This window comes from Coregonus lavaretus (assembly GCF_964263955.1).
Source record: "Coregonus lavaretus genome assembly, chromosome: 36".
Classification (NCBI taxonomy): domain Eukaryota; kingdom Metazoa; phylum Chordata; class Actinopteri; order Salmoniformes; family Salmonidae; genus Coregonus; species Coregonus lavaretus.
Window position 1 is genome coordinate 20,623,232 of NC_140023.1, and position 243,793 is coordinate 20,867,024.

The 243,793-nt window shown below is 42.8% G+C and overlaps 5 protein-coding genes and 1 pseudogene across 7 annotated transcripts; 3 read left to right on the forward strand and 3 right to left on the reverse strand.

Annotated features, from left to right (window-relative positions):
* Positions 1-13,740: 13,740 nt before the first annotated feature.
* LOC311110722 (L-threonine ammonia-lyase-like) lies at positions 13,741-26,277 on the reverse strand (the record flags this gene model as incomplete). The annotated part of the gene is made up of 11 exons (XM_084153282.1): positions 13,741-13,839; positions 18,169-18,226; positions 18,794-18,961; positions 19,168-19,293; positions 20,338-20,413; positions 20,556-20,658; positions 20,775-20,940; positions 21,132-21,373; positions 21,722-21,838; positions 22,128-22,488; positions 26,177-26,277. 11 exons carry the CDS (start codon positions 26,275-26,277, stop codon positions 13,741-13,743), a joined length of 1,617 nt encoding a protein of 538 aa, XP_084009408.1.
* Positions 26,278-26,599: 322 nt separating this feature from the next.
* Positions 26,600-45,862, reverse strand: LOC311110550 (serine/threonine-protein kinase DCLK2-like; annotated as a pseudogene). The gene is made up of 3 exons: positions 45,826-45,862; positions 28,710-29,314; positions 26,600-26,608 (listed from the first exon to the last, which is right to left on the reverse strand). The product of its transcript is annotated as a serine/threonine-protein kinase DCLK2-like (transcript).
* On the forward strand, positions 45,663-52,808 carry LOC311110675 (placenta-specific protein 9-like). The gene is made up of 4 exons (XM_084153211.1): positions 45,663-45,733; positions 45,833-45,924; positions 50,210-50,301; positions 51,574-52,808. The coding sequence occupies exons 2-4, from the start codon at positions 45,861-45,863 to the stop codon at positions 51,727-51,729; spliced, it is 312 nt and encodes a 103-aa protein (XP_084009337.1). The 5' UTR covers positions 45,663-45,733; positions 45,833-45,860; the 3' UTR covers positions 51,730-52,808.
* Positions 52,809-58,394: 5,586 nt separating this feature from the next.
* Positions 58,395-224,772, reverse strand: LOC311110597 (serine/threonine-protein kinase 32C-like; the record flags this gene model as incomplete). The annotated part of the gene is made up of 12 exons (XM_084153116.1): positions 58,395-58,590; positions 67,622-67,689; positions 68,650-68,778; positions 70,008-70,133; positions 75,948-76,064; positions 76,340-76,443; positions 76,674-76,763; positions 80,883-80,920; positions 93,755-93,928; positions 112,898-113,049; positions 164,193-164,248; positions 224,691-224,772. The coding sequence occupies 12 exons, from the start codon at positions 224,770-224,772 to the stop codon at positions 58,395-58,397; spliced, it is 1,332 nt and encodes a 443-aa protein (XP_084009242.1).
* Positions 224,773-226,078: 1,306 nt separating this feature from the next.
* On the forward strand, positions 226,079-232,310 carry LOC311110551 (leucine-rich repeat-containing protein 27-like; the record flags this gene model as incomplete). Its single annotated transcript, XM_084153058.1, has 11 exons — positions 226,079-226,285; positions 226,388-226,518; positions 226,613-226,671; positions 226,922-227,074; positions 227,869-228,097; positions 228,544-228,684; positions 229,120-229,225; positions 229,528-229,686; positions 231,133-231,272; positions 231,942-232,068; positions 232,203-232,310. 11 exons carry the CDS (start codon positions 226,079-226,081, stop codon positions 232,308-232,310), a joined length of 1,560 nt encoding a protein of 519 aa, XP_084009184.1.
* A 1,122-nt stretch (positions 232,311-233,432) lies between these two features.
* On the forward strand, positions 233,433-242,898 carry LOC311110961 (PWWP domain-containing protein 2B-like). Of its 2 annotated transcripts, none has more exons than XM_084153612.1 (3): positions 233,433-233,651; positions 235,878-237,609; positions 239,990-242,898. In XM_084153612.1, exons 1-2 carry the CDS (start codon positions 233,512-233,514, stop codon positions 237,607-237,609), a joined length of 1,872 nt encoding a protein of 623 aa, XP_084009738.1. In that variant the 5' UTR covers positions 233,433-233,511; the 3' UTR covers positions 239,990-242,898. The 2 variants fall into 2 exon arrangements, with proteins under 2 accessions (XP_084009738.1, XP_084009737.1); XM_084153611.1 differs by having other exon boundaries at positions 233,434-233,651; positions 235,878-237,605.
* Positions 242,899-243,793: the final 895 nt, after the last annotated feature.

The following is a 243,793-nucleotide window of genomic DNA, read 5'->3' on the forward strand; positions in this document are numbered from 1 at the left end:
GGGCACAGATATTTAGCTAACGTTCAGCTAGCTAGGTACGTTAGCTCATCGTTCGTGTAGTCAGACTTTACCCCAGACCCCACGGGTGGTGACATGCTAGCTAGGGGATATTTAACATTAGCTAGTTAGCGCTAATCGCTAATGTTAGGCACATTCGCTAGCATGTCACCGCCTTTTGGGAAAGTCAGACTACACCACGGTGAGATACTGCGCTAACGTTAGCCAGCTTATGTAGCCAACCTGCCCTGGTGGGTTAACGTTAATAAAGGGAAGTGGTGACATGCTAGCTAACCTGTTATCCTTGCCATGGTGCCGGCCTAATGTTAGCTAGCAAGTCTGTCTACACGAAAGGTGAGTTAACTTTAACTAGCTAACATTAGCTAAATATCCCTTCCCTGGTGGGCCAACACTAGCTAGCATGTCACCACGTGAAAAAGTATGACTCCACAAACCGTGAGCTAACGTTACCAGCTGGCTACCTCACTAAAGACCTGTCAATAAAAAGGTCACAACAGTCATTATGCTAGCCTATGCTGCTTTTCTTTTTACTTGTAAGGAAGGTAACGTGTTGTACACGCAACTACAGTTGGGGTTTATCTAGCAAATGTTCATAAGCACCTAGCTAACCACAAATCTTTGACCTAACAAAAATAGCTTGTTAGCAGCTAGCAAACAGGGTTTATCTTATCACACGGCTCCAGCGACACATCTCGATTACAAAGGTTGGAAAATGATCAAATGCACGTGTGCTTATTGGAGTAGTGGTTACAATCCTGTCACGGTTCAGACAGACGACCAGAGGACCACAATTGCGTCACACCAGAAAGTTTATTAAACTTAAGGGAAAAGGGAAGTAGGGAGTGAATGAAGGCTCCAGGGGTAACAGGGATCCCGTCCAATGTGCTGGGTCTGTGCCCCCCCCAGTGGCAGCGATGCGTCCTATGAAGCCGGTGGTGGGTGGTCCAGAAGTCCTGGGGGGGGGAGACACAGACACAACAGGGCGGAATGAAACAAGGCAGCAGTACAGTTCAAGGGAAATCCAAAATACGTAGTAGCAAGGCAGAAGGCTGGTCAGAGTTACCGGGATTGAAGAGTAGTCAGGAGTCGTAATGGCAGAAGCAGGTCTGGATCTCCTGAGGCAGAAGAGTATCCAAAAAACAGGCAGGTCCGGGGTCACAAAACCAGGGTGAGCCAGAAGCGCGAGCAAACAGGTTCCGGGTGTGAGCTTTGCAGACGATCTGACACCGGAGAGCTGAAAGACAGGGCCTTAAATACTGGGAGAGGTAGTGGGTAATGCAGCGCAGCTGGCAGAGTAATTAGAGCAGAGCAGAGCAGGGACAGGTGGAGCTAGTTAGGCTGAGTAGAGAGAGTGGTGAGCAGAGTGGAAGAAAATTAAGGTGGTAACCCGGTGGAGTGAGAGGCCCATGACACAATCCGGTACATAGCACAGAACCATCCTTGCTTCTGATCGACGGAGAGACCTAATGTTAGCTAGTTCGCTACAAAGGCCAGAGGGTAATTCCAAAAATTATTGTAATAGAATAATGCTAAGGTAGTTAGCTAGGTAATTTGAAAAATGCTAAACATGAATACACACGAGAAATACACAATATAAATTATTTACACGAGAAACTAAAAAGGCTATAATATCTACTTGCTAGGTTACTTGCTACTTGTCGATAAGGGTTTGCATGGAGAAATGTGCCTTGAGGGATGACATCAAAGCTTGCAACGTGTAGTTCTGTATGATAGCCACATTAGTGGCTAATTAGCATTTCATTTTGGGGGGGTAATTACACGCAAATAAATTGATAAAAGTTCCCTTGTCCGAGAGAGATTTGTGCAGTTATCAAAACGTCACGCCAGGGTAAGCCTACACGAAACACAGACCTTATGTGAAGTAGTTCTAAAATCCCTGAAGGAAAAATGAATGGTGAAAAAATTATTGGAACCATTTCTGGGTTTTACCGCCAGGTTTTATGGATATTATGACTCATACTGTGGAACTCAATTGACCAATGCAAGCGCATCCGGCTTTAGTTTCATAAAGTAGATGACTCAACTGTGTCCTATTGTCCTTTAGTAGTAATTTATACACGCATGTGAATCCTTTATCTTATATATTTTTGAAAACCAAGATTACATTTTCTATAGGCTACAGCAATGACACGTTGGAACCGAAACTTTGCATAGACATTTAGCTTACAACACGTTTAAACGTTCGGTCCGGTAGAAGATTCAGTCAGTGCTATTAGTGATGATATGATACAGCTCACTGGCTGGCTCATGTGTGGGTGTCTGTGTGGGTCTGGTAGGAGGGGTGTGTGTATGTGTGCACTGCTATGGGGGGTGATAAGTGCCAGAATTAAGCCTAGGCAACCGTACCACCGTGTAACCTACCATTGAACGTTTAACTAAGATGTTGTCATACCAATCCCTTACTAATATCTGCATGACGCCTGCATTTTAATGAAGTCATAAGGTGCATAGTTTATATTTATATTAATTAAATCTCAACCATAAATGTTTGAAATGTACCGTTTTTCCCATGCAAGCTGACATTCTGATGTAGCCACCTTGAGCTATAGTGTAGCCTACGGCTTGTGTATTTCCTGTTATCGCTTATGGCCTAGAAAATATTATGTCCAATCTACAGTGGGGAAAAAAAGTATTTAGTCAGCCACCAATTGTGCAAGTTCTCCCACTTAAAAAGATGAGAGAGGCCTGTAATTTTCATCATAGGTACACGTCAACTATGACAGACAAATTGAGGAAAAAAAATCAAAAAAATCACATTGTAGGATTTTTTATGAATTTATTTGCAAATTATGGTGGAAAATAAGTATTTGGTCACCTACAAACAAGCAAGATTTCTGCCTCTCACAGACCTGTAACTTCTTCTTTAAGAGGCTCCTCTGTCCTCCACTCGTTACCTGTATTAATGGCACCTGTTTGAACTTGATATCAGTATAAAAGACACCTGTCCACAACCTCAAACAGTCACACTCCAAACTCCACTCTGGCCAAGACCAAAGAGCTGTCAAAGGACACCAGAAACAAAATTGTAGACCTGCACCAGGCTGGGAAGACTGAATCTGCAATAGGTAAGCAACTTGGTTTGAAGAAATCAACTGTGGGAGCAATTATTAGGAAATGGAAGACATACAAGACCACTGATAATCTCCCTCGATCTGGGGCTCCACGTAAGATCTCACCCCGTGGGGTCAAAATGATCACAAGAACGGTGAGCAAAAATCCCAGAACCACACGGGGGGACCTAGTGAATGACCTGCAGAGAGCTGGGACCAAAGTAACAAAGCCTACCATCAGTAACACACTACGCCGCCAGGGACTCAAATCCTGCAGTGCAAGACGTGTCCCCCTGCTTAAGCCAGTACATGTCCAGGCCCGTCTGAAGTTTGCTAGAGTGCATTTGGATGATCCAGAAGAGGATTGGGAGAATGTCATATGGTCAGATGAAACCAAAATATAACTTTTTGGTAAAAACTCAACTCGTCGTGTTTGGAGGACAAAGAATGCTGAGTTGCATCCAAAGAACACCATACCTACTGTGAAGCATGGGGGTGGAAACATCATGCTTTGGGGCTGTTTTTCTGCAAAGGGACCAGGACGACTGATCTGTGTAAAGGAAAGAATGAATGGGGCCATGTATCGTGAGATTTTGAGTGAAAACCTCCTTCCATCAGCAAGGGCATTGAAGATGAAACGTGGCTGGGTCTTTCAGCATGACAATGATCCCAAACACAGCGCTCGGGCAACGAAAGAGTGGCTTCGTAAGAAGCATTTCAAGGTCCTGGAGTGGCCTAGCCAGTCTCCAGATCTCAACCCCATAGAAAATCTTTGGAGGGAGTTGAAAGTCCGTGTTGCCCAGCGACAGCTCCAAAACATCATTGCTCTAGAGGAGATCTGCATGGAGGAATGGGCCAAAATACCAGCAACAGTGTGTGAAAACCTTGTGAAGACTTACAGAAAACGTTTGACCTGTGTCATTGCCAACAAAGGGTATATAACAAAGTATTGAGAAACTTTTGTTATTGACCAAATACTTATTTTCCACCATAATTTGCAAATAAATTCATTAAAAATCCTACAATGTGATTTTCTGGATTTTTTTTTCTCATTTTGTCTGTCATAGTTGACGTGTACCTATGATGAAAATTACAGGCCTCTCTCATCTTTTTAAGTGGGAGAACTTGCACAATTGGTGGCTGACTAAATACTTTTTTCCCCCACTGTATAGGTAATCTGTCTTTCCCTCAACACCTCATGGGATGGTATGTTATCTTATCTCGCTGTATACAGATCTAAATGTTGTTAGCCAATCACAGACTGTGTTGTTACCAGTTCCCAGTAGGCTACATCAGACAACCAATAAGAGTTGTGTCTGTGGCTTTCAGTCGAATAGAGGAGTTCATACAGTGAGGGAAAAAAGTATTTGATCCCCTGCTGATTTTGTACGTTTAACCACTGAGAAAGACATGATCAGTCTATAATTTTAATGGTAGGTATATTTGAACAGTGAGAGACAGAATAACAACAAGAAAATCCAGAAAAACGCATGTAAAAAATGTTATAAATTGATTTGCATTTTAATGAGGGAAATAAGTATTTGACCCCTCTGCAAAACATGACTTAGTACTTGGTGGCAAAACCCTTGTTGGCAATCACAGAGGTCAGACGTTTCTTGTAGTTGGCCACCAGGTTTGCACACATCTCAGGAGGGATTTTGTCCCACTCCTCTTTGCAGATCTTCTCCAAGTCATTAAGGTTTCGAGGCTGATGTTTGACAACTTGAACCTTCAGCTCCCTCCACAGATTTTCTATGGGATTAACGTCTGGAGACTGGCTAGGCCACTCCAGGACCTTAATGTGCTTCTTCATGAGCCACTCCTTTGTTGCCTTGGCCATGTGTTTTGGGTCATTGTCATGCTGGAATATCCATCCACGACCCATTTTAAATGCTGAGGGAAGGAGGTTCTCACCCAAGATTTGATGGTACATGGCCCCGTCCATCGTCCCTTTGATGCGGTGAAGTTGTCCTGTCCCCTTAGCAGAAAAACACCCCCAAAGCATAATGTTTCCACCTCCATGTTTGACGTTGGGGATGGTGTTCTTGGGGTCATAGGCAGCATTCCTCCTCCTCCAAACACGGCGAGTTGAGTTGATGCCAAAGAGCTCGATTTTGGTCTCATCTGACCACAACACTTTCACCCAGTTCTCCTCTGAATCATTCAGATGTTCATTGGCAAACTTCAGACGGGCCTGTATATATGCTTTCTTGAGCAGAGGGACCTTGCGGGCGCTGCAGGATTTCAGTCCTTCACGGCGTAGTGTGTTACCAATTGTTTTCTTGGTGACTATGGTCCCAGCTGCCTTGAGATCATTGACAAGATCCTCCCGTGTAGTTCTGGGCTGATTCCTCACCGTTCTCATGATCATTGCAACTCCACGAGGTGAGATCTTGCATGGAGCCCCAGGCCGAGGGAGATTGACAGTTATTTTGTGTTTCTTCCATTTGCGAATAATCGCACCAACTGTTGTCACCTTCTCACCAAGCTGCTTGGCGATGGTCTTGTAGCCCATTCCAGCCTTGTGTAGGTCTACAATCTTGTCCCTGACATCCTTGGAGAGCTCTTTGGTCTTGGCCATGGTGGAGAGTTTGGAATCTGATTGTTTGATTGCTTCTGTGGACAGGTGTGTTTTATACAGGTAACAAGCTGAGATAAGGAGCACTCCCTTTAAGAGTGTGCTCCTAATCTCAGCTCGTTACCTGTATAAAAGACACCTGGGAGACAGAAATCTTTCTGATTGAGAGGGGGTCAAATACTTATTTCCCTCATTAAAATGCAAATAAATGTATAACATTTTTGACATGCGTTTTTCTGGATTTTGTTGTTGTTATTCTGTCTCTCACTGTTCAAATAAACCTACCATTTAAAATTATAGACTGATCATTTCTTTGTCAGTGGGCAAACGTACAAAATCAGCAGGGGATCAAATACTTTTTTCCCTCACTGTAAGAGAAGGGATTAAGATGGTGTCCGAACTTTCTGTACTTTTTTTCAACAACGTTTTAGATCCTATTTGTTTTATTTTCTATGAACAAAGGCTCAGTTTAGTTCAGGTAATATATGTAAAAATGTGATGTCACGATAAAATGTGTTAGTGTTAATATTTGTACGAAAATAGCGTTTAACAGTTCGCTAGCTTGATGCTAACCAAACATAGCTTGGCTAAGTGCTAGTTAGCTCTAGGCTAGTTGGTTTCAGTCAATGTTAGCATATATGTTACTGGTTAATAATGTAATGGTTGTAACATTATTTCGCATAGGCCTCCAGTAATTTATAGTTTTTCGAAATTGACACTGATAGTACAGTGAGTTATACATAATGTGAATGTGTAGATGTATGGTGACTCCAGGTTAGGATGAACGGACCAACCAGACCCTTAAGACTGCCATGGGCAAGTCCCTTGACGGGTACCTGCAATGGTTGGAGGACAACCTGAAGGTAATTATCTTTGCACACAACAGCAGCGTCCAGGCCTCCAGAGTACTCGCCCTATCGCCTGCTGTACGGACTGGAGCCACAGCTGTTTACTGAGGTAAACAATGTAATTGTATATTCAATTATAGCATATACTGTAGTATAGAAAATGTGTGATTGACTAAGTGTTGTTTTTCTATTGCTATTTTTGTATAATGTACTTTGAGATCACTGAAACTCCACCTGATGTGGTGGAAGTTGTCGAACCAGATCAGAACGCCTTCGAGGACCACCTTCAGGCATGGGCTGAGAGGCTTTTGACCAGGTAAAAATTATTATCCACTGTTAATTTATTTTCTGGCCCTCCCAAGAGATATTTAAGAGATGTATTTGTAATAATATGATATATAATTGCATTTATTTATATTATCAATCAATGTGAGACTGAACATGGACAAGGCGCAGGAGAAACAGAAGGAGAGCAACTGGATGAGAATCAAGGGGACCAAGTGCTACGACATCCGGGCGAATGACTTGGCTTGGAAGAAGGACGAAAGGAAGGCAAGACCTGGGAAACCTTGCTGCTCTTTCGCTCCTAGCTGGGGTCACCACCCGTTAAGGTGAATATAAACATCTCAGATGATAACTATTTGCATTTTCCTCCTCGTGTTGGGCGGCATCGCCATGCTGTCAGCAGTACCAACTCTGGCCCAGGGGTTTCTCCAAATAGTCAATCTCAAGGCTAACCACTGGGTCCCGTTAAGTAACCTCTGCTTCCACGTAGGTACTGTTAAGGTGTATGACTCCAGTGGTCATGACACCACCCTGGAGTTTCTCTCACAACACAATCGAAATGATGTTATAATTTTTTACCCCAATGCATGTTTATTCATAAAATGCAGAAGATGGTAAATAACATTAATCGCAATGGTTAGCCTATGCAAATTAATAGGAAAACATTCAAGCTCATTAATAGGACTACATTTAGGTAACAAATATAACGTGGGGAAAAGTCAAGATCCAAGTCAGGCTATTGTTTGTCAAATCCAGATTAAATATAGGTCTTCATGTGTATCAAATCTGTAGGCGATTGTGGGCAAAATCAATGACAAACAGCTGAAATGTTCAGGCTTTATGATCTGTGATCAAAACAAGCTGGGGTGTTTTTGGTTCTGTTAAGGCTAAGGTATGCGTAAGAACGCAACAGCACTGAAATGAAAAGCCTGATTCAATGCGATTCTCCTGAATAAAACGTTTTTATCTGTTATCTATGGATAGACCCATGCCGATTCTATCTTTTTGGTATTTTGCGGTAGGCATAGGCCTACCACTAGTATTCTAAATTGCGGAGCATTTAATAAAACAACCACATTTTCCTGTGATGTTGAGGCTGAGCAAACCTTCGATAGGCTAGTAGGCTATGCAGATATAATCGTGGAGTTAATCATTGTTATAGCCTAGATCACTTTATATAATCTGGACCGTTGTTTTTTCTAAGGCTAAGCAAACAAGGGGTAGCATATGCTTTTTGCCCGTCTCTATAACAAGGGTTAGGCCTAAATCCTCACATACCCCCTCAATTCAAGCCCTGCTTTTAACCATAAGACATCTCCACAGAAATGTATAGCCTAAGGATTGCATGGTGACAGTGATTGTGTCTGTTAAACCGGTAAACTTGTGGTAAACTGGGAACTCTGGGGAAAAAACGAGGTCGAATCATCACATCAGTGATTTTCAGGTCAGAGAAAGATGCCAGAGTTTCTGAATTGGAATTCCGAGTTGGATGACCGTTCAAAACTATTTTTCCCAGTCTGAGCTCGTTTTTTCCAGAGTTCCCAGTTGTCTTGAACGCAGTGAAGTCGGAAGTCAGAGATTGCCGAGTTCCGAATTGTTTTGAATGTGCCACTAGAGACCTAGGCTACCTCTTATTTCTAAATAGCGCTACCTCTAACAAAGAAGCCCTTGTGTCTGTATTGATTTGAGAAATAGGCAGTCCGCAGTAATGGTGGCTGGCTGCAAATCAACTAGCCTAATAATGTTTGTATTGAGGTGATATACCTATTTTAGCTAAATCGACAAATGAAATTGATTAGATTACTCTGGCAATGAAAAAATATTTTAGACAAAATCATTTACATGTAGACATCGTAGACGTTTGTAAGGCGTTCATGGTGAGATCTTTAATATTAAACTAAACAGACACTTAAACTAACATGTGACGCGTACATGACGTGAAAGCATGATGTACACGTAGATGTCATGTAGATGTTTTTAAGGCTTACATGGTGAGATCTTTTATAATAAACTTACAAGCAAACTGACATGAACGTGACGTGAACGCGTTGGCAGTTTGACGCCTTAGGAAAAAACGTCATGTTAATTCATGGCAGTATTTTAAGGTGCTAGGAAGACGTTAGGTGACTTGGTGAGAGGTGTCAGTAGCTTCATGAGGCTTAATTCTGGCATGAATCACCCCCAATACACTTCCGTTTGGCGGCAAGCACGTTGACAGTGCTTGCTGTGACTTGTAGTGCAGCGCATCACCGGTGTATGAAAGCACAGTGGTGGAAAAAGTACCCAATTGTCATACTTGAGTAAAAGTAAAGATACCTTAATAGAAAATGACTCAAGTGAAAGTCACCCAGTAAAATATGACTTGAGTAAAAGTATTTGATTTCAAATATATTTAAGTATCAAAAGTAAAAGTATACATCTTTTCAAATTCCTTATATTAAGCAAATCAGATGGCACCATTTTCCTGTTTTTAACTTCGTATAGCCAGGGGCTACACTCCAACATCATTTACAAACGAAGGATGTGTGTTTAGTGAGTCCACCAGATCAGAGGCAGTATGGATGACTAGGGATGTTCTCTTAAATAAGTGCGTGAATTTGTCCTGTCCTGCTAAGCATTCAAAATGTAACGAGTACTTTTGGCTGTCAGGGAAAATGTATGGAGTAAAAAGTACATTATTTTCTTTAGGAATGTAGTGAAGTAAAAGTAGTCAAAAATATAAATAGTAAAGTAAAGTACAGACACCCATAAAAACTACTTAAGTAGTACTTTAAAGTATTTTGTACCTAAGTACTTTACACCACTGTGAAAGCTGGCCAAAATTAATTGACAACCGAAATCATTGCGCGGGCCGGATAGAAGTGTGTCAGCGGCTGGATTCGGCCCACTGGCCTTGTGTTTGACATGTGCCCTATAAGCTCGGGCAAATTGAGACACTCTATACAAAGTGAAATACATTTTAGTAGGTCAGCTATACACACAGTTTATTAGGTACACCCATCTAGTACCGGGTCGGACCCCCCTTTGCCTCCAGAACAGCCTGAATTCTTCGGGGCAAGGACACGTTGCTCAATTGATATCAAGTGACCTAACGTGTGCCAGGAAAACATTCCCCACACTATTAGACCACCGCCACCAGCCTGTACTGTTGACACCAGGCAGGATGGGGCCATAGACTCATGCTGTTTACGCCAAATCCTGACTCTGCCATCAGCATGATGCAACAGGAACCGGTATTCGTCGGACCAGGCAATGTTTTTCCACTCCTAAATTGTCCAGTGTTGGTGATCACGTGCCCACTGGAGCTGCTTCTTCTTGTTTTTATCTGATAGGAGTGGAACCCGGTGTGTTCATCTGCTGCAATAGCCCATCTGTGACAAGGACCGACGAGTTGTGCGTTCTGAGATGTTGTTCTGCACACCACTGATGTACTGCCGTTATTTGCAGGCCCGTCTATTAGCTTGCACGATTCTTGCCATTCTCCTTCGACCTCTCATGAACGAGCTGTTTTCACCCACAGGACTGCCAGTGACTAGATGTTTTTTGTTTGTCGCACCATTCTCGGTAAACCCTAGACACTATCGTGCGTGAAAAGCCCAGGAGGTCAGCTGTTTCTGAGATACTGGAACTGGCTCGCCTGGCACCGACGATCATACCCTGCTCAAAGTCGCTTAGGTCACTCGTTTTGCCCATTCTAACATTAATTTGAACAGTAACTGAATGCCCCGATGCCTGTCTGCCTGCTTTATATAGGAAGCCACAGCCATGTGACTCACTGTCTGTAGGAGCGAACCATTTTCGTGAACATACCCAATAAAGTGGCCACTGAATGTATTTCCTTTATAACAGGAGCTCAAAGTGGGGTCCGTGGCCAGATCTAAAACTATATTTTATAAATATATACTGTATATCTTTACACTGTACATTTCATTTTTAAAATTAATATTACTAACAGATTAAATGACTTTTGGCCAAAGGATCCGTGGAATAAGTTAAAAATGTGTAATACACAGTGGTGTAAAGTACTTAAGTAAAAATACTTTAAAGTACTTAAGTAGTTTTTCTTGGGTATCTGTACTTTACTTTACTATTTATATGTTTGACTACTTTTACTTCACTACATTCATTAAGAAAATATTGTACTTTTAACTCCATACATTTTCTTTGACACCCAAAAGTACTCGTTACATTTGGAATGCTTAGCAGGACGGGAAAATAGTCAAATTCACGCACTTATGAACCGAACATCCCTGGTCATCCCTACTGCCTCTGATCTGGCGGACTCACATGCTTCGTTTGTAAATTATGTCTGAGTGTTGGAGTGTGCCCCTGGCTTTCTGTAAATTAAAAATTAAAAAGAAAATGGTGCCATCTGGTTTGCTTAATATAAGGAATTTGAAATGATTTATACTTTTACAAGTAGAATTGTACTGGGTGACTTTTACTTTTACTTGAGTCATTTTCTATTAAGGTATCTTTACTTGTACTCAAGTATGACAGTTGGGTACTTTTTCCACCACTGGTAATACAATACAATGTAATATTATTAATCTACAATGTATATTCTTAACCCTGGGCAACATGGGCCTGGGATATTGATATCCACAGTACTCCACCAATTATAAAGCCTGAAATAAATTTCACACCCATGGACTTCACAGGGGACCCATTGTAGCTCCAGCTAGTAAAGCTATCACTGTCTTAAAGAGCGACTGAATCAAAAGAAAAAAAAATAAGGTCTCTGGTTGAATACGGCCTATGTGGCATCGATATGAGTCGGAAACATTTATTCTAGTGTCAAAATTTAATACAAAGTTTAAATAGGATAATCTTGGTTATAAAGTCAGTCTCGTCCAAAACTGAGATTTGCAAGATAAATAGGGTTAATTAGTATGTTACGGAATGAAGAGTACCGTAACAGTTTTCCTTGGGTTGGGTTTATTTCAATCATGCCCACATGCCCACAGCTGGCAGCACCCTAGTAATCATCCATTCGGAGCACAGCTGCATAAGACAAGATCGAAATGCCCATGGTCAATTTGTTTTGACATTGGATGGTTAGGGACCATCAGTAAATTACACAATGTACATGGGACAATATTTTAAAATGTCAATAGCTCCAAATTTCAATGACTTAAAAACCTCAAACCAACTGATTGTAGAAATCCATATACAAATATTGACAGCATTTAATGAAAAAATGAAAAAGTGTGCAACATAAAAACATTGTTCCATTTACATTGTGTAATTTGACAGTCCCTAACTAGCCCCACAGATAGGCTATCCAAAGTCAATCCAACTTTGCCAAGGTCGCACCCTTACCTGCTGAAGCTAATTGGCGAAAAAAGTTGGCTAGCCTGCTAGCTAGTCTAGGCTACTTCCAGACACACGACCTGGTTAGACTTTTTCAACTTACCTAGAAGGGTGAATGACTAACTGTGTACTGTTTTAGCAGAGTGAAAGTAAAAACGCTTCCCACGTTTGAACTCACACACAAGAGACATCCACATCAAAGCATGCCTCCAAGACCCAAATCTCGTTCTCAGTCACATTTCCTAATGAGGAGAATTGAAACCGAGGCTAAAATCAGTAAGTTCAACCTCCCCCCTTTATTTTTGATACAACTGGTCATCTTTCAGATAAACTGGAGAAGCTTGAAGGGACAGGTCATCTTGAGGAACATTTTGTAATATCTCAGTATCAATATCTCACTCGGTTCAGAGTTGATGATATGTTTCTTAGTCTTAGGCGCAATAGATGGGTGAGGAGGCCAGGACATTGAGAGGTCCAGATTGCTTCAATGATATACAGTGGGAAGTTTCTTAGTACTGACCAACGGGGTCAGAATGTCCTCTGCTAACGAACTTAGGAATTAGCCCATCTTAATCGCCCCGTCTCTCCTCTGGCGCTGTCTCCAATCATTAAATCAACGAGATGTCATCTTCTGAACCATGAGGAAACTTTCATTTCAAGGTCTCTCGCTCTCATCCTCTCTCTCAGCAGGGAGTGGGAGTAAGAGGATCAGGGCTGATTCTATACAAGGAACCTTTGGCCCACTTTCTTTAGTTCCCACGATCTAATTAATTGATGGGTAGATGGTAAGCAGATGCTCTAACACACCTATGAATAACATGCGTTGTGCAGTTTTACATTTAAATTTTTAGTTGATCCTATTGGCTGACCTTACCTGATCTCTTCTGAACTGGATATAAAAATTACGAAGACAAATCGTTGAATACATCATTATCATCATCTTTTATTTCCAGAACATATTAGTTTTGATTGTCACTACCGCTGTTGTTATAAATATAGATATGTACAACAATTCAAAAACAATCTGTATTGAAAATACTGTATACTTAATGTGTTATTTTTTCTCTCAATGCAACAGTAGTGGTTTGTAAGGAGGAACCACATCAAAACGCTAGCTCCTAACTAGGGGCTAACCATGAGTAGACTATGTCGGACAGTAGCTAATGCACTGGCGTGACTCACTGGAATGTTAATGTTAATCATTATCACACTCAACGGGCCTGTTTCCAAGGCACAGATTAAGCCTAGTTCTGGACTAAAAAGTATGCTCAATGGAGAATCTCCATAGAAATAGATTTTTAGTCCAGGACTAGCTGGGCTTAATCTGTGTCCGTGCAACTGGCCCAAAAGTACCCCCTGAGCTCCCTAATAACAGAAGTGTTGGGTGAAAGTATTGTTTTCTCATCAGAGCAGTATATGCAGTAAATGCCATGTATTCCAGTATTTAATTGTATCTCCTCTCTGCAGCAAAGATTTCAATGCATGTATTTTGTGTTAGTTTGCATATATATTCACAATGTTTCTGTTTCATTGTGGGTGTGTATGTGCATGTACGTACATACATGCGTGTACATGCTTTGTCCGTGTGTGTGTGGGTGTTCAGATTGAGAGCCATGACAAGTGTTGATCACCGCTCCAGCCAGCGTAGTGTGGGGTAGCGCTCAGACAGTGTCCTGCGGAGCTGAGTGCTCTGTGTTTTATCCCTGGTCTCCACTACACACTCCACCTGTGGGCACACAACACAGATTTAATCCTAATAATCTCTCGCTGCTAGTGCTACATACACACACTGTCTGTCAACTGTAAATAAACACTGGAGTGTCTAAACTAATTATACATTGACCCACTAACACACGTTTAAAACGTATAATTGCTATGTGGTTATATCATCTGTCCTGCCAACAGCAGATTTACATAAAGTGTAGTCAACTTTGTTCTAAGGGCAGAAATAATCTGATTGGTTTAGGGCAGAACAAATCCGATTGGTTTCTAAAAGGTCAATGGGCAGTGTTTTAACAGTTGCACAATTTATGAAAGCATTGCGGAGGTTTGAACTGAGAATCTTGTAAATAAAACTTTCAGTTAAATGTTGTAACATTTTGAAATCCTTATTGTGTTACAGTAGTCAGACAAATGTGACAATATCTCCAAGATGCAACTGGTCTCCTGAATAGTAAAATGTAGTAAGCTAGCAGCAACATGCTAAGCTAATCAGAGCAAGCTAGCTAGCTAAGCATTTAGCAACTTCTTAGCTACTCATGTTGATTAAAAAGATAGAGCTAGCTAGCTAGCTGTCAAATATACAAGTCAGCTAACATTTGCTTTATTGAATAAGGTATAAAACTTTAAAAAATGGGGATGGACAGTTATGCTGCCCCGGGGGCAGCCAAGTAAAGTTCTAAGCTAAACAGAGCTAGTTGGCTACCAGAAAGCTATCTCTTACTAATGTTGAGTCATAGAATAGAGCTAGCTAGCTAGCTAGGTCTCAAATATACTAGTAAATCAGCTCCCACTTACTTGATCAAAATATTTAATTGAATAAGCCATTTAAACAGAAAAATTGGAATAGACTGTTATGCTTACCTGGGGGCAGAAACGTAAAATACTAAGCTAAGCTAAGTGTAGCTTAGCTGAGCAAAGCGCTATCTCATACTAATGTTGAATTATAAAATAGAAATAGCTACCAAGTTAGGTCTCAAATCTGCCAATAGGTAGATATAAACTCCAAAATTGGAACAGACTGTTTATGCTGCCATTGGGGCAGAAATGTTAGTTTGGGTCAAGATCCCTTGAGGCCATAAGGACAGACTTCAAGCACAAAAAGTCATTTTAAAAAGTCTGATCTGCCCTCGGGGCAGCCATTTGAATGCACTGTTTAAATGCTTACCCAGGGGCAGTAATGTTAGTTTGGGTCAAGATCACTTGGTGCCCCAAGGGCAGACTTGAAGCACTAAAGGTAATAAAAAAAGTATTTACTGCCCTTGTTGAAGCCATTGGAATGCACTGTTTAAATGCTTTCCCAGTGGCAGTAATGTTAGTTTGGGCTAAGATCACTTTAGTGCCCTAAGGGCAGACTTCAAGCGCAAAAAGTAATACAAAAAAAGTATATGACTTATCTAAATTATATCCTATGGTTATCTTCACCCAAATTAATATTACTGCCCCTGGAGCAGCATTTAAACAGTGCATTCCAATTTTTTGTTTATTACGCTTAATCTTACCAATTATTTTTGCTTCATATCATTTTCTCTAGCTTTTATGATTTAACATTTGCTAAGCCCGCTAGTTCAGTTTAGCGTAGCATTTTAAATTTCTTCCCCCAGGGAAGCATAACAGTCCATTCCAATTTTTTTATTTATATAGATAGCTTATTCAACAAAATATTTAAGTGGGAGCTGACTTACTGGTATATTTGAGACCTAGCTAGCTAACTCTATTATATGACTCAATGTTAGTAAGAGATAGCTATCTGCTAGCTAACTAGCTCTGTTTAGCTTAGCATTTTACGTTGCTGCCTCTGGGGCAGCATAACTGTCCATCCACATTTTTGTTCATATAGCTTCTTCAATGTAAAGATGCAGTATGCAGAAATTGCTCCGCCATTTCCTGGTTGCAAAAATTCAATTAGTTCGCCTAATTTTAGTTTATGTAGAGAATCATTGTAAACCGCTGTGAAGTATATTTTCCATTACCAAAAATAGTATTTTCAGCTGTTTGAAGCTGGTGCACAAAACCAAAAGTAAAAGACACAAAAACAAAACTTAAAGAAGCATAGAAATAGTGCACATAGAACAGAGCTACCACTTCTTGGACTTGCTTTCAATGAGAATGACAGATCTCATATTTCTATGTGAATTTGGTCAGATTTCCCAAAAAGTTACATATTGCAGCTTTAACATTTCAATGAAGCAAACGCTAGCTGACTTACTTGTATATTTGACACCTAGCTAGCTCTATTTATTAATTCAACATGAGTAGCTAAGAGATTTCTAAATGTTTAGCTAGCTAGCTTGCTCTGATTAGCTTAGCATGTTGCTGCTAATTTGCTACATTTTTTTGTTTCCTTCAAGTCAGGAGACCAGTTGTATCATCGTAGAGATATTGTCACATTTGACTCCTGTAGCACAATAATGATTTCAAAACGTTACAACTTGTAACTCAGGTTTATTTACAAGTTTCTTAGTTCAAACCTGCGCCATGTTTTCAAAAGTTGTGCGTCTGTTAAACTCCACCCAGAGCCATATATTTAGAGTTAGGCCAACTTTTAGAATTTTGAATATTGTTTTAATTCTAGACATTAGGTTACATGGCATTGTTTAAATATTCCCCATCTAATGTTAATAATAATAATATGCCATTTAGCAGACGCTTTTATCCAAAGCGACTTACAGTCATGCGTGCATACATTTTTGTGTATGGGTGGTCCCGGGGATCGAACCCACTACCTTGGCGTTACAAGCGCCGTGCTCTACCAGTTGAGCTACAGAGGACCACGTTGATAGATAATGTTGATAGAGCTTGCCAGCTTGTAGTCCTAAAAACTGGAAATGAGTTACTTCTGGTTATTTCAGCCATTCCTATGGGGAAAATAAATGGGGAAAGAATAGGGATTTGGGATAAATGCCAAAAATAAGGTCTGAGGTAACAGGCTTAGGAGATCTTATAAGTTCTATGAGATAATATCAGTGAGTTAACATGACCTTTATGAATTATGAAGGTCATGCTTTTTTTGATTACATAAATCAAATCAAATGTTATTTGTCACATGCACCGAATACAACAGGTGTAGACCTTACCGGGAATGCTTACTTACAAGCCCTTAACTAACAATGCAGTTCAAGAAATAGAATTAAGAATATTTACTAAATAAACTAAAGTAAAAAATAAAATAAAAAGTAACACAATAAAATAACAATAACGAGGCTATATACAGGTGGTACCGGTACCGAGTCGATATGCGGGGGCACAGGTTAGTCGAGGTAATTTGTACATGTAGGTAGGGGTAAAGTGACTATACATAGATAATAAACAGCGAGTAGCAGCAGTGTAAAAATGCTTCAAAATTCACAACAAGTGACGTTAGCTGATGAAGATAATCTCATAGAACAAAACGTATAAGATCTCCTAAGCCTGTGTTTGCCACAGACCTCATTTTCAGCGTTTATCCAAAAACCCTCCAAAAATGCCATTAATATCCCCATAGGCTTTGTCCAACGAACCATGGCGGATTTAGTGCCTACAAAAAGACACCATTACTATTTCTCTCTATGGGGAGCTAATATGGCTGCCATAGAATGTTGTAGTGTCATGAAAATGCATCATAATGCTCATTCTAGACATTCAGTTTTATAGTATTTTTTTATATTCCCCATGTAATGGTAATGGGGCGCTAACATGGCTGCCATAGAATGTTGAAGTGTCATCTAAATGCATCATAATGCTGAAACCGCATTGGCCCAACTCTTAATACATGGCTCTTACTCCACCCATTGACCTTTTAGAAACAAATCGTATTTGTTCTGTCCTAAACCAATCAGACTCTTTCTGCCCTTAGAACAAAGTTGACTGGACTTTATGTCAACCTGCGACCCAACATGCTCCCAACACACTCAACACACCTGAAGTCCCAATCGATTCCAGTCTGGCTCAATTCTATGACTATCCTTAATCCGCTACATTGTAGTAACATAATATTCTACCTTTACCTGTACATAACTTATTTTACAGCTATCAACTTTACAGTCAGTTGACATCACACATCTAGAACTTTAAATCATGCTTGACATTAGTAGGCAACGCCTCAATCAGAAATTCTGAGTCATAAACCACTTCCAAATCAATCACATATTGACACATTGTCTAGCAGCACTGGACCCGGAATCCACTACTTATCTCACACCACCCTGCACTGCCAACACATTGGCAACCGAGCCAGGGTTTCCATGGCAATGGCAGTGTGAGAAGCGCTTCATATATACAGTCATTTGAGAAGCAGTTGAGTGGATTTCGGGGGGAAGAGGCGAGGAAGGTGGGAAGAAGGCTAAGGCTGTCGTACCTGGGCCTTGAAGAGATCGCCTCTGTCACTGTATCTCCGGTGGCAAACATCCAACAACCTGAGGGAGAGTGAGAGAGAGTAAGAAAGAAAGGTAGAGGTTGAGAGATGGAGGATGAAAAGAAGCATTAGTGAGAGGTAACAGATGTAAACATACAGAACAAGAGAAAGAAACAGTGGATGAGGAGGAAGAGAGGAGCAGACTAAATTCACACTGTTAGAGGATTTGTATATCCAGACTGATCATCCTGCCAGGTAAAGCCTCCTCCTGTACTGTGGCTTATTCTGATGTGATCGGATGTGGGGGAACAGGGTCACAGGGCCAGATTGGGCACAGTGGCATTACTGTCACAGAGAGAGTTATCTAACTATATGCACCATAATCTAACTATACACACTCATCTCCATCCATATGTAGCACAGGTATCAGGAATTTGTTGATTAATAAGCTCTGGCAGTACTGGGTTATTGTCAGTCTGTATGACCACACACTGATATGTGTGTGGGATGTGTGTGTGTGTGTTTCAGATAAATAGGGAGTAATCAACCTCTTATACACTAGGGTATTCATATTCAGATGTACAGTATAGGTCATAACTATCTGTTCTTCTGTTAGTGTTTAGCTCACTTGATGTCCTCTCTTGCCAGCATGTCCAGTAGCTTGGCCATGTCCCCCGGAAAGTCCCCCAGCTGCACTGTAAACTTGTTGACGCGGTCATCCAGAATCAGGGCGCGGTCAACACACTGTCTGATCAGGTCCAACTCCATGTTAGCACTGCTCACCACCACAGCTACCCTGCAGCGGGCAGACAAGGAGATAGATGCAGACTCAGTTCATCGGAATATCAACAGGTTACATTTTGGACACTATGGTGTGAATCCTAATTTCCACTTAAGTCCAATTTTCATTTAGTCATGCATTTACAGTATGTCAATGGGAGTCTTAGGATTCACTCCTATGTTTTGGTACAGTAAAAACACCCTGACAGTGTGTAAACCCACCTTTTGCCCTTTAGCTCTGGTAGTTGCCCAGCCAAGATGGCCGCTAGTCCCATGGCTCCCTCTGTGTCTACTGTGGAGCGTTCAAACTCCTGGAACCTCAGCATGGCTACCAGAGAGTCCTCCTCTCTGAGGAGAAGAGATAGAGGTCAGAGAGTCTCAGAGAGAGAGAGAACAACAGCAGTGCTAAAGGACTATTATCAAAACACTCTACTGCACTCTGGGCTCTAATTTGCGACCATCTTGCTCCCATATGCTCCTAAATATTTAGCTGTATGAGCTGGAAGTGGGCCTGGAAAAATAGTCACCCAGATAATACATTGAATGGTAAAATTATATTTGTGCCGTTAGGCGCAACAAGCTAAGTTGTTACATTTGTGTTTCTTGCCCGCTGCGCTCCGGCTGTTGTTACATTTGTATCATATTGCAGTGAGCAAAGTCAATGAGCAAAGTCAATAGAATGTATCATTTCACCTCACCTGTGAGAGTGAAGAGGAAATTCAGCTACTCTTAAGCACTTCTTTATTATTAGAAGTTTAACCAACTTCGGCACTTAGATTTTATCTAGGTCTTACAGACACAAATAAAAGAGACTTAGATATATTTGAAAATGGCCGGCTATTGGTTGGATTATTGCAACTAATCACGTTTTGTGTTGTATTCCCATTGTGATTGGTCCCTGAACCCATAAGAGACCATTTAGAAATATACAAAAGCCTCCTTCTTTTCTATCTGTTAAAGGCTAAGGCAGAGACATGTGCTTTTAACACTCTGGTTGCTCCTCAGTTCATGCACCTTGATTGGAGAGCGAGGTAGCGGCAGTGTTCACTTCCCTTTGCACCCCACCTGTGAGAACCATGGTTGCAACTTTGCAATGCATAAAACTGCTAGACTCTAGCCCAAACCAAAATGTATAACTCATATGACCGGAGCTAAAGAAAAATAAAGGGGATCCTGGATAGCTCCTCCAGGATAGGATTCATATAGGCCTAATCTCTTTTCTGGTGCTTCTAACCTTTTAAAGTTGGGAGCATTAGTGCTACCAATTTAGAGTCCTGGAAACACTCAGGCCACTGGTGAACTGAGGGATGTCTATGTCCATATATGTAGGATACTATGACAATGGCAAATGTGTGGTGAGAGATACCCTCCCCTTCCATAGAGATGTAGTACCTGACAGTAATGACTTTGTCCACAAATGTCTTAGCCAGCTGGAAGGTGTGTGTCCCCAGTGAGTGCTCAAATATATCTGGGGATAGAGAGCGGGATATAGGCGTTAGGTTCAGTGAGTAGTGCCATGACAATTGATATCTATTTAAGAAAAAGAAAGACCACATCACAGGGAGCAGGTGTGGGTTCAGAAAGCCTACAGGTGTACAAGGGTACAGTACCTCCATAAAGCTTATTGTTGGGGATGCTGTAACGTTCACTAGTCACTGGGCTGCCTGTTTTGAGGGACTGTAGTAGCAGTGGGAATCCTTCTGGTTCAACTCCCTGTCAAAGAGAACAATGGTATATGAATCCCAATATTATTTTGGAGAGCATGGTTACAACTTACTCACTGTGACAATAGTACACTAAACACATATTGAGAGTGAGGAAACACTTACTATGACAGTGATGCGTGAGTTGAGGTGTTTGATGGCTGCTGCTGTGCTAACCAGTAGACTACACTGCCCACCAGTGGACACAATGACTGCATCTAGTTTGGGCACCTGCTCATAGATCTCCATGCCTACTGTGCCCAGCCCTGCCAAGTACAGAGCACTATCATCCCTGAGAGAGATAGAAAGTGAGAGAGGAAGAGAGAAAATAGAGAGAGAGAAAGAGAGATACAATATAACCATTTATCAGTGTCACATTGTCCCCACTGTACAGTACATGTTTTGAGACAAAGGAGAGCTATGGGCCTGGCGCCCATCTATGTGGGGCAACCACCAAAGCAGTCAATCTCCAGGGTGACTTACTCTTCCAGGCAGAGGTATCCGTTCTCCTTGGCCAGGTGGCGGGCATGGTTCAGGGAGTCCCTGGCGGTACTACCGTAGGAGATGACCATTGCGCCATAGTCTCTGTATATTCTGAGGTGGGGCTGGGCACAGCTGGCTGGCATGATGACAAACACTGGGATCCTCAACTCCACCGCATGGTGGGCCACGGCCATGGAGAAGCTACAGTCTGTAGCCACGATCACTCCCTTCTTCTGCTGCTCCTGTGGAGGGGGATAGGAGTTTGCTAACTGTTAAAGTGATTAGTATTTGTTTAGCTTGTTAGCTTCTTGTTAGCTACTTGTCAGCAGGGTTGCAATATTCCTGGAACCTTCAATAAATTCCCTGGTTTTCCAGAATTCCTGGTTGGAAGATTCCAGATTTCCTGCTTTTTCCCTCCTGATTCCGGGACTCCTCCAACTGGGATTTCGGGAAAAACAGGGAATTTATTGAAACTTCCAGGAATTTTGCAGCCCTACGTGTTAGCTACTTGTTAGCTTGTTGGGTACTTGTTTTAATAAATGAGCTGTTCACCAGCTGGGATGCATTGGGAAATGCATTGGGATTCATACCTGGTTGAGGGAGGTGAGTAGGTACAGAACGCCTCTCTCCTTCACTGAGCCTGTGTAGTGGAGGTGCTCCTTCTTTAGGAAGATCTCCATGCCATACTGTTTGGACAGTCTGGAGTACTGGGAACACAAACAAGCAGAATGTGATTAAGCTTCTGCATGAAGCAAGGGCCATAATTTAAAGTGTTTACTTTTAGAAAATAAACTACTACCTAGAATAAAAAGGTTCTTCAACCGTCCCTCCACAAAATAACCCTTTAAGAACCCTTTGGTGAAAAGGTTTTCCCTGGATACAAAATGGTTCTCCTAGACTCCTACAGGCCAGGGACATCCAAAGAACCCTTCATGGTTCTAGGTAGTAAATTTTTTCCAAGGGTGTACAGAAGGCTCTGAACTGGAGCTGGCATACCGTGCAGGGGGTCTTCTGCATCCCTGACTGGATTTTGATGGCTGCAGCACTGATGTCCTCGAAGCTAAGGTACTCAGGCTTGGGTGGTGCGACTGCTTTGCGCTCGCTGCCTCTCTTCTTGTTAGTCTTGGGTGGGTCCATTAGCTGGATCTCAGGGGCGCCCACCACCTTGGTCTCGAAGGTCTTGACTTCCCCATTGAGGCACTCCTCCTCCTCAATACCAAAGTCCTTCAGGCGCTCCGGGTGGATGAGGGTGGGCCTCCAGCCTTCAACCCCATTACAGACGGGGGCGTCCTTGTTGCAGGTACTCTTGGAGGAGGTGGAGCAGCCCTGTTTAGTTGGCCCAAGACGCTGATCCTCGCTGGCGGAGAGAGGGAGAGAAACAGGGCTTGGAATTGAAGAGTAGTGGTTGGGTTTCTGTAGTGTTGGATACAGCTCTTACCATTATACACATGCATTTCAGGTCAACAGTCTCAGCAATGGGCTACACTCTCTCAGAAAAAAGGGTTCCAAAAGGGTTCTTCGGCTGTCCCCATAGGAGAACCCTTTTTGGTTCCAGGTAGGACCCTTTTTGGTTCCAGGTAGGACCCTTTTTGGTTCCATCGAGAACCCTCTGTGGAAAAGGTTCTACATGGAACCCAAAAGGGTTCCACCTGAAACCAAAAGTGTTCTACCTGGAACCAAAAAGGGTTCTTCAAAGGATTCTCCTATGGGGTCAGCCGAAGAACCCTTTCAGGTTCTAGATAGCACCTTATTTTCTAATAGTGTAGAGTGATGAGAGTGAGCAGGAGGAGAGAATTGCTAAATAACCCTTATCACTTCTGTTTCTGAAATAATTTAATTGGAAATAATATGGTAATCGGTTCACCTTGCCTTCTGATAGACTGGGTGGGAGTTTTTGGGAATAAGGTGTGTATGTGTGTGTGAACACGTGGGAATAAGCCACTGCTTTACATTGTCTGGGAGTGATGGCAGTGACCTTGTTCTCTGTACAATATAAGATAATCCACACATATCTTTCCATGTCCAGGTACACCTGGCTGTCCCTTATGACTACCAGAGTTTTGACCTATTAACCACACACACATTCAAGCACACACGCACGCCCGCTCACAAACACACACACACAAACACATGGCTCTAAGGTTAGGGAATGGTTGGAAGGAATTGATTCACCTTTCTTGTTCTCAAGAGTTTCACTTCTGCTTGATTTATTTAATCTCTGATTAAAGGATGTCTTCACATTATTTATAACTATTAAATTGTCTTTCAACTCAGTCTTAAGTACATGCAATAATTACCCATAGGGTAACACTTTACTTGACACCCAGTCATAATATGTCATTACAGCTGATATAAATTGTCATAACATGGTCATAGCACTGTCATGACCCATATATTTGCACCTGTTGTGACATATATTGTGTTCTTTTATGGCTGGTTATAATTCCTACATAAGAGTGTCAAAACTCACATTTATTCAAATTCGTTTTTTCCCTGCCAATAAGTTTCCTTTCGTTTGAAAGTGTGTTTCTTAAATCCTAGGTTGTTGTAATTAATTCTTTACAGTCATGTTTTTTTTCATCCTATTTTAAATAACTTGTAGAAAATACACTTTATGACACTGTCATGAAGCATTATGACCACCCTAAGTCACTTTACTTGGACTAAGAAAATACACTTTATGACACTGTCAAGAAGCATTATGACCATCATAATCATATAAGCCAGATAGGCCTATCACGTACATAGAGGGTGTCTTGTCCTGCTCCTGAAATCTTATCCTGCATTCATTCCAGTCATCATCAACAGAGCATTAGGGTAGGTGCATGTCTGACATTAACGTGTGCACAATTACAATGTTAATTTAATATGGTCAATAAAAAAAAACGATATATATACTGTACAGTACCAGTCAAAAGTTTGGACACACCTACTCATTCAAGGGTTTTTCTTTATTTTTACTATTTTCTAAACTGTAGAATAATAGTGAAGACATCAAAACTATGAAATAACACATATGGAATCATGTAGTAACCAAAAAAGTGTTAAACAAAATATATTTTAGATTTTAGATTCTTCAAAGTAGCCACCCTTTGCCTTGATGACAACTTTGCACACTCTTGGCATTCTCTCAACCAGCTTCATGAGGTAGTCACCTGGAATGCATTTCAATTAACAGGTGTGCCTTGGTAAGTTAATTTGTGGAATTTCTTTCCTTCTTAATGTTGACATGTAGGCTATGGTGTAATGGAATGTTTTGCCTTGTGTGATAGGTTTTGTTGGTTTTTTAACTCTTATGTAGGTGTCATAACAAGCCATAACATAACGCAATATATGTCACAACAGGTCTAAATATATGTGTCATGACAGTGTTATGACCATATTATAACAGATTATGACAAGTTATGTCAGCTGTTATGACATATTATGGCATGGTTATGACCGTGTCATAACATGTTATAACGCTGGGTGTCATGTAAAGTGTTACCAAATATAGCATGTGATGAGTAATGTAGAATCAGATAGATGCTTATTGTTGATTTAGTTGGATTGTTATTAATACCAATACTTAATATAATAGTAATACAATCATGTACATGTAATTACTTTTTCTTCATGTCAAAACATTGCCGAATCATTCTGATAATAGTTAATGAGATTGATAATATATTTCAATCATCACATTTATTTATGAAGCCCTTTTTACATCAGCAGATGTCACCAAGTGCTTATACAGAAACCCAGCCTAAAACCCCAAAGAGAACCAATCTAACCATGTTTTTGTGGTTATGATACATAGCTACAGGATATTATCCACTATACACAGAGTATACAAAACATCAAGAACACCTGCTCTTTCCATGACAGACTGACTAGGTGAATCCAGGTGAAAGCTATGATGCCTTATTGATGTCACTTGTTAAATCCACTTCAATCAGTGTAGATGAAGGGGAGGAGACAGGTTAAAAAATGATTTTTAAGCCTTGAGACAATTGAGACATGGATTGTGTATGTGTGCCATTCAGAGGGTGAATGGGCAAGACAAAATATTTAAATGCCTTTGAACGGGGTATGGTAGTAGGTGCCAGGCACGCCGGTTTGTGTCAAGAACTGCAATGATGCTGGGTTTTTCACACTCAACATTTTCCTGTGTGTATCAATAATAATAATAATAATAATAATAATATGCCATTTAGCAGACACTTTTATCCAAAGCGACTTACAGTCATGTGTGCATACATTTTTACGTATGGGTGGTCCCGGGGATCGAACCCACTACCCTGGCGTTACAAGCGCCATGCTCTACCAATTGAGCTACAGAGGACCACTCTGACCACCCAAAGGACATCCAGCCAACTTGACACAACTCTGGGAATAACTTTTAACACCTAATGCATGCAGTCATAGAACATTGACACTATGATTTACTTTATAATGTTGAGGAGAGACTCTGACATTAACCATTAAGTAGTAGACTATTTTGTATCCCTCAACAGGCTCCTACATTTTGCTCACAATATTCACTGCTGAAATGGATAGACCGCATGGTATAATTCAAACCAGCTGGTAGAATTGAACTTCACTTTAAGTTTCCATTGTGGTACCAGCTACTGTGGACCTGGGGAGAGAAGGAGCAGGGGAGGCTCGATGGGGTGGAGGGGCTGGTTCAGGTGGAGGAGGATGGGGGTCAGAGACGGCTTTAGAGGCTTTAGATTTGGGGACAGGAGATGCTGGATGATGAGGCAGTGGTTTGCTGATGGCTGTAGAGGACTTGGTAGATTTCTTTGCACGAGGAGAAGGAGGAGGAAGATGGTGGAGGATTAAGGTTGTGACTGGCGGGCTTGGTTGACCTTGGGTAGAGAGAAGAGGAGGTGCAGGGGAAGAATGAAGGGGAACGAGGTGCCATAGGAGGTGCTACAGGAGCCACAGCAGGAATCACTACAGGAGTCACTACATCTGGAGGCTTTGGGGGTTCCTCTGGGTGTTGGGGGGGGGGGGGGGATAGTAGGATACACTGGGTGGGGGATGAATCTGTAGTGTCCCACCTCTGCCAGAAGGGGTCATTCTCACTGTCGTTGAATCCCACTCTGCTGGGAGATCCATCACCGACGTAGTTGGCGTAGATGAACTGGGCGGCAAAGTTCATCCTGGACCACAGAGTTTTCAGCTATAGTCCCAGGATCCACTCTAGATACGTTCTGAAAAGTCCTCTCCCTGCTCCTTCTGTGTGTGTGGCACGTCCAGGAGTGTGTTGGACAGTGCGCCAGCTCAGAGCGCTCCCACGGTGTTAACTGCGCTGCCCTAGATCCCTTCCTGGGGCTATTTAAGGCAGGATTAGCCTGGGGCACATGCCTGGTGGCACTCAGCCCTCAAGTCCAGCCTGCCTCCAGCCCTGGCCCCTCCCTCCCCTTGGCTCTATTCCGGTACCAGACCTGGATTAAACCTCCAGGTCTGTGACGCGTTGCTAATCAGATGCTCTAAGGGGATAGAGTTAGACTTACAGTTTATCTAGGGAACAATGATCTGGGGGCTTGGGCCGTCAGTCGATAAAGACACTAGGAGGATCAGAGAGGAGACTGGCCGGTCAGGCCTGGATAGAGATGGGAAAGAGTGTGTGTCTGTGTTTGAGAGCGAGAGAGCAAGGTAGAAGGTTCCTCCACCTCTGATCTCTGAACTAGGATGAAGACGTCCCCTACAACTTCCCCAACAGTCAATGGAGGATCAACACATCCTTTGACTTACTTCAGATAGTATAGCTGTGAACTGTAAACGCTCACTCATTTGCATCTTTGTGCGCTATTGTCATAAAAAACAGACTACACCACCTGGTGGAGGTTTGGAGCACCAGGTTAACTGTAAAGGTTCGAGTTCTAGTGACCAGTTTGGAACCACAGAAACACAAGGGTTCAAGATTTCAGCAAAAAGGATGATCTTTTTTTTTGTATACATAGGTAGATTGGAAATGTATCAAAAATGATGTAGGCCACCCACTAAATGGGTTAGGGAGGAATCGATTCCACAAAAGGAAAACAAATGTTTCTCCTATTTTAGGGGATGGGGGATCTCCGGCAGCATGCCCGCTCCTCTCAACGCCGCTCCTCGTTTTACTCCGGTTCTGTCCGCTCATCTGAGTGAGTGTGACGAGGTGTGAAAGGAGTCAGGCGCAGGAGGTAAAATACCGAAGTCCAGAGTTTAATCCGTTTGCAGAAATCAAATGCCCCAAGCGTCAAACGAAACTGTACAAGGGAAAACATCCACCTTGGCAAATACACAGTAAAATGTAGCTCAACCAAGCTTCAAGCTCTCACAACAAAACAATCACTCACAAAGACAAGGGGAACAGAGGGAACACTTATACACATACTAATTAGGGGAATGAGCACCAGGTGTGTGTGATTGACAAGACATGACAAGTGGAGTGATGAGAATGGGATCGGCAGTAGCTAGTACTCCGGTAACGATGAACGTCGTGACAGTGAGCCTCTTAACAGTAACAGTCCAGTCTTCAAATCAATAGATACAGTAATATTTAAATCTTCAACTTCAATTGTCAGTACTTTAAAAGCAGTGAGCCATCAATAGCAGGTATGTTAAAATGAGTGAGATTAAAAGCCAGCAATATTGGTCCTTTGACATTCCAGTAAAAGCATTTACATTTACATTTACATTTACGTCATTTAGCAGACGCTCTTATCCAGAGCGACTTACAAATTGGTGCATTCACCTTATAGCCAGTGGGATAACCACTTTACAATATGTTTTTTTCTTATTTTATTTTTTATTTTTTTGGGGGGGGGGGGGGCTAAGGGGGGGGTAGAAGGATTACTTTATCCTATCCCAGGTATTCCTTAAAGAGGTGGGGTTTCAAGTGTCTCCGGAAGGTGGTGAGTGACTCCGCTGTCCTGGCATCGTGAGGGAGCTTGTTCCACCATTGGGGTGCCAGAGCAGCGAACAGTTTTGACTGGGCTGAGCGGGAACTGTGCTTCCGCAGAGGTAGGGGGGCCAGCAGGCCAGAGGTGGATGAGCGCAATGCCCTCGTTTGGGTGTAGGGACTGATCAGAGCCTGAAGGTATGGAGGTGCCATTCCCCTCACAGCTCCGTAGGCAAGCACCATGGTCTTGTAGCAGATGCGAGCTTCAACTGGAAGCCAGTGGAGTGTGCGGAGGAGCGGGGTGACGTGAGAGAACTTGGGAAGGTTGAACACCAAACGGGCTGCGGCATTCTGGATGAGTTGTAGGGGTTTAATGGCACAGGCAGGGAGCCCAGCCAACAGTGATCCAGACGGGAGATGACAAGTGCCTGGATTAGGACCTGTGCCGCTTCCTGTGTAAGGCAGGGTCGTACTCTCCGAATGTTGTAGAGCATGAACCTACAGGATCGGGTCACCGCCTTGATGTTAGCGGAGAACGACAGGGTGTTGTCCAGGGTCACGCCAAGGCTCTTTGCACTCTGGGAGGAGGACACAACGGAGTTGTCAACCGTGATGGCGAGATCATGGAACGGGCAGTCCTTCCCCGGGAGGAAGAGCAGCTCCGTCTTGCCGAGGTTCAGCTTGAGGTGGTGATCTGTCATCCACACTGATATGTCTGCCAGACATGCAGAGATGCGATTCGCCACCTGTTTTCCCTCCAGTGTGTACAGCCGTTTGACTGCCCCGGAGTCCAGCTTGATGGCGTCTGTGATGTCGGTCAGCACCTGTTCGAAGGAGTGGGCCGTCTTCTTATTCAGCAGGATCCTCACTGCCTTCCTGGGCTTGACCCTGCTGCGGATGACTGTGACCAGCTTGGGCTTGATGAAGTCTCTGGTGCCGAGGCTGGCCTCGCTACGCTGCAGCTCGCCCTTTACCAGGGTGCTGAGGGAGGACAGGGAGCGGGACTGGTCTGCCTTGATGCCCACTGACCAGTTGGGGTTAACGTTCTTGGTGTAGTCCTCCCGGCGGTAGGGCTCGTTAGAGGCACACACGTAGCTCTCACCCTCCACTAACTCGTCCAGGCTGCTGATCTTCTTGCTGCCGTCCACGGTGTAGATGCTCCGGACACCTTGTGGCAGGTTGACGTTGTCCGAGAGAGACCGGGTAAGCTCCATAAGCAGGGCGTCTAAGGACCTAAAACGGTCGTTGGACACGGCTTACACCAAACCCTTGAAGTATTTGTCACCATTTCGGTAGAACCGCACTTTTTTGGCTTTTAAACATTTAAAACATTTCACTTCCCTGTTTACTTTGTGACCCAGTCCGGATTTTGCTACTGATTAGTCTGATGCGCCTTCGAAATTCCATAGTTTTTCCAGTTTCAGTGTTTCGCAAGAGGTTCTTCTTCATCTCCATCTCAAACCATTCTGGCACACGTTGCTTCCATGGCTTTTAAATACACACCTCAGTCTGGTCAAGTGCCAATGAGAATGTACATTGAATTATTGATACTTGCATTCTCACAAGGGGTTGAGAATTCCAGGAAGTGGTGTGCTCCCGTATTCCCTCCATAGTAGCACTCCAATGTTGACAGCGTTGCTCCTATGAGTAAACCGTGAAACTCCAAACAAGGGTAAGTGAAATGCTTAAAAATACACAAAAATACACACGTGCAAAAACGGTGTGAGCAAGCCATCTCATGGTGGAATGTACAACAATAAGACCTCGTTATCACCTTGTCGTCGTCATCTCATGACACTATTACACTCAGTGTGATTAAAACAGCAACATACACTATCTAGTAAATACTGTAATATTTTATGTTTACAATATGTGAATCTGGGAATCATTTTAGTCATTTAGCAGACGCTCTTATCCAGAGCGACTTACAGTTAGTGAGTGCATACATTTTCATACTGGCCCCCCGTGGGAATCGAACCCACAACCCTGGCATTGCAATCGCCATGCTCTACCAACTGAGCTACAGGGGACAATCAGTGTGACTGACTTTACTTTGTAAGCAGGAAAGGGGGAGAGACAGTGAGAGAAGAGATAAAACAGAGGCAAAGGTCATCCATTGATTTATGAGCACAGCAGATATCTGTATCTCTCACATGCAGAACACACACTCCCATCTACACAAAGAAACACGCACGTTTGTTTTACTATCCTTGTGGGGACCAAACAATTGATTCCCATTCAAAATCCTATTTTCCTTAACCTAACCTAACCATAAACCATAAACCTAACCTTAACCCCTAATCCTAACCTTAATTGTAAACCTAACTCTTAACCTAACCATAACCATAACTTGAACCCCTAATCTTAATTGTAACCGTAAACATAATCCCTAAGCTTAAAATAGCCTTTTTCCTTGTGGGGACCGGCAAAAATGTCCCCATTTGTCAGACTTTTCCTTGTTTTAATCTCCTTGTGAGGACTTCTGGTCCCCAAAGGATAGAAAACCAAACACACACACACACCAGATTTAACCCCTAATCCCTTTGTTAGTGACAAGGAGGCATGTCTCTGCCAAAGAGTTAACCGGCATCCAGAGCTGGCCTAATCTTTTGGCAAGACAATGGGGTTTTGTAGGGTCTGCAGAGTGCTTTTAACTAGGAGACTGGGCATGAACTAAGAGACTGAGCATGGGCAAGCTGTCCCTCTTCCCCCACTAAATTGTCCTTGATGATGGTCTGTGTACCACTCGGCCAACCTCTACCCTGGAGCTTTGGGGTTTAGATGGCTGGGAGGCTCTGTTCCTTTCAGCACAGCTCCCTGTCTATCTGATGATGGCGTTCTTGGCAGGCCAACCACTGTTGTTCCTGGAAAGGCTATCGGGGAACCTGGTTGTGCTTCCCACACAACTCTCCTTCTTGAGAGAAAGGGAGAGAGACAAAGAGAGAAAGAGAGAGAGATATGATCCCTGCATCCACCCTCCCCGTCTCGTTCTCTCTCTCTGTCGATTTTCCATTAATTTTCCCCCATGTTGGCCAGCCCCCTAGCAATTTGAGTTCAACCAATGAGCTTCAGTCCCTCACCATACGAGTGACAGCTAGCAAGATGCACCCAGAGAGAGAGAGAGAGAAAGAGAGCAATGATGTGGTGCACATATCTGCACGTGACGTAGTACGCAATTGTTGGGGACCCCTTTTCGCTCGTGAAAGCTACTTTCAAAACTACTGGCTAAAAAGTATACAAAAGTACACGAGAATCCCTTTAAGTCTAAAATGAAAAGGTGTTTTATTTTATGTTCAAGAACTTATCTATTCACCCTTTAAATCCTTTACAAATATTGTTTCAAACATTTTCTCAAATGACATTACATGAAGGATTATTTGTCTTACACTGTTCAAATGTATTATGAAATAATTAAAAAAAAAACATTCTGTGGTACTAGTTCCATGAATTTCACTGTAGTGTTTGCCCCCTCTGTCGGACACGGACAAACAGTACACCAAACGACGGCTATTGACCTGCCCGTTCGTTTGGTACTGTACCACTTATCTCTAAACTAGGATGAAGACGTCCCCTACAACTTCCCCCACAGTCAAAGGAGGATCTACACAACCTTTGACCCACTTCAGATAGTATAGCTGTGTAAATGCTCACTCATTAGCATATTTATGTTCTATTACATTTACATTTAGCAGATGCTCTTAGCCAGAGCGATTTACAGTTAGTGAATGCATACATGTTTTTATTTGTATTTTTTTCATACTGGCCCCCCGTGGGAAACAAACCCACATCCCTGCCGGCCAAACCCTCCCCTACCTTGGACGACGCTGGACCAATTGTGCGCCGCCCATGGGTCTCCAGGTCGCGGCCGGCTGCGACAGAGCCTAGACTCGAACCAGGATCTCTAGTGGCACAGCTAGCACTGCGATGCAGTGCCTTAGACCACTGCGCCACTCGGGAGTCCTATTACACTCACTTGACTAATACTGTATTTTCTCATTGTGATTTAGATAGCAACATACACTATCTAGTAAAGAATGTAATATTTTATGTTTACAATATGTGAATTTGAGAATCAGTGGGACTGACTAGACTGTCAGCAGGAAGGGGGAGGAACAGTGAGAGAAGAGATAAAACAGAGGCAAAGGTCACCATTGACTCGTTTATGAGGACAGTAGATTCCCATCTTCTCGGTACGCACTACTACGCATGCACGCACGCGCGCTCGCACATTATAAATACTTTATTTGAATCCACCAATCAAATGTATATTCAAAAGCATCCAAACATTTCAAAGGTGACTGTATGCATGGACACTCAAGGATACTGGTATTTAAGAAGTTTGTTGGCAAAGGCCTGCTCCATGTAGCGATCAAATGAGCAGCCCACATTCAAAATGAGCACCTCCTTCTGGCCTCCCTCCACAACAACAACATCTGGCGTATTTGGCACACAGGAAAACACATCATCATCAACATCAAACCAGCTTCCTCTTACACAATAATGTTTATGGATGCGTACTGTTGGTGAGACTACCTGTCTCACCTCGCTGACTATCAGGTCGACAAGGTGGTCATGTCTGGCAATGTACAAATCCTTGTATGAACAGCAACCATTCACAACATGGGCAACAGACTCCATTACATTTGACTCATGTAGAATACAACATGGGTCATGGTTTGCAAGGTACCAGAGTGCTAGGTTATATTTTGTTGGTAGAACTTGCAGCCTCGCCTTGACAGTAAAGGTTAGAATTTCCTTGCCAATGGCAGCATTCTGGGACATGGAATGGGAGACGGAGAGGTCAGCACAGTCCAGATCAGGGAGTCTCCCCTGCAGCCCCAGGACAGTCCAGTGCTGCAGTAGCTGTATCCGTCTGATACCGAGGAGTGTTGTCCTCGATGTAGGATGAGATGTTCCATCATGAATGACAGAAGCCTCCACAACAACACTGAGGTCTGCTACAACTGGATCAGAGGCAGACACACAAATACACACACACACACACACCCACACAACCCTCTTGTTAGTGACAGGGACGCATGTCTATGCCAAAGAGTTAACCGGTATCCAGAGCTGACCTATTCTTTTGGCAGGACAATGGGGTTTTGTAGGGTCTGCAGAGTGCTTTTAACTAGGAGACTGGGGATTAACTAAGTGACTGCTGGCTCTCTTCCCCCACGAAAGGCCCTTGCTGATGGGCTGTGTACCACTCGGCCACCCACTAGCCTGGAGCATTGGGGCTTAGATGGCGGGAGGCTCTGTTCCTCTCAGTACAGCTCCCTGACTGAAATTATTTTGTTATTTACATATGACTAATTTTTTTTATTTTGGTTGAGACAAGTATGTTAATGTTGTACTTAGTCCCCTTTGACTCCTTTTCAGTTTCAGTCATGATCCAGATAATGGACCAGACAGCCTGAAATCCAGAACTTGTTTTGTGTTATCATTCCACTCCATGTACTCTGTGTCATTACCAAACAATGAAACAACATGTTTGGCATGAAAAGGGGTGGAAACTTAGAACAAACAGACTGGATTTATCCAGGCTAGACCAGACAGTGAGTTCTATCAAATATTTCAGCCTCTGAAATAAATGTTTTAGTTGTAAAGGTACACTGGGTAATAATGAGACACACAGTATTTTACATTGCGGGTCTCTGCAAACTTAACTCTGTGTGCTCAACCCAGCTAGTTTCTGCAAAGGCATTGTTTTTCAAATTCAACTAATTTTTTTCTAATTCAACTCAACAATTTCCCAATTTGAAGTCTAGCCAACTTGGATCTAGCCAACTTGGAAACGGCCTGTGGCATCGGTAGTAGTCATAAACATAAATTCTAGTCCCAAAAATGACTAAAAAGTGTAAGTAGGATAACTTAAAATATAAAGTCAGTATTTTCCAAAACAAGAATGTTTGAGATTTAAGAAATCGATTACATTTCATATTTGAGGGTTGGGTTTTGATTTCAAGTAATGCCCAGTAACACATGGGTGTTTGTTTGTCTCGGAACGCACACCGACCGTGGTAAATTCCGTTTGATGTTTTGATGTTTGATTTCTCTATGGGGCCAACGTCAAACTAACTTTAATGAGAGAACACAAAGATGAGAGAACACCTCAATCAATTTTATAAAGCCCTTTTTACATGAGAGAGAGAGAGAGAGAGAGAGAGAGAGAGAGAGAGAGAGAGAGAGAGAGAGAGAGACTGGATCAGCAGCACAACAGAGGGGACAGTCAGGAGTCATCAGGCCAAGTATTCCTGAGGCATGGTCCTATTTTCAAGTTTTGAATAACAGTTCATTACTCTGAGCTTTATTATCGGTTTACAATGCACATTAGTGATATCTGCGCAGCGGTTAGTTGTTGGCTTTAGTGCCCTACAATCAGTTGGAATAGCAGGTTGGCATCTTACATCATGCTTCCCTTTTTTGTCCTTTAAGTTGACTATTTTTCGGAGAAAGTCAGATGTCGTTGATGACGTGCTTCTGATAAAGTGGTACAGGCATCGGTACACTATTTTGAAGTAAACTGCTTTGCGATTTCGACGCATGCCCCGGAGCTCCGGTATCAAACTACACAATGAGTAACGCTAACTTAGCTATATACACGGGGTACCAGTACCGAGTCCATGTGCAGGTATACGAGGTAATTGAGGTAGATACTGTATGTACATATAACTAGGACTAAAGTGACTAGGCAACAGGATAGATAATAAATGGTAGCAGAACCAACTAGGCTCGTAATCTAACAATTGTATTCATATTTGAATACAAGTTTGTTATTAAGGCACATGAAAGTTCACATGTTCCAGAAGGCATTTCTGCCAAAAAATGCATTTTGATAAAAAAATAAATGTTTACATTCAAATGCCGCTCCTGTGAAGTAGTGACGTGCGACATACACCTAGTTTCCTGAAATGAGTCACATATCAAACATAACACATCATACTAATTGGAGTGTCCCGGATTTACATTTACTATGATACGTCTACCCCAGAGTCCATTTTTATTTTTATTTTTACAGTGCACAGTTGTTCCTGGAAAGGCTATCTGGACCTGGCTGTGCTTCCCACACAACTCTCCTTCCGAGAGTGAGAGAGAGATTGAGAGAGAGAGGATCCCTGCATCCACCCTCTCTTCTCTCTCTCTGTCCCCTTGGTGTCCAGGTGTCCTGTGGCTTGTTAGTGGTATGCGGTAATAACATGTCCTACATACTGTAACTAAGCCATCTCTCTCTCTCTCCCTGCCCTCTCTCTTTTCTCTCCCTCCCTCCCGTCCATCCTCTCTTTCTCTATCTAACCAGTGGACTCTTTAATACATTCTTGCCACTATCAGCTGACATATCAAAGGTCCCTGGTCAACCCCTTTCCTGTCATCTCACTCCCTTCCCCGCTCTCTTTATCTTCTCACTCACTTTTCCTCCACTTCTTTTCCCCTGCTTAGCTCTCTATCTTCAGAGCTGCTTAAGAGGCCAGACGGTCAGCCCCTGATGGAGCCAAAGAAAGTCAAGCTTAATGGAGATAACGAGATTTACTACATAAGAGCCTCGGGGCGGACGGGTTTAGGGTAATTAAATATTGGTTTGAATAAAGAGAAAACAATACCTTTAAAAATCCATAAATGTATCATTATTGTGCAATTTAAATCTATAGGCTACATTAAGGTATTGTCGAAGTTTAATTCAATAAGACCAAAGCTGCGAAAGGAGAGTTGAAAAAGAGAAGGGAAGGCCATAAAAGTAATGTTTGGGAAAGATTTGGTGAAATGGTAAAAGAGGATGATAGCAATGTGATGATTGTGAGGCGCTATACAAATTCCGCAGTCACAAGACCGGACTTCAAATAGGCCTTTGGCATGTCAAGCAAACTGTAGCCTACTGTTTAGATTGGTTAAATGGAAACTGACATCTGGACCCTGACTGTAGGTCTATAACCTCTCACACAGCATTAATATTAACTCCTGCAGAATTAAGAATTTCTTGCAGTGCAATTATACACCAAATGTATGCAACATTTTGGAGTGGAGAAATATGATTGATTTATTTCTGCATTTGTCAGCATCATGAAAACGGATAGTATTTAAACCACATAAAAAATGCATTGAAGCCGAACTGAAATCTTGTCAGAAACATGTTGGGTCGTTTTCACAGCTTTCTATTTCCTTACAACCGGTCAATTGAAAATTTTCCACAGAAAATCGTTGCAATCTTTTTTGCATTATTGCATTTTCTCCCCAGTCCCTAAACATCTTTGCCCCGCGAAAGAAAACGTCTTTGCTCCGCGAAAGAAGATGACAGAGAAAACTTTACCGATGCCAACTAGATTGAAACATTCATTCTATTGATATATTACATTATTTTGTTGAGCAAGGGTTTATTTAGTCTTCTAGGTCAACATACAGTGCATTTGGAAAGTATTCAGACCCCTTCCCTTTTTCCACATTTTGTTACGTTATTCTGAAATTGATTAAATAAATTTTTTCCCTCATCAATCTACACACAATACCCCATAATGACAACGCAAAAACAGGTTATTAGAAATGTTTGCAAATCTATTAAAAACAGAAATACCTTATTTACATACAGTGGGGAAAAAAAGTATTTAGTCAGCCACCAATTGTGCAAGTTCTCCCACTTAAAAAGATGAGAGAGGCCTGTCATTTTTTTTAAAGCAGTGATGTTTTGGGGCTGTCGCTGGGCAACACAGACTTTCAACTCCCTCCAAAGATTTTCTATGGGGTTGAGATCTGGAGACTGGCTAGGCCACTCCAGGACCTTGAAATGCTTCTTACGAAGCCACTCCTTCGTTGCCCGGGCGGTGTGTTTGGGATCATTGTCATGCTGAAAGACCCAGCCACGTTTCATCTTCAATGCCCTTGCTGATGGAAGGAGGTTTTCACTCAAAATCTCACGATACATGGCCCCATTCATTCTTTCCTTTACACAGATCAGTCGTCCTGGTCCCTTTGCAGAAAAACAGCCCCAAAGCATGATGTTTCCACCCCCATGCTTCACAGTAGGTATGGTGTTCTTTGGATGCAACTCAGCATTCTTTGTCCTCCAAACACGACGAGTTGAGTTTTTACCAAAAAGTTCTATTTTGGTTTCATCTGACCATATGACATTCTCCCAATCCTCTTCTGGATCATCCAAATGCACTCTAGCAAACTTCATACGGGCCTGGACATGTACTGGCTTAAGCAGGGGGACACGTCTGGCACTGCAGGATTTGAGTCCCTGGCGGCGTAGTGTGTTACTGATGGTAGGCTTTGTTACTTTGGTCCCAGCTCTCTGCAGGTCATTCACTAGGTCCCCCCGTGTGGTTCTGGGATTTTTGCTCACCGTTCTTGTGATCATTTTGACCCCACAGGGTGAGATCTCGCGTGGAGCCCCAGATCGAGGGAGATTATCAGTGGTCTTGTATGTCTTCCATTTCCTAATAATTGCTCCCACAGTTGATTTCTTCAAACCAAGCTGCTTACCTATTGCAGATTCAGTCTTCCCAGCCTGGTGCAGGTCTACAATTTTGTTTCTGGTGTCCTTTGACAGCTCTTTGGTCTTGGCCATAGTGGAGTTTGGAGTGTGACTGTTTGAGGTTGTGGACAGGTGTCTTTTATACTGATAACAAGTTCAAACAGGTGCCATTAATACAGGTAACGAGTGGAGGACAGAGGAGCCTCTTAAAGAAGAAGTTACAGGTCTGTGAGAGCCAGAAATCTTGCTTGTTTGTAGGTGACCAAATACTTATTTTCCACCATAATTTGCAAATAAATTCATTAAAAATCCTACAATGTGATTTTCTGGATTTCTTTTTCTCAATTTGTCTGTCATAGTTGACGTGTACCTATGATGAAAATTACAGGCCTCTCTCATCTTTTTAAGTGGGAGAACTTGCACAATTGGTGGCTGACTAAATACTTTTTTCCCCACTGTAGGTGCATCCTGTTTCCATTGATCATCCTTGAGATGTTTCTACAACTTGTTTGGAGTCCACCTGTGGTAAATTCAATTGGTTGGACATGATTTGGAAAGGCACACACCTGTCTATATAAGGTCCCACAGTTGACAGTGCATGTCAGAGCAAAAACCAAGACATGAGGTCAAAGGAATTGTCCGCAGAGCTCCAAGACAGGATTGTGTCGAGGCACAGATCTGGGGAAGGGTACCAAAACATTTCTGCAGCATTGAAGGTCCCCAAGAACACAGTGGCCTCCATCATTCTTAAATGGAAGAAGTTTGGAACCACCAAGACTCTTCCTAGAGCTGGTTGCGGGCCAAACTGAGCAATCAGAGGAGATGTGCCTTGGTCAGGGAGGTGACCAAGAGCCCGATGGTCACTCTGACAGAGATCCAGAGTTCCTCTGTGAAGATGGGAGAAACTTCCAGAAGGACAACCATCTCTGCAGCACGCCACCAATCAGGCCTTTATGGTAGAGTGGCCAGAGAGAAGACACTCCTCAGTAAAAGGCACATGAAGGACTCTCAGACCATAAGAAACAAGATTGTCTGGTCTGATGAAACCAAGATTGAACTATTTGGCCTCAATGCCAAGCGTCACCTCTGGAGTAAACCTGGCACCATCCTAAGGTGAAGCATGGTGGTGGCACCATCATGTTGTGGGGATGTTTTCAGCGGTAGGGACTGGGAGACTAGTCAGGATCGAGGGAAAGATCAACGGAACAAAGTACAGAGAGATCCTTGATGAAAACCTGCTCCAGAGCGCTCAGGACCTCAGATTGGGGCGAAGGTTCATCTTCCACCAGAACAATGACCCTAAGCACACAGCCAAGACAATGCAGGAGTTGCTTCGGGACAAGTCTCTGAATGTCCTTGAGTGGCCCAGCCAGAGCCCGGACTTGAACCCGATCGAACATCTCTGGAGAGACCTGAAAATAGCTGTGCAGCAACGCTCCCCATCCAACCTGACAGAGCTTGAGAGGACCTGCAGAGAAGAATGGGAGAAACTCCCCAAATACAGGTGTGCTAAGCTTGTATTGTCATACCCAAGAAGACTCAAGGCTGTAATTGCTGCCAAAGGTGCTTTCGCAAAGTACTGTGTAAAGGGTCTGAATACTTACAGTGCCAGTCAAAAGTTTGGACACACCTACTAATTCAAGTGTTTTTCTTTATTTTTACAATTTTCTACATTGTAGAATAATAGTGAAGACATCAAACCTATGAAATAACACATATGGTATCATGTACAGTGCCTTGCAAAAGTATTCATCCCCCTTGGCGTTTTTCCCATTTTGTTGCATTACAACCTGTAATTTAAATGGATTTTTATTTGGATTTAATGTAATGGACATACACAAAATAGTCCAAATTGGTGAAGTGAAATTAAAAAAATAACTTGTTTCAAAAAATTCTAAAATGATAGATAACGGAAAAGTGGTGCATGCATATGTATTCACCCCCTTTGCTATGAAGCCCCTAAATAACATCTTGTGCAACCAATTACCTTCAGAAGTCACATAATTACTTAAATAAAGTCCACCTGTGTGCAATCTAATGATCTCAGTATATATACACCTGTTCTGAAAGGTCCCAGAGTGCGCAACACCACTAAGCAAGGGGCACCACCAAGCAAGCGGCACCATGAAGACCAAGGAGCTCTCCAAACAGGTCAGGGACAAAGTTGTGGAGAAGTACAGATCAGGGTTGGGTTATAAAAAAACATCAGAAACTTTGAACATCCCACGGAGCAACATTAAATCCATTCTTAAAAAATGGAAAGAATATGGCAACACAACAAACCTGCCAATAGAGAGGGCCGCCCACCAAAACTCACGGACCAGGCAAGGAGAGCATTAATCAGAGAGGCAACAAAGAAACCAAAGATAATCCCGAAGGAGCTGCAAAGCTCCATAGCGGAGATTGGAGTATCTGTCCATAGGACCACTTTAAGCCGTACACTCCACAGAGCTGGGCTTTACTGAAGAGTGGCCAGAAAAAAGCCATTGCTTAAAGAAAATAATAAGCAAACACGTTTGGTGTTCGCCAAAAGGCATGTGGGAGACTCCCCAAACATATGGAAGAATGTACTCTGGTCAGATGAGACTAAAATTGAGCTGGTACCATCCCACAGTGAAAAATGGTGGCTGCAGCATCATGCTGTGGGGATGTCTTTCATCGGCAGGGACTGGGAAACTGGTCAGAATTGAAGGAATGATGGATGGCGCTAAATACAGGGAAATTCTTGAGGGAAACCTGTTTCAGTCTTCCAGAGATTTGAGACTGGGATGGAGGTTCACCTTCCAGCAGAACAATGAATAGTTATGCATGCTCAAGTTTTTTAGTCTTATTTCTTGTTTATTTCACAATAAAAAATATTTTGCATCTTCAAAGTGGTAGGCATGTTGTGTACATCAAATGATACAAATCCCCAAATAATCAATTTTAATTTCAGGTTGTAAGGCAACAAAATAGTAAAAATGCCAAGGGGGGTGAATACTTTCGCAAGCCACTGTAGTAACCAAAAAAGTGTTAAACAAATCAAAATATATTTTATATTTGAGATTCTTCAAAGTAGCCACCCTTTGCCTTGATGACAGCTTTGCACACTCTTGGCATTCTCTCAACCAGCTTCATCAGCAATGCTTTTCCAACAGTCTTGAAGGAGTTCCCACATATGCTTTTCCTTCACTCTGCGGGCCAACCTTTCCCAAACCATCTCAATTGGGTTGAGGTCGGGTGATTGTGGAGGCCAGGTCATCTGATGCAGCACTCCATCACTCTCCTTCTTGGTCAAATAGCCCTTACACAGCCTGGAGGTGTGTTTTGGGTCATTGTCCTGTTGAAAAACAAATGATAGTCCCACTATGCGCAAACCAGATGGGATGGCGTATCGCTGCAGAATGCTGTGGTAGCCATGCTGGTTAAGTGTGCCTTGAATTCTAAATAAATCCCTGACAGTGTCATCAGCAAAGCACCCCCACACCATCACAACTCCTCCTCCATGCTTCACGGTGGGAACCACACATGCAGAGATCATCCGTTCACCTACTCTGCTTCTCACAAAGACACGGCAGTTGGAACCAAACATCTAAAATTTGGACTCATCAGACCAACGGACAGATTTCCGCCCGTCTAATGTCCATTGCTCGTGTTTCTTGGCCCAAGCAAGTCTTCTTCTTATTGGTGTCCTTTAGTAGTGGTTTCTTTGCAAAAATTCGACCATGAAGGCCTGATTCACACAGTCTCCTCTAAACAGTTGATTTTGAGATGTGTCTGTTACTAGAACTATGTGAAGCATTTATTTGGGCTGCAATATGAGGTGCAGTTAACTCTAATGAACTTATCCTCTGCAGCAGAGGTAACGCTGGGTCTTCCTTTATTCTGGCGGTCCTCATGAGAGCCAGTTTCATCATAGCGCTTCATGGTTTTTGCGACTGCGCTTGAAGAAACTTTTAAAGTTCTTGAAATATTCCGGATTGACTGACCTTCATGTCTTAAAGTAATGATGGACTGTCGTTTCTCTTTGCTTATTTGAGCTGTCCTTGCCATAATATGGACTTGGTCTTTTACCAAATAGGGTATACCACCCCTACCTTGTCACAACACAACTGATTGGCTCAAATGCATTAAGAAGGAAAGAAATTCCACAAATTAACTTTTAACAAGGCACACCTGTTAATTGAAATGCATTCCAGGTGACTACCTCATGAAGCTGGTTGAGAGAATGCCAAAAGTGTGCAAAGCTGTCATCAAGGCAAAGGGTGGCTACTTTGAAGAATCTCAAATATAAAACATATTTTGATTTGTTTAACACTTTTTTGGTTACTACATGATTCCATATGTGTTATTTCATAGTTTTGATGTTTTCACTATTATTCTACAATGTAGAAAATTGTAAAAATAAAGACAAACCCTGGAATGAGTAGGTGTTTCCAAACTTTTGACTGTTTCTGTATGTAAATGTCATATTTCAGTTTTTATTTTTTGGGGGGTCATTGTCCATTTGGAAGACCCATTTGCGACCAAGCTTTAACTTCCTGACTGATGTCTTGAGATGTTGCTTCAATATATCCACATAATTTTCCTTCCTCATGATGCCATCTATTTTGTGAAGTGCACCAGTCCCTCCTGCAGTAAAGCACCCCCACAGTATGATGCTGCCACCCCGTGCTTCACGGTTGGGATGCTGTTCTTTGGCTTGCAAGCTCCCCCTTTTTCTTCCAAACATAACGATGGTCATTATGGCCAAACAGTTCTATTTTTGTTTCATCAGACCAGAGGACATTTCTCAAAAAAGTATGATCTTTGTCCCCATGTGCAGTTGCAAACCGTAGTCTGCCTTTTTTATGGCGGTTTTGGAGCAGTGGATTCTTCCGTGCTGAGTGGCCTATCAGGTTATGTCGATATAGGACTCGCTTTACTGTGGATATAGATACTTTTGTACCTGTTTCCTCCAGCATCTTCACAAGGTCCTTTGCTGTTGTTCTGGGATTGATTTGCAGTTTTCGCACCAACGTACGTTAATCTCTAGGAGACAGAACGCGTCTCCTTCCTGAGAGATATGACGGCTGCATGGTCCCATGGTGTTTATACCTGCATACTATTGTTTGTACAGATGAACGTGGTACCTTCAGGCGTTTGGAAATTGCTCCCAAGGATGAACCAGACTTGTGGAGGTCTACAATTCTTTTTCTGAGGTCTTGGCTGATTTATTTTGATTTTCCCATGATGTCAAGCAAAGAGGCACTGATGTTGAAGGTAGGCCTTGAAATACATCCACAGGTACACCTCCAATTGACTCAAATGATGTCAATTAGCCTATCAGAAGCTTCTAAAGCCATGACATAATTTTATGGAATTTTCCAAGCTGTTTAAAGGCACGGTCAACTTAGTGTATGTAAACTTCTGACCCACTGGAATTGTGATACACTGAATTATAAGTGAAATAATCTGTCTGTAAACAATTGTTGGAAGAATTACTTGTGTCATGCACAAAGTAGATGCCCTAACCGACTTGCCAAAACTATAATTTGTTAACAAGACATTTGTGGAGTGATTGAAAAACAAGTTCTAATGACTCCAACCTAAGTGTATGTATACTTCCGACTTCAACTGTACAGCTCTGGAAAAAAGTAAGAGACCACTGCAGAATTATCAGTTTCTCTGGTTTTACTATTTATACAGTGAGGGAAAAAAGTATTTGATCCCCTGCTGATTTTGTACGTTTGCCCACTGACAAAGAAATGATGAGTCTATAATTTTAATGGTAGGTTTATATGAACAGTGAGAGACAGAATAACAACAAAAAAATCCAGAACAACGCATGTCAAAATTGTTATTAATTGATTTGCATTTTAATGAGGGAAATAAGTATTTGACCCCCTCTCAATCAGAAAGATTTCTGGCTCCCAGGTGTCTTTTATACAGGTAACGAGCTGAGATTAGGAGCCCATTCTTAAAGGGATTGCTCCTAATCTCAGTTTGTTACCTGTATAAAAGACACCTGTCCACAGAAGCAATCAATCAATCAGATTCCAAACTCTCCACCATGGCCAAGACCAAAGAGCTCTCCAAGGATGTCAGCGACAAGATTGTAGACCTACACAAGGCTGGAATGGGCTACAAGACCATCGCCAAGCAAATTGGTGAGAAGGTGACAACAGTTGGTGCGATTATTCGCAAATGGAAGAAAAACAAAATAACTGTCAATCTCCCTCGGCCTGGGGCTCCATGCAAGATCTCACCTCGTTGAGTTGCAATGATCATGAGAACGGTGAGGAATCAGCCCAGAACTACACGGGAGGATCTTGTCAATGATCTCAAGGCAGCTGGGACCATAGTCACCAAGAAAACAATTGGTAACACACTACGCCGTGAAGGACTGAAATCCTGCAGCGCCCGCAAGGTCCCCTTGCTCAAGAAAGCACATATACAGGCCCGTTTGATGTTTGCCAATGAACATCTGAACGATTCAGAGGAGAACTGGGTGAAAGTGTTGTGGTCAGATAAGACCAAAATTGAGCTCTTTGGCATCAACTCAACTCGCCGTGTTTGGAGGAGGAGGAATGCTGCCTATGACCCCAAGAACACCATCGCCACCGTCAAACATGGAGGTGGAAACATTATGCTTTGGGGGTGTTTTTCTGCTAAGGGGACAGCACAACTTCACCGCATCAAAGGGACGATGGACGATGGGTGAGAACCTCCTTCCCTCAGCCAGGGCATTGAAAATGGGTCGTGGATGGGTATTCCAGCATGGCAATGACCCAAAAACACACGGCCAAGGCAACAAAGGAATGGCTCAAGAAGTAGCACATTAAGGTCCTGGAGTGGCCTAGCCAGTCTCCAGACCTTAATCCCATAGAAAATCTGTGGAGGGAGCTGAATGTTCGAGTTGCCAAACGTCAGGCTCGAAACCTTAATGACTTGGAGAAGATCTGCAAAGAGGAGTGGGACAAAATCCCTCCTGAGATGTGTGCAAACCTGGTGGCCAACTACAAGAAACATCTGACCTCTGTGATTGCCAACAAGGGTTTTGCCACCAAGTACTAAGTCATGTTTTGCAGAGGGGTCAAATACTTATTTCCCTCATTAAAATGCAAATCAATTTATAAAATTTTTGACATGCGTTTTTCTGGATTTTGTTGTTGTTATTCTGTCTCTCACTGTTCAAATAAACCTACCATTAAAATTATAGACTGATAATTTCTTTGTCAGTGGGCAAACATACAAAATCATCAGGGGATCAAATACTTTTTTCCCTCACTGTAATTCAGTAGAATGAGGTGTGCCTGTGTTGGAATTCAACAGACACTGAAATGGAATGGCTGTCATACATGTAGAAATGCTGATTTAAGAACAATTTGTAGTGGTCTCTTAATTTTTTCCACAGCTGTATAAAAAAGCTCAGGAAATATTTGTTTTTTGGATACATATTTAACCCAATTTTTTGTTGGTGCAAAACTACCTCCATACTTCGATAAAAAGAATTATACCGGTACCGGGTTACCTTCAGATGAGTCCCTTGACACTTGTGGGGTCTAGAACGGAACGGAGAACACCATCGTGAGAGTCTCCCATTTCCACATACTAGTTTGTAACCCAAACGGTTCAGACGCTACAGACAGAAGTTGGCACATCGGCGGTACCGACTTCAGACAAGTCCTGTGGGGCTTGTGGGGGTCCTAGAGCAAATGAGAGTAGAGTCATCTTTCCATAGAATGGTCATATTAGTTAGTAGGCCAAACCCGTTCGATGTTTTCGTGAGAAGACCGATTTTCGGGATGTCTCCTAGTCTGACAAACAGCTCTGTAGCTCTGCCACTTTCCACCGTAGATGTGGAAGGCTGACATAGGTGGATGCGGTGGATTGAGACAATATCTCTAGCTTAAACTGACAGATTTGTATGTTTAAAAAAAAATGTTGATTTGATTGTGCGTCAATAGACTCTTAAGGATTTTAAAGGATATATTTTTCTTCACGTTGAATTCACCCAGTGTGTCATTACACACCATACCGTTCCTCAAGGATTACAACCCCACCTTCATGCCCTTCCTGCTAAATGTTATCCGTGTTGGAGTATGCTTCAGTGCAGGCTCCAGCTTTGCTGAGGAGTCCCACCCTAGAAAACCCCCCTCGCTTCATCGTTCAGCCTCAGCCCCCTCCTCAGATAGAGGGCTTTTGTTCTGCATCTAATGTTTTCATTAGGATACTGGGTGCAGCCGAGGGAGGAGGAGAAAGAGAGAGACGTTCAATACGTTTTTGGGCACTGAATACACTGTGAGTATTTCTTTCTCTCTTTCTTTCTCTTTCTTGCTTACTTCCTCTGTATTTCTCTCATTGCAAGAGACAGTTAAATAGTCCACTCTTACCCTCCAGCTGGACTTCAGGTTTCCTCTCCTCCGCCATGACCCGCCCCTCCACCATCTCACTTGGACTCCTGATCCTCCTCATTGGCTATGCAGCAGCAGGTAAGAGACGTGATTTGGTATCGCTGGGGTTAGAGGTCATAGGGAAAAGGGGAAAGGGGAAAGGGCAGGGGGCACAGCAGATGTGTAAACAAACCATAAATAGATGTGTTGTTTACTCTGTCAGATTCTGTTCTACCTGGAACCAAAATGAGTATGCAGTTTATGTAGTACGCTAGTATGGGTAATCAGAGAGAGAGAGAGAGAGAGAGAGAGAGAGAGAGAGAGAGAGAGAGAGAGAGAGAGAGAGAGAGAGAGAGAGAGAGAGAGAGAGAGAGAGAGAGAGATACACTCATGGGGTTAGAACATCTGTTTCTTATTTTTTACGCAGCATTGACCATTCTCCATGTAGTACTCCATCAGTACAGTTTTTGACTACAAAAAAAATCTTCAATTGTATCCATATGTACAGTGTCTGTCTCCAAACCTATCATTCCAACCTTGTTTACTGCTCAAACTGACTTCCAGAGGAAATCACAAACACTTTGGCCACCCTCCATATCCTACTCTATATAACATCAAGGACTTCTGAGAAACCAGAGATGATTAGGCTTGAGTGTGACTTCATACACAAGGAATGGCTGACTATGGCAACAACACATAGAACCACACATTTCTCACGCTCTCTGTCAACATACTATCGATCCAGGAAATACCCTGGAGATCTGACTAACAACTTGTTAGTCTTTTTTCCATTGGCGGGCCTGTATTAGGCAAGAGCTGGTTTGTGGGACCACTGGTGTTCTAACTGACCTAATGCTCTGGCTCAGGCTGTGTTCTTCATCATTCACTCCGCTGCACGTCTAGCTCTGTCTCCTGTGGCCAGCACAAACGCACATGTGCAAACATGGTCACACACACATGGGAACATGAACAGAGACACGCGGAGACAGGCAAACATGCACGCCATCTTCCGACCCTGTCTCCCATGGCGGAGTGTGTTAGATCAGACTCTTGTGGGCTGCAGTGTTTTACTTTCCTATGGCCTATTTCCCCTGAGTGTGTGGGTCAGTATTTCTCAACCTCCTGGTGCAACTGTGATAGAATACACAAAGGAGTGTGCACTTCATCAGGCATGTCATCATCTGCCTCATCTGCCTTTGTCCAACACACACACGCACGCACACACTCCCCTGACAAGCTTTAGCTGCAGTCTTAGGGCCTTTTGGTTCCCCTACATGTTGATAGCCAAACCAGAGCAGCACAGGCTGTTTTAACAACCAGAGCAGGGAATTCTGGCATTCAACAGCAAACCACTATGGTCAGATTATATACGCTGAATAACTATAGAACTGAGACAGCATCCTGCCTGCATCTGTGTGCCAGTGTGTGTGTTTGTTTGTATCACGTGCTAAACTTCAATTCAAAGACGATGCCCTCCATGCATCTTTCACAGATTGTGATCAATTGACATGTCACACGTCTTCCTTTGGGAAAAAGCCTTGAAGTTTGCCAACTGGCTAATATGCCCAGATGAATTTCACATATTGAAAGTTAAGGGTCCATCTGTAGTACTGACGCAGAGACGTGGTGCGTTTTTCTATTGAGAGAAATCCAAAGAGGAGCTCTAGCTTACATTCATCCTTTGGGTTTCCTTGGCTTTTGTCCTGGGTCCACTTGGCATGCTCTGTGGTGGTGTAATGGAGCTTATAAAATTGTACCGTGGATAGCTCCATAAAAACAGCACAACCGGTAATTCATGGCTGCTGTTCACAGGGCACTGGAAGACAGTCATGACGTTGGAAAAGTAAATGGTCCTTATGTTGTGTTACTTTTATGACAGGCAGGGAACAGACTACTATAAATGTGAGAGAGGCCAAATTCTACTCTCAATAGACTGCTATATACAGTGGGGAAGAAAAGTATTTAGTCAGCCACCAATTGTGCAAGTTCTCCCACTTAAAAAGATGAGAGAGGCCTGTAATTTTCATCATAGGTACACGTCAACTATGACAGACAAATTGAGGAAAAAAAATCCAGAAAATCACATTGTAGGATTTTTAATGAATTTATTTTCAAATTATGGTGGAAAATAAGTATTTGGTCAATAACAAAAGTTTCTCAATACTTTGTTATATACCCTTTGTTGGCAATGACACAGGTCAAACGTTTTCTGTAAGTCTTCACAAGGTTTTCACACACTGTTGCTGGTATTTTGGCCCATTCCTCCATGCAGATCTCCTCTAGAGCAGTGATGTTTTGGGTCTGTCGCTGGGCAACACGGACTTTCAACTCCCTCCAAAGATTTTCTATGGGGTTGAGATCTGGAGACTGGCTAGGCCACTCCAGGACCTTGAAATGCTTCTTACGAAGCCACTCCTTCGTTGCCCGGGCGTTGTGTTTGGGATCATTGTCATGCTGAAAGACCCAGCCACGTTTCATCTTCAATGCTCCCAATCCTCTTCTGGATCATCCAAATGCACTCTAGCAAACTTCAGACGGGCCTGGACATGTACTGGCTTAAGCAGGGGGACACGTCTGGCACTGCAGGATTTGAGTCCCTGGCGGCGTAGTGTGTTACTGATGGTAGGCACCTGATTTCTTCAAACCAAGCTGCTTACCTATTGCAGATTCAGTCTTCCCAGCCTGGTGCAGATCTACAATTTTGTTTCTGGTGTCCTTTGACAGCTCTTTGGTCTTGGCCATAGTGGAGTTTGGAGTGTGACTGTTTGAGGTTGTGGACAGGTGTATTTTATACTGATAACAAGTTCAAACAGGTGCCATTAATACAGGTAACGAGTGGAGGACAGAGGAGCCTCTTAAAGAAGAAGTTACAGGTCTGTGAGAGCCAGAAATCTTGCTTGTTTTGTAGGTGACCAAATACTTACTTTCCACCATAATTTGCAAATAAATTCATTAAAAATCCTACAATGTGATTTTCTGGATTTTTTTTCTCTCAATTTGTCTGTCATAGTTGACGTGTACCTATGATGAAAATTACAGGCCTCTCTCATCTTTTTAAGTGGGAGAACTTGCACAATTGGTGGCTGACTAAATACTTTTTTCCCCCACTGTATGTTGTATGTAACTGTCTTTGTTCTGTGTTTGTAATGCCTTTTAGTGTGCATATAATGCCACAGAAAAACATTTCCTAAGGTCCTAGGACAATATATAGTAAGCAAGACAACATATAATTATTATATTAAATTATTATATTATAAGACATTTCCAGCTTGAAGGATGTTAAAACATTCTGTGATGTCATGGAAACCAGATTCAACAGGAAGTGTGGCTGAAGAAAATAGACAGGGCTCCATGCCATAGATTATACTGTACATGTTCTATGCTCCATGCGTCATTAAGAAGACGCCTGTCTTCACAGACATATGGACCACACATCCTAGCCACATTCATCACTGCCATAGCCACCAGAGACCAGCGCTTCAGCTCACAGAGAAAAATAAGGGCTCTTAAAAAGGGGTAGGTGGTTAATTGGAACCATAAAACCTGGATGGCGAAGGGAAAAAGGTGGTTGAACAATGTATGCAGGTTTCTCCACCACACTCAGCCCATAAAGGTTCAAGGTTGATTCAAACTGAGACCGCCTCACAGTTCACTGCCAGACAAAGGGTTGAGTTGTGTATCAAAGCTAAGCCATAGGTGTAGTCTACTTGGCCTAAGGGTATGCAAGTATGCAATGCTGCACTAACTCTGTCCCATGCTGCACTGACTCTGGATCAGTGGCATCTCCTTTGAATAAACTGGGTCACGTCCTGGTGAAAGTACGGGTGTACTGATCCCAGTTCAGTTTGCTGGAGCGCCATGTCAGCAGAATGGCATGTGGCCAGGGGTTGTGGTGAACTGATTGGCTGGGCTGCAGGCTGCCTGCAGAGCAGAGATGTAGAGGTAAGAGAAAACACGTTGAACGGGCTGTGAACCAGACAGACGGGAGAGGGAGGGAGAACAAGGAGAGGAGACAAGGAAGACTTGTTTTGGTGACCTTTACCGATAAGCAGGATGAAGATTTATAATGGAACAGAACTGAGTTTTTTTCCCATTTCTGCTGAGAAGAACTCAAGCTGTGGATAGAGATAGTAGACAAAAAATACACTGGGTTTTCTCAGGGAGGTTTTGAGAATTCTGCTCTGGTGTGTATTGAAGTCCATAAGTATGTCCTCTAGTCTAGTCTGTATGAAGGATGTACAGTAAGACTAAGCTATTGAAATGATAAAAGAACATGTGTTGGTAAAGTCAGAAATAAAGTTAGAAAACATGTTCTGTTCTTCAAGATAACACATATTTGTCTTGTAATCGAAAATTATGTCTGCTGGCCTATGTTTTCCATCAGGACCCGAGTCTGAGTTCCAACCCAGAGCTGTCCGGTCGAGTGCCTGTCAGGACCACGGTACTCTTCATGACAGACTGGATGTAGTGGAGAAGGTGGAGTAATAATCACAATGCTTTTCACTGTCTTGTTTGGTCACATGTTAAACAAAATATATCTAATAAAGCCTTCATAAACCCTTTATAAGGCGTATGTTGCTGCTTCACAAACCACTCATAACCAAATATCATAATACAAGGTGATATAACAGGTCCTTACATATGGTGCTTAACATTTTTTTTTTTGCATAACCTTTATGGCACTCTTTAGAATGACATAGTAGTATTCTTATAAATGATTTGTGTAGTTGGACTTAAAGGGTTCAATCAGACATTCGATCTTTGAAGGAATTTGGAAGATTTCCCAGTGGTTTGTAACATTAATACTTTGTATCAACTAGTTTTTTGTTTAATGGCGACGGCCAAACTATCTGCACTATTTTCTTTTAAGGATCAGATTTTTTAGCTAAAATGCCCATCCAAATGGCTCAGCAGTGGAATTCACTCAGTTACTAACATTTCTTCCTCTTTGGTTCACGCCACCCAGAGAGTATTGATGTTGAACGAGTATTGAGTGCATCTGAGGAGAACCTATCCCCGCTGGTAGCCTAGCGGTTAGAGAGGTGAGCCAGCAACCGGAGGGTTGGCAGTTTGAATCCCAGTTCTGACAGGAAAATATCTATCAGGAAGTGAGCTGATAATTGGAGGGTTGCAGGTATCAAATCCTAGATGCTGTTGTGCCCTTGAGCAAGGCACTTAACCCCCCACAACAACGGTGGGTATAGGATTGGTGAAAACAATGGTATTAGCTTCAGCTTTCACGTTGATATGCTATATGGAAACTTTGCCATAGTTTACTTACTATCCAATTCTTTAAAGAGATTCTCCGGTACTTTTTAGCCATTAGTTCTGAAAGTAGGCTCAAGACCCAAAAGTGGTCCCCGAAAATTGCTTACTACGTCACATATGTACAGATATGTGCATCACGTCATTGCTCTCTCTATCGCTCCGTGTGCATCTTGCTAGCTGTCACTCTAATTGCTTGGGGGCTGGCCCACGTGGGGGAAAATGGCGGCGCATAGCTTCCAGAAAACAGTTGCTTTTGTACTAGGGATTTCGTGGCTAATTAAATCTGCTCAAAGATTATATATGTATGAACTACACATTGACACATCCAGCCCAAAGCGGGAGGTTTAAAAATGACTTACTAATCGCAAAAGTTCCCAGAGCAAGTCAACACTTAGGTTTAGGTTCTAGGGATAGGGCCTAGGAATCAATGTGAGTTGGGCTGATAGATGACCCTGTCTGTCCCTTATGTGTCCCCTGCAGCATGTAGAGGACACAGTACAAAAGCTGGAGGCTGAGCTGGCCGTGCTGCTGCACACAATAGAGGCCCCTAAGTGGAGCCCCCTGCTGGACACGGCTGGAAAACATGTGGTGGACATCCTGGACGGCCACGGACTGGTGGAGAATGGCGACTCCTGAGAGAGGAAGAGAAGGGAGAAGATCTCTGTTGAGCAGCTACTAATGCTACTTCACTCTGGCCTTAGGAAGTGATGAGGGTGCACCTGGCTAGGGCAAACAATGAAAGACACTTTAATGTACAATCTATGCTGTTTTGCTGAAGTTGTATTTTGTAAGTGGACAACATGGTATAAAACAAGCCCTTTAAAGTGTAAACACAGGCTTAGTATATATTCTGTGGTACAGTTGATAGATCACCACATTAAAGCTTATTTTTCCGCGTAATACACTCCTCTAATCCTCGGACACTCTCATCGTTTCTCCCATCATAGACAAAACCTGAATCCCTACACCCAGGGGTAACTGTGTCCCAGCCTCTCAGGATGTTTACTTCAAAGTTCTAAACCATTGATTGTTTTATCTGGTAATGTATTCTGTTTTGGGTGGGATTTACCCTTTCCTGTCCCATGCCTCTCTTCCGCCCCCTGGTGCCAATCAAGAGCGACAAATGCAGCACCGAGTCATTAGGTAGACCTTGCCCTTTACCACAAATCAAGAATCAGGTTACCCTACCCTCAATCCTAAACTAAACCATTAGGGGGCTGTAAATCATACCTGACCCTGTATCAGTGGTTAGGGACTACTAATAATCTCAATGTGGATGAATGACAAAAACAAATCACTACAGAGACCACTAGACGGAATGTATTTATTTATCAAAGCAGTTAAAGCAACATGTTTCAATACACAGAGCAGTTTGAATAGGTACAGTACAAGGCTTCCACTGAGACCCAGGCTAGTTGCAAGTGTATTTATTTAGTCCCCATAAAAATCTTACAGAACATGTTCAAAATCGGATCACAAAAAGGAGAGTGGTCATAGATCATCAAACCTGTTTTTTGTTCTTAAAAATGTACACTACCTTACTAAATGATTCTACAAAGATCAGACACTAATGCTAGATGTGAGAGCGTTGATACTTATCCAGATATGGTAAAGGTGCTGTGGAAGTTGGTCACTCCCTCTATAACAATGCTGTTTGAAACACCCTGGTAAATATACTTACAACAATGTTACTCAATAAACTAGCATGTAAACACATTGGTAAGAACATATTTTAGATTTTTGCGGGTTAGGCAAGCAACATCCGATCAGGAATGGAGATGAATTTGAGATATCAAGGGAATGACATTAGGCTACAATATTGTTGAAAAAAGCTACCCAGCAGGGTTCTATTAAATTCAATGACTATTAATTACAAATACTAGACATAATTACATGGACATATCTAGCACGGGAGACTGAGCATCCAATCAAGCTTTTTCATCTAATCTTCATTAGAGAGGACAATGTAAAGACATGTTGAAGAGCTGTATATATACTGTATATAATAAACCTGTGGTTTGAATTGAAGAGGGCAGTCCATAAGTGCAGAAGAAGGATATTAAGGATCTAGAAGGAACCTGCATGGAGGAATGGTCTAAAATCCCTCCCAAGGTTCTCGAACTCATAAAACATTTTACAAAATGGCTAAGCGCCGTTATTCGTGAGGTATTGAAAGGTTTTGAAAAAGGGTGTCTATAATTGACCCCTACCTTTGAAAAAAATAATAATATATACCATTTAGCAGATGCTTTTATCCAAATATTAAAGTATTCCTTGTTAAACAAAATCTCTTTCTTTGAGCAATTAGTATAAAATAATATAATTTCCCCAAATTCTTTTGCACACAATATAGGTCAGTATTTGAATTATGAGGTCATTTTTGCTAATCTTTTTCAAGGGTGTGAATCATTTCAGACCCCACTGTATGTATGTGTATATATACAGTGCATTTGGAAAGTATTCAGACCCCTTGACTTTTTCCACATTTTGTTACGTTACAGCCTTATTCTAAAATTGATTAAATTGTTTTTCCCCATCATCAATCTACACACAATACCCCATAATGACAAAGCAAAAACAGGTTTTTAGATTTTTTTGCAAATGTTTAAAAAATAGAATACTGAAATATCACATTTACATAAGTATTCAGACCCTTTACTCAGTACTTTGTTGAAGCACCTTTGGCAGCAATTACAGCCTCGAGTCTTCTTGGATATGACAATACAAGCTTGGCACACCTGTATTTGGGGAGAGTTTCTCCCATTCTTCTCTGCAGATCCTCTCAAGCTCTGTCAGGTTGGATGGGGAGCGTCGCTGCACAGTTATTTTCAGGTCTCTCCAGAGATGTTCGATCGGGTTCAAGTCCGGGCTCTGGCTGGGCCACTCAAGGACATTCAGAGACTTGTCCCAAAGCCACTCCTGCGTTGTCTTGGCTGTGTGCTTAGGGGCGTTGTCCTGTTGGAAGGTGTACCTTCGCCCCTGTCTGAGGTCCTGAGCGCTCTAGAGCAGGTGTTCATCAAGGATCTCTCTGTACTTTGCTCCGTTCATCTTTCCCTCAACCATGACTAGTCTCCCAGTCCCTGCCGCTGAAAAACATCCCCACAGCATGATAGGGATGGTGCCAGGTTTCCTCCAGACGTGAAGCTTGGCATTCAGACCAAAGAGTTCATTCTTGGTTTCATCAGACCAGAGAATCTTGTTTCTCATGGTCAGAGTCCTTTAGGTGCCATTTAGCCAACTCCAAGCGGGCTGTCATGTGCCTTTTACTGAGGAGTGGCTTCTGTATGGCCACTCTACCATAAAGGCCTGATTGGTGGAGTGCTGCAGAGATGGTTGTCCTTCTGGAAGGTTCTCCCATCTCCACAGAGGAACTCTGGAGCTCTGTCAGAGTGACCATCGGGTTCTTGGTCACCTCCCTGACCCAAGGCCCTTCACCCCCGATTGCTGAGTTTGGCCGGGCGGCCTGCCCTAGGAAGTCTTGGTGGTTCCATACATCTTCCATTTAAGAATGATGGAGGCCACTGTGTTCTTGGGGACCTTCAATGCTGCAGAAATGTTTTGGTACCCTTCCCCAGATCTGTGCCTCGACACAATCCTGTCTCGGAGCTCTACGGACAATTCCTTCGACCTCATGGCTTGGTTTTTGCTCTGACATGCACTGTCAACTGTGGGACGTTATATAAACAGGTGTGTGCCTTTCCAAATCATGTCCAATCAATTTAATTTACCACAGGTGGACTCCAATCAAGTTGTAGAAACATCTCAAGGAACCAATGAAAACAGGATGCACCTGAGCTCAATTTCGAGTCTCATAGCAAACGGTCTGAATACTTATGTAAATAATGTATTTCTGTTTTTAATTTTTAATACATTTGCAAACATTTTTTAAAACCTGTTTTCGCTTTGTCATTATGGGGTAATGTGTGTAGATTGATGAGGAAAATGTTTTATTTAATCCATTTTAGAATAAGGCTGTAAAGTAACAAAATATGGAAAAAGGGAAGCGGTCTGAATACTTTCCGAATGCACTGTATGTGTGTATATATATATATATATATATATATATATATATATATATATATATATATATATATATATATGTGTGTGTGTGTGTGTGTGTGTGTGTGTTATTTAACAGCCATTTAAGACTTTTCACATAGATAAGACCATCTAAGGGCATACTTACACACTGCCCCAAACCCTTGGCATAATACCTTTCCATATACATAACAAAGCACATAAAACTCAAACTTACCCACATTGGAGCATAGAAGAGCATAATTACTGACTTATTAAATCATCCATTTAAGGAAGGAAAAGCCTGTGCACTTGAACATATTCTTAAGACAATCTACAGGATGTCAGAAGTTACTGCATATAATCTAAAATATCATGCCATCCATATAACACTGGGAATAAATTATTTGTACAGTTGTAGGAGGTCTTAAATCTTGTTTTTAGCAAACCTAGACATCACATAGACAGGCAATCAGGGCAGGGCTTCACTCATTGGACAAGGCCTCTGTCAATCATCAGAACACAGGCGAAAGTCAAGGTGTGCTACTGCCATAGACTTAGTTAGACAACTCATCTTCGTATCTGTCCCATTTTGCAGCGGTCTAAGGCACTGCATCTCAGTGCTTGAGGCGTCACTACAGACCCCCTGGTTCAATTCCAGGCTGTATCACAACCGGCCGTGATTGGGAGTCCCATAGGGCGGCGCACAATTGGCCCAGCGTCGTCCGGGTTTGGCCGGTGTAGGCCGTCATTGTAAATAAGAATTTGTTCTTAACTGACTTGCCTAGTTAAATAAAGGTAAAAAATGAGAGCATGGGCAGCGCCATTGAAGTGGTCAAATTTCTTCTTATTTTGTGTTTGGAAAATGCATACAGCTTATATTGGTGATTTACCACCACCTGCAGTGCAGGAGTCCTGAACCAAATCTTGTGTGTCATTTATTTATTGTGGCCACTAATGGCAGTGATCCAGCTTAAAGCCATTTACAAACCAGGTAACCAAATTTGAAGAAGCAAACGCTCTGATTATTAGCTGAATGCTCCCAACCCATAGGAATCCCCGCCCACTTGACTACTTTAAAATTGTGGAAGCCCTCAATGGCAATGTCCATGCAAAAACAGATTATTTCCAAGTAGAGATCTCTATCCATCTCTATGGCTGAAGCTTGCACGTGCACATACTGTAAGCCACGCAAACCCTAGCGTTTGGGACTCCTACAAAATCAGATTCAAACCTTGAATAGAGGTACATGCAGGGTTCGAGACGCTATCGGTGTAGTTAATGCGCTTATTTTGATAGGAAATCTGTGCATTTTTCCACCTCACCTCTTTTTAAGAGGCATCTTCATTTTTTTTCATATAATTAAAGACTATTTTATTTCTCCCAAAAAACATTCCTTTATCTATAATCACAATAAATGGTTGTATACAAATGATAGTATTTTCACTTCCAGAAGGAACAGTGGTTCTATGCACAACAGAGAGGAAACATACATTCGCACACTCAAAGTTCCTTAGAAATGGCAATGCAAATGGTAGAAAAGCTTTGGCATATCTGCCTACAAGTTGTGCCTGCACACTTGGAAATAAGATCAGTACAACAGTGTATGAAGGTTTGGCTTCATACAACTCTTAATTTAGTAACATGTATGTTAGTTTAGTAAGCAGTCCCACATAAAACTGTGGAGAGTTAGGCTAGTCTATTTACACGTGTTACTTTGTTAGGCCTTAGGGTTTTAAGGTGGACTATGCTACATGTTCCCAGATGTCCATGCTGAGAGTAAATGGCACCACCTTAAATATACCACTGTCTCTACTAGGTGACTGTTTCAACTAAACAACTTAAAATACTGCCCAATGATAATTTTCTATATGTAGTGATCGAGACAATCATATTTGAGAGACAATTGTCAAATTCCACTAGGTAATAGTTATTGTTGTCTATTAAGGGATAATGTTCAACCACAAGATTGTTTTGTAGCTATTCAAAAGAAGTTAATCATTTCTGATCCATAGAAATAGAATGACTAGAAAGGGGGAAGCCCCTCAGACCACGACAATTTGACTGCACCCTCATGGGTACATTCAATATAATTATATTTCTATGGTCTGATCCCCTGTTAGTGACAATGTTTATGTTGAACAGATAAGCACTAAAGCAGTACGAGCATGTAGCCCACAATGGAACAGTGTGAGAAGAACAGCATCTTGGCAACAGTCACAGAGATCGATGGTGAGGGAAACCTTCACTTACACCACAGTTGTACTTAGGGCCTTTGAAAATCTAACACTGTAGGGGAAAAGGATTTGGTGGAGGAGCGTAATCCCTGTAGGAATATCAAACTGGCATGCTGATGCATAATGTAGATATAATTACGTGTGATGAATGGCTATTGATTAACAATCAACACCATTTAAAGTGGTTTTACAGTATTGGATTGAACTAGTGGTTTATTTACACTTGCAAAACCTCCTTATCCTTAATGGCCCATACAGTATTATATGCTTATAAGGCTCACTCTCTGCAACTTGAAACAGCATTAACATCTTAAAGTCTCTATCCACTGCAATACCTTAGAAATAGAATCCCATAGAACATAGTAATATAATAGCAATTATATTTCTATGTGCACTACACTGTATATTGGCATTGTGATACTTTAACAATTATATATTATAATTGAAATGAAAGGCATTTGGGGGAAGGTAACCCAACAACAGTAATATTGTAGTTCCGAATAGGGTGCACAGAGTATGAGAGGGATTGCATGAGCTACACAGGCAAAGAAAGCTAAGAGTGCCTAACTCTATTTGAATAATTTAGCATGTGAGTTTGCAGAGGGAGCTACATCTACCCGAGGCTGAAAGAGCGGAGAGGCTCTGCTAAAGAAATCTCGTACACTCTTAAACCTGTCTCCTATTTCTCTGTATGTCATCAGGCTCATATACTGTGCTTGTGGCTTCTGCTGCTTGTTATCCCCTCTCGTAATGATACCTTACTTTCATGCTATACTGTACGTTGCATAGAAGATAGTTAGCGTTTACTCTAGGGCGCGGAGGGCAGGACCGCTCTGGAACCTGCAGTCCCATTCATGCCTTAACGATGGATGCTACAGAAGAAGAAATAGGGGAGCCATTTTGTGTCCTGCTGTGCGTTGTTGTTCTGCTGTGCGATCCTGTTCACCCAGTCATCATGGCTACATAGGAGAGGTTAAAGTATCTATAGGCATGGTTACACACGCACACACACAGCAGCCTGTGAGACCACCAGGTGGCGGTGTGGTGCTAGCAGCTGCCAGGAGAGGAGCAGACCGAGCCGCACATGCTCAGTTTGGAGGAGGACTCAGGTTCGGGTTCGGGATCCTCATCCTCTGTGCCTCCCTCAGCCTCCCCGGAGCCGTCTCCATCACCATCATCACCCCCCACGGCAGCACCTTCACACTCCCCTCCCTCTGCACCCTCCTCCTGACTCTTTTTCAACCTGAGAGACAGATGCACGCACACACACACACACACACACACACACACACACACACACACACACACACACACACACACACACACACACACACACACACACACAGGACAGAGAGAAAAGCTCATTTGTGATTAAAATACATAGTGGGAGTCTAAGGACTGTGATATACTCTCTGTCAGACACTGGTAAATAATGAATGAGGTATTAATTTAGATCAGAGATGAACCAATATTCTCTCCCTCATGATCGCAGAGCAGTCCCATATTCCATGAAATATGAGCTTTAGTCCTGTTTACCAATGATGAGCGTAGGATCTATTGATGTAAACACAACATTACGGAAACAATATTGGGTCATAAAACAGCTATAGCTCTATACAGCCATTATTAAGTCGAGATAATACATAATTTCTATATGAATTGCATAGAGGGTAGTGCTGAGCGATTAGTGCTTTTTGAGGAGGGTTCGGTTTCTGTTCGATTATTATAAAAGAATCACGGTTTTCAATTTCGGTCTCAATAATTTTTTAAAACATGAAATGTACTATGCATTATGTGGGTTGAATGCTGTAACAACACAGAATAAAACAATGAATACAAGTCCCATGATGGTAGTGACCCATAACTGCTTTTCACTTATTAACCATCATTTATTCACATTACTTTGCTTAAATAAAATATTTCACTTGTGTTATTACATCTGCTAAATGGCATATTATTATTATTTTTTGTTTAATTTCAAGTCATCATATCATCTCTATAGAGCTGCAGCCTATGCTGTCTGACAAAATCACTATGTTGGTAGTTCTTCAAAGTAAATAAGGCATACTTTTATTTTATTTTATTTAGTCATTTTAGCAGACGCTCTTATCCAGAGCGATTTACAGGAGCAATTAGGGTTAAGTGCCTTGCTCAAGGGCACATCGACAGAATTTTCACCTAGTCGGCTCAGGGATTAGAACCTGCGACCTTTCGGTTACTGGCACAACGCTCTTAACCACTAAGCTACCTGCCACCCTGACTGCTGAATACCAACTATCAATCACTTAGATCATGTATTTTCAGGTAGAGATACCTCATGAAAGAACTGCTCTCTCTCCTTCTTGATTGCACATTCTTCTCTCTATGTCTGCCCCACACAGACCAGAAAAGTAGGCGCACAATGGATTATGGTCATTGTAGTTAATTACCATGTTTTCTGCACTAAACTATGTAGGATACTGGCCTGTTGAAAACTACAACTCCCTACTACATCGTACAGTTCAGGCTTGAACTGATTTATCTCTAGAGAAACGTCACATTGAGCTCACAAAAAACCCAGAACTAAATTAATTTTTTTTTTAAATTGAAATTCTAAAGCCAAAAATAGTGAACATTCAATTGCCAAAACATTGAAAATGTTCCATTGTCTGTCAGGTCCACATTGACTAGACATCAATACAAAAATAGGAAATTACTATGAAATAATACTATATTTCAGTTGTGTATACTGTGCTGCTTGGCATTTCTTAAAGTCATAATCTCATCTCGGGTCAGGCAGTAGCAGCCAGCCAACCAGACCATCTAATGTTATCTCAGTGCTCCCCATACCGTACTGTCTTTACTCATCCTATTTAGCTAGGCTACCCTGGCTAAGTATGCTGCAGAGCCGTCTGACCAAATAATTTTACTAGTTCTTCAAAATAGATAAGGCATACTTTCACTAATTGTCTCTATCCCTCTCATTATTGTGTTGTGTACTGTATATTCCTCTCTCATGCGGTCTATGCGGTCTGTGTGTATCTAACCTAAAGTAGCAGGCATAAAAGTGTATCTGTCTCTGTCCGAGACAGAAAGAACAGGCGCAATGGATTATGTTCATTGTAGTTAATTACCACGTTTCTGCGCTGAACTAGGTTGAATATTCGCTTAATGAAAACCACATCTCTCTTCAGCCCAGCGTCCCACATAGTTCTTGACTTGATTTCTCTCATTAATGATTTGATTTCTCTCTAGAGAATTAGTGTGTTGGGCTCACAAGAAAAGCAAACTAAATGGAATTCATGTAATTGAACCAACGTCAGTGAATAAGTTGTTTAATATGAAAGTTTTAATTAAAAATGGGTTAATCACTCAGCACTAATAGACGGATGTCAGTGTCACTGGAAGCTACCTGGTCAGCAAGGATGCAGAATATAAACAGTTATTCGCCCTAAAACTTAAATGATGGGGAGAAACCGAAAACTATTATGAGGCTGATTCATTCGACCACCTTTTAACCCTTGATATGATGACCACATATTGCATCACTGTTCTGTAAGGGATAGATAACATGGAGAAATGACCATGCAAATAATGGTTATTACTTATATAATCTTATCATAGAGCTAACAATGGTTTTAATGTGAATAAGGGGTTCTGTTTTAATTATGATTTTCAATATCTCACTAGTGGGATTCACCAGAATCTCTAAGGAGCTCGAAGAACCCAATTTACACGTCTGTTGGAGACAGACAGGTCGAGTGGCGAATGAGGGAGTTGCTCCCCTCATACTAAAGAGCCACTCGCCCACCCTCTGATCATTCTCACCTCTCTTATTCACAGAAGAGTTATATATAGCTCTCCTCAGCACGACTTGATCCGTTTTCCTGTTTAACTATTCACAGGTGTGCCGTCAAGGTTACGATGCTGAACGCAGGGTTTTCAGCTCTCGTATTTTGTGTTCGGTGACTTTACCGAAATGATTTTTGCTTAAGGTAAGAATCTGCTTCACCGCTTTTCTTCCCTCATCTCTTGTTGTAGCTAAAGTCACACGGCTAGCTGCTGAGACTTGGCTAGCTTAGCTGCAAGGCTTAGCTAACCTGGCTAGCTCGTCTCAAGGCTAGCTATCCTACGGACTAATTTCTCTACCTGGAAGGGTAGAATTACTAGCTCGCTCTCTCGTTTAGTTCAACCCACTTCCTTGCCACGTTGACTAGACCAACCGTCCTAGCTTCTCTGCTTATCAGTCAAGAGCCACGCTTTTATTAGTTGAAGACCAACAAGGCCTCGCTTCCTTTGGCTAACTTGGCGAACACTAGCTACGTTGACATTGTTAAATGATTAGCTACTCCAGCTAGTGCTAACTAGCTAGGCTACTAGCCCATGTGGCAAACGCTAGTTACTTTTCACTTTGTTCTTGGATTAGCTGTTTTTGTAGCCATGGAGCCTACTAGCTCAGCCCATGGGGTACTGAGCAAGGCCCCGGCCCCTGCTTCATCACCGGCACACCCGTGCCTTTGCGGGGCAACCATATGCAGAGAAACCATACCCATCTGCCTGGGTCTCGAACACGCGGAACAGCTTTCGATGACCACTGGTTATGCATCCATTGTAGGTTTTTTGCTGCTAACACCCTCAGACGGAGAGTGCGCAGAGCAGCCCAATGTGGTTCGTCTCCAACACCGAACATGAGCGGGGAGACTGCCTCACAGACCCAGCCCTCATGGGAGGACGTCATGGATGGCTATCCCGAGGGCATTCACCCACTTTTCCAGGGTTTGGCCAAGGAGGAGGGGGAATTGGACCTCGTCATCGACGAAGACGATGGCGAGGGTATGACCTCTCGACCCTCGCCATCTAGGCCCACACGTTCTGTACAGCATTAAACTTTAAGTCCCTACTACTGGCTTAACAGGGTGATTTCATGCTAGAGATGCATAATCTCCTAGCTATTGGCAAGCCTAAACCAGACCTTTGGGATTAGATCTGTGTCATCACAGACCTCAACCTCCGAGCCTCCAGGAGCGCCATTCAAGGCTGGAGTGGTAGGGGAGAGAGCCTTGTGGCTCAACTTGTCTAGCCTGGCAGACAAGGAGAAAGCTGCCGAAGGAACTGTTGGGCCGGCTGTCACCGCCATGTGGCAGAAGTGCATACTTCTAAAGAAGGAGGGCGAAGCCTTAAACTTCTGCCTGCCTCCTAGACCGGAGAATTGTGGCTACCCGGCCTACCCCTCCACAAACCAAGGCTTCGTGGCAGGGAGAAGGCAATTCGCTGGCAACAGGGCTTTCCACAGGAAGCCCCGAGTGACGTATTGGGCATCGATCCCACAGTTTGGGTGCGACAGTTGGGAAAACGGTCCTTCACTGCAGCCAGATCAAAGTCCCACCCATTTGGTTCCCCTGTAGGGAAAAATGGGGGCCCGATCCAGGGGTACACCGCATGCGGCAGAGAGGGGCAGCCAACAGTTCACCCTGTGTTCTGACCTGCCATCTCTCGGGTGGCGCACAGACCCCCCACTGGGGGAGAAGCACATCTGTGCTCCTAAAACCCTTCTGGTCTACAGTTACAAAGGGGTACAGACTGCAGTTCGGTCTGAGACCACCTGTTTTCAACAGAATTTTTGAATCAGTATCGACTGGCAACTCGGCACGCATACTAGAGCAGGACATCTCCTCTCTATTAAGCAAAGGGGGTATCAGGACGATACCTGAGCCAGAGAACCACCTCAGCTTCTACTCTCAGTACTTCCTGTATGCTTACAGTCAATGTGCTGTCTCGCTCTATTCGTCAAGGCGATTGGTTCACCTCAGTCGACCTGCAGGATGCTTATTTCCACATAATCATCCTGCCAGCACACAGGAGGTTTCTGAGGTTTGCTTTTCAAGGCACAGCCTACGAATACCTTGCTGTCCCATTCGGGCTAGCGCTAGCTCCCCGAACGTTCAGCAAGTGTGTAGAGGCAGCCGTCACACCCCTGAGAAACAAGGGGCTGAGACTCTCCACCTACGATTACCTGCTTTGCTCCCCATCCCGGGAACAAGCGGTAAGAGACACAACTTCCCTTGTAACCTACCTCTCCGAACTAGAGTTCAAGATCAATCAGATAAAGTTACGTTTGGTGCCAACACAGAGAATAGAATACCTAGGCGTAATGTTGGATTCGCTCTCTTATCAGGCAACACTCTCATCGGGTCATTCCGGCTGTGCCCCTCCCTGTTCCACAGTGGGCGCTCTGTCATGTTCAAGGCGTGCCTCCGAGTGCTGGGGTTGATGGCATCCACCATCTCAGGACTACTGAGGATGACAGACTTCCATCTGTATTATGGTCAAGCATCCGTAGATCTCTTCGCATTGCAAGAAAACGTGCACTGCCCGTTGTTCTTCGCACTAGCAGGAGACACACCACTGGGGGTGGACGCGCTGGCACACCCTTGGCCGAGGGTGTTGCTTTAAGCTTTTCCTCCCCTCATTCTGGCTAGAGTGAGGGAAGAATGCTTATCCCATATCTCAGTAGCCCCTCGATGGCAAGGCAAACTCTGGATAGCGGAGATCATTATCCTGTTGTACGACGAGCCTTAGATTTTCCACCCTCACCTGGATGCCATGGTCCTCTGGGCCTGGCCTGTTTGAGGTTAAATCTGGATGTGACAGGCCTGCTTCTAGGAGTCATTGAGACTATCCAGAGTGCTAGGGGCCCTTCTACATGCTCACTGTATGGAAATAAGTTGTGGGTTTTTGAGAAGTGGTTTGACCAAAAACAGATCATTCCTTACCAATGCTCTGTTTCCAAGTTTTTATGCTTTTTGCAGGACCTTTTGGACAGAGGGAAGGCTTTATCCACTCTTAAGGTCTATCTAGCCGCTATCTCAGCCTGTCATATAGCCTTCAACTAGAACATTGTGGGAAAACACCCCATGTTATGTCATTTTATTAAGGGGGCGCCTTACTTACGTCCAGTTCCCAAGCTTTTACTCCCATCATGGGATTTGTCTATTGTGCTTGAGGATTTCATAGCCTTTTGAGCCGCAGGAAACCATATAGTTGAAATATCTCTCCTTTAAGACCTCTTTACTGGTCACCCTTACATCCGCAAAGCGAGTGAGTGAGCTATACGCACTGTCAGTTCACCATTCGTGCCTACAGTTTTCCAAGGCTGCTAAGGTTAGCGGCAATTACAATTGTCCCCCCTTGTGTGGGAACTGAGAGGGGAGATAGGTATGTTCCTTGATACGGTTGGTAAAGCTGACGACTTCTCCGAGTTGAAAGACACAGACTGGCTGGGAGACTTTGCTTTCGGTGTGGACATATTGCGGCGTCTGAACGATCTAAATGTGAAACTGCAGGGAAATTGTATTTTTGTACATTAACTGTATTCCAACGTGAAAGCATTCAAGGCCAAACTTATGTTGTTCTCCAGACAAATGAGCAGCCGGTCTCTCGCTCATTTTCTGACGCTGGCCGCACTGAACGCGCCCACATCGCAGTGCCGCACTGAGACATACAGTAGCACTTTGACCAACCTGCATGTTTTCCCGCCGCTTCTCAGACTTCACCAATATTGAGACTGAGCTGGAGCTTGTATCATGCCCCCTGTCTTTCAACAGTGAGAAAGCACCACCAGACACACAATTGGAGCTCATCGACATCCAATGTGACAGTGCTTTGAAGGAGAAGTACAAAACAGCAACAATAGACCAGGTCTATGGCTCACTGAATGAAACAAAGTTTCCAAACATTAAAAAGCACGCCCAAAGGATGCTTGTTTTATTCGGGTCCACATATGTGTGTGAACAAACGTTCTCAGTCATGAATTACAACAAATCCCGTCACAGGTCAAATTTAACAAATTACCACTTGTCAGCTGTTCTGAGAATCTCTACATCAAAGATGACACCAGACGTTGATGCCCTCGCCAAGAGAGGTGACCAGACCCATTGTTCACATTAAGACTTGAATAACCGTGACTGAGGTAGGCAGGGATTATGATTTTTCATGGTGATGGTTATGCAGTTAGAATTATCCAGCAATGCACTTGGATACAGGTAATAACTAAATCAGTCAGATTTGGGTTGAGGTGATTGGATAACTGTAAATATGGCTCACAATGGAGATGAGAATTGTTCCTTAATATGCTTTCAAAAACAGACCATTCCAAATGAAACAGATGCTCTTACCATATGTTTCACTCAAATGTTAGAATAGTTTTTTTTTACACATCTGCTGTTCCATTATGCATGTCTCCAGACATATAACATATATCTATTTTTAAGTTTGCATACTGTGACTGTAAGTTTTATTGTACTTTACAAGGGTAGAGATGCAGGATCTGTGTGTGTGTGTTTGACTGTGTCTGTGATGTTATAAATTATACAAATTTTGTAAAAATGTTGTGAAAAATGTGTTCACCAAAAACAAGGGTAGAGATGGTACAAGGGTAGAATTGTTCTGCAAGCATATGTACACCTACAGTACACTAGTAGTTGCGTGTCAATGTGAAAATGAATAAAGGCTTCACATGTTTTGTCACACATATAGTATGTGGCCCTTCAATTGGTTTCAAAAACTCAATGTGGCCCTTGAGCAAAAAGGTTTGCTCACCCCTGCCTTAGAATGACAAAGTGAAAACATGTTTTTTTTTTTTTTTTTTTTTACAAATGTATTGGAAAGGAAATACAGAAATACCTCATTTACATAAATATTCACACCCCCTGAGTCAATACTTTGTAGGAGCACCTTTGGCTGCGATTACAGCTGTGAGTCTTTTTGGGTAAGTCTCTAAGAGCTTTGCACACCTGGATTGTACAATATTTGTCCATTTTTTATTTTTTTATTCTTCAAGCTCTGTCAAGTTGATTGATGATCATTGCTATTCGATGTCGTTTTGGTAAGCAACTCCAGTGTGGATTGGGCTTTGTATTTTAAGTTATTGTCCTACTGAAAGGTGGATTTGTCTCCCAGTGTCTGCTGGAAAGCAGACTAAACCAGGTTTTCCTGTAGGATTTTGCCTGTGCTTATAGCTGTATTCCTTTTCTTTTTATCCTAAAAAAAAAACTCTCTAGTCCTTGCTGATGACAAGCATACCCATAACATGATGCAGCCACCACCATGCTTGAAAATATGAAGAGTGGTACTCAGTAATGTGTTGTGTTGGATTTGCCCCAAACACAACGCTTTGTATTCAGGACAAGAAAAGTGAATTTCTTTGCCACATTTTTCAAAGTATTACTTTAGTGCCTTGTTGCAAACAGGATGCATATTTTGGAATATTTTTTATTCTGTCAGGCTCCTTCCTTTCACTCTGTCATTTAGGTTCGTATTGTGGAGTAATTACAATGTTGTTGATCCATCCTCAGATCTCATATCACAACCACTAAACCTTGTAACTGTTTAAAATCATCATTGGCCTCATGGTGAAATCCCTGAGGAGTTTCCTTCCTCTCCGGCAACTGAGTTCCTCTCCGGTGACTGGATGGTGTATCAATACACCCAAAGTGTAATTAATAACTTCACCATGCTCGAAGGGATATTCAACATCTGCTTTTTAAAATCTGTACACATCTACAAATCGGTGCCCTTCTTTGTGAGGCACTGAAATACCTCCCTGGTCTTTGTGGTTGAATCTGTGCTTGAAATTCAATACTCGGTTGAGGGACCTTACAGATAATTGTGGGGTACATAGATGCGGTAGTTATAAAAAAAACTATGTTAACAACTATTATTGAACATGGAATGAGTCCATGCAACTTATTATGTGATTTGTTAAGCACATGTTTACTCCTGAACTTAAGGCTTGCCACAACAAAGGGGTTGAATACTTATTGACATTTCAGCTTTACATTTGTTATTCATTTCTAAAATGTTCTACAAACAAAATTCCACTTTGACATTATGGGATATTGTGTGTAGATCAGTGACAAAATCTCGATTTAATCTATTTTAAATTCAGGCTGTAACAAAACAAGGTGTATAAAGGGGTGTGAATACTTTCTGAAGGCACTATAGAGCTAAGAATGATGTAACATTAATATGTTTTGTAGTGGTCTTCCAGGTTCAGTAATTGGTTCCGCGTTTATATAATCTTAGTATATTATTATAGAGCTAACAATGCTTGGGTCAGCTGAAACAAACATTCATAAATATCTATTCACGTGTATATCAGGTGTCGTATAGTCCTTACGCAGGTGGTATGTCAGCCTTATGCATACCACTTTTTTTTTTTTAAGTGTTCCTCAATGGTTTAACATGAATATGTTTTGATTTGTCTCCCAGGCGAAGGGTTTGGTTAGTGATCTTACTTCTCGCGGTTGAAGATCATGAACTCTGACTGCACGACTTCAAGGCACTCCTGTAGGTAGTCGTTCTCCTGAGGGCAGTGAAGGAAAGAGAATAGCCATTATCATCATCACCCACAAAGGTCGACAACGATGAAGTACGAGATCAATCTCACCTCAATCAATCACCAGTGAGACCTGAAAGATTACAAACACCCCCTTCTTCCCTCCTTCAAATCACGCCCAGTGATTTGTTTGTGTGCTTTCCCTCAAATTGGATGTTTGGCACAGGACAAAAATAGAAGCTCATATTTCCGAAAGCACTTGGAGGCATGACATCCCCACTGATGGCTTCATAATTTAATAATCTAGGTAATAACTGAGCCCCCTCACACACTAGAAGACTACTCAGGCCCGGAGTAAGATGGGGGCTATTGTTAGAAGATACAAGCTTTACTGCTTTTACAGCGCCCTGAGATCACTCTTGATAACACTGAAGGTCGACTTTAATAATGTGGTGCTCGTAATGAGGGGCTTGGCTGATGAAAACCTGGCACAGCTCATAAATATGGATTGTTTAAAATCCATGGTAAATAATGGGCGCAATCACAGATAATAAGGGGGATTTCTTATAATACTGTAATCATGCAAGAAAATAACCGGCCTTTAAGACAGAGATTTATGATATTCATGAAATGAAGGGAGAAAAATAACAACTGGGGAAGAGGAGGCTACAGAATGCCCTCCCTGCCCTCTGTGTAAACCAAGATCTGCCACACTGTCCTATGCCTCATGGCTAAAGCACTATTTAACAGGGTTGTTTTTTTGGGCAAAGGAGAACATTTCTTATTGGACAAATTCAGGTAGTCCCTCCATGTCTTCTTCCGTTTGGCTGACTTGGGTCTGTATTCTGTTTGTACATTGTCTATTGCTGGCAGCACCTATTCACTAAGTCAAATTCTGGGTATGTGTAAATGTACTTGGCGAATAAAGTGATTCTGATTAACATGATCCAGGTACAGTCAGTAGTGACTGGTTGATGTGACACTCACAGACTGGGAATCCTTGCTGGCTTCCCGTGACCTGTTCTTGGCCAGTCTCTTCTTCTTCTTGTGGAGGGGACGAGATTCTAGTATCATCTCCTCCAGCTCAAAGGTGGGGTCGCAATGCAGACGGCCCTTCTGTGGAACCAAGACACACAGTACACTACTGAATAACTATATACACTAATACAGACACGCACATACACACACATATGCACGCACACACACGCAAACACCACAAACACAAAACCATGCATGAATAAACTGTGAAGCAATAAATATGGACTTATTATAGTTTTTTTATATGTATTTATTTGTCACATGCACAAGTGCAGTGAAATGCTTAACTTGCAAGCCTTAGCCAACAGTGCAGTATTCAATACAAAAAAAGTATAACTAATAAGAAAATACAAATAAATACAAAAAACACAAGAAATAAGAGAGGAAGCTATTCATGATTGCACCGCTGTCACTCGGTCGCGTCGTTGCCATTGTTATCAACGTTCTACAGACACTACAGCCATATTAATGCTCAAAGGTAGAACCAGGGCTAATTACTGTTTAGTCAAAATTACACTATAGGGGCTTGGGAAAACGATGCCATTGCTAAAGTAGGCACATATTTAGTAGGAAACAACTTTGTCATCATCATCATGTTGTCAAATTTACTTTAGACGGATGGCAATGTTGTCATTAGCGAGCAAAGTTTAATCAAAATTAGCTAGCAAAGCTAATGTTAGCTAGCTAAAATCTGGAGGTCTACCCTCAATCTTAGCTAGCTAGCTAACGTTATAATGCATCTAAAGTCAATCTGGCGACATCAAAATGATGACAAAAGGTTTTCCTATTAATTATTTGCCACAGTAATGCACTTCAGACCAAATCTTCATCAACGCCCAATCAGGATGCATTGAGTAGAATGCTCAGTTGAACATCAGTCCAAAAACGAATGTTCAAAACAATATTGTGACGCAACGTGCAGCCCATGAATATACTAGGTCAGTGCCAGTACCACATTTACAATGTGCAGGGATACTGGAGTATTGAGCTAGATATGTACATATAGGCAGGGATTAGGAGAAAGTAGCAGGATAAATAATAATAATAATAATAATAATAATAATAATAATAACAGCGAAGCAAATATGGACATTTCACAGAATGTAACAAGTGTGAGAGACTAGGTTATGTATAAGACTACATGTGTATGTTTATATGTCTGAATAAATTAACAAGATGAGATAATGTAGTTCATCTTATATACTGTATGTGTGAAGTGTGAATCGGTGTTTATGGTCCATAAAAGGTGAAAACGCAGCACACTGCATTTTATGCTCCCACATGATAAATGTGTGGTCCATACTTACGTTAGGAACAAACCCTGCCTCTATCTTCTTCTCGTACACAGCGTCCCAGTTGATGTCAGAGAGGTAGGGAGCCGTCTGCATGTGAGACAGGCTGGAGAAACGATGCTCTGGGTTCACCGTCAGCAGCTGGGAGACACACACAGACATGTGAACGCACGTACACACACACAGATTATACTGTACATAATTTAGTTCCATTTAAGACTCAAACACTATCACCTCTACAGTATCCACTACATTGCTTTCTAATTTCCTCGCAGGGATTAATAAAGTCACCTTGAATTGAATTGAAAAACCTCATGGCTTGTGACAAAACAGGTTGAATGTTAAAATCAGATCCAATAGTCTAGGTAGTATCGACATTAGGGGGCACTCTTAAAATCAGCCACAGTCATACAGTACAGGGCTTAGGTGCCTTATCAATCCAAAATAAAGACGCCACCCCGATTAGCATAAATGGAATTAGAGAAGGATTGAGATCATTGTCAGTGGAGAAACTTCATACAATTGACTTGTATCAATAGTGTTGTCTCTACAATGAAGGGAAATCTAGGGTATTTACGTAACACTGGTTCTATGATAATATGAGTGAGATATCTCACATATGGGGATTCGTCCTCTAGCAGATTCACTAACTGAAGAACCAATCACAGCATCTGTTGGAGACAGACAGGTAAAGTGGCAAAGAGGTGAGCCCCTCCCCGCCTTATAAGGCGCAACTCGCCCCGCCTCTGGTCATTCTCATGCATGCCTCTGTTCCTTGCGCTCTTGCAACCAGGGAAATTCAGTGAGACATCTCACCTCACATTATCACAAAACCAGGGTTACACAAGTAACTAAGTTCTAATTCAAATAATCGTTTCGATGTCTCACATTTGGGGATATGGCCAACTCCTGTATCGCAGACATGCTCTCCAAAGCCAGAGTAGTCCCAATAGCATCACCCCTCAGAGGCTCTGACACTGAGGACAGTATGCGCCAACAAAGGTGCAGTGACATCCAGTCTGTAAAACCTCAAACGTATGTGGGGTGGCCCAACATACTGCATCGTAAATCTCTTGCAAAGAGATGCATTTGAACAGTGCCCAAGAGGTAACCATACCTCTGGTGGAATGAGCCCTGATGCCCTCCCGGGGCTGTAAACAGGGTTGGGTAGGTTACTTTCTAAATGTAATTCATTTCAGTTACTAGTTACAGTACCTGTCCAAAATTGTAATCAGTAAACATTTAGATTACCCAAACTCAGTAAGAAAGACTGATTACTTTCAGTTACTTTTGGATTACTTTCCCCTTAACAGGCATTTGAAGAAGACAAAAAGCATCCATCAAACGCATTTGGTGTGTCATCAAAGCGGTCTCTGACTTGTGGTCAGACTCGCTCAGGTGGAACAAACTTAAATTTGAGCCTTTTCCAATGCTGAATTGAATGTCATTGAGAAATCAGAAAGGTGTCATAATGTATCTTGAATTTAAAAGTATCCAAGAAGTAATCATCTCGTTTTTCAAAAGTATCTTTAATCTGATTACAATATTTTTGCTTGTAACATAACTGATTACAGTTACGTTTTCTTGTAATCAGTTACTCCCCAACCCTGACTGCAAACCCTTGCTATAAGTCAATACAATAGCCTCCACTGTCCAATGGGATTGCCGTTGACGAGAGCGGGGCCCACCCGAAGAGTTGGTCACTCTTTCGCCATGCTCTCGTTCTATCCAAGTAGATGCGTAAAGCAACCACTGGACATAAACGGTGGAGACGCTCTTCTTCCGTAGAAGTGAAGGGCGGCGGCTGGAAAGCCATAAGCTCTAAGGAGAGACAATAGTAATCGCTGCTGACCTTAGGCGTAAAGGCGGGGATGGGTAACAATGTTACCTTGGATAACACCGGGGCAAACTGAAGGCATGAATGGTGGACTGACAGATCGTGCAGGTCACTCACTTGCTTTCCGGATGTAAGGTCAATCAGTAAAGCTGTCCAGCGGCTCAAAAGGCTGCTGCGGAATTGCCTCAAGCGCAATAGACAGGTCCCAAGATGGGGATAAAGGCTTGGGCATAAGCGACGCGCTCCCTTCATAAAACGACATAACAGAGGGTGTTTCCCTACTGTGTTATTGTCCAAGCCTATATGAAAGGCTGAGATATCGGTTAAATAGACCTTAACAGTGGAAAATGCCTTCACTCTGTCCAAAATGTCCTGCAGAAAGCATAAAACCTTGCGTACTGAGCATCGTTAAGGAATTATCTGTTTTCGGTCACACCACTTCTCATAAATGCACAACTTGTTTCCATACAATGAGCGTGTAGAAGGGGCCCTTGAACTCTGGATAGTCTCAATGACTCCGATTGGCAAGCCTGTCGCATCCTCTCACAGGCCAGGCCCATAGCGCCATGGTTTCTGGGTGAGGGTGGAAAACATCTCTGTTCGCTTTGGGTCAAAATATCCTAACGGTAGCTGCCAGGGCTCGTCGTAAAGCAGGAGAGTAATCTCCGCTAGCCAGAGCTTCCCTGGCATTCGAGTGGCTACCAAGATGAGAGAGAAGCCTTGTTCCCTCACTCTGTCCAGAGTGGGGAGTATCAAGCATAGAGGAGGAAAAGCATAAAGCATCACCCTTGGCCAAGGATGTGCCAGTGGGTCCAACCCCAGTGGTCCATCTCCTGCTATCACAAGGAACAACGGACAGTGTGTGTCTTTGTGCGATGCGAAGAGATCTACAGTGGCTAGACCGTGTCTCTCCCAGATCTGGTTCACCACCTGGGGATGGGGTCTCCAATCCCCATGAAGGGGCTTCCCTCTGGACAACAAGTCCGCTCCTACATTCAGTACGCCCAGGAAATAAGTCGCGCGTAATGAGAAGATGTGAGTAATGTGTAAATGTAGATAGCGAGTGCCACCACAGTCGAATTGTCTGTCCTGACCATGATTTGACAATTTCGAAGGAAGGGTAGAAAGTGTATCAATGAATGAAACACTGTCAGCAGTTTGAAATAATTTATATGAGCGTGATGGAGCTGCGGGGACCAAAAACCGTTTATTGCTCTTCCCTCGTGAACTGCACCCCACCCTGTCACCACCTTCCTTGATGACACTACCCTAGGGGAGTGCCTGAAATGAAGATCGAGGGGCTCTTCCAGTGACAGAGAGCCAAGAGACAGTTCATGGTCACCGTTATCTTTCGATTGAGGTGCCGTCGTGGACACAGGCGATGGGCAGATACCCAACACTGAAAGTCTCCTATTCTCAGTAGTCCTAGCGGTACAACTGAGATGGTGGACGCCATCAACCCCAGCACTCAGAGGCACGTTTTGAGCGTGACCGAGTGCCCCCTGTTGAACAGGGAGAGGCACTATCGGAACGACGTGATGTGGTCGTCCAATAGTGTAGCCCGATAAGAGAGAGAATCCTTGCCTGACGACTTAAACTGAATAAATCCACTGTTCTATCGTTCGCTACATACTTCAGTCTGATACTGCCATTATTGAAGTTGTTTGTGGTGACGTCAAAATGAGGGGTGTTGTACAAAACAAAGTAATCAGTGATTTAATCATCTCTAACCAATCAGAGTAGCAAAGCCAATTACGAATTTTCTGGCTCTGGCCCAACCTATTGGTTTCTAGGACCAATCAGAACAATTAAAACGTTTTTCCGTTCTGGAAATCGTCTTGGAGGTACTCAGATTCAGACTCATTGCGGAGAAGAAACAAATGTCAGTGGGCGTGGCGTAGCGTTTGGCCGGAGCAAGATCTTGAACCATAACTCGATGAGATGTGTTACAAGGGAAGTAATGTCTAATACCGCTTGCTCCTGTGTTGGGGCCGCCTCCATACACTTGCTGAACGTTCGTGGAGCTAGTGCTAGCCCGAAGGGGACAGCGAGATATTAACAGCATGATCCTTGAAAGGCAAACTTGAGAAACTTCCTGTGTGCTGGCAGAATACTTATGTGAAAATAAGTGTCCTGCAGGTCGACAAACGTTGCCTCAACGAATAGAGCGAGACAGCACTTTGAGTGTAAGAATACAGAATGTGTACTTTCTCAGATAGCTGTTGAGGACCCGTAGGTCCAGAATGGGTTGACTGATCATTTGTCTTCTTGCCTCGGCTGCTTGTGAAAGCGCTGAGGGGAGAGCTGTGGAGCCGGGTGCACTTCGGGGCAGGCCAGAACATGGAGTGATCTGTTAGCTGCCCCTCTCTACCGCTGGGAACGTAGCCCTAGGTCGGATGCCCCTTCTTCCCAGGGGAATCAGGTGGACAGGACCTTGATGCGGTAGCAGCGAAGGACCACTTCCCCCACTGTCGGCCTCTGTAAGGAGAGCCGAACTGTGGGTTCACAGCCTGCTGCATCGCTGGGGGTTTTGCATTGCGGAAAAACCCTGGTACCAGTGTGTTGCCCTCTCCCTGCCGTGAAGCTTTCACTCGTGGAGGGGCAGACCTGGTTGCCACAGTGCCCAAGTCTAAGGGGCAAGCAGAAGTTGAAGGCTTCACCTTCCTTCTTCTGAAGTTCGCACTTCTGCCGCATGGCGGCGACAGAAGGCCTAAACAGTTCCTTTGGCGCTACAGGAGCGTTAAGGAAATCTGCCTTTTCCTTGTCCGAGAGGCTGGACAAGTTGAGCCACAAGGCTCTCTCCCCCACCACCGCAAGGCTCATGGCGTGCCCACCGCCTCTGGAGGCCCGGAGGTTGAGTCTCCTCCCATAAGTCCTGGTTGGCAGTATCAGTGGCTAAGAGATTGCCCATCTCCAGCAGCAAATCGGCCTGGAGGGACATTACGTTCAACGTCCGTAATGAATGTGCAGCAGACATGTAAAACTTCTGGAAGATGGAGGTGGAAAAGCGCTTTGTCTTCCAAGGAAGAGAAGTGTCGGTCTGTGACGCAGCACTGGGCTTGAGGTCGTTGGCCAGTGACGGCTCAACTACCGGGGGCTTGCTTGTGATGCTAGCTACCACAGGAGACTGAGGAGTAGAAAATAAAATCTACTCTAAGCAAAACTTTCCTTTCGGTCAGTACTCAACACTATCGACAGGAGCCGAGGTCCTACGTTCTACATCTTTAACCTCACGGTTCGCCTGAGAACAGTTCAGTAGGAGAGAGTGATCTAGTCGTGCTGAGGAGAGCTTCTCCAACAGACACTGTCTCCAACAGACGCTGTGATTGGTTCTTCAGTTAGTGAATCTTCTAGAGTGAATCCCCATATGTGAGACATCGAAACGATTATTTGAAATGGAACAGCTGTTTGGTTTCGCCCTGGGACAGCTTAACATAAACCTAGGAGAAATGATTTTGGGATGTGGTTCTGTTGCCACGGCAACCGTCTCTCTCCAGACTTTCCCACTATCTATAATATCAGACGAGTCATTTCTCCCAGAGGGCTGGTTAGGTCCGTCTAGGTGGAGTTCAGACTTGGTAATCGATCAGCAGCCGAGCGGAAGATACAAATGCCATTGCTCTGGAGCCTCGTTGACTCTGACTGGAGCAGACGAGCAGAGTAGAGAGTAGTCCCTCACTACTCTGACTCCCTGCCACTCCATTTGTCTCTCCTCCTTGACCTTATATCTCTAAATCTCTCCCTCTGTTCCCCTCTGGCCTCAGGCAACTCTCCCTCCATCCACTTTCACCTCAACTATTGCTGTGAGCCTCTACACCCCAATTATGCTTAGCCTCCCAATGTCTTCTGACCACTGACTCGACTCTCTACTCCACTGTAGACTTTCCCCTGACAATTCTACCCTCCACAGCAGCCCATCTCTCCACTTCTGCCCCTCATCTCCTCTCCTCTCATCCCCTTTACTGTCCTTTCCTCTGCTCTCAGCTCTTCTCGGACCCCAGTAAGACTAGCTGTATCTATTGGCGTCGGCTAACAGGGATTCTAATAAATCAAAAATCAAATCCCCTCCACTCATCTCTTTCCTTCCCCCTTACCCTTCCCCTCCCCTCCCCACTCACCTTCCTCATGAGATGGACCAGATCCTTGGGCCAGGTGGAGTTGTATTGCACACTGACTGTACTGAAGAGCTGCATTAAAGACTCCACTGAGTTACTGGCATGGATCTCATAGGGCCTCTGACAGAGGGCGAGAGAGAGAGAGCGGGTGAGAGGGAGAGGGAAGGGGTAGAGAGGGAGAAGGAGGGAAGAGAGGGAGAAAGGGGTGAGAGAGAGAGGCAGAGAGAGATGGAGGGGGGTGAGAGAGAGATAGATGGAGGGGGGTGTGAGAGAGAGAGAGAAGAAAGCATAGACAGACAGTGAGAGATGGAAAGAGGTGAGTATCAACCACATACAGTAAGCTTCAGTTGTCATAACTCAAGAACAGCCCCACTTCCCATAAACCCTTTCCTTACCCATCCACGCAGCACCTCAAAAACCGTCACGCCTAGTGACCACCAGTCCACCTCAAAGGCATAACCCACACCCCCGCTCACAAAGGACTGGAATATCTCTGGGGCTGGAGGAGATACAACACAGACAGAGTCAGTCAGCTAGGCTACACCCACACAAGACCATAGCACACTGATGGATATTTACACAGTATGTTAGAGATACGGTCCCAGATCTGTCTTGTCATAGTCGTGACAATGACCATAGGAGTTGGCAAGACAGCATAAACAGATCTGGGTCCAGGCTAGTGATAAGGGTTTCCAAGGGCTGAAGGAATAACAGGTATAAAAGTCTTACCCATGTAGGGCTTGGTTCCAGCTAAGGCCGTGGCCCTCTCTCCATCCTTTATTATTGTAGCAACGTTGAAGTCTGTCAGGTGGGCGTGGCCTGTGACGATAGCAATCCTTAGAACCAAACTCAAATATACTGTAACACGACATCCATAAAACTCCCAAAAACATGTTTCTTTCTCTAACAAAACTATCCAAAATAAACTTAAAGCTACGGTATCTATTTTTGTCTGAACTTGAGTAGGTTTACTATCTATATTGCCTGACGTAGCCTAAATCAAATTAGTTCTGTCTGACTAACTAACTGATAAACAAAAAAAAAAAACACAAATAGTTTAGTTAAACCATGATTCAGGTGTGTCAACAAGACATTTGTTTGCCGGAATCTGGTCTAGTGGTAGCGCTGCCGACTGCAGACCACATATACCCGCTGGCGACAGGGTTATGACATTTTTCCTATTTTGTTGCCTTACAACCTGGAATTACAATGGATTTTTGGGGGTTTGTATTATTTCATTTACACAATATGCCTACCACTTTGAAGATGCAAAATATTTTTTCTTGTGAAGCAAACAAGAAATAAGACAAAAAAACAGAAAACTTGAGCGTGCATAACTATTCACCACCCCCCAAAGTCAATACTTTATAGAGCCACCTTTTACAGCAATTACAGCTGCAAGTTTCTTGGGGTATGTCTCTATAAGCTTGGCACATCTAGCCACTGGGATTTTTGCCCATTCTTCAAGGCAAAACTGCTCCAGCTCCTTCAAGTTGGATGGGTTCTGCTGGTGTACAGCAATCTTTAAGTCATACCACAGATTCTCAATTGGATTGAGGTCTGGGCTTTGACTAGGCCATTCCAAGACATTTAAATGTTTCCCCTTAAACCACTCAAGTGTTGCTTTAGCAGTATGCTTAGGGTCATTGTCCTGCTGGAAGGTGAACCTCCGTCCCAGCCTCAAATCTCTGGAAGACTGAAACTGGTTTCCCTCAAGAATTTCCCTGTATTTATCGCCATACATCATTCCTTCAATTATGACCAGTTTCCCAGTCCCTGCCGATGAAAAACATCCCCACAACATGATGCTGCCACCACCATGCTTCACTGTGGGGATGGTGTTCTCGGGGTGATGAGAGGTGTTGGGTTTGCGCCAGACATAGCGTTTTCCTTGATGCCCAAAAAGCTCAATTCTAGTCTCATCTGACCAGAGTACCTTCTTCCATATGTTTGGGGAGTCTGCCACATGCCTTTTGGCGAACACCAAACCTGTTAGCTTATTTTTTTCTTCAAGCAATGGCTTTTTTCTGGCCACTTTTCCGTAAAGCCCAGCTCTGTGGAGTGTACGGCTTAAAGTGGTCCTATGGACAGATACTCCAATCTCCGCTGTGGAGCTTTGCAGCTCCTTCAGGGTTATCTTTGGTCTCTTTGTTGCCTCTCTGATTAATGCCGTCTTTGCCTGGTCCGTGAGTATTGGTGGGCGGCACTCTCTTTGCAGGTTTGTAGTGGTGCCATATTCTTTCCATTTTTTAATGATGGATTTAATGGTGCTCCGTGGGATGTTCAAAGTTTCTGATATTTTTTTATAACCCAACCCTGATCTATACTTCTCCACAACTTTGTTCCTGACCTGTTTGGAGAGATCCTTGTTCTTCATGGTGCCGCTTGCTTGGTGGTGCCCCTTGCTTAGTGGTGTTGCAGACTCTGGGGCCTTTCAGAACAGGTGTATATTTACATTTGAGTCATTTAGCAGACGCTCTTATCCAGAGCGACTTACAGTTAGTGAGTGCATACATTTTTCATACTGCCCCCCAGTGGGAATCGAACCCACAACCCTGGCGTTGCAAGTATATATACTGAGATCATGTGACAGATCATGTGACACTTAAATAAAGTCCACCTGTGTGCAATCTAACTAATTATGTGACTTCTGAAGGTAATTGGTTGCACCAGATCTTATTTAGGGGCTTCATAGCAAAGGGGGTGAATACATCTGCATGCACCACTTTTCCGTTATTTATTTATTTGAATTTCTTGAAACAAGTTTTTTTTGTATTTCACTTCACCAATTTTGACTATTTTCCATTACATTAAATCCATATAAAAATCTATTTAAATTACAGGTTGTAATGGAACAAAATAGGAGAAACGCCAAGGGGGCTGAATACTTTTGCAAGGCACTGTATCCGTCTCCCTCTCTACCTTCTGCCTGTCAATGTCCATAAAAAAATATATACAGTAGCAGTCAAATGTTTGGACACACCTACTCATTTAAGGGTTTTTCTTTATTTTTACTATTTTCTACATTGTAGAATAATAGTGAAGACATCAAAACTATTAAATAACACATATGGAATATTTGAAATTCTACAAAGTAGCCACCCTTTGCCTTGATGACAGCTTTGCACACTCTTGGCATTCTCTCAATCAGCTTCACCTGGAATGCTTTTCCAACTGTCTTGAAGGAGTTCCCACATATGCTGAGCACTTGTTGGCTGCTTTTCCTTCACTCTGCGGTCCAACTTATCCAAAACCATCTCAATTGGGTTGAGGTCGGGTGATTGTGGAGGCCAGGTCATCTGATACAGCACTCCATCACTCTCCTTCTTGGTCAAATAGCCCTTACACAGCCTGGAGGTGTCTTTTGGGTCATTGTCCTGTTGAAAAACAAATTATAGTCCCACTAAGCCCAAACCAGATGGGATGGCGTATCGCTGCAGAATGCTGTGGTATCCATACTGGTTAAGTGTGCCTTGACTTCTAAATAAATCCCTGGCAGTGTCATCAGCAAAGCACCCCCACACCATCACACCTCCTCCTCCATGCTTCACGGTGGGAACCACACATGTGGAGATCATCCGTTCACCTACTCTGCGTCTCACAAAGACACGGCGGTTGGAATGTTTCTTGGCCCAAGCAAGTCTCTTCTTCTTATTGGTGTCCTTTATTAGTGGTTTCTTTGCAGCAATTCGACCATGAAGGCCTGATTCACGCAGTCTCCTCTGAACAGTTGATGTTGAGATGTGTCTGTTACATGAACTCTGTGAAGCATTTATTTGGGCTGCAATCTGATGTGCAGTTAACTCTATTGAACTTATCCTCTGCAGCAGAGGTAACTCGATCTTCCTTTCCTGTGGCGGTCCTCATGAGAGCCAGTTTCATCATAGCGCTTGATGGTTTTTGCGACTGCACTTGAAGAAACTTTCAAAGTTCTTGAAATTTTTCCAGATTGACTGACCTTCATGTCTTAAAGTAATGATGGACTGTCGTTTCTCTTTGCTTATTTGAGCTGTTCTTGCCATAATATGGACTTGGTCTTTTATCAAATAGGGCTAGCTTCTGTACACCACCACTACCTTGTCACAACACAACTGACTGGCTCAAATGCATTAAGAAGGAAAGAAATTCCACAAATTAACTTTTAACAAGGCACACCTGTTAATTGAAATATATTCCAGGTGACTACCTCATGAAGCTGGTTGAGAGAATCCCAAGAGTGTGCAAAGCTGTCATCAAGGCAAAGGGTGGCTACTTTGAAGAATCTCAATATAAAATATATTTTGATTTGTTTAACACTTTTGGTTACTACATGACTCCATATGTGTTATTTCATAGTTTTAATGTCTTCACTATTATTCTACAACGTAGAAAATAGTAAAAATAAAGAAAAACCATTTAACGAGTAGGTGTGTCCAAACCTTTGACTGGTACTGTATATAAAAAAAAAAGACTTGAAGCAGAGTCTGCCTGAGCATTATCCAGTAAGAGCTGCTGTCTATAGACTACAGTAGTGAAGTGGACTAGTGTGTCCTTGAGCTTCTTTCTGCATGTCTTCAAAGCATGGTGGGGTGTGAGACACACATTCTGGCTCTTCTGCATGAGTGCTGACCCCGTTACCGTGGTGATACCTACAGTAACATCCTGCAGAGTCATGGCTGTGTGTCCTACCTGTCACCTTGGACCATTTTCCTTCTCAGATGCTCATTTTACATAGTGATATTTTTCTCTCTCGCTCTTTCACACGCTCTCCCTCTCGTTCTCTCTTGTTCCCTCTCCTTCTCTATCACACATACTGTACACACGCACATTAACAACAATGTCACTCGAATGGCCTACACGTGCCTACATAAAGTATGTGACAAAGGTAAAACATGCACACATGTCGCAAACATCTAATGAGTACAGGATAAAGTCATCTCTAAGAAGAGGCATCCTCACCTTGCTCATCTAACAAGATGTTGTCTGGTTTGATATCCCTGTGAGACAGAAAGAGAGAGAAACACAGAAATCATTGTCTAAGAATATGGAACTATTAAAGTAAATCTGTACATGTAGTCAATATAAAGCCTGTGCCACAGAATGTGTGATTCTGAGTTTGCACGTGCATGTGCTTGCACGTGTGTGGAGAGAATGGGTAGCTGTATGTGTTACGTGTGTGTGCAAGTGTATCTGTACATTAAAGCTTGTAGGTGTTACCTGGGTCATTCCACAAAAATAGGTCCTTTTGGGTAGTGTAATACTGTTAAGAAAAACATTTTATTTCACCAAATGTTTCTATTCTGTCTTAAAGAGCGCATGTTCCAATTAATATAAAAAACATTTTTCCCATAAAAAAAGAGGTCAAATTAAGAAAAATGTAACAGGAAAATTGCCAATTAAAAGCCACAAGGTTGACCATTGATGACTTCATTTTAAATCAGCCATAGCGCCCCGTGTGACAGGGGGAATGGAAGCATGTCTTGTGTAGCAGGGAGGGGCAACTGAATGCAAGCTACTATGGGTAACATAGTTATGTTCGACGCTCTCAGTTTTCTACCACAAAACACCATAAAATACTCACCTTCTTTTACACTATGATTTGAATGTTCAATGTTTCTTTTGAAAAAAATATTTTAAAAGGAATAGTTTCACCATATTCAAATTATAGTTCAGTTCATGTAACAGGGTTGACCTTAAAATGAGGGACAAACGTAAATTAACCACTAATCACATGAAATAAATAATTATCTTCAGAAATGACTTTGTCAAAGGAACAAAATAACTAGGGCTTTACAATGGTGAAAACTTTGGGACATTTTGGGGTTAAATGTTCCTAGAAGTTAGAAAAACTGTGATGTGGGACATTTCTTTATTCATATAAAAAAATCACATTCATAAAATGTTCCATGTTGTTTATATTAAAGCCAGGGCAATGCATTTAATCTAACAGGCTTTTAAAATTCAATATTGGTGCACAATTTCTAGTTAAAATATCAAAGGGACGCAAAAATGTGTGTGTGTATTACGTATGTGACTGTGTGCCCATGTACTGATCCCTAAACCACTATATTGGACATGGATGAATGGGAACGTTGGGAACATGGCCATTTCCAATCCCAATGCCAGGGAGGCACTCCCAGGTTTTCTCCACACATGCTTTTTATGTGGGGCACCAATGCAGTGGAGACCAACACAAACAACAACACCTTGGGGTTAACCCACATGTACAGCCCCCTCCAAGCCCACAGCCAATTAACAGAGCCCACCCCGCTTATTTAATTATGCAGCCTGTCACGCTAGTGTGAATAATACATTTAGTCCACAGAGAGTCTCATACACTACACTAACATAAATAGTTTTGTGTGCACTAAGGCTATGCTATACCAAGAAGTAAGTCGCTATGTTAACTGGTGTATTTCTCAAGAGATTTCAATGGAAATGTACAGGAGGAACTCCAATAAGTCTCTATACCGCCACAGTGGTTATTTGATGCAAAATCAGCTCATACACTTCAATAAAGTAACATTCCTGTTAGCACTGACCCACTGGGCACACACTGGTTGAATCAATGTTGTTTCCAAGTCATTTCAATGAAAAAAATGAATTGACGTTGAGCTAACGTGGAATAAACGTTGAATTGACGTCTGTGCCCATTGGGGAGGCTATACTATACCATAAAAGTAAATATCTATGTTAACTGGTGTATTTCTCAAGAGGTTTAAAGGAAATGTATTCAATTCACGTGCCAATATGAAACCCTCTGCCACCCCGCCATACTGCCACCATGGTTATTTGATGTGTAAAACCATGCAGAGCATTGCTCATTGAACACACTTCTTCTTTGACGTGACTAGCAATGCAGTCAAACAGGTTTCCTAAGTATGGAATGGAAACTCCAGCAGCAGACGACAGACAAGTCTGAGGTGGAATTCCACCTCAAAGGCCTTCACTGGAAAATAAGTATTTGGTCACCTACAAACAAGCAAGATTTCTGGCTCTCACAGACCTGTAACTTCTTCTTTAAGAGGCTACTCTGTCCTCCACTCGTAACCTGTATTAATGGCACCTGTTTGAACTTGTTATCAGTATAAAAAACACCTGTCCACAACCTCAAACAGTCACACTCCAAACTCCACTATGGCCAAGACCAAAGAGCTGTCAAAGGACACCAGAAACAAAATTGTAGACCTGCACCAGGCTGGGAAGACTGAATCTGCAATAGGTAAGCAGCTTGGTTTGAAGAAATCAACTGTGGGACCAATTATTAGGAAATGGAAGACATACAAAACCACTGATAATCTCCCTCGATCTGGGGCTCCACGCAAGATCTCACCCCGTGGGGTCAAAATTATCACAAGAACGGTGAGCAAAAATCCCAGAACCACACGGGGGGACCTAGTGAATGACCTGCAGAGAGCTGGGACCAAAGTAACAAAGCCTACCATCAGTAACACACTACGCCGCCAGGGACTCAAATCCTGCAGTGCAGGACGTGTCCCCCTGCTTAAGCCAGTACATGTCCAGGCCCGTCTGAAGTTTGCTAGAGTGCATTTGGATGATCCAGAAGAGGATTGGGAGAATGTCATATGGTCAGATGAAACCAAAATAGAACTTTTTGGTAAAAACTCAACTCGTCGTGTTTGGAGGACAAAGAATGCTGAGTTGCATCCAAAGAACACCATACCTACTGTGAAGCATGGGGGTGGAAACATCATGCTTTGGGGCTGTTTTTCTGCAAAGGGACTAGGACGACTGATCCGTGTAAAGGAAAGAATGAATGGGGCCATGTATTGTGAGATTTTGAGTGAAAACCTCCTTCCATCAGCAAGGGCATTGAAGATGAAACGTGGCTGGGTCTTTCAGCATGACAATGATCCCAAACACACCGCCCGGGCAACGAAGGAGTGGCTTCGTAAGAAGCATTTCAAGGTCCTGGAGTGGCCTAGCCAGTCTCCAGATCTCAACCCCATAGAAAATCTTTGGAGGGAGTTTAAAGTCTGTGTTGCCCAGCGACAGCCCCAAAACATCACTGCTCTAGAGGAGATCTGCATGGAGGAATGGGCCAAAATACCAGCAACAGTGTGTGAAAACCTTGTGAAGACTTACAGAAAACGTTTGACCTGTGTCATTTCCAACAAAGGGTATATAACAAAGTATTGAGAAACTTTTGTTATTGACCAAATACTTATTTTCCACCATAATTTGCAAATAAATTCATTAAAAATCCTACAATGTGATTTTCTGGATTTTTTTCTCTCTCATTTTGTCTGTCATAGTTCATGTGTACCTATGATGAAAATTACAGGCCTCTCATCTTTTTAAGTGGGAGAACTTGCACAATTGGTGGCTGACTAAATACTTTTTTCCCCCACTGTAAATGTTCAACCTTTTAGTTTTTCTCTGGTACAGAAGAAAAGAAGGGGGCCATTTTCGCGTTCTTTGGAGACTTTTCGCTAAGACTAATTCTACCTTCCTCAGGCATCATGGCAGCAGCAGACTGTTGCTAAGAGACACTTCTTCCCCCATTTGGTACAACAAAATAATAGTATTCTCCTGTCACAAACCCACAGCGTGGAACCAAATTGCAGAGCAGGAGATACAGATACCCAGGGATTGGATTAGGCCTCCTCCAGCAGACACAATTTTGTCAGAGTCAGAAGGGTTGATGCCAGGATGAGAAAAAAAACTGAGACTTGGGCAAACTCCCTGAATCTTTTTCCAACTAACTTAATTGGTATTTAAATAATGGTGAAGCACATTTATCAAGTTGACAGGGTGATTTAAAAAAAATGTTTTACTGTTGAGTTAAGGACAAGTGTGTGTTCATCTAGTTGGAACTACAGTGCCTTCAGAAAGTATTCACACCCTCTAACTTTTTACACATTTTGTTGTGTTACAAAGTGGGATGAAATGGGTTTAATTGTATTTTTTTGTCAACTACACAAAATAATCTGTAATGTCAAAGTGTAAGAATTTTTTAAACATTTGTAAAAAAATAAAATAAAAAAAATAAACACTAATATATCTTCATTAGATAAGTATTCAATCACCTGAGTCAATACATGTTAGAATCACTTTTGGCAGCGAATACAGCTGTGAGTCTTTCTGGGTAAGCCTCTGAGCTTTGCACACCTGGATTGTACAATATTTGCACATTATTATTAAAAAAATTCTTCAAGCTCTGTCAAGTTGGTTGTTGATCATTGCTAGACAGCCATTTTCAAGTCTTTCCATAGATTTCAAGCCGATTTAAGTAAAAACTGGAACTTGGTCTCTCAGAAACATTCAATGTCATCTTCGTATGCAACTCCAGTGTATATTTGGCCTTATGTTTTAGGTTATTGTCCTGCTGAAAGGTGAAGAATTTGTCTTCCAGTGTCTGTTGGAAAGCAGACTGTGCCAGGTTTTCCTCTAGGATTTTGCCTGTGCTTAGCTCAATTCCGTTTATTTTTATGATTTAAAAAAACTCCCTAGTCTTTGCTAATGACAAGCATACCCATAACATGATGCAGCCACCATCATGCTTGAACATATGAAGAGTGGTACTCAGTGATGTGTTGGACATTGTCACGATCGCTGGAGGTAGTGGACCAATGCGCAGCGTGATGAGTGAACATACTTATTTATTAGATGATCACACGAACAAAACAACAAAACGATACGTGACGTCCTTGGCAAAAGACACTAACCAAACACGGAACAAGATCCCACAACACACTGGAAAACAGGCTGCCTAAGTATGGTCCCCAATCAGAGACAACAAGCAACAGCTGATACACGTTGCCTCTGATTGAGAACCACACCGGCCAACATAGAAACAAATGAACTAGAATATAACCCTAGCACACAAAACACATAGAAACACCACACCCTGGCTCAACATAACAGAGTCCCAGAGCCAGGGCGTGACAGACATTAAAGTTAATTTCTTTGCCACATTCTTTGCATTTTTACTTTAGCGCCTTATTGCAAACAGGATGCATGTTTTGGAATATTTTTATTCTGTACAGGCTTCCTTCTTTTCACTCTGTCAATTAGGTTAGTATTGTGGAGTAACTACAATGTTGTTGATCCATCCTCAGTTTTCTCCTATCACAGCCATTAAACTCTGTAACTGTTTTAAAGTCCCCATTGGGTACAGAGATGAGGTAGTCATTCAAAAATCATGTTAAACACTATTTTTAGTGAGTCCATGCAACTTATTATGTGACTTCATGAGCACATTTCTACTCCTGAACTTATTTAGGATTGCCATAGCAAGGGGTTGAAGACTTATTCACTCAAGACATTTCAGCTTTTCATGTTTAATTCATTTGTAAACATTTAGAAAAACATAATTCCACTTTAACATTATTGGGTAGTGTGTGTAGGCCAGTGACAAAAAACATCTAAATTGAATCCATTTTAAATTCAGGCTGTAACACAACAACATGTGGAAAAAGTCAAGGGGTGTGAATACTTTCTGAAGGCACTATATGTGATTGTGTGTTAGTGTGCGCTCAACGGCACAAACACAAAAACACGCTCACCAGTACGCACGCACAATTATATAATTATTTGCACTTTAGAGGAGCAATTTGCTAAAACGAACTTTGGAGTAAAGGTTAAAACATTGAGGTCAAATGGTTAAAACATTTTGAGTGGAGTTTGTGGTCTACAGGGACCTAAACACTTTAAATTTACAGCACCAACACTTTCCACTGTGCTCAGCACTTTCAACAAAAGCTCACAACTGCAAGTCATACCACGCTGAAGAAGATTGAGTGTAACAATTACAGCAATATAAATACCAGGCCTATGCTTAGATATGCAAAATAAGCCAAAATTAAAAAGGGAATGCCCAGGTGCTTACAGAAAGTATACTGTTCAGCAAACAACAGACTGTTGGACAAACATATAGGCTACTAAAGCCATCCGATGGAGAAAACTCGGATTCTTAACAAGCAGACAAACAACTACACCACTGCCCAGTGATATACTAGTGAATTCAAAGCTGTGGCTTTTCTTCCAATGAGCCCACATGTTGGAGCCTACATCATTAGACCCAGTGCAGTGGTTTTATAATATAATAATAATAATAATAATAATAATAATAATAATAATAATAATATGCCATTTAGCAGACGCATTTATCCAAAGCGACTTACAGTCATGTGCGCATAAATTTTTACGTATGGGTGGTCCCGGGGATCGAACCCACTACCCTGGCGTTACAAGCGCCATGCTTTACCAATTGAGCTACAGAGGACCACAGTACACAGTTTTCCAGTACTTCAGTGAGGTGAGTACCTCCTGTAGCCATCAGGCCACACATTAGGTGTCAGAGCTGGGAGAGTGAACATAGTGATGCAGGACTCCCCACTCTGCCCGGGGACACACAAGACAGATGAGAAAAGGATGATGATGAATCATTACACACCTTAACACAGGCAATTCATCTCCTTTCGGACATGGAGGTGAGGGGATGTCTGTCTCTGAAACAGGGAGTAGAAGAGGGAGGGCCAGGAGTCTAAGACGTGGCACCCAGGATAGGAGTAGTAGGGAGGTACAAACAGCTAAAAGCAGCAGGTGGTTGCTGTGTGTTATAGCGATCCCCTGCTGGGTGTTGGCAAACGGTGGCTGTTTGCACTGTTTCAGAATCGTCAGGAAAAGATCCGAAAATGACCAGAAAATGACAGCTGATATTCTGGTCAGAGCGATAGGAAGGTCACCCTCTGCTTTTTACACTAGAAGCATCGAGGCAGTCATTTTGACTGCACATTAATTTAAAATGTCAATATCTCTACAATTGTTTAAGTCATGCCCCCCTCTATACTTGACTTTTGCTAAATAAGTATATTTAACACACGTTGTAAGAATTTTTATATCACAGACAAAAACAAAAAAACAACAAAACGAGGAATAAAAATAAGAAGAACACGAGAAAGTAAGTAAGCTATATACAGTACAAGGTCAGTTCCAGGGTCAGTGCCATATTTACAATGTACAGGGATACTGGAGTGTTTTAGGGGTAGATACGTAAAAGGGGGAAAGTTGACTAGGCATCAGGATATGCGTAGCAGCAGCGTATTTGATGATTGTATGTGAGTGTGTGTGCGTGTGTGTGTAGAGTCAGTATGAATGTGTGTGTGTGAGCAAATTAAGTGTGTGTGTGTGTGTGTGTGTGTGTGTGTGTGTGTTGGAGTGTCAGTGTGAGTGTGTGTAGAGTCCTGTGAGTGCATAGAGTAAGTGCAAAAATAAAATAAAACGGTCAATGCAGATAATCCATGTAGCAATTCTGTTAGCTATTTAGCATTCTTATGGCTTGGGGATAGAAGCTGTTCAGGCGCCTGTTGGTGTCAGACTTGTTGCTCCGGTACTGCTTGTCGTGCGGAAGCCGAGAGAACAGTCTATGGGCTTGGGTGGCTGGAGTCTTTAACAATTTTCCAGGCCTTCCTTTCACACTGCCTGATATAGAGGTCCTGGATGGCAGGGAGCTCAGCTCCGTGATGTACAGTGCCTTGCAAAGGTATTCATCCCCCTTGGTGTTTCTCCTATTTTGTTGCATTACAACCTGTAATTTAAATAGATTTTATTTGGATTTAATGTAATGGACATACACAAAATAGTCGTAATTGGTGAAGTGAAATGAAAAAAATTACTTGTTTCAAAAAATTCAAAAAAATAAATTACGAAAAAGTGGTGCGTGCATATGTATTCACCCCCTTTGCTATGAAGCCCCTAAATAAGATCTGGTGCAACCAATTACCTTCAGAAGTCACATAATTAGTTAAATAAAGTCCACCTGTGTGCAATCTAAGTGTTACATGATCTCAGTATATACAGTGGGGGAAAAAAGTATTTAGTCAGCCACCAATTGTGCAAGTTCTCCGACTTAAAAAGATGAGAGAGGCCTGTAATTTTCATCATAGGTACACGTCAACTATGACAGACAAATTGAGAAAAAGAAATCCAGAAAATCACATAGTAGGATTTGTATTGAATTTATTTGCAAATTATGGTGGAAAATAAGTCTTTGGTCACCTACAAACAAGCAAGATTTCTGGCTCTCACAGACCAGTAACTTCTTCTTTAAGAGGCTCCTCTGTCCTCCACTAGTTACCTTTATTAATGGCACCTGTTTGAACTTGTTATCAGTATAAAAGACACCTGTCCACAACCTCAAACAGTCACACTCCAAACTCCACTATGGCCAAGACCAAAGAGCTGTCAAATGACACCAGAAACAAAATTGTAGACCTGCACCAGGCTGGGAAGACTGAATCTGCAATAGGTAAGCAGCTTGGTTTGAAGAAATCAACTGTGGGAGCAATTATTAGGAAATGGAAGACATACAAGACCACTGATAATCTCCCTCGATCTGGGGCTCCACGCAAGATCTCACCCCGTGGGGTCAAAATGATCACAAGAACGGTGAGCAAAAATCCCAGAACCACACGGGGGGACCTAGTGAATGACCTGCAGAGAGCTGGGACCAAAGTAACAAAGCCTACCATCAGTAACACACTACGCCGCCAGGGACTCAAATCCTGCAGTGGCAGACGTGTCCCCCTGCTTAAGCCAGTACATGTCCAGGCCCGTCTGAAGTTTGCTAGAGTGCATTTGGATGATCCAGAAGAGGATTGGGAGAATGTCATATGGTCAGATGAAACCAAAATAGAACTTTTTGGCAAAAACTCAACTCGTCGTGTTTGGAGGACAAAGAATGCTGAGTTGCATCCAAAGAACACCATACCTACTGTGAAGCATGGGGGTGGAAACATCATGCTTTGGGGCTGTTTTTCTGCAAAGGGACCAGGACGACTGATCCGTGTAAAGGAAAGAATGAATGGGGCCATGTATCGTGAGATTTTGAGTGAAAACCTCCTTCCATCAGCAAGGGCATTGAAGATGAAACGTGGCTGGGTCTTTCAGCATGACAATGATCCCAAACACACAGCCCGGGCAACGAAGGAGTGGCTTCGTAAGAAGCATTTCAAGGTCCTGGAGTGGCCTAGCCAGTCTCCAGATCTCAACCCCATAGAAAATCTTTGGAGGGAGTTGAAAGTCTGTGTTGCCCAGCGACAGCCCCAAAACATCACTGCTCTAGAGGAGATCTGCATGGAGGAATGGGCCAAAATACCAGCAACAGTGTGTGAAAACCTTGTGAAGACTTACAGAAAACGTTTGACCTGTGTCATTGCCAACAAAGGGTATATAACAAAGTATTGAGAAACTTTTGTTATTGACCAAATACTTATTTTCCACCATAATTTGCAAATAAATTCATTAAAAATCCTACAATGTGATTTTCTGGATATTTTTTCCTCATTTTGTCTGTCATAGTTGACGTGTACCTATGATGAAAATTACAGGCCTCTCTCATCTTTTTAAGTGGGAGAACTTGCACAATTGGTGGCTGACTAAATACTTTTCCCCCCCACTGTATACACCTGTTCTGAACGGCCCCAGAGTCTGCAACACCACTAAGCAAGGGGCACCATCAAGCAAGCGGCACCATGAAGACCAAGGAGCTCTCCAAACAGGTCAGGGACAAAGTTGTGGAGAAGTAGGGTTGGGTTATAAAAAAATATCAGAAACTTTGAACATCCCACGGAGCACCATTAAATCCATCATTAAAAAATGGAAAGAATATGACACCACAACAAACCTGCCAAGAGAGGGCCGCCCACCAAAACTGACGGACCAGGCAAGGAGGGCATTAATCAGAGGCAACAAAGAGACCAAAGATAACCCTGAAGGAGCTGCAAAGATCCACAGCGGAGATTGGAGTATGTCCATAGGACCACTTTAAGCCGTACACGCCACAGAGCTGGGCTTTATGGAAGAGTGGCCAGAAAAAAAGCAATTTCTTAAAGAAAAAAATAAGCAGACACGTTTGGTGTTCGCCAAAATACATGTGGGAGACTCCCCAAACATAGGGAAGAAGGTACTCTGGTCAGATGAGACTAAAATTGAGCTTTTTGGGCATCAAGGAAAACGCTATGTCTGGCGCAAACCTAACACCTCTCATCACCCCGAGAACACCATCCCCACAGTGAAGCATGGTGGTGGCAGCATCATGTTGTGGGGATATTTTTCATTGGCAGGGACTGGGAAACTGGTCAGAATTGAAGGAATGATGGATGGCGATAAATACAGGGAAATTCTTGAGGGAAACCAGTTTCAGTCTTCCAGAGATTTTATTTTATATCTTCAAAGTGATAGGCATGTTGTGTAAATCAAATGATATGAACCCCCAAAAAATCCATTTTAATTCCAGGTTGTAAGGCAACAAAATAGGAAAGAAGCCAAGGGGGGTGAATACTTTCGCAAGCCACTGTACTGGGCTGTCCGTACCACCCTCTCTAGTGCCATGCAATCGAGGGTGGTGCAGTTGACATACCAAGCAGTGATGCAGCCAGTCAAGATGCTCTCAATGGTACAGTTGTATAACTTTTTGAGGATCTGAGGGCCCATGCCAAATCTTTTCAGCCTCCTGAGGATGATGAGGCGCTGTCGCACCTTCTTTACAACTGTGTGTGTGAGTGGACCATTTTAAGTCCTTAGTGATTTGGAGACCTGAACTTAAAGCTCTCGACCCGCTCCACTACAGCCCCGTCGATGTGGATGGGGGCGTGCTCGCCTCCCTGTTTCCTGTAGTCCACGATCAGCTCCTTGGTCTTACTGATGTTGAGGGAGAGGTTGTTATCCTGGCACCACACTGCCAGGTCACTGATCTCTTCCCTGTAAGCTGTCATCATTGCCAGTGATCAGGCCTACCACCGTCGCTTCTTCAGCAAACTTGATGATGGTGTTGGAGTCGTGCGTGGCTACGCAGTCGTGGGTAAACACAGAGTACAAGAGGGGACTAAACACACACCCCTGTGGGTCCCCCGTGTTGAGGGTCAGCGTAGCGGCAGTGATGTCAGAGCCTGTATAATAGGATTCCACCTATTGTCCTTTTGCTAGTTTGAAGCCTCTGCAGAGGTCGTAGCAGGACTTCTTGAACTTGTTTTGTCCTCAGCCGTAGCCTCGGGGGTTGGCAGTGATAGCCCTGTGTGCGGTAAGCCTGTTCTTTATCTTAGTGCCAACCTCAGTGTTAATCCAGGGCTTTTGATTGGGGAAGCTGCGAAACTTCATTGTGGGGACAACGTCGGAGATGCATTTCCTAATGAAGCCGGTGACGGAGGTGGTTAGCTCGTTAATGCTATCGGGGGAGTCCCGGAACATATTCCAGTCAGCGCTAGCAAAGCAGTCCTGTAGCATAGCCTCTGATTCGGAGGACCATTTCTCTACGGAGCGAGTAACGGGTACTTCCTGTTTGAGCTTCTGCTTGTAGACAGGAAGCAAGAGTATAGAATAATGATCTGATTGGCCGAAGGGGCGACGAGGGAGGGCCTTGTATGCTTGCTTGTGGGTAGAGTAACAGTGGTCTAGGACTTTATTGCCCCTAGTGGCGAAGGTGACATGTTGATGGAAGTTGGGCGTCACGTAATGATGCATGGTTTCCTGCTTGTTTATAGCCTCACCTACAGATCACCTTCAGTAACATAAACTAATGAAAATGCTATTGTGTTCTTGGAAATACATTTTTTCTCATATTCTAATGTTATCAAGACCTTCATAAACACAACCAAAAGATAATTTTTCCGATAGCATATATTACATTTATTTATTAGACTGTTAGCATGTTGCAGTCGAAATGGCTGCTCATTGGTGTAGTAAGGGGGATAGCGAGGTCCTGCAGTTAACCGTTCGCCATTGCAATGTGTTTGAGCTCTAAAGGAGGGCCAGGAGACCCAGACCCAGTTTTGGTTAGCGGTGGCTAAAATGAGCTGAAGTTAGTAGTGGCTGTTTATAGAAATCCGAACAGTGGATTACAGTCTCTCCTGGCCCATAGATTACTGTCAGGGTAAGAACCATATAACTGAAAGGTCTAAACCTAACTAATCCTTTTAACCTGAAATTTGGATTTAACTCTATTACGAAAGCAAGGACACACTGTGTGATGTGTGGCCTGTGCTATTTTCATCGATTTGATAGAAAAAACAATTAATTCTGTGTATTATACGCTACATTGGACAAGGTAATGTTAGAGTGAAGACATGGATACATAATTTTTATTATAATTTTTTTGTGCAACGTTCTGCCATGACAAGAACAAATCATTGTCTTCATGAAGTGTTTATGCTGCAAGCAGAGTGAACAAAACCTAGAATACAAAAAAATTACAACTTACCTTGAGCTAATATAAGGAAAGTGTTGTTGTGAACTAGTGAATGGTGTGTATGTATCATGTGTATTTTTGGAGGCAACTCTATGGACAAAGTCAAGTTAGTGTCATTAACATATTTTAGTCAAATAAATTAATTTAATAATTCATTATTGTAGCCGATACTGTGTATGATGTGTTTATAGTGTTTCCCAGTGGTAGTCAAGTAGATTCAGCTGCGGGACAATTTTTGTCAGAGCGAATGGTTGGGGGGCAGGAAAATAACTGATTATAATAATTTGTACACTGCAAATTGAACAAAACTAACCCCAAAATGCTTGTATTTGACAATAACAATAATTTCATACCTTGATTACATGGAGTCACGATCACTTATGTCTCTTTTTGTATTTGTGGGAATACTTGAGAACAGATTTCCTAAATTAAACACTGAATTCCTGGGGATTTTACAGTCTTTTTTTGACCAAAAACTAAACCCACCCCTCCCAAAATATATATATATTTTTTTACTAAAAGCTTTTGGGGGCAAAATAAATCACTTTTTCCACCTGTTGCCAACCCCTGTTGTATCTCATACCAGTGCAGTGGATGCTGTGTCTATGGATAATGTCCATACCTGTGGATGATGTGCTGGCTCTGCAGGTAGTCCAGTGCCAGGGTCATCTCACACAGGTAGAGTTTGACAGCGTCCTCGTTGAAATTGACATTCTGTTGGAGGTGGTAGCGCAGGTCTCCTCCCAGCAGCAGATCCACCACCATGAACATGTCCTCCTCGTCCTGGAACGAGTACCTGGGACACAAGGCAGGGGTCAGAGGTCAGAAGGCTCAGTGAACATCCTGCTAGGGCCAGGACACAGACAAACAGTCAGACACAGACTCATACACACAGACACTCAGGATTGAGAAACACACACACGCACACACAGACACACGGGAACAAAACCCAGAAACACACAGGCGCAAGACAACATGCTGACCACATGCATCCTGCATAACCCTGCATCTACTACCCACAAAAACACACAACAATAAAACACAGTAGAACTCACTATGCATGTGTGGAACTACGTGTGTGTGCAGGACTGTGCATAGATCAGGGCTCTCAACCCCTGTTTCTGGAGAGCTACCGTCCTGTAGATTTTCGCTTCAACCCTAATCTAGTGCACATTATTTCAATAATTAGCTGGTTGATAAGCTGAATCCGGTTAGCTACAACTGGGGTTGGATAGAAACCTACAGAAGGGTAGCTCTGCAGGAACAGGCTTGGAGATTGCCGGCATAGATGAATAGCCTATAATGTGTTAATGTATGCAGGAGTTCGTGTGAGTGTGTATTCACTTGTAAGCTCAAAACAAGCACAGTGGGAGCCATTACTTTGAGATTGATCATGATCTTAATGAGCTGCCATTTGTTGGAGTAAATGCAGGAGAGTGACTGCCAAATTAAGGCAAGAACAGAGCCAGCCTTTGATTGATGTCTCTTAATTGAAAATGACTGGTGGATGGCTAAAGATCCTTGTCAATCAGGATTACTAATCAAGCACATCACAGTGAAACACGTCCACATAATGATCTCGGTGGGATTTGTGACACTACTACACCATCTCTCCACAGACGTCTACTAAACACCAAGCCTTGTACAATATAAATCCAATCCAAACCACACAGTACATAAACAACACAAAACGGCAGAAACCCACAATCATCTTTCAGTAATCATGAGAAAGAAAGAGAGAGATAGAGAGAGCAAGAGAAAGAAAGCGAGAGAGAGCGAGAGAGGAGAGAGGCTTTCCGGAGGCTCTCAATCCATCAAGGTAGAAAACAACTCACCCCCTTGTGATTTCCTGTATTAAACCCAGGTTAATATCCTGGTAGGCTATTGCAGCCTTATTATTTATTTTTAATCTTGGCAGATTTCCTGATATAGCTCCATTTCTCCGGGCTTAGCCCCACACTCTCAGGGGGCATTTTGATTGGCCATCTCCAGTCTCAATTTCCTGCTCTCTATATCCGAAAAATGGAGCGCCATGTTCAGAGTGAGCGAAAATCATCCCATCTCACCGGGACATCAGTTCACAACAGAACACTATATATACAAAAATATGTGGACACCCATTCAAATTAGTGGATTTGGCTATTTCAGCCACACCCGTTGCTGACAGGTGTATAAAAACGAGCACACCGCCATGCACTCTCCATAGACAAACATTGGCAGTAGAATGACCTTACTGAAGTGCTCAGTGATTTTCAACATAGCACCGTCATAACATGCAACATTTCCAACAACTCAGTTCGTAAAATGTCTGCTCTGCTAGAGCTGCCCCGGTCAACTGTATGTGCTGTTGTTGTGAAGTGGAAACGTCAAGGAGCAACAACGGCTCAGCCGCAAAGTGGTAGGCCACACAAGCTCACAGAACGGGACCTCTGAGTGCTGAAGCGCGTAAAAATAATCTGTCCTCGGTTGCAACACTCACTACCGAGTTCCAAACTGCCTCTGGAAGCAACGTCAGCACAATAACTGTTCGTCGGGAGCTTCATGAAATGGGTTTCCATGGCCGAGCAGCCGCACACAAGCCTATGATCAACATGAGCAATGCCAAGCGTCCGCTGGAGTGATGTAAAGCTCACTGCCATTGGACTCTGGAGCAGTGGAAACACGTTCTCTGGAGTGATGAATCACGCTTTACCATCTGGCAGTCCGACGGACGAATCTGGAAGAACGCTTCCTGCCCCAATGCATAGTGCTACTGTAAAGTTTGGTGGAGGAGGAATAATGGTCTGGGATGTTTTTCATGGTTCGGCTAGGCCCCTTAGTTCCAGTGAAGGGAAATCTTAACGCTACAGCATACAATGACATTCTAGACGATTCGGTGATTCCAACTTTGTGGGAACAGTTTGGGGAACAGTTTGTGGAAGGCCCTTTTCTGTTTCAGCATGACAATACCCCTGTGCACAAAGCGAGGTCCATACAGAAATGGTTTGTCGAGATCAGTGTGGAAGAACTAGACCTGCACAGAGCCATGACCTCAACCCCATCGAACACCTTTGGGATGAATTGGAATGCCTACTGCGAGCCAGGCCTAATCGCCCAACATCAATGCCGACCTCACTAATGCTTGTGGCTGAATGGAAGCAAGTCCCCGCAGCAATGTTCCAACATCTAGTGGAAAGCCTTCCCTGAAGAGTGGAGGCTGTTATAGCAGCAAAGCGGGGACCAACTCCATATTAATGCCCATGATTTTGGAATGAGATGTTCGACGAGCAGGTGTCCACATACCTTTGGTCATGTAGTGTATCTGCCTGACGTCAAAAGGAAAACACAGATCAATTGATAAAATTGTCTGATTTTTTAAAAATATGACTACCTTAATGAATATTCTCCATAATATTTCTGTTTAATATTTCTGTCTGAAGCATTGGTTCAGAAGAAGTTCTTATGGATAACTTGCAGGGATTGGCAGAGATCCATGCTAAACACAATTTCTGACTTGCTGTGATCCGCATTGTATAAGGTTATTGTAAGTCAGTGATATCATCTATAGCCTAGGGGTAAAGTACAGCCTCTTGAAGCCAAAAACAGCATGACATTGGAGGATTTCCACCAAAGACCTTTCATCTCCTTCAGACCAAGAGCAAACCCATGCAGTATCCATCCGTCGACAGCCTGGTGACATGTCCAATAGAAAATCATCAGACCAAGCTAACAAACCTAACCTGTGCAAGACGACGGTCCCCCACTCCAAACACACACAGCATCAACAGATGGCCAGGCTGAGATTGGTTGAGATGGTGTTTGCTGTCCACAGGTCCCTATTATTGTCACCCTATTATCACCTCCTTGTCATCTCCTGATCCCGAGCAGCATCCAACTGATGGTGAAGGCCCTCTGTGGCAGCCAGTGTGATGCCAGTGTTATTAGAGCCCATGTTCTGAGTCTCCATGGCTGAGATTAGAGCAGTTTCCACATCTCCTTCACTCAGTGACAGGTACACTGTCAGACGTGGAGCTGACATCTGAGCCGTATGAAAGCATGGAGAGTGATAGCGTTGTCATTTCCAAGGACCGAGAGAAAGAGAGTGAGAGAAAGTGAGAGTGATCATTCCAGATTAATGTTTTTCCAAATACAGCATGTGTATTCAAAAATCAGAGCACACACACAATGTCTGTAAAAAATTGTTCAAGGAGAGGCCAAGAACGCAGCTAACACAAATGGATGGGACTAATACAAGTTAGTGAAAGAGGAAAATTATAATGTGTGGGACCAGACACAATGGAGTTCTTCAACTGTCTCCTTTTATCTCTTCTCCCATGGACAAATATATTACAGAAGTTCAAGTTCAGACAAAAAACTATGAAAGAGAACGTTATGAGGAAGCGGTTTGAGAATGGACTTGTCATGGGTCAAATATGCCCAAGACAGTTGATTGGGGACCTGGCTAAGGCTTGAGCCTTGGGAGCGCTGTGACAGAGCCAAGGAGCAGATGGGCCATGTGGAACAGCCAGGCCAGACTGACTGGGACAGCAGAGCACAGAGGAAGGTTACCATGCTGGAAAAAGTCTGAAAAACAGGCTGAAATAATCAGGCCATGATGAAAAATGAGCTGAGGGAAGCAGAGGGAGAGGACAAATGTGAGAGAGAGAGGGATGCAGGGGAGAGAGAGTGAAAGAGAGATGGGGGTGAGATGGGGAGAGACAGAAGTAGAGCGAAAGAGGAAGAGAGAATGGATGAGAGAGAGAAACTGGGCTCTGAATGTGGTCTGCTTTGTGACTGTGGCCTAGATAGTCTTGTGATAGAGAGAGAGACAGCTTGTCTGAGGCTGGATCACAAGACACACCTGGCTCCTCTGAGGATCCCTCCAACAACGAAGTGAATGAGTGAGCGCTGCCTCTCGCCCTGAGGTCCCCCGCCTAGTCCCCCCCTGTTACCCCCTCTGGTCCCTTCAGCACACCCCTCTCTCCACCCCCACTGGCCTTATTTCACAAGGTGCAATTCTGATGGACGTCCTGCAGGAACTTAAAATGGTAAGGTGGCTCTGGAAAGTTAAAGTCGCAGAGAGAACAGAACACCACTAATGGTGAGGTGGCTTTGGAAAGTTACAGAGTCCTGTAACTGTGACGTTAACTCCTGTGACGTTCTATGTCTACAGCAGACTGCAGAATAAATGTGTTTGTAACAGCGGAAGACAAAAGCTAAAAGGACTAAGCCCTCTGAGGAAATATCCTTCAGTTAGTTTTATGGATGCCAACACATCCTAAACTGCCACCAGCGGTGGTTCGCCAATTAGGGCGTTAGGGGTGGCACCCCATTTGTGATTGGCCTCCCCCCCCCAAAAAAGATATTTACCCAACAAATATATATTATATATATATATATATATTCCATGCTGTCACAGTCACTAGCCCATTCAAGCTTAACATCCTTGTCATTTATCTCCCTCCAGGTTCCCTTGGAGAGTTCATCAATGAGCTTGACGCCTTGATAAGTTCCTTTCCTGAGGATGGCTCACCCCTCACAGTTCTGGGTGACTTTAACCTCCCTACGTCTGCCTTTGACTCATTTCTCTCTGCCTCCTTCTTTCCACTCCTTCCCTCTTTTGACCTCACCCTCACACCGTCCCCCCCTACACACCAGGCAGGCAATACGCTTGACCTCATCTTTACTAGATGCTGTTCTTCTACTAATCTCACTGCAACTCCCCTCCAAGTCTCCGACCACTACTTTGTATCCTTTTCTCTCTCGCTCACCTCCAACACTACTCACTCTGCCCCTACTCAGATGATAATGTGCCGTCGCAACCTTCGCTCTCTCTCTCCCGCTACTCTCTCCTCTTCCATCCTATCATCTCTTCCCTCTGCTAAATCCTTCTCCCTCCAATCTCCCGATTCTGCCTCCTCAACCCTCCCTCACTGAATCTTTTGACTCTCTATGTCCCCTATCCTCCCGGCCAGCTCGGTCCTCCCCTCCTGCTCCGTGGCTTGACGATTCATTGCGAGCTCACAGAACAGCGCTCCGGGCAGCCGAGCAGAAATGGAGGAAAATTAGACTCCCTGCGGACCTGTCATCTTTCCACTCCCTCCTCTCTACATTCTCTTCCTCCGTTTCTGCTGCTAAAGTCACTTTCTACCACTCTAAATTTCAAGCCTCTGCCTCTAACCCTAGGAAGCTCTTTGCCACCTTCTCCTCCCTGCTGAATCCTCCTCCTCCTCCCTCTCTGTGGATGACTTTGTCAATCATTTTGAAAAGAAGGTTGATGACATCCGATCCTCATTTATTAAGTCAAATGACACCGCTGGTCCTGCTCACACTGCCCTACCCTATGCTTTGACTTCATTCTCCCCTCTCTCTCCAGATGAAATCTTGCGACTTGTGTCGGCCGGCCGCCCAACAACCTGCCCACTTGACCCTATCCCCTCCTCTCTTCTCCAGACTATTTCCGGAGACCTTCTCCCTTACCTCACCTCGCTCATCAACTCATCCTTGTCCGCTGGCTATGTCCCTTCCATCTTCAAGAAATCGAGAGTTGCACCCCTCCTCAAAAAACCTACACTCGATCCCTCCGATGTCAACAACTAAAGACCAGTATCCCTTCTTTCTTTTCTCTCCAAAACTCTTGAGCGTGCCGTCTATAGCCAACTCTCCTGCTATCTCTCTCAGAATGACCTTCTTGATCCAAACCAGTCAGGTTTCAAGACTGGTCATTCAACTGAGACTGCTCTTCTCTGTGTCACGGAGGCTCTCCGCACTGCTAAAGCTAACTCTCTCTCCTCTGCTCTCATCCTTCTAGAGCTATCTGCTGCCTTTGATACTGTGAACCATCAGATCCTCCTCTCCACCCTCTCCGAGTTGGGCATCTCCGGCGCGGCTCACTCTTGGATTGCGTCCTACCTGACAGGTCGCTCCTACCAGGTGGCGTGGCGAGAATCTGTCTCCGCACCACGTGCTCTCACCACTGGTGTCCCCCAGGGCTCAGTTCTAGGCCCTCTCCTATTCTCTCTATACACCAAGTCACTTGGCTCTGTCATATGCTCACATGGTCTCTCCTATCATTGTTACGCAGACAACACACAATGAATCTTCTCCTTTCTCCCTTCTGATAACCAGGTGGCGAATCGTGTCTCTGCATGTCTGGCAGACATATCAGTGTGGATGTTTGGATCACCACCTCAAGCTGAACCTCGGCAAGACGGAGCTGCTCTTCCTCCCGGGGAAGGACTGCCCGCTCAATGATTTCGCCATCACGGTTGACAACTCCGTTGTGTCCTCCTCCCAGAGTGCAAAGAACCTTGGCGTGATCCTGGACAACACCCTGTCGTTCTCCGCTAACATCAAAGCGGTGACCCGATCCTGTAGGTTCATGCTCTACAACATTTGCAGAGTACGACCCTACCTTACACAAGAAGCGGCACAGGTCCTAATCCAGGCACTTGTCATCTCCCGTCTGGATTACTGCAACTCGCTGTTGGCTGGGCTCCCTGCCTGTGCCATTAAACCCCTGCAACTTATCCAGAACGCTGCAGCCCGTCTGGTGTTCAACCTCCCATGTTCTCTCACGTCACCCCGCTCCGCCGCACACTCCACTGGCTTCCAGTTGAAGCTTGCATCTGGTACAAGACCATGGTGCTTGCCTGCGGAGCTGTGAGGGGAATGGCACCTCCTTACATTCAGGCTCTGATCAGTCCCTACACCCAAACGAGGGCATTGTGTTCATTGTGTCCCCCTACCTCTGCGGAAGCACAGTTCCCGCTTGGCCCAGTCAAAACTGTTTGCTGCTCTGGCACCCCAAAGGTGGAACAAGCTCCCTCACGACACCAGGACAGCGGAGTCACTGACCACCTTCCGGAGACACTTGAAAACATACCTCTTTAAGGAATACCTGGGATAGTATAAAAGTAATCCTTCTACCCCTGCCCCAACCCACCCCCACAAAAAAGAAATGAAAACAAGTATATATATATATATATTAAAAACATACAATAAAAAAACATAAATAATAAAATAAACATTTAGAACGAAAAAAGAAGAATAATAAAAAAAAGATTACAAAAGACCAAAATAAAACAAAAAAATTAAATCAATTGTAAAGTGGTTTTCCCACTGGCTATCATAAGGTGAATGCACCAATTTGTAAGTCGCTCTGGATAAGAGCGTCTGCTAAATGACGTAAATGTAAATATATATGGATTATGTTTTAAATGCTCATAAAAGTGTGGTAAATGTGTACATTTTCCTGTTTCAAAAATATATTGTTAAAAACAAGCTGTTTAGTTACTTACTACTGTGCCCCTCAGTGACTGTCAGCTATGGCAGCTCCGCCTCCATTGGGCACACAGGCCGGGCGAACATTGCTTGAATAGTTTTTCAAGCTATTTGCTATGAGGGGGAACTGCCCCAATGAAATCGCAGGATTTCATAGTATAAATTATAACAGTACAAATTAAATGGACTGGCCTGGGGCGCTCAAATGTCCGTCCGTTCAGTCAGAACTTCTAGGTCTGCTCTGGTCTCCTCCTCCCAATGAGTCTCTTGAACCAGACGGTTTACTTCCGCCTGTGAGGGACTAGATGTGCTCTATCAGGTACAGATAGCGCTAAATCTAAACATTTATTTATTATCTTGTAAATAATAATCATAACAGTCATACAGTAGGAGCCTGGGACCTGATAAACCAGACAAGAGTCAAAGGACAGAGGGATACACTAGCTAGACCCTTCTCATCGCTGATCTGGTAAGACAAAAAAATTTATTGTCTCCCCCAATGTTGTTTATCAGGGTCTACTGTAGTTGACAGGGTGACATGTTTTTTGGACTAAAACAGCATAAAACCTGGTGTATCAGAAACCTGCTGCTACCGTATCTTATGACCGAAAAGAGCTTCTGGACATCAGAACAGCGATTACTCACCTTGAACGCAGGGCCAGACGGATTACCAGGACGTGTACTCCGTGCATGCGCTGACCAACTGGCAAGTGCCTTCACTGACATTTTCAACCTCTCCCTGTCTGAGTCTGTAATACCAACATGTTTCAAGCAGCCCACCATAGTCCCTGTGCCCAAGAACACTAAGGTAACCTGCCTAAATGACTACCGACCCGTAGCACTCACGTCTGTAGCCATGAAGTGCTTTGAAAGGCTGGTTATGGCACACATCTACAACATTATCCCAGAAACCCTAGACCCACTCCAATTTGCATACCGCCCAAACAGATCCACAGATAATGCAATCTCTCTTGCGCTCCACACTGCCCTTTCACACCTGGACAAAAGGCACACCTATGTGAGAATGCTATTCATTGACTACAGCTCAGTGTTCAACACCATAGTGCCCTCAAAGCTCATCACTAAGATAAGGACCCTGGGACTAAACACCTCCCTCTGCAACTGGATACTGGACTTCCTGACGGGCCGCCCCCAGGTGGTAAGGGTAGGTAACAACACATCCGCCACGCTGATCCTCAACACGGGGGCCCCTCAGGGGTGTGTGGTCAGTCCCCTCCTGTACTCCCTGTTTACTCATGACTGCATGGCCAGGCACGACTCCAACACCATCATTAAGTTTGCCGATGACAAATTAAGTGGTGGGACTGATCACCAACAACAACGAGACAGCCTATAGGGAGGAGGTCAGAGACCTGGCCGTGTGGTGCCAGAACAAGAACCTCTCCCTCAACGTGATCAAGACAAAGGAGATGATTGTGGACTACAGGAAAAAGAGGACCGAGCACGCCCCCATTCTCATCGACGGGGCTGTAGTGGAGCAGGTTGAGAGCTTCAAGTTCCTTGGTGTCCACATCACCAACAAACTAACATGGCCCAAGCACACCAAGACAGTCGTGAAGAGGGCACGACAAAACGTATTCCCCCTAAGGAGACTGAAAAGATTTGGCATGGGTCCTCAGATCCTCAAAAGGTTCTACAGCTGCACCATCGAGAGCATCCTGACTGGTTGCATCACTGCCTGGTATGGCAACTGCTCGGCCTCCGACCGCAAGGCACTAGAGGGTAGTGCGTACGGCCCAGTACATCACTGGGGCCAAGCTTCCTGCCATCCAGGACTTCTATACCAGGCGGTGTCAGAGGAAGGCCCTAAAAATTGTCAAAGACTCCAGCCACCCTAGTCATAGACTGTTCTCTCTGCTACCACACGGCAAGCGGTACCGGAGGTGACTAATTTGTATACATGTAGACCAGAAAAGCCACATCCCTGATTGGCAGATGAGTGGCAACCCTGATTAGAAGCACCTGCTGCTGATCGGTTGTTCTCTAAACATGCTGTTTTGAAGAAAAAATGTGTTTTACCTACACACTGAAGAAGGCTGTAAAGCCGAAACGTCTGTGTAAGCTATCCCTGATGCAGTGATAAAAAAAATAATAATACATTTAAGTAAGCATTATGCAACATCTTTTTGTTTATCTGAATTCATGGGTTTTACGCACCAGCCAGGCTTCTGGGAGAGCGCGATGGTTCTCTTTTGATGTTTGTTGGGTTCTCCCCTGGTGCACTCATTCGTTTGTGAGCTGGCTGCTCGTTCTAAATAGTATAATCTATTCTGTTGAAAACAATAGCAGCATGTGCAGCAGTGGCCATTCGTCTTTGACATGCAAAAGTGTATTTCTGCTGTTGTTCAAATGCACAGGTCGCTTTATATACAGCGCATTCAGAAAGTATTCAGACCCCTTGACTTTTCCCACATTTTGTTACGTTACAGCTTTATTCCAAAATGGATTAAATTGTTGTTTTTTTCCTTCTCATCAATCTACACACAATCCCCCACAATGACAAACCAAAATCAGGTTTTTAGAAACTTTAGCAAATGTATTCAAATGTACTCAGTACTTTGTTGAAGCACCTTTGTAAGCGATTACAGCTTCGAGTCTTCTTGGGTATGACGCTACAAGCTTGGCACATCTGTATTTGGGGAGTTTCTCCCATTCTTCTCTGCAGATCCTCTCAAGCTCTGTCAGGCTGGATGGGGAGCGTCGCTGCACAGCTATTTTCAGGTCTCTCCAGAGATGTTCGATCGGGTTCAAGTCCGGGCTCTGACTGGGCCACTCAAGGACATTCAGAGACTTGTCCCGAAGCTACTCCTGCATTGTCTTGGCTGTGTGCTTAGGGTCGTTGTCCTGTTGGAAGGTAAACCTTTACCACAGTCTGAGGTCCTGAGCGCTCTGGAGCAGGTTTTCATCAAGGATCTGTCTGTACTTTGCTCTGTTCATCTTTCCCTCAATCCTGGACTAGTCTCCCAGTCTCTGCCGCTGAAAAACATCCCCACAGCATGATGCTGCCACCACCATGCTTCATCTTAGGGATGATCCCAGGTTTCCTCCAGACGTGACGCTTGTCATTCAGGCCAAAGAGTTCAATCTTGGTTTCATCAGACCAGATAATCTTGTTTCTCATGGTCTGAGAGTCCTTTAGGTGCCTTTTGGCAAACTCCAAGCGGGCTGTCATGCCTTTTACTGAAGAGTGTCTTCCGTCTGGCCCACTCTACCAAAAAGGCCTGAGTGGTGGAGTGCTACAGAGATGGCTGTTCTTCTGGAAGGTTCTCCCATCTCCACAGAGGAACTCTGGAGCTCTGTCAGAGTGATCATCGGGTTCTTGGTCACCTCCCTGACCAAGGCCCTCTCCCCCGATTTCTCAGTTTGGCCGGGTGGCCAGCTCTAGGAAGAGTATTGGTGGTTCCAAACTTCTTCCATTTAAGAATGATGGAGGTCACTGTGTTCTTGGGGATCATCAATGCTGCAAAAATGTTTTGGTACCCTTCCCCAGATCTGTGCCTCGACACAATCCTGTCTCGGAGCTCTACGGACAATTCCTTAGACCTCATGTCTTGTTTTTTGCTCTGACATGCGCTGTCAACTGTGGGACCTTAAATAGACAGGTGTGTGCCTTTCCAAATCATGTCCAATCAATTGAATTTACCACAGGTGGATTCCAATCAAGTTGTAGAAACATCTCAAGGATGATCAATGGAAACAGGATGCACCTGAGCTCAATTTCGAGTCTCATAGCAAAGGTTCTCAATACTTATGTAAATAAGGTATGTCTGTTTTTAATTTTTAATACATTTGCTAACATTTCTAAAAACCTGTTTTCGCTTTGTCATTATGGGGTATTGTGTGTAGATTCATGAGAAAAAATACATAATTTAATCAATTTTAGAAAAAGGCTGTAACGTAACAAAATGTGGAAAATGTTAAGGGGTCTGAATATCTTCTGAATGCACTGTATCTTCTCAAAGAAACTACTGGTAGTTTGAAAACATAGCATGGAGGTGATCAAGAACCCGATGGTCACTGATAGAGCTCCAGAGTTCCTCTGTGGAGATGGGAGAACCTTCCAGAAGGACAGCCATCTCTGCAGCACTCCACCAATCAGGGCTTTTTGGTAGAGTGGGCCAGACGGAAGCCACTCTTCAGTAAAAGGCATGACAGCCCGCTTGGAGTTTGCCAAAAGGCACCTAAAGGACTCTCACCATCTTGCGCCCCAGGTACTCAGCAAATCAACAGCCGCCGCTGGCTGCCACCCAGGGCTTGTTATGACTATTGTGTTTGGGGTAAAGCCTAATTTATCTCAAAGTCTACCAGAGCTTTGTTCTGTTCAGCCGGGAATCAATATTCTTAATGGACATCGAGGAGGACAGGGTGTGCATCTATTCTCACCACAGTGACTGCTCTCTCTCTCTCTCTCTCCGAGAGGATGGATTGACAGCGGAAGACGACTGCGGCTCAGCGGATCCCACTGATGACTCACCCTTTGTGAGACCTTATAACCCTCTTAAAAAGTGTCTCCAAAGCCGTAGCTCACAGAGACAACAAATATCCCAGTGCTCAGCGCTGACACATTCACTCCCTCTTGCTTCGCTTCTTCCTCACTTCCCCACATGGTTGCTGGGCGTCTCACTTGGTTCAGCTTTCAGTGCCTCTATCCACATCCCCGGGGAATCTGGCCAATTGTGTTTGAGAGTAATTTGTTGCAATGTAATGCTTAAGACAAAACCTTGCTCTGGTAATGATTAACACTGGAAAGTGCAAGGGATCAACTTCACTGCATACATTTACTGCATGTAATACTGTCCGTCTGGGTAGAGGAATATGACCTCCAATTTAGAAATACAAATTGATCGAGGAAAAGAAAGCATCTACAACTACCTATGCTGTGATGGCTTATGGGCTTTGGGTGGATTTTTTGCGTGCCGCAGATAGATAATACTTTCAAGGTGGCTAATCCATTTAAATATATCCCACTCCTACACATCATACGGTATCTATCATCAGCAAGTGAATGGCCACGGCAATTACTGCATGCAGCAAACTTGACAGTCCTCCAGGCTGAAGCAGTCTTGTTCTAGTGATGCGGATTCAGTGCCTAGCTTTACAGATTCCCTCCAATGAATGTTCTCTGAAGCAATGGATGGAGCTTCTTCAAAGAAAACCAGCAGAATCCAGGACATAATGAAAGCAAACTTAGGATTCAAAACAGTGTGTGTGAGATAGAGAGAAGAAAGCAAACCCAATAACAGTGAAACTCTATTTTGACAAAGAAAACAATGCCCAAATTCCTTCTTCACAATGCCTTTTACCCCGCGCCTCTGCTTTCCTCTCTCTCCCTTGCCTTCGCTGTGATTTCAGGAATCATTACTTTCCATGATGGCTGTTTCTCTAATGCTCCCTCTCTCTGGCTTTGTATCAATAAAACAACTCCTACTAATCTTAATAAAAACTGGCGTTCTCATGAGTTGCATCCTCTGATATTTACTTTGGGGAATATAGGCACCGCAGTTCCCAGAATTCCTGGTTGGCCCATCTTCAGTCCATCAATAATGGAATACGTCATTGCTCAAACCCAATACTTGACATGCCCATGGATACTGCCAATGTTCTGCAAGTCAGCAGGGAATTATCATGTGCAGCGGCATACCCACACACAGTACTAATTCAACTCCTGATCATTACACTGTGCAGATTGCATCACCAAATATAGCTCAACTTCATTCTCATGTACGGCATCCATATTAGGAAGTCCTCATGACCTGATTGACTAAAAGCAAGTAAAAGTTAATGAAAGAGAGTTTCCTATTTAAACAGGAAGTTATGTTATTATGCACAAAATGCAGTAATAGTCACTGTGAATGGGGATGGCATTTATGTAGACCTACAGTACCAGTCAAAAGTTTGGACAACTACTGATTCAAGGGTTTTCCTTTATTTTTACTATTTTCTACATTGTAGAATAATAGTGAAGACATCAAAACTATGAAATAACACATATGGAATCATGTAGTAACCAAATAAGTGTTCAACAAATCAAAATATATTTTATATTTGAGATTCTTCAAAGTAGCCACCCTTTGCCTTGATGACAGCTTTGCACACTCTTGGCATTCTCTCAACCAGCTTCATGAGGTAGTCACCTGGAATGCATTTCAATTAACAGGTGTGCCTTGTTAAACGCTCAAATAAGCAAAGATAAACGACAGTCCATCATTACTTTAAGACATGAAGGTCAGTCAATGCGGAAAATTTCAAGAACTTTGAACGTTTCTTCAAGTGCAGTCGCAAAAACCATAAAGCGCTATGATGAAACTGGCTCTCATGAGGACCACCACAGGAAAGGAAGACCCAGAGTTACCTCTGCTGCAGAGGATAAGTTCATTAGAGTTACCAGCCTCAGAAATTGCAGCCCAAATACATGCTTCACAGAGTTCATGTAACAGACACATCTCAACATCAACTGTTCAGAGGAGACTGCGTGAATCAGACCTTCATGGTCGAATTGCTGCAAAGAAACCACTACTATAGGACACCAATAAGAAGAAGAGACTTGCTTGGGCCAAGAAACACGAGCAATGGACATTAGACCGGTGGAAATCTGTCATTTGGTCTGGTGAGTCCAAATTTGAGATTTTTGGTTCCAACCGCCGTGTCATTGTGAGAGTAGGTGAACGGATGATCTCCGCATGTGTGGTTCCCACTGTGAAGCATGGAGGAGGAGGTGTGATGGTGCTTTGCTGGTGACCCTGTCTGTGATTTATTTAGAATTCAAGGCACACTTAACCAGCAGCGCTACCACAGCATTCTGCAGCGATACACCATCCCATCTGGTTTGCGCTTAGTGGGACTATCATTTGTTTTTCAACAGGACCCAAAATACACCTCCAGGCTGTGTAAGGGTTATTTGACCAAGGAGAGTTATGGAGTGCTGCATCAGATGACCTGGCCTCCACAATCACCCGACCTCAACCCAATTGAGATGGTTTGGGATGAGTTGGACCGCAGAGTGAAGGAAAAGCAGCCAACAAGTGCTCAGCATATGTGGGAACTCCTTCCAGACTGTTGGAAAAGCATTCCTCATGAAGCTGGTTGAGAGAATGCCAAGACTGTGCAAAGCTGTCATCAAGGCAAAGGGTGGCTACTTTGAAGAACCTACAATTTTAAATATATTTTGCTTTGTTTAACACTTTTTTGGTTACTACATGATTCCATATGTGTTATTTCATAGTTTGATGTCTTCACTATTACTATACAATGTAGAAAATATTAAAAATAAAGAAAAACTCTTGAATGAGTAGGTATATCCTAACTTTTGACTGGTACTGTATATACAAAAACAACCATTCCCAAAGCAAAATAAACAACAAATCGCTTTATGTCTCTGGCTTCAGGAGGAAAGTCTGAACTCGCTCAAGATATTTTTCACAGAGCAAGCATGATAGGCTCAGTGGGACATCAGATGTCCCCTTCAGACATGCCTAGTAAAAGCCAATTTATGCTTGATCTGCCCTTGTGGTCCGGAGGCTCCGTACAGAGTGTGTGACAATTGTGAAGCCTCCGGAGGCCGAATCAAGCTCTGTACCGCATCGCCGTTCACCTCCCAAATGTTGTAACAATGCGGAGGGCTCCGCATTGACATTAATGTTTGACGGTAGTTGGGGGCGGTACATCCTGTATAAACAGAAACTCACTTCCTTGACAACAAAACATCTTTATGAAACCTCGTGCAGGGATTTCAAAGACACAAAAATGAATTTGAACTCCTAGAACGGGATCGGGGAGGTAATGGGGATAGATGTGTAAAAGAGGTCAATGGGGGATAGAAGGACACTGGATTGGCGCACGTTCAACAAATCTGATCGAACAAAGTGGATATTTGTTAAATCCGTCATGAGTGATGTATTTATTGTAACAGGCCCACAATGTAGTTTCTAAAATCCGATTTGGGTATATTCGGCTGTTTTCGCTGCATAACATTTAAAAGTTGTCCCTTTTTAGGTTTAGAAAAAGTGACTGCTAAATGCTAACTCCAATTCGTATAAGTTGGTAGCATAGTTAGCATACAGAAATCGGTGGTGGTAGTCCAAGTAGTTTTTAACTGTAATGCAGTTGATTTATGACGGTGACATGAACATGTATTGGGGTTGACATCCATACAAGCATTTTTACCTCAACATAGTGGGAAATACACATATAAACAGTAGCCTAAATGTAGGCTAATTTTGCTGAGGGGCAATGGGGAGATTTGGGATGGAGATGCAGGTTGGAAAACAGTGCTGTCTTTTTACTTCATGCTATCTTGGCTGGGCTATGTCAAGCCCCGGGAAACGGACTCCAACATCTCAGAAGAGGTAAGGTCTTGTCTTTTTGTTTAGCCAGTTGCTTGTAATTAGCTGGATGGCTATAGAGATGAGCTCTGAATCACTACGAGTGGTGCAGTGCAGACCAATTTATTGGATGCATATGACAGCTCCCTGAAGCGCAAGAAGTATGAATGTTCTCACTTTTGCAGAGGCCGCATCGCAGTAAATGCTGTACGGCCACTGATTGACCATGCAGAGCCTTTAAGAGTCCAAAACTGCCACTGGAGGGCCAAAACAACCCAAAAAAGGAGTCTGGCCAGTGAGAGCCTGCCTCTGCAGGAAAGATACACAATGAGGCTAGCGTGATTGATACACTCTGTAAAGTTATTTTAGAAACTCTTTGCCGTTCGTTTTCTGGTGGCTTGGCATGGGACCAGGCTTGCCAATATTATTGTACAAACAGTACCGACAGCTGCTCAGGTTTGGGGTCCGTGGGTTTTGAAAAGTAAACTTATCTATCAGTGACGGCGCTAGACAGGAACATCTGTGGCCCACAGGAGGTTGGTGGCACCTGAATTGGAGCGAACGGGCTTATAGTAATGACTGGAGCGGAATTGGTGGAATGGTAACAAATACATCAAACACATGGTTTCCAGGTGTTTGATGCTATTCCATTTTCTCTGTTCCAGCCATTATTATGAGCCGTTCTCCCCTCAGCAGCCTCCTGTGCTGTGGCCTGACAGGCAGGCCGTCACCATGAGGATTTTGGCACATTTCTCCCTTTTGTTGCTCAATCTGGTCAGTTTGATGGTGATGGCAGGTAGCCGCTTGTGGACATGCCTCTCTATCACCTCCCCATCCGTTGATGCTCTTTGTAATGCAGATTTGACAGTCCGCGTATGCTTTTAGAAAAGGCAATCAAAACAAAGGAGAAATTATCCAAACAAGATATTCACCAGCAAAGGGATACAGAATAACGCAAACGTTCTATGAACCGTCCAAAGCGTATACTGGATTAGAGTGATGGAATGTCTTGGGTATTGTTCGGGAGGCTGTACGAGACTACGAGTGCTTGTTGTTTTGTTCCAGTGTAATTTGAGATGGGCTGCCCACTTTCACAATTTCCCTCTGAAGTAGTCTTGAATCTGACTGAGTCTGTAATACCAACATGTTTCAAGCAGACCACCATAGTCCCCGTGCCCAAGGCCTCTAAGATAACCTGCCTAAATGACTACCGACCCGTAGCACTGACGTCTGTAGCCATGAAGTGCTTTGAAAGGCTGGTCATGGCTCACATCAACAGCATTATCCCAGAAACACTAGACCCACTCCAATTTGCATACCGCCCCAACAGATCCACAGATGATGCAATCTCTATTGCACTCCACACTGCCCTTTCCCACCTGGACAAGAGGAACACCTACGTTTGAATGCTATTCATTGACTACAGCTCAGCATTCAACACCATAGTGCCCTCTAAGCTCATCACTAAGCTAAGGATCACACCAAGACAGTCGTGAAGAGGGCACGACAAAGCCTATTCCCCCTCAGGAGACTGAAAAGATTTGGCATGGGTCCCCAGATCCTCAAAAAATTCTACAGCTGCACCATCGAGAGCATCCTGACTGGTTGCATCACCGCCTGGTATGGCAACTGCTTGGCCTCCGACCGCAAGGCACTACAGAGGGTAGTGCGTACGGCCCAGTACATCACTGGGGCAAAGCTTCCTGCCATCCAGGACCTCTATACCAGGCGGTGTCAGAGGAAGGCCCTCAAAATTGTCAAAGACTCCAGCCACCCTAGTCATAGACTGTTCTCTCTGCTACCGCACGGCAAGCGGTACCGGAGTGCCAAGTCTAGGTCCAAAAGACTTCTCAACAGCTTCTACCCCCAAGCCATAAGACTCCTGAACAGCTAATCATGGCTACCCGGACTATTTGCACTGCCCCCCCACCCCATCCTTTTTACGCTGCTGCTACTCTGTTAATTATTTATGCATAGTCACTTTAACTCTACCCACATGTACATATTACCTCAACTAGCCGGTGCCCCCGCACATTGACTCTGCAACGGTACCCCCCTGTATATATAGCCTCCCTACTGTCACTTTATTTTACTTCTGCTCTTTTTTTTCTCAACATTTTTTATTTATTTTTTAATATTTTTTAAACTTAAAAAAAATAAAAAATAATGCACTGTTGGTTAAGGGCTGTAAGTAAGCATTTCACTGTAATGTCTGCACCTGTTGTATTCGGCGCATGTGACCAATAAAATTTGATTTGATTTGATTCGCAGGAAGATGAGGTGCAATCTAAGGAGCACGATAATTCCCGCCTATCCATTCCGCTGCGGTCTGCTTTCTTTGTCGCTAATGGGGCTTTGATGTGCATAGATGCACAAATACAGTGCCAAGCAGAGCAAAGCAGAGAAACTAGAACAAGGATGTGGCTGGCAGATGTACACTACTTGAGGGAATTATAATATTAAAGAAATACACTGGCCCTACTACTACCAGCTCATTAAAAAACCCTCTGCTTATTTTAGTTGGAAGGAAGCTTCTCTTGGAGACTATTTTTTATTTTTCAGTGTTATTAAAACTTTAATCATCGGCAACTTTGGAAAAAAATAAAAACATGCATACACAAGACTTACAGTAATAATTGGCAGTGAGTGCGGGTGCACTTTAGTCTTTGTGTATGTCTCTGCTCAAATTCTTTATGTAATAAAGGGTGTGTATGAAATTATTGATGCTCCCTATATCAATTACTCAGAGGAGATAAACACCATGTGCAATATCATTCTACCAATTACACAGGAGTAAAGTGCTTTGGTGTAATATGCTGTGAACATTGTGCCACCTGCCCAATTATATTTAGAATATGTGCTGCAGAGACACGGAGATGGTTAAATAATGAAACTGGTTCCCTACTTCACCCAGATATCATACTCCTGGGAAGGAAATATGAGGTCTTCTGACTTTACAGTACAACAATTAAGAAATGTGGGGTGCAATGGGCTCGCATTCACACATGGCCCCCCCCCCACCCCCCACCCCCCACACACACACACACACACACACACACACACACACACACACACACACACACACACACACACAGGGTACCAGCAGTGGCATGCAGAACATACAAACAGTATTTAAAATGAAAAAAACACAGGATAATCACCAGAGGTTTACTAAAAAAACATGTTCAATTTCCTGTAGGATCTCTAGCTCTCTAAAGACGTTTCGGACCTCGTCTCGCTCTATGCACTGCTGTTTGTTCATGTACTTCATGGCGTACATCTTCTCTGTGTCCCTCTTCTGCACGATGCACACCTGCAGGGGAGACAAGGACGGAAGAACAGAGTGTGAGTTACCCACTTAGGACTGGAACCAGACTCACATAAAGCAAGTAAAGACAGACGCACACAGACGGACAGGCTTGCACAGGCACACAGACATGCACATGCATGCGCACACATACACACCTTAGTATAAAATGATCTACAGTACAAAAAGGCATGCGACAGAATTGGCTTTTCATAATGGCTGATATTACTGCCCTCCATTAGAATATTTACAATGGGGCTTGGAAAACATGAGGATAAATACAATCGTAAAAACACACAAACAGTCTCCGAACTCATCATGTGCTCATTAAAAAGTTGATGTTTCGTAGAGTGGAGAAATGTCAATGTGAAATGTCAAGAGCAGGACAGGGGGGTATGGGAGGGCAGCCTCATTACTGTAACATCCAGTCATTATGAAGCTATGACCTCAGCTACTGTTACGCAAGCAGTCGCTGCAGAAAATAAACAATGGTTTGGAAAGAAAACTCACTTCTATAAAGAAGTACTAATCTCCAATGAAGAATGCCAGATTCTGGCATTATTATAGAAAATCAACTGTACCTAGTAAAAGATTGAAGTGATCAAATATTATATTAACACACTGTTTATACCTATCCCACACCCAAGAGCAGTAATAAAACAATTCATGCAAGTTTGGAACAATTTCACATAAACTTTTATTTTTATATACTTTATTTTTATTGAAGAATACACATACACAAAAACACAAAACGGGCAGGCAGGTAATAATAATAATAATATGCCATTTAGCAGACGCTTTTATCCAAAGCGACTTACAGTCATGCGTGCATACATTTTTGTGTATGGGTGGTCCCGGGGATCGAACCCACTACCTTGGCGTTACAAGCGCCGTGCTCTACCAGCTGAGCTACAGAGGTACAGCACACATCATACATACATCAGATTAGTTACAGTAACATCATCCTTGAATTAGACAACTTCCAAGTATGGATCCAAAATTAATATTTTAGGCTTGGTAAGGCCATACTCACCCTGTGTTTTGGTAATTGTAATGTTGTATACTACATTTTTGGCCTCTTACTGTTCCAGATAAAACCTTGATATCCGTTTGTCCCATTCCCTAACTGTTTAGGTAGGATTTCTATGTGCAGTGACTGGAACAAATACAGTAACCTCGGCAGGATATTCATTTTAATTGTTGAAATTCTACTACTAAGATCCAAAGGAAGTGAATTCCACCTGTCCAGGTCAACATATTTTCTTGTTGATGGGAACATGATTCATTTCATAAAGTTTTGTTGTATCTTTTGGTAGATTTACTCCAAGATACTTAATGGATGAAGAGGTCCACTGGAAGTTACATCTGCTCTTCAGCTCTTGCTGTGGGTATAATTATATACTAGGGCTTGGGTCTAAGTTAAGCACATACCCTGAAAATGTTCCAAATGTTTGTAAAACATTCATCATTCTAGGTACACTTGAACCTGGGTCTTTAAGAAAAAACAGAACGTCATCAGTATACATGCATATCTTAGTTCACTGCCTCTTAATGTTATTCCCTCTAAGGATGGGTCCTGTCTTATTGCCTGTGCTAATGGCTCGGTGTACAAGAAGAGCGTGGGTTAAAGATTACAGCCTTATCTTGCCCCTCATTTTAGACGTATTGTTTGTGACAAATGTCCATTAATCTTTTATTCTGGCAGTCGGAGATGAATATAGTGTTTTGATGCACTGTATCACTTCTTTGTTGAAATCAAATCTATCCATAACTTGGAATAGATAATCCCATCCCACTGAATCAAATGCTTAATCTGCATCTAGACTGGTTAATATAGCACTTTTATCCTGAGTGATGTGGTCCATGACATGTAGTGTTCTCCTTATGTTGTCCTGTGTCTGTCTATTTCGTACGAAACCAGTTTGATCTCCATCAATCAATTCTGGGTTTATGTCCTCCATTCTTTTGGCTATTATTGATGCATACAGTTTATAATCCACATTAAGAATTGTAATAGGTCTATAGGAACTGCATTCCTTCTTATCTTTACCCTCCTTTGGAATTACAGATATTATGGCTTCTCTCCCCGATGGTGGTAGATCCCCCTCCCATAGAGTCTAGTTCAAACAGACCTGAAGTAGAGGTGCTAGTTGTTCTCTGAAGGCTTTGAACCATTCTGAAAGGAAGCCATCAGTGCCTGGAGATTTGTTTGCTTTTAGATTAGATATTGCATTATTACATTTCTTCAATGGTTATTTCTGAAGTCTATCATTTTGCTGTGTCCCAATTGAGGGGAGATCAAGTAAAAAACAACAACTATATTGTCTGTGTATCTGCCTTCTCTGGTTGCTTGTACAGATTTGTATACTATGATTCAAATGCATTCTGTATTTCATCCCATTTGCATGTAATCATCGTTATTTTAGGGTCTTTTATTTCGAATATTGTATTCTGTGCTTGTTGTTTTCCGAGTCTCCATTCTAGTAATGTTGTTGCCTTTGAGCCGGGTTCATAATATCGTTGTTTCAGGAACCTGAGATTTTTCTCTACTTCTTCACTATAAATCTGATCAATTTCCTGTTTGACCTTTTGAATCTCACGCAATATACACTACATCACCAAAAGTATGTGGACACCTGCTTGTCGAACATCTCATTCCAAAATCATGGATATTAATATGGAGTTGGTCCCCCTTTTGCTGCTATAACAGCCTCCACTCTTCTGGGAAGGCTTTCCACTAGATGTTGGAAAATTGCTGCAGGGACTTCCATTCAGCCAGAAGAGCATTAGTGAGGTCGGGCACTGATGTTGGTCGATTAGGCCTGGCCCGCAGTCGGCGTTCCAATTCATACCAAAGGTGTTTGATGGGGTTGAGGTCAGGGCTCTGTGCAGGCCAGTCAAGTTCTTCCACACTGGGTTTCTGTAATTTCAGCAGTTTCTGTGCTTTAATCTTTTTCTTGAGAGATGATGTGGCTATGATCTTCCCTCTGATAACCACCTTAGCTGTAACCCACAATGTAGCAGGAGATACTTCCCCTTATAATTATTCTCCAGATATAGGTTCAATTCAATCTTTATTGAATAAGTTTAAATGCACAGTAAAAATTCAATATTAAACTGATTATGGCAGTAGGCAGATTATGCAATAGTCACGTAAACACCATTTTTTATTTTAAAAAATGGCTGTCACGATCGTCATAATGATTGGACCAAGGCGGAGCGTGATATGCGTATATCTTTTTAATAGTGTACTGGCAACACGATACAAAATACAAAACAACCAAACGAAACGTGAAGTCCTCGGTTAACAACACAAACCAACACGGAACAAGATCCCACAAAACACAAGTGCACAACAGGCTGCCTAACTATGGTTCCCAATCAGAGACAACAAGCAACAGCTGATTCACGTTGCCTCTGATTGAGAACCACCCCGGCCAACATTGAAACACATAACCTAGAACAGAACATAGAAAACGAAACATAGACACTACACAAAGAAACTAACACCCTGGCTCAACATACAAGAGTCCCCAGAGCCAGGGCGTGACATCGGGGTAAGGTCAAAATCGAAGTAAGCATATGACGATTAAAACATATGGTTTTCTGAGCAATCTTTCGAATTATTAGGACAGGTAAACACCTTAAATCGGCATTCCAGCAGTGTATTTGATCTGCGCATGTGCTAGCACCAGCCAAGCGAGCCTCCCTCTTTAGTGAAGTGAGTTCGAAACAACTGAATGTATGCGTCTTAGAAATAGTTTTCACATACAAACTTTATGTCCGAACTCAGAATCAAATATGATTACCAAAAATACCATGGTCGCAGTGGTAGAACGTTTATTTTGAATGCCGATTTTCTGCATTTATCAGAGTGCCATCAGGTAGCCTAATTTTAGATGTGTCCATGTAAATAGGATTATTAGGGACATTGTTCTTCTTGCAAAGCATGTAAACGTTTTAATCGAACTATAATATTAATCTGATTATCCACAATAATTGCATTACTGTGTGCATGTAACCTCACTCATTGATTAATTGAATGCTGAATTGAATGAACGGATGATCGCTGCATGTGTAGTTCCCACCGTAAAGCATGGAGGAGGAGGTGTTATGGTGTGGAGGTGCTTTGCTGGTGACACTGTCTGTGATTTATTTAAAATTCAAGGCACACTTAACCAGCATGGCTACTAAAACATTCTGCAGTGATACGCCATCCCATCTGGTTTGGGCTTAGCGGGACTATCATTTGTTTTTCAACAGGACAATGACCCAACACACCTCCAGGCTGTGTAAGGGCTATTTTACCAAGAAGGAGAGTGATGGAGTGCCGCATCAGACGGTCTGGCCACCACAATCCCCCGACCTTAACCCAATTGAGATGGTTTGGGATGAGTCGGACGGCAGAGTGAAGGAAAAGCAGCCAACAAGTGCTCAGCATAGACTGTTGGAAAAGCATTCCAGGTGAAGCTGGTTGAGAGAATGACAAGAGTGTGCAAAGCTGTCATCAAGGCAAAGGGTGGCCATTTGAAGAATCTGAAATATAAAATATATTTTGATTTGTTTAACACTTTTTTGGTTACTACATGATCCCATGTGTTATTTCATAGTTTTGATGTCTTCACTATTATTCTACAATGTAAAAAATTGTAAAAATAAAGAAAAACCCTTGAATGAGTAGGTGTGTCCAAACTTTTGACTGGTACTGTATGTTTTAAAGAACAGTTGCTTTCTTTAGTATTTCTTAGACAAGAAGATACAACATGGTACCAGGATTGACAGAACTCGCCTTTGACTCATCCATCATCAAGTTTTGGTCGAAAATGCTTAACGGCGCCAAGAGGCTTCACATCAACTAGCTAACTTTAGCTAACGTTAGCTAACTAGCCACAGGGCTAACGAGACTGAGGTAAAAATAACCACGCCGGAGCTAACGGCGCGTGCAGTGCTTGTAACTAGTAATTTTGCTGTGCGAGCTGGCTAACGACAAGGAGCAGCTAAAGCCTCCAACAGAACTGAAACTTAACGACAACGTTGAAGAGCAATGGAAGCGGTTCAAGCAGCGTTTCACCCTCTATCTGAAAGCGATAGGAGCGGCTGAAAAGACAACGCACAGAAGGTCGCACTGTTTCTCACAGTAGCTGGCTCGGACGACATTGATGTCTACAACAGCTTTCAGCTAACGGATGAAGAGCAAGCAGATTATGAACTGGTATTAGCTAAATTTCAGTCTTTTTGAACTCCCAGAAGAAACAAGACATTTGAGAGGTATGTTTTCAACAGTAGATGTCAGAATGAAACAGACTTGAGGAATTTATTATGGACTTGAAACTGAAATGTCAGTCGTTTAATTTCGGTCAAATTGCAGACTCGCTGATACGAGATAATTGTCATGGGGTGAGAGACAAGGGGCTGAGAGAAAAGTTAGTTGGTGAGAATGAATTGACACTAGAAAGAGCAATACAAAATGTGTGAAGCTAGAGGTGACTCATAGTCGCATACGGTCAATGGTGTTCTTAGTGACACAGTATGCAAAGTGGAGTATGTTAGCAAAGGAAGAGCTACAGCGAAATGGCTAACTTCAAAGGACAGCGCCGACAGCAGTCAGAAGCGCACATCAGGGAACCAGCGCTCGTGCGGCAACTGTGGAGGAGAGCACAGACCTCGCCAGTGCTCAGCATATAGAAAATAGTGTTACAACTGTGGCATGAAGAACCACTTCGCACTTAAATGCAGGCAGCGGAGACAAAAAACAGTGCATTGTCAACGAGGGCCAGGACAACAGCAGTGACAACAAGTACAGTGAGGGGTCTTTGGGTGACCTCTTTGTGGGAACACTCACACTTGCAGGACCAAACGAGGACTGCTACCTACAGTGAGGGAAAAAAGCATTTGATCCCCTGCTGATTTTGTACTTTTGCCCACTGACAAATAAATGATCAATCTATAATTTTAATGGTAGGTTTATTTGAACAGTGAGAGACAGAATAACAACAACAAAATCCAGAAAAACGCATGTCAAAAATGTTATAAATTGATTTGCATTTTAATGAGGGAAATAAGTATTTGACCCCCTCTCAATCAGAAAGATTTCTGGCTCCCAGGTGTCTTTTATACAGGTAACGAGCTGAGATTAGGTGCTCACTCTTAAAGGGAGTGCTCCTAATCTCAGCTTGTTACCTGTATAAAAGACACCTGTCCACAGAAGCAATCAATCAATCAGATTCCAAACTCTCCACCATGGCCAAGACCAAAGAGCTCTCCAAGGATGTCAGGGACAAGATTGTAGACCTACACAAGGCTGGAATGGGCTACAACACCATCGCCAAGCAGCTTGGTGAGAAGGTGACAACAGTTGGTGCGATTATTCGCAAATGGAAGAAACACAAAAGAACTGTCAATCTCCCTCGGCCTGGGGCTCCATGCAAGATCTCACCTCATGGAGTTGCAATGATCATGAGAACGGTGAGGAATCAGCCCAGAACTACCTCAAGAACACCATCCCCACCGTCAAACATGGAGGTGGAAACATTATGCTTTGGGGGTGTTTTTCTGCTAAGGGGACAGGACAACTTCACCGGATCAAAGGGACGATGGACGGGGCCATGTACCATCAAATCTTGTGTGAGAACCTCCTTCCCTCAGCCAGGGCATTGAAAATGGGTCGTGGATGGGTATTCCAGCATGACAATGACCCAAAACACACGGCCAAGGCAACAAAGGAGTGGCTCAAGAAGAAGCACATTAAGGTCCTGGAGTGGCCTAGCCAGTCTCCAGACCTTAATCAAATAGAAAATCTGTGGAGGGAGCTGAAGGTTCAAGTTGCCAAACGTCAGCCTCGAAACCTTAATGACTTGGAGAAGATCTGCAAAGAGGAGTGGGACAAAATCCCTCCTGAGATGTGTGCAAACCTGGTGGCCAACTACAAGAAACGTCTGACCTCTGTGATTGCCAACAAGGGTTTTGCCACCAAGTACTAAGTAATGTTTTGCAGAGGGGTCAAATACTTATTTCCCTCATTAAAATGCAAATCAATTTATAACATTTTTGACATGCGTTTTTCTGGATTTTTGTTGTTGTTATTCTGTCTCTCACTGTTCAAATAAACCTATCATTAAAATTATAGACTGATCATGTCTTTGTCAGTGGTCAAACTTACAAAATCAGCAGGGGATCAAATACTTTTTTCCCTCACTGTACAAGAGTAATGGAACTGACGTTGTGTTCGAACTTGACACTGGAGCACAGATCAACATCATTTCAGAGACTGAATTATTACGGTTACAGGTAAAACCAGTGGTGAACACAAAACAAAGGATATGACTGAAAGCTTACAGTGGTGAAGCAATTGCCACTTCAGGGACATGCACATTGGTGCTGGAGGTAGATTATACATCTCACAAGGTTCCGTTTGTCATAGTAAAGGAAGAAAAAACACCCATCATTGGGTTAAAGTCATGTAACTTACTGGGTCTAGTGGAACAGGTTCATATAGTGAATGGTGAAATGACTAATATTGAGGATGCATATGCTGATGTTTTTCAGGGAATAGGAAAACTCAAGGTGCAGCACAAAATGGAGTTAGATCAGCCAAATATACCAGTGATCCATGCACCTAGAACGGTACCATTATCACTAAGAGACAAGCTAAAAGCAGAGCTACTGAGGTTAGAGTCCTTAGATATCCTAGACAAAGTAGAAGAGCCTACTGAATGGGTCCACTCACTAGTAATAGTTGAGAAGAAAGACGGCTCGCTCCGACTGTGTATGGATCCAAAAGAGCAAAACAAGTATGTAAAAAGGGAACACTTTCAGCTGCCTACCAGAGGGGAGATATTTGGGGACATGGCAGGGGCTAAATAGTGTACATTGATGATGTGCTAAAATGGGGTCAGACTCTTAAAGAGCACATCACAAGGTTGAAAGCAGCACTTGATCTAGCCAGAGCTAATGGGCTAAAGCTGAACGCAGACGTGATGTGAATTCAGAAAGACAGAAATAACGTTCTTGGGTGAAAAACTAACATGTGAAGGTGTTCAGATAGAACAGAGCAAAGTGACAGCCATCAAGAACATGCCACCACCTACCAATCAAGAGAGGGTACAAAGGTTCTTAGGTATGGTTAACTATGTGGGCAAATGTGTACCTAATCTGGCAACTCACACGAGTCAGATGAGAAATCTACTGTGTAAAACGACTGAGTGGTGTTGGAACAGTAATCACCAGAAAGAGTTTGAGGAGCTCAAGGCATGAATCATGCATGCTCCAGTACTGAGGTTCTATGATGAAAAGCGCAAAACCAAAATCTCAGCAGATGCCTCTAAAGCAGGTTTAGTTACAGTGTTGTTACAGCAGTATGACACTAGATGGCGCACAGTCACATATGCCTCCAGGGCTCAGATTGAGAAAGAGGCATTGGCACTGTCATATGCATTTCAGAAATTCCATGTGTTTATCTATGGTAAAACAGTATGGGCCGAAACAGATCATAAACCTTTGGTTACTATTGCAAAGAAGGGTCTAACATACACACCACCAAGGGTACAGAGACTGTTTCTGGCCCAAGATGAATGCTGATATAGAGCAGACAGTCAGAGCCTGTGATAATGGCGCCGGAGGAGATGGCTGCCGTTTTAGGGGCTCCTAACCAATTGTGCTATTGTGTGTGTTTTTTCGCGTTATTTGTAACTTATTTTGTACATAATGTTTCTGCCACCGTCTCTTATGACCGAAAATAGCTTCTGGATATCAGGACAGTGATTACGCACCTCGTAAGTGCATCGATGACGTCGTCCCCACAGTGACTGTACGTACATACCCCCACCAGAAGCCATGGATTACAGGCAACATCCGCACTGAGCTAAAGAGTAGAGCTGCCGCTTTCAAGGAGAGGGACTCTAACCCGGAAGCTTATAAGAAATCCTGCTATGCCCTCCGACAAACCATCAAACAGGCAAAGCGTCAATACAGGACTAAAATTGAATCGTACTACACCGGCTCTGATGCTCGTCGGATGTGGCAGGGCCTGCAAACTATTACAGACCACAAAGGGAAGCACAGCCTCTGCCCAGTGACACGAGCCTAACAGACGAGCCAAATTACTTCAATGCTTGCTTCAAGGCAAGCAACACTGAAGCATGCATGAGAGCATCAGCTGTTCCGGACAACTGTGTGATCACGCTCTCCGTAGCCGATGTGAGTAAGAACTTTAAACAGGTCAACATTCACAAGGCCGCAGGGCCAGATGGATTACCAGGACGTGTACTCTCTGCATGCACTGACAAGTGTCTTCACTGACATTTTCAACCTGTCCCTGACCGAGTCTGTAATATTAACATGTTTCAAGCAGAACACCATAGTCCCTGTGCCCAATAACACTAAGGTAACCTGCCTAAATGACTACAGACCCGTAGCACTCACGTCTGTAGCCATGAAGTGCTTTGAAAGGCTGGTCATCCAGGCTCTGTCGTAGCCGGCCGCGACCGGGAGACCCATGGGGCGGCGCACAATTGGCCCAGCGTCGTCCAGGGTAGGGGAGGGAATCCCCGGCAGGGATGTACAGTGGGGAGAACAAATATTTGATACACTGCCGATTTTGCAGGTTTTCCTACTTACAAAGCATGTAGAGGTCTGTAATTTTTATCATAGGTACACTTCAACTGTGAGAGACGGAATCTAAAACAAAAATCCAGAAAATCACATTGTATGATTTTTAAGTCATTAATTTGCATTTTATTGCAGGACATAAGTATTTGATACATCAGAAAAGCAGAACTTAATATTTGGTACAGAAACCTTTGTTTGCAATTACAGAGATCATACGTTTCCTGTAGGTCTTGACCAGGTTTGCACACACTGCAGCAGGGATTTTGGCCCACTCCTCCATACAGACCTTCTCCAGATCCTTCAGGTTTCGGGGCTGTCGCTGGGCAATACGGACTTTCAGCTCCCTCCAAAGATTTTCTATTAGGTTCAGGTCTGGAGACTGGCTAGGCCACTCCAGGACCTTGAGATGCTTCTTACGGAGCCACTCCTTAGTTGCCCTGGCTGTGTGTTTCGTGTCGTTGTCATGCTGGAAGACGCAGCCACGACCCATCTTCAATGCTCTTACTGAGGGAAGGAGGTTGTTGGCCAAGATCTCACGATACATGGCCCCATCCATCCTCCCCTCAATACGGTGAAGTCGTCCTGTCCCCTTTGCAGAAAAGCATCCCCAAAGAATGATGTTTCCACCTCCATGCTTCACGGTTGGGATGGTGTTCTTGGGGTTGTACTCATCCTTCTTCTTCCTCCAAACACGGCGAGTGGAGTTTAGACCAAAAAGCTATATTTTTGTCTCATCAGACCACATGACCTTCTCCCATTCCTCCTCTGGATCATCCAGATGGTCATTGGCAAACTTCAGACGGGCCTGGACATGCGCTGGCTTGAGCAGGGGGACCTTGCGTGCGCTGCAGGATTTTAATCCATGACGGCGTAGTGTGTTACTAATGGTTTTCTTTGAGACTGTGGTCCCAGCTCTTTTCAGGTCATTGACCAGGTCCTGCCGTGTAGTTCTGGGCTGATCCCTCACCTTCCTCATGATCATTGATGCCCCACGAGGTGAGATCTTGCATGGAGCCCCAGACCGAGGGTGATTGACCGTCATCTGTGATTTTCTGGATTTTTGTTTTAGATTCCGTCTCTCACAGTTGAAGTGTACCTATGATAAAAATTACAGACCTCTACATGCTTTGTAAGTAGGAAAACCTGCAAAATCGGCAGTGTATCAAATACTTGTTCTCCCCACTGTAGCTCAGTAGGTAGAGCATGGCGTTTGCAACGCCAGGGTTGTGGGTTCGATTCCCACGGGGGGCTAGTATGAAAAATAAAAATATAATGTATGCACTCACTAACTGTAAGTCGCTCTGGATAAGAGCGTCTGCTAAAATGACTAAAATGTAAATGGTCAAGGCTCATATCAACACCATTATCCCAGAAACCCTAGACCCACTCCAATTTGCATACTGCCCCAACAGATCCACAGTGATGCAATCTCTATTGCACTCCACACTGTCCTTCCCACCTGGACAAAAGGCACACCTATGTGAGAATGCTATTCATTGACTACAGCTCAGCGTTCAACACCATAGTGCCCTCAAAGCTCATCACTAAGCTAAGGACCTGGGACTAAACACCTCCCTCTGCAACTGGATCCTGGACTTCCTGATGGGCCGCCCCCAGGTGGTAAGGGTAGGTAACAACACATCTGCCACGCCGATCCTCAACACGGTGGCCCCTCAGGGGTACGTGCTCACTCCTGTACTCGCTGTTCACCCATGCATAGCCCCCCACCCACCCCCTCTTTTATGCTGCTGCTACTCTCTGTTTATTGTCTATGCATAGTCACTTTAACTCTACCTACATGTACATATTACCTCGACTAACCTTTGCCCCCTCACATTGACTCTGTACCGGTACCCCCTGTATATAGCCTCCCTACTGTTATTCTATTTTACTGCTGCTCTTTAACTTTTTGTTCTTTATTTTTATTTGTCATTACATTTTTTACTCATCTATTTTTTACTTAACTTATTTTTCTTAAACCTGCATTTTATTTCACCTTTATTTAACCAGGTAAGCCAGTTGAGAACAAGTTCTCATTTACAACTGCGACCTGGCCAAGATAAAGCAAAGCAGTGCGATAAAAACAACACAGAGATACATATTGGGTAAACAAAACATAAAGTCAAAAATACAACAGAAAATATATATACAGTGTGTGCAAATGTAGTAAGTTATGGAGGTAAGGCAATAAATAAATAGGCCATAGTGCAAAAAGTTACAATTTCGTAGTTAACACTGGAATGATAGATGTGCAAAAGATGATGTGCAAATAGAGATACTGGGGTGCAAATTAGCAAAATAAATAACAATATGGGGATGAGGTAGTTGGGTGGGCTAATTTCAGAATGGCTGTGTACAGTTGCAGTGATCAGTAAGCTGCTCTGACAACTGACACTTAAAGTTGTTGGTTAAGGGCTTGTAAGTAAGCATTTCACTGTAAAGTCTACACCTGTTGTATTCGGCACGTGACAAATAAAATTTGATTTGAAAAATGCCAGAAATACAGGTCAAAACAGAGCCACCCGCCTCTTGAGGATTGACCACAAGTTCTTAATGGGATTAAGGTCTGGGGGAGTTTCCTGGCCATGGACCCAAAATGTCGATGTTTTGTTCCCCGAGCCACTTAGTTATCACTTTTGCCTTATGGCAAGGTGCTCCATCATGCTGGAAAAGGCATTGTTCGACACCAAACTGTTCTTGGATGGTTGGGAGAAGTTGCTCTCGGAGGATGTGTTAGTACCATTCTTTATTCTTTAACCATGGTTAACAGAGGAAGAACAATGATTTCAAGCACCACCCTCCTTTTAAAAGCTTCCAGTCTGTTATTCTAACTCAATCAGCATGACAGAGTGATCTCCAGCCTTGTCCTCGTCAACACTCTCACCTGTGTTAACGAGAGAATCACTGACATGATGTCAGCTGGTCCTTTTGTGGCAGGGCCGAAATGCAATGGAAATGTTTTTTTGGGGAACAAGTTCATTTTCATGGCAAAAAGAGACTTTGCAATTAATTGCAATTCATCTGATCACTCTTCATAACATTCTGGAGTATATGCAAATTGCCATCATAAAAACTGAGGCAGCAGACTGTGAAAATTAATATTTGTGTCATTCTCAAAACTTTTGACCACGACTGTATATGCCAACAGTGCACAACAATGCCTAATTTATCATACCCATTATAGATAACAAATCCTAATTGCCTCATATATTCAGTCAATAAGAAACTATTTCCATTCAATAATTCATTTATTGAAACCGTAATATCTACTGATTATATTATATCGTGGAACACAATCTGCAAAAAGGCAGTCACCTCAGCAGTGACGCTTGCTTATAGAGGTCTATGGCTGTGCAATGGCATAGCCTTGTTTTGTTAATTTAGCAAGATACTCTTATTTCCCGAGCCATTATCATAGTCAAGACAATATTTTATAGCAAAGAACATGATGTAATATAACAGAATAAAATAACAATATTTTTCCAAATTAAAAAAAAAGTTGCCAGTGCGAAGTGATGTGCATCTAGTGCTTCTGGAACAGTTTCAATGAGTGATCATTTGAAACGGGGCTTAGTTTGGCACATTATTTTCAGGGTTACAAACCAAAATCTGTCTTCTTTTTGACATAGGCCTACAGACGCTCGATGTAGTTTATTCTGCCTGTTCTTTGGAATTTACTAAATGGATTAACAATTCCACATTGAACACTGCTTGGTGATGAATTACAGCCACGATATCTGTTTGGTGAGTAGGTTCTGATGAAAATACATTATTTGTCTAGGTTTAGGGGGGTTATAGCCTAAGCTATCCAATTCTAAACGGCACTAGCAGTTCGCAAAGTAGCCTAAGCGAAATTATTCCAAAACTACAGCAGGTTGTTGAAACACATATTTACCTACTTCAATCCAGTCCATTTTGAATTTGTGATAAAACTGTCATCATTTGGCAAGGAATGTAGCTTGTGAATCCCATCAGTTAGAGGCATTTTTTTATGCAAACCGTCCCAACGTTTTTATAGGCATTTATTTCTGTATGCCTAACTGGAGCTTGTGTGCGCACTCAGCAAGCGTGTGTAGAGGGAGCAGTCGGAACGCAATTGAGTGAGTGAGACACAGAGGGGGGAAAGGGAATTTAGGGAGAAGAACTGTGCGATGCTTGCCTTGGATTCTTTTTTGTTGTGCCCCGCAAATGCACATGTAGGCCTACAAATGGAACACTAGAGTCAAAGCAAATGAACGTTGTCTTCAAAACAAAATGTCATTTTTTTTTTCGGGACAAGCCACAAAGCACATTCCACCAAATAGTTTTACAGTATTTGAAACAAATGTGGTTTCTGGTTAAAGATCGAGTTTTGACATCTGTTTGAGTACTGGATTACTCATGCCCATCCCTAGTACCAGGATGATACAGCCCACCCCAGCTGTCACATCTCAGTATTATCAAGTTACTGCGGTGCCAGAGGCAGAGTGATGTGATTGAGCACACGCACACACACAGCAGTAAAACGTAACAACCTTGTGCTTCTCCAGCTATCCAGCACCATACAGCAGAAGGGTCTAATTGAATTGAATTGTCCACAAAGGACCATGTCTCCTCGTTACAGCTGGGCAGATGGCTGGTTTACAGCATTAGAGGAAGAAATGACAGGAGGAAATATATTACCCTCCAAAACACAATCTAATTAACTGCCTCCCTTCTAGCAGGGGCACAAATAAGAGCTGCTCTCCATCTTGCTCTCCTTCCCTCTCTTCTTTCATACTCAGGTTTTTCTCCCTCTGTCTTTTTTTTTTTCTAGGGTGGTAGATCAGCTTAATATTGCAGATAGATTGTAACTTCCATCAATGTAATTGTCTGCATCACTTCCAATCCCCCATGTATATATACACATGTATATATATATATATATATACAGTGAGGGTAAAAAGTATTTGATCCCCTGCTGATTTTGTACGTTTGCCCACTGACAAAGAAATGACCAGTCTATAATTTTAATGGTAGGTTTATTTGAACAGTGAGAGACAGAAAAACACACAAAAAATTCCAGAAAAACGCATGTCAAAAATGTTATAAATTGATTTGCATTTTAATGAGGGAAATAAGTATTTGACCCCCTCTCAATCAGAAAGATTTATGGCTCCCAGGTGTCTTTTATACAGGTAACAAGCTGAGATTAGGAGCACACTCTTAAAGGGAGTGCTCCTAATCTCAGCTTGTTACCTGTATAAAAGACACCTGTCCACAGAAGCAATCAATCAATCAGATTCCAAACTCTCCACCATGGCCAAGACCAAAGAGCTCTCCAAAGATGTCAGGGACAAGATTGTAGACCTACACAAGGCTGGAATGGGCTACAAGACCATCTCCAAGCAGCTTGGTGAGAAGGTGACAACAGTTGGTGTGATTATTCGCAAATGGAAGAAACACAAAAGAACTGTCAATCTCACTCAGCCTGGGGCTCCATGCAAGATCTCACCTCGTGGAGTTGCAATGATCATGAGAACGGTGAGGAATCAGCCCAGAACTACACGGGAGGATCTTGTCAATGATCTCAAGGCAGCTGGGACCATAGTCACCAAGAAAACAATTGGTAACACACTACGCCGTGAAGGACTGAAATCCTGCAGCGCCCACAAAGTCCCCCTGCTCAAGAAAGCACATATATAGGCCCATCTGAAGTTTTCCAATGAACATCTGAATGATTCAGAGGAGAACTGGGTGAAAGTGTTGTGGTCAGACGAGACCAAAATGGAGCTCTTTGGCATCAACTCAACTCGCCGTGTTTGGAGGAGGAGGAATGCTGCCTATGACCCCAAGAACACCATCCCCACCGTCAAACATGGAGGTGGAAACATTATGCTTTGGGGGTGTTTTTCTGCTAAGGGGACAGGACAACTTCACCGGATCAAAGGGACGATGGACGGGGCCATGTACTGTCAAATCTTGGGTGAGAACCTCCTTCCCTCAGCCAGGGCATTGAAAATGGGTCATGGATGGGTATTCCAGCATGACAATGACCCAAAACACACGGCCAAGGCAACAAAGGAGTGGCTCAAGAAGAAGCACATTAAGGTCCTGGAGTGGCCTAGCCAGTCTCCAGACCTTAATCCCATAGAAAATCTGTGGAGGGAGCTGAAGGTTCGAGTTGCCAAACGTCAGCCTCGAAACCTTAATGACTGAAGAAGATCTGCAAAGACGAGTGAGACAAAATCCCTCCTGAGATGTGTGCAAACCTGGTGGCCAACTACAAGAAACGTCTGACCTCTGTAATTGTCAACAAGGGTTTTGCCACCAAGTTCTAAGTCATGTTTTGCAGAGGGGTCAAATACTTATTTCCCTCATTGAAATGCAAATCAATATATAACATTTTTGACATGCGGTTTTCTGGATTTTGTTGTTGTTATTCTGTCTCTCACTGTTCAAATAAACCTACCATTAAAATTATAGACAGATAATTTCTTTGTCAGTGGGCAAACGTACAAAATCAGCAGGGGATCAAATACTTTTTTCCCTCACTGTGTATATATATATATATATATATATATATATATATATATATATATATATATATACACACATATACATATACATATACATACACACACACACACACACACACATACCCGTTAAAAAATATATATTCCCCTTTATTACTTTCCAACCCCACCACCCTTTCCCTAATTGGAGTAAACTAGTGAACAACAATGCTTAGGCCTCTACTTCCAGCTTATACTTACTATATACATTTTATGAACACAGTCAATTTTACAATAATTATATTTTGTTTGTTTTTTCTCCTGAACTTCTTCTACTTTCAACTTCTCCGATCATTTTCATGATGTCCATCCGGACTATGATTTTTCAGATCACCCAGTAATGCTATCTGCAGGGTTAGCTCCAGGTAAATATTGCAATCCTTTAGCCATTCATGGACCTGTGTCCAAAAACAAGCTACAAATGGACAGTACCAAAACAAATTATCTAATGATTCTATCTCTTCGCAGCAAAATCTGCAGCGCTGGGAAGATTGTATCCTCCATATAAATAACATTCTATTGGTAGCAATAATTTTATATAATAATTTAAATTGAAAGATTCTAAGTTTTGAATCCGGTGTCGTTTTGCGTATCAGTTCATAAACACTACGCCATGGGATCGGTACGTCAAAAATCTCTTCCCAACTATTTTGCAATCTATATGGGACAGCTGTCAATCCTTTGGTCCTTAAATGAAACTGGTATACTTTTTTATTCATCACAGTTTTCTTTAACCAATTATGTTCTTTAATGCAAGGCCGACAGACAAGTTCCTTACTTTCTCCCCCTTCCACTTTCCTCTTCCATTTTTGCGGTAAGGCTGCAATTATTTGGTTGTAATTTTGGGTAGAGCAGACATTTCCATATGTTTTTGTTACCCTCTCAGTCTTTGTCATAGGCTCATTATAGTGGAGTATAAACTACTACCATTTCCCTCCTCTTTATGGATCTATGTGAGTAAGGAGAAAGGGTGTGGGAAGAGACACATCAGGTAGATGACAGAGGACAGGTTTGTGGTGGAAGAGGAGAAGCTTGCGGAGTAAAACCAGGCTCTGATTTCTCCGTCATGGAAGCCGATTGGTAAAATGGACAATTCAGGGGATGAAAGTAGTCTTTAAAAAGCTATTTTGCCCTCTCATGGTGACACTGCGGTTCATGGCCTCTTTCTATTTCCTCCTTCCTCCCTTGTTGCCCTGCACACAGACCCACTTTCTCCAGCCTCATTTCAGAGGCCAGCCAGTCATCTGAACAGCGCGAGGGGATGGACGATAAAGGGAAATAAATGAAACACTGCAATTGCTAACCAAACGTCTAAAGCTTTTACCTCTTGTCCTTCTCAGGCTGTTAGCTTCCCTTATGATTCCCCTTGTTGCTGTAAAGCATGGAGACCTGGCGACGGCCTGTGATTTCAGCCCCAGAGCAAAGTGGTCTTTCACACTCTTGGCAGTTAAACTAAACTATCTACTGCACCGAGGAGCCAACGACCTATCAGACCTATCAAATCATCAGTCAAATACCCCATCTCTGGCCCCTCATTTGAGTTCAGACATGTTTGTATGACCGACCATCAGCCAGAATTACGATTTGTTAAGAGTTTATTCATATATTTCTATGTCTTGTGAATACATGCCCACTAAGAAGATTGAGGATTGATCAACACTATTTTCATTATAGCTGTTTATGTAGTGTATCAACAGCATACATAATGTATGGAGTCAATATGAGACAAAAAATAGGTAAAGACCCAACTCAATATCACGTGTTGTGGATAATACTTAAGCTATGAATACATGAACATGTGTGACATGGAATGTCAATGGAATTGTGCAGCCAGCCAAAAATAATTCAGGTATTTTCTTATTTGAAAAAGAATAACGGCAACATCTGTTTTTTTTTTTTTTTTTTACAAGAAACGTATCTATCAGCCATAGAAAGTGAAAGGTTTGGGCAAGCTTGGGATGGGTTGGTGTAAAGTACTAATGTAAAAATACTTAGAAGTACTACTTAAGTTGTTTTTTGGGGTATCTGTACTTTACTATTTATATTTTTGACAACTTTTACTTTTACTCCACTACATATGTACTTTTTTACATTACATTTTCCCTGACACCCAAAAGTACTCATTACATTTTGAATGCTCAGGCAGGACAGCAATATGGTCCAATTCACACACCTGTCAATATAACGCGTTGTCATCCCTACTGCCTCTGATCTGGCGTACTCACTAAACACAAACACTGTGTTTGTAAATTATGTCTGAGTGTTGGACTGTGCCCGTCTGTCCGTAAAATAAATAAAAAACAATCGGGCTGTCTGGTTTGCTTAATATAGGGAATTTGATAACATTTACTTTTACTTAAGTAGGACAATTGAGTACTTTTCCACCACTGTACTTAAGTACATTTCAAACCAGATACTTTTAGACTTTTACTGGATGAGTTCTTCACTTTTACTTGAGTAATTTTCTATTAAAACTTATCTTTACTTTTACTCAAGTATGACAATTGAGTACTTTTTCCACCACTGTACTTAAGTACATTTCAAACCAGATACTTTTAGACTTTTACTGGATGAGTTCTTCACTTTTACTTGAGTAATTTTCTATTAAAACTTATCTTTACTTTTACTCAAGTATGACAATTGAGTACTTTTTCCACCACTGCCTCCACCTACTCCTCAAGATCCAGAGGAGTATAAATGATAAAATCAATGATAAAAAAGTCCCATTTAAGTCTACAGAAATTACTATATACCCAAATGGACGTTTTATAATAGTAAAAGGAAACCTGACACAAGAAAAAGTCACTTTATTAACAACCTTATTCTAAAATGATCTCAATGTAACTGGAATATAAAAGTAATTTTAACTGTGTGCTGGATGCAACTTTAGACAAGTCATCAATACTCCTATTATACTCATGTCCATAACTCATATTCAAGAGTGTACTTTTTATTGTAAACTTTTATTTAATTGACTGTGTTTCTTCATGTAAATACCTTCCTAGAATAATTACACACCATAGCCCATTGTCCTTCACGTTTCAGATTAAACCTCCTATGCCAATAACAAAGACATGGCGATTCAACACAATGTTTCTTGGAGATATCTCAACACACAGACAGACATGTTTTGGGAAATAAATGTAGATAATTAAGTACTCCCAACTGTTGTCTGGGAAGCTCTTAAAGCATATACACTACCGGTCAAAACTTTTAGAACACCTACTCATTCAAGGGATTTTCTTTTATTTTTACTATTTTCTACATTGTAGAATAATTGTGAAGACCTCAAAACAATGAAATAACACATATGGAATCATGTAGTAACCAAAATAGTGTTACACAAATCAAAATATGTTATATTTGAGATTCTTCAAATAGCCACCCTTTGCCTTGATGGCAGCTTTGCACACGCTTGGCATTCTCTCAACCAGCTTCATGAGGTAGCCACCTGGAATGCATTTCAATTAACAGGTGTGCCTTGTTAAACGTCAATTTGTGCAAATTCTTTCCTTCTTAATGCATTTGAGCCAATCAGTTGTGTTGTGACAAGGTAAGGTGGGTATACAGAAGATAGCCCTATTTGGTAAAAGACCAAGTCAATATTATGGCAAGAACAGCTCAAATAAGCAAAGAGAAACGACAGTCCATCGTTACTTTAAGACATGAAGGTCAGTCAATACGGAACATTTCAAGAACGTTTCTTCAAGTGCAGTCGCAAAAACCATTGAGCGCTATGATGAAACTGGCTCTCATGAGGACCGCCACAAGAAAGGAAGACCCAGAGTTACCTCTGCTGCAGAGGATAGGTTCATTAGAGTTACCATCCTCAGAAATTGCAGCCCAAATAAATGCTTCACAGAGTTCAAGTCACAGACACATCTCAACATCAACTGTTCAGAGGAGACTGTGTGAATCAGGCCTTCATGGTCGAATTGCTGCAAAGAAACCACTACTAAAGGACACCAATAATAATAAGAGACTTGCTTGGGCCAAGAAACACGAGCAATAGACATTAGACTGGTGGAAATGTGTCCTTTGGTCTGGAGTCCAAATTGGAGATTTTTGGTTCCTACCGCCGTGTCTTTGTGAGACGCGGTGTGGGTGAACGGATGATCTCTGCATGTGTATTTCCCACCTTAAACCATGGAGGAGGATGTGTTATGGTGTGGGGGTGCTTTGCTGGTGACACTGTCTGTGATTTATTTAGAATTCAATGCACACTTAACCAGCATGGCTGTGTAAGGGCTATTTGACCAAGAAAGAGAGTGATGGAGTGCTGCATCAGATGACCTGGCCTCCACAATCCCCCGACCTCAACCCAACTGAGATGATTTGGGATGAGTCGGATTGCAGAGTGAAGGAAAAGCAGCCAACAAGTGCTCAGCATATGTGGGAACTCCTTCAAGACAGTTGGAAAAGCATTCCAGGTGAAGCTGATTGAGAGAATGCCAAGAGTGTGCAAAGCTGTCATCAAAGCAGGCAAAGGGTGGCTATTTGAAGAATATCAAATATAAAACATATTTTGATTTGTTTAACACTTTTTGGGTTACTACATGATTCCATATGTGTTATTTCATAGTTTTGATGTCTTCACTATTATTCTACAATGTAGAAAATAGTAAAAATAAAGAAAATCTGTCACGGTTTCGGCCGAGGCTGCTCCTCCTCCTGGTTCGGGCAGGCTTCGGCGGTCGTCGTCCCCGGAGTACTAGCTGCCACCGATCTATGTTTCATGTTCGTTTGGTTTTGTCTTGATGTTGTACACCTGTGTCTAGTTAGTCCTCGTTAGTGTCCTATTTAAGTCTCGTTGTGTGTGTCTGTGTTTGTGTGTGATTGCTCTTCTGTTTTGGTGTTTGAGCTACGTACTTCCCTCCTGTGTTTGGAGAGGTTTTCGCACATGTTAGTGCGCCGTTTATTTGACGCCTGTGTGCGCCGTTATTTCGCCTCCGGGCTTATTGTGCTCATTTACTCCGTGAATACTTCACTAAAGTCTTTTGGACTGAGCTTCTGCGTCCTGCGCTTGATTCCTGCACCACACCCACCTTCAGCACCCCTTGACAAAATCCCTTGAATGAGTCGGTGTTCTAAAACTTTTGACCGGTAGTTTGTATGAGAGGTTGTATCATGTCTTACTCTTTACATTAGAAAAACAAGACCAATAAAGAATTAGAAATACTCGAACATAACATCCATGATTTAGAAAGAAAACAAAGCTTAGGTAGAAATGTTGACACCCTTCAACAGTTGAACACTTTGAAACTTTACTATAACATAATAAACACCTGGATGGTAGCATTATAATGGATTTTAAAACATTTTATGAAAAACTATCAATCCGAAAAAACTAAAGTTCAAAGAAAGATAAACAATTTCCTTAATAAGGCCAATTGACCAATTATAGGTGAACCAAAGAAAATTAATATGGATAGAAAATTAATGGCTTGTGGAGGCCATTAATGGGAAATGTCCTGGTAATGATGGATTCCAGTGGAATTTTACAGACATTTTCATCCCAAATTACTAAAGCCTATGTTACGTATGCTCACAGCAGCTCTAGAGAAAAACGAACTTCCCCAATCACTGTTTGCCTACAATCACCCTACTTAAAAAGAAAGATAAGGATTCATTGTCATGCGGATCCTTCCGCCCCAATATCACTTTTGAATGTGGATTATAAAATCATTGGTAAGATATTGGCCTTTCGCGTAGAAATAGTAATATTAATGTTGATTCAGTTAGATCAAACAGGGTTCATACAGAATAGGATGTCTTCAGACAATCTCTGCCGATTTTTCAATATTATCCATCATACCAGGAACATGAACGTTCCAAAAGTGGCAGTATCATTGGATGCCGAAAAATCGTTAGATAGGGCATATTTGGTGGCTGTCTTAAAAAAAGTTTGGTTTTGGTCTGGTATTTATTTCCTGAATTGAGAGATTGTATAAAAAAAAAAAATTGGGGGGAGTTTGCCCCACCAAGATTTACATGCTAAAATCGCCACTGGTCCTGTGACAAACTGACACCATTTTGGGATAATGTCTGTGCTATCATATCATTGTGTCTAGGAATTGATATCCATCCATCTCCATGATTATGTCTGTTGGGAAATGTAAACATTGGTGACCAATATCAAAGAAAGTTTTGTAACTTAGGTGTAATTGCTCCAAAAAATTTTATAGCTATCCATTGGAAAGCATTATACTCACCGCCAATAACGAACTAAATCAAATCAAATCAAATTTTATTGGTCACATGCGCCGAATACAACAGGTGCAGACATCACAGTGAAATGCTTACTTACAGCCCTTAACCAACAGTGCATTTATTTTAAACAAAAAAAGTAAGAATAAAACAACAACAAAAAAAGTGTTGAGAAAAAAAGAGCAGAAGTAAAATAAAGTGACAGTAGGGAGGCTATATATACAGTAAAATAAAGTGACAGTAGGGAGGCTATATATACAGGGGGGTACCGTTGCAGAGTCAATGTGCGGGGGCACCGGCTAGTTGAGGTAGTTGAGGTAATATGTACATGTGGGTAGAGTTAAAGTGACTATGCATAAATACTTAACAGAGTAGCAGCAGCGTAAAAAGGATGGGGTGGGGGGGCAGTGCAAATAGTCCGGGTAGCCATGATTAGCTGTTCAGGAGTCTTATGGCTTGGGGGTAGAAGCTGTTGAGAAGTGTTTTGGACCTAGACTTGGCACTCCGGTACTGCTTGCCGTGCGGTAGCAGAGAGAACAGTCTATGACTAGGGTGGCTGGAGTCTTTGACAATTTTGAGGGCCTTCCTCTGACACCGCCTGGTATAGAGGTCCTGGATGGCAGGGAGCTTTGCCCCAGTGATATACTGGGCCGTACGCACTACCCTCTGTAGTGCCTTGCGGTCAGAGGCCAAGCAGTTGCCATACCAGGCGGTGATGCAACCAGTCAGGATGCTCTCGATGGTGCAGCTGTAGAATTTTTTGAGGATCTGAGGACCCATGCCAAATCTTTTTAGTCTCCTGAGGGGGAATAGGCTTTGTCGTGCCCTCTTCACGACTGTCTTGGTGTGTTTGGACCATGATAGTTCGTTGGTGATGTGGACACCAAGGAACTTGAAGCTCTCAACCTGTTCCACTACAGCCCCGTCGATGAGAATGGGGGCGTGCTCAGTCCTCTTTTTTTTCCTGTAGTCCACAATCATCTCCTTTGTCTTGGTCACGTTGAGGGAGAGGTTGTTGTCCTGGCACCACACGGCCAGATCTCTGACCTCCTCCCTATAGGCTGTCTCATCGTTGTCGGTGATCAGGCCTACCACTGTTGTGTCGTCGGCAAACTTAATGATGGTGTTGGAGTCGTGCCTGGCCATGCAGTCATGGGTGAACAGAGAGTACAGGAGGGGACTGAGCACGCACCCCTGAGGGGCCCCCGTGTTGAGGATCAGTGTGGCAGATGTGTTGTTACCTACCCTTACCACCTGGGGGCGGCCCGTCAGGAAGTCCAGGATTCAGTTGCAGAGGGAGGTCTTTAGTCCCAGGATCCTTAGCTTAGTGATGAGCTTAGAGGGCACTATGGTGTTGAATGCTGAGCTGTAGTCAATGAATAGCATTCTCACGTAGGTGTTCCTCTTGTCCAGGTGGGAAAGGGCAGTGTGGAGTGCGATAGAGATTGCATCATCTGTGGATCTGTTGGGGCGGTATGCAAATTGGAGTGGGTCTAGGGTTTCTGGGATTATGCTGTTGATGTGAGCCATGACCAGTCTTTCAGAGGGCTGAACTATGTTTGTTGCCAAATAATGTTTGTACCATGTTTTGTGCTGCTACCATGTTTTGTGCTACTGTCATGTTGTGTTGCTACCATGCTGTGTTGTCATGTGTTGCTGCCATGCTATGTTGTCGTCTTAGGTCTCTCTTTAGGTAGTGTTGTGGTGTCTCTGTTGTTGTGATGTGTGTTTTGTCCTATATTTTGATTGTATTATTTTATTTTTAATCCCCCGCAGGAGGCCTTTTGCCTTTTGGTAGGCAGTCATTGTAAATAAGAATTTGTTCTTAACTGACTTGTCTAGTTAAATAAAGTTGAAATAAAATAAAAATGTATATGTGTATTGAAAGAGGAGGCTACTGGTTGTTTTTGTACATTCATGGACAGGTGTGGGAATGTTGTTGTGGTGTGTATCGGGTGTGGTGGTTGTGTTGTTTTTGTGTTGTTTCTGTTTATTATTTTTTTCTTTATCCCCCAAAAATGAGTTTATTCATAGAGAATATGAGCAATTCAATAGATCAGAGACCAAGGTATGGAAAATCTGAATAAATATCTGAGCTGAAGAATCTGACATTTTCCATAAATATTAGCTTATTGCTATAGGCTGCAGTAAAGACTTTTTCAACTGTCAAAACAATAACATGTTCTATATGCACGCGCAACCAAGAGGTTCCCCAGTAAACATCTGTTGCTGCAGCACACCATAATTGCTAACTAGCTAGTTAGTTGGCTAGCTAGCACAAAATGACAAGTTCGTATTTCTTGATCCCCCGTTTTTTTTAACAAACGAATTATATACACACATTGACTTGTTGCTACAAGATTCAGTTATATATAGGCTAGTTTAATTAAAGACATCTTAAATCAGTTTTTTAAAATGTTTTTCTGCAGTGCATAATATGCAGTAGGATATGTATTGCATAAGGAACGGCACAATCATTATTTTAATTACGTTTTCAGGCTTGGGCTCATATATAGGCCTATGCGTACAGTGGGGGAAAAAAGTATTTAGTCAGCCACCAATTGCGCAAGTTCTCCCACTTAAAAAGATGAGAGAGGCCTGTAATTTTCATCATAGGTACACGTCAACTATGACAGACAAAATGAGGAAAGAAAATCCAGAAAATCACATTGTAGGATTTTTTATGAATTTATTTGCAAATTATGGTGGAAAATAAGTATTTGGTCAATAACAAAAGTGTCTCAATACTTTGTTATATACCCTTTGTTGGCAATGACACAGGTCAAACGTTTTCTGTAAGTCTTCACAAGGTTTTCACACACTGTTGCTGGTATTTTGGCCCATTCCTCCATGCAGATCTCCTCTAGAGCAGTGATGTTTTGGGGCTGTCGCTGGGCAACACGGACTTTCAACTCCCTCCAAAGATTTCTTATGGGGTTGAGATCTGGAGACTGGCTAGGCCACTCCAGGACCTTGAAATGCTTCTTACGAAGCCACTCCTTCATTGCCCGGGTGGTGTGTTTGGGATCATTGTCATGCTGAAAGACCCAGCCACGTTTCATCTTCAATGCCCTTGCTGATGGAAGGAGGTTTTCACTCAAAATCTCATGATACATGGCCCCATTCATTCTTTCCTTTACACGGATCAGTCGTCCTGGTCCCTTTGCAGAAAAACAGCCCCAAAGCATGATGTGTCCACCCCCATGCTTCACAGTAGGTATGGTGTTCTTTGGATGCAACTCAGCATTCTTTGTCCTCCAAACACGACGAGTTGAGTTTTTACCAAAAAGTTCTATTTTGGTTTCATCTGACCATATGACATTCTCCCAATCCTCTTCTGGATCATCCAAATGCACTCTAGCAAACTTCAGACGGGACATGTACTGGCTTAAGCAGGGGGACACGTCTGGCACTGCAGGATTTGAGTCCCTGGCGGCGTAGTGTGTTACTGATGGTAGGCTTTGTTACTTGATCATTTTGACCCCACGGGGTGAGATCTTGCGGGAGCCCCAGATCGAGGGAGATTATCAGTGGTCTTGTATGTCTTCCATTTCCTAATAATTGCTCCCACAGTTGATTTCTTCAAACCAAGCTGCTTACCTATTGCAGATTCAGTCTTCCCAGCCTGGTGCAGGTCTACAATTTTGTTTCTGGTGTCCTTTGACAGCTCTTTGGTCTTGGCCATAGTGGAGTTTGGAGTGACTGTTTGAGGTTGTGGACAAGTGTCTTTTATACTGATAACAAGTTCAAACAGGTGCCATTAATACAGGTAACGAGTGGAGGACAGAGGAGCCTCTTAAAGAAGAAGTTACAGGTCTGTGAGAGCCAGAAATCTTGCTTGTTTGTAGGTGACCAAATACTTATTTTCCACCATAATTTGCAAATAAATTCATTAAAAATCCTACAATGTGATTTTCTGGAAAAAATATTCTCAATTTGTCTGTCATAGTTGACGTGTACCTATGATTTTTAAGTGGGAGAACTTGCACAATTGGTGGCTGACTAAATACTTTTTTTCCCCACTGTATGTATAAGCTCTAATATGTGTATGGGTGTTTTGAATTAATCATCACCTTAGAAAGCACTGTCCATTTTGTTGTTAGGCTTTGAAACAACATCCACAATGACCCTGTTTTCCACTAATTTATGTGATTTTCGATTGCATTGATGTCAGAGTGGTTAGAAGGAGCCATGAGGAGGAGCCCTGAGTACCAGGTCATTAGCGAGTTGGATACTACCAAAGCATGTCCTGAGTACATAAAAGGAGATTACTCAACGGTCATGTGGAATTTTACTGCGGTCATGACTCATGACTGCTGGTGTGGCGGTAATATGGTCACCGTAACAGCCCTACCCCTGTCCACAACAGCACTACATACCTACATAGCAGCAGCATCCATTATCATACCAAAACCTTGATCTTAGTTGGGCTAGTATAACAGTACTTTAGGTCTCAGGGCAGGTGACATCACCACACGATGGCTACTAGGGCTTTCTCACTTTGTCTTTCTTTGATTACTCGCATCCCATCTCCTCACCTGTATTGTATTGCAACTGTATTGGAGGAGAAGGTACAAGGTCCCTCCCCTCTGACTTTCTTCTCCAATGGGTTTTTAGAAGGAGATGAGGAGAGGAATCGAGGAAGAATGAGTTGAGAAAGAGCCTAGCACTCACCTGTCAACTAGCTCACATGTGCCACACACTCACCCCTCTGTAACACTCACTGACCTCCTTCTCCTCATCAACCTCAGCACACTCACCCCTCTGTAACACTCACTGACCTCCTTCTCCTCATCAACCTCAGCACACTCACCCCTCTGTAACACTCACTGACCTCCTTCTCCTCATCAACCTCAGCACACTCACCCCTCTGTAACACTCACTGACCTCCTTCTCCTCATCAACCTCAGCACACTCACCCCTCTGTAACACTCACTGACCTCCTTCTCCTCATCAACCTCAGCACACTCACCCCTCTGTAACACTCACTGACCTCCTTCTCCTCATCAACCTCAGCACACTCACCCCTCTGTAACACTCACTGACCTCCTTCTCCTCATCAACCTCAGCACACTCACCCCTCTGTAACACTCACTGACCTCCTTCTCCTCATCAACCTCAGCACACTCACCCCTCTGTAACACTCACTGACCTCCTTCTCCTCATCAACCTCAGCACACTCACCCCTCTGTAACACTCACTGACCTCCTTCTCCTCATCAACCTCAGCACACTCACCCCTCTGTAACACTCACTGACCTCCTTCTCCTCATCAACCTCAGCACACTCACCCCTCTGTAACACTCACTGACCTCCTTCTCCTCATCAACCTCAGCACACTCACCCCTCTGTAACACTCACTGACCTCCTTCTCCTCATCAACCTCAGCACACTCACCCCTCTGTAACACTCACTGACCTCCTTCTCCTCATCAACCTCAGCACACTCACCCCTCTGTAACACTCACTGACCTCCTTCTCCTCATCAACCTCAGCACACTCACCCCTCTGCTACACTCCCTAACCTCCTTCTCCACATCAACCTCAGCACACTCACCCCTCTGTAACACTCACTGACCTCCTTCTCCTCATCAACCTCAGCACACTCACCCCTCTGTAACACTCCCTAACCTCCTTCTCCACATCAACCTCAGCACACTCACCCCTCTGTAACACTCACTGACCTCCTTCTCCTCATCAACCTCAGCACACTCACCCCTCTGTAACACTCCCTAACCTCCTTCTCCACATCAACCTCAGCAGCCAGCAGAGCAGACTGTGTGTACTGAGTCAATCTAGCACCCACATAATTAACTGTGTGGGTATTTAATTCTGCTACATTGACTCAGATCACAGTCGGTGGCTGAGTTATACTGTCGGTGGCGTAGGAGGAGGTGAAAGGGGTGTGACTGTAGCAGAGGTGAGCAGCAGGTGAGTTCTAGTAGCCACTGTGATGTGATGACATCCCCCCTGAGATTTAAAGTAGTGTCTCCTCCTGTCTATCATGAATGTATCTATATTTGAATACTGTAAGCATCTCAGCTGTGGGAGGATCTCTTGCAATTTTGCGCCGATTTGCTTCATTCTGCTACACTCACTGTCCTCCTTCAGTGGTTGGCATGCTAGCTACAAGTGTCATTTGACATGGGTTTGCATCTTGGCCCGGTCAGCCATACAGGGATGGAACTCATACATTACATAGCTACTTTGCAGCCCATGTAAAAGTGACCCTTTACTGTGGTCAGTCTCCAGGGTATTTCTCTCTTGGCTCCACTATCTGTGCTCTACCCTTTGGTTACAGTGGATGTGAGATTATTTATGGCATTCATGCCCAATGCAGACATGATGGGATTAGTATTGGCCTTGTGGGCATGTCCAATGCACTTGTCATTTCTATACTGAAACAGGATTCACAAATCCTCACACATTGTTTACATTTTGCTGAGATGTTTACTCCATTTGAAATTATAATATTTGTCACGGATTCAGCCGAGGCTGCCCCTCCTCCTTGCTCGGGCAGGCTTCGGCGTTCGTCGTCACCGGAGTACTAGCTGTATCTGATTGATTCTCCTGCGTTTCCCGTGGTGTTGGGGCTTCCCTGGTTAACTTCTCATGACCCCACTATTTCATGGCAACAGAGGGCTCTCAAGGGATGGACAAGTCAGTGCTTGGGGAGGTGTGTAGGTGTTTCCGTAGGGGCAACTACGGTGGAAAGTCCAAACCAGGTTCCCACCATGCGCATTCCGCCTGAATATGCCGATTTGGCTCTCGCCTTCTGTAAAAAGAAGGCGACTCAATTACCACCCCATCGACAGGGGGATTGTGCGATAAACCTCCAGGTAGGCGCTGCGCTTCCCCGGAGTCACGCGTATCCTCTGTCACAGAAAGAGACGGCGGCTATGGAAACATATGTCTCGATTACCCTTACCTCAGGAGATTGAACAAGGTTTGTTATAGGTTACAACTTCCTATTAATTACCGTATTAACCCCTCGTTCCATGTGTCTCTCCTCAGGCCGGTAGTAGCTGGTCCACTCCAGGAGTCTGAGGTACGTGAGGTTCCTCCGCCCCCACTGGACATTGAGTGGGCTCCGGCGTACTCGGTCCGTTCCATCTTGGATTCGAGGCGTCGGGTGGGGTGCCTGCAGTATCTCGTGGAGTGGGAGGGGTACGGTCCGGAGGAACGGTGCTGGGTCCCTAGGAGGGACATCCTCGATCCCTCCATGTTGAGGGATTTCCACCAGAGTCAGCCGACCCGCCCTGCTCCGCGTCCTCCTGGCCGTCCCCGAGGCCGGGGTCGGGTCAAGGGGGGGGGGTACTGTCACGGATTCAGCAGAGGCTGCCCCTCCTCCTTGCTCGGGCAGGCTTCGGCGTTCGTCGTCACCGGAGTACTAGCTGCTACCGATCCATGTATTTATGTTCGACTTGTTTTGTCTTGATTGGTCACACCTGTTTCCCATTGTGTAGTTATGTCTTCCCTATTTAACCCTCTATCTCACACTGTGTGTTGTGTGTGTTTGTTCATGTTTCGGCTGTCGTTAGTGTGCGGGTTAGTTCCCTCCCTGCGTGGAGGTTGTTGTTCTTTCTTTTACCTTCGAGTAAAGTACGCCTTCTGATGAGCTCTGTGTCCTGCGCCTGACTTTGCCTACCGCATTACACTGACGCCTTGACAATATTAGAAATAGGAAAAGCACTCTGAGAACTTATGTGTGTTAATAATTTTCTAATAACTTGAAAGAAAATAAAAGGCTGATTGATACTGGCAAGATCAGTGTGTGGGTTTTTCCTTTTCCATTAGACAATTAATGAGGCTAAACATGTTGAAGGATACCAGATTTGACTTCTACAGCTACTGTACATGCAGTCATGAAATGGATTAGTGCAAGCCCTACCCTTGTAATGAAGGTAGACCTTAAGGATGACATGCTCATGAGAGAGACATTATTATCAAATATCACTATCAAGATGGTGTGTAGAAAGGAATATTTTAAGGTTCATTTGATTTAATTTCAAAATACATGTTGCTTGAAATAAAGTTGCAATTTGTTTGCTATCATCCTAGTGTCATTTGTATTATAGTCAAGCTTTACTACATGTAAACAAATCACTAGCTAGGGTCCTAACGGGAGGTCGATAATACATGCCTAGCACAAGCTAGCGGTTCATTAAAACTACAGTATGTTTCTTAATTGAAACTAAGTGGGCAATACACCTGAGTAAAATATAGTTGCGTTTTGGAGGAAGCACACGAAGAGCTAGGAGAGACAGATTAGTGAGGGGGGAGAGAGAGGTTGATAGTGGGGCAATTACTGCTGCTCGCTACCTTTGATGTAAACAACGTGGCCGTCAAACATTGGACTCTTAGCTCTGGGAGAGAATGTATAGGCCTAGGCGACGCTGTTGGTTCATTGATTGTGCAGGGCGGCTTACAGAGTTAGTCTACAATAGTGAATTTGTATTTGATTGTGAATAGCCTAGTAATAGGGAATGTTTATAATTTCATAATTAATAGGGTGACACATTAGACTACCTTTAGCTACAGAATATCTCACCACCGTGCGTTTCAATCTCCTCCCCTTTCATTACTTTCTCAAGCACGCAGAGAGAGGAGTTGTCAACAGTTTAATTAAATAGGTTTCGTTGTGAAAATATGTTACTTTCGATGTTTCCGAACAGATTTCATATTATTTTCAAATGATGCACTTGGTCGCTGCCGGAACAAGGTTGGGGAGCCCATGGCATACAGAGTTTGGGCGGAATATCACCTGTCGAACAGCCAGAGGCTGCTTGCTCCTCAAACAGTGGTTGATGCGTGAAGTGAAACAACCAGAGTAGCCTACCCGAACAAACAGGCGGGAAAGCTTCTTCCATTCCCTATTTGAGTGCATAAGCGGATGACGTATTTTTTCCCCCTGCCCATTTGATAAAGGGCCATTCTAAATCAAAACTAATTCAACATATTAGCCGCATCCTCCGAGTATGCGCAGACCAGCTGGCTGGAGTGTTTATGGACATATTCAATCTCTCCCTATCCCAGTCTGCTGTCCCTACTTGCTTCAAGATGTCCACCATTGTTCCTGTACCCAAGAAAGCAAAGGTAACTGAACTAAATGGCTATCGCCCCGTAGCACTCACTCCTGTCATTATGAAGTGCTTTGAAATGCTAGTTCAGGATCATTACATTTCCGTCATTTACCAGACGCTCTTATCCAGAGCGACTTACAAATTGGTGCATTCACCTTATGATAGCCAATGGGACAACCACTTTACAATGTTTTATTTATTTATTTGTATTTATTTTTTGAGAGTATGTTTTAATTTTCATTTGTTTTATTTGGCGTCGTGAGGGAGCTTGTTCCACCATTGGGGTGCCAGAGCAGCGAACAGTTTTGACTGGGCTGAGCGGGAACTGTGCTTCCGCAGAGGTAGGGGGACCAGCAGGCCAGAGGTGGAAGAACGCAATGCCCTCGTTTGGGTGTAGGGACTGATCAGAGCCTGAAGGTAAGGAGGTGCCATTCCTCTCACAGCTCCGTAGGCAAGCACCATGGTCTTGTAGCAGATGCAAGCTTCAACTGGAAGCCAGTGGAGTGTGCGGAGGAGCGGGGTGACATGAGAGAACTTGGGAAGGTTGAACACCAGACAGGCTGCAGCGTTCTGGATGAGTTGTAGGGGTTTAATGGCACAGGCAGGGAGCCCAGCCAACAGCGAGTTGCAGTTATCCAAACGGGAGATGACAAGTGCCTGGATTAGGACCTGTGCCGTTTCCTGTGTAAGGTAGGGTCGTACTCTGCGAATGTTGTAGAGCATGAACCGTCAGGATCGGGTCACCGCTTTGATGTTAGCGGAGAACGACAGGGTGTTGTCCAGGGTCACGCCAAGGTTCTATGCACTCTGGGAGGAGGACACAACAGAGTTGTCAACCGTGATGGCAAGATCATGGAGCGGGCAGTCCTTCCCCGGGAGGAAGAGCAGCTCCGTCTTGCCGAGGTTCAGCTTGAGGTGGTGATCCGACATCCACACTGATATGCAGAGATACGATTCGCCACTTGGTTATCAGAAGGGGGAAAGGAGAAGATTAATTGTGTGTCGTCTGCGTAGCAATGATAGGAGAGGCCATGTGAGGATATGACAGAGCCAAGTGACTTGGTGTATAGAGAGAATAGGAGAGAGCCTAGAACTGAGCCCTGGGGGACACCAGTGGTGAGAGCACGTGGTGCAGAGACAGATTCTCGTCACGCCTCCTGGTAGGAGCGACCTGTCAGGTAGGACGCAATCCAAGAGTGAGCCACGCCGGAGATGCCCAACTCGGAGAGGGTGGAGAGGAGGATCTGATGGTTCACAGTATCAAAGGCAGCAGATAGGTCTAGAAGGATGAGAGCAGAGGAGAGTGAGTTAGCTTTAGCAGTGCGGAAAGCCTCCGTGACACAGAGAAGAGCAGTCTCAGTTGAATGACCAGTCTTGAAACCTGACTGGTTTGGATCAAGAAGGCCATTCTGAGAGAGATAGCAGGAGAGTTGGCTATAGACGGCACGCTCAAGAGTTTTGGAGAGAAAAGAAAGAAGGGATACTGGTCTGTAGTTGTTGACATCGGAGGGATCGAGTGTAGGTTTTTTGAGGAGGGGTGCAACTCTCGCTTTCTTGAAGATGGAAGGGACATAGCCAGCGGACAAGGATGAGTTGATGAGCGAGGTGAGGTAAGGGAGAAGGTCTCCGGAAATGGTCTGGAGAAGAGAGGAGGGAATAGAGTCAAGCGGGCAGGTTGTTGGGCGGCCGGCCGTTACAAGTCGCAAGATTTCATCTGGAGAGAGAAGGGAGAAAGAAGTCAAAGCATAGGGTAGGGCAATGTGAGCAGGACCAGCGGTGTCATTTGACTTAATAAATGAGGATCGGATGTCGTCAACCTTCTTTTCAAAATGAAAAAAAAAAAGATGGAGGTGAGGGCCCTGGCGGAGTGGTGCCAGGAAAATAACCTCTCCCTCAACGTCAACAAAAACAAGGAGCTGATCGTGGACTTCAGGAGACAGCAGAGGGAGCACGCCCCCATCCACAGACGGGATCGCAGTGGAGAAGGTGAAAAGCTTCAAGTTCCTCGGCATACACATCACTGACAATCTGAAATTGTCCACCCACACAGACCTCAGGAGGCTGAATAAATTTCGTCTTGGTCCCTAAGACCCTCACAAACTTTTACAGATGCACCATTGAGCGCATCCTGTTGGGCTGTATCTCTGCCTGGTACGGCAACTGCACCGCCAGTAACCACAGGGCTCTCCAGAGGGTGGTGTGGTCTGCCCAATGCATCACCGGGGACACACTGCCTGCCTTCCAGGACACCTACAGCACCCGATGTCACAGGAAGGCCAAAAACATCAAAGACATCAACCACCCGAGCCATGGCCTGTTCACGCCGGTTATCATCCAGAAGGCGAGGTCAGTACAGGTGCGTCAAAGCTGGGACCGGGAGACTGAAAAACAGCTTCTATCTCAAGGCCATCAGACTGTTAAATAGCCATCACTAGCCGGCCCCCACCCAGTACCCTGCCCTGAACTTAGTCACTGTCACTAGCAGGCTACGACCCGGTCATTCAACCCTGCACCTTACAGGCTGCTGACATGGAATCACTGGGTCACTTTAACAATGTTTACATACTGTTCTACTCGTTTCATCTGTATATACTGTATTCTACTGTATTCCAGTCAATGCCACTCCGACATTGCTCATCCTCTCTCTTAATTCCATTTTTTTACTTTTAGATTGTGTGTATTGTTCGATACTACTGCACTGTTTGAGCTAGCAACACAAGCATTTCGCTACACCCGCAATAACATCTGCTAAATAAATGTATGCAACCAATAAAATTGTATTTGATTTGAAGACAATATTAAATTGAGAATAGTCTGATGGGGTGACAATATGATCACTTGATGAGAGAACAGTGTGTGCAGGCTGAGGCAAGGAACAGAGCGCAAGCTTTTTTTGCGACTTTATCAAATCATCAATAGCCCATAGTCGCATCATGCAGCCCATTTACAGTATGTTTTGATTTCTAAGACATTCTAAGGTTTGTATCATTAACAAATCAAGTTGCCAAATAACTCTAAATCTAGCGTAGCCTATAGGACCCGTTTCAAATGGTAACTTTTACGCTCAACCGTCTTCATATGCGCACTCGCTCCGGAATGGGAAAAATATCCTTTCTATTTTATTCATTCAGCTAAGTTCAATTATATTCTTCTTACTATAAAATAATGACACAGGACTTATAAGCATATCTTGTCTGCTAAATGGACAAGCCTACAGCCTATGGCATGCCACATAGCCAGATAACATACAGTAATAGACCAACTCATATTCTGTTAATCTGAAATAAATAATTTATTTATTTATTGTTATGGTGTATATTCAATTGATTTATTAGACTTGTTAAAATGTAGATGTTGCAAGGGCATGCATCAGCAGCTTGTATGTGTGGAGACCTGGAGATGCTTAAAGTGTTTATTACCTTGAGACCGGCAATCTTTTGCATGACAATAACCGTCTGACAGAATTTCATGACCGCCACAGACCTAAACACATCCCCCCCACATTCTGAAATTGCATTTTTGTCCCCCCCAGTTTTAGAATTGGAATGTGATACAAAACGAGGCAACTATGTGCTTTAGGACCATGCGGACGCCTCCGAGCGGTCAGGTAGGCTGTTTGGAGTATTTATCCAACTGGATAAAAAAAATAAAAATAATAATGTCCCACCCACTTCTAAAACCATAGTTGCACCCCTGCATCTTACTCCAAAACAAAAGATGATTGAATAGTTAAATGAATAGTGTCTAATACAAATAACAAGCAGAATGTCAGTGCTGGGCTATAATAGAAACTTGCACAGCTAGATCTCTAGGAGCAAGGTTGGCTAGGTCTATGCATTGTTACTTTTAACATGATTTTTGTAGACCTACAACCAAGTCTAACAGTAAACCAGTAGCATATATAACCCATTGGCCATATACCCTTCAATCTCTCCAGGACTTGGGACTTTCTTTGGGACCTTCATGCACAGATAGGGTTAAGCAGCTTTCAAGGTTTAGCAGGTCTGTATCTGAGATTACGAAACATAGAAATTAGACCAGGACTTGCTTCATTATTCTCAAGTGATATAACATTTGATATTTCTTTGTAATTTAGTTTTTGTATTATAATAGTTCTCTCTTTGGGACTGGAAATCTGTTCATTAGCTAGTTAGCTTAGCTACTAGCTAGGTAGCTAACTTGTCGTGTTTAGCAGATCAAGCTAACGTTTGTGTCATAAAAAAAAATATATTGGATGGCTGTCTATCCTGTTTATATGAAGTACAACATTACTATACATGCAGGCAATGCAGCCCGCTGCGATGCTTCTTTGGGAAATCTAGCTATAAACCTTCTCAGGACGTAAGGACCATCCCACCTGCGAATACTATGCTCAAAAATGAAAAATGTCACCTTCAGAAAACAACTAGACTAAGTTAGCTTAGCTATCTAGCTGTTTACAAACGCACCGGAAGTTCTTTGGGGTTCCAGGGTTCACTTTCGCGCCTCCTAAAAAAGCTGTTAAAAAGGTCTATATACTGTACTTTCTAAGATTCAAATCATTGGAGATGGGCAAGGACAGATGGATTAGCATGGTGGTGGTCCTAGATTAGGAATGTTTTTACCTTTATTTAACTAGGCAAGTGAGTTAAGAACAAATTATTATTTACAATGACGGCCTACACCGGCCAAACCCGGACGACGCTGGGCCAATTGTGCGCCGCCCTATGAGACTCCCAATCATGGCCAGTTGTGATACAGCCTGGAATCGAACCAGGGGGTCTGTAGTGACGTCTCAAGCACTGAGATGCAGTGCCTTAGATCACTGCGCCACTCAGGAGCCCAGTGATTAGGAATGTAGCACTGACAGTCAGAGCGCTGGCTTCTGGATATGAGCCTTTCTCACGGTAATAGACACCAAAATGAGCATAATTCATTCCAAAGTGCCATCTCTAAAATGCTAATGGTCGGCGCAGTCCAAAGCATTATGGTCCCGCTGGCTATATTTCATTGTTAAATATTCATTATGAACACCTGCTATTTAGGCTAATTTCAGAGTGAAAAAGCACAGTAAAAGGTCAACCCTTTTGGAAACTGGGAGTATTTACTTTGGGCCCAGCCCTGAGGATAAACTGGCACAATCACAGGAACAGACTGTGTGTGTTGCCTGCTTCCAGATTCCACCGTTTCGGTGGTAAGAGAGACGCCGTGGCCAGCATTGCCTGGTAGTGACAACGTTGGCTGAACAGCACACCTTCTTATCTTGCCCCTAAAGAGGCCTTTAAAAAGGGCCCATCCATTGGTCAGGTTGGATATTGATTTCCTCCCTGCAAAGTCTTGGGGAGTAGGGAGTGTGCAGCAGCTGATTGATGTGGAAAGAGTCAAAGGAACGGAGGATGCTAGGAAGGATGGAGGCGGAAGAAAAAAAATACCTGCCCTAAAAGAGATCCACACCTCAAAAGAACCACACCTCAAAGAAATGCTCAATCACTGAGAAGGCTCAAATGAAAAACTTTAAATTGTTTTGAACATTGAAGTTTGTAACTTTTTTTAAATCTTCAAACAATCAGTGTTCTGTGACCAGAAAGCAGATAATATACTTAACAAAAATATAAAACGCAAGAAGTAGTGTTGGTCCCATGTTTCATGAGCTGAAATAAAAAATCCCAGAAATGTTCCATACAAACACATTTGTTTACATCCCTGTTAGTGAGCATTTCTCCATTGCCAAGATAATCCATCCACCTCACAGGTGTGGCATATCAAGAAGCTGATTAAACAGCATGATCATTACATAGGTGCACCTTATGCTGGTGACAAAAGGCCACTCTAAAATGTGCAGTTTTGTCACACAACACAATGCCACAGATGTCTCAAGTTTTGAGGGAGCATGCAACTGGCATGCTGACTGCAGGAATGTCTACCAGAGCTGTTGCCAGAGAATTGAATGTTAATTTCTCTACCATAAGCCACCTCCAACATCATTTTAGAGAATTTGGCAATACGTCCAATCGGCCTTACAACCGCAGACCATGTGTATGGCGTCGTGTGGGCGAGTTGTGAACAGAGTGGCATTCTGACTGGTTTCCTTATATGAACTTTAACTCAGTAACATTTTTGAAATTGTTGCATGTTGCGTTTTATATTTTTGTTCAGTCTAATAATGAGCAAACTAAAAAGACTTGCAGACACTCTCCTGATGTTCTATTCAAAAGGTCAGTATGAGTGACTGAACAGACATTAAACAAAGTCCATTCTGAGTAGAGATAAAAGAGGCTATCATAAACATATTTATCGATATACAGTACTCCTTAAAGCAGGGGTGTCAAACATACTGGCTGCAGTCCTGATCCGGCCCGCAAGGGGGTCCAATCAGGCACGTGGGTGGTTTGAGTTAATAAATAAAAAAATGAAATACAGTACCAGTGTTTTTCTTAATTTTTTACTATTTTCTACATTGTAGAATAATAGTGAAGACATCAAAACTATGAAATAACTCATATGGAATCATGTAGTAGCCAAAAAAGTGTTAAACAAATCAAAACATATTTTAGATTCTTCAAAGTAGCCACCCTTTGCCTTGATGAGAGCTTTGCACACTCTTAGCATTCTCTCAACCAGCTTCACCTGGAATGCTTTTCCAACAGTCTTGAAGGAGTTCCCACATATCCTGAGCACTTGTTGGCTGCTTTTCCTTCACTCTGTGGTCCAACTCATCCCAAACCATCTCAATTGGGTTGAGGTTGGGTGATTGTGGAGGCCAGGTCATCTGATGCAGCACTCCATCACTCTCCTTCTTGGTAGAATAGCCCTTACACAGCCTGGAAGTGTGTTGGGTCATTGTCCTATTGAAAAACAAATGATAGTCCCACTAAGCCCAAACCAGATGGGATGGCGTATCGCTCCAGAATGCTGTGGTAGCCATGCTGCTTAGGTGTGCCTTGAATTCTAAATAAATCACAGACAGTGTCACCATCAAAGCACCCCCACACCTCCTCCTCCATGCTTCACGGTGGGAACCACACATGCGGAGATCATCCGATCACCTACTCTGTATCTCACAAAGACACAGCGGTTGGGACCAAAAATCTTAAATTTGGACTCATCAGACTAAAAGGACACATTTCCACCGGTCTATTGTCCATTGCTCGTGTTTCTTGGCCCAAGCAAGTCTCTTCTTATTATTGGTGTTCTTTAGTAGTGGTTTCTTTGCAGCAATTCGACCATGAAGGCCTGATTCACGCAGTCTCCTCTGAACAGTTGATGTTGAGATGTGTCTTTTACTTGAACTCTGTGAAGCATTTATTTGGGCAGCAATTTCTGAGGCTGGTAACTCTAATGAACTTATCCTCTGCAGCAGAGGTAACTCTGGGTCTTATTTTCCTGTGGCGGTCCTCATGAGAGCCAGTTTCATCATAGTGCTTGATGGTTTTTGCGACTGCACTAGAAGAAACTTTCAAAGTTCTTGACATTTTCCGGATTGACTGACCTTCATGTCTTAAAGTAATGATGGACTGTCGTTTCTCTTTGCTTATTTGAGCTATTCTTGCCATAATATGGACTTGGTCTTTTACCAAATAGGGCTATCTTCTGTATACAACCCCTACCTTGTCACCACACAACTGATTGGCTCAAAAACATTAAGATGGAAAGAAATTGCACAAATTAACGTTTAACAAGGCACACCTGTTAATTGAAATGCATTCCAGGTGATTACCGCATGAATCTGGTTGAGAGAATGCCAAGAGTGTGCAAAGCTGTCATCAAGACAAAGGGTGGCTTTTTGACCTTCAGAAAGTATTCATACCCCTTGACTTATTCCACATTTTGTGTTACAGCCTGAATTCAAAATGGATTAAATAAAAAACATTTCACCCATCTACACACAATACCCCATAATGACAAAGTGAATACTTGTTTTTATAAATCTTTGCAAATGTATTGAAAATGTAATACAGAAATATTTTATTTACATAAGTATTCACACCCATGATTCAATACATGTTAGAGTCACCTTTGGCAGTGATTACAGCTGTAAGTCCTTCTGGGTAAGTCTCTAAGAGCTTTGCACACCTGGATTATACAATATTTGCCCATTATTATTTTCAAAATTCTTCAAGCTCCGTCAAATGGGTTGTTGATCATTGCTAGACAACCATTTTCAAGTCTTGCCATAGATTTAAAAACTGTAACTTGGCCACTCAGGAACAATCACTTTCTTCCTGGTAAGCAACTACAGTGTAGATTTGGCATTGTGCTTTAGGTTATTGTCCTACTGATGGTGAATTCATCTACCAGTGTCTGGTGGAAAGCAAACTAAACCAGGGTTTCCTCTAGGATGTTGGGTGTGCTTAGCTCCATTCCGTATTTTTTTTTATGCTGACAACTCCCCAGTCCATAACGATTACAACCATACCCATAACATGATGCATCCACCACTATGCTTGAAAATATGGAGAGTGGTACTCAATGTGTTGTATTGGATTTTGGATTTTGTACACTTTGTATTCTGGACAAAAAGTTAAATTGCTTTGCCACATTTTTTGCTGTTTTACTTTAGTGCCTTGTTGTAAACAGGATGAATGTTTTGGAATATTTATATTCTGTAAAGGCTTCCTTCTTTTCACTCCGTCAATTAGGTTAGTATTGTGGAGTAACTACAATGTTGTTGATCCATCCTCAGTTTTCTCCTATCACAGCCATTAAACTCTGTAACTGTTTTAAAGTTACCATTGTCCTCATGGTGAAATCCCTGAGCGGTTTCCTTCCTCTCTGGCAACGGAGTTAGGAAGGAAGTATCTTTGTAGTGACTGGGTTTATTGATTCACCATGCTCAAAAGGATATTCAATGTCTTCTTTTTAAATGTTTACCCATCTAGCAATAGGTGTCCTTCTTTGCGAGGCAAAGGAAAACTTCCCTGGTCTTTGTGGTTGAATCGGTGTTTGAAATTCAATGCTCGACTGAGGGACCTTACATTTTTATTTAATTTGTAAACATTTTGAAAAACAGATTTCCACTTTGAGGAAAAAGTCAAGGGGTGTGAATACCCCTTGACTTTTTCCTCAAAGTGGAAATCTGTTTTTCAAAATGTTTACAAATTAAATAAAAATGAAAAGCTGAAATGTCTCGAGTCAATAAGTATTCAACCCCTTTTGTTATGGCAAGCCTAAATAGTTTCAGGAGTAAAAATGGGCTTAACAAGTCACATAATACGTTGCATGGACTCTGTGTGCAATAATAGTGGTTAACATGATTTTTAATGACTACCCCACACATACAATTATCTTGAGGGGGGGGGGGGGGGGGGGTAAAATTACTAAAACCAAATCTAAACTGTGTAAAAATGATAATGGACCTACATTCATACAGTTTCTTGACTGTGTCTAGCTCATTAATAATCACCTAAATGAAAGCTAGACAGTCAGGGAGCATCAATAATTTAAAAAAGTATGGATAGAGGACAATATGCGCCCCCAGGGGCAAAATGACTTTGGAACACTTTCCTTAGAGCTTTGAGTAGGCCTATGCTTAATGAGGAGATTCTCGCCAGCAAATACAAAATAACGATTGTGGGCTTGTCAGGATTGTGATGGGAGCATCCACTTATGTAATCTCAAAGCATTTGCTAGTTGTTGCTAGCGTAATCATCTCCTCCATCATCTAGCCCAATCCCACACCCCATCCCCCTGACTCACTCTCTCCATGTCAGGATATTTGGAATCTCTCTGCTATTCTAATGGAGTATAAATTCTTAATTGGACCTGAAAAGGTGACAGATACAGCATATGACTGACAATTCAAAGGGAATATGCTACAGACGGGAGACAGTGCCAAGCGCACGCCGCAAAACTTATAATAAGGGGTTTATCCGACAACGAAGTAGTGCCTGTCACTGAAAAAGGCAGGCAAAGATTTGATACAGCCTATTGGCATGAATAACTACATATCACAAACCCAAAATGATTAATCATGCCAAAAACAGGCATTTATTCAAGAAAATAACTGGTTTTCAGAATAGTAGGCCTATCCTGTACTGTGTATCAAAAGAATAAATCAGAAACACGTTCTGAGATTTCAAAATAGCCAAAACCCACATAAGTCATCGGTGTCAGTTTACCCATCTCTGCATTATTAACTTACTGTAGACAGCTTTTTTCTTTGAATTTGACATTTCTTGGCACTAAGAACTACTGCAGCCCGCGACCAAAAACAAGAAAGGATTCCAGTCTGTTAGAGAAGCACACTGCGGCCTCAGTTTTTACAATCAACAAAATGTAAAGATGACCAGCTCTTTAAATACCTGTTTTATGGACCAATTAATAGTTTATACCCTACAATAGAGCATTGTACTGACACATTTATGAGGTTGCTCAAAGAAGAAGAGAGAGAGGAAAAGACGATAGACAGCGCCAAATGGATAAGCCTCCAAACTGGTCAACGTGGGAAACCACTTACGCCCTTATCTAACACCTTACCACCACACATATAATCTGATATGAAATCATAACAATCCCTTAAATAACACTCCTGTACCTGGGTCTTGGATGCCAGGCAACACGTTACCTGAAAAGCATCCATTTTCTGCTGCTAAAGGGCTTCGGCTAACTGTCTTTGAGGCAGGTGAATTGCACAGATGAGGCAATACTATTTGTTGTTCTAAAATGTTAAATGATATAAAATGACTGATATGGGTCTCAGCGTGTACCCGGAAACCCATCCCATTCCTCAGCCGCCTGAATTAATTTCTCCCAGCCCCCCTCTGGCTCATTACCATGTTTGCGGCTACTAGCGCATGCACTTATTAAATGCTTTTTAGCTGAAGTATCACTTTTAAAAAATGCTCTTTCATGTCGCGCTTGGCTTCAAAGTGTGGTAATGAAAAGAGAATCTACAAGGTTGCCTCGGGATGTTCACCTTTTAAAGAACACCTATCCCCTTGGTTCCGCTATAGTTAGAAGCCCTATCAATTGTTGTCACAGCCCAGAACTCCAGGGAGCCCTCGGCGTGGTGAAGGAAAAAGGGTTGGCTATTCAATTTAGTGTAGTCAGGAAGCATAGGATTTCTTTTTCTAGGTCAGCTAAGTGCCAAGATACTTTTTTAGGACACATGGGGAAACATGAGCAACGAGCACAGCATCAGGCACCTGTCTTAAGAGATGACAGAGAAACATTTTCTCATAGCCACCAAACTGACTATTAAACTATGTGTTCCTTTTTCTGGGGAAAGTACTCATATCTATCAACATCTCAGATTGGGGTTTCAGGCTGGGTGTTGTGTGAGAGGTTTGGTTCTGTCAATATAATAGTATAGTGCTTGTCATACTGTATGCAAACAGACTACAATGACAAACAGAGAGTGATGTAAGCATCGAATAATAGAATAATATACACCAAGATACACACAAAACGCACACACACACACACACACACAGGACACAAAGTGGGCTATAGCTGTCTGTTTTGTCGAGAGGCAGTGATGAGTAAGGCAAATGTGTTTTCGGGCTCTGATGAACTTGTCAGCCACAGAGAGAAGAAGAAATATTCCCATTTATTTCATTCATTCCCCTCACCGCTGTCTTCCCTTATATCATCAGTGACAGGCAGGAGGAAATGAAAGTGTTTACAGAGCTTGGGCAGCCATTTTCAGAGCTGCACGACGCGCTATTAAGGCTGCCATTGTCATTAATAACAACAGAGAGTCTGGCCTCCATTTGACTGTTTGAACTTGGCCTCAAAGTGAGATAGTAGAGCTTTCCAGGAAATGTCACCCTCCTAGTGCTGGGGAAGGATGAAAAAGCATTGTCATCTTACTAGTTTCTTCACACTATCCTGTGGATGTATGGAGGTCCCCACAACATCCTGCCTGCAGTCAATAAATGATACATTTTTGTCTCACACAACAGATGCACGCTTTAGCTGGGATATTTGGAATTCATTGAAAAAAAGATCATATGACTAATTTCTATTTAGTCATTCAAACAGTTCCTTACAATACTGGAATAGTAGGTTTCTAACAGTGAGAGAGGAAAAGCACAGGTGAGAACAGATAAATGGGCAGTAGTCGACTAAAGACCTGCAAGCTAGGTTGGATACTACAGGAGGTTGGTGGCACCTTAATTGGGGAGAACAGGCTCGTGGTAATGACTGGAGCGGAATCAGTGGAATGGTAAATACATCAAACACATGGTTTCCAGGTGTTCGATGCCATTCCATTTACTCCGTTCCGGACATTATTATGAGCCGTTCTCTCCTCAGGAGCCTCCACTGTTGGATACTGACCTGCACTGAGATGGTCTTTGACTGTGAGGAAACAAAGGAGGATGAAACAAATGCTGGAAGCAGGATGGTGAACATAGAAAAATGCACTCAAAGCGAAATGCTGAAACCTGTGTGCTCTGATTGCCAATGTGCAGCTGTACTTTGTACTCGAAGTGAGCCAGAAATGTAGCAGAGAAGGAGTATTTTTGGGCTAATAGGTTGCCTAAGGCCAAACTGTTACCGTGCCCATCTTTCCACGGCTCCACACTGCAATCCCAGGCAATCTGCAATACAGATGTACAGTAGTATCTTAATTTGAGCTAGTTTGCTACAGTAGGAAAATAATCTTGCACCGACAGGAAATTATAATTAATTCAAATTAAAAACTTAAGAAGCATTTTTAAACCCCCAAATACACTACAAGTTTTAAATGTCCTGCATTGCAGGAAAGTTCTCCTGCAAACAGGGTAATCAAATTAAGATCCTACATCGGTATGAGGCCTTCATAATCAACCAGTGGAAACCTTTCCAGTCAGTCTCTATAAGAAGGATCATTTCCTTTTTTCCATGTATCAGAGACTGCGTCTGAAATGTCTCCCTTTAACCTATATAGCGTACTCAAAAGTAGCGTTCTGTACAGGGAATACGGTGCCATTTCAGATGCAGCCATATCGTGCTGTTCTGCCTGACTATAGAACCACTCATAAAGATCTGTCATCAGTGATCACCAGGAGGTGGGATCAAGTCACTATTATTCGAGTCACAAGCAAGTCTCAAGTAACAAGGTCCGAGTCTCAAGTCAAGTCCCAAGTAGAATGGGTCGAATCTCGAGTCAAGTCCAAGTCATGCAATCTAAGAGCGAGTCGAGTCACAAATAAGTAAAAAAAAATATATATATATATATACATACATGCAATGACTTGTTCAACTTAGTGTTGCGCATTTAGGTATTATAATTTTTGTTACTTTCGGTACTTCGGTCGTCTACTGATTGAGAGAGTCAGTCTATCGGCGGCGCAGCCGATGTGACCTTAAAGCGAGCACTCCGTGCCTGCTCCGTGCCTGCTCCGTGCCTGCTCCGTGCCTGCTCCTCTTACTCTTTGCTAGCTCTAGCCTGTCCTGAGGAATTACTGCACTCACTGGGAGTCTGGGCTGCATCATATTTACTCTCCACTAATGCTACACAGAACACACTTGAATAATGCAACACAGCATGTAGAAATGTTGCAACTGTTAAATACTGTTCGCAAAGCAATGCCCATTACAGGCTATAAAACTTTACAATGCAAGATTGAATATACCGATAGCTTCCATCTTTGTAGGCTATCTTTCCTTGCCAGCTTACAGCTGAAGCTAACATCAATTCACTACACTAGTACTTTGTTTGGGATAATATGCAAACAATAACACAAAATATGCTGATTTCAAAGCAGATTGTCACCAAAAACCATAGCTAGTCTTTGCCAAAAACTTTATTCATTCACTTAGTCTCCCTCGCCTCACGTCTCTCACCTGCTACGTTAGGTGATGTCTCTCCTGTCCCTCTCACTGTGTGTGTGTGAATGATGTCATTAGGTCTTTTATAAAAGAAGATATTTCTTCTATGCAAATGTTGTTGATCAGTACAATAAAATAAGTCCTAAATGGAAGGGAAACAGGTTGTTTTTCCATCCGTAGCCCTTGAAATCAGCCAAAACAATCTCAATAACTCAATGCATGCACACACTCCTATTGAATATGCATTCACCTGTATTGTGGATAGGCCTAGGCTACATCTTGATTTACCCAGTTTATCAATAGAGATTTACCATTCAAATAAATGATCATTATGTTGTCATGGAGTTAGATTGTTAAAAACAAAGTCAAATTGATTGTATGATTGTATAATTTATTAATTAATGCATACATGGCGGTCTCTGAAAAATGTACATAAATGTAAAATATAATGATATAGAACTCAAACAATCCATCTGGATCAAGTGCCATTCTGTGACTTCTTTCTTTGCCTTGGTATCATTCTGGTATAGTTTTGGTATGGAGTATCGTGATGGTATCAAGTATCATGATACTAAACCTGGTATCGGTATCAAAGTAACAATTCTGGTATCGTGACACTAGTTCAACTACAGATCTTTGTCTATTTATTGAGGCTACCAGACCTTTTCATTATTTTGTCTCCAACACATTTTGATGATATAATAAACTATTTTAACATATTCAAAATGAAAGCTTCATAAGTAAATTATCAATTTCAAGCAATTTTGACACACCAAAAGACCAGTAGGCCTATGCTAGTAATTGTTGCTTGATGCCCCATTGTTGGCGAGCTTGCAAAGTAAACAGTTCATATTCTTGATCACCAACATTTTTTGGGAGTTGCATATTTATGGCAATTCTCTCTTCCTGCAATTTGATGTTTGCGCTGCATCCGATCGTATAGCTGTACAGAAAATCAGCAATCTGTTCGTTAGCTCACCCGACCTGTGTTGATTGACAGTTTGCTGGTCCAATCAGAGGGCTGAGTGTGCGTTTCCCTAGCCAATCTGTTGCAAAACATTTTTGCAAGTGCGATGCTGCGGCTTCTGTCTCTGGCTGAATGTAGAGTAATCCATGGAGACTCTGTGCCACAAAATGAGTAACAAAATGTAACAAAACCTGGCCAGATAATTTGAAGTCTCAAGTCTCAAGTCAAAGTCGAATCCCGAGTCTTAAGGCTCCAACTCCAAGTCAAGTCATTTTATATTATACAGGGGGAGAGGCAATTCATCCGTGGCCTGTATGTGGGCTATTCCCCCTTGCCCAAGGCGGAGGATGTCGGTCTCCATCTCGACCGGGGAAAATAAACACACACTGCGTGCCTGCCTGCCTGCCTGCCTGTGGAGCAGACAGGCACAAGAGCCTGTATCAGCACCTGAGGAGGACGTGTTTCAGAAAGCCGGGGGAGAGGTGGTCTCAGCAGGGGTCCGCAGCTCCAAACAGCTCTCCCACTGAGAGCCTCTTCATTTCCCACCGGCGAGCTCCCGCTCCCAGCACCGCCTGGCTCACTGCCCCCCCCCGTAGGAAAAAAAAGGCTCCCCAGGCATGTCTGGCTCGCACATATACACACACATACGCCAGGGACATTTTCGTATAACACATCGAGGCAATGACCTTTGCATGCTGCTAAATGCAAACACCTCATGAAGCACAAACACACACAGAAACAAATGGTTAGCACAGCCTCCTATTGGTAGGAAGACCATGCTGTTCTGTAACAGCATGCATACCAAGTGCAGCTACATCACACAGCTACATCTAGACAAGATGACCTCCTTAAGAATTTGTCAAAGACTGAGTCAGTGAGCTATATGTCTGGCTGTCTGTCAGTAGACCTCATAATAAACCTGCAGTTGCTATCTATCAGCTCCACCCTCCCTCTGGCACAAACATCACATACCTATACTTAGACCTTGAGCTACAAGGAAGTGTTATCTACAACTTAGCCTGCATTCCAAGCAATGAGAATAAAGAGAACACAGCACGCACGCACACGCACACACAAACACACACACACACTCAAAATATGGCATAAGCAGAGACATGAGGTGTCAGATGAAAGAGGATCAATGACAAATGGCAGGCAAACACAACAGGTACAGGAATCATGGTTTATGGGTAAACTACTAAACAGCAAAGTTTACTACAGAGCAGACCTGGGTTCAAATACAGTCAAGTCCATAATTATTGGCACCATTGATAAAGATAAGCAAAAAAGACTGTAAAATAAATAATACAAATACTGAGCTATATTGTACGCTAGAAAGAATTACGAAATTATATTATTTTACATTAATACAATTGCTCAGAAAAATACATTTTGTTTAACAAGTAATAACGAAAATCTAAAAAGATACTGGACAAAATCATTGGCACCCCTGTTTTCAGAACTCTAGTACCCTCCCCTTGCGAGGAAAACGACACTGAGCATTTTTCTCAAATGTTTTATGAGATTGGAGAACAAGTTGGGAGGGATCTTAGACCATTCCTCCTAACAGAATCTTTCCAGATCCTTGATATCCTTTGTCTGCTCTAATGGACTGCCCTCTTCAATTCAAACCACATGTTTTCAATGGGGTTCATTGTTGATTTTGTGATCAATAAAGCATTTATTTTTTATTAGTGCTTGGGAATATTGTCCACTTGTGGCCAAGTGTCAGCCTCCTGGCAGTAGGCAACCAGGTTTTTGAAGGCTAGGCAAATTTACCAGACACGTTATAGAGTTTACAAGCAAGGATACCTGAAGGCCAATTTCTTGGTCATATCTATGTGTTAAATGCTTATATAAGTGTGTGTGTGTGTGTGTGTGTGTGTGTGTGTGTGTGTGTGTGTGTGTGTGTGTTGTACATGCATGCATGTGAGACAACTATCAGGGCTGCTTTCCCTCTCCCTCAAGGTTTTCATATCCAGTGAACGTCTGTCTCTCTTTCTGTAATACCTTTTTGGACACTAGTCTATGGCCAGATGTGTCTAATGGCTCAGCCTTTAAAGCCCTGGCTAGGTGCTGTGGATGTCATGGCTTACTGCAGATACTCCCTCTAACATCATAAGGGAAGTGACAGCAGCTTGAGGGAAAGAAGCAATAAGTAAAAATTTACATAAATTCAGATGGTAATGTATTCTGCAGCCGGGGCTGACTTGCTGCGTAAAACAGACACTTATTTAGCAAAAGATTCAATTTTGAAAAGAGCAAAGAGGAAAGATTGCAAAAAGGCTTGCATAAACAGCAAGTATAATGAACATATATTAGTCAGGATATTTCAGAGGATTTAAAGAGTTGTGGTATTGAGTTTCAAAACGTGCACACACACACGCACGTGTACACACATACACACAATTTCCCTATTGGCATTTCATTACACAAGATAAGCAGTAAGCAAAATGACGATCTGAGCTATTTTGCCTTATCTGTAATTAGATGTAAGACAGAGGGTCAAATCTACTTACATCCCAGCTGATACGAGAGGAAATTTAAAGAATCAAAATGCAGCTACAGTTAAATTAATTAACTGCTACGTTTAAGATTAATCAGAATTCAAATGTAATTACTTCAGGCCCATTTCACCAGACCGTCTCTGCTTCCTTGTTGAGAATAAAGAGTGTGAGGGTTAATTAGTGCCACAGAATTACCCAGGGTCCTTTGAATTCCATAATTTTTCATTTGTATTGGGATATTGAATTTGAATTAAATAATTTGTAATGCATAAATTGAATCAATGAATTCATAAATAGAATTTGAATTTCATGATTTTAAACTGCATTTGATAAATATTGCATTCAGTTTTAAAATTCAATTTCTATTTAATTGAATCTTCACATTCAATATTTATATATTCAGTTTCAATATGGTAGATATGGCATTCATTGTCCGTGTATCAAGTTTACAAACTATAATTTCAAGTTGATCAAAGTTTCATATATTCAACTTCTCAGATGCATTCAGATTCAGTTTTAAAATGCATTTCTTTAAAATCAGATTCAAAACCAGAGACAACATCCTGGTACTTTGCCAGCCAGGAAAGGTAGAGGAAAACAGATACTGTTTAACACTGAGAGTGTTTGATTCTATCTTCTGGTGGTTTCTGAAGCCAGTAGGCAGGTTTTCTTTGATCCAGATTTATTAGACAAAAGCAATCTTGCAACAACAAAATGGAATGGAAACAGAGATATAGGAGACATTTTCGAAAGATCGACAATTTGTATCCATTCAACAGGGGTGGATAACTTTCTTTATTGCGACAAATTATGATGGAAACTGTGTTTTTCAAATAAATGATGATTGTCGAGTAACTATAAAGTTCCACTCACAATTAATTCTAAATGCATCTGTCTTGCAAAATCCATTTTTTCCAACTATAAAAATTATGTTTCTTTGTAGGACAAGGATTATCCTGACTTTCAAGAATGCCTGAATTGCTTCACCTTGCTTTTCTGGTTGGCTGGCAAGTTTCACCATCCAAGTTTCACCCTGGCACGGACAGTGGAGATACGTTGGCACATGAGAATTATTAGAATATGGCAAATTTCAGTCAATTATTACATTCTATCAATGCTGGCTTTTGCGGACTACCTGAGACATGAAACAGATAGGTGGGAGGGCAAAGAGGCTGTTGGCAATTTATTAATGCGCAATTTGCCTAAATGGGTAATGGAAACACTTCAACCACTACAATTTTATTAGATACTCGTTTTTTACAAAATATATATTTTAAGTGTGACATCATTACGTCCAACAGTCGACACAAGATAGTTAAATGGAAACGCACCCTAGCAGGCAATTGTCATTTCAAAATGTTGACCAAAAAAAATAAATCGCTGGACAAGTTAATGGAAACATAGCTACTGTGGCATGCTGAATTAATTTTCTTCCTATGAATTTGGCTCTAGTGTTTGAATTGTTTTGCCTATAAGCTTTTACCCCATTCCTGAAAGCTAAGACTCTCTGGAACATGGTCGTGCCTTCTGTTCCCCTCTATGATTATCACAGGCTACGCAGGACAAGTTAGAAGGGAGTGTCACAGAAACCGTGATTTGGCCTCCATAAGAATATAGTTGAATAGCCCTTCTAAGGATAGCCTTTCCACTCCCTATTTAATCTTGCTCTTGTGACTGACTGGGTTCGAACCAGGTCTCCTGCATGTCACAAGATTGTGTTAGCCCACTTAGATAAAGCCTATGGGGAGGACTTCAAGTTTATGTAAAGGAAGACACACTGTTCCCCCAGGGAGTCTTAGCTTTCAGGAATGGGGTCATAATAGTTTATAGCCGAAACGTTTCAAACGCTAGAGCCAAATTCATAGGAAGAAAATAAATTAAACATGCCACACTGGCTTCAGAAACTGCCAGAAGCTACTGTTTACCACAGAGAGCGTTTGATTCCATCTGTTCTCGTTTACCTTTCCTGGCTGGCAAAGTACCAGGATGGTGTCTCTGGTTTTGAATCTGAATTTAGAGAACTGCATTTGAAAACTGAATCTGAATGCATCTGAGAAGTTGAGTACAGTATATGAAACTTTGATAAACTTGAAATTATAGTTTGTCAACTTGATACACAGACAATGATTTACATTTTAGTCATTTAGCAGACGCTCTTATCCAGTGAGTGCATACATATTTTTTATATTTTTTCATACTGAATTATGACCCCATTCTATCTACCATATTGAAACTGAATATATAAATATTTAATTTGAATATTAAATTACATTGAAATTGAATTTTTAAACTGAATGCAATATTTATTCAATTCAGTTTCAAATCATGAAATACAAGTTCAATTTATGAATTAAATGATTCAATTTGCACATTACAAATTAAAAAAGATTTAATTCAAATTCAATATCCTAATACAAATACAATTTCTGTTGGCACTGAAATCGCATACGCACACACAGTCGCACACACAGAGCAGATAGAGAGCAGAGGGAGTCAGAGCTCTGACTACATTACCTTTCCGAAGCTCCCCTTCCCAATGGCCCGGAGAATCTGGAAGTGGTCAAAGGTTACTGTGAAAACAGAGAAAATAAATCCATCAGTGACACCGATCGGACAGACAAAAAGGTGGTGATAAATTGCTTTGTTGGTGTCATACAGTAGTAGCATCAAACATTTTGACAGCAGTTTAAGAACAACTTGGGACAGCAGTGCAGTAACAGGGAAAAGGATATTACAGGTTATTATTACAGAAAAATCTACAGACAATAAGCTCAATTCTAAAGACTGGCTTGCGCCTTTTAGGATCACATAGTATGCTATTATACAGTAGATACAGTAGAACATAATCCATTACTGTGAAATAATGAGCTTTTTGTAACACTGGTAATGTACATTGTGAATGTGGATCATTTTGCGAAGCTCACAAGTGATTAGAGGGTATCATCTCTATTGCAGATCATCAGTAATAAAAAGATAATGCCGCTGCGTCGTTGGTGATTGAAAAGAAACGTGTAGCTGAAAACCACTAATTTGTAATTAGTGTACCTGACTGGAATGCCATGAGCAGCAGGTTGGCGTTTTCCGGCATGAATCTTGTTCTGGAGGCAGCTATGCAGAGTTGTCACTATCTAGCACAGCCACAAAGTAATACAATCTGAATTTAAACCTCACCTTATTGCCTAAACTCACCTTAAATTAAGACCAAAAAGCTAATTTTAGTTTTCATGAATTTTTACAATATAGCCAATTCTGACTTTGCAGCTGGCCTCTAAGGGGAACTCGCTCAGTTCTGCCTCCAGGATAAGACTCATGACATTAATTGTCAACCTGCATGTCATGATGAGTAAGGACCAAGGGGGGCAGGAGGAGGGAGCCTCTGCTGCCCTGTCGGAGTGCGTGTCATGTGGGTGTCATGAGGGCCTCCGCTGGCCTCACCCTGTGGCGTGTGTGTGTGTGCCAGGCGGGAGCTTCCCTGGGCAGACGCCTTCTTATTAACTTATTCCACGCTATGCCATCCACCAGATCAGACCTTGGCACACAGGCCGTGACTGAGAGGGCACTGCAGAGGCGCCACACAAAAGGCATCAGGCCTGGTTTGCATGTCTTGCTCTGGAAGACAAGCTAATCCTCCGTGGATTCATCCGGTTCAACATTTTGTACATCTAATCCTTTAACATGGCAGGGATTTTACGGAACTACAGCAGAGGAACGGGGGTACAGTGGAGAAGATGGGGGAAACACTGACTGTAGTTGTAATGTAACTACATGATTGAAATGGACAGGTGCACAGAAATGTCAACAGACAGGACCAAATCCATGTTGTTGTCATGTTGTTGTCATACAGGGATCAACCTACATTGCAGCATTTATGCAGCATAAACAACATCTTTCAATCCCGGGTCAAATAATGTTGCAGAATAGTTTGGGGCTCTGTGAAGTGGGTTCGGGGGCAATATTTGTTTAAACAAAGATGCAGCATAAACAGGAAACACTGACAGATTTGATTCCAGTCTCAGATAGCCTACAGGGAAAAACATCCTATCCACACCAGTGAGTTGGATTTATATAGCAGAACATTCACTAGGCTACAAGAAGTCTCTGTGTGTTGAGATTGCCTGTCATACACTGAGGCTGACAAAATGCTGTGTATGATGGAGGTCTGGAGGTGAAAATATACAGTATAATGCATTATGGCACCTCAACCTTTCCAGCTCATCTCATCAATCTGGATATTCCTTAGAAAGAGTCTATCATTGTAAGATGGGAAACATACATACAGTGGGGAGAACAAGTATTTGATACACTGCCGATTTTGCAGGTTTTCCTACTTACAAAGCATGTAGAGGTCTGTAATTTTTATCATGGGTACGGTACACTTCAACTGTGAGAGACGGAATCTAAAACAAAAATCCAGAAAATCACATTGTATGATTTTTAAGTAATTAATTTGCATTTTATTGCATGACATAAGTATTTGATACATCAGAAAAGAATAACTTAATATTTGGTACAGAAACCTTTGTTTGCAATTACAGAGATCATACGTTTCCTGTAGGTCTTGACCAGGTTTGCACACACTGCAGCAGGGATTTTGGCCCACTCCTCCATACAGACCTTCTCCATATCCTTCAGGTTTCGGGGCTGTCGCTGGGCAATACGGACTTTCAGCTCCCTCCAAAGATTTTCTATTGGGTTCAGGTCTGGAGACTGGCTAGGCCACTCCAGGACCTTGAGATGCTTCTTACGGAGCCACTCCTTAGTTGCCCCGGCTGTGTGTTTCGGGTCGTTGTCATGCTGGAAGACCCAGCCACGACCCATCTTCAATGCTCTTACTGAGGGAAGGAGGTTGTTGGCCAAGATCTTGCAATACATAGCCCCATCCATCCTCCCCTCAATACGGTGCAGTCGTCGTGTCCCCTTTGCAGAAAAGCATCCCCAAAGAATGATGTTTCCACCTCCATGCTTCACGGTTGGGATGGTGTTCTTGGGGTTGTACTCATCCTTCTTCTTCCTCCAAACACGGCGAGTGGAGTTTAGACCAAAAAGCTCTATTTTTGTCTCATCAGACCACATGACCTTCTCCCATTCCTCCTCTGGATCATCCAGATGGTCATTGTCAAACTTCAGACGGGCCTGGACATGCACTGGCTTGAGCAGGGGGACCTTGCGTGCGCTGCAAGATTTTAATCCATGACGGCGTAGTGTGTTACTAATGGTTTTCTTTGAGACTGTGGTCCCAGTGCTCTTCAGGTCATTGACCAGGTCCTGCCGTGTAGTTCTGGGCTGATCCCTCATCTTCCTCATGATCATTGATGCCCCACGAGGTGAGATCTTGCATGGAGCCGCAGACCGAGGGTGATTGACCGTCATCTTGAACTTCTTCAATTTTCTAATAATTGCGCCAACAGTTGTTGCCTTTTCACCAAGCTGCTTGCCTATTGTCCTGTAGCCCATCCCAGCCTTGTGCAGGTCTACAATTGTATCCCTGATGTCCTTACACAGCTCTCTGGTATTGGCCATTGTGGAGAGGTTGGAGTCTGTTTGATTGAATGTGTGGACAGGTGTCTTTGATACAGGTAACGAGTTCAAACAGGTGCAGTTAATACAGGTAATGAGTGGAGAACAGGAGGGCTTCTTAAAGAAAAACTAACAGGTCTGTGAGAGCCGGAATTCTTACTGGTTGGTAGGTGATCAAATACTTATGTCATGCGATAAAATGCTATTGAATTACTTAAATCATACAATGTGATTTTCTGGATTTTTGTTTTAGATTCCGTCTCTCACGGTTGAAGTGTACCTATGATACAAATTACAGACCTCTACATGCTTTGTAAGTAGGAAAACCTGCAAAATCGGCAGTGTATCAAATACTTGTTCTCCCCACTGTAGCTGCCCCTGCCTCAGCCCGTAGTAGCCCTGTGAATCAGGCCATTCTTTTGAATTAGTGTCGAGTAGAAAATAAATGTGCCACACAATGGGCCTCAGGATCTCATCACAGTATTACTGTACATTCAAATTGCCATTGATAAAACGTAATTGTATTCATTGTCCATCGCTTATGTCTGCCCATACCATAACCCCACCGCCACCATGGGGCACTCTGTTCACAACGTTGACGTCAGCAAACCGCTCGCCCACATGACGCCATACACATGGTCTGCGGTTGTGAGGCCGGTTGGACGTACTGCCAAATTCTCTAAAACGATGTTGGAGGCGGCTTATGGTAGAGAAATTAACAAATTGTCTGGCAACAGCTCTGGTTGACATTCCTGCAGTCAGCATGCCAACTGCACGCTCCCTCAAAACTGTTGCATTGTGTTGTGTGACAAAACTGCAAATTTTAAAGTGGCCTTTATTGTCCCCAGCACATACTCATGCTGTTTAAAATCAGCCACACCTGTCAGGTGGATGGATTATCTTGGCAAAGGAGAAACGCTCACTAACAGGGATGTAAACAAATTTGTGCACATCATTTGAGAGAAATAAGCTTTTTGTGCGTATGGAACATTTGTGGGATCTTTTATTTCAGCTCATGAAACATGGGACCAACACTTTACATGTTGCATTTATATTTTTGTTCAGTGTATAATAACAAGATGCAATCATTTGCCGTTAGTGAGAAGAGCTAAGATATTTTTTTCTTCCATTTTTGCATTCTTAATAGGCATATATTTTTTAAAACTATTTATCCCAAAATACTGCTTTCTATGAGGGCAATGTGACTGCTAAAAGGGAATCTAGAATTGAGGTGAGATCAGAAATCAAGAAGGCCAAACTGAAATACACTGCTCAAAAAAATAAAGGGAACACTTAAACAACATATCCTAGATCTGAATGAATGAAATAATCTTATTAAATACTTTTTTCTTTACATAGTTGAATGTGCTGACAACAAAATCACACAAAAATTATCAATGGAAATCAAATTTATCAACCCATGGAGGTCTGGATTTGGAGTCACCCTCAAAATTAAAGTGGAAAACCACACTACAGGCTGATCCAACTTTGATGTAATGTCCTTAAAACAAGTCAAAATGAGGCTCAGTAGTGTGTGTGTGGCCTCCACGTGCCTGTATGACCTCCCTACAACGCCTGGGCATGCTCCTGATGAGGTGGCGGATGGTCTCCTGAGGGATCTCCTCCCAGACCTGGACGAAAGCATCCGCCAACTCCTGGACAGTCTGTGGTACAACGTGGTGTTGGTGGATGGAGCGAGACATGATGTCCCAGGTGTGCTCCATTGGATTCAGGTCTGGGGAACGGGCGGGCCAGTCCATAGCATCAATGCCTTCCTCTTGCAGGAACTGCTGACACACTCCAGCCACATGAGGTCTAGCATTGTCTTGCATTAGGAGGAACCCAGGGCCAACCGCACCAGCATGTGGTCTCAGAAGGGGTCTGAGGATCTCATCTCGGTACCTAATGGCAGTCAGGCTACCTCTGGCGAGCACATGGAGGGCTGTGCGGCCCCCCAAAGAAATGCCACCCCACACCATGACTGACCCACCGCCAAACCGGTCATGCTGGAGGATGTAGCAGGCAGCAGAATGTTCTCCACGGCGTCTCCAGACTCTGTCACGTCTGTCACATGTGCTCAGTGTGAACCTGCTTTCATCTGTGAAGAGCACAGGGCGCCAGTGGCGAATTTGCCAATCTTGGTGTTCTCTGGCAAATGCGAAACGTCCTGCAAGGGTGTTGGGCTGTAAGCACAACCCCCACCTGTGGATGTCGGGCCCTCATACCACCCTTATGGAGTCTGTTTCTGACCGTTTGAGCAGACATGCACATTTGTGGCCTGCTGGAGGTCATTTTGCAGGGCTCTGGCAGTGCTCCTCCTGCTCCTCCTTGCACAAAGGCGGAGGTAGCGGTCCTGCTGCTGGGTTGTTGCCCTCCTACGGCCTCCTCCACGTCTCCTGATGTACTGGCCTGTCTCCTGGTAGCGCCTCCATGCTCTGGACACTACGTTGACAGACACAGCAAACCTTCTTGCCACAGCTCGCATTGATGTGCCATCCTGGATGAGCTGCACTACCTGAGCCACTTGTGTGGGTTGTAGACTCCGTCTCATGCTACCACTAGAGTGAAAGCTCCGCCAGCATTCAAAAGTGACCAAAACATCAGCCAGGAAGCATAGGAACTGAGAAGTGGTCTGTGGTCAACACCTGCAGAACCACATCTTTATTGGGGGTGTCTTGCTAATTGCCTATAATTTCCACCTTTTGTCTATTCCATTTGCACAACAGCATGTGACATTTATTGTCAATCAGTGTTGCTTCCTAAGTGGACAGTTTGATTTCACAGAAGTGTGATTGCCTTGGAGTTACATTGTGTTGTTTAAGTGTTCACTTTATTTTTTTGAGCAGTGTATAAGGAGAAGATTGAGGGTGAACTCAGTAGCAACAATCTTAGGGCTGCCTGGAATGGAATGGGAACTATGGTTGGGCTACAAGACAAGGGAAACAAGATGATACAGGTTGATGGTTTTAACTCAAACAAAGGACTGGCTGATGAGCTAAATAGCTATTATCTCAGATTTGACAATCAGAACTTTAGTGGAAAAATTACTGAGATGCGTATGAGGACAATTGCTACTCCCAAGATGGAATTTAGCATCCAGTGTCACCAGCCTATTCAGACAGACCGAAGTTAAAAAAGCCCAGGACCAGACAACATTGGTGGACAGGTACTTAAGTGATGTGCAGAACAACTCAGTGGCATTTTCCACCACATTTTCATGCTGTCACTCGAGCTGCAGAAGGCGTCTAAACTCTGAAAGCATGCTACTGTTGTTCCTGTGGCAAAAAGCAAATTCCCCAAGGTGCTAAATGACTTTAGGCTGGTGGCACTGACATCCTTGATTAGAAGCTAATCAAGAAGGATGTACTGTGTCAGGTTGAGAATTCCCTCAACCCCCTGTAGTTTGCTTACAAGGCCAAGCGGGGGGTGGAGGACGCCACTCTAACCCTACTCAACTTCCTGTATAAGCACCTGGAGGGCCCAAAAACCACATACTAGCAGAGAAGCTCCTCTCCCACTTCAAGTCGAACGTGAGCATTGTGGGCTGGATAGTGGACTTCCTTACCGACCGGTCCCAACAAGTGCGAGTAAATGGTGTCATGTCAAAGCAGCTCTGCTCCTCCATCGGATCCCCACGAGGTTGTGTGCTCTCTCCTCTCCTGTACATACTATACACTAATGACTGTCGGAGTGAATATGAAAACAGGCACATCATCAAGTTTGCTGATGACTCTGACATCGTCAGTCTACTACAGGATGGAGAGTCTGAGCATGGGCCTGTGGTAGATGACTTTGTGTCATGGTGTGAGAACTGCTTCCAACAACTGAATGTCTCCAAAACTAAAGATATAGCCATTGACTTTAGAAGGCAGCCACTGAACCCCACACCCACTTTGGTCATGGGAAATTACATTGAGCTGGTCAGTACTTACAAGTACCTGGGAACAGTGCTGGACAACAAGTTGACGTTTGAGGAGAACACAGATGCCATCTGTAAAAAGGGACAGAAGCTGCTTTTTTGTTGTTGTTGTTGAAAGATTAACTATTTTAATGTCAGCAAGACAAAGATGACATTGTTTTACAGCAGTTTTATTGAATCCGTATTGATGTTCTCGATGGTGGCCTGGTTTGGCAATCTTAGTGTTTGCAACAAAAATAGGTTGGACAGGGTGGTTAAGGTGGCCAGCAAGGTCATCGGGGTGCAACAGGCACAGCTCTCAGTGACATTCAGAAAACAAGTGGTGAGGAGCGCTAACAGTATCCTAGACTGTCCTGACCACCCCCTACTTGATGATTTTGCGCTTCTCCCCTCAGGCTGTCGTTTTAGACTTCCCAAACTCAATAGCAACAGATACAAGAACTCTTTTATCCCACAGGCCATAAACTTTCTGAAGCTGCACATGAAATTAAATGTCTATTATTTGCTGCACTTCTGCACAATGATTGCTCCTTTTTATTGATCTCATTATTTCAAGTTACGTGTTTATCGGTTGTATAGTTGTCACTGTTTTTAATGTTGCTGTTTTTTTATTGTTGAACCCTGACTGCACAACTCATTTCCCTATTGGGACAATAAAGATAACTTGAACTTTTTGGTGACCAAGAATATTAACTTTTGGCTTCCCATTTACATTTACATTTTAGTCATTTAGCAGACGCTCTTATCCAGAGCGACTTACAGTTAGTGAATAATTTATTTTTTTTATATACTGGCCCCCCGTGGGAATTGAACCCACAACCCTGGCGTTGCAAACGCCATGCTCTATCAACTGAGCTACATCCCTGCCGGCCATTCCCTCCCCTACCCTGGACGACGCTGGGCCAATTGTGCGCCGCCCATGAGTCTCCCGAGTGGGGCAGCGGTCTAAGGCACTGCATCACAGTGTTGCGGCGTCACTACAGCCAGGGGTTCGATCCCAGGCTGTGTCACAACCAGCTGTGACCGGGAGTCCCATAGGGCGGTGCACAATTGGCCCAGCATCATCCAGGTTAGGGGAGGGTTTGGCCGGGGGGGCTTTACTTGGCTCATCGCACTCTAGCAACTCCTTGTGGTGGGCCGGGAGCATGCAGGCTGACTTCGGTCGTCAGTTGAATGGTGTTTCCTCTGACACATTGGTGCAGCTGGCTTCCAGGTTAAGTGAGCGGGTTTTAAGAAGCGGGCACGATGGGTCATGTTTCGGAGGACATATGACTTGACCTTTGCCTCTCCCGAGCCCGTTGAGGAGTTGCAGCGATGAGACAAGATCACGAAATTGGGGAGAAAAAGTAAGTAACTGTTTACTTTGCAAGCTCACCAGCAATGGGGCAACAATTACTAGCATAGGTCTACTGGTCTTTTGGTATGTAACAACTGCTTGAAAATCATAATTTACTTATGAAGCTTCCATTTGGAATTTGCTGTTAAAATGAATTATTACTGTGGCGAAGACGCACCATAGCCGCAGCTCTTCACTTGCACTCTCCAAACTCTCGCCAGTGGAAAATACTTTTTTATTTCCTTGTTGAAATGTTTGCTGTTGCTTTCACATGTTTTCATGCATGTGGTAAATCTATATTCCATCTAATACTACAATAATTGCTAGCGTTTCATCATTCTATCCCCGTACCGTTTAATGCAACACGTAGACATTTCTGTTTCATGTTCGACAGGCCTACGATACATTTTCATTTAGCCAACCATTTCTTCCCCTGCTCTGAGTGGGCTCGATGTTTATAGTGCACATGAACGTTCGCAAGACTCATGAGGTAGAAGTTCTGTTTATTTAATTCAATGTATTGTTTCCTTTGTTCATATTTCCCGGGTTATGTCGGAGTTCCGTATGTCTGTGTCCTATGTCTCTGTCATTTTTGTAGTGCGTAATAGGAGTGCGCATAGAAATAGGCTGTGTGGGCTGCACTCCACGCTTTGGAGACAAAACGTTGAATAAGAGAAAATGATTGTTCCATATATGCGGTCTACTAACCACCGGTCCTGGCAACCCATCATTACGCACACCTGGCAACCATCATTACACACACCTGCGCCCCATCATGAGGCACACCTGGACTTCATCACTCCCTGATTACTAGTAGTATTGTTTCCTGTTTTCACAGTTTTTGTATTCACTCTGTTTCCTATTAAAATCACAGACTGCACCTGCTTCCTGACTCCCTGTGTCTCCGTTACAGTAACAATTTACAGACATAGACACACATAAAATGCTTTCACAGACAAACATTTCAATTACAGAAACATACAAGTGTCACAGATAAAATGTTTTATCATATGTACCACCACATCAAGTCCTAATGACAATCACATTCCTTAGTAACATGTGAGTCAACCAAACTTTTAAACTCCTCTAAGGAAACAAGATCCTGGAGTTTCAAGCTGGTCTTGAGAGAATTCCAAGACCACTGAGCTGAGTAGCTAAAACACTTTTTGCCATGATCCATTCTGATTTTAGGAACCGTTAAAAGTAAGTAGGAGTGAGACCGTAACTGGTATTTATTTTCTGACCTTATCAAAGAAGAACAGAGATAAAGTGGTTTTCCTAAAATGACCTTATAGATCATAGTATACCAATGTTAAAGTCAACGAAGACCAGCCAACAGCACTATAGAGATCAGCGTGTCAGACGCTTTTGGTTGGTAATAAACCTAAGAGCGGCATGATACACGGAATCAAGTGCCTTCAGGGTAGTGCTTGAGGTCTGCATTTAAATTGCATCACTGTAGTCCAAGACAGACAGGAATGTACACCGTACCAGCTATTTTCTGGCCTCCAAAGAAAAACAAGCCTTATGCCGGTAATAAAAACCTATTCTCAACTTGATCTTCTTTACCAGGTTCTCAAATGATTAGAGAAGCGCAGCTTCTCAAATCACCCAAACTGCCAGATATTTGTACGTCTTGACTTGCTCTATGGAATTTCCTTCCAAGGTAGTATTAATATAAACGAGATCCCTGGCCTTGTTTCATGCAGTGGGCAATTAGAAAAGGACACACTGCTTCCTGAAGCCATCCATTTATTGTCAGAGGCCCTAGTCTCTCCACATGCCTTGCTAGCTCACAGTCATGCTGAGAGCTTGATTATATGGAAGGTAGTGCCGTGCTTTCATGTTGGAGACCTGCGGCTCCCATACATGGATTAAGCCTGCTTCATAACGCAAATACTCTTTAGCTGACGGTGACTCGTGACTAACACATCTCTCCCGCTGGGATTCGGTAAGTGTAATTCCGTCCAGTTAAAACACATTTCACCTTATTTTTACCCAAAACATGTTACTGCTAAATGGCAGTGTGGGACGCAGATCCTGCCTCGTCGTTCAGTTTTACTGTAGTCATTTTTTTTTTCAATTGTCAACTCTACCTACCTTGGCATTATACTACCACTTCAATAATGTGTTTGCTTCCAATTGTTTCCTTTTCACAATGAGTGTCCTTGGACTTGGATTTCTTGCACATTTGACACAGAATAACACTCAAGAACTGATTCATATAACAAGCGTGAATCTAAAGTGAGAGATAGTGGTTGCCTATTTTAGGGTTAATTCACACTGAACGAAGGGAAACTTAAATTACGTTATTGCAATCCATCTTCTGAATCAGCTCCTGTTAACTTTTTTGGAAATTACCTACAGTCCGAGGAGAGATTCAAACAACAAAGGAGTAGAAGCTTCCTGTAATTTGGGTCATTTCTGGGTTAAGTGGTGCTCAACGGAAGATGGTAGACTTTATAGATTGAGAGAAAGCGTCTGAAATCACAACATCGACTCTCCTCCCTTCCCTGCCTCAGGTTTCTGTGAGTGCTGCATTAGGGCTGTGGGTTTTGGCCTTCATGCAGAGACTGAGAGTGGCATGCGTGGTGCAGGTGAATTTGAGCTTCTAAAGTTAGAGATCTGCTAGCACGGTGACATCCACAATAAGAGGCTAATTGCTGACCCACGGTGAGGAAGTGCTGAGCAGGCTTCCCTGTGTGATGGGCTTCTCTCTGGGTGATTGGTTGGCGTGCTGATGTTGGACCAGAGCCCACAGAGTAGGTGCCAGAAAGTGTGTGTGTGTGTGTGTGTGTGTGTGCGTGCGTGCGTGCGTGCGTGTGTGTGTGCGTTAGACCCCTCTATTACACTTGGCTAGTCTCAATGACATATACTGCAGCCCGTTTGTAAGATTTGACATGACACACTATGGACTGCAAAGGAGGCATTTAATATCAGATACCAGATAAGCCAGATTGTGAATATCAAGATGAATCTTTTCAGTCTTTCTGATACTGCATTCCACTCACTGTGCATGGCACCAGATCAGTTTGACAAATAGCAAGATTTGATGGCTGCTATGCAGAGGCAGCTTAGTGTAAAAAGATAAGGCTTTGAGAGACAGCTCAACTGCAGGCCTCATGGGGGATATAAATGGTGGGTTGAGGAAAGGGGGCGGATCTCACCCGCCCTCTGGCTTGTTCTGACAAAGGACAGTAGCTGTTCTGGGACTGGGAGCACAACACCCTGAGCAACTCTGGCTCCAGTGACGAAACAGGAGGTGCCTGGCGTGACAGAGAGAGAGAGCACCATACTGTAGCTTGCAGGTCTAAGATCCTTTGGGAGACATGGTAACCATGCTGAGTTGAGTGAGAGACCTCCAAGACTCCGACCACTACCTTGTATTATTTTCTCTCTTGCTCTCCTCCAACACTACTCACTCTGCCTCTACTCAAAAGGATCATTACCGAGACTCATTCTACCCAAGACAATACTGACAGCTATAGTTTGGGTTCTGGAACATCCCTTCCAACCTTTCATATAAAAAGGTTTTTCACTTTTTCACACAGCAAGTTCCAGCAAATGGAGAAAACGAAACAATACAGTGGGAACCGTACTTAGACATTCTGTGCTTTAATAAAACAACAAATGGTCAATATATGAAAAACTAGGGACTGAAACACAGTGGGGTGTGAGACAGACTTTGTAAGGCTTAAAAAAAAGTGTAATAGATGTATGATCAATTTATGAAAATTTATGATAAATGTATGAAAGTGTCATGTATGAAAATGACAAATGTTCTTCCAGGCGCTGAGATTCTTTAGTCATATTTTGGCATTAATTATGAATCCAGAGATGATGTAATTTTCATGAGACGTTCTTTATTAATCACCATCACAGTCACCACTCCCGGCACAAAGAGTGTTGGGTGAGAGGGGGGTTCATCTGGAACGCAGATGCTGTTGAATCGTGAGATCAGTTCTAAACATTAAATGTGGACCTGCAGTTCGGATAGTGCAGAGATGATTAGCTAAAACAGATGTTCAAAGCCAGGATGTTCAGGGTTAATGCAGGGTCATGTTGGTGTTTGTGAGAAATGGGTCCAAATGGGGGGGGTGGGGGGGGTAGGAAACTAAAAACATTGTCAAAGCCCTTAAATGGACATAAGGACATACCTATAAATGTTTTCATTGAATTATCACTTCCACAATTCAGTATCAAGTTCAAATAAACCTAATATCATTGGAAGAAGAAGACGTCACCTGTCGCCACGACAGTTCCTTCAGACAGGGCTTAAGTGGCCCTCAATTGGCTTGAAGGGAAAACCATAAAGAGACTTGGTGACGAGACAGCCATTGATGCATTTTCTTTGTAAATCACAGGACACCAAAGACACCCCATGCTACGGTATGTGGCCTGACTTGGCCTCTTAAATTACCCAGTGGTCCCCAAAGGTAAGATCCAAGTGGGTGAGCGTCTCATCATAATCAATAAACTAGGCTGTCTGATACTGCCCTCCCTTTATCCGAAATGGAGGTACTATTGACCATGTGTGGGACGTTTTCAAGGACTAGAGAGAAACAGGAGTGTTGCCTAGGGACAGGGCAACTCGATACCCTCGATGTCTGTGGAGCACATTGATCCAGAAGCTACAACTGAACCCACAGAGAGAGAAATGGTATAGCATAAGCCTAATGTATGGAGCTATAATTTAGGTCTAGTATCTAAGTAAATACTTTCTGAGAGCAGAGTAATGCCACTAAAATGTATATGGTATCTTGTGACAAGCAAATGAGTACAGACGCTACTAATGTTACAGTAATTTATGTCTTATGTAAACTAAACCTAGACTTGCCATATTTTTCAACCATGCATAAAAAAATGGCGAAGGTAAAATCCCTATTGCACCCTTTCCTTTTTTTTTTAAATGCTTGCAAATGAAAGGCTGAAAGGAGAAATTATAACATTTAATAGCCTTTGAAAACTCAACTGAATATCCAACTCCAGGCTCTGACATTCACAGAATATTCACTGAACAAAAATATAAAAACGAAACATGTAAAGTGTTGGTCCCATGTTTCATGAGCTGAAATAAAAGATCCCAGAATATTTCCATGAGCACAAAAAGCTTATTTCTCTAAAAATGTGTGCACAAATTTGTTTACATCCCTGTGTGAGCATTTATCCTTTGTCAAGATAATACATCCACCTGACAGGTACGGCATATCAAGAAGCTGATTAAACAGCATGATCATTACACAGGTGCACCTTGTGCTGGGGACAATAAAAGGCCACTCTAAAATGTGCAGTTTTGTCACACAACACAATCCCACAGTTGTCTCAAGTTTTGAGGGAGCGTGCAATTGGCATGCTGACTGCAGGAATGTCCACCAGAGTTGTTGCCAGATAATTGAATGTTAATTTCTCTACCATAAGCTGCCTCCAACATCGTTTTAGAGAATGTGGCAGTACATCCAACCGGCCTCACAACTGCAGACCACGTGTATGGCGTCGTGTGGGCGAGCGGTTTGCTGATGTCAACGTTGTGAACAGAGTGCCCCATGGTGGCGGTGGGGTTATGGTATGGGCAGGCATAAGCTATGGACAACGAACAGAATTGCATTTTATCGATGGCAATTTGAATGCACAGAGATACCGTGACGAGATCCTGAGCTCCGTTGTCATGCCATTCATCCGCTGCCATCGCCTCATGTTTCAGCATGATAACGCACGGCCCCATGTCGCAAGCTGAAAATGTCCCAGTTCTTCCATGGCCTGCATACTCACCAGACATGTTACCCCGCTGCATGAGGCAAATAGTGGTCACACTAGACACTGACTGGTTTTCTGATCCACGCCCCTACTTTTTTTTTTTCAAGGTATCTGTGACCAACAGATGCATATCTGTTTTCCCAGTCATGTAAAATCCATAGATTAAAGAACTGTAACTATTTTTGTTCAGTATATTTTCTAAAGTGAATGAGTAATCAGATCTCGCAGTGAAAAGTCATGTGTGCACTATTGAACTGAGCTGGCACAGATTGATTGGAGCTAGATCACAAAATCTCCCATTATCAATGACCCTGTGTTTTTCTCTGAGAATATGCCTGTACAATATGCATGAACACATGAGACCCACCACACCGCAGTGATCATAGTATCATATCGCTGTCAAGGCTGACCTATAAAAACCTTGGTTAAGAGACCATCTCTATTTCCCATATGATTACTGAATATTTAATTGATGGAAAACACACACGCTGCACAGGCTTTAGTAATAGAATAACTACTCTTACCACAGGGACAGAGTCTTTGATGATGATCACCCAAACAAGGCCATCTAAAGCAGGATACGGGAGACAATCATGTTCGGTCTGGATCTGTGACAGCTTTGCTAGTGGTGTCCTTCATTTTTCATGAGAGCTCAATGTTGGAGCGCAACTTGTAAAGCCGAACCCATCTCGAGGCAGGCCTTGGCTTTGATATTTATTTATCGACCTCTTATTGGGAGCTAGAGGAGAGAAGAGAGAGGAGACTCGCATGTTCTTTTGAACTCTTGTTTATGGCAGCAGGAGGGGCAACAATTCTCAATTTCTGTACCAGACACGTGCATTGGTCTACCTTCTACATTATGAATTTGCGATGGCATCTTGTGTTCAAGAATGATAGTGTGTCATTGCCTATTCTCCTGGAAGGTTGAGGAATAATCATAAGACATGGTAGAACTACATAATTGATGAGCTTTAAATGGATTTGCCAATTTGCAAAGTGACCAACAAAAGACTGCAAAACAACATACAGTGGAGATAAAAAGTCTACACACCCCTGTTAAAATGCCAGGTTTTTGTGATGTAAAAGAATGAGACAAAGATAAATCATGTCAGAACTTTTTCCACTGTTAATGTGACCTATAATGTGAACAATTCAATAGAAAAACAAACTGAAATCTTCGAGGGGGAAAAATGAAAAATAAAAACCTTCCAATAACCTGGTTGCATAAGCGTGCACACCCTCTTATAACTGGGGATGTGGCTGTGTTCAGAATTAACCAATCACATTCAAACTCATGTTAAATAAAAGTCATTACACACCTGCCGTCATTTAAAGTGACTCTGATTAATCACAAATAAAGTTCAGCTGTTCTAGTAGGATTTTCCTGACATTTTCTTAGTTGCATCTCAGAGCAAAAGCAATGGTCTGCAGAGAGCTTCCAAGGCATCAGAGGGATCTCATTGTTGAAAGATATCAGTCAGGAGAAGGGTACAAAATAATTTCCAAAGCATTACATATACCATGGAACACAGTGAAGACAGTCATCATCAAGTGGAGAAAATATGGTACAACAGAGACATTACCAAGAACTGGACGTCCCTCCAAAATGTATGAAAAGACGAGGAGAAAACTGGTCAGGGAGGCTTCCAAGAGGCCTACAGCAACATTAAAGGAACTGCAGGAATTTCTGGCAAATACTGGCTGTGTGCTACATGTGACAATCTCCCGTATTCTTCATATGAATGGGGTAGGGTGGCAAGACGGAAGCCTTTTCTTACAAAGAAAAACATCCAAGCCCGGCTGAAGTTTGCAAAAACAAAAGCACATGGGAAAATGTGTTATGGACTGATGAAACCAAGGTTGAACTTTTTGGCCATAATTCCAAAAGGTATGTTTGGCGCAAAAACAACACCTCACATCACCCAAAGAACACCATACCCACAGTGAAGCATGGTGGTGGCAGCATCATGCTTTGGGGCTATTTTTCTTCAGCTGGAACCGGGGCCTTAGTCACGGTGGAGGGAATTATGAACAGTTCCAAATACCAGGCAATTTTGGCACAAAACCTTCAGGCATCCGTTAGAAAGCTGAAGATGAAGAGGAAGTTCACCTTTCAGCACGACAACGACCCAAAGCACACATCCAAATCCACAAAAGCATAGCTTCACCAGAAGATTAACGTTTTGGAATGGCCCAGCCAGAGCCCAGACCTGAATCCAATTGAACATCTCTGGGGTGATCTGAAGAGGGCTGTGCACAGGAGATGTCCTCGCAATCTGACAGATTTGGAGTGCTTTTGCAAAGAAGAGTGGGCAAATATTGCCACGTCAAGATGTGCCATGCTAATAGACTCCTACCCAAAAAGACTGAGTGCTGTAATAAAATCAAAAGGTGCTTCAACAAAGTATTAGTTTAAGGGTGTGCACACTTATGCAACCAGGTTATTGAGATTTCTGATTTTTTATTTTTCCCCCTCAAAGATTTCAGTTTGTTTTTCAATTGAATTGTTCACGTTATAGGTCACATTAAAGGTGGAAAAAGTTCTGACATGATTTATCTTTGTCTCAATCTTTCAAATCACAAAAACCTGGCATTTTAACAGGGTTGTGTAGACTTTTTATATCCACTGTAAGTGACAAACACTTAACATAAAAGTAAGTCAACATGCTTTAAAACAGGGAACAATGCCCCCACACAACACTAAAGACTACATTTTACAAATCTGTTTACTTAAATTACTATCATCGTTAAGCAGTCATCATCATTTTCCCCTTGTACACTGCAGCCCTAATATAGTGTATTGCTGTCTCTCCAAACAGACACACTCCTGCATACTTATGATCACCAGCAGTAGCAGGTCCAATGTCTTTACAGGCTGGAGAATCTCAACTAGGCATTTCCACTGATCTATGGAGAATAACGATGTTGAGATTAACAGAGAACATTGCAACTTGCTGGGCATAATGTCAGGCAGCCTATATTTAAAGCCATTCCTCGGTTGCTGGTCCAAGTTGGTTGACTTGCATGTGAATAGGCTTTCTTTGAGTCTCTGGCTTCTGTATTAATTGTCCTTTAGATTTTTTTTTAAATCTCTCATCCTCAAACGCAGTGCAATACCCCACATCCCATGTTGGACTGCTTTTACGATAACACAAAACAATGGTTTTACAGGGAAATGAAAGCGGCCACTGAAGCTTGGATCAGACTGTTGTGCTATTCTGTGTGTGTGCACGCCCTGTATGTTCCTTCTTCCACTCATGTTGACCACTTACTGGACTGATTAACAAATGCAATGCACATCTCTTCCAAAACATCCAGTGAGATATGAAATCCATCCTTTTTTCCCCCAAACCTGTCTAAACTTGCTGATCGCTTTAGAATGAACACGAACTGTGTGAATCTCATACGGATCAATAGAGGGCATAGATCACAGGCTTGTCCATCAACACTCTCCCCATTATTGGGTGGCTCAGCAGCAGCAAATGGTAGTAATTAATTAATTTTCCCCCAGTGCAGTCCTGCCTGTTTATTTAAGTATCCATGTCCTCAATGATTGTGTTCCACAGACTCAGACAGAGGGGGAAATGGGCTCAGTAATCAGGTTTCACAAGTCTACCACTACAGTCCTCTCCAAATTCCTCTCTCTCGAACATACCAAATATTTGGTCTACTCTTACCATTCTCTGTAGGCCTATTAGATATAAATGATCATAAGAGACATCTTATCCCTGATGAAGGTTTTCACATGATGAGCCAACCTCATTGCCCTGTCATTAGTCTCTTGCTTACAATAAGCAGTGGCAGGCTCCCTCCCCACACTGCTGTTAGACTGATGTGCCTCGTCGGATGTTTATACACACACGCACACACACGCACACACACGCACATGCACACACACACACACGCACACATACTCCGAAAGCACTGCTGTTCTATACATCTCACAAAGTGGCTTGTTTACATCAAATCCTCCACACTCAGCAGAAAGAGATCAAATTGGCCATATGTGTGTGTGTGTGACTCATTTGTAAAGTTGAAGAAGGTACAATAAAGCCACACAGACTCACAGCAAATCCACACAAACAAGGATTAATGCGGGTGAATGTGAAATTGGACTTTGCACACAGCATTCACAACAGGAGACTACACAGTGATTCTAAGGGGGAAGGCTGTCAAAATAGAGAGAGAGAGAGTAATAATAATAATAATAATAATAATGAGTACAGAGAGATCCTCCTCTACTCTTCAGTTGATCACTCTGTGCCTATGCATAGGGACTCTCATGCAATACGCACAGTTGTGCGCTGGTGCCACAAAGCAACACGACCAAAATCCCAAGAAAACATCTGAGGTTAAACAGCTTCTATCTCAAGGCCATCAGACTGTTAAATAGCCATCATTAGCACATTAAAGGCTGCTGCTGCCTATAGAAATCCCTGGCCACTTTAAGAAATGGAACACTAGTCACTTTAATAATGTTTACATATCTTGCATTACTCATCTCATGTATATACTGTATTCTATAATATTCTACTGTATCTTAGTCCATGCCACTCTGTCCTTGCTCGTCCATATATGTATATATTCTTAATTCCATTCCTTACTTAGATTTGTGTGTATTGGGTATATGTTGTGAAATTGTTAGATATTACTTGTTAGATATTACTGCACTGTCGGAACTAGAAGCACAAGCATTTTGCTACACCCGCAATAACATCTGCTAAACACGTGTATGTGACAAATAAAATGTGATTTGATAACGATATGCCACATCATCATAGAATGCCATCATCCTCTGTTTGCTGGCTGCATTCTCTCTGCTGAACTAAGTAATTCACTGTGATTCTATGATTGTACTATTATTCTCCTATTGGTCAGATGAGTCATCATAAAGACTGTCAAGGATCGTATTCATTAAGCACCAAACCGAAGAAAATGGACTGAAACAAAGAGGGACTACCGGAACTTGTCCAATATGAAATGCCCATTTTTGTTTTCCGTTGCTAACTGTTTTGCTATGGCTATTTCATATAGAGGGTTACCTACTGATCGTAGCATGTTTGTGTTAGACACTGTCTGATCTGAAATCCCGCAGCTGTGGCCTTGGACTGATTCATGTAATTGTCAGAAGTTTGGATTCGACAATGTATCTTATTGTAATTCTGGCTTCTCAAACCAACGCGGACATTTTTTTAATTACTGAGACTTGGTTAAAAAAGTCTGTGCCAGACTCTGATGTCTCTAAATTGATATAATGTTTATAGATCTGACAGCTGGCAGATGTGTGGGTGTCGCCTTATTCCTAAAGAACAACTTGAATGTCGCTGTGTGTATTACCACCTCTGTCCTCAAGCAATTTGAATGTCTTGTCCTAAATGTAGGCCTTGGTAATATGCCCAACTAACGTCAGTAGGAGTTTATCACCCTCCCTCGGCCCTCCCCATTGCTCAACTATGCTAAATCTGAATTATTAATATTGGGTGATCTTAACCTGGATTGGTTGATGCCAGTATCAGATTGACTGAAATATATTTGTATTGAGCTAAATTGAACTAAACTGATAACTAAACCAACCCGCCCCACCGTAATACACCCAGAGAAATCGACTCTTTTGGATATCATTCTGACAAACGCCAGTCATATGTATACAGCCAATGGAATCTTTGCTAATGAGCTCAGTGACCATTGTCCCATTTCCTGCATTAGAGATAATAAGCAACCTAAATCGCGCCGCGCATTATTACAAAACTGTAATTTCAAATTCAGTTGTATGATTGGGAGGGTGTATCCTCTAGCTCTGATTCGGATCCTTAAATGATTTACCTCTCTGTTGAACTCTGTTGCAGATAAGCATGCCCCATATTACAGATTAAGGGTAAAGGACAGATCTAACCCATGGTTCACGCATGAATTGTCAGAAAGATTTCATTAAAAGAAACTTAGCATTGGCTAAGGCAAGATTGACTGATTCTACCTTTGACTAGCAGTCCTTCAGACATTTGAGAAATAGATGTTGTACTCTGGTTAGAAAAGCAAAGTCAACATACTTCTTGAATTGTATATCTGAGAGTGGTGGAAATACAGCTAAATTCTGGAAAGTGGTCAAATCTTTTAATAAAACTCTGGTCCCATAACAGACTAAAACTACATTTGTGGGGACTTCAATAACCATTTTGCCTCAGCTGGCCACCTATTTGAAAGAATAGTTTCTGAAAATAAGTTCCACTAGAGGAAGTCCCCTATTCACCTAGCAGAGAATGATGCACTTCCAGGCACTGACTCTTTTTAAAAATTTGAAACATTTTATGTCAATGATGTACTAAGTGCCTTGTAAAAAAATAAATCCACAGAAATTACTGCAGCTTTCTTCCCTGCTCATTGTAGAACCTTTGATCCAAATGTTGTATTTAACAATTGCTTCTGGTGGTATCCCCTAGATCTGGAAGGCGGCGCATGTCCTCCTCTTCACAAAGGCGGGGATCCTTCTGACCTAGATAAGTATCGCCCTTATTTCAAAAATATCTTGCCTTGCAAACATATTAGAGTCACTGGCAAACTCTCAACTAATAACTTTAACTTCAAATTATATGTTTAACGTGCACCAGTCTGCTTTTAGATCTGGACATTTTTGTAAATATTTGAGTATATCGTTTCATGTGACAACACTGAAGAAATGACACTTTGCTACAATGTAAAGTAGTGAGTGTACAGCTTGTATAACAGTGTAAATTTGCTGTTAGACATACATTTGCTGCCATTAATGTCTAAACCGCTGGCAACAAAAGTGAGTACACCCCTAAGTGAAAATGTCCAAATTGGGCCCAAAGTGTCAATATTTTGTGTGGCCACCACCATTTTCCAGCGCTGTCTTAACCCTCTTGGGCATGGAGTTCACCAGAGCTTCACAGGTTGCCACTGGAGTCCTCTTTCACTCCTCCATGATGACATCACGGAGCTGGTGAATGTTAGAGACCTTGCACTCCTCCACCTTCCGTTTGAGGATGCCCCACAGATGCTCAATAGGGTTTAGGTCTGGAGACATGCTTGGTCAGTCCATCACCTTTACCCTCAGCTTCTTTAGCAAGGCAGTGGTCGTCTTGGAGGTGTGTTTGGGGTCGTTATCATGTTGGAATACTGCCCTGCGGCCCAGTCTCCGAAGGGAGGGGACCTACCCAAGGACGTCAGAGGACAAAAATCAGTTAACCACTTAACTGAGGAACTCAATTTAACCTTGCGCAATACCCTAGATGCAGTTGCACCCCTAAAAACGAAAAACATTTGTCATAAGAAACTAGCTCCCTGGTATACAGAAAATACCCGAGCTTTGAAGCAAGCTTCCAGGAAATTGGAACGGAAATGGCGCCACACCAAACTGGAAGTCTTCCGACTAGCTTGGAAAGACAGTACCGTGCAGTACCGAAGAGCCCTCACTGCTGCTCGATCATCCTACTTTTCCAACTTAATCGAGGAAAATAAGAACAATCCAAAATTTATTTTTGATACTGTTGCAAAGCTAACTAAAAAGCAGCATTCCCCAAGAGAGGATGGCTTTCACTTCAGCAGTAATAAATTCATGAACTTCTTTGAGGAAAAGATCATGACCATTAGAAAGCAAATTACGGACTCCTCTTTGAATCTGCGTATTCCTCCAGGGCTTAGCTGTCCTGGATCTGCACAGCTCTGCGAGGGCCTGGGATCGGGAGAGACACTTAAGTGTTTTAGTACTATATCTCTTGACACAATGATGAAAATAATCATGGCCTCTAAACCTTCAAGCTGCATACTGGATCCTATTCCTACTAAACTGCTGAAGGAGCTGCTTCCTGTGCTTGGCCCTCCTATGTTGAACATAATAAACAGCTCTCTATCCACCGGATGTGTACCAAACTCACTAAAAGTGGCAGTGATAAAGCCTCTCTTGAAAAAGCCAAACCTTGACCCGGAAAATATAAAAAACTATCGGCCTATATCGAATCTTCCATTCCTCTCAAAAATTTTAGAAAAAGCTGTTGCGCAGCAACTCACTGCCTTTCTGAAGACAAACAATGTATACGAAATGCTTCAGTCTGGTTTTAGACCCCATCATAGCACTGAGACTGCACTTGTGAAGGTGGTAAATGACCTTTTAATGGCGTCAGACCGAGGCTCTGCATCTGTCCTCGTGCTACTAGACCTTAGTGCTGCCTTTGACACCATCGATCACCACATTCTTTTGGAGAGACTGGAAACCCAAATTGGTCTACACGGACAAGTTCTGGCCTGGTTTAGATCTTACCTGTCGGAAAGATATCAGTTTGTCTCTGTGAATGGTCTGTCCTCCGACAAATCAACTGTACATTTCGGTGTTCCTCAAGGTTCCGTTTTAGGGCCACTATTGTTTTCACTATATATTTTACCTCTTGGGGATGTTATTCGAAAACATAATGTTAACTTTCACTGCTATGCGGATGACACACAGCTGTACATTTCAATGAAACATGGTGAAGCCCCAAAATTGCCCTCGCTAGAAGCCTGTGTTTCAGACATAAGGAAGTGAATGGTTGAAAACTTTCTACTTTTAAACTCGGACAAAACAGAGATGCTTGTTCTAGGTCCCAAGAAACAAAGAGATCTTCTGTTAAATCTGACAATTCATCTTGATGGTTGTAAAGTCGTCTCAAATAAAACTGTGAAGGACCTCGGCGTTACTCTTGACCCTGATCTCTCTTTTGACGAACATATCAAGACTGTTTCAAGGACAGCTTTTTTCCATCTACGTAACATTGAAAAAATCAGAAATTTTCTGTCCAAAAATGATGCAGAAAAATTAATCCATGCATTTGTTACTTCTAGGTTAGACTACTGCAATGCTCTACTTTCCGGCTACCCGGATAAAGCACTAAATAAACTTCAGTTAGTGCTAAATACGGCTGCTAGAATCCTGACTAGAACCAAGAAATTTGATCATATTACTCCAGTGCTAGCTTCCCTACACTGGCTTCCTGTTAAGGCAAGGGCTGATTTCAAGGTTTTACTGTTAACCTATAAAGCGTTACATGGGCTTGCTCCTACCTATCTTTCCGAGTTGGTCCTGCCGTACATACCAATACGTACGCTACGGTCACAAGACGCAGGCCTCCTAATTGTCCCTAGAATTTCTAAGCAAACAGCGGGAGGCAGGGCTTTCTCCTATAGATCTCCATTTTTATGGAACAGTTTGCCTACCCATGTGAGAGACGCAGACTCGGTCTCAACCTTTAAGTCTTTACTGAAGACTTATCTCTTCAGTAGGTCTTATGATTGAGTGTAGTCTGGCCCAGGAGTGTGAAGGTGAACGGAAAGGCTCTGGAGCAACGAACAGCCCTTGCTGTCTCTGCCAGGCCGGTTCCCCTCTCTCCACTGGGGTTCTCTGCCTCTAACCCTGTTACAGGGGCTGAGTCACTGGCTTGCTGGTGCTCTTTCATGCCGTCCCTAGGAGGGGTGCGTCACTTGAGTGGGTTGAGTTACTGACGTGATCTTCCTGTCTGGGTTGGCGCCCCCCCTTGGTTTGTGCTGTGGTGGAGACCTCTGTGGGCTATACTCGGCCTTGTCTCAGGATTGTAAGTTGGTGGTTGAGGATATCCCTCTAGTGGTGCGGGGGCTGTGCTTTGGCAGAGTGGGTGGGGTTATATCCTTCCTGTTTGGCCCTGTCCGGGGGTTTCTTCGGATGGGGCCACAGTGTCTCCGGACCGCTCCTGTCTCAGCCTCCAGTATTTATGCTGCAGTAGTTTATGTGTCGGGGGGCTGGGGTTAGTTGGTTATACCTGGAGTACTTCTCCTGTCTTATCCAGTGTCCTGTGTGAATTTAAGTATGCTCTCTCTAATTCTCTCGTTCTCTCTTTCTCTCTGAGAACCTGAGCCCTAGGACCATACGTCAGGACTACCGGGCATGCTGACACCTTGCTGTCCCCAGTCCGCCTGGCCTTGCTGCTATTCCAGTTTCAACTGTTCTGCCTGCGGTTACGAAACCCCTACCTGTCCCAGACCTGCTGTTTTCAACTCTTAATGATCGGCTATGAAAAGCCAACTGAGAGACCTGAGCCCTAGGACCATACGTCGGGACTACCGGCCGTGGTGACTCCTTGCTGTCCCCAGTCCGCCTGGCCTTGCTGCTATTCCAGTTTCAACTGTTCTGCCTGCGGTTATGGAACCCCTACCTGTCCCAGACCTGCTGTTTTCAACTCTTAATGATCGGCTATGAAAAGCCAACTGAGATTTATTCCTGATTATTATTTGACCATGCTTGTCACTTATGAACATTTTTGAACATCTTAGCATGGTTCTGTTATAATCTCCACCCGGCACAGCCAGAAGAGGACTGGCCACCCCTCATAGCCTGGTTCCTCTCTAGGTTTCTTCCTAGGTTTTGGCCTTTCTAGGGAGTTTTTCCTAGCCACCGTGCTTCTACACCTGCATTACTAGCTGTTTGGGGTTTTAGGCTGGGTTTCTGTACAGCACTTCGAGATATCAGCTGATGTACGAAGGGCTATATAAAATAAAATTGATTGATTGATTGATCATGCTCTGCTTCAGTATGTCACAGCACATGTTGGCATTCATGGTTCCCTCAATGAACTGTAGCTCCCCAGTGCCGGCAGCACTCATGCAGCCCCAGACCATGACAGTCCCACCACCATGCTTGACTGTAGGCAAGACACACTTGTCTTTGTACTCCTCACCTGGTTGCCACCACACACGCTTGACACCATCTGAACCAAATAAGTTTATTGGTCTCATCAGACCACAGGACATGGTTCCAGTAATCCATGTCCTTAGTCTGCTTGTCTTCAGCAAACTGTTTGCGGGCTTTCTTGTGCATAATTTTTTGAAGAGGCTTCCTTCTGGGACGACAGCCATGCAGACCAATTTGATGCAGTGTGCGGCGTATGGTCTGAGCACTGACAGACTGACCCCCCACCCCTTCAACCTCTGCAGCAATACTGGCAGCACTCATACATCCATTTCCCAAAGACAACCTCTGGATATAACGCTGAGCACGTGCACTCAACTTCTTTGGTCGACCATGGCGAGGCCTGTTCTGAGTGGAACCTGTCCTGTTAAACCGCTGTATGGTCTTGGCCACCGTGCTGCAGCTCAGTTTCAGGGTCTTGGCAATCTTCTTATAGCCCAGGCCATCTTTATGTAGAGCAACAATTCTTTTTTTCAGATCCTCAGAGAGTTCTTTGCCATGAGGTGCCATTTTGAACTTCCAGTGACCAGTATGAGGGAGTGTGAGAGCGATGACACCATATTTAACACACCTGCTCCCCATTCACACCTGAGACCTTGTAACACTAACAAGTCACATGACACCGGGGAGGGAAAATGGCTAATTGGGCCCAATCTTGACATTTTCACTTAGGGGTGTACTCACTTTTGTTGCCAGCATTAGACATTAATGGCTGTGTGTTGTGTTATTTTGAGGGGACAGCAAATGTACACTGTTATACAAGCTGTACACTCACTACTTTACATTGTAGCAAAGTGTCATTTCTTCAGTGTTGTCATATGAAAAGATATACTCAAATATTTACAAAAATGTGAGGGGTGTACTCACTTTTGTGAGATACTGTAGCACCATTTCAGCAGCTATGCTAGTCTTAAATAATGTGTTAAATTGCTTAGATCATAGGAATCACTGTGCTGCCATATTTATAGACCTATCCAAGGCCTTTGATACTGTTGCCTTGCAGAAAGCCCTTGTTGATTGAAAATTGGTACTTAATGTGTTATTCTCATTCTCGTAGAAATATTTCAGATGGTTTACACATTTCTGCATTGGATGGTTCTCTCATCGAGCAGGTTCCTGCTCTTATCCTTCTAGACCTATCTGCTGCCTTTGATACTGTGAACCATCAGATCCTCCTCTCCACCCTCTCCGAGTTGGGCATCTCCGGCGCTGCTCACTCTTGGATTGCGTCCTACCTGACAGGTCGCTCCTACCAGGTGGCGTGGCGAGAATCTGTCTCCGCACCACGTGCTCTCACCACTGGTGTCCCCCAGGGCCCAGTTCTAGGCCCTCTCCTATTCTCTCTATACATCAAGTCACTTGGCTCTGTCATATCCTCACATGGTCTCACCTATCATTGCTACGCAGACGACACACAATTAATTTTCTCCTTTCCCCCTTCTGATAACCAGGTGGCAAATCGCATCTCTGCATGTCTGGCAGACATATCAGTGTGGATGTCGGATCACCACCTCAAGCTGAACCTCGGCAAGATGGAGCTGCTCTTCCTCCCGGGGAAGGACTGCCCGCTCCATGATCTCGCCATCACAGTTGACAACTCCATTGTGTCCTCCTCCCAGAGTGCAAAGAACCTTGGTGTGACCCTGGACAACACCCTGTCGTTCTCTGCTAACATCAAAGCGGTGACCCGATCCTGCAGGTTCAAGCTCTACAACATTCGCAGAGTACGACCCTACCTTACACAGAAAGCGGCACAGGTCCTAATCCAGGCACTTGTCATCTCCCGTCTGGATTACTGCAACTCGCTGTTGGCTGGGCTCCCTGCCTGTGCCCTTAAACCCCTGCAACTTATCCAGAACGCTGCAGCCCGTCTGGTGTTCAACCTTCCCAAGTTCTCACGTCACCCCGCTCTTCCACACACTCTACTGGCTTCCAGTTGAAGCTCACATCTACTACAAAACCATGGTGCTTGCCTACGGAGCTGTGAGGGGCATGGCACCTCCTTACCTTCAGGCTCTGATCAGACCCTACACCCAAACGAGGGCACTACGTTCATCCACCTCTGGCCTGCACAGTTCCCGCTCAGCCCAGTCAAAGCTATTCGCTGCTCTGGCACCCCAATGGTGGAACAAGCTCCCCTATGACGCCAGAAACAGCGGAGTCACTGACCACCTTCCGGAGACACTTGAAACCCTACCTCTTTAAGGAATACCTGGAATATTATAATAGTAATCCTTCTACCCCCCCCCCTTTACTCAATTCCAAGATAGCGTAGCAGTGCGGTCGTGTTCTCGTGTGTCTATGTAAATAGCCTGTTTTTTGAATTTTTTTGTATTTTACGTATATATTTCCCTATCACACTTTTCATCCTTCTACTAAATATATTTTCCTGCAACCCGCCTCACTCAATGTGGAACGGATACTATTATTTACTCACCTTTATCTAGAATCTCCAGTTGAAACTAGCCAGCCAGCTAACTAGCTACTTGCTATTAGCCACCGTTAGCGGTTTTCACCCGGAACATCGGATTTTCTGCCGGAATAACTGAATCACTGGACCTTAACACCGGATCTAGCTAGCCGCAACCAAATGGATGTCGCTGTAGGCTATTCACCACTGCCCCAGTAGCACCAGTTAGCCATGAGCCTTGAGCTAGCCACGGCTATCTACCTCTCTGTCTACCGGACGGGAGTAGACAGCTAACCAGCTAACTAGCTACTTGCTATTAGCCACCGTTAGTGGCTTTTTCTCCATTGTCCGTGGCCTGCACTACCTACCAGCCAGCTCTAGTCTGGACTATTATTGGCCAGTCTGCACTGTCTGCACAGCGAGTTATCAATCCTGAACCTATCGGATTTTCTCCCAGAATCACTGAATCACTGGACCTTTAACACTGGATAATCGCAACTAAATAGCTGCAACCATATGAACGTTGTTGTTGGCTAATCAGCCTTGAGCTAGCCTTGAGTCAAGCACATCTCCCGGCTATCTACCGCTCTGTCAACCGGACGGGACCTCCTAGAGTCGACACGGAGCCCTGCCGATTCATCACGACTGGTCTGCCTACGTAATCGTCTGTGGTTTCAACAGGCTTCCCGTTGCGACGACCACGAAGATCCATCTGCTAGCCCCGGCCCGCTAGCACACGCAAACTACAACCGTGCTTCCTGCTCGCTGTGCTGAAGCACCAATTTGAACTGCTCACGGACTCCCATATTGCTGTACACTGGACCTTACGATCACTCAGCTGCACAGCTTATGCCTGCTGGACTGTTCCTTTACACGGTACCCTGTCCTGTTTATTCTGTTTAGCCTCAGCCCAAACTTTATCGCCATTACCAGTTGTTGTCTTAGCTCTCTCTAATAACACCTGTGATTGCTTTATGCCTCTCTCCCATGTCAATATGCTTTGCCTATTGCTGTTCCAGTTAGTTCTTATTATACAATTTTATTGTAGAACGCCAAGTCCCTCTCAAACTGCCTCAAATAGTTCCTTTGTTCCACCCCCCATACACACCGAGACCGGCTCAAATCTCTTTCATTGTTACAAAACGCTTAGGTTTACCTCCACTGTACTCATATCCATGTCTGTACATAATGCCCTGAAATCTTTTCTACAACGACCGGAAATCTGCCCCCTTTATTCTCTGTTCTTAAAGCCTTTAGCCGTATCCTTATTCTAGTCCTCCTCTGTTCCTCTGGTGATGTAGAGGATAACCCAGGCCCTGCAGCCCCCAGTATCACTCCTACTCCCCAGGAGCTATCATTTGTTGGCTTCTGTAACCGTAAAAGCCTTGGTTTTCTGCACGTTAACATCAGAAGCCTACTTCCTAAGTTTGAGTTATTCACTGCGTTAGCACACTCCGCCAACCCTGATGTTCTAGCAGTGTCTGAATCCTGGCTTAGGAAGGCCAACAAAAATTCAGAAATTTCCATCCCCAACTACAACATTTTCCGTCTAGATAGAACTGCCAAAGGGGGTGGAGTTGCAATCTACTGTAGAGCTCTATCATACTATCCAGGTCTGTGCCCAAACAGTTTGAGCTTCTACTTCTAAAAATCCACCTTTCCAGAAATAAGTCTCTCACTGTTGCTGCTTGCTACAGACCCCCCTCAGCCCCCAGCTGTGCCCTGGATACCATATGTGAATTGATTGCCCCCCATTTATCCTCAGAGTTCGTACTGCTTGGAGACCTAAATTGGGATATGCTTAACACCCCGGCCATCCTACAATCCAAACTAGATGCCCTCAATCTCACACAAATTATCAACGAACATACCAGGTACAACCCTAAATCCGTAAACATGGGTACCCTCATAGATATCATCCTGACTAACTTACCCTCTAAATACACCTCCGCTGTCTTCAACCAGGATCTCAGCAATCACTGCCTTATTGCCTGCGTCCGTAACGGGTCCGCGGTCAAACGACCACCCCTCATCACTGTCAAACGCTCCCTAAAACACTTTAGCGAGCAGGCCTTCCTAGTTGACCTGGCCCAGGTATCCTGGATGGATATAGATCTCATTCCGTCAGTAGAGGATGCCTGGTTGTTCTTTAAAAGTAATTTCCTCTCAGTCTTAAATAAACATGCCCCATTCAAAAAATACAGAACTAAGAACAGATATAGCCCCTGGTTCTCCTCAGACTTGACTGCCCTTGACCAGCACAAAAACATCCTGTGGCGTACTGCATTAGCATCAAATAGCCCCCGCGATATGCAACTTTTCATGGAAGTCAGGAACCAATATACACAAGCAGTTAGCAAAGCAAAGGCTAACTTTTTCAAACAGAAATTTGCATCCTGTAGCACTAACTCCAAAATGTTTTGGGACACTGTAAAGTCCATGGAGAAAAAGAGCACCTCCTCCCAGCTGCCCACTGCACTGAGGCTAGGAAACACTATCACCACCGATAAATCTACAATAATCGAGAATTTCAACAAGCATTTTGCTACGGCTGGCCATGCTTTCCACCTGGCTACTACTACCCCGGCCCCCAGCTCTGCAACCTCCGCTGCAACTTGCCCATGCCCCCCCCCCTCACTTCTCCTTCACACAAATTCACACAGCTGATGTGCTGAAAGAGCTGCAAAATCTGGACCCCTACAAATCATCTGGGCTAGACAATCTGGACCCTTTCTTTCTAAAAATAGCAGCCGAAATTGTCGCAACCCCTATTACTAGCCTGTTCAACCTCTCTTTCATAACGTCTGAGATCCCCAGAGATTGGAAAGCTGCCGTGGTCATCCCCCTCTTCAAAGGGGGTGACACTCTAGATCCAAACTGTTACAGACCTATATCCATCCTGCCCTGCCTTTCGAAAGTTTTTGAAAGCCAAGTTAACAAACAGATCACCGACCATTTCGAAACCCACCGTACCTTCTCCGCTATGCAATCCGGTTTCCGAGCTGGTCATGGGTGCACCTCAGCCAAGCTCAAGGTCCTAAACAATATTATAACAGCGATCGATAATAGACAGTACTGTGCAGCCGTCTTCATCGACCTGGCCAAGGCTTTTGACTCTGTCAACCACCACATTCTTATTGGCAGACTAAATAGCCTTGGTTTCTCAAATGACTGCCTCGCCTGGTTCACCAACTACTTCTCAGATAGAGTTCATTGTCTCAAAATCGGAGGGCCTGTTGTCTGGACCTATGGCAGTCTCTATGGGGGTGCCACAGGGTTCAATTCTTGGGCTGACTCTTTTCTCCATGTATATCAATGATGTCGCTCTTGCTGCTGGTGACTCTCAGATCCACCTCTACGCAGACGACACCATTTTGTATACATCTGGCCCTTCATTGGACACTGTGTTAACAAACCTCCAAACGAGCTTCAATGCCTTACAACACTCCTTCAGTAGCCTCCAACTGCTCTTAAACACTAGTAAATCTAAATGCATGCTCTTCAATCGAATGCTGCTGGCACCCGCCCACCCGAGTAGAATCACTACTCTCGACGGGTCTGACCTAGAGTATGTGGACACCTACAAATACCTAGGTGTTTGGTTAGACTGTAAACTCTCCTTCCAGACTCATATTAAGAATCTCCAATCCAAAGTTAAATCTAGAATCGGCTTCCTATTTCGCAACAAAGCCTCCTTCACTCATGCTGCCAAACATGCCCTCGTAAAACTGACTATCCTACCGATCCTTGACTTTGGCGATGTCATTTACAAAATAGCCTCCAACACTCTACTCAGCAAATTGGATGTAGTCTATCACAGTGCCATCCGTCTTGTCACCAAAGCCCCATATACTACCCACCACTGTGACCTGTACGCTCTTGTTGGCTGGTCCTCACTACATATTCGTCGCCAAACCCACTGGCTCCAGGCCATCTATAAATTACTGCTAGGCAAATCCCCACCTTATCTTAGCTTATTGGTTACCATAGCAACACCCACCCGTAGTATGCGCTCCAGCAGGTATATCTCACTGGTCATCCCCAAAGCCAACACCTCCTTAGGCCGCCATTCCTTCCAGTTCTCTGCTGCCAATGACTGTAACGAACTGCAAAAATCTCTGAAGCTGGAGACTCTTATCTCCCTCACTAACTTTAAGCATCAGTTGTCAGAGCACCTTACCGATCACTGCACCTGTACACAGCCCATCTGAAATTAGCCCACCCAACTACCTCATCCCCATATTGTTATTTATTTAGCTCATTTGCACCCCAGTATCGCTATTTGCACATCATCTCTTGCACATCTATCATTCCAGTGTTAATACTAATTGTAATTATTTTGCACTATAGCCTATTTATTGCCTTACCTCCATAACTTGCTACTTTTGCACACACTGTATATATATTTTCTGTTGTATTTTTGACTTTGTTTTGTTTTACCCCATATGTAACTCTGTGTTGTTGTTTTTAATCGCACTGCTTTGCTTTATCTTGGCCAGGTCGCAGTTGTAAATGAGAACTTGTTCTCAACTGGCTTACCTGGTTAAATAAATGTGAAATAAAAAATTAATTAAAAAAACTAACAGCTGACTTATTTCACCTGCTAGCACTGACTTGTTTAAAGAAATGTACTTATTGTGCTCGAGATGTAGTTGTCCCTGATTGCACTGACTTTGCTCACAGCTGCTTGTTTGAAGAAGTGTACTTACTGTGATCAAGATGTGGTTGTCCCACTGCCTATCCTAAGTTGAATGCACCAATTTGTAAGTCGCTCTGGATAAGAGCGTCTGCTAAATTACTTAAAATGTAAATATCTGGGCTTTTGGATGGAAAATGTTTTTGACATTTAAGAAACATACGGATGAGCTAGTTAAGAAGCTGAGATTTAAAGTAGGCTTATTTTATAGAAATAGATCATGCCTCTCCCTAAAACAGCAGATACAGGCAACCTTCCTGCCAGCTCTTGATTATGGTGACACCATTTATCAGAATCCAGCAGCCACTATTCTAAAACCCTTGGATGCAGTGCACCATAGCTCGCTTCGCATTACCACAGGTGACAGGTTTAATACGCATCACTGCATCCTTTATCATAAGGTCGGCTGGACCTCTCTAAATTCCCATAGAGCACTTAATTTCTCCCTTTTTGTTTACAAAGCTCTGCTGCACAAGCTTCCAAAATATCTCACTTCTCTGTTAAAGAATAAAAATACTAGGCATCAAACCCGCTCACAGGGTTGGTTAACTCGTGGTTCCTCGTGTCTCTACCAACATAGGTAAATAAGCCTTTAGTTTTAACGCCCCCCATGTTTGGAATAATTTACAATCCTCATTAAATCTTGAATCTCTGGTGCCAATAGGGCAGATTAAGACGCTGATGAGGAATGAATTCACTGAGGTTTGCGAGTGTCTTGGTTGATTGTAATACTTTATTTTAAAATGTTGTGTATCTTGTCATTTTTTTTGGTGTGAATTGTTTGTTCTCAGGGCACCATTGAGAATGAGACCCTGGTCTCAATTGGGCTCCCCTGAAGTTACATTAAAATAATAACACCAACAAAAATGTGCTAAGTTGTGCCCTAATGAACACAACTCAGGCCAGGGCTCCACCCAGACCAATATTAAAGCAAATTGTCCTGAGTGCATCCTGAAATACCCTCTCTTAAGGTCATACTGCATCTCCACACTCAGAGAGAGTCAGCACAGCTGCAGCACTCAAAAACCAGGTCACCATTAATGGTCTCACCTCAGACCACAGAAAGCATAGTCGGGTCAGGGGCTAAGAGAGGGGAGTATGATTATCATCATCTTCTTATTCATCATCATCATCATCATCACCATCATCATGGCACTGAATGGCGGCATTGAGAGAGCTCCGAGTCTGTCTGTTGTTTTGTTTTGTTTGTTCGTAATATGATCAAGCAATTGAATTGATCATAAACATGATCGTTATCATCACTGTCCTCTACTGTCCTCCTTCGCTCCCACTGAATCAACAAACCATTTGGCCGGAAGAAGTCCTGGTAAAGTATTGGCCCATGCTGCAAGGTTAAAATGCCATGTTATCCTCTTCACAGAGGACTAGGGCGGTCAACGACTAAAAACGACTTTTAAAAAAACAAACATGTATTTTTCAATATATAGACACACCTTATGTTTGAATAGAATCAACTACTGTATATGTAGGCTACTGAGCTTGTCTGATGCTTTACGCACTGCGACAAAAAATGAAGACACACAAATTACGAAAGAGATCAATATAGTCTAACCAGCAGAAAAATAAACTGTTCCCAACCCTCCTTCTGCTGCCTGCTGCTGCTGGTCTTCGCAGATTCTGCCATTACGCTCCTAAAGTTGCCGGTAATAGGCTACACCAGTGGTCGGCAACCTTTTCCACTTGGAGTGCCAAGTTATCTACTGATCTGCATACCAGTTATGATTTTCATATGCACATTTTCGTGAGACAGCTTCATATCTCAAAATCAATGTCATGTGGTTAATCAAAATTATATGTAAATGAAAATGATACAAATCTAAAAGTAACTTCTATTTCCAATATGTAAAAATAGCCTACATAAATCAACAAAAACATTGCAGCCTGCAGGTAGAAAATATCCTGATAAAAATAAATATCCTATAAATCACATTGGCTACGCATGGCCTGTCTGCAAGGAACTTGAAACATTGTATCAACTATTAACTTGGTCCAGTCCGATTGTGCTAGCAAACTTCAACTATTAACTTGGTCCAGTCCGATCGTGCTAGCAAACTTACTTAATATTCTGGGCCCTCAGTTTCCTGTGCCATTGAGCTCCGGACAGACAGACACAGCTGTAAACTATTTGCGCAAGGGACAATAAGTAATCAGGTAGGCCTATTTTATGACGTTTCCACCAGATCAGAGCATGACATTTTTTCCCCCTTTCATGTTGAGTGGTTATCGAAAGGGAAAGAGCTGGAAAGATTTTTGAAATAGGCTACGTTGAGAAACTCTTGTCATTCTCAATGGATGTAAAACAGACTTTGTTTACCTGCTGTTTGAGGCAAAGAATAAATTACAGTGGGGGAAAAAAAGTACTTAGTCAGCCACCAATTGTGCAAGTTCTCCCACTTAAAAAGATGAGAGACCTGTAATTTTCATCATAGGTACACGTCAACTATGACAGACAAAATGAGAAGAAAAAAAATCCAGAAAATCACATTGTAGGATTTTTTATAAATTTATTTCCAAATTATGGTGGAAAATAAGTATTTGGTCAATAACAAAAGTTTCTCAATACTTTGTTATATACCCTTTGTTGGCAATGACACAGGTCAAACGCTTTCTGTAAGTCTTCACAAGGTTTTCACACACTGTTGCTGGTATTTTGGCCCATTCCTCCATGCAGATCTCCTCTAGAGCAGTGATGTTTTGGGGCTGTCGCTGGGCAACACGGACTTTCAACTCCCTCCAAAGATGTTCTATGGGGTTGAGATCTGGAGACTGGCTAGGCCACTCCAGGACCTTGAAATGCTTCTTACGAAGCCACTCCTTTGTTGCCCGGGCGGTGTGTTTGGGATCATTGTCATGCTGAAAGACCCAGCCACGTTTCATCTTCAATGCCCTTGCTGATGGAAGGAGGTTTTCACTCAAAATCTCACGATACATGGCCCCATTCATTCTTTCCTTTACACGGATCAGTCGTCCTGGTCCCTTTGCAGAAAAACTGCCCCAAAGCATGATGTTTCCACCCCCATGCTTCACAGTAGGTATGGTGTTCTTTGGATGCAACTCAGCATTCTTTGTCCTCCAAACACGACGAGTTGAGTTTTTACCAAAAAGTTATATTTTGGTTTCATCTGACCATATGACATTCTCCCAATCCTCTTCTGGATCATCCAAATGCACTCTAGCAAACTTCAGACGGGCCTGGACATGTACTGGCTTAAGCAGGGGGACACGTCTGGCACTGCAGGATTTGAGTCCCTGGCGGCGTAGTGTGTTACTGATGGTAGGCTTTGTTACTTTGGTCCCAGCTCTCTGCAGGTCATTCACTAGGTCCCCCCGTGTGGTTCTGGGATTTTTGCTCACCGTTCTTGTGATCATTTTGACCCCACGGGGTGAGATCTTGCGTGGAGCCCCAGATCGAGGGAGAATATCAGTGGTCTTGTATGTCTTCCATTTCCTAATAATTGCTCCCACAGTTGATTTCTTCAAACCAAGCTGCTTACCTATTGCAGATTCAGTCTTCCCAGCCTGGTGCAGGTCTACAATTTTGTTTCTGGTGTCCTTTGACAGCTCTTTGGTCTTGGCCATAGTGGAGTTTGGAGTGTGACAGGTTGTGGACAGGTGTCTTTTATACTGATAACAAGTTCAAACAGGTGCCATTAATACAGGTAACGAGTGGAGGACAGAGGAGCCTCTTAAAGAAGAAGTTACAGGTCTGTGAGAGCCAGAAATCTTGCTTGTTTGTAGGTGACCAAATACTTATTTTCCACCATAATTTGCAAATAAATTCATAAAAAATCCTACAATGTGATTTTCTGGATTTTTTTTCTCAATTTGTCTGTCATAGTTGACGTGTACCTATGATGAAAATTACAGGCCTCTCTCATCTTTTTAAGTGGGAGAACTTGCACAATTGGTGGCTGACTAAATACTTTTTTTTCCCCACTGTACTTTGAGAAGCTACACCGTGATGGTGAGTTAAGACAATCAGAAATAGTACCAGATCCCCAAATGGGCACATTGATAAGCCTACATTTGCACGCAGGCCAGGTAGCCTAGGCCTACTTCTATGCGTAATCAGGTGCGTGTCCTTACTCAAGATTGACAGAAATGCTCCAAACAAGACAATGAATAAATTGACAACTCGTAAATGGAATGAAATAAACCAACACTTTTTTCTCACAAGTGTAGCCTAGGTTGTGCACTTTACAAACAATGTGTACATTCCAACAATAAGAACGGTAAAATACTTTTTCTGTATTAACAGAAATTACCATAACCAAACAAACATTGTATATTAGAAATTATGGGAATTAATGCTAAATGTAATATTGGTGATAATGGGGTGCCGTCCCCGCGGCCTCCGCAATGGATTAGTCCACTCAGACAGGCATGAAATCAGACAGGTGTCTCGTGTGCCATACATTTTTTTTATACATTTGCCTCTGCTTGACAAAAAAAATCTCGGTCGACCAACAGCCTAACAAAACAATCGACCAGTCGACTAAATGGGGTCAGCCCTACAGAGCACACAGGAAAACATTTGAGATCTATTTAACCACAGGGAGAGAGAGGGATGGAGGGGAGGAAATGGAATAGAGGAACAAGACGGGTGCGAGATAGCTATAGTATATTAATAGAGTATGTGTAGCAGCCTTCAGTCTTCAGGTTGGAAGAGGTTGCAGGGGGCTAAGGGTTGGACGTGAGGAGAGGGCATTACACCATAGTAAAAATGTGTTACTCTTTCCTGAAGTGAAAAGTAGGCAGAGGGCTGAATAATGCATCTTTACACAAGCTGTTCTCACACACACGTAGGCAGGCAGGCACACAGACAGGCACGTGCGCACACACACACAAACACTCACAAAAGCAATTATGGAGTAAATTAAAAGCATGGTGCAAAGAAACGGGAGGAATGAAAACCCTAAAAATTATACTGCTTTATGGCATATTGATTGCTAACGAGAAGTGATGGCACATACAAACTTCAGATGTGGGGGTTCAGAGAGGAAATGGAGGCTGGCCTAGTTCTCTGTCCAGTTCTTGGTTGGAGCTGCGGTAGGACACGTTGAGTTCTGGCCCAGATACACCTAACTTCTGTGAGCCTTACCAGGTATCTAGGACACAATGCTCCATCCCCTATACTGCATATGCATTCACACACAGGCACACACATTTAACGCGCATACATGCATACTGACGCCACACACACACACACACGCTGCTGCTACTAGTCTATTATCTATCCTGTTGCCACTTTACCCCTACCTATATGTACATACTGTAGCTACCTCAATTACCTCGTATCCCTGCACATCGACTCGGTACTGGTACTTCCTGTATATAGCCATGTTATGTTTACTCCTTATTGTTATTCACTGTGTATTTCTTCCTTGTGTCACTATTTATATTTTTATCTTTAACTCTGCATTGTTGGAAAAGGACCCGTAAGTAAGCATTTCACTGTTAGTCTACACCTGTAGTTTATGAAGCATGTGACAAATAACATTTGATTTGATATGCATGCATGCATGCATGCATGCATGCATGCATGCATGCATGCATGCATGCATGCAGACACACACACACACACACCCATGCATAATACAAACACATTTATAATTTAGTTATCTAAAAACACTAAAATAAACACCCTCTTCACAGTAAATTGTGAATGATGTGCATCCACCATGGACACAAACAGTCATAGTGGAATGGCCATGATATCTGGTCCTCTGTAGCTCAATTGGTAGAGCATGGCGCTTGTAACGCCAGGGTAGTGGGTTCGATTCCCCGGGACCACCCATACGTAAAAATTTATGCACACATGACTGTAAGTCACTTTGGATAAAAGCGTCTGCTAAATGGCATATTATTATTTATTATTATTATATTATTATCGGTGTATTCTGCTTCAAAAGCTGCTATTCAATTGGGCATGACAGATCCCTTGTGGCACCTGCAAGATGCCCTGTGTTTTGAAGCACCAACGGGGAGTTCTTAGCAGGTTGGTTTGCATATAGGCTCTCTGGGGGACCAATGGGCAGCTGAGTGGGAGGAGCCTCTGTCAGCTTTGATGGTGTCACATTTCAGGGCCGATTCATGGGTTCAGTGAGTAGTATTTCATCAATGAACCAAGTGTGCTGCCACTGAAAGTGACATCACCCCCTCTGACATCACGAGTGAGGCCCACAGCTCTACAGAGGCGTGGTGTGGTGCAGTGAGCTGATATCAAAGGTACTGTCCTAAGCCCAACAGGCTGCTTGTCCGCTAACTCTAAAACATTGGTTGGTTGTATTCATATTTCACATCTCAAAAAGCCTGGAACTATATTAAAAGGGATAGTGTGAGATTTTGCCAATTAAGCTATTTTTCTACTTAACCAGAGTCAGATGAACTCATGGATACCAGCATGCTAGCTGTTCCGGTAGACTTCCAATCATTGTGCTAACGCTAGTTACCAATGTCTCGCGAAACTACCTTTAACTTCCTTCAAACTGCACACAGAGACATAGAAATGGTATCCATTAGTTCATCTGACGCTGGGTAAGCAGAAAAAGGGCTTAATTGACAAAACCTTGCACTATCCCTTTAACAATATGCCAATCAAAATGACATTTAATTCAATAGAGCAATCAATATGCACAGTGCGGTAGACACGCAACCAGCCTGAGAATAAAGCACTAGAGTAACCTCCCCTGGCTTCAATCTCTTACTGTTATAGTTGTGCTGCTGGACACAAAATACAATATCTGCCTGTCCCTGACCTCCAAAGAGTCACATGAATAAATTAACACTCTAAACCTCTCCATGGCATCTCTTATTCCTGTTATGTAACAGTGGTCAAGTCCAGTCACATGGTGTAGAATTTCCCTAGCACAATCTGAGGCTTGTTTAAGATGATCTGTAAGTGGAGCCTAATTGGTCTCAAGGGGCATCTCTGTGGAATGTCTAAAGCAGAGTGGCCCCAAAAAAAGGCAAGAATCTGGGCTGCTTTCAGTGCACTGCCCAGGGGATTGTGAAGAAGCTCCAGTACTCTGCTTTGAACAAGCAACGCGCACATGTTAATGAGAACAGCTGGTCTGAAAAACAGAGCCGGGATTTACACATACTGTAAATTAAGCAAAATTACATATGATTTTGTCAAACAACTTTTTGTGGTTGAAAAGCTACATCTTTAACCTTTCTCTTCTGTTTAATACTGTATCTTTCTCGCTTGCTTTCTCATGGAGAGTGAATATGCACTTTGAATTTCAGACAAGCTACTAGGCTTGGGTAGTATACCGTGTATACCAGGTATTTTGAAATGCCCACGGTATGATTTTCAATACCGTCAAAACGTGTTTTTTCATACATTTGAATATTTGTTATTTTATAATAAATACCTGCAGTCAACTCGTGAACTAGGTTAATAGATAAAGCAGATAACATTCTTAATTTCACCTTTTGCATTATTTTTTCATTATGGAGCTGTTCCCCAAAGCAGCTGATTGTAAACAAACATACCATGTGACTGGCTCAAAGAGCATATGGTGCAAACGGAAGCTTCGCGACATGACGATCCACTGTTGTGCAGCGAAAGCACGATTATCAAGTTACACTTGAAATTCACTACTAATGTTTGCCAGCTAAATATCATCACTATAAATGTAACTACCTAAGATGTGCCCCCCCAAAAAAATTTCCAGCTCAGGGCTCCAGCTATGCATTTGGTTTGCTAACTTGCTAGCTAAGTGGCTATCTTGCAAGATGAAGCTTCTCAGTTACAACAGAGACAATCAATCCCCTCCTGGATTAAGAGCCCTGCTTTCTAATATTTGTTTTGTGCGTGACGCAAACTGTGAGTGGCCTTTTTAGATATTTGTGTCACTTTATGAACTGGGTTGTCTGTCCTTGCAATTAGTTTATATTCGCTTGCACTTAGCTTGTAATCATTAAGCTAGCATCCACTATGGGAATTCACTAGTACTTTGTTAGCATTGGTTAGCATTCATTATTTACATTTTGGAAAGAAATAGCACCACCTGTGTGCACTGCCGGTAATACTGTATGCCCTAGTATGGTACAGGAACGGTATGAAAATCAGGATACCGCCCAACTCTACAGGCTACCGTACGGAATAGTCAAGAGCTGTGTTCTACTTTCTCTCACACTCAGATATACAGTGGGGCCTGAAATTATTGACACCCTTGATAGGGTTGTAGAGTCACATTGATGTACTCATTGTGTGCTAGGAATATGGGACCAAATACTAAACTTTGACTGCTTTATTTATAAAGTATCTTTAGGTGTGTCAATAATTTTGACCCCTAACTTTGAGGAGAAAAAAATGTATTACTTGTTAAACAAAATCTATTTCTCTGAGCAATTGTATTAGTATAAAATAATATAATTTCCCCATTTTTTTGGAGCATAGAATATAGCTCAGTATTTGAATAATTCATTTTATGCAGTAATTATTGCTAATCTTTATCAAGGGTGTCAATAATTCCTAACCCCATTGTATATAGTAGACCATAAGCTGTGGGGGTTATAAGCTGTGTTAAATCATATGTTTTGTAGTACGTCCAACCGGCCTCACAACCGCAGACCACGTGTAACCATGCCAACCCAGGACCTCCACATCTGGCTTCTTCACCTGCGGGATCGTCTGAGACGAGCCACCCGGACAGCTGATGAAACGGAGGAGTATTTCTGTCTGTAATAAAGCCCTTTTGTGGGGAAAAACTCATTCTGATTGGCTGGGCCTTACTCCCCAGTGGGTGGGCCTATGCCCTCCCAGGCCCACCCATGGCTGCGCCCCAGCCCAGTCATGTGAAATCCATAGATTAGGGCCTAATTTATTTATTTGAATTGACTGATTTCCTTATATGAAGTGTAACTCAGTAAAATGTTGAAATTGTTGCATGTTGCATTTATATTTTTGTTCACTATATATACATACACACACACACACACACAAAACATCTTTTTATCTCAAAATCTAAATGAAAATGTATCAAATCTAAAAGATAACATTCAACCAGACAGCTCCCTTAGATCATGGGAAAAGGCCACACTTGACCCTTGCACTTCAAATCATTCCCACAGTGAATGGCTAGGCCTGCTACGCTATGAAACAACACACTTTTGCAGAGACTTTGATATTACTGGCCGCAATTGATATGGTGAAAACCATGTGTAGGGAGGCAGTGGCACAGAAACTCACATCAATAGCAAACTGACTGAACGACTCAAAAACTCACCAGCTTATGCTCTCCAAATGGACGTTAGCTGTAAGGCCTGAGATACCCATATATTTACTTTTGTTCGCTATACATGTCGGGGGATGGTATTCACGAGGACATATTGTTCTGTCTCACGATTCCCGAGCATGAAACAGCACAGGGATGTTCAGTGTGCTGCGTGGCTATATTGACGAAAAACAGATTCTATGGGATCGAATGGTGGGCTTTTGCACAGATGGGACGGCGGGCAGGCCTCTGCACTCTAGTTCTGAATGTGTCTCCCTCTGCAATATGGACGCATTGAATGATACACAGAGAGCAACTGGTTGCGAAAGAGTTGAGCACTTTGGGACAGTGGCGTGTATTAATGGATGCCAAGGGATGCCAGGCTTCCCCCCAAAAAATTACCAAGAAAACAAGACAAATACATGAAAAAATTATGAATCTTTCATCTCGTTGTGTTTCATAAATGTCCTTCAATTCGCAAAGAGGCTGAATGTATCTCACTGGAGAAAGCATCCAAGCGAATGAAACAGCGCCCCTCTGTCTCAGTATGTGTAGCGTATCTGATGCTGTTTGGTCAAAAAGAGTATGACATTGTTGATGCCCGTAGCATTGAATGCAAGGGAAGCCAGTGAGCATTTGGCATCCCTTGATGCAAAAATGATAAAATATTAGCCTATCAGCGAGTGAGCTCAGCTGTGAATGGTCCTGCCGCACAAAAAAAACAACAAAAAAAAAAAGTGTCAAGGGAAGCCTGTTTGGATTTGGCTTGAGACCAAACACATCACATCAGAAGCCAAACATAATTGACAGAAAAAAAACGTACATTGTTGCATCTCATTTTGTCATTATCCTCCGGTGGCTAGCTAACTAGCTAAACTCGGCCCTTTCCTAAATTAGCCACGGGATGGTTTTTCAATACCGTCAAAACTATTTATTTGAAGTTATTTTTATACATTTGAATATTTAAAGCTACTTTTAAAGTAAATACCTGCAGTCAACTTGTGCAATAGGTAAGGATATTAAGAACGTTGCGTTCTTCATTTCATCTGTCACATTATTATGTAGCTTACGGTAGTCCCCAGTCACGTGGTGTTTGTTTACAAGTGAACTAATTACAGTACGGAATTCACAACTACATTGCATTCGGAAAGTATTCAGACCGCTTGACTGTCCACATTGTTATGTTACAGACTTATTCTAAAATGGATTAAATAGTTTTTTCCCCCTCATCAGTCTACACACAATACCCCATAATTACAAAGCAAAAACAGGTTTGTAGAAATGTTGCACATTTCTAAAAACGGAAATATCACATTTACATAAGTATTCAGACCCTTTCCTCAGTACTTGGTTGACGCACCTTTGGCAGCGATTACAGCCTTGAGTCTTTTTTTCTTTCTTTTTTTCAGGGGTAGATCAGCTTAATATTGCAGATAGATTGTAACTTCCATCAATGTAATTGTCTGCATCACTTCCAATCCCCCATGTTATATATATATATATATATATATATATATACACACACACACACATACCCTTTAAAAAAATATATATATATTCCCCTTTATTACTTTCCAACCCCACCACCCTTTCCCTACTTGGAGTAAACTAGTGAACAACAATGCTTAGGCCTCTACTTCCAGCTTATACTTACTATCTACATTTTATGGACACAGTCAATTTTACAATAATTATATTTTGTTTGTTTTTTCTCCTGAACTTCTTCTACTCTCAACCTCTCCGATCATTTTCATGATGTCCATCCGGTTTGCTTCTAAATGCATTTCTTTCTAACTGTGCTCTTTCACAAAAGCTCCCAACCTACAACCTATATACTTATTATTTATTATGGACACAGTATGCTTACATTATTAGTTATCTTGTTATTAGTTGTTGTTATTAGTCTCATCCTTCAACTCTATTCAACACCACCCATCTATCTCTTAACACCATCCATATAGGATTTATATTTGCCATATATTTTTCAACTGTACTGTGATGTTTTACAACAGTTCTGAACCTTTCTATTCTCATTGCTTCTACAGATTGTGAATTGAAAATAAACATTTTTGCTAAAAGTATTATATTATTGATCGATTGACTATGACTTTTCAGATCACCCAGTAATGCTATCTGCAAGGTTAGCTCCAGGTAAATATTGCAATCCTTTAGCCATTCCTGGACCTGTGTCCAAAAACAAGCTACAAATGGACAGTACCAAAACAGATGATCTAATGATTCTGTCTCTTCACAGCAAAATCTGCAGAGCTGGGAAGAGTGTATCCCCCATATAAATAACATTCTATTGGTAGCAAGAATTGTATCTAATAATTTAAAATTGAAAGATTCTAAGTTTTGAATCCGGTGTCGTTTTGCGTATCAGTTCATAAACACTATGCCATGGGATCGGTACGTCAAAAATCTCTTCCCAACTATTTTGCAATCTATATGGGACGGCTGTCAATCCTTTGGTCCTTAAATTAAACTGGTATACTTTTTTATTTATCACAGTTTTCCTTAACCAGTTATGTTCTTTAATGCAAGGCCGACAGACAAGTTCCTTACTTTCTCCCCCTTCCACTTTCCTCTTCCATTTTTGCGGTAAGGCTGCAATTATTTGGTTGTAATTTTGGGTAGAGCAGACATTTCCATATGTTTTTGTTAGCTGCATGTGCGACATAACTCCACCAGTCCTACCGATGATATCATTTACGAAGATTACCTTTTTTAAACATTTTGTCACAAAAATAGGTTTTTTGTCAATTAGTATATTTGAGTTTAACCACAATATTTGTTGCATTTTTGTTCTGTCGTTTCTGGAGGATTCAATTGAAATTGCAACCAACTTCCTATGGCTTGTTTTAGAAATAGTGATATTTGGGAGATGATTTCCTTTTCAAATAACTGAAAGTGAGAGGTTGTAATCTGAATAAAGGGAAAAAGGCCATTCTTGAACATTGGGTGAGACAATCTTACTAATTTGCTAGAGAACCAGTTCGGATTTAAGTATAACTTTTGTATGACTGAAGCTTTTAGTGATAGGTCTAATGCTTTAATATGTAATAATTGATGTCCTCCGAATTCATATTCATTAAATAAATAGGCCCGTTTAATTTTGTCTGGCTTGCCGTTCCAAATAAAATGGAATCTTTTTTTCTCATATATTAAAAAAAAAAACTGTTCGCTAGGCGTAGGCAAGACCATAAGCAAATAGGTAAACTGGGATAATACTAAAGAGTTAATCAAGGTGATTTTTCCACAAATTGACAGGTATTTACCTTTCCATGTAAGCAAGATCTTATCTATTTTTGCTAACTTTCTATTAAATTTTATTGAAGTGGGATCATTTATTTCCTTTGGGATATGTATTCCGAGTATATCCACATCACCATCAGACCATTTTATTGGTAAACTACATGGTAATGTAAAAATTGTATTTTTTATTGATCCAATACGTAATATAGTACATTTGTCATAATTTGGTTGTAATCCAGAGAGGTTAGAAAATGTATCTAGATCCTCTATGAGGCTGTGAGGGATTCTAGTTGGGATTTAAAAGATAACATGAATCATCAGCAAAAAACACATTTTTATTAAGCCCTGGATTTCTAATCCCCTGATATTATTGTTGGATCTGATTTTAATAGCTAACATCTCGATGGCCACAATAAATAGATATGCCGATAGTGTACAACCTTGTTTCACTCCTCTTGACAGTTTAAAACTTTCTGAGATATAGCCATTATTTACTATTTTACACCTAGGGTTACTATACATGATTTTGACCCATTTTATTAGAGATTCTCCAAAATTGAAATGCTCCAGGCATTTATATATAAACCCCAGTCGTACTTTATCAAATGCCTTTTCGAAGTCTGCTATGAATAGCAGGCCTGGTTTCCATAGATTTTCCATAGTGTTCTATTGTTTCCAATACTTGCCTTATATTATCTCCAATGTATCTTCCATGTAAAAAAAAACCCTGTCTGATTAGAATTCATAATATCCGACAATACCTTTTTAATTCTATGCGCTATACATTTTGCTAGAATTTTTTTAATGGACTGGATCTTTATATTTTCCACTTGTATCTGTCACGGTTTCGGCCGAGGCTGCTCCTCCTCCTGGTTCGGGCAGGCTTCGGCGGTCGTCGTCCCCGGAGTACTAGCTGCCACCGATCTATGTTTCATGTTCGTTTGGTTTTGTCTTGATGTTGTACACCTGTGTCTAGTTAGTCCTCGTTAGTGTCCTATTTAAGTCTCGTTGTGTGTGTCTGTGTTTGTGTGTGATTGCTCTTCTGTTTTGGTGTTTGAGCTACGTACTTCCCTCCAGTGTTTGGAGAGGTTTTCGCACATGTTAGTGCGCCGTTTATTTGACGCCTGTGTGCGCCGTTATTTCGCCTCCGGGCTTATTGTGCTCATTCACTCCGTGAATATTCCACTAAAGTCTTTTGGACTGAGCTTCTGCGTCCTGCGCTTGATTCCTGCACCACACCCACCTTCAGCACCCCTTGACAGTATCCTGTTTCAGTAATAATGAGATCTTCTTCTTGAGGTGTCAGATAATCTACCATTTACATAGGAGTGGTTAAAACATGCTAATAACGGTCATCTGAGTATATAAAAAGAGGTTTGGTATACCTCGACTGGTATGCCATCCAGCCCTGGAGTTTTCCCGGACTTAGTCTTTAATTGCATCCAGAAGTTCCTCCTCTGTAATTTCACCTTCACATGAGTCTTTCTGTATGGCTGTTAATTTTACATTATCAATAGAAAAATAATCTCTACAATTAGCTTCAGTTAGAGAAGATGGAGGGGACTGAAACGAAAACATATGCTTAAAGTACTTTGTTTCCTCCTTCAAAATATAATTTGGTGAATCATGGGTGACTCCGTCAATTGTAACCAGTTTCATTAAATTATTTTTGGTAGCATTCCTATGTTGAAGATAAAAAAATAAAAAAAACATATTCCATCTAGTTTGCTTTATTTTTATAATATATTACACTTGATCTTTCTTGAATACGTTTCTCCATTTATTTTAGTTTTTCCTCTAATTTATTCTGAGCCTCTATGTTACAGTTTTTATTGCCATCTATCTGTTCTGTTAGACTTTCTATTTCCTTTGTTAGTATAAACTCTTTTGACCTAAATTGCTTTTGTTTTCGAAATGAGTACTGAATTGCATGGCCTCTAAAGTCACATTTAAAGGCGTCCCATACAATAAGGGGATTTGCTGTACCTATGTTATGTCGGAAAAAATCTGTTATAAATTCCTCTGTACTAGTTAAAAATAAATTTTTATCCAATAGGCTTTGATTAAATTTCCAATATCCTCGCACACGTGTAAATTCAGTAAGAGTAATGTATATGCCAATTATATGATGGTCCGACCGCATTCTGTCCCCTATCAACACTAACTTTTGGTGTCAACGAGAATGAGATAAGAAAGTAGTCAAGACGACTAGCTTGATTGAGTCTCCGCCATGTATATCTCACTAGATCAGGATATTTAAGCCTTCATATATCTACTAGTTCTAATGTATCCATGACATTCACGATTTCCTTAAGAGCATGAGGGTGATTGTTTGTGGTGTGATTTCCTTTACAGTCCATTGAGCTATTTAAAACAGTATTATAATCCCCCACTATAATAATATTGTCTTGAATTGCTTGCAGGGTTGATAATTTATTATATACAGTGGGGGAAAAAAGTATTTAAAAAGATGAGAGAGGCCTGTAATTTTCATCATAGGTACACGTCAGCTATGACAGACAAATTGAGGGAAAAAAAATCCAGAAAATCACATTGTAGGATTTTTAATTAATTTATTTGCAAATTATGGTGGAAAATAAGTATTTGGTCACCTACAAAACAAGCAAGATTTCTGGCTCTCACAGACCTGTAACTTCTTCTTTAAGAGGCTCCTCTGTCCTCCACTCGTTACCTGTATTAATGGCACCTGTTTGAACTTGTTATCAGTATAAAAGACACCTGTCCACAACCTCAAACAGTCACACTCCAAACTCCATTATGGCCAAGACCAAAGAGCTGTCAAAGGACACCAGAGACAAAATTGTAGACCTGCACCAGGCTGGGAAGACTGAATCTGCAATAGGTAAGCAGCTTGGTTTGAAGAAATCAACTGTGGGAGCAATTATTAGGAAATGGAAGACATACAAGACCACTGATAATCTCCCTTGATCTGGGGCTCCACGCAAGATCTCACCCCGTGGGGTCAAAATGATCACAAGAACGGTGAGCAAAAATCCCAGAACCACACGGGGGGGACCTAGTGAATGACCTGCAGAGAGCTGGGACCAAAGTAACAAAGCCTACCATCAGTAACACACTACGCCACCAGGAACTCAAATCCTGCAGTGCCAGACGTGTCCCCCTGCTTAAGCCAGTACATGTCCAGGCCCGTCTGAAGTTTGCTAGAGTGCATTTGGATGATCCAGAAGAGGATTGGGAGAATGTCATATGGTCAGATGAAACCAAAATAGAACTTTTTGGTAAAAACTCAACTCGTCGTGTTTGGAGGACAAAGAATGCTGAGTTGCATCCAAAGAACACCATACCTACTGTGAAGCATGGGGGTGGAAACATCATGCTTTGGGGCTGTTTTTCTGCAAAGGGACCACGACGACTGATCCGTGTAAAGGAAAGAATGAATGGGGCCATGTATCGTGAGATTTTGAGTGAAAACCTCCTTCCATCAGCAAGGGCATTGAAGATGAAACGTGGCTGGGTCTTTTAGCATGACAATGATCCCAAACACACCGCCCGGGCAACGAAGGAGTGGCTTCGTAAGAAGCATTTCAAGGTCCTGGAGTGGCCTAGCCAGTCTCCAGATCTCAACCCCATAGAAAATCTTTGGAGGGAGTTGAAAGTCTGTGTTGCCCAGCGACAGCCCCAAAACATCACTGCTCTAGAGGAGATCTGCATGGAGGAATGGGCCAAAATACCAGCAACAGTGTGTGAAAACCTTGTGAAGACTTACAGAAAACGTTTGACCTGTGTCATTGCCAACAAAGGGTATATAACAAAGTATTGAGAAACTTTTGTTATTGACCAAATACTTATTTTCCACCATAATTTGCAAATAAATTCATAAAAAATCCTACAAATGTGATTTTCTGGATTTTTTTTCTCAATTTGTCTGCCATAGTTGACGTGTACCTATGATGAAAATTACAGGCCTCTCTCATCTTTTTAAGTGGGAGAACTTGCACAATTGGTGGCTGACTAAATACTTTTTTTCCCCACTGTATATTGTCAAAGAAGTCATGTAAATATTGTTCTTCTTTTGTTATTATCAGCTAAGCCATTATAATTATAACTGGCTATACTTATTTCACCATAATGAGATAGAAGTTTCAAGTCTATTTATCATTATATATGTTTGTAAATGTAACAATTAAAAATACCGTAATGATTGAGTGTCCATATAGCTATACCGTGATATTTGCATTGCTACTAAGTAACCCTCTAATTGTTCTCCACTAATTCCCCCGCTAAAGCCCCTCCCCATCCCAAGTTGAGCTGTCATCCAAGTGATTGGCATCCCACCCACGTCCCTCCGGATCCCTAGGGCCCCAAGAGGCCAGGACCCATCCATCGAAAACAGAAGCAGATTAACCACCAAAAGCATTTCCAATGTGTCACCTCTCATATACAGTGGGGAGAACAAGTATTTGATACACTGCCGATTTTGCAGGTTTTCCTACTTACAAAGCATGTAGAGGTCTGTAATTTTTATCATAGGTACACTTCAACAAAATCCAGAAAATCACATTGTATGATTTTTAAGTAATTTATTTGCATTTTATTGCATCACATAAGTATTTGATCACCTACCAACCAGTAAGAATTCCGGCTCTCACAGACCTGTTAGTTTTTCTTTAAGAAGCCCTCCTGTTCTCCACTCATTACCTGTATTGACTGCACCTGTTTGAACTTGTTACCTGTATAAAAGACACCTGTCCACACACTCAAACAGACTCCAACCTCTCCACAATGGCCAAGACCAGAGAGATGTGTAAGGACATCAGGGAAGAAATTGTAGACCTGCACAAGGCTGGGATGGGCTACAGGACAATAGGCAAGCAGCTTGGTGAGAAGGCAACAACTGTTGGCGCAATTATTAGAAAATGGAAGAAGTTCAAGATGACGGTCAATCACCCTCAGTCTGGGGCTCCATGCAAGATCTCACTTCGTGGGGCATCAATGATCATGAGGAAGGTGAGGGATCAGCCCAGAACTACACGGCAGGACCTGGTCAATGACCTGAAGAGAGCTGGGACCACAGTCTCAAAGAAAACCATTAGTAACACACTACGCCATCATGGATTAAAATCCTGTAGCGCACGCAAGGTCCCCCTTCTCAAGCCAGCGCATGTCCAGGCCCGTCTGAAGTTTGCCAATGACCATCTGGATGATCCAGAGGAGGAATGGGAGAAGGTCATGTGGTCTGATGAGACAAAAATAGAGCTTTTAGGTCTAAACTCCACTCGCCGTGTTTGGAGGAAGAAGAAGGATGAGTACAACCCCAAGAACACCATCCCAACCGTGAAGCATGGAGGTGGAAACATCATTCTTTGGGGATGCTTTTCTGCAAAGGGGACAGGACGACTGCACCGTATTGAGGGGAGGATGGATGGATGGGGCCATTACATGCTTTGTAAGTAGGAAAACCTGCAAAATCGGCAGTGTATCAAATACTTGTTCTCCCCACTGTGTGTGTGTGTGTGTATATATATATATATATATATATATATATATATATATATATATATATATATATATATAGTGGGGAGAACAAGTATTTGATACACTGCCGATTTTGCAGGTCCTACGCATTAACTGGCAACATTATTACGCATATTAATTGATGGAAAATAAGAGATATATATATATATTTTTTTTTAAATGTGTGTGTGTATATATATATATATATATATATATATATATATATATATATATACACACACACATTTAAAAAAATATATATATATATATATCTCTTATTTTCCATCAATTAATATGCGTAATAATGTTGCCAGTTAATGCGTAGGATTTTAACATATAACCCGGATTGCCATTGTATTACATTTACATTTATTGACAAGCAAATATTATCCTAGCAAACAATTACCGCGGTCCATCCCATACTCCCCCCAACATCCCCAACCCCCCACAACAGATGCGGGACAAACACACACGCACATACTCACATACTCCAACACACTCAGCCCCTTTCCTCCACAATCAACCATAAAATCAGATGCTCAACGGTTGTTACATCCCAGAGCCCAACTCAAGAAAGGATCTGATTTACGAATGCACACACAGTTACAGCTGATTGAGAAAGCATGCAAGATTGAGCAGAAATTGACAACAATGTGAGATTTGATTAATCTATTTAATCTATGTCAAGTCCAAGGTGATGGAGATCAGATCCACCCTCTTCACCTGAGACACAAACACTCTGGTCCCCCGTTGTAACAATTTTTCCCAAGCATCTCCGTGCAGTCAGACCTTTGATAATTTTGTGCCACCTGGGCCACAATGATAAACCCCCTCTCTGATTGTCCGAGTGTGACCCCCTCCCCATGGGTTACTGCAGCCAGTGTTGCCAGCACTGCCACTACCTGGGTGGGGGTACCCCACCGGAATCCCCACCGGCTAGGTACAAGGTCGTCAAGGTTCTCATTAGCAAGTAGGTCTCTGACCACATTTATTTCTCCGTTTAGGCTGCATACTCACAGCAGGTCCATAAAACAGACGGGAACTTCTCTTTGGTGTATGGGTCGCTCAGGTGGGAGTCCAGGATATAGGGTTGGGGATCTTTCCATCATGATAGGACAATACAAAATTAGATTAGATGTATACTATATTTAAAAATGTATATCCCTCATCTACACAAAATTGAAAGCTCGCTCTCACTACCCCTGCCCATAGACACCCGTCGGCTCTGGGATATGCAACCACTTCCCCTCTCACTCACTTAACACTGCACCTTTCCAAACACAAAAGCGCACACCATATGGTTGACTGAGGAGGAAATGGGCAGAGCGCACAAACGCACCCGCATCCCACACCTGCCGACAGGACCAACCACAACAACCGTCCGCCAAAACAACAATTGCCCGCCAAAAATGTTCTAATTAGTTGTATTTGAAGATGTATTATTCTGCTTGTTATATCGTCTTATCCTTTTATAAAATACTATACTTACTATAAATGTTCTTTAATATTACAATCCCTATCATTGCTAGTATTGGGTGTTCCATTATTCGACTCCTCTATTACAACTTTTAGAATAGCCATGGAGTAGTCTTTGTGTCTCTGAACATTTGGTTGTCAATATACAGTTTATCGACAACGAGTGCAACACGTTTCCCTTTTAATCTATTTTCCTTGAAGATTAGATAGAGAACTTTGCGCCTTTCTGCAATCTCCCTCGGGAACTGATCATTCATGCCCATTATCGTGCCAGCTAGTCTTTTACCTAGGCTTTTAACCATTGTTTTATCCTTAAAAAATGCAAATTTGGCAACGATTGGGCGCTCATATCTCTGTCCTCTTTATCCGAAACGATGTACACGTTCGAGTTGGATTTTATCGACAGCCTCGAGTGGGATTTGAAGCACTGTATGCAGGAAATCCTTCATAATATTCTCGGTTATTTCTCCCTCCTTTTCCTGAATACCACTAAGTACTAGATTCTCTCATCGATCTAGTTTGGATGTCTAGTAAGGCTTCTCTCAGAAGGTTGTTCTCCTGTTTAAGTTCCCTAACGTCCGTTTCCATCTTAGTGACTGTCGCTTTTAATTTTTTGGTTTCTTTCTCCATTATCGCAGCTTTTGTGTCACTCATTTCACGACTAGCTTTCAACTCCTTTACATCCTTACTGACCAACTCTAGTATGCCCAGTTTGTCATTTATCGACTTCAACAGGTCGCTTTCCACACTTACCAGACCCAGTAGTGAAAAGCATAAATCATCTGTATCAGTCGACGAGTCGCGTTTTGATGCTACAAGCTTGCACTGCTAGTTTGGCGGATGCCAGGAGAACGCTACCTGCCCCAATGCATGGTGACAACTGTAAAGTTTGATGGAGGAGGAATAATGGTCTGGGGCTGTTTTTCACGGTTTGGGCTAGGCCCCTTACTTCTAGTGAAGGGAAATCAACGCTACAGCATACAATGACATTCTAGACGATTCTGTGCTTCCAACTTTGTGGCAACAGTTTGAGGAAGGCCCTTTCCTATTTCAGCATGACAATGCCCCCGTGCACAAAGCGAGGTCCATACAGAAATATTTTGTCGAGGTCGGTGTGGAAGAACTTGACTGGCCTGCACAGAGCCCTGACCTCAACCCCATCAAACACATTTGGAATGAATTGGAATGCCGACTGCGATCCAGGCCTAATCGCCCAACATCAGTACCCGACCTCACTAATGCCCGTGGCTAAATGGAAGCAAGTCCCCGCAGCAATGTTCCAACATCTAGTGGAAAGCCTTCCCAGTAGAGTGGAGGCTGTTATAGGAGCAAAGGGGGGACCAACTCCATATTAATGCCCATGATTTTGGACTGAGATGATCGACAAGCAGGTGTCCACATACTTTTGGTCATGTAGTGTATCTAGCTAAGTGGTTAGCTTCTTAAAAAATCAAGTATTTGCTTGGTAAAAGCAGAGAATCCCCTCCTGGATCAAGAGCCTTGCTTGCTAATATTAGATTTGTGAGTGCAGCAAACAGTGAGTAGCATTTCTTTATTTACTTGTATAGTTTAGGTCAGAAACTGTACAAAAATGTTCACAATGCGCTCATTAGCATTTAGCAATCTGGATACCGCCCAACCCTAACTTGTGGTTTTACTTAATTCTCCGTACTGGCCAATGATTATAACGGCGATTCTGATACAACCATAAATTCATACATTGTGCCCCTGGCCTGAGAGGATGGAATTTCAACATGTAGCTAGATGTAGTATGCTAATGTTAACCAGCTGGCCTGGCGCATCGTTGCCCATGAAAGGTAGTTAGGCTAGCGAGCAAGTATTTTAGCCAGGTAGCATAGGACAACAAAAACTAAAAGCATGTACTGTATGACAGAGAAATAGACATAGACCATTTAGGCAACATGAAAGAGGAGGATGGCATTGGTGTTTCTCTACTAGTAGGGCTGAGTCAACATGTTTTTTTTTCTACTTGCACGCACGTACACACAAATCAGTACCTTGGACAGCCACATATTTAGCTAATGTTGATTGGGCTAAATCGTTTTTGGTATCTTTTAGTTGTCACTATATTAGAGTAAGCAGAGGTGATTTGATGATGTTGAAGTTGAAATGGTGCTGGAATAGTGGAGGCAGCTCCTGTTTTCTTTGTGACTTGCGGTAACTCTCAGTGGTTCTAAATCAATAGTTGTTTAGTAGTCCGAAAATGTCAGAAACATGAATTTGCTTGACCATGCTGTAGGTCATGTAACTGTTTGTTACATGCAATATGTTTTGTGGACTTCACTGGACAGATGTTGCTCTCCGGTTTTTTTAAATGAACTTTTTTTTTTATTCTGCCATGTGTCTTCTTATTGTCGTCTCGGCATTAGGCATATATAAATAAATAAATAAATAAATAACTGTCAAGGCATTTAAACTAACAGCTTACAGAGCAAACAACGCAGTAATCACAACACATAAGTTGTAATATGGCTTTTTTTTCTGGCTTGGCTTCCCCGGTCATTTTACCCACGCACCGCTACTGATTTGGGACCTACTTCCCAATCCGTTTGACTGTGATCCTGGCTCAATTGACATGACGGTAAGTGAAATCGAACAGCTGCTCGAGCTGTCATGTGACCGAATGCTGCACTACGGAGGAGTCTTGGTTCCTGACTCAAAGGGACATGGTTCCTGACCCTACAGTCTGCATTAAAACCAAACATCCAAACAGGTTGGATGTGACAGCAGAGATGAGGTGCGTACTGTTGACCACTCCCCCCGACTTTGAGAAGCTCCGACACGACATGCATCAAGCACACCCATCTCATTAGTGCTGTTGAGATAAGAGACATTATGACAGACTAATTTGCAATTGACTGTCATAGCTCCACATTAAAAAGGATATGATGGTGAGTTGAGAAGACAATATGAAATACTGTTGGAATGTTTTTCAATTGACTGCGATAGCTCCAAATTAAAAAGTAAACATTGGCTGTTAATTACAACAACAAAAATCACATGGTTGGGGTTGCGAGAACTTTCAGATATCAAAATGGGGTCGTGGGCCAAAATAGTTTGGGAACCCCTGTATTAGGCTATGTGAGAGGTTATAGACCTAAAGTCAGTGTCAAGATATCAGTTAGGCTACTATTTGATTTAACCCATCTGAACAGTAGCCTACAGTTCCCTTGATGTGCCATTTTGAAGTCCCCGTCTTGTGACTGTCGAATTTGTATAGCGCCTCACAATCATCACACATAACATAGCCGGCACTGCTATCATCCTCTTTTACCACTTCACCAAATCTTTCCCAAACATTAAACTACTGTTCTGGCCCTCCCTTCTATTTATTTTCAACTCTCCATTTCGCAGCTTTTCTCTTATTGAATTAAACTCCAACATTGTCCTTTTGCCTCAGTGGATCGACGTTAACTTTTCTGCCCAAGTTCCCAAAAGCATTTGGTGTGTATTTAGCATGCTACAGTTCTGCCCTAATCTTTAGGCTTAGGCTACGCACTAACGCCATACAGAAATAATGAAAGAAAAACGTAATGTAGCCTATAGATATGAATTGCACAATATTTATACATTTATGGAATGTTAATGCATTGTTTTCTCTTTATTCAACCCTTCCTCCCACCAGCCCTTCATCCACACAATATGTCATGACCCTAAATCAGCCCACCCCGTAGACATAAACACAGGGCCTACGGTTATGAGTCAACCCGCACGTCGCTATATTTCACTCACGCGCACCACAAACACACACAGACACACACCGAGCGACCTTTTGCCTTCCTGTTTTTATCTCAGCATCCAGCTGAGCTGATACCTTTGAAGACACCTTTAGTCTGAAACTATAGTTTTGTTACGAACACAGTCTCCTGTTTAATCACCGGAAGCGAGTACAAGTTTAGGGGAATTGCAAATATTGAATACCTTTAGAAACTGTCTTTAAAAAGTGGTATATTCTGTAAGTAGAGAGATGCACCATTTTAACAAGCATACTGTACACTCTTAGAAAAAAAGGTTCCAAAAGGGTTCTTCAGTTGTCCCCATAGGAGAACCCTTATTTGTTCCAGGTAAAAACCTTTTTGGTTCAATGTAGAATCATTTTCGGTTCAATGTAGAACCCTCTGTAGAAAGGGTTCTACATGGAACCCAAAAACAGTTCTACTTGGAACCAAAAGGGTTTTTCAAAGGGTTCTCCTCTGGGGACAGCTGAAGAACCCTTTTAGGGTCTAGATAGCATCGTTTTTGTTAAGAGCGTAGCCTACTACTACACAAAAGGGGATAGTTCTAAGTAGTCTATCAGTCGCCCAAAGTCCTCAAGGGTTGTTTGTGATGTTATTGCTATCCTATTACAGAACAGTATGTTCAACTTGTATTCCTTTCCCACCACAAATCAGATAATACTGCAGTATGAACACCATATATCAGCCAGGTATTGGATTCCTACTGGCATAAGGGAAATTAGTCAGTACTAGTGAGAGGCTAAAAGCTGCAGGCATAGGGCTCCCGCTCTGTTTAATAGATGGAGAGAGAGAGAGAAAGAGAGAAATTGGGAGAATAATGCTGGAGATGAAAGAAAACTGGGACTCCGTATTCCATGCATGCAATCTGCCATCTCTCTTTCTCCAAGTCTGCCCCGCTGTTTTGTTCTTCAAAGCCTCATACTCACGGAACGCACATACCAGAGTCACAAAATTGCACACACTATATAGAGCACATTACACACACAGTGCATTACTGCAGTGGTAAGGTGCGGTTTTGTCAAAGCAAAGTGCCGTCTTTCTCTTGGGGCATGCTTCAACACTTTCATCCAGCTAGTGTTTGCATGACCTTTGTAAAGAAAGGCTTAAGTGGTGCAGTGGGATCCAGCCATATGACGGTCTGTTTATACAGCACTAGTTCATTGTCACCAAGGCTCTAAGTAGTTCTGAGAAATAATGCAATGCACAACAGCCATGAGTGCCCCAATCAATCCTCTAGGCTCTCGCTTATCTCCTCGCTATAAATCAAATAATCTACTAAAATAGCTCTCTGGTAGCTTCTCTTGGACATCAACCTGACTACTCGATTATGGTCGATGCCTTTTTAGGCAAGCACTGCTCTAATATTACTGCCTAATGTAGGCCATATGCCGTTTTCCAAGAAGCCAAGAGATCCTGTTTCTTAGAGACCCAGGTAGAAACAAACGCAACACTTAATGGATGCTCTTGACATGAAACCAACTCAGCAACTTCAATACAATTGACTAAATGGCATTTGATGCTGCTCTCGTTTTAATGTGTAGAGATCAGATACATCGATGGATAATGCATTAAAAGTGCTACAACCATGACGCTGGCACGTGCTGGGCCTCTAACCCCTTTTAAAACATTGTATTTGAGCTACAGCCTGCTGGGTTGTTGCATCGGATTAGTCTATTTCTTCTGCACCATTAGCCTGTGTGATTAACACGCGCTGAGCTAGAGCGACTCAAGTGTTGTTAGAAGGCAAGAGGTTCTTCTACATAGAAGATCATAGGAAATCCCAGGACTTTGTGTCTATAATATTGTAATAAGCTCACAAAGTTCCTGTCACAAACTCCAAATTCAACACAGTTGTCACTGACTAGTTGGATATTCATGTCCCACTGAGCAAACAATTTCTGTACTTACCGCATTCTTATTATCAGGTTTTTGCTTGGCAGACATTTGTCAATAAAACTCATGAATGCAACTGTTTATGTCAAATTATTTTGTGTTCTACTTGTAGCACTGGATGTCCTGAAAATAAAATTGAAAAACACTTCAAAGTGAGGCTAAACTAGGACTGACAGTCTCTCCCTCTCCCTCCGAAACATTTGTTTACATTGCCAAAGCAAGTGGAATAGATAAAGTGAAATAAACAAACAATTAACAGTAAACATTACACTCACAAAAGTTCCAAAAGAATAAAGACATTTCAAAATGTCATATTATGTCTATATACAGTGTTATAATGATGAAGTACAAAACCTGGTTGCCCTTTTCTTGTGGCAACAGGTCACAAATCTTGCTGCTGTGATTGCACACTGTGGTATTTCACCCAATAGATATGGGAGTTTATCCAAACTGGATTTGTTTTTCGATTTCTTTGTTGGTCTGTGTAATCTGAGGGAAGTATGTGTCTCTAATAAGGTCATACATTTGGCAGGAAGTTAGGAAGTGCAGCTCAGTTACCACCTCATTTTGTGGGAAGTGTGCACATAGCCTGTTTCCTCTTGAGAGCCAGGTCTGCCTACGGTGGCCTTTCTCAATAGCAAGGCTATGCTCACAGTCTGTACAGTCAAAGCTTTCCTTAAGTTTGGGTCAGTCACAGTGGTCAGGTATTCTGCCACTGTGTACTCTCTGTTTAAGGCCAAATAGCATCCTAGTTTGCTCTGTTTTTATGTAAATTCTTTCCAATGTGTCAAGTAATGATATATTTTTGTTTTCTCATGATTTGGTTAGGTCTAATTGTGTTGCTGTCCTGGGGCTCTGTGGGGTCTGTTTGTATTTGTTAACAGAGCCCCAGGACCATCTTGCTTAGGGGACTCTTCTCCAGGTTCATCTCTCTGTAGGTGATGGGTTTGTTATGGAAGGTTTGGGAATCGCTTCCTTTTAGGTGGTTGTAGAATTTAAAAATAGCTCTTTTCTGGATTTTGATAATTAGCAGGTATCGGCCTAATTCTGCTATGCATGAATATTTGGTGTTTTACGTTGTAAACAGAGGATATTTTCTGCAGAATTCTGCATGTAGAGTCTCAATTTGGTGTTTGTCCCATTTTGTGAATTCTTGGTTGGTGAGCGGACCACAGACCTCACAACCATATTTTTAGCCAGATCCTAATTGTTATGTCAAAGTTTATGTTCCTTTTGATGGCATAGAAGGCCCTTCTTGCCTTGTCTCGCAGATCGTTCACAGCTTTGTGGAAGTTACCTGTGGCGCTGATGTTTAGGCCGAGGTATGTATAGTTTTTTGTGTGCTCTAGGGCAACGGTGTCTAGATGGAATTTGTATTTGTGGTCCTGGCAACTGGCCCTTTTTTTGGAACACCATTATTTTTGTCTTACTGAGATTTACTGTCAGGGCCCAGGTCTGACAGAATATGTGCAGAAGATCTACAGTTGAAGTCAAAAGTTTACATACACTTAGGTTGGAGTCATTAAAACTCATTTTTCAACCACTCCACAAATGTCTTGTTAACAAACTATAGTTTTAGCAAGTCGGTTAGGACATCTACTTTGTGCATGACATAAGTGATTTTTCCAACAATTGTTTACAGACAGATTATTTCACATACACTAAGTTGACTATGCCTTTAAAGAGCTTGGAAAATTCCAGAAAATTATGTCATGGCTTTAGAAGCTTCTGATAGGCTAATTGACAGTGTACCTGTGGATGTATTTGAAGGCCTACCTTGAAACTCAGTGCCTCTTTGCTTCCAAGACCTCAGAAAAAAGAGTGTAGACCTCCACAAGGCTCTCTCTCTCTCTCTCTCTGAGGGACCAGCCTTGATTTGGCCCAAAAATAGACATCCATAGTTGGTGACCAGATCAAATCGGAATGAATCATAGACATCTGTGTTTTTTTACAAGTTTGGACAGCACAGTTCAGTGCTCTACACTTACCAGACACTCTTATCCAAAGAGCAATTAGGGTTAAGTGCTTTGCTCAAAGGCACATCAACATATTTTTCACATAGTCAGCTCTGGGATTCAAACCAGCAACCTTTCAGTTACTGTCCCAACGCTCTTAACCGCTAGGCTACCAGCTAACTGCCGCCTCTACCGTGATGTCCAAACTTGTTAAACATAGACATCTATGGTTGGTTCAGGTTTGGTCCGGTTTGCATATTGTATATTTCTTCCTTTGTGTACCTATTCAGCACACATCACCATGAACAGAATGACATTCATATCCACAATTATGCATTTCTGTGTAGTACAGATCAGGGACCCATGACGTAATTCTGTTACCGGGTGTAAATCCACTTCACTTACTGTAGTTGCCCTAAACACACACACACACACACACACCCCAATCTCCATCCCCTCCTTATCATATGACCTCAACTCTGTAGTGAACGGACCTCATTTAGTAGCCTCATCTGTCATTTTAGATAATTCGATGGCAACATTAGTATTTTAGCCCATTAAGGGCCATTGATGATTCAAAGCAAGGCATATTTGGTTAAGCTCCAATGGGCTTACTCTCCATTACACTAACAGCCATAAATTAGCATTACTTTCATGCGTGCCACTATTCTGGTCTTAATTATTCTATTATTATTATTATTATTATTATTAAGTCCCCTGTGACTCAGTTGGTATAGCATGGCGCTTGCAATGCCAGGGTTGGGGGGGTTCAATTCCCATGAGGGATCAGTATTTAAAAAATTATAAAAATAACTGCACTAAGAGCATCTGCTAAATTACTAAAAATAACACAATGACTTCATATGCTCATTTTCATAATAGTTCACCCAAGATAGCTGCATACAAATGATGCATGGTGAAGTGTCCAGGGATTGCATTCAGCCAACACATTATCTTCTTTTTACAGAGAATGATAGGGAAAATGTTCCTTCTGGAAAGGCTGAAGAACAACAATAAGATAATTGCGTAATGAGACTTCTGCATTGAATGCAATCCCCACAAGTAATGATAATGGCTGTATGACACTTGATTGAACCCCAGAATAAATAGATTGCAACCAATATTTCAGTGTCATCTTTCTGGAACAGTTGTTTTCTTGTCATCATCAACAACAACAAACATTAAATTGGCATAGCTTGGCAAAAACAGGTGTAAAATGTGAAATATGGTGATAGTTGCTAGACTACGGCCTACATTCTACATTTTGTTTCACTGTCCAATCTAAAGTTTAACGCCACACCCCGGACCTCTTCTTTCATCTCTAGGCTGCAAGCAAGACCATGCTTGAGGAGGCTATCATTTTATAAATATTTCCTCCAAACTTCTCCAGGTGGAACGAGTTTAGCCTATAATGCTCATCATCACCTATTGCCTAGCAGTACGCAACATTGTGATCAAATTGCTTGATCCAATGAATGTAGCCTTCAGAGGCTACACTGTAACTTTGACTCACGTGCAATTTGAGTGGCGGTACAATGTTGCACTACAGTTAACCATGAACCCAAAAGAATAGCAATGCTTTGTGTTTTCTTACCATCTTCCTTTTCATCGTAGACAGGTCTCTTAGAAGAACTATTCGCGCCCATCCTCTTCTTCCACTTGCCCCAGTGAAACATTGATGCGCGAGCTCAGATAGCATTCCTCGCCGGTTAAAAAACTACAGCTCTGTGTTGGACACGTTGAATCGCTCCCTCTGTTATTGTTTGTCCCAAAAAAAAATCGCGCATTTACGCACTGCGACTTTGCCTCACTAAAACAATAAGGACGAGAGATTAGATCAGATAGTGAGCCTCACTACTGTATTGCAAAGAAAAACAATCGGCTTTCCTATTTTTCTCTTCTGTCCTCAACTGACTTATGTTCGCGGAGCTGTGTGTGACAGTTCGCCTCTAGTCGACGTTGAGTCTCTCTGTCATGCATGTCAAGAACCCAGCCTCTCTACAGCTCTCGTGCTAGCAGCTAGACCTTAAGAGCATTTTCAATACTATAGGAAGTGCTGCTGTATATTACCTAACGGGATACAGTCATTGCGAAAATGCGAATCTAATTAGGAAAAGGGTGGCGCCAGTTCATTGAAAATGGGGTTAACACTTTACTTCCCTGACCTTAGAATAGGCTACATCATTAACAGACGTGAGATTCTTCATCATGGCATACAGTGGAAATTGGATAGGTCTAGATTTCTGTAAAAAAAATATAAAAAAAAGAGCAGAAAATGATTTTGCTTTGCAACAAAGTAGCACTTTTGGCGAAAGCATAATTGTACGCACTGTTTGAATATTGATACGCACGGTAGTTAATGTTGTCCTGCCACCATGGTTACCATGGTAATAGTTGATCACACGACTAGCCGGTTAACTACTAGCTAGCTAGGTAAATAAACTTCCAAGCTAATGCACCTACAAAAGTTAAATTAATTTACTTCAGCTTGTTGATAATTCTGTAATTCATGCGTTCTTATACATTTCAGTGATTGCTTGGTTTAGGATGAACGTTAGCGAGCTAACAGTTATGGTAACGTTAGCTATATGCATAAGCTAACTAACGTTAGCCTACGTTTTATATGTTGCATGTCTGAAATATTCCATGTGTACAAAGTAGCTAACATAGCTATAGCTAACAGTTGTTCACATTTCAGTATCATGAGTTAACTTTTAGTTGATATGTGTATCCAACAATGGGTGTCTATGCTGGTTAACGTTACATCAATATCTGGTCGAGAGTTTTTACACATTCAATGATTCATTGCTCCCAAAGGGCCAGGACATTAATTGGACTATCACTGTATTTAACAGGAAGATTAGTTTCATGACCGACATATTTTTCTTGTTTCTTGCTCTAGCCATCATGGGCATTGACAATCTGATTTCAAGATGACACTTTGATGACTAACCAACCAAATGAGATAACAGCACAGCAGCAATGTCTTCCGTAGAAAATGAAATTACTGACCTTCATTTAAGCCTTGATTGTGGTGATAATGCTGGTAAAACACATACCCCGCACATTCTACCAGAGTGTGTTGGACCTATGCAGATCACTGAATATGTCACATCTGACACCCTATATTTAAGCAGAAGAAACTTAAAATATGTTGTGGATTGCATTTTGAAGAATACTACTTTAAAGGTAGGTCAAGCAGATGATTCTGATGCTCTCATTTTCAAGAATATGCTTTGTTATTCAGAGCTGACTGTATCCTCTCTAACTGTATCTTCCTGTTGTTTTAAGAATTTGTATCTTGAAGGTAATGAAATATCCATGCTTCCGGATACGCTGTTCACCAGTTTGTCAAACTTGGTGTGGTTAGATCTCAGAAATAACCAAATCACATCCCTTCCTGCGGAAATTGGTCTACACAGGTATTGTAGGCTAGTTTGTATTGGCTTATCAACCAAAATATCTGTAGATGTGCTGTGGATTTTAATGGATTCATTTATTAATTGGTTGATGCAGATGTCTGAAAACGGTGCTGCTAGAAGGCAATCCTATCACAGAGCTTCCACTGGAATTGGGTGGGTTGAACTCTGTCACCTTGTTTCTATTATCCTTTACACAAGAACATCATTGCATTTTATCAAGTCTTCAGTGACTTTTACAGTATTTTGGGATAGGCTGCATGTCCCTCTCAGGATGCTTGGACTTCATTTCCTTTACTTGAAGAGTGGGTGTGACATGTTGTTTATTCCCATCTTATTCTTCAGTGACCCATCTCCAGCTGTGAACTGCATTAGGATTTCTGACATATGTGTTTGTACTTCTCAGGTAACGTGATTACTCTCAAGGCCCTGAGTTTGAGGCATTGCCCCATCACGTTTCCGCCTCAAGAGGTTGTGCAGCAGGGCCTCCAATGCATCCTCCAGTACCTACGGAGTGCCATGGCCGAACGACCGGTTAGTGTGCGGAACTCTCTTCCAGGTGAATGATATCGATAACTGTAGTGTCACCTAATGAAGTTGAACAATGTGACGGCAAGGTGCTTGTGTGGTGTCCGCCCTTCTGTCCACCGCCATCTGTTCTTTTGTATAAGAAAGAAAGGCTGGCCACCAAAATAGCTCCTTGCCCTTGTTCCACTTCAGTGGTGTGACTTCTGTTCCCTTGGAGACGGCGCATGCAGCAGGCAGACTTTTTGTGTAGCTCTACCCAGTAATATTTTTAGCCAGATTAAAATGACCGATAACCAGAGGCGCTTTGTCATCAACCACTGTCTAGTAGTGCCTATGGGTAATCAGCATGACTAGCCAAGTCACCCCTCAGCAGAAAGCCTACATCTAGAACAAAGGTGCCCTGTTGTATCTTTATATATATATATATATATATATATATATATATATATATATATATATATATATATATATATATATATATATATATATATATACTATTAAAAAAGAGGATCAAGGCTCACTGTTTCTCTGGAAAAGTAATTGAATCTTGATGGATATTATGTTGTCACTGCCAGGGCAATATGCCAGCATTCAGATCATGTCATACCAGATTTCATCATGTTAGTTCATGAATGAGAGGACATGCTTACTATGGGCTCATTACAGCTTCAACTTGACATCTAGTATTCACTAAAACATTTATTTCAGCATAGATGCAAAGGATCCAAAAGAGGACAATTGTTTATATAGGAAGTGACAGAAATGTGATTATTTTGCTACCATAATCATTTTCATGGACAGTTGTTGTTGATGTTTTGGTGGCAGACATGCCCCCAGTGGAGAAGCTACAGTTGACAGAGCTTGTGAAGTCCAGTTTGGACCTTTGTGAAGAGGTGGTGGATGAAGACGAGCTGCAGAGGTTCAGAGAGCTGAGGCAGAAGATGATCCAAATGGACAGAGCTGAGTTTGGCTTTGCCCTCCCTATTTCACGTCTCCCTAGAGCAGCAGAGGGCGATAGAGGCCACAATACATACCCCCTGCCCGTCATTAAAAGGTAAAGTTAAAAAGGTTTGTCCTCTGGTAAAGTTATGGGAGTAATGACAGGCGTCTGGTAACTGCAGATCTAGGGGAAACTCAGTAGTCTACAGTGTCCTCTCCTTATTTGAACTGCCTAACTCTTTAACCAGACTGACCACTATACTCAGCACAGTGGGCAGTATGGTTTACGAGGCTAGCAATGATATGTGTAAGCAATATGGTGGATGCCTTCTCTGAGGAATTAAATGCAGTGAATTGCAGTGAAGGAAAGGTGACAAGGAGAGGGAGCCACTGTAGACTAATAGGCTATTGAGATGGAAAATACTGCATGGACAGTCTAAGGATATTTTTATGACAGTCTCTGAGGAGGAGGCCTAGCGATAAAATCTCCCAGGCTCTGCAGGGACACGGTCCTTCTGAGAGCAATAAAAATAAAACATTTTATTTCGATTTATTTGTCAGAAAGAAAGAGATTACCAGGGGAAATATATTTCCCGAGCTCCCTCCCTTTGACATGCAGTACTGCAAGAGGTCAGAGGAGAGAAGACTGGCTGCAATGAAAGAGCTTAAAGAAAAACAAGCCATTCTTGAACAAAGGAGGAAGTAAGTAAGTTATTACTGTTGGATTTTATAGAACCCAACAGAATTATCTCGCATCAGTAGGCTATACTGCTGACCCCCTACTGCGTTTGTGGCCTTTTGAATCACATTAATTACATACAGTATTTAGTTGCCAACTATGTTATACCAGGGGTGAGAGAGAATTGTCTCTCTACTTGCAGTTTCAGAAAGCAGGGGTGTATTGTGTCAAATTGGCATTTGATGAAGTCCCAGATAGGGAGGGATCAATATTATGTGTCTGCAAAAGCCAATGACAATGCCAATAAGGGGTAGGTAAAGAAATCCAGCAAGATCTAAGATGAGCTTATCCGACCCCAATCCTAACCTAAACAAAATAAAAGCGAACTTAGATCAGTGTTTATGGGGTACTTGATTCCTCACAGTGCTTTATATGGCCCTGCCCTTCTTTTCCCTTAGAGACCAAGAGCTCCTTAAGGAATGGCGTACTCATGCTAGGGTCATGCAGGAGAGGAAAATCTTAGAGCACAAGCAGGAAAGGCGTGAGAGACATAGAAGAGAAGAGGTATGTCTGTTCTGTATGTCTGCTTTCACTCCCATTCTAGTTTTGGAATATACTATTTTGTTCACTTACAGAACCGAAAGCATTTTTCTGATTCTGATTTTCTCCCTTTCCAATGACCAGAGGAGGGCAGCATAACACCATCCTGAGTAAAGGTTTTCACAGTCATTGGAAAGGGAGAAAATTAGAATTAGTAAAATGCTTTCAGTTATGTTCTTGTTATAAGGAAACTATCTGAGAGAAGTTAGAGTAGAGTAGAAAGAGAGAGACTGACTGGAGTCCTTGTTTCCATTCTGGATGAGCAGACGTTGAAAAAGATAGTGTCAGGCTGTGCAGACACTCAGCTGAGGCTGTCCAGGTCAGAGGCAGCGACAGGCCTAGCTAATGATGGATCACTGTGCCTCCAGTGTGCCGAGTCAGTCATCCTGCAGTCAGATGTCTCCAGCGAGGCTGCACCACAGCTGGTAAACACACCCCTTCCACAGAACGCTAGCACACACACAGTCAGATACACACCGACACAGCAGCAGACTAGACTGCGTGGCCGCACACAACTCCATCACCATCATTAAGTTTGCAGACGACACGACGGTGGTAGGCCTGATCACCGACAACGATGAGACGGTCTACAGGGAGGAGGTCAGAGACCTGGCAGTGTGGTGCCAGGACAACAACCTCTCCCTCAACATCAGCAAGACAAAGGAACTGATCGTTGACTATAGGAAACGGAGGGCTGAGCATGCCCCCATCCACATCGACGGGTCTGTAGTGGAGCAGGTCGAGAGCTTCAAGTTCCTCTGTGTCCACATCACTAAGGAATTATCATGGTCCACACACACCAACACAGTCGTGAAGAGGGCACAACAATGCCTCTTCCCCCTCAGGAGGCTGAAAAGATTTGGCATGGGCACTCAGATCCTCAAAAAGTTATACAGCTGTACCATTGAGAGCATCTTGACTGGCTGCATCACCGCCTGGTATGGCAACTGCTTGGCATCCGAGCGTAAGGCGCTACAGAGGGTAGTGCATACAGCCCAGTACATCACTGGGGCCAAGCTTCCTGCCATCCAGGACCTCTATACCAGGCGGTGTCAGAGGAAGGCCCTAATAATTGTCAAAGACTCCAGCCACCCAAGTCATAGACTGTTCTCTCTGCTACAGCACGGCAAGCGGTACCGGTGTATCAAGTCTGGAACCAACAGGACCCTGAACAGCTTCTACCCCCTAGCCATAAGACTGCTAAATAGTTAGTCCGGGTAGCTATTGGTTAACTATTTAACTATCTGCATTGACCCTTTTTGCACTAACTATTTTGACTCATCACATATGGCACTGTTAATTATATATCCTTTTGCCTAGTCACTTTATCCCTACCTATATGTACATATCTACTTCAATTACATCGTACCCCTGCATATCGACTCGATACTGGTACCCCATGTATATAGTGAAGTTATTGTTACGCATTGTGTATTTATTCCTCGTGTTATTATTTTTATATTATTACAAATATATATATATATATATCTCTGCATTGTTGGGAAGGGCCCTTAAGTAAGCATTTCACTGTAGTCTACACCTGTTGTTTATGAAGCATGTGACAAATACAATTTCATTTGATTTGATGATTTGACATAAGCAAGCGTAACATCATGATGAACATTAGGTCCCACTCCCACCACAAACCACAAGGTACCAGAACCAGGGTATACTGCTAACCTGGCACTCAGAGCAACCCATAGCTGTATATATAATATCTAACCTCTTCAGAAATGCGCCAGGATAGTAGTAGTCAATCTGTGTCACTGATAGACCTTTCATCCATCCTTAACTTACTATAAGTTCACAGTTTCGGTTAGATGAATAAAAGACCAGCTTTCTATAGAAATTAATATATTGTTTTGTTACAGGTACCTATAAAAGCTCCATATGCCACAGAGGCTCTGTGTAGTGTTGCTGAAAGTGGTGAGGTCAAGACCCATAAACCCCCACCAAAGAGGATCCAGAGACAGGGATCGTTCCTGTCCCAGAAGGAACACGAGGAAGCCAGGTATGATGTAGCTATGATGTGTCTATCAATGGATACACTGTTGCCACTGAGCTACTAACAGTAGCCACCAACGGAAGCAATGGCAGATCAATCAAAGATGTTCAGAGACATTTAGTGGAAAGAGGGTACTTGTACAGCCATCTCTTTTATTCAAAGCTTATATTTTGTCCCCTCTGTCAAATACTTTTGTTCAGCTGATTGTTTTAATGAATTACTTTTTTCTGTAGTCCAGGACTGACAACGATAGATCAGTACCTGTCTTTTTAATAAATACTGTACATGTAAACTATTGATTCTAAAGAGTACACCCCAGTATAAGGTTTAGTTTATTGTCAAGGTGTACAACATTGGCAGCTAAGAGCTGAATTGCAGTCCATCTAAATAAATAACAAAATAATGAAATCAATCAATCATGTGAAATCGTGTGATAAATGTATGTGTGGAGGGAGGGAGCTTTGGTCGGTCACAGCCAGGTGAAAGCCTCAGGAGTCTTGATCAGGGACAGGGTCAGACAGGTCTGGACTCAGAGCTACTGGTCTCTGTAGTCTGTAGCTTGCCAGCTACTCCTCCGCCACCACCAACATGCAGCACCCACAACGGTATGTAACTAAGAGAATCATTAGTTTGTGGAATGGTGGTTCATTTTACCCTTGACCTGTGTGACCCCAGGGAAGCCCGCGACCGGGAGTTAGAGCAGCGGATCAGCAGCCATGTTCAGATGGTCCAGGAGAGACGCAGGAGGCCCAGTGGCACTGCCCAAGAGGAGACAGAAGCTGCAAGGCAGGACATGGAGGAAGTATGTTACTCTTCTACTGTATATCAAGCAACCAGTCAAGTCATTTTCAGTGCTCAATGACAGAAGCCCCAGGAATTGAATGAAAATATGGGTGTTTCTTTCATTGTCGTTTTCTTCCATTGCTTCTGTTTCAGGCCAAGAGGTTGCAGTCAGAACTTGCTAAGAGAAAACAGGAGAGAGACATCGAGTATCGATTCATCGCATTTACTGGGGAGAACTCACCAAGATGCTATGACAAGTGAAAGTATTTTTGGGTGTGTAGGCCTACTGCCATTTTGAATTGTTGCCGTATTAAATTAATTGACATTGTATGCAAAGTAGTACAGGACAGGGTAGTATGGAATTATATCACTCTACAAACAGTTTACTCAATCACAATGGTATCCAATACCCTTTCATCAATAAACATTTCATCCTGTTACTTGACCACCGTGAAGTGTTCTTAATTTGCCCACAGTATGGTGCTATACCCTGCTCCTCTGTCTCTCTCTCACACACACACGCACATCATTAGTAAAGTGTAAAGCGCTTGTGTTCCAAGATAAACAAACCCTCATTCATCAAGTCAATCAGTGCTATTTAGCAGCCTAATAGTTCACTGTATTTCAGGTCCTTGCAACTGTACAGTAGCTATACAGTGATTGATCATGTATACTTATTTGACTGTATGTATGCCTATAGCCTAAATTCAGTGCTTGACTTTGACAGCAATAGGTTCCGGTACTCATTTTGGGTGACGGTACTGTTTATATTTAGGTGCAGGAGCTCCACAATACTTTTGAGCTAATATTCTATAAGAGGAACAGGAGCTCAAGCAGTATAGCTCCTGCCCAAGTCAAGCACTGCCTAAATTACTTATTGATACTGTTGGCTTGGATACAGACAGTAAAGATGGAGGTGATTCATGTAAGCCAGGGAAGTTTGAGGGAAGCCTATATTTAATTGGGAATGGCACGATGAAAATGGCCTTGAACAGAAGATCATGTTAAAAGAGAAGATACAAAGAAATACGAAGAAATCATGCATTCATCATTCCTAGATGGGTGGATGTATTGTCTGCAAATCAGCAGAGCAGAAGGCTATTATTAGCTAGATAATAACTAATAATAATGAAATAGAGTTTTGAAATTGAGGCTACATGAGCCAACAATAAACTGAAAGCCGAATGTTATAATTGCAAGCAAGACAGGGGCAACCTCAAAATATTTTTCTCATCTGTCTTTGTGTTATGCCACCAGTAGCAGAACTGTTGTAATTGACTTGATGGGGGTGGGGGGAAAAGAAGAAAAAAAAAGACTTGGAGGGGGTGATGGCGTCATTTCGTGCACTGGTGTAGCCTCCCGTGCACGAAAGTAGAAGGGAGTAGCATCTTTAGCAGAGGCGATCGTGGCTCCCGCGGCCGGGATCGAGTACCGCCAAGCCGGACACCTCACGCCGGAAAATATGGAGGCTGTGGCCGAGGAGCTGCGGGCCGGCTCTCGGATTCCTGTCACTGTTGATCAAATAGTTAACGATACGCTAGTGGTGACGCTTACCTATCAAGAAAGGAGCTACATGGGGATATTACTCGATTGCAACAAAAAGTGAGTCTTATTTCTTCGAATTTTCTACATTAATCACAAAGTAATTAGCTAGTTAGCGTGCTAATGTTTGCTGGCTAATCTAGCATGCTAACTAGCTAGCTACATGGACCATCATACAAAAGACTCCAAGGGGTTGTAGCTAGCTTGCTAGTTAACGTTAGCACTTTTACAGCGAACATATTAATAGCATAAAAACAAGTGTATCATTAATATGACGTTTGGATAAAGCCACCACCCTGTGAAAGTAACATGTGATGGGCATTTTAACAAAAGTTATGCGTGGGTACCTAACGTTACCTCATTGTTAGCTTAGCTAACGTTATCAAGCTAGTTCAATGATGGCTAGATTTAGACTGCCAACAGTGGATCCCAGCTATGGCAGGCCTTACTGAAACACCCGTTCTCATATTAGACTTGTGTACATGCTTTCTTATAATTCATCTAGCTACCTATCTAGTAATGATTACATGAACGTTACATGTTTTAATACTAACTATGCAAAGTGATGGGCATCACATCATAATTTAGCCTACTCCTGTCCTTGTGCTTTTAGTAATGTAGGCCTATGTTAAACTCAGTCATCCAATTTTACCCTTAGCTAATGATACAATTAGTGTAGGCCTATTTATAAATGATTGACCTGAAACTCTAAATAAGAGATTATACAGCTGTGTTATGCTGTTAAAGATGGCACTAATTGTCGAGTTACCAAGGAAATTAGACACCAGAAAAACTAGGCTATAGGTCTACTTTGTACTTGACAAAGGGTGAACTATATAATGTTGGCAAGAAATCCCATTTAGGGTGTTAACAATAGATGTAAAGTATAACATGTTATTTGAATGATTGGTATTCATATGGGGCATGTTATCTGGCTCGCAGTGTGTCACCTGTACTGGTCTTGTGTTGCACTAGTATGCGCTAATACAGTGCAGTGAGTGCACCTTTTTTTTAAATGCCACTGGGTTTATTTATTTATAGATTCAGAATCTTACCAGCTTTTCATATCGGTAGGCCTTCACTGAGACATGTAGGCCTACACGTTCACGTGATAGATCACTCCAAATGCCCTGAGATTGACCTTCCCCAGTGGAAAAGGCTTAAACAAAGAACAGTGGTTTGGCATACAGGCCTATTTTTCCTTGTGAATGTCAAAATGTGAGTTCTTCCTTTAGGTTTATAGAAATGCATTTCCCTTCATTGTGTGTCTCCAGTTTCCATGTCATGTATCATTTGTGCAGGATCTCTTTATTTGGTTGTAGTGTATGTACAGCATTATATGTTAAATGGGAACAGTGTTTGAGTCATGGCCAGTTAACCACTATGTCCTTGCACACAGCCTTGGCCAGGAATTTCTGTACTGCCTGTGTCCATCATAGTGACGGCTGAGATTTTGTTGCTCACGAAGGGCCTTTAGTAAAGGTCTCCTCCAAAGCACCGGAAACGGGCTTCGCCAGGCCTCTTTATTTAAATGTGCCAATAGCCGCTCATGGGGAAATGCCTTTCGGGCTTCCTAAATGTGCTTTAATTAATAATCTCATAACACACAAGCACCCAGCAGACACTGATGTGAAAACAAGTGAATCTCCTGGCTCTCTCTGGGTCCCGAGTGATTCATGTGGTTGTTTTTGTTCAGTCAGATGGAGTGGAGGGGGGCTACTGGGTATCCTGTAGTCTCTTTGTCTGCAGTCTCTGACAGCAGAGCACAGCCATGTTGTTGCTGCTGCTGCGTTGGCTGCTCACAGCTACCTTTCTATATGGCTCCTTAGAGAAGCCCGGCTTGGACACGTCACGTCACAGGCATGAAAATAAACATGAATTTACAGAGAGAACACACACTCCAGCTCTTTCAGTTTGTAGCGCAAGGCTGTAGGGGTAGGGTATAGGCTAGCTAGACAACGACCTGCTTGCTTGCTGTCTCCCAACCCCCACTCCAGTAGAATACCCAACACAGGGGATTAATGTGCTGTCTTTTACACAACCTGAAGTGTTGCAACCATAAGAGCTTTCATAAGTGCGCCGACAGGGTCAAAGGAGTGCATTTGTTGCACTTCGATTTTGTCGAGTTAATGTTCTTGACCTGAACAGGAACTTGAACCAAAGAGTTTAAATTCCTGCTTTATCCACAATGATAAAGTTGAGCGCAAACAATTTATCATGATTGGATGCAATAACCCAGAAGCTACAAAGCATACTAAAGTATTTTCTTTCACTGTTTTTTTATAGGACTGGGCTTTTCTGCCTACCAGATGTCACAACAAAGCCAGTGGAATGCCCTGCATTGAAACCTGGTTGTGAAATCCCTGAAGTCCTGAGAGAGGAGCCTGTTACTAAACCTCCCAGCCAGGCTTCACATCATAGACCAAAGGATGAAAACACGCTCCCTGAAAATGACCCACTAGCTGCCCATCTCCCTGCCCCTCTGCCCACACCAGTGCCCGCCGGGCAGGCTCCATACCCTCCATATTTTGAAGGAGCTCCCTTCCCTCAGCCCATTTGGGTGCGCCACAGCTATGGTCAATGGGTACCTCAGCCACCTCCGCGAACCATTAAGAGGAAGAAGAGGCGGACCCGAGAGCCCGGGCAGATGACCATGAGCACCATCAGGCTCCGCCCACGGCAGGTGTTGTGCGAGAAGTGTAAGAACACACTGAACAGTGACGAGGACAGTAAGGACGGGATGCCCACAACCAAGGCTTCCAGGAAAGAGAACGCGCCACAGAGCGATGAAGACTCCAAAGACGGGTCTGTGAAGTTGGCCAGGAAAGAGGATGCAGATGCCACCAAGGATAACAATAAGAGGCGGGAGAACGGCCCCACCGGCTATGACAGCAAGCGGCTCCGGAAGGACAAGAGGGATGAGGAACCAAAGTTCCCTGCAGTGGACATCATTCCCCACAGCCCGGTCATCAAGATATCCTACAGCACTCCGCAGGGCAAGGGCGAGGTCATGAAGATCCCAGCTCGGGTCCACGGCTCTGTCAAGCCCTTCTGCCCCAAGCAGCTGATGCAAAATGGCCTAAGAGGCCAGCAGGGCAAGGTGCCCGAGCCCACCACCTTAACCCAGACCCAGGAGCAGCGCCACATCCTGGACGCCACCAGGACGGGCCTGACCGTGTCCATTCCCAAACTCAAGCTCCCCAGGCCCCCAACGGCCAGCCTGGACCTCCCCTCCCCCAAGATCCGAGTGAGGACCCTGGGGGACGGAGAGGACAGCCTGACTGTGTACAATGCGGAGCTGGTAGAGGGGCAGAGCAGAAAGAGCCTCAGGGTGCCGGTCCCTGGTCCCCTGCCACAATCAGAGGACTCTGGGGAGAAGACCCCCATGGAGCTGTGGTCAGGGAGTTCTGGAGAGGAGGCAGACCGAGGTCAAAGTGACCTTGCGCTGCTCATCAACCTCCGCAAGAGGAAGGCGGACTCCTCCAGCCTGTCCGTGTGCAGCACAGACAGTCTAGACGAATCAAAATCCTTCAGCTCAGATGGCACGTCCCCAGAGCTGTGCGACCTAGCGCCCGGCGAGCACATCTCCTCCATGTCCTCCTCGATCTCACGAGACAACAGCAAGACTGTGCCGCCACTCACCGTGCGCCTGCACACACGCAGCATGACCAAGTGCGTGACGGAGGAGGGCCATGCGGTGGCCGTGGGAGACGTGGTGTGGGGGAAGATCCATGGGTTCCCCTGGTGGCCGGCGAGGGTGCTCAGCATCAGCGGCAGCCGCAAAGAGGAGTCTAACTGTGAGGCCCAGTGGCCAGAGGCCAAGGTGGCCTGGTTCGGCTCGCCCACTACCTCCCAGCTCTCCGTTGCCAAACTCTCCCCCTTCCGGGAGTTCTTCAGGTCGCGTTTCAACCGCAAGAAGAAAGGGATGTACCGGCGAGCCATCGTGGAAGCTGCCAAGGCTGTGGGCCACATGAGCCCCGAGATAACCTCGCTACTCACCTCTCACTGCGAAACGTAGGTGAGTCCACAACACTCAGACCATTTGAGAGTTTGTTCACTTAATACACTATTCCGGTACCTTGGATTAAGGATACATGCTGAGCGTTCTTCAGGCAAAATACTTTGAATGTCTAAAATACGTTTTTGCTTACCTCGAACATACAGGCATGGAAATGTTGTATAGTGAAATATTCTTAATTGAAGTTTTTGGGGTTGTACGACAAGGTGACATACAGTATTTGCTTAAAGAATGTTTGGCATTTTTACAACTAACTAAGCAGGGCCCGGTTTCCCGATAGTGATGGAACTTAAGCTTACAAGTATTTTAACGATGCATTGTTCTTATAACGGCCGTAAGATGTCACATGCATTTCCCGAAACACCACGTAGAGAAAACGTTCACCAGATTAGAATTATTCCAAGACGGGTCAACTACTGAAGACGGGTCAACTCTTATAGAGATATTATCACCTGGCTGCAAAAATTGAGTCTGCTTATTCTAATGCTTAGCCTACCCTATAATAATGCACTAGTTCATAGATTTGTCTTGAATAAATAGGTATTCAACCCCTTTGTAATGGCAAGCCTAAATAAGTTCAGGAGTAAAAATGTGCTAAACAAGTCACATAATAAGTTACATGGACTCACTCTGTGTCAAACACAGATTCAACCACATAGACCAGGGAGGTTTTCCAATGCCTCGCAAAGAAGGGCACCTATTGGTAGATGGGTAAAAATAAATAAATAATGCAGACATATTCCTTTGAGCATGGTGAAGTTATTAATTACACTTTGGATGGTGTATCAATACACCCAGTCACTACAAAGATACATGCGTCCTTCCTAACTCAGTTGCCGGAGAGGAAGGAAACCGCTCAGGGATTTCACCAATGGTGACTTTTAAACATTTAGAGTTTAATGGCTGTGATAGGAGAAAACTGAGGATGAATCAACAACATTGTAGTTACTCCACAATACTAACTGTAGAATCATGACAATCGCAATACATATCGCGTCAACACCTAAGTACGTGATCGTATTGTGACTTCCCTGGCAATTCCCAGCCCTATAAATAATGAGCGTTTTTAAGTGCAACTTTAGTTACAATGGTTTTGGGGAAACGGCTCAGAGATTTAACGATGCTCCTACAAAGTTTCTAACGATGAACTAAGCTGGGAAGTAGGGCTGTTAGATGGTTCCTTACCCTTACTATAGTCTATGAGCCAGGACTGTTATCTGCACCTCTGATTTATTTGGAACTCTGTAGCTCAGTTGGTAGAGCATGATGCTTGCAATGTCAGGATGGGGGGTTTGAATCCCGTGACCACCCATATGTAAAAACTTTATGCACGCATGACTGTAAGTCGTTTTGGGAAAAGCGTCTGCTAAATGGCATATTATATTACTTTAAACAGCCATTAAAAACAGGTTATTTTAGCCACAGCTAGCTATAAATCAATGGGAGTTTAACCAAATCACCATTTCAGTAACGTCACACCAAGTAAATGAGTTGATTTCAGTTGATTTGGCCATGAAATATTAGAAAAGTGCACATTTGCACCCATCAGTCCGGTTGATTTTTAGCTAGCGGTGGCTAAAGTTAGCTGAAGTTTAATGACTGTGTAAAGAAATCTGAACCATAAATTAGTTTATCATGGCTCATAGACTGCTTTCAGGGTAGGGAACCATGTAACATTAGTTAGTTGTAAAATACAAAACGTATCCTTTTAAGTTTCATGATTTTGGTTGACTGAACCCAGGGACTTTGGTCTCAGCCTGCCTACCCCTAGTTGTCATAGAACATTCTTAGGGCTGATCATATACATCAAAAGCACAAGTCCTTGTTCCCCTGGTATCCGTTTGTTGATTGTGTGGAATCAGACCCCATGTAGCCAAGCACCAGGCCCTTCACACACACCTAGGTTAAATATTGTCTCAGGGTGATATGAGACTGCCAGACAGCTCCCAGTACCACTGTTTGCTGTGGTGAAGCCTCAGTAGCCATGTGAAGGTACGTGTACTGAGCTCTGTTCATAATGCACACCAGAAGCTTTTGAGCATGCCACTCTCACTCATGATGGAAATAGTTTTTGCCATGTCAGCTGTCCAGAGATTTCAAGCGTGACTTCTGAAAGTTAAGACCTTGTCTTGGGTTCACTTAGAAATGTTCTATCTTGAATGGTGAAGTAAGAATCCATCTATTCTACATGCATAACTCTCCCAGTGCAAAGTCTAGGCCTGCAGTTAGAATGTCCCTCCATGGGAAACCATACTGCCATTATTTGCTCAATCTCATTACTCTGTTTGTTCTTTCTTTCTCCCTCTCTCGCCCCTCTCTCTCTCTCCCCCATCTCTTTCTCGCTTGCTTGCTCTCTGTCTCTCGCTCTCTCTCTCTGTAGAGTCTGAAGACTGAAGAATGGTCTTCTCTCAGAGGTTGCGGAACTCTCAGACTCTTGAGTCAACTATCCCCAGGAGAGAGAGGGAGCGTGTGCAGTTTCCACAATCACTATTTATACAGCGTTTTTCCTCCACATGGCTGGAGGAAAATGGCCGCTCAGGTGGAGTGTTGTTGACTGGATAAGGGAGCAAGAAAGGCCAATTTTGAGGCATCTCATGGACAAGACAGAACAATTCCTCAATTTCTTTATTTTTTAGATGTAACCATATTTCAATAGAACTGAATAGCAACACACTACAAATAAGAATGTATTTATTATCTGTAACCATTTATTATCCATAACGATTTAAGTCTCCATACTGCTGCTTTTGTTCCTCTCGTTCGATTAGTCGTGAAGCGGTTCAACGACAACCAGTCAGAGGGCCTTGTCAGGTCTTTTCAGTCCCAGTGCCATCCTCATTGGAAGCCCAGCAACTATTTTCAAATAGACCAGGAAATGTATATCCGCAACATTTCTGGTGAAAAGTCTTACTCTAAGGGCTTTACTTTCCAAATATGAAAATGTGAAACTGTTCCATCCAGAGATAGTACTGTAGTTTTTTCTATCATACAGTGTTTCATCCTTGTAGCCTTCTTCAGCATTGCTAGTTGGATATGTCGATGTAACGTTATTTATACATTTTTCAAACGTTTGTCTCTCTTCCATTTCATTTTGGTTTGAATACTTTAGAAGTGTGGTATGTATCGGTCACTGCAATCCATGAGTTAATTTCTACTCACTTTAATTATTTAATGTGTCATTTTAAGACAAGCACTTTATCTTTACCTTGGTGGCCTGCTGTAAGCTCATTGTCCTAACACTAACTGGAGTTACAGCGCTGACAGGCAGCGGGAGTTCAAATGTCCCACGGTTGACTATCCATGGCTTTGGAGATTACCTTTTTAAAGTTTTGGGACGCCAGAGATTGATCCTTTCAGTCGTGGTTGTGTACACTGTATTCTTGCATTTTTGAGTCCGGTGTGTCTTTTGTACATTATCTCAACCCACCCCAGTTCTATCCCCATCAAATGTTTCCACTGGAGAAAGTGGACAAAAGTGTCAAACACTATGCATCAATTAAAGCTTTATAGTCACTCAGAAATGCTGTAAGAATACTGTAAGTTCAACTCTTTGAGTGTGCGTGTGAAGGGGTGGGAGAAATAGGTGGCTGCTCACTACTGGCTACAGGACCTGAGTTTGGAGATGGAGAGACTGCAGGATCGACCTTTATTGACCTTAGTTGAAAGCAGTACTTTTGGAAAGTAGGGGGCAGGGAGGGAAGGCAGAGGCAGGACATACTTTTGGCCATGTAGTGTATGTGGACACCCTTCAAATTAGTGTATTTAGCTATTTCAGCCACACCCGTTGCTGACAGGTGTATAAAATTGAGCACACAGCCATGCAATCTCCATAGACAAACATTGGTAGTAGAATGGCCTTACTGAAGAGCTCAGTGACTTTCGACGTGGCACCGTCATAGAATGCCACCTTTCTAGCAAGTTATTTAATCAAATTTCTGCCCTGCTAGAGCTGCCCCGGTCAACTGCAAGTGCTGTTATTGTGAAGTGGGAACGTCTAGGAGCAACAACGGCTCAGCCGCGATGTGGTAGGCCACACAAGCTCACAGAACGGGACCGCTGAAGCACACAGCGCATACAAATCGTGTGTCCTCGGTTGCAACACTCACTACCGACTTCCAAACTGCCTCTGGAAGCAATGTCAGCACAATAACTGTTTGTCGGGAGCTTCATGAAATGGGTTTCCATGGCCTAGCAGCTGCACACAAGCCTAAGATCACCATGTGCAATGCCAAGCGTCTGCTGGAGTGGTGTAAAGCTCGCTGCCATTGGATTCTGGAGCAGTGGAAACAGGTTTTCTGGAGTGATGAATCACGCTTCACCATCTGGCAGTCCGATGGGTGAATCTGGGTTTGGCGGGTGCCAGGAGAATGCTACCTGTCCGAATGCATAGTACCAACTGTAAAGTTTGGTGGAGGAGGAATAATGGTCTGGGGCTGTTTTTCATGGTTCGTGAAGGGAAATCTTAACGCTACAGGATCATTCTAGATGATTCTGTGCTTCCAACATTGTGTCAACAGTTTGGGGAAGGCCCTTTCGTGTTTCAGCAGGACAATGCCCCCGTGCCCAAAGCGAGGTGAATACAGAAATGGTTTGTCGAGATCGGTGTGGAAGAACTTGACTGGCCTACACAGAGCCCAGACCTCAACCCCATCTAACACCTTTGGGATGAATTGGAACGCCAACTGCGAGCCAGGCCAAATCGCCCAACATCAGTGCTCGACTTCAGTAATGCTCGTGGCTGAATGGAAGCAAGTGCCTGCAGCAGTGTTCCAACATCTAGTGGAAATCCTTCCCCAGAAAAGTGGAGGGTGTTATAGCAGCAAAGGGGGGACCAACTCCATATTAATGGCCATGATTTTGGAATGCGATGTTCGACGAGCATGTGTCCACATACTTTTGGCCATGTAGTGTAGGTAGTTCAGTAGGCACCAAACGGAAGAAAACAGGCAAGGACTACTTGTACTTGTCCAATAAGAAATTGATCATTTTAGTTTTCTGTTGTAAAACGTTTTCCGTTGCAAGCCCTAATGAACACGACCAAGAGCTCCTGACTCGTTATGTTCCATTTTGAATCCCTTTGGTTTTTGTTGACTCTTTAGGCATGGGGAAGGAGACACTGCCTAGCTCCTTTCACCTGGTATATGATTAAGATGGAAGTGGATGTCAGGAAATTCCTATGTTTGATGAGCAACAAGGCTGTCTGCTGTTGCCCACGTTGGTCAATGTTATTGGCTATTTTTTTTATATATGTACTGTACATAAAATAAAATATACAGGCAATACTTGGGATCTGCTGGTTTGTGTATTTCAATGTACTACTATCAGTTATGACTACCTTTTTATGTGGTTTAATTCTCATCTGTGTCAGCACAACTAATGTGCAATGTCAGGCCTAGCCAGGCTTACCTTTATGCAACCATTCACCACCTCTACTCACTTAAGTGAGGCAGTAGCCATGTCTGAAATCTCTTGCCTATTACTTACTAAAACGACATACTGTGTAGAAATCGTACTATTTAGAATGTACTGTTTAGTAAAAACGAATGCAGTAAGCAACAAATATCAGCAAACTAGGCTCACCCGTCCTGAGAATGCATCATCTAATGCATTGATACCCGCCATTCGTTCATTTGGGTACATCGTGTCTCGTTATCTCATTATCGGCTGTGTCAAACGCACGTCAGTCTAGAAAGACTTCTCTTCCTGAAAAGTGCAGTGAATTCTACTAGATGAAAAGCCGAAATGACACTAACATCCTGGTATTTAAAGCATACAAATTATTATTTTTCAATGTCACATACTGTAAGACTTAATTTCTTCGCATACCTAAAATGTCTACTTCACTGAAAAATAATATAGGTTTTTCCTGAGTTACAGTTCATATAAGGAAATCAGTCAATTTATATAAATTAGGCCCTAATCTATGGATTCCACATGACTGGGAATACAGATATGCATCTGTTGGTCACAGATAGCTTAAAAATAAATAAAAAATAAAAATAGGTGCGTGGATCAGAACCTGTCAGTGGGTGACATGTCTGGTGAGTATGCAGGCCGTGGAAGAACTGGTTGTGTTCAGCTTACAGGAATTGTGTTCAGGTCCTTGCGACATGGGGCCGTGGCTTATGCTGAAACATGAGGTGATGGCGGCGGATGAATGGCATGACAATGGGCCTCCAGGATT

What these genes read in the sequence shown, in the direction of transcription:
- LOC311110675 (XM_084153211.1), top strand. Translation starts at nt 45,861, where the DNA reads ATGACCCGCCCCTCCACCATCTCACTTGGACTCCTGATCCTCCTCATT. An exon ending in CATTGGCTATGCAGCAGCAG is followed by an intron (nt 45,925 to 50,209) that starts GTAAGAGACGTG and finishes GTTTTCCATCAG; the next exon opens with GACCCGAGTCTGAGTTCCAA. An exon ending in GACTGGATGTAGTGGAGAAG is followed by an intron (nt 50,302 to 51,573) that starts GTGGAGTAATAA and finishes TGTCCCCTGCAG; the next exon opens with CATGTAGAGGACACAGTACA.
- LOC311110961 (XM_084153611.1), top strand. Translation starts at nt 233,512, where the DNA reads ATGGAGGCTGTGGCCGAGGAGCTGCGGGCCGGCTCTCGGATTCCTGTC. An exon ending in TTACTCGATTGCAACAAAAA is followed by an intron (nt 233,652 to 235,877) that starts GTGAGTCTTATT and finishes GTTTTTTTATAG; the next exon opens with GACTGGGCTTTTCTGCCTAC.